Raw genomic sequence first — 288,358 nt, forward strand, 5'->3', positions numbered from 1 at the left:
GTGATTTTTTTTTACTCAAGAATCAAGGATGGGGAGTTTCTCAGCAATCCTAAAGCCAGAAGCATTTCATCACAAACTGTTCAATGCTTTGGATTTGGAAAGGTATAGATACTGACCTGGATGTGTGTGTTGGGATGTCCAAAACAGAATGTGTAAATGTTCATGATATCCTTCTAGTAATTGCTACTTGTACTGTTTTCACTTTGTTTTACATTATTCTGTGGCAATCACAAGGTAAATCAACCTTCTCTCAGGTGTCTTAAGATGAACAATGGATGATGAAGTACTTGGAAAACACTCAATCCCTTTCTTTAGCATTTCTTCCTAAGATCTACCAGAGCTTGCTAATAAACATCAATTAAAATTAAAGTACGACCAAATTCCTTGATTAATAATTTACACAGCAATATCAACAACTTGATCCATAAAACATTGATATTGGTGTGGAATTTTAATTGCATTTCTAAAACTTGAATCCTATTTGTAAGCAGATTATGAAGTTTAACTCCTAAAACAGCAATTACAGTTCCCATATTCCCAATTAGAAAAGGTGAACTTAATTTTTTTTGCTTCCACACAGTGGGCTGTGGAAACCAATGGTAGAGAATGTTTTAAGAAGAAAAACGTTTCCCTTGATCATTATTTGTTAGTAACGTTGGAAATGTGATCAGTTTCTCTTAATCATTATTTTAAGATTTACAAATATGTTGCCTGGATTGGAGAGCGTGCCTTATGGGAATAGGTTGAGTGAACTTGGCGACAGAGGATGAGAGGTGAACTGATAGAGGTGTATAAGATGACAGGCATTAATCGTGTGGATATCCAGAGGCTTTTGCCCAGGGCTGAAATGCTAACACAATGGGGCATAGTTTTAAGGTGCTTGGAAGTAGGTACAGAGGGGATGTCAGGAGTAAGTTTTTCAGACAGAGAGTGGTGGGTCTACCAACGAAGGTGATGGAGGGGGATACAGTAGGGTCTCCTTGTTTTATTTTTAAGTTCTGATTTAAAAAAAGCCATGATTTTCCAGTTTCTGCTACTTTCCTTTTTATGTATCTTGAGAATTAAAACATAACAATGGTTAGGTTAAGCTTAGATTTTCAGTATGAAACATTTCAACAATTAATTCCAGCCAAACAAAAATGGTAAACAAATTGTAACATTAAAAATTCTGAGGCCAAAAAACCAACTGTCTTTCTCAATTGTCTGAGAGAACACCTTCTTTGTGTACAAAACCAAACTTTTGTTTTTTTTTTATTATGCTGGTGATCTGGGTTCTTGTTTTTATCTTGTATTTACAGTTCTATGTGCTTGGATCCACACAGTTGGCTTATCTTGCTTCCATCCCACTTGTTAGTGAGAAATCTTTAGTACAGCCAGACGATGAACCAACTTTCTCCTATACAACTGGCCCTTACACGACAATGACCAAGTATGACTTTTTGGTAAAAATCGGAATGATCAATGTATAGTTACTTTTTATTGTGTGATTTATGAGTACATAAAATATGAACAAGTTTTGTGTCCAAATATATTTCTTTTCAGTAAAAGTTTTAATTCATAAACAGAATTAAGTAATGCATTGTCAAGAACTAATTTTTTCTCAATACTTTCTGCAACTTTGTACCCTTTTGAAGAGGTTGATACCTTGCATTTATGACCATTCTTCATGCCTGAGTCCAAACTACTGGAAACTCGGGTGGTCAGGCAGCATCTATGGAGACAGACAGATGATTGACATTTGGGTTTGAAATCCTCCATCAGGTGTTAGGATCTGACACAGGGTCCTGAATCTTGTTGAAGGGTTTCAACCTGAAACATTGAATATCCTCTGCCTCTACGGATGTTGCCTGACCCACTGAGTTCTTTTAGCAGATTTTTTTTGCACCATTTACAGTCTCTTTCGTTGCTTTGTTATTTGATTGGATATGTATTAACTACACCTTTAAGAACCTTTTATGGATTTGTATACTAAATAACAATCAGAGCCAAAAGTATAGCCAACTTCCATTTCCTTATTTAAAACTCCTGAAGCCAATTAGTGCATTTACTTTGGTTCCACTAAACTCATATACTTAATCTTTACTCTGTGTAAATGTGTTAAGTGGTCAGGAAAACATACTTACGTAAACATCTACATATGAGAAAATAGTTCTAGTTATGAAATTACAGAACTCATGACAGAACCCCATCACCGACAGTCTGTTGTCCTTTGCTGTTGGGTGCAGACTTTGATTCTCTTATGGTTCTTGGATTCACTGAGTATGAATGCAAGAAAACTAATTTCAGGGTTGTATATGGTGGTATTTATGTACTTTGAATATGCAGTAACTTTGAACTACTGAATTTTGAACTTTGAGATATCTTTGGATCATTTTATTTTTGATTAAGTTTAACGTGGAATGGAATTCGTGTCACAGTCAAACAGATGAATCGTCCTACGCATCTAAACTGCAGCAAGCGATTGTCGGCTGATTTGCTGATTACAGAACAAGAATACAGTAGGTCAGTAAAAACATGATAACTTTTTTGATAATATCAGTGAAACTTCTCTATCAGGGTCAACTTTTTGATACTCATTTTGGATCCCTCGTAAGAATGTACTGTAGTACAGACTAAAGCATGCAGCCATTGATACCCTGCATAGTGAAGGGGATCACAGGACAGAATGTGTGACGTATGGGTAACATAAACAAGAACATACAACATAAAACACAAGGTGAATAAAGTTCTGATTTTCTGTTTTGTTTCAAGTTTGATTGCACCATTTCCAGGCTGAACAAAATACTCTTGATTCATGGAAGCTCTCTGAAAGCAGAGAATCCGAGTATTTGAAATGTGAGTACTGTTGCTGGGACACTTAATCTGCACAAAACAGAGAAATTAGTTCCACAGTAACTAAGTGAACAGCTGGACAATTGAGGAAAGAACATCTGTGAGAAAGTTGCCCCTAATTTCATGAATTTTCATAATGTTTTGTTTTTAAACTGCTCTTGTTCAGAAGTCCCAATTTTTACTTTCTTTTGATCAGAAGAGAAATTTGTCAGAGAACATCCCTTTATTTCATTCAGTTTAGTTTGGAGTAGTAATACAGAGAGTATAACATGAGTCACGTTATCTACTGCAGCATAGTCAGTGCATAGAATAGATTTGAAAATGAGCAAAAGACAAATTTTGAAATAAAAGAAGAAAGCTAACGAACAAAAATATTTTTGTTCTTGTATTAGGAGAAAAAGGATGATCTGAATCAAAGTGTGTAGTCATTGAAAATTTATAATGGGAACAATGCAAATGAAAATCATGGAATTACAAATATATTGAAAATCGCATTAGAGTTTACAGTGGTAGAAGTGGATAGATTTAATGTTGAGAGAAAGACATTTTCAAAACCAACAAAGTAATGTTAATAAAATATTATCCTCATTAAATGACAGGCAGGACTAGATGGTTTCCATTCCAAGATTTTTGTGTAAGTGGGTAAGAACATAACCAAAGTCTCAGTTGCAATCTCTCATAGTTTTCATTATTCAGAAACTATTCTCTTACATTGAAAAATTAAGCAAGTCACTCCACTTGGGCTTCAAAGCTTCAAATCTTGGGTCTCTGTGCCTTATCAGGAGATCACAGTCAGAGTGATCATAATCAGTGTTGATTTTCACTGACAGTGAACATTAGCATACCTCGAGGATGTGTGTGTAACCTGCTGCTGGAATCTCTCTACTTTCATGATTGTGTGACGAAGCACAGCTCAAATGCCATTATAAATTCACAGATGTCTCCACTATTAATATTAAAATTTCAGAAGGTAGCTGCAAGATGTACAGGAGTGAGATAAATTGGCATGAGCAACACCAAGGAAGTCTTTGTGAACTTCAAGGAGGGGGAATTTGGGAGAACACATACCATTTTCATTGAGGGAGCGGTTAGTGGTGGAAAGGGTGAACAGCTTCAAGTTCCTAGGAGGATCTATCCCAGGCCCAGTCCCTTCATTAGGAGTTTGAATAGATTTTGTATGTTACCAAAGAATTTTACAAATACTATAGATGTCTGGTGGAGAACATTCTAACTGGTTGCTTCACAGCTTGGTATAGAGGATCCATGCAGAGCATAGAGTTGAAGATTCAGCCACTTCTATCATAAGCACACCAACACTAGGGACACCTTCAACAGGCAGTATGTACTTCAAGAAGACTGCGTCCTTCACTAAGGACACTCATCACCTGAGAACTGCCCTCTTTTCATTACTGCAGTCTGGGAAGAGGGTGAGGAGCCTGAAAATTCATACTTAATGATTCAGAAACAGCCTTTTACCCTCCACCATCATATTTCTAAACAGTTCATGAATGCTACCTTGTTATTCTCTTCTTTGCACTATTTATATATTTTTGTAATTTATAGTAATTTTATATCTTTACACTGTACAACTGCCACAAAACAACAAATTTCACAGCATATACAGCAAGTCAGTGATAATAAACATGATTCCAATACTATTTAAGAAATGTGAAAGAAGAAATTATAGTCAAGTTAGGAAAGCATCGGTTTTCAGGAAATTATTATGAGGATAATTAGCCTGAAACTTTCCACCAGGAATGAAATGCACAAGGAGACTTTTTCCCGAGGTGGAAGTTGACTTAATAGAAAGCTGTAAGTTACCCAGGCAGAAAGTTCTAAAGAGTTTGTTAAAAATACTAAAATCTTTCCAATGATGTGTTAATTTTGAAATGCCTTTTAAACAATCTTACTAGCTGTTTGTTAACAAAAAAAATTCAATCTTTATAAAACTCATTTTTAAATCCCTGCAGAATTTTGCTAATTTGTTGTAAAGTTTCAGCAATTTCTTGGATGTTTCTCAGAACATTTAAACTTTGCCCCTTTCTTGGCTATTCTGGGAATGTGTATTCTCCTCCTAACGGTTTTTTCTGTGATTTTTGTGGATGCTAAATCCATTCTGAACTGCCCCATTTGATCCCTTTTTTGCCACAACATGGAACAATGATGCTAAAGAAAGTGTTAAAGAAACATCTAACAGCATTTACTTCCAAATGATCATCAAAGTGGAATCGCTGGAAGTAAGTCTGCTCTTTTTTGTTCCAGTGAGTGTAATTGTAGCACCTTGCAGCTTTTCAAATACCATAACATCTGGCAGATGGGCAGAACTCAAGTCTGATGAATTTTGAGTTATGGTCAGCTCGTGAGAATATGATATTGCAGTCACTGAGGACCTTCATTGGTCAAAGTCAACCATGGATGTGCATCCTAACTGACTGTATGATACGCAAGCCAGGGCATATGATACAGAGAGCAAGCTGTTGTCCGTGCAGTTTGGCACCAGCGGCATTGCAGGAGTTGCCAGCCAGCATTGAACTCAACGCAGGACTGCCTAGGGACTCCAACTTCCAGTTTTTCCCTCGCGGTTTACTCCTGAGGCCTTCCCCATGAATGGGTATAGCTGCGAGGCAGCGGTGCTTTGAGATCAGAGTTTTCCTTCTCCTAGACAAGCTACCATTCATGGCTGATGAGCCCTATCAGTCAAAAGTGACTGCTTTTAAGGTGCCAGTAACCTGCTTTTGCCCCTTCTCATGTCCGTAGAAATAGTTCTACTGAGCTGAGCTTAAACAAATCACTCATAAAGCTGGTTTTGATTGTCAGAGGCTATTTCAGACATGCACAATTGGAGCACCTATATAGGAAGTGAGAGCTTATCCTCACTACCTCCCCCGACCATGACAGCCTTAAGGATCCAACGATGAGGCCCTCCAATGATGGTGCAGTCACTGGGATATGTTTTATAGAAGGGAAGTTCTGGCAACTCAGCATTCAAGAGTGGAGAAGTTTCAAGCGTTATAGGGAGGGATGTAAAAGAGGAGGGCCATTGCAATATTGCTCATGGAAACTATCACTACAATAATGAGCGAAGCTGACTCGAAAAGGCTCTTCGAAGAGGTGATATGGGTATCAGAAATAAACTGGGATTATACAAGAGGCCTCCCTAAGGTCAGCAGCAGACAGATCACAGAGAGCTCTATTTCCCTAATATTAACAGATTGCTCTAGTGTGAAATAATCATCACATGGGATTATGATATTATTGCAATCATGGAAATGTGGTTGAGGGAAAGGCAGAACAGGCCGTTCAATGTTCTGAGGTATAGAAATTTCAGCTGTGACAGAAGGTGTACAAAAGAAGTGGGATATTGCATTGCATAGTACCTGTTTTCAGTACATAGGGGTGACCCTGAATTTCCCATTGCCTGCTATTTTAATCCTCATCTCATCCCCACTTTGATCTAATGGTCTGTGGCCTCCTATACTGGCATTGTAAGGCGCAATTTAGAACAGTACCTCAGAATCAGGCTTATTATCATTGACATACAGTATGTTGTGAATTTTTTTGTTTGGCAGCAGCAGTACAATGAAATACATTAAAATACTGTAAGTTACATAAGAAATGCATAAGGAGTAAATAAATATTTCAAAAGAGTGCAAAATAGTGAGGTAGTTGTAGCGTTCTCGCTCGGGTGTAATGAAACACCGAATTAAACGCCGAGATAAACAGTAGTCAATGAGAACAAGGTCGCAGTAAGATTAACCATTTACTGTTCACTCTGCACATTAACATATGGTGAAAATTGTTGATAAAACAATACAAGATTGATACAGTATTTGTTCCCTTCTTGATATCACATTTACTTTGTAAATACTTGTAAAAGTAAACTATAACTACATTACATTAAAGTGCAGCATACAGCCAGAACTTACCTACGCCATTGACTGCTTTAAATACACTTCAATGCAAACTATCCGCAACTCTTTAACTAACGAAAACATAAACATTATCGACCGTCGTTACTTTTAACAGGATCGACGTTAACATTTTAATTCAAATATCGATTATCTATTAACTTACAGCGTTGCTCTCCCTGTGATTTCTAATGCTTACAAACAACTTCTTGTGCGGGTCTGCCTCGTGCGAGCCCCCGCCCTTGTGTTGATCCCAAACCGGTATTTTCCCACAAGACGCAGCGAAACCGGATGTGACGTCATCGCATGCCAATATATTTTACAGGCAATGAATATACTTTAAACAATTCTAATTCTAACTAGAAAATACTAACAAATGAATTAAAATAACTGCCATAAAGGCAACACAGTAGTGTTCATAAGTTCTTATACCATTCAGAAATCTGGTGGCGGAGTGGAGGAAGCTGTCCTGAAAACATTGAATATGCATCCTCAGGTTCCTGTATCTCTTCCCTGATGGTAGTACTGAGAAGAGGGCATGAATGGATGGTGAGGGTCTTTAATGATGAATACTGCCTTCTTGAGGCACCACGTATAAAAGCTAATCCTCAATTGTGGGAAGCTTGGTGCCCATGATGGAACTGGCTGAGTCTGCAATCCATCATCATCTCTTCTTCCATTTGGGTGCATTGCCATATTCTGTACTCGGTATTAAATTCTACAACTTCATATAGCTTGATTCTACAACTTTGGGTTGTCAGTATCAATCAGTCATCTGTAATAATAGTGTAGTTTTTAATTTTTTCCTCTTCGGGAGTGAGTGGACCACATACCCAGCCTGACCTGTTAGACCTGTCCTATTACTCTGCGTTTCACAACTCCCTCATCCTTTTGTCTATGTTCTGATCGTCTTGACAGCTGCCATTCACTCTTTGATCAAATAAGCTTGTTAACAGCTCATCACCATTATCACCCTGATTTTATCTTATCATAGATACTAACCTGCCCCACCATCCCTAACTCTACCGGATTCTCTTGTCTTCTTTTAAGGTCTTACAAAGGGTCTCTGACTTGAAATTTGTTTTTCTTCCTGCAGTTGTGCCCTAACATTCTGATTACTTCCAACATTTTCTGTTTTTGTTTTAGAATCCCAGTATATCCAGTGTTCTTTTAATTTTGATTTTCTGATGCCAATATTCACCTTTACTGTGTCCTTTAGTCACCTTAGACACCCAAGCTTGCTGCTGCTGATGGCTGTGTGCCAGTTGTCTGAGCTGGATCAAATCCGCTTAGTGTATGAAAGGGTTAATCTCGGTTCCCTTTATGGAGTATTGCATGAAAGGGTAAGTTAATATTTAAAACTGCATTCTTTTTATAACCCTGAGTCGTTTCAGTGACATATTTTGTGTCAGATACTATTCGCTGAATAGATAGCCATAGAATAAATGCTGTATTCTGCAGTAATGTGATAACTTTGACTACGTAGTTCAAGTTAAACATTTTAATGGTTTATTAATCATAAGGACAGACACAGGTTGGATATCAGTGGAGGAATTCACATGATTTTATTTTACTTGTTTGAAAGTAACTACAATTACAGAAAAGCAATTTGTATACATCCTAGAAATCTGAAATAAAAACAGAAAATGCTTAGAAATACTCAACTAAACAGAAAATAGCTATGGAAAGAAGAAAAGAGTTAATGCTTCAGGTTGAGGTTACATTAGAACAAGAAAAAGTTAAGGACAAGATGGTCATCAGTTATTATTTGTAGACAACACTTTAGTAAATGATTCATTAGGTTTTTAACAAATATTTCAATTAATTAGTGTGCAACAGCAGGAGTACCTTCCCTATAGGGCCGTTTCAGTGGCTGCACTCAATTCTATTGCATTACTCAACATGTAGTCTGGGTGTTACACCATGCCAGTTTGCAGTGTTTGATTGTGGACGGTATCTTGTTCTGGAATAGCAGTGAGTTTCAGGCAGATCACAGAGCACCTTTTACTGCATTGACTTTGTTTAAATATGTTCCTGCCAATAGACCATGTAGCTCTGTAAAGCAACTGTTTGTGATAAATCTCTGCAAATGTCAGATCCTGCTAGCAGAGGCACATTCTAGAAGAAGATGCACAGTGGTCTCAGTTCCATCATGAAGGCAGCCAGTGGTGTAGTTAGTATGCCTTATATATAAAAAAAATCTGATGGTGAGGATCTTTTTCACAACCAACCAAGCAAGGTCTTTCTGTTTTGGCAATGAAATTCAATCAAGTCATTCAGGCAAGTCTGCTTGAGGAACTTCTCCACAGATTCACCATCTCCTTTGCAAGTTTCTGGTGACACTTTGTATAGCCTGTGGCCTAAAGATGTTTAATTGGGTATTTTTCCTGAATGAAGTGTCTACAATGAACAGGAGATTGGTAACAATCCAACTAAAAAGAATGTCCTGAGGCAATAAGACCAAATATTCTTTATAAAACTGGAGGTAGATAAAATTTCAATGTGCAGGGTCGATGCAATGCTTAATGCAGCATCACACAAAGGCTGTCGTTAGAATGAGGGCAATATTAGATACGTTATTTCCTTTTTTTATTGGAAGGTTTACCCATTAACATGCTGTAAACTGGCTCCATTTTCAACTGGAAAAGATTTCAGATGATTAATGCAATGCATTTGTAGGGTATGGAACACACCTGTACCAGAGAAGGCAACACCAAGGGCACCATCTAATGGATACTTGCCTAGTCAGCTTGGGCCATGAGAAGGCCTTTGAGAGAGAATGGTATATGTACCTGATGAATATGCTTTCCAAAATGGGCTTTGCAGAGGGAATCCATATTTGGAATCAACTGTTCTACTCAGATATCACTAATGACCAATACTCACAGGTAGATACCATATTGTACTTTAAAAAAGGCATCCACTAAAGCTGTGCTGTATTGTGCTGGGGCCCTGCCATGGCTGCATTCTGGCCAACATGGTTGTCTTTGTCAGATACTGGCAGCACCTACTGTGTGTGGAAACAAACTTCCTAGATCTCATCAGACTTCCATCTTCACCAGCCCATCCTTTTCTGACTGTACCTTCCCATGTAACCCACAGGAGATGCAGGGACCTAAACTGTCCTTTCATGCAAAACAATTATTCATTGGAATTTAGTCCAGTGCATTTGGTGGTCATATTGTAGTCTGCTCTACATTGAAGAAACCAAATAGAGAGGATGGTTACTTTGCCATGTACCTGCATTCAGACTGTAGCAGCAACCCTGTTATATGTCACTTTAATTCTCTATCTTTATGTGATTTTTCTGTGGCTTCCTTTACTGTTATAATGAGGACCAACATAGGCTTAAGGAACAACACCTCAGCTTCTATTAGAACATATTGCAGCCTTCCTGACTCATCACATTCAATAATTTCAGGTAACTCACTTATGCTGTTTGCCATAATTGACTAGTCCTGCTGCAGGTTACCTCTTTCTCTTCCCTCATCAACCTATCAACAAGTTGTCTCATCAACAGCTAATTACTGCTGTGAATTTGACCTCACCCTCCCAGTCTTGTCCATTCCTTCACCCACCATCTCTATAGAATCTAACTTGCTTTCTCTCTTACCTAGTTCTGATGAAGAGTCTTTAATGAGAAATGTTAACCCTTTTCCTCTGATGGTATCTGACTTGCAGGTTGTTTCCTACATTTTCAGATATCCAGAACATGGTCATTATTTTTATTTCAGAGGTTTCCCACTAAGTGGTCACTCAGTCTGTGTTTAGGAGAGGAGGTAAAATAGTGAGGAGCATATAATACCCAACTGAAGTTATACAAATAAATCACTGTCATTTTATCAGCTCTCAACAACTTTTTTTATATCTATGATAAAAACATTTTACTTGATAAATTAATTGAGCCATTTAAACTCAAAGTAGTTGAATTGCAAACTGAATATTAATTTGCTATATTGTATTAAAATGTCTCAAGATGCTCCACACTTCAAAAGATGCCCACTGACTAGCAGTATGTTCAATATCTTTTACAGGACAAACATTAATAGATAAAATGTTACGTGTTTTTAATGAATCAAATATTAACAGAACTTAGTATCTTTTATAATATTTAAAGTCGAATTCTGAAGTTTGCTGAAGATACAAAATTTGCTGGTACTATGGGTGAAGAGGAAGAAGTAAAGAGGCCTAAAGGAGATTTAGACAAGTTAATGGGCAAGAATTTGGCAGGTGGAGTGTAACGTGGAAAATTGTGAGGTTAATCACTTACTGCACAAGAAAACAGAATATAATTTTAAAATGATGAAAAATTGGTTAATGTTGCTGCAGTTTTTTGTTCACAAGGGACTTGAAAGCCAATATTCAAGTGCAGCAAATGATTAGGAAGGCAAATGGTAAGTTGGTGTTTATTGCAAAAAGATTTGAATACAGGAGTAAATGTATCCTTCTATAACTATGTAAAGGCCTTAGTGAGACTGCACCTGATGTATAGTGTACAGTTTGGGTCTCCTTGCACAAAAAAAACCTATCACTAGATTAATTCCAGAAGTACAGGTTAGTTGGATAAGCAGAGTTTGAGTAGGCCAGGCCTGTGTTCTCTGGGGGTTAGAAGAGTGGGAGGAAACCTTTTTGAAACAAACAAAATTTTACATGTTGGATGTTTCACCAGGCTGAGGAGTCTAGGATTGTAGTCTCAGAATAAGGTGTAGGCTGTTTAAGACTGAGAATGAGAAATTTCTTCACATAGGTTCTCATAGAGGGATCAGAAGTGGAGAAAATGAGCAGTTCCAAGTTCTTGGGTGTCAAGCTCTCCGAGGACCTAACCTGGTCCCAGTATATTGATGCAGTTATAAAGAAGGCAAGGCAGCCTCTATACTTCATTAGGAGTTTGAAGAGATTTGGTGTGTCAACAAATCCACTCAAAAGCTTCTATAGATGTACTGTGGAGAACATTTTGATAGGCTGCATTACTGTCTGGTATGGGGGTGGGTGGTGGTGGGGGGGCTACTGCACAGGACTGAAAGAAGCTGCAGAGGGTTGTAAATTTAGTCATTTCCATCTTTGGTACTAGCCTACAAAGTACCCAGGACATCTTCAGGGAGCGGTGTCACAGTAAGGCAGTGTCTGTTATTAAGGACCTTCAGCACCCCGGGCGTGCCCTTTCCTCACTGTTACCATCAGGTAGGAGGTACAGAAGCCTGAAGGCACACACTCAGCAATTCAGGAACAGCTTCTTCCCCTCTGCCATCTGATTCCTAAATGGACATTGAACCTGTGAACACTACCTCACTTTTTTATTACTACTTTTTGCACAATTTTTGATCTATTCATATACATATACTCTCTTCGTCTTCTATATTATGTTTTGCATTGAACTGCTGCTGCTATGTTAACAAATATCACGACACATGCCGGTGAAATTCTCAAGAGCTGTTTAGTGTTGGTTTGTTAAAAATAGATTAATAATTTTCTACATGTTAAGCACAGCCAGGGATATGGGGATTCAGCAGGAAAATGACATTGAAGGTACAAAATCACCCATGATTTTAATAGCAAAATAAAGCTGTGGGGCAAGGTGGCCTATACTTTCTCCTGTTTATATTCTAATGCATTGTTTTCCAGTGAACAGGAATCTGATGCAGTATTTACAGCCAATCATAGGATTAAAATTGGAAAATGTGAGCCTTCTGGTATAATATTTAGTTATCAGTGTTCTGCTGCAGCACTTAAAGCCCCATTTCTGTGTAATGTTCTAGGACTGTATAGGTTTGCTAATGGCTTAACTTGCTATTCAGTACAGTATTAAACCAGACAAAATAGAAGCTTGAAGATTTGATTCCTAATCCTACTAAGGCAGCTATAATTAGCTTCAGTAGTGGCAACGTCATCAAGGGAAGAAAGGGAAAACTTTAAAAAATAATTTATTTCAGAATCCAGATCTGTATTTTGTTCTTAAAAGTTGTTATGAGGAATAACAAATTAATGGTAAGTTGGCTATACGAATATGTATGCTTTGTTGATGTGGAGCTTTTTTTATTCAAAATTGTATTTCAGCGTTCCGAGTTCCCAGTCTTGCGCATGGAAATGATTGTGCAGATGCTCCTACAGATTACTGATGCTCTTCTTTATCTCCACTCATGGGGATACATCCATCGAACTGTCACCTCTCATGCTGTGCAGCTTGTTCTACCTGGCATTGCCAAACTGAGCAACTTTGAATTCATGGTGAAAAGGTACAAGTGAATTGATTTCTAGTATCTGTTATCCCCAAAGGAAAAATGTGTTTCTCGATAATCATTCATTAGCCTGCTAGATCTATGATAGAAGCTTGATATACAGTGCCATTCTCACATGCACTTCTACAACTACCTCCAGCCACTGTTTGAATGTCTCTATGCAGATAAAGGATATCTGTCCACTTTCCTGCCAAAGCCTGAACAGCTATGTCAGAAAATCAGATCTTTCTCTTGTCCATGTTAAGCCATCGCTTCCAAAATACTGAAATAACATATGGAATTCCATGACCTGCTGCAGGCATGTTGCACCTCTCTTTTAAGAGGCTTTAATCAAACTGAATCTGCTTGCATTAGGACCAGCTAGTTATGAAATATAACTCTTTAGTGATGAGGTATGGCAATCAACAGTCATTATAATGGACAGACAGACAGTGTATGTGATGCACCATCAATAACTCACTCTGAGACGTAAAGGCAAGTTATCGGCTTTTATTGACTGGGAGAAGGAACAAGCAGTGGTTGACCACCATAATATATCCTGGAGACTGAGAGGTCAGGCTCAGGCCTCAATCACCTTTATACAGGAGTCTGTGGGAGGAGCCATAGGAGCAGTCAGCAGGGGGCATGTCCAGACAAGTATATGTAGTTCACCACAGTATGGGTTTGCATGGAATTGAATAGCACAAATTAAACAAAAGCATCCAATTTGCCCTTCAATGTGCCATTAGGTGCTACTTGAGGAATAACATTGCAATGCAGTAGTAGTAGTATTACTAAACAGCATCTAAAAACAGTTGGAAGTAGAGTTTCTCAAGTAGAGATCTCACTGAAAACGGTGAAATCTCTGCTTGAGGAGCTCTACTTCCATCAAAGATCATTTCATATGCTCATTTACCAAGTATCAAATTTATTGTTAGAAAAAACTCCATTCTGTTGATGTCTCTTGTGCCTGTGTTTTCAGTTTTATTAAGTTTCTTCCTAGCCTACTTATAACTTCTTTAGTTTGTTAATGGCCTGAAGCATTGCTGCCATACTGCTGTCTATTGTCTGGCTCCCTTTGACAGTTTTGTTCTGTCTTGCTTGGGACTGAACGTGACCTCACTTCCTGTGATTGATACTTTCTGTTCTTCACATTTCCTACTACTTAAGCAAAGAGGATATTTTAAATAATGTATTAAACTTTAATTTGAAGATGAAGTTGACATTTTAAATGGCTGTCTTAGTTTAAAGTTTCTCTAATGACATAGAGAAAAATAATTCAAACATCAAAATCGAATTCATTTCAAGAATGCATGAAAATAATTACCTTTTTTCTAATACTTCCATAGTGTTGATGGGGGCATATACAACAATTTATCCCAGTTCCCCATCCCATCACAGTTTTACAACTGGCTAGCACCAGAGGTAATTCGGGGCAGAACTGCCACAGTCAAATCAGATGTCTACAGTTTTTGTACTCTGGTCCAGGAAATGTTTACAGGTATGGTTTACAGTCCTAATGAGATGATAGTATACTCATATGCTTCTCTGTTGCATTAAAAACTGGGTTAGATCTGTTACATTCTGTACCTCCAAAACATGAACTTAATCAAAATAATAACACGGAGCTGGGAATAATGTGTCTTTGTTTTGTTTTTACTTTAAACAGGGTCCACGCATATGACGTATGCTATTCAGATTCTATTACATATAACCTGCTATGAATTATTTAAACAAAGCATGCTTAATCAAACAATATATTTACAATATTTCTCAAATATTGCTGAAATATTAAATACGCCACAAGATCAGCTGTGTTAAATTATATTTTCTGAAAATACAGTGTAATATGTATATAAAATCTATATATGTACAAGTTATAGACAAAGGTGGCACATCAGTACAGTATCTCAATTCAAGAAGAACATAAATTTGAGCCTGTAGTTTCTAAAGCATGTTTTATAGTCTTGAACACTGTGCAGGGAAGCTCCCTGCAAGCCAGTTCATTTTCTGTGTTGTCAGCTGTGCTATCAGAGACTAAAGAATAAAGCTCCAGAGATAAAGACAATAAAGAGGTGGTTGCGGAAGGCAGAGGAGCAGCTACAGGACTGCTTTGAGTCCGTGGACTGGGCTGTGTTCAAGGATTCATCGAAGGAACGTATACACTACAGTTGTCATGGATTCTATAAAAATAGTCATAGACAAGTGTGCCCCCCACAAAATCATAATCATTCAGAGTCTTCTCCAATCAGAAACCCTGGATGAACATAGAACATAGAAGAGTACACCATAGTACAGGTCCTTTGGCCCACAATGTTGCACCGACCCTTAAACCCTGCCTCCCATATAACCCCCCTACATTAAATTCCTCCATATACTTGTCTAGTAGTCTCTTAAATTAAACTAGTGTATCTGACTCAGGCACTGCATTCCACGCACCAACCACTCTCTGAGTAAAGAACCTTTCTCTAATATCCCGCCTGAACTACCCACCCCTTACCTTAAAGCCATGTGCTCTTGTATTGAGCAGTGGTGCCCTGGGGAAGAGGCGCTGGCTGTCCATTCTATCTGTTCCTCTTAATATCGTGTATACCTCTATCATGTCTCCTCTCATCCTTCTTCTCTCCAAAGTGTCAAGCCCTAGCTCCCTTAATCTCTGATCATAATGCATACTCTCTAAACCAGGCAGCATCCTGGTAAATCTCCTCTGTACCCTTTCCAATACTTCCACATCTTTCCTATAGTGAGGTGACCAGAACTGGACACAGTACTCCAAGTGTGGCCTAACCAGAGTTTTATAGAGCTGCATCACTACATCACAACTCTTAAACTCTATCCCTCGATTTATGAAAGCTAACAGCCCATAAGCTTTCTTAACTACCCTATCTACCTATGAGGCAACTTTCAGGGATCTGTGGACATGTACCCCCAGATCCCTCTGCTCCTCCATAATACCAAGTATCCTGCCATTTACTTTGTATTCTGCCTTGGAGTTTGTCCTTCCAAAGTGTACCATCTCACACTTATCCGGGTTGAACTCCATCTGCTACTTCTCAGCCCACTTCTGCATCCTGTCAATGTCTCTCTGCAATCTTCGACAATCTTCTACAACACCACCAACCTTTGTGTCGTCTGCAAACTTGCCAACCCACCCTTCTACCCCCATTTCCAGGTCATTAATAAAAATCATGAAATGTAGAGGTGCCAGAACAGATCCTAGTGGGACACCACTAGTCACAACCTTCCAATCCAAATGTACTCCCTCCACCACGACCCTCTGCTTTCTGCAGGCAAGCCAGTTCTGAACCCACCTAGCCAAATTTCCCTAGATCTCATGCCTTCTGACTTTCTGAATAAGCCTACCATGTGGAACCTTGTTAAAGGCCTTACTAAAATCCATGTAGATCACATCCACTGGACTACCCTCATCTATATGCTTGGTCACCTCCTCAAAAGAACTCTATCAGGCTTGTTAGACACGATCTGCCTTTCACAAAGCCATGTTGACTGTCCCTGATCAGACCATGATTCTGTAAATGCCCATAGATCCTATCTCTAAGAATCTTTTCCAACAGCTTTCCCACCACAGACCTAAGGCTCACTCATCTATAATTACCCGGACTATCCCTACTACCTTTTTTGAACAAGGGGACAACATTCGCCTCCCTCCAATCCTCTGGTACCATTCTTGTAGACAACAAGGACATACAGATCCTAGCCAGAGGCTCAGCAGTCTCTTCCCTCACCTCATGGAGCAGCCTGGGGAATATTCCAAAGGCCCCGGGGATCCTTTCTGTCCTAATGTATTTTAACAACTTCAACACCTCCTCTCCCTTAATATCAACATGTTCCAGAACATCAACTTCACTTATATTATCGTCACCGTCATCAAGTTCCCTCTCATCGCTGAACACCGAAGAGAAGTATTCATTGAGGACCTGGCTCACTTCCACAGCCTCCAGGCATATCTTCCCACCTTTATCTCTAATCGGTCCTACCTTCACTCCTGTCATCCTTTTGTTCTTCACATAATTGAAGAATGCCTTGGGGTTTTCCTTTACCCTACTCGCCCAAGGCCTTCTCATGCCCCCTTCTTGCTCTCCTCAGCCCCTTCTTAAGCTCCTTTCTTGCTACCCTATATTCCTCAATAGACCCATCTGATCCTTGCTTCCTAAACCTCATGTATGCTGCCTTCTTCCACCTGACTAGATTTTCCACCTCACTTGTCACCCATGGTTCCTTCATCCTACCATTCTTCATCTTCCTCACCGGGACAAATTTATCCCTAACATCCTGCAAGAGGTCCCTAAACATCAACCACATGGCCACAGTACATTTCCTTGCAAAAACATCATCCCAATTCACACCCGCAAGTTCTAGCCTTATAGCCTCATAATTTGCCCATCCCCAATTTAAAATTTTCCTGTCCTCTCTGATTCTATCCTTTTCTATGATAATGCTAAAGGTCAGGAAGCGATGATCACTGTACCCCAGATGCTCACCTACTGAGAGATCTGTGACCTGACCCGGTTCATTACCTAATACTAGATCTAGTATGGCATTCCCCCTAGTCAGCCTGTCAACATATTATGACAGGAATCCATCCTGGACACACTTAACAAACTCTGCCCCATCTAAACCATTGGAACTAATCAGGCGCCAATCAATATTAGGGAAGTTAAAGTCACCCATGATAACAACCCTGTCATTTTTGCACCTTTCCAAAGTCTGCCTCCCAATCTGCTCCTCTGAACCATGAGATCCACAATTTGCTGAGGACCAGATCAGTGGCATTCGGTCTATGACCAGGTAAAATGTGGAGGTCCAGGTATAATCTTTGGAAAGCCATCTCACATATGAAGTGGCAATTCCAGACTGTACTTAAATCAATGAATTGAATTGAATTGACTTTATTTCTTACATCCTTCACATACCTGAGGAGTAAAAATCTTTATGTTACATCTCCATCTAAATATGTAATCATAGTAATTTATAATAAATAGAACAGTCAATGTAATATAGAGTACAGAATGCTCAAATCAGCGTGAGTTTATCAGTCTGATGGCCTGGTGGAAGAAGCTGTACCAGAGCCTGTTGGTCCTGGGTTTATGCTGCAGTACCACTTCCTGTATGGTAGCAGGTGGAATAGATTATGGTTGGGATGACTTGGGTCCCCAATAATCCTACGGGTCTTTTCTACACACCTGTCTTTGTAAATGTCCTGAATCGAGGGAGGTTCACAACTACAGATGTGCTGGGCTGTCTGCACCACTCTCTGCAGAAACCTGCGATTGAGGGAAGTACAGTTCCCATACCAGGCAGTGATGCACCCAGTCAGGGTGCTCTTAATTGTGCCCCTGTAAAAGGTTCTTTCGACTTGGGGGCCCATACCAAACTTCCTCAACTGTCTGAGGTGAAAGAGGCGCTGTTGTGCCTTTTTCACCACACAGCTGGTGTGTACAGACCACATGAGGTCCTCGGTGATGTGGATGCCGAGGAACTTGAAGCTGTTTACCCTCTCAACCCCAGAAGGATGCTCAAAGCTGTGACAGGGCTTGAATGCTATCACATCCTACAAAGTGAAACAAAGCATCACAGTTGTCAACAAGATTTTGCTCCCAGATGAGTTCAATAGCTTTTATGTTTGCTTTGACTGTCAAAATATGGAGGCACCTTCACCTCCCACAGCAGCCAGTGACTGTGATTTCAGTCTCTGAGACTAATGTGAGAGCATCCTACAGTACGGTGATTCCACAGGAAACATCAGGCCCAGACGGGCTAAGTGGCCAAGTACTGAAGATCTGTGCTGATCAACTGGCTGGAATGTTCACCGATATCCTTAACCTCTCACTTCAGCAATCTGACATACTCACCTGCTTCAAATAAACTTCATTTATACTGGTGCCTAAGAAGAATGTGGTAACCTGTCTCAATGACGATCGACCAGTAGGACTGCATCCTCCGTGATGAAGTGTTTTGAGTGGTTGGTGATGAAACATTAATTTCTGTCTGAGAAATAACTGGAGGGGAGGGTGCATTGGATCTATTCCGATTTATCTACCGGAATAATGGTTCCACAGCAGATGCCATTTCATTGACTCTCTACTCAATGCTGAAACATCCAGACAGAAGATGCCTACATCAGGATGCTCTTCATTGACTACAGCACAGCTTTCAATACTATCATTCCCTCAAAACTAATCAATAACCTTCAAGACCTAGGCCTCAATGTCTCCTTGTGCAACTGGATCCTCAATTTCCTCACTTCCAGACCACAGTCAATTTGGATTAGCAACAACATCTCCTCCACAATCTCCCATCAGTACAGGTGACAAACAAAGCTGTCACTGATAGCCAAAACTACAAAGCAAGAAGATCAGTGGGCTAAGTATAACTCCAAAGCCATTTTTAAGTTTGCCTCAGAATCAGATGAGAAAGGGCAGGTGACAGATGTTTGTGTAGGAAAACACTTTGCATCTGCAGATCATGATGCCATTAATTTCAAAGTAAATATGGAAAAAGATAGGTCTGGCCCGCAGGTTGAGATTTTAAATTGGAGAAGTGCTAACTTTGATGGTATCAGTAATGATCTGGCAAGTGTGGATTGAGACAGGCTGTTTTCTGGGAAAGGTGTACCTGGTAAGTACGAGGCCTTCAAAAGTGAAATTTTAAAAGTACAAAGCTCTTATGTGTCTGTCAAAATAAAAGGTAAAGATAACATGTTTAGGGAACGTTGGTTTTCAAGAGATATTGAGGACTTGGTTAAAAAATGGAGGTGCATAGTGGGTGTAGCAGGTAGGAACAAATGAGATACTTATGGAGTATAAGAAATGCAAGAGAACACTTAGGAAAGAAATTAGCCCTAGCAGACAAGGTGAAGAAGAATCCTAAGGGATTCTACAAATAAGTTACAAGGGACAAAATTGATCGTCTGGAAGATCAGAATAGTAATCCATGCTTGGAGCCATAAGAGATGGGAGAAATCTTAAATGGATTTTTTGCATCTGTGTTTACTCAGGAGACAGACACAGAGACTGTAGAAGTGAGGCAAAGCAGCATCCAAGATTATAGACCCTATACAAATTACAGAGGAGGAGGTGTTTGCTCTCTTCATGCAAATCAGAGTGGATAAATCCCCAGGGCCTGACAAAGTGTTCCCTTGGACCCTGTGAGAGGTGCAGAAATTGTATGGTTCCTAGTAAAGATATTCAAATCACCCTTAGAGACAGGTGAGTTACTGGAGGATTGGAGGATAGCTGATGTTGTTCCACTGTTTCAGAAAGGTCCTAAAAATAAACCACGAAATTATAGGCTGGTGAGCCTGACATCAGTAGTGGGAAAGTTATTGGTAGGTATTCCAAGAGACCAAATAAATAAATATTTGGATAGACACGGTTTGATTAGGGATAGTCAGCATGGCTTTGTGTGTGGTAGGGTTATATTTAACCAATCTTACAGAGTTTTTCAAGGAAGTTACCAGGAAAGTTGATGAAGGCAAGGCAGTGGATGTTGTCTACATGAACTTCAGCAAGGCATTTGACAAGGTCCCACGTGGGAGGTTGGTCAAGAAGGTTCATTCGCTCAGTATTCAAGATGAGGTAATAAATTTGATTAGATATTGGCTTTGAGAGAGAAGCTAAAGAGTAGTAGTAGATGGTTGTCTGTCTGACTGGAGGTCGTTAACTAGTTGAGTGCTACATGAATTGGTGCTGCTGTTGTTTGTCATCTATATCAATGATTTGGATGATAATGTGGTTAACTAGGTCAGCAACTTTGCAAATGACACCAAGTTTGGGGGTGTAGTGGAAATTGAGGAAAACTGTCAGAGCTTGCAGCAGGATCTGGACTAGCTGGAAAAATGGGCTGAAAATGGCAAATGGAATTTAATGCAGAGAAGTGTTGCACTTTGGTAGGACCTACAGGGGACATGTTCCACAATGAATGGTAGGACACTGAGAAGTAAGGTAGAACAAAGGGATCTGAGAATACAGGTCCATAATTAATTGAATGTAGCAGCACAGGTAGATAGGGTCATAAAGAAATCTTTGGGACATTGGCCTTCATAAATCAAAATATTAAGTACAGGAGGTGGGATGTTATGTTGAAGTTGTAATAAGACATTGGTGAGGCCTAATTTGGAGTTTTGGTTATCTACCTACAGGAAAGGTGTAAATAAGGTTGAAAGAGTACAGAAAAAATTTACAAGGATGTTGTTGGGACTGGAAGACCTGAGTTACAAGGAAAGATTGAATAAGTTAGGACTTTATTCCTTGGAACATGGAAGATTGAGGGGAGATTTGATAAAGCTATATAAAATTATGAGGAGTATAGCTAGGGTAAATGCAAGCAGGCTTTTTCCACTGAGATTATGTGGGACTCCAACCAAATGTCATGGGTGAAAGGTGAAAATTTTAAGAGGAACATGACGGGAAGCCTTTTCTCTCATAGGGTCATGAGAATGTAGAACGAGCTGGCAGTGCAAGTGGTGCATGCAAGTTCAATTTCAACATTTACAAGAAGTTTGGATAGGTACATGGATGGTAGGGGGTATTTAAGGAATATGGTCCAAATACAGGTTGATGGGAACTAGGGGACATAGCCTCATGATTCAGTGGAGTAGATTTAGGACAGAGATGTGGAGGAACTGTTTTTCCCAGAGAGTGGTGAATCTATAGAATTCTCTGCCCAATGAAGCAGTGGAGGCTACTCCAGTAAATATAGTTAAGACAAGTTTGGATAGATTTTTGCATAGTAGGGGAATTAAGGGTTATGGGGGAAAGGCAGGTAGGTAGAGGTGAGTCCATGACCAGATCAGCCATGATCTTACTGAGTGGCAGAGCTGGCTTGATGGGCCAGATGGTCTCCTGCTCCTAGTTTTTATGTTCTTATAGAATAGGGAGTTTGAGTGGTTCTGCATGTTCTATTTCTGTGCTGTACTTTTCTGTGACTCTATAAAGGTGATGACTAATCAGAATTTAAAGGAGAGATTGAACATTTGGCTGAGTGGTTCCACAACAACCTCTCACTCAATGTCAGCAAGACCAAGGAGCTGATTATTGACTTCAGGAGAAAACTAGAAGTTTGGGAGCCAGTCCTCATCCGATAATCAGAAGTGGAGAGGGCCAGGAACTTTAAATTCCTCGTTATCATTTCAGATGCTCTGTTCTGGGTCCAGCACATAACTGCCAGGATAAAGCACAACAGCGCCTCTACTTTCTTTGAAATTTATGAAGATTTGGTTTGTCATCTAAAAATTTGATAAACTTCTATAGATCTTTGGTGGAGAGTAAATTGACTAGTTGCATCACGGGTAACAAATTCAGAAAGCAGAGATACAAAGGGGCTTGGAACTCCTCCTGCAGAATTCCCTGAAGATTAACTTGCAGGTTGAATTGGTGATAAGAAGGGCAAACGCAATGTTAGCATTCATTTCGAGAGGTCTAGAATATAAAAGCAAGAATGTAATGCTGAGGCTTTATAAGACATTGGTGAGGGATTGTTTGGAGTACTGTGAGCAGTTGTGTGCCCCTTATCTACATATGCGTTGGTATTGGAGAGGATCCAGAGGAGGTTCATGAGAATAATTCCAAGAATTAAAGGATTAATGTATGAGGAGTGATTGATGGTTCTGGGCCTGTATTCACTGGAGTTAATAAGAATGAAGGGGAATCTCATTAATTCCATCCAATACTGAAAGGCCTAGATAGAGTGGACGTAGAGAGCATATTTCTTATAGTGAGGGAGTCTAGGACTAGAGGACGCAGTATCAGAATAGAAGGACATTCCTTTTGTACAGGGATGGGAGGAAATTTTTTAGCCCGAGGGTGGTTAATCTGTGGAATTCTTTGCCACAGACAGTTGTGGAGTCCAAGTCACTACGTATATTTAAAGCAGAGGTTGATAGGTTCTTGATTAGTAAGGGTGTCAAAGGTTATGGGGGGAAAAAGCAGGAGAGTGGAATTGAAAGGCATAATAAATCAGGCATGATGGAAAGGCAGAGCAAACTTGATGGCCCAAGTGGCCTAATTCTGATCCTATGTCGTATGGTCTTATGTATTAACTGAATTTCTGATAATGCATTCATGCTTTAACTTTACATGCAGATTTGGTTCCTTGGGAAGACCTGGATGGATTTGCAGTAAAGGAGTTATTAGCAGCTGGCCGGTGTTTGACTGTAGACGATCAAGTTCCAAAGCCATACTATGACATAGTGCGAATGGGAATTCAAGTAAAGCCTCAGAATCGGACAACAAACCTTCAAGATATCCGGTTTGTCCTCCGGAATGACTTCAAGGTGAATAATTTAGATATGAAGGGCAAAACATATTCCCGTTGAATATTTCAAAGTATAGGGTAGATTGGAGGAAACTTTTCCCCATATCAGTGGTATGTAAAATTAGAGGACATAGATTTAGGATAAAGGGTAAGGAAGTTAGAGGGACTCTGAGGAGAATCTTTTCCTCTAGAGAGTGGTGAGTATCTGAGGATATTACCTGAGAAAGTTGTGGAAAAGGGGACTTCCGGTAAGATGGCGATTGCTTAGCTGCTCCGAACTTTTGTTCTGTTACTGTCGCTATCTTTGCACTAAATGTCTCCATTTTTTAAACCTTAGTCGGGAACTTTTTCGGTACCTCTTACTTGCCTGTGAACACATCTAACTTACAATGTCTAGCAAGAGCTCTAAATCTGGGAGAAAGGAAGCTACGGCTCTCTCAGACGAGACCCTGGCTGCGCTCAGTCAGCTCCGAGATGAAATTTTAAAGGAATTCAAAACCGCTTTCAAACAGTTGGAGGACAAGCTTGATCAAATCAATGACAAGGTGGGCAAACATGCCCAACTCTTATCTCGCATCGATTCGACTTCTGAAGATTTAGAAAGTCGTGTTCGATACTTGGAGACTCTCTGTTCCAGCTTGGAGGAAAAGTGTAACAAACTCCTTTTCAAAACGGTGGATCTCGAAAATCGCAGCAGACGCTGCAATCTTAGAATTCTTGGATTGTCAGAGACCACCGAACAGGGATCAACAGTGAAGTTTTTCGCCGAGTTTCTCTGAGATATTCGGGAAAGATTTGCTTCCGAACCTGCCTGAGCTCGAATGGGCACACCGGGTCCATGTTCCCGCCAGAATTCTGGGCAACCGCCCGCGACCAGTAATCTTGTGCTTCCTTCAATACCAGGTAAAACACTGTCTGATCGTAGAGGCATGTCGCAGAGGTTCTTTTATTTTCCAGGATACAACCATTCGCTTTGTGGAAGATTTTGGACCCCAGACCTTAAAGATGCGCGCTGAGTTTAAAGGCGCAATGAAAGTGCTTTTTGATCGTGGTTTTAAACCCTCTCTTCGTTCCCCTGCTGATCTACAAATCAAGCTTAGCACTGGGAAATACAAATGGTTTAAGTCAGCCAAGGAAGCTGAAGCATTTGTGGCAAGTCTTCCGGCTATGCAGCCATCTTCGGAACCCGATCAGACCTCCTAAAATGGTGGATAAGTACTTCTCGTAGTAAAATTACTTTTTCTGGACTCAGACTTTACTTGAATCATTCAGACATTATTCATCGAAACTCTAAGGGCTGTTGACAATCTCTCCCTGGATTTGGTGTGTGTGTAATCTATTTTTTATTGTTGTACAACTTTATCTACAGAGTTCTACAACTGACTTTAATTTGTTTTGGAGGATTGAAGTCTTCAGTGAAGGCCTTCCTGTTTGTTGGTTCACAGTTTAATTGCCGATCTATTTTTCCTTCTTTTTATATTTATTTATTTTATTATACTTTTTTCTTTTCTTCACCCCCTTTTTTCTAATTTCTGAATTTTTTTCTCTCTTCTCTGTAAATGGTTGATAAATACTCGTCTTGAATTTATAATTTCCCCCTTCCTCTCCTTTTTTTTTTATCCTTTTTTTCCTTTCTCTTACTTTATTCTTCTATAATTTTTTCGCTGGCAGGTTAGTTTTGGTCCTCTTCCGATTTTCTCTGTATTAAGTTCTATATTCTTGCAGAAGGTGTTCTAATCTGTAGTTATGTTTTTTAGTGCATAAACTAGTTACTATTTGTTATATTATTTACACTGAACTGCTGTTAATGACATAGATCTGGAAGTTGTATTTGGGTTAATTTTTTTGGTAGAGCTAGCTACTTGTTTTGGTAGCCGTCTAGTTTTGGGTTGTGTGGGTGAGGTGGGTTTTCTAGTTCCAACATCACTCACTGTATATATTATATCTATTTATTGCTTAGGACATGTATATGTTTTGATTTTATGAATCTATGTTTACATCTCTGCTCCCAGACTGCTATGGTACTGCTTGACTTTTTACATGCCTTCTGCCTTTTATGCATTAGTAATCGATAATGGCTAGCGCACTTAAATTCATGAGCTGGAATGTAAAGGGATTGAATCACCCTGTTAAAAGGAGGAAGGTATTCTCACACATCAAACAACTCAAAGCTGACATTGCTTTCCTTCAAGAAACTCATATTCATTGTTCTGATAACTCCTGGCTTTTGTCAAAGTGGGCAGGTCAGCCTTTTCATTCATCCTTTACCGCTAAAGCTAGGGGAGTCTCCATTCTTATTAACTCAAATATTCCTTTTGAACTCCATAATAAAATATCTGATATAAATGGCCATTTTATTGTTTCTGGCAAACTATATAACACTAAAGTTGCACTAGCAAACCTGTATGCCCCCAATTTTGATGATGTTAATTTTTTTGAACAGTTTTTTTCCTCACTACCAGACTTAAACTCATACTCTCTTATACTGGGTGGTGACTTTAATTGTTGGTTAGATCCTAATTTGGATCAATCATCCTCTGTTACTAGACCACCAACTAAATCTGCCTTAGCTATCCAATCGTTTCTCTCTAATTATGGTATCTCTGATATATGGCGTTTCCTCCATCCTACGGAGAGAGATTATTCTTTTTTCTCACATGTTCACCATACCTTCACTAAAATTGATTATTTCTTACTCGATAACCAACTTATTCCATTTGCCCACTCTTGTGACTATCACAGTCTACTGATCTCTGACCATGCCCCAATTACTCTCTCTCTGAATTTGCCTGGTCTCACTCAGAGGAATAAACACTGGTGGTTTGATTCGACTTTACTATCGGATGATGATTTTTTAAAATTTATTAAGGATCAGATAACCTTTTATTTTAACACTAATACATCACCTGAAGTGCCATCCCAGATTGTCTGGGATGCCATGAAAGCATATCTGAGGGAGCAAATCTCTTACACAGCAAATCTCAACAGAAGATCCCGTGCAGATCGATTAGACCTCATTAACCAGATTAAAGAATTGGATCAAATATATGTCCAAACTAAGAACCCTGAATTATACAAGAAGCGTGTTGAACTCCAAACTAAATTTAACCTTCTGTCCACTCGACCTGTCGAACGCCAACTTCTCGAAAGCAAGAGTCGCTTTTACATTCATGGGGTAAGTCTGGTAAGTTCCTAGCCATCAGCTGAGGCATTCCAAAGGCAAACAACATATTACAAAGATCCGGAAGGAGAACGGAGACTTTACATCGGATCATTTAGAAATCAGTGACGCATTTAAAAATTTTTATTCTCGGCTTTATTCCTCTGAATCTCTGAATGACAATATCTCTGCTGATCAATTTTTATAGAATCTGAATATCCCCTCACTTTCATCTGATTTCAAAGCCAAACTCAATGCGCCTATGTCATTAGAAGAAATATCTACTGCAATTTCTGCACTGTCCTCAGGGAAATCTCCTGGACCTGATGGGTTCCCTGTAGAATTTTATAAATCATTCTCTTCTCTTCTTTCTCCTCAGTTACTTTCAGTATTATCTGACTCGTTTAATTACGGCAAATTGCCACCCTCTTTCAGTGAGGCATCTATTATTCTTCTTTTAAAAAAGGGCAAAGACCCAAAAGAGTGTTCCTCGTATAGGCCGATCTCTCTGCTCAATGTTGATGTAAAAATCTTAGCTAAAGTTTTGGCCCATAGATTAGAAACCATCATTCCCTCCATTATCTCTGATGACCAAACAGGCTTTATTAAAAACCGTCTCCCTTTTGTTAACATTCGGCATTTATTTAATATCTTATACTCACCTCCAACTGTGATTCCTGAATGTGTTATTTCCCTCGATGCGGAGAAAGCATTTGATTGTATAGAGTGGAACTACCTTTTTGCAGTTTTAGAAAAATTTGACCTTGGCCAAAGTTTCATCTCTTGGATTCAATTGCTGTACCTGTGTCCTACTGTCTCTGTTTTAACCAATTTTCAGATATCCCAAGTATTTAATCTCAAACGTGGCACCCGCCAGGGATGCCCCTTAAGTCCCTTTCTCTTTGATTTGGCTATGGAACCTCTGGCGATAGCATTTCGAAACTGCCCTGAATTGACTGGGATTTGGAGAGGGGGGTTTGAGCATAAAGTTTCTCTCTATGCTGATGACTTATTACTCTTTCTCTCAAATCCGTCTACATCCTTACCTCTAATGTTTTCACTTCTTGACCAGTTTAGCCAGATCTCTGGCTATAAACTTAATTTACATAAGAGTGAACTTCTCCCAATTAATAAAGAAGCACAAGTACTAACATTTCGTGATCTCCCTTTTAAAGTAGTCCATAATCAATTTACTTATCTTGGAATTACAGTCACAAGGAAGTTTAAAGATCTCTTTCGTGAAAACTTTGCCAATCTTTCATATGCTATAAAACAGAGTCTGGTACAATGGTCACCTCTATCTATGTCTTTGGTAGGTCGTATTAATGTTGTTAAAATGTATGTTCTCCCCAAATTTTTATACCTATTTCAATCTATTCCAATTTTTATACCTAAATCTTTTTTTGATTCCTTAGACTCTATTATTTTGTCATATCTGTGGCAGAATAAGCGCTCTAGAATTAATAAAATCCATCTCCAAAAATCTAAAGAGGGTGGCATGGCTTTACCTAACTTTCGTTTATATTATTGGGCAGCTAATATACGTTGTGCTACCTTCTGGTCTTTCTTCCATGGCCAACCCAAGTGCCCTAACTGGGTGGCAATGGAGCTGAGCTCCACTAAAGAATTATCTATCTCTGCACTTCTTGGCTCTGCACTCCCTAGTAGTCTGCCCAGATCAATAGCTAATCCTCTTGTTAGACACACTTTGTGTATATGGGCTCAGATCAGGAAATGCTATGGTTTCCAGGGGTTTTCCGTTTCCAGCCCTGTTGCTCATAATCACCTTTTTTTACCTACTACATATGATTCAACATTCCAGGTTTGGTATAGGAAGGGCATTAGACATTTTGAAGATTTTTTCATTGATAATCGCTTCGCTTCTTTTCAGCAGCTCTGTTAAGTTCAATCTGCCCAATGCTCATTTTTTCAGATATCTCCAAATCCGACACTTTATTGCTCCTTTAATTCCTAACTTTCCTGAAATGCCTGCGAAAAATGCAATGGACCTATTTCTTTCCATGAATCCACTAGGTAAAGGCTTAATATCAATCATCCGAGATAAACTAGCAGCTTTACGATGGGCCCCCATGGATAAAATCAAAATGGCCTGGGAGCAGGATTTAAATATCTCCTTATCTGAGGAGAGCTGGGATTCAGTTCTCAAATCGGATAACTCAACCTCTCTTTGTGCTCGCCACTGCCTTTTACAGTTTAAGATTGTTCATAGAGCCCATATGTCTAAATCTAAACTATCTCGATTCTACCCTAGCGTTAGTCCGCTCTGTGATAAATGCAAGAGGGGCATGGCCTCTCTCATCCATATGTACCGGTTCTGTCCTAGCTTGGAGAAATTCTGGAAAGATGTCTTCACTACGTTATCGTGTATTCTGAATCAGCACCCAGAACCAAACCCCTTAATTGCTCTGTTCGGTTTTTGGGGTGAGACAGATTTATGTCTGGGCCCGACCAAATGCCGAATATTATCCTTTGCCTCTCTCCTGGCTAGACGCTTGATCCTCCTCAGATGGAGAGATGTTGCCCCGCCCACTCATGCTCAATGGTTTAACGACATCATGGCCTGTTTGGACCTCGAAAAAATTCATTATTCAGTTCTCAATTCGGATCTAAAGTTCCATAAGGTCTGGGGACCTTTTATCGAGTACTTTCATAACCTTCCTCTTGACTAGGGTTTTTTTTTCTTTTCGGTCCCTTGCTTTCAGCTCCTTTTTTTTCTGGTAGAAGGCATTATTATCCTCTGTTGCTGAGTGTATTCACAGTCTGGGAGTTTGGCTGTCCTGACTTATACTCTCTATATTGTGTTGTGGTTGGTCTGGAGTTGCTGTTGTTTTTTCTTGTGTTGTTGGGCTTGGGGAGGACACTAAGCTTACTTGTCTTTAATTTAGGTGCTTTTTTTTTGTTAAATTCTCTTTCTTTGTAGCATATTGTTATTGTATGCTTAATTTTGCACTGTTTTAATGTTCCTCATTGGGATTTGGGGTTCTTAATTTGTAAAATGTTTTGAAAAACTAATTTAAAAAAATTTAAAAAAAAGAAAGTTGTGGAAAAGGAATCACTGAGTCGTCTGTACATAAAAGGCAATGGGCCAGGTGATGGAAGTTAGGATAAATGCGGGTAGCAGGTATGTATCAAATAGACAGGTTGAGAAATTCAGTTAAAGTGTAATTTTGTTAATATCAGTCTACTCTCGTTTATGACAGGATCTTATTAGCAATAAAAAAAAACATACCTCTGAGAAAGATCAATCTGATCTGTGTCTACATGATGATGTCAACATGTTTGAGACAAATGGTGTAGACCACAGGAGAGAACAGGAACAACTGCAAAAGGAGAATGCTGGTAAAGGAAAACAGCCAGAGTGTTTAGAACAAGCTCAACTTACGAGTGACAATGATGGTATGACGTTTTCAATGTCTGTTGTTCATCTCGCGAAGTTAATAGTTAGGAACTTTTCATTATTCTAACTTTGTTCCCCTTTTCCCTTTGTGTCTCTTCTCCAATATTCTCCCTTTCTTTACTGAAATACCACTGAGTTCCTAGTCATGACCTACATAACCTAGGATGACATTTCTATACAAAACTGGGGTTAGCTTACTGTTACATCTTGCATACACATTCCTTTGGTGTAAATCAACATCTGGTTTCTTCTTTTAAAAGTATTCTGATAGTCTATCTCAATAAATAGCTTACACTCACATAAAAGTATTCATACTCCTCTTTATTGATGCAAGATTTATTTTTCTGGTATTAATTGGTGCTTGCCTATTTGCACAATTTAAAAGCAAAATCAATATTTATCAATTACTTTGGATTTTTTTGAACAACAAAGTGTAAGAATGGAAAAGTCTACAAAATATGATAGACCCAGCTCAGTACATCACAGTCAAAGCCCACCCCATCATTGAGCACATCTACTGCAGGAAAGCAGCATCCATTGTCAAGGATTTCCACCCCCCCCCCCCCCCCACCACCACCATTCAGGCCATGCTGTCTGCTCACTGCTGCCGTTGGGAAGGAGATACAGAAGCTGTAGATCACACACCACCAGGTTGAGGAACAGTTATTATCCTTCAGTCATCAGGCTGCTGAATCAGTGTGGATAATTTCACTCAACTCAACTCTGTACTGATGCCACAACCTATGGACTCACTTCCAAGGTCTCTACAACTCATGTTCTCTGTATTATGTATTTACTTTTTTTGGATTTGCACATTTTGTCTTTTGCAAGTTGGTTGGTAGTAGTTTTTCATTGATTCTATTGTATTTCTCTGTTCTTCTGTGAATGCCTGCAAAAAAAAAAAGAATCTCAAGGTTGTATATGGTGACGTTTACATACTTTGATAATAAATTTACTTTGCAATGCCAGTTTTGCTGTCTAATTAGAAAAGATTGCAAAATTTCAAGTGTTAACTTGGTACATACAAATTTGTTACATACACAGTGGTGCAAAGTATGGTTTCCCCCAAAACATGGCTTAGGAAACTAAATTATTGTAGTGTAGGAATATTGAGTTGATATAAAATTAGTGAAAGCATTCTCTATTTTTACCTTATTTAAATTAGAGTGCCTAGAAATTGCATAATTCTGAGATTATATTGTCAATACAACTACAGATTTGCCTTTCCAAAGTATACTTTATTCATAACATCTGGACATGTCACTATTTTCATTCACTGTACCAAGCAATTCAGTACATTGTTATAATATATCAACATTGTTAATATTTCACCTTTAAACATCACATCACTAATTGGCCCCTCAGCTCCTTATAATGGAGTCAATAAGCCTACAATTAAGGATTATACATGCTTTTATACATATAATGAGATAGACAGACAGACATATGTCGGTGCTTCTTATCCATCTTCAACTTCTCCTTACAGGCTTTCTTTGTTGTCTGGCCTTACTGTGATCCTCTCTTTCTTATTCATTCTCAGCTCCAATAAAACTCATTGCCTTTTACCTTTTCTACTCTGTTGAAATCAAGTCTAATTGTGCTGTTACCTAAAAATTACATTAGTATGATTAGACCATTGATACATTGACATGAGTTCAAATTCTACCATAGGATGACTGAAATTAAACTCAAGTAATAAAATAACAGGAGTAAAATGGTGGTTCCAATAATGGTGGATATCCAGCTATGACATTGTCATAAAATGTCTTCTGATTCAATTATATCTTTCAGAGAAAAAAAAACTGGCATCTTTACCTGGTGTGTCTTTTACTAATCCAATGTGTTTGACTCATAACTGCCTCCTTAGTTTACAGGTATTTAGGAATAGTCAATAAGTACTGGCATTGCCCATCATATCTACATCAAATATATAAATTTAAATAAGAACTTCCTTTGAATGAAGTCTGTTTAAATTTTTTTCCTGCTTTCACTTAAGAAGTAACTTCTATATTTATCTTTATTAATGATAGAGGGACCTAACTAAAACATAAAATATTAAATATAAGATAAATCATATTACTTTAAATACATTAAAGTAGCAAAATTAGAAGGGGGTGGTATTCTATTATATAGTAATGAAAAGTAAATTGAAGTCGAATACCAGAGGGTTTATTACAAACAGAGAGTAGCATATTTGTCAGAGGTGCATACTTTTCCAATTGTATTGGATGTTGGGCTTGTAGCAGTAAATGCAGTGGATTTTATTGTGTTAACCTGGGGTTTTGGCATTGCTGATTATGCCTACATGCCTTTGAAATTGTATTGGCCAGCTGATGTTTTGTACCAGTGCAGTTTGTGTGGTCATTGAGTCTTATGGCACTGAGACAGGCCCTTCAGCCCTTTCATGTCTATGGCAACATCTTTACTAGTTCCAATTATCAACACTTGGTCCAAAGCCACCTCTGCCTAGGTGATTTAAATGGTTGTTTAGATTCTCCTTAAATGTTATGAGAGTATCTGCCTTCATCATGACTCCAGTCAGTGTGTTCCAGATTTCAACTACGTTTGGATAGGAAAGATCCATGAGATGCTCTCTAAACCTCCTACCCCTTACCTTAAGTCTATTCCACCCTAGTTATTGTGTGGTATAGGTAGGAAATTTCAGGATGGTGACCCAAGTTGCTCTCTTGTACAGTTTTGCAAGGTCCTATGATGAATACTTCATGTATGGTGGGTTAGTTGATCTCATGTTAGCTGAGGAGAAGACCTATAATTGGATTGATTATTTAAATTTCATAGGGTTAAGGGAATTAAGAGGCTAGGGTAACATAAATGTTGACAAACTGGTTATGTGATACGAAGTCTTAAAACTACAGACATTCTAAAGGGAGTGGGTAGTTCTTGACTAAGGAGATTTTTTTCAGTTATGGAAAGTAGGTTATAGTGTTGCTAATACTAGTCCTAATATATATTAGTGAGGCATCCTGAAGCTTGTTTAATTACCGTATATCAGTGGAGAAGAATTTCCTAGCATTATTCCTGAAGTGTTTTGAGCGTTTGTGTCTCTAAAATGAAGTGCCGTGATGTGGACAAGGTGGGTGGATTGCATCATGTTTTTGATTAGGAGTACAGAAATTTCAATTTCCTTCTTTGTTTTAGAAATGGGCTCTGTGGTTCATGGCTTGAGAAAGCTATCATCCAGTGGGCTGTGCTGGAAGGCTGGTGGGAGGGAGTAGTGTATTTTAACCCTCTGCCCCCATCCATTGAGATCATAATACAGTACGTAAGAACATACACAAAAGCACCAGAGCAAACAGGCACTGAAGCAAGATTTCAGGAAAGCAAGGTTGAAGAGAAGGAGAAAAAAGGGAAACGTTAACTCTATTTTGTTCTTGTTTCTTTTACAGAATACTCCTATTATAATTTGGGTCATCGCACTAGCTTCAGTCCAAAGAAGTGTGGAGCTGATAACAAAATCAGGCATTTAAACAGAGAACCATCACAGCAAATTACAGTATTATATGATTGTTGGAAAACCGAACATAATCAGTTAGAGGGTAAAGCAGAGTCCAGAGCCCACCATGGTGTTTATATTGAAGATAAAGCTGGTAATGACTCCAATCCATGGAAGAAGATTGAGCAGCATTATGACTCTGAGTCATCAGAACCTCCATCTGAAAAACATTATTCTGATGTTCTGGGTCATTTACGTGAACTAGATCTTGCATTAGATGAAGAAATGTTTTCTACCTCTGATGAAGAGGGGGCAAGCATTATTTCTTTGAAAACTGGCAGAGAATACACATCAGATGAAGGAGATGAACAGAGTGATAGGACGACAACTTTGTCTCAAGATTGGTCAGGAGTCAAAGGCTTAGAAAGTGACCAAGAAAATCATGGTAGGGTCTGCCAACGCACTCTGACCAGCAGCACAATGGAAGAAGAGGATATTGCAACTAGCATTTCAGTCCAAGATTCGATTAGCAGCTGTAAAATCAACATTCAGACATCAAAACATCTCATGCAACAAGCATTCAGTGCTCTTGATCGCACAATGAGAAGTTATAATTCTGAAATTGGCACAATACAGAAATCCAAGAAGGAGAATCAGATAAGTGATCAAATTGAGAAGACCCCTTGTACTAATCTACTAGGCTATGATGAAATGGACTATCCAAGGCAAAATGCAAAGGGGAACAAACAGATTAAGTCAAGCAATGAAGGTCACCTGGTGATCCCCATAGCTGTGGCTCCTCCAGCATGCTATCAACTCCCAGTATCTGGAGTGGAGAAGATCCATGAAACTAATCCTGCAGGGCATTTCCAACCAACATTTGAAGTTCTTGGTCATACTGAGGATGAAAGGACAACAGGAGCAAAAGGTTGCAGTTCTGACGTTTTGAAAACATCAGAGACATTTGCTGATGGAACTCAAACCATATGTTCATTGAAGAAGCAAGAGAATGTTGAATGTGTTGATTACAAGTTTACACATGATAAAAGTGTTAAATCTATGCCAGGTCATAAGGATAAACCGACAACGAAATGTAAAAAGAAAATGAATGTATTAACACAAGTTCATGAGCATGAGAATATCCCTGTAAGTTTCCAATAACCCCTGATGTTCAGAAATTGTCATGTAACACTTACTGATTTCAGTCTACAAAATTTACTGATCAGAAAGGAGAAAAAAGGAAGTTTACTAAATGAATATAAGTTGTGATATATTAATCAGGGTACATTTTATGCTGCAGGTTCGTAAAGGTCGCATATCTATGAGAATCCCACCACATGGAGACCAGCAAGGATCCAGAAAGCAATGCATGTACCTATCCAGCAATAGGAAAATCCACATTACACAAAGGTGAATTTGCAAAATATGTTTATGTAGAATTTTGGCAGATAACTGAGAACATATGTTTTTGTGCATGTAATACACACAAGGTAATGAATAGTGACACAACACTTTTAAAGCAAATTGTGTTATTTGCATATCCCAGCAATTGTCCAGTAAAAGTACAAAATGCTAAAACATTGTGGAATAAGTAACAGGTCAAGGATCTTCAATGAAATTCAGCAATTCTTCATCATTCAGTACTAAGTAAATCCATAAAAATTTAAGAAAATTTTACAAGATTTGAATCAGAATCAATAAGAAATAAAATAAATAATTACTGCGAAATTAGTGAGTTAGTGTTCATGAGTTAATAGACCATTCAAAAGTCTGTTCCTAAAACAATGAGTGTACATCTTCAGGCTCCTTTATCTCCTCCCTTCTGGTAGTAATGAGAAGAGGTTGCGTCCCAGGCAATGTCCTTCATGATGGATGCTGCTTTCTTGAAGCACCACTTGTTGAGGATTATCTCAATGGTAGTAGATCTAGAAGTTCTTTGGAGTCTTTGGTGGCATACCAAATCTCCTCAAACTCCTATTGAAGTATAATCATTGGTGAGCCGCCTTCCCACTTACTCAGTTTCAGCCTTGAAGGTAATACTGTTGCACCTTATAGGCTCAAGTTTCATTTGATTCCAGCATTGCTCCATTGATGATGCAATTTTTCAATGAAACAAAGGTTTGTTCTGACCAAAGATTGCTGGCATTCTAGAGCAAGTAGCAGACTACAACCAAATGCTACAGAGTGTAATATTCTAAGAGGTCAAAAGTATCTGCTGAATATATCACTGGTGCTTGGTGCAGCTTCCCCTGGAAAGGTCTCAGTGTGTGGTACTCTTACCATTAAACATTGAGTAAAAACCTCTCACGTTACCAGTGATGGAACTACATAAATGCACCTTTCAAGTCAAGTCACTTTTAATTGTCATTTCAACCATAACTGCTGGTACAGTACACAGTAAAAATGAGACGTTTCTCAGGACCATGGTGCTACATGAACAATACAAAAACTACACTGAACTAGGTAAACCAACACAAAAGCTACACTAGACTACAGACCTACACAGGACTGCATAAAGTACACAGAACAGTGCAGGCATTACAATAAATAATGGACAAGACAATAGGCACAGCAGAGGGCAGTAGGTCAGTAGTCTGATGGCTTGGGGGAAAACCTGTTACATTAATAAACAGCTGAATGGCGGTGTCCGGGATTCCGTCCGTTTCTGTGCTCCCGCCGAGTATTTCATTGCCACAGATGTAGTCCAATTTAATGTCCATTGGAGAGCAGAATGCACAGGAGAGCTGGCCGGCTAGGGCTTGCTTTTTTCCTGGCACGGACTCCTGCCCGCTCGCCTCGCTTCCGCTTCCTCGCGCAAAGTTCAAAGTAAATTTATTATTAAAGTACTGTATCTTGAAGAAGAAGATACTGAAGAAGTATGCCGAAGAAGTCTTCAGTGTCCTGCCTAAATGACTACCGTTCTGTTGCACTTACATCCATCATCATGAAGTGTTTCGAGAGGCTCGTCATGAGGCATATCAAGACTCTGCTGCCCCCTCACTGGACCCCCTGCAGTTTGCGTACCGTCCCAACCGCTCAACAGATGACGCCATTGCCACCACCCTCCACCTGGCCCTAACCCACCCGGACAAAAAAAGACACATACGTTTGGATGCTGTTCATAGACTTCAGTTCAGCATTCAACACAATCATCCCTCAGAAACTGATTGGAAAGCTGCCTACTGGGCCTGAACACCTCCCTCTGCAACTGGATCCTAGACTTCCTGACTGGGAAACCTCAGGCAGTCCAGATCGGGAGCAGCATCTCCAACACCATCACACTGCGCATGGGGGCTCCCCAGGGCTGCGTGCTCAGTCCACTGCTGTTCACTCTGCTGACCCATGACTGTACTGCAACACACACCTCGAACCATATCATCAAGTTCGCTGATGACACGACCGTGGTGGGTCTCATCAGCAAGAACGACAAGTTAGCTTACAGAGAGGAGGTGCAGTGGCTAACGGACTGGTGCAGAGCCAACAACCTGTCTCTTAATGTGAACTAAACAAAAGATATGGTTGTTGACTTCAGGAGGGCACGGAGCGACCACTCCCCGCTGAGCATCGACGGCTCCTCAGTAGGGATCGTAAAGAGCACCAAATTTCTTGGTGTTCCCCTGACGGAGAATCTCACCTGGTCCCTCAACACCAGCTCCATAGCAAAGAAAGCCCAACAGCATCTCTACTTTCTGCGAAGGCTGAGGAAAGTCCATCTCCCAACCCCCATACTCATCACATTCTACAGGGGTTGTATTGAGAGCATCCTGAGCAGCTGCATCACTGCCTGGTTCGGAAATTGCACCATCTCGGATTGCAAGACCCTGCAGCGGATAGTGAGGTCAGCTGAGAAAATCATCGGGGTCTCTGATGCACCATCAATAACTCACACTGAGACGTAAGGCGAGATATCGGCTTTTATTGACTGGAAGGAGGAACCAGGAGTGAGTGTCTATCATACTATGTCCTGGAGACTGAGGCCGAGCATCAGGCCTCAGATCGCCTTTATACAGGGGCCTGTGGGAGGAGCCACAGGAGCAGTCAGCAGGGGGCGTGTCCAGACAGGCACATAATTCACCACAGTCTCTCTTCCTGCCATCATGGACACTTACACAACACGTTGCATCCACAAAGGAAATAGCATTATGAAGGACCCCATGCACCCCTCATACAATCTCTTCTGCCGTCTGGGAAAAGGCTCTGAAGCATTTGGGCTCACACGGCCAGACTATAACAGTTTCTTCCCCCAAGCTATCAGACTCCTCAATACCAGAGCCTGGACTGACACCTTGCCCTATTGTCCTGTTTATTATTTATTGTAATGCCTGCACTGTTTTTGTGCACTTTACGCAGTCCTGTGTAGGTCTGTAGTCTAGTGTAGCTTTCTCTGTGTTGTTTTTTTTACGTAGTTCAGTCTAGTTTTTGTACTGTGTCATGTAACACCATGGTCCTGAAAAAAGTTGTCTCATTTTTACTACATACTGTACCAGCAGTTATGGTCGAAATGACAATAAAAGTGAATTGACTTGACTTGAGATTAATTTTCTTGCGGGCATTCACAGTAGAATCAATGAGAAACGACACATGAAGACCAATAAACAAACAGTGTGCGGAAGAAGACCCAGTGTGCAAATACAAAAAGAAGAGTAAATAAATAATACTGAGAACATAGAGTTATAGACGTCCATTCAACCTGAGTGCTTGGTGATTACGTTGAAGCCATTGTGAAGGGAAGGGACAGAAACTGAGGCAAAGCTCAAGTCTTCTTTAAGAATGATTGAATACTACACCAGATGCTGCCAACAGTACTTGCATTTGCACCAGCTGCTTCACAAGACTGAATAATTAAAAAGTGAACAGAGAGCATATGATCAACATAAGTGGAGTTTAAGTAGTGTGTCCTTATTGATACATTAGCCCAAACGAGGACAATAAAGCTTGTACATAATTTCAAATCTCTCTGCATTTCAAATAGGATATACAGCCAGTGGCCACTTTATTAGGCACACTTGCTCGTTAATAAACATATCTAATTAGCCAATCAAGTGGCAACAACTCAATGCATAAAAGAATGCAGATATGGTCAAGAGGTTCAGTTTTTCGGACCATTTTTCAGAATGGGGAAGAAATGTGATCTAAGTGATTTTGACTGAAATGATTCTTGGTGCCACATGCAGTGATTTGAGTATCTCAGAAACTGCTGATCTCCTAGGATTTTCATGCAAGAAACAAAAACATATAGTGAGCGGCAGTTCTGTGGGTGAAATACCTTGTTAATGAGAGAGGTCTGAAGAGAATGTCCAGACTGATTCAAGGTGACAGTAACTTAAGTAACCATCTTTTACAACAGTGGCTTGCAGAGGAGCAATTCTGAATGTACAACATGCTGCACCTTGAAGTGGATGGGCTATTGCAGCAGAAAACCACAAACATACAGAAATGCACTCAGTGGTCACTTTTTGAGGTACCTCCTGTGGCCACTGAATGTATCTTAAAATGTGGCAAATATAACCCCTCTATTTAAAATAAGGAGGGAGAGAGAAACAAGAAGCTGTGAGCTAGCCTAACACCAAGTAGTGGGGAAAATGCTAGAGGCTGTTGTAAAGGGTGAGATACAGCGCAATTTAAAAAATACAACAGGACTGATCAAAATCAACAATTTATGAACTGGAAATCCCAAGTAAACCATCAGTTTTTGAGGATATAACTGGGATAGCATATGACAGGAGCAGAATTAGAACATTCAGCCAATTATATCCGCTCCATCCTTCCATCATGGCTGATTTATTATCCACCTATCTTCATATCACCCACAAACTTGACCACTAAGCCATTAATTCTGTCATTGACATAATGTGGAAATAAGCAGTCTTACAATGACCTCTGCAGATCGCCAGCAGCCAAGCAGAAAAGGCCCCATTTACTCGTAGTCTTTGCATCCTGCCAGTCAGACAATCTTCTATCCATGCTAGTATCTTTTCTGTAATACCATGAGCTCTTATTAGCCTAATGTGCAGCACCTTATCAAAGATCAGAAATTCCAAGTAAACAACATCCACTCCTCTCCTTTGTCTATCCTATTTGTTATTTCCTGAAAGAACTCCATCCGTCCCCTTAAGGAAACTAAGCTGACTTTGGCCTATTTTATCATGTTCCTCCAAGTACCCTGAAACTTCAACCGTAATAATGGACTCCCAACATCTTCCCAACCACTAAAGTCAGGCTAACTGGCCTATAATTTCCTTTCTTCTGCCTCCCTTCTTAAAGAGTGGAGTGACATTTGCACTTTCTCAGTTCTCTAGAACCATTCCAGAATCTAGTGACTCTCGAAAGATCATTGCTAATGCCTCCATATTCTGTTCAGTTATCTTGTTCATAACCCTGGGGTGTAGCCCATCTGGTCTAAGTGACTTATCTGCCTTCAGACCTTTCAGCTTCTTCACCACCATCTCCTTAGTAATAGTAACTACACTTACTTCTTGTGACACTCAAATTTCTAGTAAACTGCTACTGTCTTCCACAATGAAGACTGTTGCAAAATATTTAACAAGTTCATTTGCTCTTTTCTTTGTCCCCCTTACTACCTCTGTAGCATTAGTTTCTAATGGTCCAATAGCCACTCTTTTACTCTTTATATATCTGAAAATCTTTTTGGTATCTTTTTTTATATTATTTGATTTCTTTTATATTATCTTCATATTTTATCTTCTCTCCTTATGGCTTTTTTTAGTTGCCTTCTGTTGGTTTTTAAAAGCTCCCTAATTCTCTAACTTTCTACTGATTTTAGCTGTGTTATATGCCCTCTCTTCTGCTTTTATGCTGTCTTTGACTTTCCTTGTTAGCCATGGTTTCCTCATCCTCCTTTTAGAACCATGATTTATCTCTAGCTTGTATCCTTACTGTGCCTTCTGAATTGTCCGCAGAAACTCCAATCATCGCTTTTCTGCCAACATCCCTGCTAGTGTCCCCTTCTACGCAACTTTGGCCAGCTCCTCTTTCATGCTTCTTTAATTCCCTTTACTCCACTGTAATACTGATACATCTGACTTTATCTTCTCCCTCTCAAACTGCAGGGTGTATTCCATTATAAAATGATCATTGCATTCTAAAGGGTTCCTTTACCTTAAGCTTCCTAATCAAATCTGATTCATTCATAACAGCCAATCCAGAATTGCTTTTTCCCTAATGTGCTCAACCACAAGCTGCTCTTATAAAAATTTCTCATAGGCCTTTTCAAATTCCCTCTCTTGGAATCCAACACCAACCTGATTTTCCTTATCTACCTGTGTATTGAAATCCTTTATGACTACTGTAACATTGCCCTTTTTACATGCCTTTTCCCATTGTAAAAGGGAAAATCTCCCATTGTAAATTGTATCCCATATCCTGGCTACTGTTCGGAGGCCTGTATATAACTGCCATCAGGGTCTTTCTACCATTGCAGTTTCTTTACTTTACCCACAAGGATTCTATGTAGATAAGGGATAACTAGTGGATGTATTGTACTTGGATCATAAGAAGGTCATTGGATAAAGTCACATTTAAAAGGTTACTGTGTAAAGTTGGAGCTTTAGGATTAATGTATTGACAACTGATTCACAATAAGAAACAGAATAAGAATAAATAAAAGTATATTTTCCAATGTGATATATGGTAACCAGTGAGGGCTTCAGCTATTCATAAGGGCATGCCCTGGGTGCTGGAGGTCCTTAATAATGCCTTTCTGAGACTCCGCTCCCTGAAAATGTCCTGGGTACTTTATAGACTAGTACCCAAGATGGAGCGGACTAAATTTACAACCCTCTGCAGCTTTTGTCGGTCCTGTGCAGCAGCCCCTCCATACAAGACAGTGATGCAGCCTGTCAGAAAGCTCTCCACAGTACATCTGTAGAGGCTTTTGAGTGTACCTGTTGACATGCCAAATTTCTTCAAACCTCTAATGAAGTCCAGCCGCCGTCTTGCCTACTTCATAACTGCATTGATACGTTGGCCTGAGCCGAGGCTGCACATTTACAGGATATGGAGTAGACATTTACTACTGCGATGAGAAGAAATGTCTACACTCAGAAGGCAGTGAACTTGTCAAATTTGCTCCCACAGAGGGCAGTTGACACTAAGTTGCTGTATAAATTAAGAAGGAGATGGATAAATTTCAAATTGCAAGTGCATTAGGTGATATAGGATGAGAGGGGGGATATGGTTTTTAGATTGATGATCAGTGTTGATCATACTGAATTGAGCAGTGCTCACTAAGCCTGTTTTCTACTTCTCTGAATGTCGGGGAGTGAAAAGACAATGATATGTTGATGTAAATATGTCAACAAACATTGTGATTTGTTTGCTACAGTGACTGATAACAGATAAAATGTCTCTGTTGCAAATTCAATGAATAATTCGGGGAAGAAAAATGTGTGTAATTTTCTGCAGATTAATCTCATCTTCTGACCTTGTTTCATTTGTCCAGTTGTAATGTTGTGGCAGAAGGAGTGAAAGTGAGACAGAAAAAGAACCCTGAGGGTCATCATTTCACCAACATGGAGAAACCTCAGGATCAAAATTGTGGTAGAACAACAAAGGGAAAGTCTGAGCAAGCATCTGTGAGCACAAATTGGACAAGTAAGGAAATACACTTAGATCACTAATATTAACAATAAAGCAATTAGAAATGGTATTCAGCCTTGTCCTTTCTATTTCAGTAGTATTATGAAACCATGTGCAATTACATACCATCTATTAGCATATCATTTACTTTTCCCCTTTAGATATTAAATTTTATAACTGTGGTAATTAGTTCTTATTCATCACAGAAAGAGCTCAAAAACAGATTTCCTTTAAATTGTAATTAGGAAGTGTAAGAACTTAGTAGCAGAATGATATCAGAATAATTGTGTTTAGAATTCATGGTTTGATACCATCTTTGTTAGGTGACATGACAGACATAATTGAAAAGATGACACCTGGATGCCTGCCAGTTGGACAAGGGGAGTCAAAGCAGCAAAATAGCCCACGTACTGAGCACGTGGATGAAGAGGAGTTGTTCCGTCAATTTGCAAAGCAACCACGCCGAAGCATGAAACAACCTCACCCCTCCAACAGACAATTTGTACACAGTGTGGATCACCAACAGATGAAATACAACCCATATTACACCCCAGAAGAGGCGCATATTGAGAGTGACAACAGCTTAGAAATGGAGAAATCTTTGCAAAGTGTTACAGGTGAGGTTTAAAGAGGAAACCTGTCAGGTTTTTTTTAAGAAATCAGGTTGATATTGAGCTTTATTTGTTATAAGTGCCTGGTTTCATATTGAAAAATGATGGCTGTTTTATTGCTGAATTCCAGCGTGGGATGTTGGAAGGAACTTGCTGAGTTAATTAAAGATGAGTTTGTTAAATTTGTGACACTTCAGTTTTTATTATGTGTATCTACCAAACTACTGTATGTGAAATCGTTATGTTAATTAATATTTATAACATGTACAGTGGAGGTGTAACGAGCTGAGAAAAATACTGTGATGTGACTAGTATCTATCCTTTTTGCTTATTATTTTACTGGTGCTGAATGAAATTGGGGAAAATAAAAGTAGTAAGTAACTAGCCTAATGCACCACGTCTGAGACGTAGGGCGAGATATCGGCTTTTTCCAGCAACCTCTGACATGCGTACACTGACCTCAGTCCTGTCACAAAGGCGTCTCGTACTAGCAGCTCCACACGCTGTTCTGCCGTGAGCGTCTTGCAGTCACAAGTTCGGATGAGTGTCTGTAGTGCTCGGAGAAACTCGGCGCTCGATTCTCCAGGCCGCTGTCGCCGGGTAGCTAAACTATGTCTTGCGTAGACGGTGTTCACCGGCCGCAAGTACTGTCTTTTGAGGGCGTCCAGTGCCCCTTCGTAGGTCGGCAGGTCTCTGATAAATGAGTAAACTTTTGGGGTGACCCTCGAGAGGAGAATTCTGTGCATAACAGCGGGTTCAGTTGCACGAACCTCCTCCAAGTATGATTGGAAGCGTGCAAGCCAGAGTTCAAAAGCAAGAGCTGCTTCAGGGTCTTGGGGGTCCAAATCCAATCTTTCCAGACGTAAAACGGTTTCCATGTTTTAAAACTTCCAGTCAATAAAATTGATGCACCATCAATAACTCACTCTGAGACGTAAGACGCAACCGAGCGCTGGTCGGTCAGCAAGGTAAACCTTTTGCCAGCAAGATAGTGCCTCCAGTGCCTAATAGCCTCCACTATGGCCTGGGCTTCTTTCTCCACCGCGAAGTTCCGATATTCTGTGCCTTGCACCACCAATGTCGCATCCTGGAGACTGAGAGGCCGGGCTCAGGCCTTGATCGCCTTTATGCAGGGGTCTGTGGGAGGAGCCACAGGAGCAGTCAGCAGGGGGCGTGTCCAGACAGGTATATGTAGTTCACCACATAGCCAAAAGACAAGGAATGCTCAGAGCTTTTCACTTGAATTAAAATTGTGTTACAGGACAGAGAGTATATTTTGATAGCTATCAATCAGGAGGTAGTGAAGAAGAGAGAGAGATAACAAACATGGACAAAACATTCACCACAGGAAGAAAACAGAATGAAGCTCAAAAGGTATGTAAGGTTCTGGACATTCTTATGGAATCACTTCACTTCAATTCCAAGGTTTTTTCTTAACTACTTTAAGGTCAGAGAAATACCATCTAGTTTTGCTAAATCGTGGTTTACTATATGTGTCACATTAATCAGTATTTTCAGAATATTCTGTGAACAGCTGTAGTGTTACAAGCTATAAGGAAATAGTCACAACAGTAATTTACACTAAAACATGCATTGTGTTTTACTTAGTAAAATGTTACTCTTACTTTAAAAAAAACTTCAAAAGCAGAGGATTTATAGAATGTATTTATGAAGTATGATATTCCTTTTCAAAATATATTTAAAATCTTCACAGGCAGACTGTAATAACAACACACACAAAATGCTGGTGGAACACAGCAGGCCAGGCAGCATCTATAGGAAAAGCATTGTCAACATTTCGGGCTGAGACCCTTTGTCAGGACTTGGCCTGAAACATCGACAGTGCTTCTCCTATAGATGCTGCCTGGCCTGCTGTGTTCCATCAGCATTTTGTGTGTGTTGTTGTTTGAATTTCCAGCATCTGCAGATTTCCTCGTGTTTAGACTATGTAATAAAATCTATTTCCAAGGTACAGTGTAAAGCTATTGATGGTGTGATTTTAGGGATTTCTTTTTGGTTATAACATTTGTTACTGGGAATCACAAATGAGCTGTAAACCATTTCAGACCTGGCCACTGAGTGTTGCTCTGAAGCAGCAAGGCAGCTTAATGTTGCCAACTTTCAGTTCCCTGGCCTGACTGCTTCATTTTCACCAAGGATGTCCATTCCTTATACACTTCTATCCTCCATCAAGAAGCCATTAATGCTCCCCACTTCTCTCTCAACAAAAGACCAACCTGTTTCCCTTCTCCATCTGTAGAACTGGTCCTCGTGTTCAACCTCAATGATTTCTCTTCCAGCTTCTCTCCGGACTCAAGGAGTAGCCATGGGCACCCACATGGACCTCAGCTACACCTGCCTTATCGTTGGCTTTGTAGTAAGGTCCATGTTCCAAGCCTTCTTTTGTAATGCTCCCACTTCCAGTGCTACATTGACAACTGCATTGGTGCTGCTTCATGCACCCATACTGAGCTCATCAATTTCATCATATTTGCCTCCACCTTCCCCCACTCTCTACTTTCTGTAGGGTTTGCTCCCTCCATGATTCCCTTGTCCATTTGTCCCTCTCCAAAAGAAATTGTTGATTAGTACCATAATTTGTTGGTAATTTTAAAGACTGAGGAAGCAAGTGTGTGAATGAGTAGGGCAGTGCACCAAGGGCTGCAATGGGAGAACTTTGTGGGTTTTTTTTGATAATTTTAATTAACAATTTCTTTTGAGTTTCACTTCCTCAAATGAAGCTGTGTTTATCCCTATCAGTTGTTTACTACTAGTTAGTTGAGTGTGAATAGTCCTTAGTATCTAATAGAACACCAATCACCATGTGGTAAACTATGTATACCTGTCTGGACATGCCCCTCTGCTGACTGCTCCTGTGGCTCCTTCCACAGACCCCTGTATAAAGGCGATTGTGGCACTGCTCCCCCACCCCCCAGTCTTCGACACGTCGTGCTCCCTTTTTGCTGTTAATAAAAGCCTATCATTCACTTCCAATCTCCTAGAGTTATTGATGGTGCATCACACCATCAGCCAAATTTTCCCAGATGTAGATCATTCTCCTTCCATCAGTAACAGCACCTCTTGAGGAAGGTACACAGACCCAGCATCGCCACTGCTTTGTGTTTTAGCAAGCGTTTGGTGCCTTTTGCTCCTTTTAAATTAATGACACAAATCCAGGGTGACAATCAGACCCCTACATATCTACAAATTAATCATGAGTCAATAGATTATAATTAAGCTAATTCTTAGTTGCCTGTGAAGTACACCTATCCTCCAGTAGCGGAGATCAGGTTTAAATCTCGCTCTCTGGTTGGCATAATTCACCCACATAGTAGATAAACTTTTGAATTATTAATATGTATACTGCTTCACTTCTTATACATTTAGAATAAATTTTGATGCAACAATATTTCTTCATTCTTGACTGCAAATATTGGTCATTTGTCTGAATTTGATGTATTCTTTTTCCAGGAAAATGTTCAGTATTTTTCTCCATCAGATTCATCTTTCAATAAATCAGATGAGTTTTTCACTCCCAATTCTGAACTGCTCTCTCTTTATTCAGAAACTTCAACTAATGAAGACCTTACTGAGAATCAACTTCCCAAAGAGGTAAAATGTAAATACAGTGGATTCTGGTTAATCAGGACCTGTGCATTTTGGCCAAATTAAGTGGCTGTCCCAATTACCTAAATTTCATGGAAATGGTTACAAAAGGTATATCAGAAAGACAAACTATAGTTTATTTGAATAACAGATTATGTAGTTAAATGAATTACAGAATGAATTAGAACAATAGTCAAGCTACTGGGGTACTGTAAAACTGTATTCATTCCTAATAGTTATCGACAGAGGAATTAATTCAGTGTACGCTAATGTATTCTTTTGATTGATCATAAATGAACATGATCAGCGCAGATACCTAATGCATATAGTAGACTACCTTCAAACAGTGCTTTTGACGATTGCATCCTCCAATTCTTCATGATCATTGTAATATTCAAGATGATTTTTGATACCTTCAAATTCTTCATAGGTTCTAACTTGTTGAAGTAGTAAAATTGTTTCATTTTTACTCCCAGCTGTTTTTGGCTTTTCCAAGCCTGAATGCTTGAAACTGCAGTGAGCAGAACTGTTCTGAATTGTTTTACCGTTTATTACTCACCAACTATCAGTGACAAAAATTACTGCTTTTTGAACACAAACATGCAAGTCATGCTATTAAAAATTGTTTGGTATAAGTATAGTGTAGTGTCTTAACAACCACATGACGTGCACATGACTGATGCTGATGTTAGTCTCCTGTCCAGTGAAGCGGCATAGTGTCCCAAACAGATGAAGGGAATCGCGCAGATTTTCTAAATTTCTTTTTATTCTTTAAGAGTTGGCCCAAATGAGTGGCTGCCCTATTTAACTGATGGCCTAATTAAGCAGAATTCACTGTACTTCCTTGTTTTTACTGAGATATGTGTCTCTAAATGTCTTTATTCTTTCTAATCCTCAAGTAGGTTATTATACTCACTCAATGTTCTTTTTTCCTTCATTATCATCATTTTGAAATCTGGATTGAGGAACTTCAGTTAAACCAGAGTTTTCACTTCCTTTGAATTTGTTATTTATGTAGCCGCTTCCATTTCTTATGAAGAGTCATCAGCCAAAGCCATTCATTCTTTTCCTTACACAACAGATTGTGGGTAATTGCTGAGCATCTCCAGCATTTATACTGGAGCATCCGGGAGTAGAAGATGGTGGAAGTCGATGGGTATTCTAAGTAATGAGGGATTTTGTTTCCATAATAAGATGAAAATTTTCACTGGCAAATGTATTGATGATCAGGACAAAGGCATAATATTTGCGAAATAATCAGGCATCAAGTTATTATAGAGTCATAGAGCACTGCAGCACAGGAACAGGCCCTATTCCAGGTGAACTGTCATTCTGACTAGTCCCATCAGCCTACACCTGGGCATGACCCTCCATACCTGCCCATCCTTGTAGTTATCCAAACTCTTCTTAAATATAGCAGTCAAACTGCTTCCACTACTTCCATTGGAACCTCATTCCACACTCGCACCACCCTCTAATTGAGTAAGTTTCCCCTTAGGTTTCCATTAAATATTTCACCTTACACCCTTAACCTATGACCTCTAATTCTAGTCTCATCCAGCCTCAGTGAAAAAACCTATATGCATTTATCCCATCTATATCTCTCATAATTTTGTATATTTCTGTCGTCTCTCCTCATTCTTCTATACTCTGGAGGGTGGGGGGGGGGGGGGGGGGGAGTCCTAACCTATTCAACATCTCTCTCTCTGTAACTGAAGATAATTTGGGAAAAGCATTGGAAGCAGAATTAACATTATCTTTCAAAAGGAATTAACTAGGTATAAACTTGAACAGGAAATAATGCTATACTGTGCAGAGGAATTGGAATTGTTTTATTACTGTCACATGTACAAAGGAAAGCTTGCTTTACATACTGTTCATACAGATCAGATCATTACACAATTACTGAGGTAGTACAGGTGAAACAGTAAAATTCAGAATAAAGTCCAATAGCTACAGAAAAAAGGTCCACTGGTGCAAGATCATAAGAAGGTAGATCGTGAGATCAAAAGTCCATCTTATACTAGGGAACTATTCATTAGTCATTAACAGTGAAATAGAAGCAGTCCTTGAGCCTGGTAGGATGTGCATTCAGGCTTTTGTATCTCTTTCCCAGTGGGAAAGGGGTGAAGAAGGAATGTCCAGGATGGGTGGGGTCTTTGATTATGCTGGCTACTTTACCAAGGCAGTGAGAAGCATAAGCAGAGTCTATGGAGGGGAGGCTGGTTTTTGTGAGCTGAGCTATATTCTGCAGATTCTTGTTATCATGGGTTAGATCATTTACCGTACCAAGCTGTGATACATCCAGATAGGATGTTTTCTATGGTGCATTAATAAAAACTGGTAAGGTTGATCGGGACATGCCAAATTTCTTTAGCCTCCTGAGGAGGTAGAGACATTGGTGAGCGTTATTGACTACAGCATGACTGGACCAGAACAGGCTGTTGGTGATATTCACTCCCAGAGCTTGAAGGTCTCAACTCCCAACTTCATAGAACAGTAGAACAGTACAGCATGGTACAGGCCCTTTGGCCCACAATGTTGTGCCAGTCTTTTAACCTACTCCAAATTCAATCTAACTATTCCCTCCATATACCCCTCTGTACGAGTCTCTTAAATGTCTCTATCATCACCCATTGCATGCGCTTACCATTCTCTGTGTAGAATAGCTACCTCCGATACCCCCCATATTTTCCTCCATTCACCTTAAAATTATGTTCTCTCTTATTAGCCATTTTTGCCCTGGGGAAAAAGCACTGGCTGTCCACTCAATCTATGCCTCTAATCATCTTGCAATTACCTGTCAAGTCACCTCTCATTATCTTTTGCTCCAAAGAGAAAAGCCCTAGTTCACTCAACCTATCTTTATAAGATGTCCTGTAATTCAGGTAGCATCCTTCCTATAATGAAGCGACCAGACCTAATAATGAAGAAAGAAGAAGACAGAAAGCTCTCTTTCTGAAGTCAATGACTGGCTGTTTTGTTTTGCTGACATTGAGGGAAAGGTTGTTGGCTTGACACCATATTACTAAGGCCTCTATCTCCTTCCTGTATTCTGATTCATCATTATTTGAGATACTGACCACTTGGTGTCATCTGCAAACTTGCAGATGGAGTTATGAATGTATAGGGTGTAGAGTAGGGGGCTGAGGATGCAACTTGTGGAGGAACATTTGATGAGAGTCAACTGAAACAGTGTATTTTCAACTTCTAGTCTTTTACACTCTGCCTCATTCTTCCTCTTATACTGCGTGGATGTTTAAACATCAAGTGATCACTCCTTGAGTTACCTACTTTTCTGTAATATACTCAGTCTTGGCCTGTCACCAAAATTTCTTGATTAGAAACAAATCCCAGACTTCATTTTATGAAAAGCAGATGCTACTTAGTGACAAAACAAATAAAGATGGCGTTCTGAAGAACATTAATAGATGGGAGGAATATTTCAACTTTTCATTCTCACTTGGCTTGACAATGGGAAAACTTAAGCTACAGATTTTAAAGAAAACAAGTAAGATCCATACTTAAAAATAAATGGTATATGTAATTTGTTTTCTAGTCTGTAGATTCTGAAGAGGAGTCTGAAATTAACAGAGAAGTTTGTCAGAAAAACACTATTTCTTTGAGAAGCTCAAGTGGTTCAGATATTGATGTTGTTGGTAAGTATTGGCATTAGCAATAACCTAAAGTTCAGTCACACATTGCAATCATCATTTGGGGAAAAAACCATACCAGTTTTAATTCATAAAAAATGAACAAGCCACCAATTAAACGTGTGGCTGTATGTACTCAAAAAAGAACCAGTCCATTGTAATCTGCTAAGTGATCTGATTACTTTACCAGAAACCATTTAACATGTTTGTGTTTTGTAATGAGTACAATCCCATAGGTGATAGTTATTATTGGTTCCACCCCCCCCCCCCCCAACGAGGTTTACTCCCGAGTGCATTGTTTTTTTCCATGATTTGGGATAGTCATTTGAACCCCACAAGGATCCAGTGGTATAGTGGATTAGGAGGGAATCAATTGATCCTGTTGTGGGTTCCTCAGTCACCAGCCACCCTCCAGTACCTCACTAAAAATGTGAGGCTCGTTTGTGAGCCTTTGATTATTTGAGCACTGATAGTATCTTGCACTTACAACTGTCCCTATTTGGTGTTGGCCTCCCAACAATCTGAGTCAGGACTGGTTTGCACACCCAAACCCAGCTTGCCTTCATGCCAGTTCTAATGCCTTAGCATGGGCTGGTAATCAACCTGGGATCTTAATGATTTATAGAGCCTAGGCAACACCAAATACTTCAAGAAAATTCTGGTGTCTGCAGGACTAATAGTTTTACAGTTAAATTATTGTTCAGTATTTATAAATGTATGAACACAAATAGGTTCAAGTTTTTCAAGATTTATCAAGAAAGTCTCACAGAATGAGATGGCATTTTTATACATGGTGATTATTGTGAAGCACTCAAGAGCCGAATCAGAAAAAGGTGACATCGTAGCATGCTTGATTTTTGAAGAGAACAATCTAGCGATTAGTGGTAAGGGAAAATATATAAAATTAAATATGCTTCTTCGTTATAAACTAAAATCACATTTATTTGTTTATAAATTTTAGGAAAAGAAGTCATAGGTAAAGTAATGGATCAAAGGAACAGCAACAGAGACTGGAATGAAGTCACCATACTGAGCACTACTGCATCAGCAGGGTAAATTAATATTTGAACACCTACTTATCTGTCAATTTTAGGGATTGGAGATTGCAGGACAGTAAGTTGTCTGACCAAGTGTTTCTCAAGTCGTCTTGTGCAATCAGCCACCAATGGAAAGAAATTTATGAGAGATTTTACCCATCATTTTATCATTGTTTTAGTAGACATTTTACATCCACTGAGAGGGAAACTAGAGTTTGATACCTCATCAAAAGGGTGGTGAATCTGTGGAATTCATTGTTCCGGATGGCTGTGGAGGACAAGTCATTTGGCATATTTAAAGTGGAGGTTGATAGGTTCTTGATTAGTAAGTGCATCAAAGTTGATAGAAAGAAGACAGAAGAATGGGTTTGAGAGGGATAATATATCAGCTATGATGGAATGGCAGAGCAGACTCAATGGGCCAAATTTGAATAGCAGATGCAATTGCTTTCTTTATCAATCTTTTTATTAATTTTTTAAAAGATATATATAAATGAAAGGAGAATTATTTCAAATATCTATATCAATAACAATTTATATAAAAGGTAAAATGAAAATTATCAAGATCATACATAGTATTAATCTAATAGTATATATGGAAGAATAAGATAATCGATTCTCCTCTTATTATTCCATTAAAAAAAAAGAAAAATAAACTTTTATAATTTTAATATACATAAAAAAACCACAAAACAAAAAAAAAAGAAAAAAGAACTAGGCAGCTCAAACTGAGAGTGAAGAAAAAAGAAAAACTTTCTGATCAAATCCGAGGAGGTAACTGGGAGAACCATCAATCAAAGCATATCAAAATATTGAATAAAAAGTCGCCAAGTTTCCTCAAATTTAAAGGATGTATCAAATGTCCGACTTATTTTCTCTAAACTTAAACAGGACATAGTGGAAGTAAGCCGATAAAGAGCAGTAGGTGGATTAGAATCCCTCCATTTAAGCAAAATGGCTCTTTTAGCCAATAAAGTTGTAAAAGCTATCATCCGTTGAGCAGAAACAGGAATATATCCTGCTTCTGATGGAATGATCCCAAAAATTGCTGTAAGTAAATTCAGTTGTAGATCCAAATTCAAGATTTTTGATAAAGTTTTAAAGACTTCTTTCCAAAAATTATCTATCTTGATACAAGACCAAAACCTGTGTGTTAAAGTAGCTACCTCCATATTACATATTACAAATAGGATTAATATTAGAAAAGATACAGGCTAATTTGTCCTTTCACATATGCGCCCAATGTACTACCTTGAACCGTATCAAAGAATGACTGGCACAAATAAATGAAGTATTTACCTGTGGTGAACTACGTGTGCCTGTCTGGACACGCCCCCTGCTGACTGCTCCTGTGACTCCTCCCACAGGCCCCTGTATAAAGGCGATCAAGGCCTGATGCTTGGCCTCAGTTTCCAGGATGTAGTGTGGTGGTCACTCACTGCTGGTTCCTTCTTCCAGTCAATAAAAGCCGATATCTCGCCTTCACGTCTCAGAGTGAGTTATTGATGGTGCATCATTACCAAATGAAAAATTTTATCCCGTTGATTTTCTGAATGATTCTCAAAATTCCAATTCCCACGCAGCTTTAATTTTATCATTATATAACATATGGAAATTCATAACCATTTATAAATTCTAGCTATCAGTCCTTTTTGAAATGGTTTAAACTGAATGAGTATCTATTATATTGGGTGAATAAGCCGAGGGAAAATCTGGAAGTAAATTACGTAGAAAATTCCTAATTTGTAAATATCTAAAAAAGCATGCATTAGACAGGTCATGTTTGTCCACTAACTGAGTGAAAGGCATTAAACAATCCCCCATAAACAAATCTAAAAAAGTTACTATTCCTTTGGTTTTCCAAATTGATAAGGTCTGATCAGAAATTGATGGTTTATAAAAATAATTGAGATGGATTTTACTAGAAAGAACAAAATTATTAAACTCAAAGAATCTACAAAACTGAAACCAAATTTTTAAATGGGAGTAAGGTCTTAACTACCAATCTTAGAAAGCAAAAAGGAAGAGGAGCTCCCAGTAAAGAGGCCAAAGAATACCCCTTCTCTGAATTTTTCTCCAAATCCACTTATAAAGGACAATCTGAGAAATGAATCCAAATCAAATATTAATTACCCAGTAATATATCTAAAATTTGGCAAAGTCATATCACCATACATTTTTAACTTCTGCAGTAAAGGTTTACTCAATATAGGATTTTTAATATTCCAAATGTAAGATAGAATTTTAGAGTCTATCAAAGAACAGCTTAGGAACAAAAGAAGGGATTGCTTGGAATACATATAGGAACTTTGGTAACACTATCATTCTAATAGCATTAATTTGACCAATTACTGATAATGTCATATCAGACCATTTAGAAAGTACTTGTTGCATGTACTCCATTAATGGAAGAAAGTTATATTTATACGTCCATAAAATTTTTGGTAATTTTAATACCAATATAAGTGAAGTTATTTTTAGCAATACTAAAAGGAATTTGGTCATATTGATCCAAATAGTTGTTGATAGGAAATAACTCACTTTTGTGCAAATTTAATTTATATCCAGAAAAACTACTAAATTCAGAAAATATAGATAAGTTAAAAGGAATAGATTTCTTAGGATCTGAAATATAAACTAACAAGTCATCTGTATCATACGCACAATCAGCAACAAAAGACACCAATCGTATATCTAACAGAAAATAATCAATTTTTGAATATTTATGATGTACATGTGGGGAAAAAAGAAAAATCCTTATCTTTAGGATAAAGAAATCTCCAAATATCAACCAAACCATAATCTAGTAAAAATGAATTAATACAGGACTCAGCCTTATTAGGAAGCCACGGATTGGTTGATGACTGAGACAGCAGTTAAAGTCACCGCCTATAATCAACTCATATTAATTTAAGTTCGGCAATGCAGAAAATAACCTCTAAAAATTCAGGGCTATCTACATTAAGTGCATACACACACACCAAAACAACCTTTTGGCCACATAACAAGCCAGTAACAATTAAGTATCTTCCAATTGAATCAGTGACAGTATTAAAGTGTACAAAAGAGATTTTTAAATTAATAAAAATAGACTCCCCTCTAATCTTAGTTACTGATGAAGAGTGAAACTGAGAGCCCTCCCAAAATTTAAAAAAAACATTTTTCATCCTCCCTACGGATATGGGTCTCTTGCACAAAAATAATATCAGCTTGAAGTGTTTTAAATTTCTTAAAGATCTTTCTATGCTTAATAAGTTGGTTCAAGCCATTCAGGTTCCAGGAAATTATATTAATTTTATTAACATCCATACTAAGGCCTTAAGTTAAGGTTTTATAAAATAAATTAATGCGCCAACACAAACCAAACCTGCAGGGAGAGAAAAAAACAACATGATTGACAGGAAAACCTCTCAGGACTGCCCAGTTGAAAAGGCCTATACTAATAGCCCCACCCCCTCCCCCCAAACACAGAGGGAAAAAAAACATCCAATAGGCGGACAGCATGCTAAACTAAACAGCCTAAACCCTTTGTCTCTAACAGGCAGACTCTTTTTAAAAAAAAAAGTTATATACTGGCACCACTGACTAAAGACACAACATCAGATACGTAAAAAAATAGAGAAATTCCAAATATTTTGATATTATGTCTAACAGAGGTTAGAACGTATTTAAAAGCAGCCATCTTAAATTTGTTTAATAAAAATTGATCGTATATTCAGAAAAGATAGATCCAACCAAATAATATGTTACGACTGGTATTAAGCTTTATAAATCCTAATGAAAAAAGTTAGAACAGCCCAGACGCTGTCTGGACTGACATAGAATGTAGACTGAACTTTCAATGATTCAGCTACAACTGACTCTCAGCTAAGGATTAAATTTGATATTATGACTAATAGAGGTTAGAACGTAATTACAGCGGCCATCTTAAATTCATTTAATAAAAATTGATCGTATATTCAAAAAAGATAGATCCAAGAAAATAATATGTTACAACTGGTGTTAAATTCTTACAAATCCTAAAGAAAAAAATGAAAGAGTCAAAACGATGTCTGGGCAGACAGAAAATAGATTGAACTTTCAACAGTTCAGCTACAAACAATTCTCAGCTAAGGATTAAGTTGCTTGCAAAACAGGCAGTGTTGGAGTTGCTTACATGACAGTCTTAAACTCGTTCGCAAATTTCCAAGCCTCCTCTGGGGAATCAAGTCGTTTTAGATGAGCGTTAGGTGGAAAAATCATCAAACGAGCTGGACAATGCAAAGAGGGACAACAGTTCTTCTTATAAAGTTCAGCCATCACTGCCCGATATTAAATTCTTTCTGCATAAACCTCAGGGGCAAAATCTTCAACAATACGAAATTCTACTCCATTATAAATTAGCTTCCCCTGCTTCCTAGCATCTCAAAGAATTGCTTCTTTAGTAGCAAAGTAATGCAGAAATAAAATCACCAGATGCGGCTTCATCTCGACTGAAGGCTTTGGGTGGAGGATTAGATGAGCTCTATCTATTAATGGAGAAGTTTCAAGTATCTCACTAAAAAGTGAGTATAACATATTCTTAAAAAACTTTAATGGTTCACTGGTTCCCATGTTTTCAGGCAAACCCAGTATACGTAAATTCATCCTTCGACTTCTGCTTTCCAGGTCAATCGTTTTCTTCTTAATTCTTGATAATTCCGAAGAAATCTCAACAATTTTCTTTCCCGTGGTAAAAATCTTTAATCCTTTAATCACTTGATGCATTGTTTCCTGTTGTCTTCCAAATCTATTGGTGTCCTTTTTAAGTGTTTGATACTGAGATTCCAGATTCTTCAAAGATTCCTGGACAGCAGAGACAGTTTTTTCAAGCTTTTCATTAGCTTTTGTCAGTTTATCAATTTTAGAGTCCACCATTCCGATCTTGGTATTAATATCTTGCATCAAAGAAAACATTCTTTCTTAAGTAAAGACTTCCTCTGCCTCCTTTGTTTATTCAGTTTCAGAAACAATTTTGCTATGTCTTAATTCCATTCAAGTTCAGGTTCCAGCCATCATAATTAAGTCGTAAATCCTTCACTAAAAATAATAAATCTTCAAAGTTTAAACAAAAGGAGCAGTGGAAAGTAGTAAAAGGAAGGAGAAATGCCAACATGCGTCTTACTCGATGAGCTGCCCTGAAGAGACCCAGCAGATGCAATTTCACTGGCTCTTCACTCAACTCTAGAACATCTGGATAGCAAAACTGCATACATGAGGTTCTCTTTATCAACTACAGCTCGGCATTACTATCATTCCCTCAAAACTAATCAATAAGCATGAAGACCTTGGCCTGAATAGCTCCTTGTGCAATTAGATCCTCTATTTCCTCATTTGCAGAGTCTAGTTAGTTCAGATTGTCCACATCTCCTCCACAATCTATATTAACACAGGTGCATCACAAACTGTGTGCTTAGCCTACCTGCTGTTTTTGCTTTTCACTTATGACTATGTGGCTAAGCACAGTTTCAGTGCCATACTCAAGTTTGCTAACAGCACTACTGTTGTAGGCCAGATTAAAAGTGGTGATTAATCAGCATATAGGAAGGAGGTTGAAAATCTGGCAGTGGTGCCACAACAACAATCTCTTACTCAATGTCAGCAGACTAAGGAGAAGGAAGCTAGAGGTCCATGAACCAGTCCTCATCAAAGGATCAGAAGTGGAGAGGGTCAGCAACTTTAAACTGTTATGAATGTGCCACAACTCTGAGGGGCCGAAGGATACAAAGTCGCCCCCCCTCCTTTTTGAGAATCGCAAGATCGCTATTAATTCGGGTCTGGGACCCAGGAAATGAGAGAGAGAGACACGCAGAATCCTCAAGGTTTGGAATGTGTCCTGGCCTCAGCGAAACAAAAACCCGATAATGGCTATCGTCTCTTGGAGACGGAATTGTGTATTGAGTACTGTACTATTCATTGAAGCCCTTGGGACGACCAGCGTGGGCTGGTTGAGGGATTGCATCATCCCAATCTGATTAACATCTGAGACCCCATGAGTAAGGATAAAAGAAGGTCTGGGGAACAACCCCTTTAGACGCACCAGGAGAAACGCTGGAAAGCCAGTGACAGTGTTTTATTGCGAACACTGGTGAGGGCCCGTGTGCATCCTCCGTTGCCAGGGTAGCAGGCTCATCACGGAAGAATGGCTTAGCTAAAGGAGAGACCACAAGTGAACGGCCACACCAACGAGACTCCCAACGGATCGAAATCATTAAAAACGAAAGCTGGCAAGTTTTTCCAAATCTCTCTCTCTCTAAAAAAAAGGCTGCAGCCTGCGTGAACTGAGTGACTTTCATATTTCCATCGGACAAAAACATTATCTCCTAGACAACGATAGAGCTTATTTCTTATTGATTATTATTATACCCGCACTTTTAGATTTAGTATTGATGACGTATATTATCTGTATGTTTGCATTGATATTATTTTTGTGTATTTTTACCAATAAATACTGTTAAAAATAGTATCATCAGACTTCAACGGACCTCTCTATCTTTGCTGGTAAGTGACCCAGTTCCGGGGTTCGTAACAAAGTGGGGGCCTCGTCTCGAGATTTGATACCAAATTGGAGGGCCAGTGAATCGGGCTTTTAAGTCCAAACGTGGGTCTGGTTGCACGGGTAACCAGACGGGAAACCAGCAAAGATGAATGTGGATGAATTTATAGAAAACCCGACTCTGGAGGCGCTAGAGGCGGCCACAAAGTTGGACTTGATAAATATTGCGAAAGGACTAAACCTCGCAGAGGCAAGGTTGTCAATGAAAAAGCGGGAGGTGCGGAGGGCCATAACTCAGTATTATATTGTGAAGAATGTGTTTTCAGCTGAGGTATTGGAAAATATCCCTGAAAAGGTACCCGCTAGTGGGGCGGCTCAGTTAGAGTTGGAGAAATTAAGGTTGGAACATGAAATTAAGTTAAAACAGCTGGAAGCAGCTGAAAAAGAGCAGGAAAGAGCCGAAAAGCAAAGGGAGCATGCGCTCCAGCTAAAGGAGTTAGAGGTGAAGAGGGAGCAGGAAAGAGCTGAGAAACAAAGGGAGAATGAAATTCAGTTAAAACAGCTGGAAGTAGCTGAAAAAGAGAAGGAAAGGGCCGAGAAGGAAAGGGCCAAGAAGGAGAGAGAGTATGAGGAGAAAGAGAAACAGAGGCAACATGACTTGGATATGGAGAAGTTAAGGCAAGAGTGAAGAGCTCAAGGGTCAGACCGAGAGGAGCGGTTTAATGTTAGTCGGGAGTTTAGGTTAGTACCTCCGTTTGAGGAGACGGATGTTGATAGTTATTTCTTGCATTTTGAAAAGGTGGCAGTGAGTCAGAAGTGGCCCAAAGAGCAATGGGTGGCGTTGTTACAAAGTGTGTTAAAAGAGAAGGCACAACGGGCATATGCGGCATTGTCCAATGGAGGAGGAAGAGTCGGAGAATTATGAGAAGGTAAAGGAGGCCATTCTTCAGACCTACGAATTGGTACCTGAGGCCTATAGACAAAAGTTCAGAAATTTAAAGAAAGGGTGGAATCAGACATATACCAAGTTTGCCTATGAGAAGGGTGTGCTCTTGGATCGCTGGTGTGCTCTTGGATCGTTGGTGTGCAGCAGAAATAGTGGAAGAAGATTTTTGGCATCTCGGGGAGTTAATTCTGATTGAGGAATTTAAAGGTTGTGTTTCAGATGATATCCGGATGTATTTGAATGAGAAGCCGAATAAGTCCATCTCCGAATTTGCTAGGATAGCAGATGAATATGCCCTAACCCACAAGACAAAGTTTTCCTTGAATAAAAGTTACCAGAGAGACCGTGGGAACGGTAGAGAAAGCCCGCCGGCTGAGGCAGAGATCCTGCCGGGAGCTAGTGGTAAACTTGAGGAGGAGAGGTAAGACGGCAGGAGAGGTCCTGGCTTGACCTGTTTTAATTGTGGAAAGGTGGGTCATATTGCATCTAAGTGCCTTGCTCATAGGAAAAGGGAGAGCAGCAGTCCCTACAGGATGTGTTGTGGTGATAAGTAAATCGACGAGAGAGCCCCAGGTAGACAGAGTACGAGAAGGGTCTGAGAAATGTATTTCAGAAGGAACCGTGTCTGTGAGAGAGGGAGACACACCAGTTCCAGTGCGGATCTGGAGAGACACGGGAGCTGAACTGTCATTGATTAGCAGTAAGGTACTGGATTTTGGTCACAAGACTGGAGAGGTGGCTTTGAGAGGCATAGGAAAAGGGACAGAAGCGGTGCCCTTCCATAGAATCAATATAAATTGTGAGCTGGTATCTGGACCAGTTGAAATAGGGGTGCGATCTGAATTCCCGAGAACTGACGTAGACCTCCTTCTGGGTAACGATTTAGCTGGTGGTGACGTTTGGTCGGCCATGGAGCTGACAAGCCAGCCGGTAAGTGTTGAGGACCTGCCCCTAGGTTCCAAGATCTATCCCACATGCGCGATCACTCGCAGCATGTCGAGAAAGGCAGCTGAGAACGAGACCAGTTTAAATCCAGCCAGTATCGATTTGGCTGAGACGTTTTTACCGACCCTGTACCAAGAGGGTTTAGAGGGTGGTAAAATGGAGAATAGGAAAGTGAAAGAGAGTAAGGGAGAGGAGGTAGACCTGCCCTTACCCAGGAGGAAATTTATAGAGGCACGAAGTAATGATGAGAAACAGATAAGGCTGTTAAAAGGTCCAGGGTTGGACATGGATGATCTGTCTGGTTTGGCAGCACTGTTTGAAGAAGTTGAAAATTCTAAAGGTGTTCCCAATAATGAAATGAGGGCAGTCCTAGATGAAAAGGATGCCATTACCTTGAAGAAGTCTGCTGGGTTGGCAGATGACCTGTTTCAGCCTGCGGGGTTGAGTTTACTCCGGAAGGGAGTTGCCCAGAGAGTAACTGGGAGGATCAGGGGAATTTAGAATTTGAAAAGGGTACGGGTATTGAAAGCCTGGAAGAGGCAGATGTCCTGTTTGAGTGTGTTCAAGATGTGGATGCACGTGGTACTGAACCTAGTAATGGAGCTCAGAAAAAGTCTGAGGTATTTGATTCAGTGGAAAAGGAATGCAGTCCTTGTGGGTCAGATGGACTTGGTTCAGTGAAGAAAGGGTTAACCTTGGTAATAGTTGGAAGTGAGAATTCCCAGTTGTTGGTGTTTGAAGGTGTGTTAAAAGTTAGTGAGGAGATAAAAGGTGGTGAGGTGAATGTTATTATTGAAGGAAAAGGGAAAAGTGTAGTTCCTAAATTGAATGAAGAAAATTTAAAGTCTGGATTGATGTCAGAAGCAGCAACCAGGCTACAGAGACAATGGCTTGGTAACAGGGTGCCAGGAAATCAATTACAGGCTGATTTGGAATGTAAAGGTGCCCCACATGCTATTGTTATTCAAGAGTGTGCTGTGAAGAGGCAGGATCTGAAATGCTGTTTGGACCAAGGTTTAAACTGAAAACTAATAGCATGAAGGGTCCTGAAGAGAAAACTAGCAACTTGCTTAAAATTAAAGAATTGTGTGGAAATTCTGAAAATGGTCTAAGTTTCAAACACATTGTTGATAAAATAACTCCTATGAAAGGAGCAGGCGAAAGCCTATTCCACACTGGTGCACAAGCTCACCACGTGGGAGTTAACTGGAAATGGGGCGAGGGTTGACGGGATGCCATTTTAAATAACAGGATCCGGTTTTAAGGGATTTCGACAAAGCATGTGAATAATAAAGACAACCCCCATGGAAGATTGACTGTTAAGTTTGAAAGTATTTGCATGAACTTTTGTAGTATACACATAAGCTAAGATCACAACTCTTTAGTTTTTGTTTGGCGAAAAAAAGGAATAAAAACAGGTGGTTATCAAATTGGAGACTGATGCTACAAGAACTTATTAAGGTACAAGATGTTAAGATATTAAAGGAAGTGACAATGTAATCGCTAACTGTTTAGGTGCTGAATTGAATGTATAACTGTATTACTCTAGTGAAAAAAAAACTCTTTTGTATTGTGTTAAATTCTAAAATCCTGTAAGACTCTGTATTAATTCATTTTTACCGATGGTAAAAATCTTTGAAGGAAGGGGGTGTTACGAATGTGCCACAACTCTGAGGGGCCAAAGGGTACAAAGTCACCCCCCTCCTTTTTGAGAATCGCAAGATCGCTATTAATTCGGGTCTGGGACCCAGGAAATGAGAGAGAGACACGCAGAATCCTCAAGGTTTGGAATTGTCCTGGCCTCAGCGAAACAAAAACCCCTGATAATGGCTATTGTCTCTTGGAGACAGAATTGTATTTTGAGTACTGTACTATTCATTGAAGCCCTCAGGGGTGGGCTGGTTGAGGGATTGCATCATCCCAACCTGATTGACATCTGAGACCCTGTGAGTAAGGATAAAAGAGGGTCTGGGGAACAACTCCTTTAGACGCACCAGGAGAAACGCTGGAAAGCCAGTGACAGCGTTTTATAGCGAACGCCGGTGAGGGCCCGAGTGCGTCCTCCTTTGCCAGGGTAGCGGGCTCATCATGGAAGAACGGCTTAGCTGAAAGAGGGGCCACAAGTGAACGGCCACACCAACGAGACTCTCGACGGATCAAAATCATTAAAAAAGAAAGCCGGCAAGTTTTTCCAAATCTCTCTCTCTCTCCAACAAAAGGCTGCAGCCTGAATGAACTGAGTGACTTTTATATTTCCATCAGACAATACGTTATCCCCAGGCAACGATAGAGCTTATTTCTTATTGATTATTATTATACCCGCACTTTTAGATTTAGTATTGATGACGTATATTATCTGTATGCATTGATATTATTTTTGTGTATTTTTACCAATAAATACTGTTAAAAATAGTATCATCAGACTTCAACGGACCTCTCTATCTTTGCTGGTAAGTGACCCAGTTACGGGGTTCGTAACAAAACTCTTTTGTATTATCATTTCGGCTGACCTTTTTTGGGCCCAGCATGCCAGTGCAATTACAAAGAAAGCTCTGCAGCTCCTCTTCTTCCTGGGGAGTTGGCGAAGTTTCGGCATGTAATCTAAAATTCAACAAACTTCTATACCTGTGTGGTGGAGAGTATATTGACTGGTTCCTTCACAGCCTGATCTGGAAACAATAATGGCCTTGAACGGAAAAGCCTACAAAAAGTAGTGAATACAGCCCAGTCCAACATGAGTAAAGCCCTCCCTGCCCCTGAGAACATCTACACAGAATGTTGTCACAGGAAAGCAGCATCCATCATCAAAGATCCCCACCACCCAGGTCATGCTCTCTTTTTACTGCTGCCATCAGAAAGAAGGTACAGGAACCTCAGGACTCATACTACCAGGTTCAGGAACAGTTACTACCCTTCAGCTATCAGGCTCTTGAATCAAAGGGGTAACGTCACTTGTCCCATCACTGAACTGTTCCCACAACCTATGGGCTCACTTTCAAGGACTCTTCATCCCAGGTCTTCAATGTTTATTGCTTATTTATCTCTTACTATTATCTCTTTCTTTTTGTATTTGCACAGTTTATTGTCTTTTGCATACTGGTTGAACACCCAGTTAGTGTGCTGTTTCATTGATTCTATAATAGTTACTATTTTACTGTAGATTTATTGAGTATGCCTGCTAGAAAATGAATCTCAGAGTTGTATATGGTGACATATATGTACTTTGATAATAAACTTACTTTGAATGGTCTAATTCTGCTCCTATGTCTTATGGTCAAAAAGTCAGTATGTCTGTAATGGCCACAAACAAGAGAAAATCTGCAGATGCTGGAAATCCAAGCAATACACACAAAATGCTGGAGGAACTCAGCAGTCTAGGCAGCATTTGTGGAAAAGAGTACAGTTAACGTTTCGGGCCAATATATTTCAGCAGGACTGGCGAAAAATAGATGAGGGGTAGAGTTAAAAGATGGGGGGAGGGAGAAACACAAGGTGATAGGTGAAACCCAGAAAAGTAAAGAGCTGGGGAATTGATTGGTGAAAGAGATACAGGCTGGAGAAGGGGGAATCAAATGGGAGAGGACAGAAGGCCTTAGAAGAAAGAAAATGCAGCGGGGGGAGCGCCGGAGAACAGCAGACTAGGAGATGTGGTAAGAGAGGGAAAAGGGGATGAGGAATGGGGGGGGGGGCATTACCAGTTGTTCAAGAAATTGATGTTCACGCCATTTGGTTGGAGGCTACTCAGACAGAATATAAGGTGTTGTCCTCTGGGTAGTCTCCAAATGTGATGGCATGAACATGAATTTCTCAAACTTTGGATTCCACCATCTCCAGCTCTGTATCTCTTTCACCAATCAACTTCCCAGCTCTTTACCTGGGAATAAAAGAAGTAAGATTTATGAAAATTGTATCTAGTGTGTATTTGCTCAGTTTATTCACTAATCAGGCAATCTTTTGAATGAGAAATAAACTCACTAGCAAAGTGCCAGTGAATAATAACAAAGCTGTTTTACTGTGAGCAGTAGTTTGATATTAAAATATACTTTTTTATTCAATTGAAATAACTTCCTTTTACAAGATTTTGTTTTATCCTTCTGACCTAGATCATTTTCTGATATCCAGGATTTTTCCTGCATTCCATGTGACAGATGTTCCATGGATAAAATGTGCTCTAAAACACCCTTGTGTTCAGGTGGACCAATCAATTACAGTACTCCCCATTCTGTCATCACAGGTAAGTAGGAGGCAAATGGAAGAGTAAAAAATATTGTAGCTGTTTCTCTGATCACAGTGTTAGGGTTCTTCTGCTACTGGAGAGGAAGGGGGGCGGAACCACCTCAGTTATGTAGCGGTGTATTACCCCAAGAAGGCCACATGAGTGGCAGCAGTGCTATTGATATAATAGAACAGTACTGAAATAATTGACTATGAGTGAAAAGGTATTGTATGGATTAGTCTTGAAAGTATTTTTTATCATGGATAAAACATGAATATTTTTTCATAAGGCAAGACAGCAGCTGTATTTCATAAGGAGTTTGAGGAGATTTGAGATGTCACTAAAAACATTAACTTCTGCAGGTACTGTGGAGAGCATTCTGAGTGGCTGTATCACCATCTGATGGGGGGGGGGGGAGTGGTTGGTGTACAGGACTACAGTAAGCTGCAGAGAGTTTGTAAAATTAGCCAGCTCCATATGGGTACTAGCCTCCTTAGTATCTAGGTCGTCTTCAAGAGTGATGCCTCAGAAAGGAGACATCCGTCATTAGGGACCTCAACCACCCAAGACGTGCCCTCTTCTCATTTCTGCCATCAGGATAGAGGTACAGAAGCCTGAATTCACACACTCAATGATTTGGGAACAGCTTCCTCCTCTCTGTCATCTGATTTCTGAATGGACATTGAACACATGAACATTACCTCACTATGTTGTTTAATTTCCTATTTTTCTGCATTACTTATTTAAGTATTTTATATGTTCTATGGTCTGATGAAATCAAAATTGAGCTTTTCGGCCATCAGACTAACCACTACGTTAGGCATAAGCCAAGCACCACACAAAACCAGAAACACACCATCCATACTGTGAAACATGGTAGTGACTACATCATGCTGTGGGGATGCTTCACTACATCAGGTTCTGGAAGATTTGTGAAGGTAAAGGGTAAAATGAATGCAGCAAAATACAGGGAAATCCTGGAGGAAAACCAGATGCAGTCTGCAGGAGAACTGCAACTTGGGAGAAGATTTATTTTCCAGCAAGACAATGACCCCAAGCATAAGCTAAGTACACAGGAATGGCTTAAAAACAACAAAGTTAATGTTCTGGAGTGGCTAAGTCAGAGTCCAGACCTCAATCTGCTTAAGAATATATGGCTGGACTTCAAAAGGGATGTTCACTCACAATCTCCACACAATCTGACAGAGCTTGAGCAGTTTTGTAAAGAAGAACAGGGAAAATTTGCAGTGTCCAGATGTGCAAAGCTGATAGAGATCTATCGATACAGACTCAAGGCTGTAATTGCTGCTAAAGGTACATCAATTAAATACTGACTTGAAGGAGGTCAATACTTATGCAATCAATTATTTTGAGTTTTATAGCTGTAATTAGATCACTTTGTAGAGCTCTGTTTTCAGTTTGACAGGAGTCTTTTCCTGTTGATAATGCAAAAAAAAACCAAATTAAATCCATTATGATTCAACGTTGTAAAACCATAAAACATGCAAATTTCTGGCGGTGGAGGGGAGGTTAATTCCCCCCCCCATGGAAGTTTACGTGTTTTATTGTTTTACAACATATACACACATGCATATAAATACATATATACACAGATTTATTTTTATCTCTGTTATCATGTATTGCATTGTACTGCTGCTGTAAAGTTAACAAATTTCACAACATATGCCAGGGCTATTAAACCTGATTCTGAATCCAATACAGGAAAAAAAATAAATGAATCAATCCATTACAGTATATGTATATTGAATAGATTAAAAATCATGCAAAAAAAACAAATAATACTTATTTAAAAAGTGAGGTAGTGTCCAAGGGTTCAATGTCCTTTTAGGAATCGGATGGCAGAGGGAAAGAGGCTGTTCCTGAATCGCTGAGTGTGTGCCTTCTGGCTTCTGTACCTCCTATCTGATGGTAACAGTGAGAAAAGGGCATGCCCTGGGTGCTGGAGGTCCTTAATAATGTACACTGCCTTTCTGAGACATCGCTCCTTGAAGATGCTCTCTTGCCTTCTTTATAATTGCATCGATATGTTAGGACCAGGTTCGGTCCTCAGAGATCTTGTCACAAAGGAACTTGAAACTGCTCACTCTCTCCACTTCTGATCCCTCTATGAGAATAGGTATGTGTTCCTTAGGCTTACCCTTCTGGAAGTCCACAGTCAGCTCTTTTGTCTTGCTGACATTGAGTGCCAGGTTGTTGCTGCGACACCACTCCCCTAGTTGGCATATCACGCTCCTGTATGCCCTCTTGTCACCATTTGAGATTCTACCAACAATAGTTGTATCTTCAGCAAATTTATAGATAGTATTTGAGCTATGCCTTGCCACACAGTCATGGATATATAGAGAGTAGAACAGTAAGCTAAGCACACACCCTTGAGGTGCACAGTGTTGGTCATCAGCGAGGAGGTAATCAATCTGCACAGATTGTGGTCTTCTGGCTAGGAAGTCAAGGATCCAATTGCAGAGGGAGATACAGTGGCCCAGGTACTGTAACTTCTTAATCAGGATTGTGGGAATGATTGTATTAAATGCTGAGCTGTAGTTGATGAACAGCATCCTGACATAGGTGTTTGTGTTGTCCAGGTGATAAGCAGTGATGCAAGCATGCACAAAATACTGGAAGAACTCAGCAAAACAGGAAGTATCTATAGAAAGGAATAAACAGTCACCATTTCAGGCCAATACTCTTCATCAGGACTGGAAAGGAGGGGTGCAGTAGCCAGAATAAAACAGGTGGTGGGAGGGGGAGGAGTACAAGCTGGTGGGTGATAGATGAGACCTATGAGGGGGAAAGTAGGTGAATGGGGTTCTGGTATGTGTTTTATTTAATTTTCTAGATCAAAATGAGCTTGAATCAGATCTAATACAATTCTGTTGTACATCTCTGCTGCTACCATTAGTGTTTGCCATAAAGAACACTTAAAACTCTGGATTCCAGGCATACCCACTTGTAACCAGTAGGGAGCATTTTCCAATACGTGAAAAGAAAAAGATTTAAAATTATATTTTCTATAAAAAGAAACTGAAAAATTCTTGAGTGAAATAGCAGGACCAGCATTGTGTGTAAGGGGAACTTAAGTGTGAAGATAATGGAGGAGTAACATATTACCAAATACATTGACATTTCTATTAACACAAGAAATTCTGCAGGTGCTGGAAATCCAGAGCAACACACAAAAAATGCTGGAGGAACTCAGCAAATCAGGCAGCATCTATGAAAGTGAATAAACATATGAACCTAAACATCTATTTGTATTAATTGTTTATTCTTGTCTATAGACGCTGCCTGACCTGCTGAGTTCCTCCAGCATTTTGTGTGTGTTGCTCTGAAGTACTGAGGAGCTGTGGGACTTTTGGAGGTGCCAGTATTTGGTTAAAGTTTTAATAACTGTAGTGCCGTCTTATGTAAGCAAATTAACTGCTGGAGTTTGCTAAATAATATTATTAATTGAAATGAAACCCTAATTAAAAAATTGCTTACAGAAGTTCAATCTTCTTTCTTTATAAGTCAAGTCAAGTCACTTTTTATTGTCATTTTGACCATAACTGCTGGTACAGTACACAGTAAAAACGAGACATTTTTCAAGACCATGGTGCTACATGAAACAATACAAAAACTACACTGAACTACGTAAAAACAACACAGAAAAAACTACACTAGACTACAGACCTACCCAGAACTGCATAAAGTGCACAAAACAGTGCAGGCATTAAAATAAATAAAAAACAAGACAATAGGCACAGTAGAGGGCAGTAAGTTGGTGTCAGTCCAGACTCTGGGTATTGAGGAGTCTGATGGCTTGGGGGAAGAAACTTACATAGCCTGGTTGTGAGAGCCCGAAAGCTTCGGTGCCTTTTCCTGGATGGCAGGAAGGAAAAGAGTTTGTACGAGGGGTGTGTGGGGTCCTTCATAATGCTGTTTGCTTTGCGGATGCAGCGTGTGGTGTAAATGTCTGTAATGGCGGGAAGAGAGACCCCAATGATCTCAGCTGACCTCACTATCCACTGCAGGGTCTTGCGATCCAAGATGGTGCAATTTGAGTGTGCTAAAATTTGAACAGACCAGGCAAGTGATATGTCCATATTATTTAAATGGTCACTTCATAAAATTGGTAAATCAATATTATTCTCTAGGGAGGAATGTTTCTTCAGGCTCCTGTCCACATCACATTAGTTTTGAATCACTGCTGCTGTTACGATCTAAAATCATAGATACCTCCTTGTGGCAAAGTTCTGAGTCAAGCGTGATATCTCCTGGAACATTTGGAACAGCTTGTGAAGAAGCCAGCGAAGTCCAAAATCCAGTCATTCTTCCTGTGAGTAACAGTACTTGATCTTAATGTGCACAAGGGTTTCTGCAAAAGCTGGAAACCCAGACTAACATGCAAAATGCTGGAGGAACTCAGCAGGTTAAGCACCATCTATCAAAAGGAATAAGCATTTGCTGTTTCGGACAGAGTCCTGATGATGGGTCTCAGTTCAAAACGTTGATGTAAATTCCTTTCCATAGATGCTGCCTGACCTATTGTGTTCCTCCAGCTTTTCACATGTATTGCTCTTCATATTTCTGCTTTATTATTTTCCAGGTTCAAATTCTCTCTTGCCACTCCACCCACTCAAACTACTCAAACTACTCATGCATCCTGTAACAACATCAATGTTGCACTGATTTTTACCTGTAGTATTTCCTTTTACTTCCCCATCCCCACAACAGGGAAGTTTGATTCCTTACCGGTTCTGAATGTGTCTGGGATGAGCGGGCATAGAGTCTTTCTTCCTTCCAGTTCATGCTCCCAGGAAAGGTCGATATGGGAGCTTCTCTACTGAAGACTGCAAGAAATTGCAGAGTTGTGCACACAGCTCAGTCCATCCCAAAAACGTGCCTCCAATCATGGACTCTATATTCTCACTGTCTCAGTAAAGCAGCCAGAATAATCAACAACTCTTCCCCCCCCCCCCCATGGAAAAGAAGATAAAAAGCTTGAAAACACACACCAGCAAAGTCAAGGATATCCTGCTGTGAAAGATGAACTCTTGACCTCAATCTACTTCTTCATGGCCCTTCCACCTTATTGTCTGCCTGCACGGCACTTCCTCTGTAACTGGAACACTAGATTCTTCATTCTGTTTTTGCTTTTCCTTGGTACTTTAAAAAAAAATTATCTGTATAGATGGTTTGCAAATCTATGATTGTCACACTGCTTAACAGATTTTCCATTTCCTAATCCCACATCTATTTCCAGAAAAAGATTGCCATAATTTTACATGTTACTGTATCGAAATTGTGCTTCAGTACTCTTGAGTGTAGGTCCTGGTTTAGAGCTTTTTAGAAGCTTGACATTTCAACTAGATTTGGTGCTTTATTGGAGAGCTTTTGTTAATCCCTAAAACCTTTCCTTCTATCTCTTTTGGGTGGTCAGATTTTTTTGCTTGATTACACTCTTAAGTGCCTTAGGAGGTTTTATGGGCAGGACCAATTGTATTAGAACATAGACTATTAAGACCATAAAATATAGGAGCAGAGGTAGGCCATTCAGCCCATTGAATCTGCTTCGCAATTCAATCATGGGTTGATCCAATTCTTCCAGTCTTCCCCAATCCCCTACTTTCACTCCATACCCTTTGTTGCCCTGACTAATCAAGAACCTTAAATTCTCCCTCCTTCACAGACTTGGCCTCCACAGCCGTTTTGTGGCAACAAATCCCACAGATTTACCAGCCTCTGACTAAAGTAATTTCTCCGCATCTCAGTTCTAAAAGGTCGTCCTTCAATCCTGAAGTCATGTCCTCTTGTCCTAAAATCCCCTACCATGGGAAATAACTTCGCCGTATCTAATCTGTTCAGACCTTTTAACATTCGCAATGTTTCTATGAAATCCTCCCCTCATTCTCCTGAACTCCAGGGAATACAGCCCAAGAGCTGCCAATCGTTCCTCATACAGTAACCCTTTCATTTCTGGAATCATTCTTGTGAATCTTCTTCTCTAAACCCTCTCCGATGTCAGTATATCCTTCTAAAATAATGAGCCCAAAACTGCACATAATACCCCAACTGTGGTCTCATGAGTCCCTTATAGAGCCTCAATATCACATCCCTGCTCTAAGATTCTATACTTCTAGAAACGAATGCCAACATTGCATTTGCCTTCTTTACAATCTACTCAACCTGGAGGTTAATCTTTAGGGTATCTTGCACAAGGACTCCCAAGTCCCTTTGCATCTCTGCATTTTGAATTCTATCCCCATCTAAATAATAGTCTGCCCATGATGTTGTGCCAGCCTTCTAAAATGAATCTAACTATGCACCCACCACACTGTGTTTATTAAAACTACCTCTGACATCCTCTGTATACCTTCCTCCAATCACCTTAAAATTACATCTTTTCTGCCCTGGGAAAAAGTCTCTGGCTGTCCACTCAAGCAATGCCTCTCAATATGTACACTTCTATCAAGTCACCTTTCATTCTCCTTCACTCCAAGTAGCTCACTTAACCTGTCCTCATAAGACATATTCTGTAATCCAGGCAGCATCCTGGTAAATCTAGCCTATACGCTCTCTAAGGTTCCTACAACACTCCTATGAGGCAACCAGAATAAAACAGTATTTCAAGAGTGGTCCAAGCAGGGTTTTATAGAGTTACAATGTTACCTTGCAGAATAGTCTTTGGGCATTTTCATAACTTAATGTTACCAAATACAACTTAAAATCAGTGTTCTTCAATCTTAGGCTGCTACATCAGTGTTCAACATTGCTAAGTGTCAAATGGAACAGGAGTGTGGAGAGACAAGTGCAGCTACTCCCAAAACCCCAATTCAATTGACAGGTAAGATGTTTCTTCAGCAGTGTAAAAGAGGAGAGTGAGTTATTGAACAGGATTATGCTGAACTGACAGATAATAATGGACGTGATCACCACTATCCACCTCTGCCCCTGGCATTTCAGGGCTTCAGACACAATTTTAACTGCCTGGAGCAGACAGACAGAGACTCAGCACAGCTCCCAGTTAACAACCATTAAATTAGCCCACAGATTGGAATTTTAAAAAAAATTCTAGATGATGGAAACCGGAATCAAAAGCTGAAAATGCTGTAAGTGCAAACACGAGGAAATCTGCAGATGCTGGAAATTCAAACAACAACACACACAAAATGCTGGTGGAATACAGCAGGCTAAGCAGCCTCTATAGGGAGAAGCGCTGTAGACATTTCGGGCCGAGACCCTTCATCAGGACTAACCGAAAGGAAAGATAGTAAGAGATTTGAAAGTAGTGGGGGGAGGGGGAAATGCAAAATGATAGGAGAAGACCGGAGGGGGTAGGATGAAGCTAAGAGCTAGAAAGGTGATAGGCGAAAGTGATACAGAGCTGGAGAAGGGAAAGGATCATAAGATGGGAGGCCTCAGGAGAAAGAAAGGAGGGGGGGAGCACCAGAGGGAGATGGAGAACAGGCAAACAACTAAATATGTCAGGGATGGGGTAAGAAGGGGAGGAGGGGCATTAACAGAAGTTAGAGAAGTCAATGTTCATGCCATCAGGTTGGAGGCTACCCAGCCGGTATATAAGGTGGTGTTCCTCCAACCTGAGTTTGGATTCATTTTGACTAGAGGAGGCCATGGATAGACATATCAGAATGGGAATGGGACGTGGAATTAAAATGTGTGGCCACTGGGAGATCCTGCTTTTTCTGGCAGATCGAGCGTAGGTGTTCAGTGAAACGGTCTCCCAGTCTGCGTCTGGTCTCACCAATATATAAAAGGCCACACCGGGAGCACCAGACGCAGTATACCACACCAGCCGACTCACAGGTGAAGTGTCGCCTCACCTGGAAGGACTGTCTGGGGCCCTGAATGGTGGTGAGGGAGGAAGTGTAAGGGCAGGTGTAGTACTTGTTCTGTTTACAAGGATAAGTGCCAGGAGGGAGATCGGTGGGAAGGGATGGGGGGGGACGAGTGGACAAGGGAGTTGCGTAGGGAGCAATCCCTGCAAAAAGCAGAAGTGGGGGGTGGGAGGGAAAAATGTGTTTGGTAGTGGGATCCCATTGGAGGTGGCGTAAGTTATGGAGAATTATACGTTGGACCTGGAGGCTGGTGGGGTGGTAGGTAAGGACAAGGGGAACCCTATCCCGAGTGGGGTGGCAGGTGGATGGGGTGAGGGCAGATGTGTGGGAAATGGGAGAGATGCGTTTGAGAGCAGAGTTGAAGGTGGATGAAGGGAAGCCCCTTTGTTTAAAAAAGGAAGACATCTCCTTCATCCTGGAATGAAAAGCCTCATCCTGAGAGCAGATGCGGCAGAGACGGAGGAATTGTGATAAGGGGATAGCCCAGGCATGGGCAAACTACGGCCCGCGGGCCATATGCGGCCCGTTAAGCTTTTTAATGCGGCCCGCAGAACTTGATGAAATTACATTAATAAACCTTGTTAACGTTTTTTCCCCGCAATTCTGGCGTTTTCCCAATAGATGACGCACTCTATATACATTGACCTTTGTTGAGGTGCAGCGTATTACTCCACATTTGCGCTTTACTTTGTGACCTTGTGGTGACCCATTTCCTGGCACATCCGAACCGGCTCACGATTAGCCAGCGTTCCGGCTAAGGGAGATAGCCTGCGGGGATTTGCGAGCACAGAGCTCCGCATACTGGCGCGCTCTCACTGTTCTGTCATTGTGCGGGTCGTTGTTGAGTTTTGGCACACGGGACAATTGAATAAGAAGGAGCAGGACAAGTAGCCCTGCATCTCCTACCGTTTTTGAAATAAAGACAGTCAGGAGGAGTGATGATGATAATATCTTGAAGGATAACAGAATTTTCAGTGCTTTAAAATAATAACTGTTACTATTAAAAAAAGCTGTATTTTATTCATTTAATTTTCAGTGTTTTAAAAGTCATTTCAATAAATAGCTAAATACCATGGGACTTCAAAGACAGATATTTTGTTGTAATGCATTTGTTTATTTTCAATTGAAATTAAAGCACATGTTTTCTACATATCCCATGATATTTTATTTTCTCTTATGAGGTGTATTACCAAAACACTCCGTCCATCTGCTCCTGGTCCGGCCCCCCTGTCAAATTTTAGAACCCTTTGTGGCCCTCAAGTCAAAAAGTTTGCTCACCCCTGGGATAGCCTTTTTGCAAGAGACAGGGTGGGAAGAGGAATAGTCCAGGTAGCTGTGAGAGTCTGTAGGCTTATAGTAGATATCAGTAGATAGGCTCTCCAGAGATGGAGACAGAAAGATCAAGAAAGGGGAGGGAGGTGTCAGAAATCAGTGCCTTTCTTGAACTTTAGGTAGTGTTCAGGATCAGTTCATTTTCTATTCAGAAATCTGGTGGTGGAAGGGAAGAAGGTATTCCTAAAACATTGAGTCTCTCTCTTCAGGTTCCTGTGCCTCCTCTCTAATGGTAGAAGTGAGTATGTCCTAGGTGATGGGGATCCTTTTTGAGGCATTACCTTCTGAAGATGTCCTTAATGCTGAGGAGGCTCATGCCCATGATGGAGCTTGCTGGTGTTGCAACCCCCTGCATATTTTCCTGATCCTGTACAGTGGCCCCTCCATACGAAATTGTGATGCAACCAGAACAACTGGTTGAAATTTGCATGCGTCTTTGGTGATGTAACGAATTTCTTGAACTCCTAATTGCCTCAATATGATGGATAGATGCTGACATCCAGAAATTTGAAATTGCTCACCTTTTCCATTGCCGATACCTCAGAGGACTGGACATTGTAACAGAACAGGAGACCAACTAACATAATTACCTTGAAGAGAATTAAACACAACTCTGAAAGGAGTATAATTAGCTGGCCATTAAGTATTCTTATCATTCTTCTTTCTCAGAGATGACCATGCAGAGGACAAAGTGTAGACACAATGGACTGCAGATGCAACAAACAATTTGCCAGAGGAACTCAGCAGGTCAAACAGCATCTGAGGGGTGGGGGTGGGGGGAAGAAGGAATTGTCTATGTTTTGGGTCAAAAACCTGCAACAGAACTGAGTTCCTCAAGCAAGTTGTTGCTCCAGGAAAATATGACGACTGTGTAATAAGCAGCCCATTCTTCTAAACTAGCTTGTAAGGTTTCCCACATTTCCAGTTCCACGCAAATTGTTTTTGTTGATATTTGAAGCATGTATAAATTGGTCAAGGCACAGATTTTAGTGTAGGATGACCATACTACCTTCCAAACTATTCTCCAAGTCTCTAAACACAACCTTCCTGAGAACCTGTTAGCAAATTGCCCCCAAATCATTATTTTCATAATATTGAAGATGGAGGTGAGAAAATGGCACAGATGGCAGACTTCAGTAGCCTCAGCAGTACACTTCCCTATGGGTGGTTTATTACTATTAGAAAATGTGGTACAATGTGTTGGAGTCAGTGCTCCAGCCTCTGTTAGCTGGGCTGATGTGGATAGCCTGGAGAGCCTGGTGAGCATTGCAGCCATGTTTTCCAGCTTAAATCATGCTCCGATAGTGAGTGAGAACAAACTACACAGTGGCTGCAGTGGCCACTTGCTGCTACACAATATTTTGTCCCGTCTTCAACAATAGAATCCAAATCTGCCAATTTCATTATCTAGAAGGATAAGGGCTGTTGATGTGCGCAAACAGCAACAAGTCTAAATGCACGCACATCAGATATACATCACAGCCCCTTCTTCACTGGGTCAAAGTCTTAGAACTTCCTGTTAATTGGAAGTCGAGAACAAAGCCGACATCTGAATATAAAACTGTAAAAAACTTGAATTTTACAACAGCTGGTTTTACATTTTTATTCAAATATCAAACAATTCCCTTTTAAAAGGTGTTAAACATTCATCTGGGACATTCTGTATCCATACACATCAGTTATTCCTTTGCTCTTGTTGGTGTTAATTTTTGACCTCACTAAACCGCTTGAACATTTAGAAATCATTTCCCTTTTTAAAAAAAACACAAATTTACTTAATTCATAATATGTAGAGTACGATTGCATGTCATTATCTTCATTCTGCCAAGCAATTCACTGCATCCATTTACAATATGTTAATGTCCTGACTGTTTCATCCTTAAACTTTGCTTCAGTGAGATATTTAAACAGCCGTCAGTCAGGGCCCAGTCTCTCCTTATCCAGTGACAGCAGAACCTTAGATTGTGGTCCTTCCCCATAGAGTCTTGGCTGCACTAAGCTTCAGCGTGGCCCTGAGTACAAACCGTGTCTGGAATGCGCCAGTTGAAGTAATCTGAGTAGAAAACCAACACGTTTCAGCCAGACCACAGTGCACTTTTGACCAAGTTGATGATCTTTCAGCAGTAATCGATATTTGTCTTTGTGTCCCTGAGAAGGGTCTGTAGATTCAGAGCACAGAATCTAATATTACACAATTTAGTATGAGCCCCAAAAAAGACCACTTCATCCCTTTCAAGACCTTGACATACAGAGCACGTGGAAGAGCATGACTGTCCTATCAGCATAACATCCATTGAGGGCAACGTGCAGTGGGATTGAGTCCAGCCGTGTATGCAAGATCTGATGATGGTAGCCCTCTTCAGGTGGGTTTTGTATTTATTTGAGTGTTGTGACATTGAGGTATTCTGCCAAATGGCTTCATCAGTCTAACCAGGGAAACACCCCACAGGGCCTCCTGAACAGTCTGTGTGGCGTAGTGGATGACTGACTGCAGTCAAAGGTGTTTTACCTCAGATTACAAGACAGAGCCATGACAGTTGAATTATCTGGAATATTCCTCATTTAACACAGCCAGAATCAGGTTCATCCCTTTAACACTAAAGATAGGTTGAACTATTGCAGAGTTTCTACACACAGCTTTATGCAGTCACACAGAAGCGTCTGTCATGTTGAAGGATACGCTTGGGTTTTTTTTTGTCTCCCCTTCTCAAGCCTCCAGTCAACTTTGGATTCCTCTTAATCTCCCATCCTTCAACTAAATCTACACAAAATTAGGGCAATTCATCTGAAGACTGCCTCTTTATACAGATAGGTATAAATTAACATTAAAGGAAAAATATCAGGCCTGGAAATATAACCTATCTCCACAAATTTCTAGTTTACTAGTTTCACTAGGGTTGTTCAAGATTCAAGATTTTTGTCATTTTTACAGTACATGTGTAAAGGAGAACAAAATGATTGTTACTCTGCATTTAATGCAGTATTTACAAAAACCACAGTAAGCATAAATAAGAATAAACTATAAATGCAAGCCTATTAAACAGTGTACAAGTAACATCGTGTTGAATCATTAAAAACTAATCACTTAAAGTCTTTAATATTTGAAAGCTACTTCTCTTGACTCTACACAGAATGTCCAGTGACAAGGTCAAATCAGGTAGATTGGCAAATCAAAAGGCTGAGACTGCCACCACAAGATATTTAATGCTACTATAAGTATTTGATACAAGAATGAGAAAATGGAATATTGGCAATTCTATTAAAATGTCTGATGGTCACATTCAAGATTTAATACAAGTAACACAATTGATAACCAATGACATTTTATGGAGTGCAAAGAAAATGGGAGATTTTATTTTAAATCAAAATATAAATCAAAAGATCGTCAATGGAGGTATCAGTCTAACCAGGGAACCACCCCACAGGGCCTTCTAAATAATCTGTGTGGATCAATGGATGACCATGTGAATCAAAGGTGTTTTCCTCAAATATTAAACACGTCTCTTATTAGTCAAATAAGATGGGAAAATCCCCAAAACTGGATAAAATTTATGCCACGAGAGATTAAGCGAAAGACTGCTTGAGCTGTACCTGAGATTTTTTACACCCTTGCTGGCCACAACTGAGGTGCCAAAAAACTGGGGAATAGCAAATGTGTTTCTCCCCCTCCCCCACTTTTCAATGAAGGCAGCAGGGAGAAGCCTAGTAGTTACAGACCTGGGATCCTAATGTCTATACTGGGAAGATATTAGAAAGAGGAGGACAGGATTACAGATTATTTGGAAAGACAGACTAATTGGAGAAAGCCAGGATAGATCACATCTGACTACACTTAATTTGCTCCTCAAGAAGTTCATTGATGAGAACAGTACCATTGGTACAGCTTCAGCAAGGCCTTTGACAAGGTTCCATGTGGGGTGTGGGTCCAAAATCTTAGGGCCCTTAGTACCAGGTAAAGTTTGTAAATTGAGTATTAGGGATACGTGATGTTGGCACTGGGATGGGCGGCCAAATTTCTGGGCTGCCCAGCACATTTAGTTGTTAATGCAAACAATGCATTTCACTGAATCTCTTGCTGTACACAATAAACACTCACAGATCTTGGTCCAACAGTGGGGTAGCAGTAGAAGACAGAAAGATAGGAGGTTGTTTTAGTGATTGGAGGTCCGTGACTAATGGTGTTTCACAGGGATGGGTGCTAGGGCCTTTGCTATATGTAATCTAAATTGACAATTTTGTTTGTTGATGAAGGTGCCCTACAGACCTGCTAAGAATTCTTGCAAAGAGTGTGGATAAATACCCTCACCCCAACACTGCTGATTCCATAGCCTATAGATTCACTTTAAAGAACTCCACAACTCATGTTCTCACTATTATTTCTTACTTATATTTTGTATTTGCACAACTTGTCTTTGCACATTGGTTGTTTTTACATCATGTGTAGTTTCCCATTGATTTGGTTTTCTTTGTATGTGTTGTAAATGCCATAAGGAACACATGTTGACATATCTACTTCGATAATGAATTTACTTGGAACAAATGAGTTGTTCCAAATGCAGAGGAACCTACAAGTTTTCTTTCTGCACTTATGATCTCAATGTTTGTAGTTTGTCCAATGGAACAAGTTCTCAGGAAAGGGACTTCCTATGTTTCAATAGGCACATTTAATGTCAGAGAAATGGATGCAATAATACATCCTGAAATTCTTTTTCTTCGCAAGCATCTACAAAAAAAAGAGTACCCCAAAGAATGAATGACAGTTAAATGTTAGAACCCCAAACTTTTTTTAAAAATATAACTAATCATAATTTCATGTTTGCAGAAGAGAAAGCAAAATCAACAGAAGGTATTGTTCTGAAGTTAGTGGAGGATGAGAAGGATGAAGGAACTGGTCCAAAGAGAATGCAGGAAGCATTGGATCATCTCAGTGACTGTGAATGGTACAGACTGCAAAAATCCTTGGAAGAGGATCAGAGGCAAGAGAATCAAACAAGTCAACATCATTTGTTTCAATGCTGTTATGACTTTAATTACCAATTCCACAAATAGATCAAGGATTTAACTAATTTTTAAGCATTCTTCAGAATGTTTTGTATTGATAAATGAAACTGCTTGTTATGCAACTTCATCTATCCTGAATAAGGTTGGATAAACAAACACCCAAATTGGAATTTAGCTTCTTTGAAACATTGGCATGAGAAAATTTATCACATTTTTCATATTACTTTGATGTACAATACCTTTTTCAGTCTATTTTATTACTTCATCTACCAAACCAGGTTACCTTTCAAAGATACAGCCAGCCATTCCCACATAGGATTCGCCTAGCTACAAAGCAAGACAAACAGGTTTTGCGATCAACTTTGTTCATACAATGTGAACTGGTCACTTTTCACAGCATTCCATTGACTGTAGGCCACCTGATTTACAAACGGGTTCTATTTTGTTTTCAGACACAAGTTGATGTCTGCAATACACAGATACATTTTGTGAAATCTTTGGGAAAGACACAAACATCACTTGATATAGTAACCAGTATTGTAATGAATAGGATCAACAGCACAGAAGACTAATCAGAGAACAGAAACTAAAAATGGAGAGAGGAAACTGTCTTTCATAGAAACAAATGTATGTTCAATTTGTAAATTTAATATTGAAGTTCATTCCTAACACAGTCCTTAAGTGATATTCATAACCAGAGGGCAGCCCATATTGATTTGTTTTAATGTTGGTCCTCCGTTAAAATTAAGCATGAAAACATGGAACAACCTGCATGCATTACCATTTTGTAACTTACTGGGGCAGAACAGGGCAAAACATCCATTTGCTTTACCCACCAATCTGTCTTAATCCAAACATCAAGAATGCCTTATAATGAATTTACCACTCCCTCTCCAGTCAGCCTTCTGGAATTTATGACAAGTTTTCACTGTCAAATTCTGCACGATTACTGGAAGAACTGGAGCTTTTCCAATTTATTCCACCCAAGATCATCTACAGTTGAGAGATTTAACCCATTAAATGCTTGGACTGACATTTTGACTCCCTACTACTCACCAACTCCATATTTTTACAAAGAAAAAATTCTTGACAGTATTTTCTTAAGAACCGGGGTATCAATTTCAGTAACAATATACAAAGCTAATTTAATGTTATGCTTTTCCTTAGAGCTCATTCCACACTGGACAGCATTTTAGAGATGATAGAATCTGCAGTTCAATCAAAAGAAGAAACAATCAAGAACCAGGCACCCAGTGAAGAGGCCTTACGGTTAGAGCAGCAACAATATTTTCATTAACACTGACCCATCCTCACAATAGGATTATATTTGTCCTGGATACCAGCGCAAAGCACCAACCTAATTTACACTCCGCATAATTTATTTTCCCATCAAACATCTCAGAGATTCCATTGAGCGGATGGGCATGTTGCATTTAAACTATGCCCAAGAACTCAATTTCAAGTGCTCGAGTATTTGAATGAAGACTCAACCACTCAGGGGAAGAAACTTGATAGAATCCCAGTACAATATAGAGACTTTTAAAATTAAGCACTGCAGATGTTGTCATAAAAGATGTTCCAGTTACTATTGCTCAATGACTACCTACATTTTCTTTAATGACACTAAATCGCTAATGCCAGCTAGTTTTACAATATTGGTGCCATATACAAAATTAATTTGGTATTTAGATTTTTGTTGTTGGCTATATCTATAAATGATAACAATACACTGAATGTTCACAGTAAGATCATGTACTAATTCCTTCATTGACAGTATGTTACAAAAGGCAGAATCTGGAAGCACTGGAAACCAAACCAACACAACTGCACAGGAAGAATCAACAGGAGACAAAACATCAGGGACAAGTGCATCAATTACAAGTAAGAACTGTTTAGAAAAACACCAAGCAGAAGACTCAACTTGGATAACAATTCTTTCAAGAATTAGATACTTGAGGAAAGGTCTGGGCTTTTGTTTTAAACTTTCAGAAGCTCAACCAACTGAAGGCAATGTTGGTTTTATAAATAGTAACAGATGTAGGTTAGAAAAAAATTCATTGCTCGTAGCTAACCCACATTACGAGCAAAACAATCAATACAGTGAATGCAGGATTATGTGACAATAGCTGGAGATCAAATCCCAGTTCTTGTATGCAAGTTTAATCTGCAGTAAGAGTCAGATAGTGTATAACAGTGGTCTCTAAGACATGGTAGGTATATTCCTGAGAGTGATCACAGGTCAGTTTACTGAGGTGTCCAAATATTCAAATTTTAGAAAAGCAACATCATTCAAGACATCCTGCACAAGTTCTGTGATTAGTTTTATCCTTTCAATTACTCAGCTTCACTTTTCGTGTTAACTAACTCCCACTTAAAAGTTGGTAGCTTTCATCAAGATATCCAGGGTAGTTGAAGTTGGGATATTTTTGCCTAAAACTGTCCCAGTTTGAAGGGGAAGTAGTATTGGATTTCTGGGCACCCAAATGGGAGATCAGTTCAAATCTATTACATCTGCCAGGCAAAGATCAATTAAGAACTTATTTTATAAGTAACATTGGTAATGACAGTGAAACTACTGTTGTAAACTACACCTAGTTCCTTAGTGTGGCCTATATGCAAATCCAGAACCACTAATAGCTTGATGCTCAAGTGACCTAGCAAGCCATTCGATTGTACCATTACTGCTATATTTAAAGCATATGGTCAAGAGTCTGCTTTGTTCTTACAGCTGACCTGCTTAACCCAACTTTTGTTATTCAGACCATATTGTGTCACTTATTAAATGCCTTCTGGAAAACCAATACTATATGTACTAATTCCCTTTATCGACTGTCTCAGAACCCCAGCACATTTATCAAACAATTTTCTTTGCATAAAACTATGTTGACTGCACTTGATTACTCTAGGATTTTCAAAATACCTGCACATGCCGCCAATGGATTCCACTATTATCTTGCTTTCAGTTCTTTAAATGTTTATACACATGCACGTTTTATTCCATATCTGACTTTAACCTCTAATTGTAATGTAATTCTTTATAATTGGTGAATTTTTTTTTGTTGCATGCCACACCCTGACCACACACATTCCTGTAATTGTAAAAGGCAAATAAAGTTAATCCTTCATATTTAGCTACATTTTCTTCCAGTGCTCTGAGCCCTCTAGAGTTCAAGGAGTTTTAGCAGAAGGGCATGCAGGGAAAGCACCAATCACCACTAAAAATAAGATACCAACCTACTGAAGCTTCAGAGTAGGACTACATATATACAAAGCCAGGGGTTAATGGTATTGGTCCATGGCATAAGAGGTTGGGAACCCCTGCAGCAGAGTAAAAAACCTCAGCCAATCATCCAGCACAATACAGGAGTAGATACAAGTTTGGTAACCCTACAGAGATATTAGTAAAAACCACCAAATCAACAGTCCCCTTTCCCATGCACGTGACATTTACCAGGAGCATTGTATACAAAAGGACCAAAGCACTGTTGAGGATCCCTACTGCCCGTTCCACAATCTCTTCGATGCACAACCATCATGAAGGAGCATCAGGACTAGGACTGCCAGACTAGATAACAGCTTCTTCTAAGGCTGCAAGACTAATAAATACCCTGCCACTACTGAGCTCTCATTATTTTCCAGTGAGCTGTTTACGTGTGTTGTGCACTGCATGCATTTTGAATTCTATTTTATTAACCTCATTGTGGTAATGTTTTGTTTTATGTACTGTGTGATTTATTTATTGTGGATCAGAGTAACATTGTTTCATTTGGTTGTATGACTATACAGTCAGATGACAGACTTCAGGTTGGGTGATTCTACCATCTCTAACCAGACTAAACTGATCACGGAAGCAGAAGCTACAAAAACATCCCCATCAGTAGCAAGGCCCAGCATGCAAACAGCATGTTTGGCCAGAGATAAACTGCTGTGCTTTCACACATTGTTACACGTACTTCCTTTTTTCACAGTATCCTAGGCACTTACTATATATTCCTTTTCCTCCTTTGTTCTCTGCAAATGCATTACCTCATTTCTGTTCAAACTCCACAAGCAATTTTGCTGCCCACCTGATCCATCTAGTAATAAATTTCCATAAGTCTTGAATACCTTACCCCACCCCCAGCACTAGAATTAATCACACTGCCAATTTTCAAATGAGAAAATCTACAGATGCTGGAAATCCATAGCCACACACACACAATGCTGGAAGAACTCAGCATCGATGGAAGAGTACAGTCAATGTTTTGGGCCAAGACCCTTCAGCAGGATGTTGCCCTCCAATTACTGAAGTTCTCACTGAACAATACCCTTTTATCAAATTATGACAATTTTCCTAGGGATTCATTCTTGATTAACATGACTTTAGGGAGTTAATAAGACACTCCCCCAAATGTATGGGGGAGATCAGGGATTCTTCCACAGATTGGTAACCATACATGCAAGTATCCAGTTCCAGCAACCTGTTAAATGTACTACCAAACTAGAGCTATTGATAGATTTATTGGGCAGGGTTCATGGTGCCAAGATGTATCCGGACAGACCATTTAGGTATGTGATCACTTGGCACAGTACAAGGCAAGTGGTCAGGCGAGAATTTCCCATGGCCTTTTCCCTCTTTGGAAGTTTTAGATCACTCATTAGAGGAAAACAGCGGTAGCCAAATTCATGGCACACGTAAAACTAATGATTAGAGGGCAGAAAGGTGAGGAAGGGGGCAGTAAGTGCAAAAGTCCAGAAAATGTGCAACTTTACCAAACTTTTACCATCTTATCTACAGGTAGTACAGGTGAGAGTTCCAATAAAAAAGCAATTGAAAGAACAAACTGGACCCAACCTCACAGGTATGGCTGTCACAGAATACCTTTTATCTCCATTCTTTTTAGCTTTGTAAGGTAAAGGCATTTGCCATCTGAAAATACAAGACTACTGAGTAGCTGCCTTGACAAAAATGTAGATCCTTACACTAAAAGCAAAACTACTCTTACTGTCAAGATTGAAAAAGATCTGCTCCTCAAACTTACAGTGCTGAAACATAAAAAAAACTGCTCATGTAACGAATGTAATTGCTATATAGATTGCAATAAGGCACAACTCAAAAATAATCTTTCCACGTGGGAAAACATCTAGTGAAGTCTTTCAATACATTAAGTCAAATGAATAAACTTTGGTGTAGTAAACTAGAAAAGTGACAAACTGACAAGTATTTTCTTGGCACAGTTGTTGAATGGATTTAACTTAAGGGCATATTATCTCAAATAGTGAGAAGGACAGCATGTTAAAAAGAATGATAACTGGATCACCAACATTGTCATTTATTTTTCTTCTTGGTAGGATCATCATCTTGAAATAAAGCAACAATTGAATGTCAAATACCATGCGGAGAAATCTCAGCTCAACAGTGTACAAGTACACAACATCCTTCAGAGTTCAAAGAGCTTATAATTCCCTTAACATTCTTGAAATGTTTCTTCAAACTGGATTTCCAAGCATAATAAATCAAATGGTGCACTGTAGTACTGGTACATGGTCTAAGGCATTATGAATAGAATCAGAAGTTTGTTAGCCACTAAACAAGTTGCACATTACTATAAATGTAATAAAAGTTTGCATCTATTCTCTGCCAATGTTAAAATGCATCATAATTTGCAAAGATTAATGTATTTTTCATCTTTTCAGTGAAAGAGGGATTCAGAGATTAATTCTATTGTCAAAGTGTGCACATACAACTGATATTTGCCTACTCCAGATAGCTATTAAATACAGAAATGCCATGGATGTTAATGAAAGGACACCCCCCTTCTGAAAAAAAGCGACAATAACAATCCCAACAGGCCAGCTGGTGGCATAGTGGCATCAGTACCAGACTTACAAGCGAAGGCTCCCAAGTTCAAATTCAGCCAGCTCCCTTGCACGCTTTCCATCCGTGCTGGGTTGAGCGGCGAGCTAGCAACTTGGCCTCGTAAAAACAAGAAAGCCTGCTAAGAAAAAAAGGCTGTCACAACAGCGTCCTGATGACTCCACTCGGAGTTAAGGGCTTTCTTCTTCTAACAGTCCCAACCCCCTCACTCACAGAAAAAAACAGTAGCAGTAACTGCTACCCCCCCCCCCCCAAAAAATTGTAACAAATCACCACCCATAGTAGTGAGGTTAACACGTTGCTGAAACTGGATACTTACATGCATAGTTACCAAACTGGTAGAATCCCTCATCTCCCCCACACTTATTGACACACATAAAACTCTTGTCAAAATGTAGGTAACTTACTTCCTCCAACAAATGTTCAAACCAAACCAAAGGCTTTGGCACTGAAACATGGCAAATTACACTGGAACATTCCCAACCCCTGCAAAAAAAGTACTCTGAAATCATACAATTCTAGTGAAGAGCAACATAAAACTTCAATATAGCAATCAGATTCTTTTACTAATACCCCCAACTCCTTGGATTTTACTAGTCTGCTCTAAATACAAACCTGCAAGTCAAATCAATTTTAAAACAAAGTAGTGCAACACTATGAACTGTTTTATTATCACATGGAATAAAACAGTGATATCAAATTAATATATTAACAGTAGTTCTTGTCCTACCTCAATATACAGTATTGTTTAATGAAAAGTGTATGGATGTCATTCAGTACCAAGATTTTCCATTGTACCTTTGCATATTTGACATCATAAACAAATAATATGCCAATAACAAAGTAGAAAAGCATTCAAGTACAGGGCAAGACATTTAATAGTATGTAGTCATTGTTAATGTCAGAAATAAGGGTATGTTTTTACTAGAACCTGCTTCATTTTCACAAAGAAAATATTTCAGTTTGACACTGCACTCTGCCATTCCCATTTGGTAGAATAACCTTCCAAGTCCCAAAATTGAATTAATCTGGGTTCATGACCGGAAATGGAATAAAGGTATGATCTGAGCACTGAGTTGAGAGGAGTCACCTGGGCAAGCACTGACAGGCTTCTTCACTCTTACCAATATTTGGCTAACCCACCTTGGAGATACGTAAACAATGCAGTCAAACTAAAAGAATGCTTCAGTCCCAGTACAGCCATTTTTAAACCACAAATATAACCACACAACACATTTTTACAATCTCATTCCACTTTATTCAACATCAAAAACTGACAGGATCTATTCAAAATGACAAAATATCCTTTCTTCATAAGTACATTGTTTAAGCATTCTGTATACTTCATTATCAAAAGCAACACAAATTCAATAATGTTCCATCTGGAAAGAAATCATGGAATTGAAGCAGATCTTGATAATTTTTGTTTTAAAATTTATTGAGTCAATTAATAATCTTTAGATCAGGTCCCATAATTATCTAGGCCACATTCAGCTGGTGGAGTTAAACTCACTGGGGGTGGTGGGAAATCTAATATAGAATGTAATAAAACTCCAGCAATCTGACAGACTTGGGTCTTTGGTGATCCCAGACTCCTGATCTCATTACTATCCCATCCTAATTGTTATATAGTTTAAAGCATTTTCCTGTAAACGTGTTGATATCTAAAGGAGCAGAAATACACATACATTCCAAACACTGGCTCCTGCTCAAAAACAGCCATATCACAACTCGAGTTCCTGGCCACACATTGGACAAATATCAACCAGACAACTAACCTTTATTATTTATGAACTATTAAATACAAGATTATTGGAATTTTATGGTACATTTCATCAATCATCTAAATTACTAGACAAAGTGCTCATTAAAACCACCGTATTTACAGATTTGTGACAGCTATACTCCTGCGTAGAAGATCAGCATGCTCAGTTTGGTAGCCAGGGGATAAACTCTCCAAGAAAAGGGTCATTTCCCTGAAAATTAGGCAAAAGGTCAATAACCGAGATGTTTCTTAAATACAAACAATACAAATTTCAGGAACCATAAGCATTGAAAACCTGACAATTAATCAGTTTGTGATTCTGCTGCCAGACTAAAATATCCATTCCCTGTATTAAATATCAAGTCCACCATACTTTGGAGACTAGCTCCTGAAGCACCTCAGATTCTTGCACCCTATTTTCAGTTTGCTGATTCAGACATCCACAAATCTGCACTTGAATTCAGACAAGATCAAGTACAAATACTGCTTTGGTAGAAGACCGGCAAATCTAGGAATGACACAGGGAGAGACGGACACGTCCTTTTTTGTCCAATTGAATGAGTTCAAGAGCTTTAAGTGTTTTTAACTCTGCTTCAGTTGCCTTCATGTTGAGTTTCATCATCTGCATCACAGTCAGCGCAGAACTGAAAGAGAATAATGTACAGAGAAGTTGTCAACTAAAAGTCATACCTTCATTAAAATGTCATTTAATGCCTTCAAAATAAAGTGCTACACACACAACTGCTGTTCCAGATAAATACTCTACATTTGAGCACAGAAATTTAATTATAAAGGTTTCAACTTGGATTGCCTTCATTATGCTATCAGCCAAATATTCCTAGTCAAGTGCATTATGGAGATATTTATTGCCAAATATGAAGTTAGTGACATTACCAATTAAACATTTTTTGAAAATAGATTTCAGGTTTTGGATTTTATTTTACTATATTGTTTATTCGAACAGACCAGTGTGTGAATCCAAGGGAAAATACAAATCATTCCATTATGCCAGTTTGGGAGGAGGAAAATGAGCAAAATTAGTACACACAGGAGACTACAAATAAAATTATTGGCCATATCTATTTGTATCCATTTTAGAATTGTAACTAAAAGATGAATACCTAGAAACTGAATGGCACTACACTACATTTGTGTGCTATGTGCTCAATTTCAAAGAAAAAACAAAAAAATTGAAATATTGGGCACTGTAAAATACCAAATATGATTTTGGTCAGGTCTTCATAAATTTGACTCACTAATGCACAAAGGCTCTAGTCAAGCGGCAGATTTTCACAGCACAGAAAACCTATTTCTGGTCATTACATACAGGGTAAAAATAAAGTTAATAAGCTTTCCCTTAATAAATTAATTCACCATCTGCCCAAAAAGCCCTGTACAGTAACATTCCTAGTCCCCACGCTCTCAACTCTTGCTCAATCAGCATCCTTCCTTGCCCCAAACCCAATCACTTGCATCATCCAACCTGGAGCCCTGATTGTCATTTTGCACTCCATGTCAATAGATTCATGCCCCAAACCATTCCTCCCAATAAGCACTGCAGCCCTTTCACTTACCCACTCAGAGCATCCCATATCACAGTCATTAAGACTAATTTGCCCTCTATCTTTTCGCATGTCCTGGAATGACATACATCAACCAAATTCTAGCTTAAATTACTTGCACACAGTTGTTGTTTTCACCATTTTCCCAAAAATTGACTTCAGACAAAAGGACATTGATTTTAGTACAATTTACAGACACACAAATTAAACTGGACAGTGCATGCAGTCTTTATATTATATTGACCTCATTACTACAAATTTACCTGGAGTAAAATTTTAGATTTTTTTCCTCCCAAGCAGTAAACTGCTAGAGGCAGAATAACAGCACAGAAACTACTGATTCTCATCACTAAACTAGGATGAAAAGTTTCAGCCAATGCCAGATGGGTGAGCAAGAGAACAAATGACAATAGCTAACGAGTTGATCATCAGAAAATCCATTTCTCCTTGAATTCACTAAAATCTGGTACCAGCTGAGTTTATGCCAACCAGAGATGATATAACCACTTCCTCTGTATTAGTAACTTTAGGATTCAAGCCCATGACAGAGGCAGTTGGCCATCCTATTTTAAGCTTTCAGGTTTATTGTATCCGAACAATCTATTAATGTTATCCAAGAGATATTAAAAATTCAACTGAAGTCATTAAAATTTGTGCTCTCACCTATTTTTGTTCTTTACAAAGTGGTCAAAGAGTTGCTGGTAAAGTGTGTTCAAGTTCACAAGTTTTGCAGCCTGCCTTACATTTTTTGGCACAGATATGAACATCTCTTCAGTGATCGGTTCAAACCTACCTGAAACACAAGTATTGAATGCTTTAATCAAAAATAAAATGTAAAGTTGGGAGTACAGCTTTCCTTGGTTCCGCCTGACAGATCAGTTAATGGTACAGATAAATATTATTAGAACATAAATAGGAGCACATGGCTGATCTGTCTGTAAACTCAGCTCCATCTACCTGCCTTTTCCCCCCATAATCCTTAATTCCCTTACTATGTAAAATAAATCTATCCAGATGGATCTTAAATATATTTAATGAGGAAGTCTCAACCTGCTTCCCTGGGCAGAGAATTCCATAGATCCACCTCTCTCTAGGAAAAACAGTTTCTCCTCATCTCCGTCCTAAATCTTCTCCCCTGAACCTTGAGGCAATGTCCCCTAGTTCTAGTCTCACCTAACAATGGAAACAACTTTCCTACTTCTATCTTATCTATCCCTTTCAAAATTTTGTATGTTTCTATAAAATCCCCTCTCGTTCTTCTGAATTCCAGGGAATATAGTCCCAGACAACTCAATCTCTCCTCATAGGCTAACCCCTTCATCTCTGGAATCAATCTGGTGAACCTCCTTCTGCATTGCCGCCAAAGCCTTCCTCAAGTATGGAGACCAGAACCAGCCTCACCAATACCCTGCATACTAAAATGTTTACTATAGAACAAGGATTTTCCTCTGGTTTCCATATCACTATTCCAACCTCAAGTGTAGGCTCTGTTGTGGTGTGAGAACGGGCAAAATAGCTATGGAATTTTGTTACAATAAAGCATTGAGTAATAGGAAATACGCTCAGGACTTTGGTGCCACACAGAGATTTTATGGAGAACTGGATATTATATTTGTTACTGCCATAACACACTTATGGTTACAAAGTATCCAAACAAATATTGCAATGAACCAGCGAAGTTTCAAAGGAATGCCACACCAGAGCCCGAGCAAGGAGAAAGGGAGCACAGCAATCACCACCTGGTGAGCCAGATGCTGAAATGTCAGGATTTCCAACTATGGCAAATTATCAGTTTTACTGCAACTGCAATACTAATGTGGAGGCTGCAAAATTAAAAGAATGTATGGCTTTCACATTTATGCAAAATAGTTAATTTTAGAAATTAAGTAATTAGTAATTCAGAAAAACAAATTCCACTGTTGAAAAAAAAACACAACTGGAAAACTTTTATTTTATTTATTTGTGGTTTTCTGCCTCAAGAATATCCAATACCCTAAGCCAATATTCTCTGCAGAGCTTGGCACTCAACCAGACAACATGCCATTTTGTGTCATGGAGAAACCAGGACTGGCTTCCCTGATTCTACACCTGAATGACTGAAGTATGCAAAAAATTTAAATCTTCATGGTGAAAGTTACAGTTCTAGGACAGTTCTCCTTAATACCTGGAGTTTGGGATTGAGGCAGGGGAGGGGACGTGAAGTGAAAGGGTAGGAACTGAAGAACATCGTTAACTATCTGGCAGCAATGATTTTTTTAAAAATTCATTACCTTATCCCTATACTTACCTCCCAGCTGCTGTGGTGATTGAGGCACTGCACAGGATTCCTGTCAAAGTACAATTATTTATGTTTCGTTAAAGTAATCAAAATAGTTTTGCTACACCAATCAACTGATTATTGTACACATCAAAAATATCTGGATGGATTGTGGCTTAGTATGGCAACCACTCTGCCTGTGATTGAAAGAACCCACAGAGAGTCAAAGCCCCAAACATCTAATAATGGTCTACACTTCTCACTACCTCAGTAAAGTAACTAGCTTAATCAAAGACCATCCATCTCATACATTCCCCCCCTTCTCCCACCATCCCTCAATGGGCAGAAGATACAAAAACCTGAAGGGACACATTACCAGACTCAACACCTTCTAACCTGTTGTTAAGACTTGAGGTTGATTTATACTTCTGTGTCGCATCTACGCTGTAGGTATCGCGTACCCTACGCCGTACCTACACTGTGCCCTATGCCGTAGAGTGACGTGCACCTCTCCAGAAAAGTTACTCACACGTCACGGCAACGCAGACCGCAACAACTATGATTGGTCCGCTTGGTAGCATCACATTTCCTCCTACGCATTTCCCGTTGCCGCTTCTCCGCCAAGTTTGTAGGCTGTACGTACACCGATACAAAATAGATAACCAAATCATCAAATCTACCTGCCGACATGCGAAAATGTTTGAAATGCATCCCCTCATCCACATCTCTCAAAGAAACTCAGTGGCATAGAAACCCCATCACCAACGAGCGTTTTGGTGCACACCAACGCATGCTCACTACAGCGTAGAGCAACGCAGAAATGAAAATCAGGGCTATGGCGTAGGCTGCGGCATCGCCCATATGCACAAGTATAAATCAGCCTTAATGAATGGTCTCCGAATGGATTGACTCTTGACATTACAATCTATCTCATTGTAACCCTGCATCTTATTATCTACCATACTTTCTCTGTAATTCAATGCATTATAGTAATGAATTGATCTGTATAAACTGCAAGCTTTTCACCACATCAGCACATGTAACAATAAAACTATTTACCAGTGCTCTGAGGCACCTTTCTGTAATCTGTTATTTATAAATTTTAAATTGATTATGTTGCATTTTAATAGAGTCTAGCAAAACACGGTCCCTTTTAACAAAAAAAAAGGCTTTCTCTCTAGTTCTGGAGAAAAATGTTCCACACTAACTCACCCATCTTTCAACTGAGACGGAGGATTCATGAATATGTGGGCGTGCCTGCAAGCAGTGATGCCACTTAATATTAAGACATCTGGCATTCAATTCCAAACTCTGAACTGATTACCTACTCAGTTGCTGATCAAAAATACAAATGTGAAAAACAACATTCCCCTCCCAAAATGGGAACACTCCAAAAGAGAAGAGAAAGATTTGCAAAAAGTTACTTGCTACTCCCAGAAAAAACAGTCAAACTCTAGAAACATTAGTTGTAAGCATTGCAGATTTTGAAAATCAGAACACTTTTACATTCAGACACTGTTTCAATACAGGAAGGTAACTTCCTATGAACCAAGGATGATAAATCAAATATTACAAAATAAGAACTATCCATCCAACCTATGCAATGATAAATTAGCAGATTAGTTCATTTGAATTTTATACAACTGAGGAGTTAGTCAGAAATTTTCTGGATTTAACTGCAGATACCGCCAGTGTCTGAATGAAGCGATAGCTGGAAGAAGTCCAAAATCAAGTGAACAGCAATTAAGCCACCTGCATAAAACAGCAGAATTTAAAAAGCTCCTTTTAAAAAGGTTAATTTTACCCAAAACATTCATCTGAAACTAATAATTAAATAATTACAATCAAGGAAGGAGTAAGCAATTAATAACAGCACAACAAGAAAGCATGGCTTACCTCACATGGGTCTACTCCAGGCAAAGTCTCTGACTTCATAACATTCTGTATAGCCCATTGCTCATCTTCTGTCAGGGGACAGGACTGGTAAAATTAAAGAAGTCAACCAAATGTTGATATAAATAGATTTCACATTCTGGATTTTATTTTTCTGTGTTGTTTATTTGAACATCTTGGGTGTGCTTCACCAGTAAAGCTCCGGAATTCCACTCTTGAGTTTCGCTTTTTCATTTTTTTTATTTTCCATCATAAAAGGTGCAATACAAACATATATTATTGTCAGTTAAACAAAATAAATAAAAAAACAAGGTCAGGTTACACCTGCCAGAACATTATACCAAATTCTCACAATTTATGCAACACTGAGTGGCAATGCAACTTCTTTTCCAAAGGACAAAAATATCTTGCGCTAGTTCACCTACCACCCCACCAGATTCCACATCCAACACATAATCCTCTGGAACTTCCACCATCTCCAACAGGATCCCAACATCAAGCACACCTTTCCCTCCAGCCCACTTAATACTTTCCACAGAGATCGCTCCCTACGCAACTCCCTTGTCCATTCATATCTCTCCCTCCTGCCCCTTACCCTTGCAAGTGTTGCACCTGGCCTTACACCTCCTCCCTCACTACCATTCAGAGTTACACACAGTCCTTCCTGGTGAAAATACACTTCACCTGTGAGTCTGTTGGGGTCATCTATTGTATCCACTACTCCTGGTGTGGCCTCTTGTATATTGAGACCCAATGTAGATTAGGAGACTGCTTCGCCAAGCACCTACGCCCCCTCCACCAGAAGCAGCAGGTAATCTAGTGGTCAGCCATTTTAATTTCATTTCCCATTCTGATATGTCAATCCACAGCCTCCTCTACTGTTGCGATGAGGCCACACTCGGGTAGAAGGAACACCTTATATTTCGTCTGGCTAGCCTCCAACCTGATGGCATGAACAAAGATTTCTCAAATTTCTGGTAATGCCCCCTACCATTCCCCATCCCATTTTCACTCTCACCATATCTCCTAGCCTACCTGTTGCCTCCTCTCTGGTACTCTTTCTTTTCCTTCCCACCCCCCCTTTCATTCTTCCAGGGCCTCTGTCCTCTTATTAGATTCCCACTTCTCCAGCCCTCTATCTCTTTCACCAATCAGCTTCCCAGCTCTTTACTTCACCCCTCCTCCTCCCAGTTTCACCTATCACGTTGGGTTTCTCCTAACACTCCCCCTCCAGCCATTTAAATCTCATCTTTTATTCTCCAATCCTGCTGAAGGGTTTCATCATGAAACGTCAACTGTACTCTTTTCCATAGATGCTGTCTGGCCTGCTGAGTTCCTCCAGCATTTTGTGTGTGATGCTTTGATTTGCAGCATCTACAGATTTTCTCTTATTTGCTCAAGTTCAATCTTTCTATAAACTGTCTACCTCCCAAAATAAGGTCAATCTTAAGAGAAGATTACAAAGAGTTACCTTCAGGTCGCTTTGACTCTGCAGCTTTTGTACTAACTGCAATGTGGTGGCAAGTTTTGTACGGATGAAGTCTACTGATTCTTTACGCTCTATTGCGATCCGATCTGCTTCTTCACATAACTCACGATACCGTGACTTTATTACCTTCAGTTGCTCTAGCAGTTTGATTGGATTTTCCTACAACATGGGTCCAAAATGTAAAAGATACAATTACCCAGTCTGTATTACATAAAGGAATCACATAACATTGGGGATTTTGTTGTAACCTAATGAGATCAAAGATAGAGAGAAAAAAAAATAAAGCACTGTTACAGAGGGCTGATATTTTTGAGTTGATACAGATCAGGGAACCCCAACTTCAAAGTTCTTTAGATTTCACATGGCTACAGAAAAGCAGCAAATTAATAAAAGAAAACTTGCCCTTTCAATTTGATGACAAACACATCATTTTTAAAAATATGAAAGAACATCAAATATATACAGCAAATCGGTTAAAGCTAGTGCTTCAGGACATTTTACAATTAAGTATAGCTTCTTGTCAGGACATGCACTTGAACCTATGAAAATGTTGTTTATGAAATACCGAAGGATTGTCAGGTTAACACTGCAAGTACATTAAACAACTGATACACTTTGTTGGATTCAGGCTTGTAATCTGTTGCCATTTGCCAAGGACACTCCTTTTCATTTGAAAAGGCAAATATTTACAAAATAAAACCAAATGAAAATGAAGTAGTCTACAGAAAATCAGCAAAGTGGAATGACTCCCCCACAATTAACACTTGGTAAGACAACTACAGTACCTGTTGTGTTCTGTTCTCTGGAAGATTATTCACAATTTCAAATTCTAGTTTGTGTTCAATATAATTCAGATCAGACTCTGCCTTCTGGAACTAAATAGAAGGAAAAAATAACATTTAAAAATACCAAAATGGCTTTGCTGCCATTACTGTCTCCTCACCCAACAGACCATCTACAACCACTGTATGAGGGATTATTTCTTGCTGCGTGTACCAAATTAATTCTACAGGGTCCATAAAACACCAGACCAGTAAGAATTCAACTTGACAACTTCTCTTCAAGATGACTTCAGTAGATCCAGTGACTTGAAATACATGAGCATTTCAAAAACAAAATGGAATGGCAATTTAAAAAGTAATTTTGAAATCACGTTGCATTAAAGCCCCACTGCTTGCAAGACATGCAGATTTAGCAACTGGAAAAGTGTTTCAAATCAAGTTGCTAATCATCTCTTCAACTGATCTAATCAATACACCAATTAAACCAGCAGAAATTTCATCATGAACTGCCTCATCCGGCATGATCCAATCTTGGAAGATTTCATTTAATACTGCAATGGATATAATACTGGCTGGAACTGGACTTTGGCCAATGAATTGATGACACAAGAGGTTAAAATTATAACCCATTAATAATCCCTCACACTTCTTTGCCAAAGAACCAAATGCTACATACTCGGACAAATCCCTGGTTAGTATTGAAGATACTAGATGGTGAACAAATTGAACAAGTATTTTGCCTTTAGCCTTCAATGTAGAAGACACCAGCAGCAAGCCAGAAATTTGAGAGCATCAGAGATAGAAGTGAATGTAGTCACTATTACTATGGTGCTTGGGAAACAAACAAAATTTGCAGTATTATGAACAGTTTTGGGCCCCATATTTAAGAATGTGCTGCCATTAGAGAGTGTCCAGAGGAGGTTTAACAGAATGATTGTGGGAATGAAATGGCAATATATGATAGAAGGTTATCCCTTCAGAAGAGAGATGAGGAGGAATTTCTTTAGCCAGACAGGCAGTGAATCTGTGGAATTCATTGCTACAAATGATTGAGGATAATTAAAGTGGAGGTTGAGAGGTTCTTGGTTTGTCCTGGCATCAAAAGAAATAGGCAGAAGACGAAAATAGGGTTGAGGGGGAAAACAAATCAACCATGGTTGAATGACAGAGCAGGGCAAAATTGTCTAATCCTGCTATGTTGTTATGGTATAATAGAACAAAATAGTACAGCACAGTACATGCACTTTGACCCACAATGTGATAATCTTTTAATGTACTCAGTCAATCTAGTCATTCTCTCCAAAGTAGCCTATAACTCTTTGTTCACTCGTGTCTGTTTTTTTTTAAATGTCGCAAATTTATCAGCCTACAAAAGTAACTGTCTGAATACAATGTTTCTTTTCCCAGTATTTTCAACACTGGCACCAACTCAGCCACAAGATGACAGGCTGTACCAACAGTTATTAAGCAGGACCCATTTACAAAACTCAAATCTAAATTTTGCCCAGATATTTAGGATCCAAGCAGAGATTAAAGCTAAGTTCTAGAGGAAGGGTGAAAATGCCCAAAATGCACCCTTCATGACAAATGTTGCATTAGACAGCCTGGATAAAACTCTCCACTGGCTGGTGATATCTAGCATTATTAGGAAGTTATTATTGTATGCCAATCGCCTCTGCTTTAGGCGATCAACTTCATTGATTGCCTTCCATTAAATGACTAAAAATTGATGCATCCAACATCAACTTGCACAGAAACAACTTGGACATTATCCAGATACTAATCTCAGCGCCAAGTAATGATGATAGTTTACTCACCAACCTTTGTTGTTCTATCTCAATAGCAAGGCACTGGTCATTAACAGCCAGGACTGTATGAATGTTCAAAGGAACCCAAAATGAACCAGCCATAAATATAATGGCTAAAAGGAGCTCAGACTCCAATTTCCAGAACTCTTAATGAGCAACATCAGCATGAAAGAATACTCTACCTACCTAGATGAGTGCATCTCAAGACCTTCCAAAAAGTAGCCTGCTTTATTGGCTACAGATTAATCCTAAAAATTTATTCCCCTAAAACAAAACTGCCATGGCTGTCATGTGTACCATTCACTGTTACTCATTACTCAAGGCTACTTCAACAGCATATCCACCAACAACAGGGGCAGGTGGTGGATGGAAACACCACCACAGGCAAGTAGAAAAGGTCAAATTACATTCTTAAATATGTATTTTGTCCTTCACCATTGCCAAGTCTAAATCAAGGGTCTTCTCTTTAACAATACCTGGAGTTAAAATACCTGGAGAGAATCAACAGCACTTCAGGGTAGCCGCCCACCATCTTTAGCAGAAGGCAATTAGAAATGGGAAACAAATTCTACTGTACCATTAACACTTTTCCCAGATGTGAATAAAAATGACTTAATGTCAGTGTCTTAAATATCCATGACATTGACAATAATCTAAAAATACAATTATTAAACTTAAGCTGGCTCAAAAAGTTATGCAGCCTCCTAGCCAAGAATGAACTTACTAGGAGTCAACAGTAAAACATGTCAGTGCCTGCCAGTCACATTTTTCTGTTGATGCCTAATGCCCTCAAGTGTATTCGTGGAACCACAGACATGTAGTTAATCTGCCAGCATTTAAACTACTGAAAGCCCTAAGGAACTGCTGTCATAAAATTTATTGTTCACTAAACACCTGTTTTTTTTCTCATCATTTTAACTATCCAGAGACTCACTCCCATTTATAGAATTCCAACTTAAGCTGTGAATTGTATAATTTCCCTAGCAAGTGAATACATTCTATTTTTCCTTCAAAAATGCATTTCCTTGACATGCGAAGTACTGTACTGGAATTCTGGATCATTCTCCTATCCCAGTGGACAAGCAAGTTTCAAGTACCCACACTGCAGTAACCTATGACAGGTAACTCATTCCAGTTGTGGCAGAAATACAACTCAGCTGCTGTTTAGCGACCAGACTGAGTTCACCTGTTACAAGTGAACACAATGTACAAGAGAGACAATTTTATACAGTATTCGAGGAAGGCTTCACATCCAATTAAATATCTTTTTTAAATTAAACACTTGAAATGCATAGAATACAGTGAACAATTTGCAATAACAAGTTCTCCAACTACAAGAATAAAACAAAGCTAGACCAAATGTGGACCTCTACAGGCCACAAATTTGATGAAGTATGAATGAAAGCTAGAATCGAGAACTGTTGAATGCTTCACATGTGGTTGTAATGGCAAATGGTTTGTTGGGCTCCTGACAAATCATGATCCAAATCAAAGACCTCAATGGCAAAGCAGACAGATGAAAGTACTGCTGTTCTCAATGTCAGTAACACTAGATGAAGACTGTAAAGGAGGATGAAATTTGCTATTATTAAGAGTATACCCTTACCAGTGAATTCAAATGAGTCTTCTGTCAAGGACTGCATGTTACACAATAGCTTCCTCTATGAATATGGACTAGTCAAATCAGTAATAAGCATCCTATATTTCATCTTTGAAAGCATATATTTTATATTCACTCGAGATGGGAGTTCAAATTAATCTATGATATTAAAGCACAGAATTGCAACCAAACCAAGTCTTGGGTGTGGGATTTGAGCTTTCTTCTAACTATGAACAGGAAGAGACACTCCAAACCCCCACCTCAGTCACAGGCCATTTGCTGTGACTCAAAAGACTCAAAACACATTTTTGAAATGGTGGTACCATGCTCATCATGAATGTGAGCACATCTCAAAAATAAGATTCTCCTGGGTAGCTCATTCTTTGCTTGGCAAAGAACTTCCAGTCAGGGAATGTGAAGAAAGGAAACCATTGTTCTTGTTCTGCTTTGGGTCTCCCTCGTCCTGAAGGAGAATCCAGGGAACATTACAGTATTATACACGGGAGATCAAAAAAAGGTGAAGAATGATGTCATTCTCAGATCTTTTAAATTAAACTAAGTACACAGAACACAAATCAAAAGCAAGAAAGATTAAGGCAAAGGACAACTCACTGTTTTGATAGATGAACCCACAGAAATACAGTATATAGATAGCATTTCTTTCTTGACTGTACAAACTTGCAAGTAGGTTTTCCCAGAATCTCCCAGGTAGATTATTCAACTGTTTATTCTTAAAGACTAGACAGAATGTTGATTAAAGGATACCACTAGATCAGAAACCCTACAAACTTAGTTACAAAGTATACTTGAGATGACACATTTGCGTTTGATGCCTTAAGGGCTGCAACATATTTGCATCATATCGCGAAAGTTGCATGCTACAATGTATTTGTACAAGGATTTCCACCATTTTTTTGAGATTTCAATTTCTAAAACGCAGCATTTTAAACTTAAAGGGGCAATATTACTTAGTCAATTTGAATAAAACTACGGCTCCTGTCTTTAAATGGGCTATTCAACCACAATTTGCTTCATTTGAAAATATTATAACTGGCCTAAGATGACACTCGGGTTTAAGGGATGATTTTCTAGTAGACTTTTGACATTAATACAATGGAAATGCTTGTAAACCGGAGAAGCAATTTTAGCAATCATTTTGTCTGACAGTTCTTCTAAACCTCAGGCCCAGAGTCCTCGACAAGAGAAAGGATCAAGATGGGCATCCGATTAAAGTCTACATTACTTACTCCATTCCACAGAAAAGGAATCCAATAATAAAATAAAAATCATTCATTGGTTTCAGCTGTGATTTCCTCCTCTTCCAGAAAAACAGGAAACAATTGAGGCCAAAATCTATTATCATTATTTTCCACAAAGAATATTTTGAGCTACTGTAGGTAAACCTCAGGCAGAGTTTCACATGAGCAGAACAGAAATTAAATACCATTGTTATTTAGCAGGAAGTACAGGACCCAGAGTATGAACAGCTGTTCAGCCATCCCATCCATTCAAAAAAAAACCAAAATGTCAACATGCACTTTAGTTATCCAGCCAGATTTAACAAATTTCCCCTCCACCCCACTGCATGAAAATGGCGGAAACATTGTTCTATGACAGAAACACGCAAGAGGTCAGGTATTTCAGAGCAGTACTGTTAAAGGAGGCATCTCTTTGGGTATCAAAAAATAAAGGCCCAGAACGACCACTCAGATGGTTACTAAAGATTCCTCAATGCAGTCAGCCCTCTTCATCCGTGAGGGATTGGTTCCAGGACCCTTCGCAGATACCAAAAAACGTGGATGATCAAGTCCCTTATTTAAACTGGCTCAGTGCGGTGGTCCTTAGGACCCAGCAGAGCTCTGAATCCAGTGTTTCTGTTCACGAAAATAATCGCGATCACAACTGAAAATAAAACGGAATTATTAAAGCAATCAGAAAGAGGTGAAGCACCATCGGTCATTAGAAAAGCATTAGGCTACAGTCGGTCAACGATCAGAACAATTTTAAAGGATAAAGTGAGAAAGGCCCTGCCTTGATGAAAACTACAATCATTTCAAAGCAACGCAGTGGTTTAATTATTGAAATACATACGTTTCTTAAGTGTTTTACATGCACAGAAAGGTAAAATATATACTATCCACTAAGACAAACATTTGACTGATGCTAAATAATACTGGATATAGCTGTTCGCTTAGTAAGAGAACGAGAACTTCTGATTTTTTTATTCCGATCCACGATAACCTACGCACATCCTCCTGTATACTTTAAATCATCTCTATATTGCATTAGGTATTACAAGTAATGTAAATGCTATGTAAATAGTTGTTATACTGCAATGTTTAGGGAGTAATGACAAGAAAAAGTCTGTACATGCTTGCAGAACGAGCGCTGGAAGAGCACTTCTGGGTTTTCTCAATTCGCGGTTGGTTGAATTCACGCATGCGGAACTTGTGGATAAGGAGGGCCGACAGTACTTTAACTGATTGCATCCTCTGGAATGAATGCCAACATTATTCCCCATTTAACCTCCAACCCAAATCTCACATCCTAAATTTGACGTGAACCCCAAATCAAATAGCTCAAGAGTAAACAGCCCTACTTGTAGACCAAGCTATGATTCCATATGCCATGTATCATAAAGTAGATATTTGGACTTAACTAATGCTAGGAAAAGTTTCCTTTAATGAATCGGCATAAGCATCAGAAAGATGCAAAACATCCATGTTTACACTCCAAATAAGCAGAATGTGATCAATGGTGCTGAGACTTTACTAAACCAGTAAGTCATATTTTGAAATAAAGCCAGAAACTTAGGAAAAAAAACATTAAGTTGGTTTGTTGATCTACTAGTTAATAAAACAGCTATCATCAGGTTTTGGTTGGTAAAAAGCAGACTACTACTAACTCTGAACAGGTCGTCTGCTGCCAAACAAAATGCCAATTAAAATTAATCAGTATTAAAAACTTTAACTCATACCTTTCAATTAGTTCATATACTCATAGCTGCTATAAAACAACTTTCATTGATACAACACCTATAAACGCTGAAAGAAACCAAGGTTCTTAATTACTGATCTTAGCCAAATTTATTCTAAATCAACTTTATTACATTGTGACATGCAAGAACAGGAAATCTCTTTTAATTAGACAAAGCCATTTATGTTGCTCTTCTTGGGTTCTGCATAATACAAAATATAAATTATTCAGTAATCTTCAATTATTCAAAAAAAAGTTAGTGCTTTTGGAAAACCAAATGTTCAGGGCCGATCCAATTATTATTTGAAATTGAAACCCAGGTCTCCCTTGATACAATGCAGAAGGGATAATGCTTCCAAAGTTTTGATGTTTAAGCAAATAAAACCACAAAACAACAGCAGTCTCTCTAATCCAATGTTTCCCCAATTTTCAAGGAATCAATTAATTTACAAATTACCCTGCCTTGCTCCACAAAAATACTTGCATTGTCCTGTTTTTACATTAGAACTGTTTACCTGTGACACAAGATCTTCCAAGAGTTCAAGAGCAAACTTGATCTGCTCCACTCAGATTACAACAGAAAATACTCATCCCTTCCGGTATTAATTTGACTCTACTTCCTGAGGAGACTGGGGTCCTTTGGAGTAATCGGACACACTGAAGGCTGTGGTAGAACAAAGGTCCCTGCAGAAAATCCTGGACAATGTTTCTCATCCTCTGTATGCCACCTTGACTGAACAGAGGAGCACTTTTAGTAACAGACTAAGACAATTGTGTTGCTACAAAGAGCACTACGAGGTCATTCTTACATTCTTATCCTTGGCCATTAGGCTCTATAATGATTCAACCTATGACCCCCTCCTGGTAGACTGTTTGAGGCAAATTATTTTTTATTCTTTCTTATTTCTCTTCTAATATTGTAGCTCTGTGCACTTGTAATGCTACAGTGACACCAATTTTCTTTGGGGTCAATAAAGTATCAAACTATCTCTATCTAATGCATCCCTAGAACCATTTGAGCAAGTTCTAGAATATACCCTTTGGAGGAATCTAACACTGTGCTTCTGCTCTCCAAAAGGGCTGAATAGAGATCCCTTTTGGAAACAGATAAAGGTGAACAACACCAGGGCTTGGATTCTGAGATCAAACTCCATTAAAAACTGTGTGGTAATGAATAACACTACCAAACTTCGGGCTATGTCACTTAATATTTTCAGCTAAACCCACCACATATTCCTGGGAAATAACACAAGCACTGCTCTAAAGACCCATCACAAACTGCAGATCAACACCTGCTCTCATTCCAAAAGACAGAAAAGCTAAGGTTTTATCTTATTTTCAGTGATTTAAGCATAGAATTTATAGTGATATTGAGAAGTGTTACAGAAAGAAAGCTGTATCTTTGTAGAGTAACACACACAAAATGCTGGTAGAACACAGCAGGCTAGGCAGCATCTATAGGGAGAAGCGATGTCGACGTTTCAGGCCGAGACCCTTCGTCAGGACTAACTGAAAGGAAAGATAGTAAGAGATTTTAAAGTAGAGGGGTAGGGGGAAATGCGAAATGATAGAAGACCGGAGGGGGTAGGATGAAGCTAAGAGCTAGGAAGGTGATTTGTAACAGTGATACAGAGCTGGAGAAGGGAAAGAATGATGGGACGGGAGGCCTCAGGAGAAGGGGGGGGGGGTGGAGAGCATCAGAGGGAGATGGAGAACAGGCAAACAACTAATTATGTCAGGGATGGGGTAAGAAGGGGAGGAAGGGCATTAACAGAAGTTAGAGAAGTCAATGTTCATGCCATCAAGTTGGAGGCTACCCAGCCGGTATACAAGGTGTTGTTCCTCCAACCTGAGTTTGGATTCATTTTGACAATAGAGGCGGCCATGGATAGACATATCAGAATGGGAATGGGACATGGAATTAAAATGTGTGGCCACTGAGAGATCCTGCTTTTTCTGGCGGACCAAGTGTATGTGTTCAGTGAAATGGTCTCCCAGTCTGCGTCGGGTCTCACCAATATATAAAAGGCCACACCAGATGCAGTATACCACACCAGCCGACTCACAGGTGAAGTGTCGCCTCACCTGGAAGGACTGTGTGGGGCCCTGAATGGTGGTGAGGGAGGAGGTGTAAGGGCAGGTGTAGCACTTGTTCCGTTTACAAGGATAAGTGATAGGAGGGAGATCGGTGGCACTTATCCTTGTAAACGGAACAAGTTGTAAACTCCCTCCTGGCACTTATCCTTGTAAATGGAACAAGTCAACGATTTAGATGAGGGCATTGAAAACTATATCAGCAAGTTTGCTGACGATACTAAACTGGGTGGCAGTGTGACATGCGAAGAGGATGTTAGGAGAATACAGGGAGACTTGGATAGGCTGAGTGAGTGGGCAGATACTTGGCAGATGTCATTCAATGTGAATAAATGTGAAGTTATCCACCTTAGAAGCAGGAACAAGAAGGCAGTGTATTGTCTGAACGGTGTAGAGTTAGGTAAGGGAGAAATGCAAAGAGACCTAGGAGTCCTAGTTCATCAGTCAATGAAGGTGAATGAGCAAGTGCAACAGGCAGTGAAGAGGGCAAATGGAATGTTGGCCTTTGTTACAAGGGGAATTGAGTACAAGAGCAAGGATGTCCTTTTGCATTTGTACAGGGCCCTGGTGAGACCACACCTGGAATATTGTTTACAGTTTTGGTCTCCAGATTTAAGGAATGACATTCTGGCAATTGAGGAAGTGCAGCGTAGATTCACTAGGTTGATTCCTGGGATGGCAGGGCTGTCTTACGCAGAGAGGTTGGAGAGAATGGGCTTGTACACACTGGAATTGAGGAGATTGAGAGGGGATCTGATTGAAACGTTTAAGATAATTAAAGGATTTGATAGGATTGAGGCAGAAAATATGTTCCAGATGTTGGGAGAGTTCAGTACCAGAGGGCATGGATTGAGAATAAGAGGTCAGTTATTTAAAACAGAGTTGAGGAAAAACTTCTTCTCCCAGAGAGTTGTGGAGGTGTGGAATGCACTGCCTCGGAAGATGGTGGAGGCCAATTCTCTGAATGCTTTCAAGAAGGAGCTAGATAGATATAAGATGGATAGGGGAATCAAGGGATATGCGGACAAGGCAGGGACTGGGAATTGATAGTGAATGATCAGCCATGATCTCAGAATGGCGGTGCAGACTCGAGGGGCCGAATGGTCTACTTCTGCACCTATTGTCAATTGTCTAAAAAGCAGGATCTCCCAGTGGCCACACATTTTAATCCCACGTCCCATTCCCATTCTGATATGCCTACCCATGGCCTCCTCTATTGTCAAAATGAATCCAAACTCAGGTTGGAGGAACACCACCTTATATACCGGCTGGGTAGCCTCCAACCTGATGGCATGAACATTGACTTCTCTAACTTCCATTAATGCCCCTCCTCCCCTTCTTACCCCATCCCTGACATATTTAGTTGTTTGCCTGTTCTCCATCTCCTTCTGGTGCTCCCTTCCCCCTTTCTTTCTCCTGAGGCCTCCCGTACCATGATCCTTTCCCTTCTCCAGCTCTGTATCACTTTTGCCAATCACCTTTCCAGCTCTTAGCTTCATCCCACCCCCTCCGGTCTTCTATCATTTCGCATTTCCCCCTCCCCCCTCTACTTTCAAATCTCTTACCATCTTTCCTTTTGGTTAGTCCTGACGAAGGGTCTCAGCCCGAAACATCGACAGCGCTTCTCCCTATAGATGCTGCCTGGCCTGCTGTGTTCTACCAGCATTTTGTGTGTGTTGCTGTTTGAATTTCCAGCATCTGCTGATTTCCTCGTGATTGATCTTTGTAGAGTGCTGCATTTCAAAGATGAGCAAAAAAAAATGTATACGCCAAGTGCTAGTTAAGTGCACAAATAGGATTCCTGTGTATGCAAATACAAATGTTATCACCTGTGAAGGAATGAGCATTTCTATTGATCATCACTAAATCCTCAAATTAAATAAACATGCTCTGTAACGTCACACACACAATATGCTGGCGCGGAACTCTGCAGACCAGGCAGCATCTATGGAAAAAGAGTACAGTTAATGTTTTGGGCTGAGACCCTTAGTCAAGATGTAGAGTCTCAGTCTGAAACATCCACTGCACTCTTTTCCATAGATGCTGCCTGGCATGCGAGTTCATCAAGCATTTTGTGTGTGTTTCTTGGATTTCCAGTATCTGCAGATTTTCTCGTTTGTGACTGTAATGTCAGCATTCCTTTCAAATGGCTTTGGTCCTAAGGCTGTATTACACATTCACACAGCTGCCACAAAAATCTGGACTATACCTTGATTCAACCTTCTTCATGAAACAATGCTCAAAAGTCACACCAGTGGAAGTTCACATGAAGTCAGTTGAGCAAATTATCACACTTTTTGTTTCCACCAACTGGAAAAATAGCACAGGAGCATCATACCACCATTTGTGCGCTTGATCCCATTTCAACCATTATTTCCAGTGGACCAAATCCTTTCTGTCAGTTATACGGATGTTTTCCCCTTTACTGTCACCAAACACAATAGATTGGTGCTTTAATCATTCAAAATTTGACATCTTAATGGCATAGAGTCAAAGAACGTAGAACAGTACACCAAGGCAACAGGTCATTCATATTTAATGACAATCCATTGGGTAAGATTGCAGCAAGTGTAAACATTGGAGCGACTGACTGCATGAAGCAAATGGGTTGCAAAATAACTGTACAACCTAGTGGTACGTATTTTACTGGATACTCCCACCACTATGAACAATATGCCCTTGCAAAAGTGCACTGATGCAAATACTCACATTTCTACTCACCGATGCTTTGTAAACCATTTTGCTGCAGTTCCCAAACACTGAAACCCTATAAGCAATATTGCACTACTCACAGCTATCTACAAAGCAGAGGCAATATCGATAGGGTTCCAGTACCTGAGCATCAAAAATACCAACACTTCCAAAAAGTGCACCTGGACTGCAAGCTCCAAAATCAAAACAAAATCGGCTTGTGAAATTGAGACAAAAGTCAGAAGAGAACCATTCATACTTTAAATTTAGATTACAATGCATCCATCTGATAGAACAGACCTGCCGATACACTTGTTTAAATGAATTTAAATTCTCACAAATTTAATGTGATTTTTTCTTCACACAATGAAAAAATTTTGACTACTTTCTGTAGATTCAGCCAATTATTCAAAATGCAAATCACAAAATCGTAAGTACTTGATTTATGTATCTATTTTTCAGTGCCAAACCCTCGACCCAAAGAATTGCTGTACTGAAATATACACTCCCATCTTTTCCTTCAGATTATAATCAAAATGTTGACCAGCTACACAACTCTTGCAAGTGAAAGAATATCTGTTACTTTCACATTAAAAAGTCATTTCAAAAATCCCAAAAGTGATTGCATCCATATTTTAGTCTGTTCTGTTTAAACCATACCGTCTTAAAGCATTTCTGATTATTAGAAAATTTTGTATAATATTCCAAAAGGGAAATTGGGTAAGTTCTAAACAAAATATTACAGTATTATTTGTCTTTGCTTTATAGAAAAGAAGACATTAATGTACATGCTCTTAACATTTAAGGCTGAAACTTAAAATATGCTTCTGTTAAGTGTCAAGATTGTTTATTGTCATTTCTACAGTACACAAATGTGAACAAAAACAAAATGATTAAGTGCAACATAAAAATGAGTTTGCCATCTCCTCCTTATTAGTCCTCTGCCATGAACAATGAATACATCGTTAGCTTTTACAACTGCTGTTTCAACAAAAAAAATCATGTCAGGATTTACTGTGCATCAGTCACAGTTGTATAGCACAGAAACAGAACCTTCAGCCTTAACTATTTTGCCCATCTACAAACCCCATTTCCAGAAAAGTTGGGATTTTACCAAAATGCAATAAAAACGAAAATCTGTGATATGTTAATTCACATGAACCTTTATTTAACTGACAAAAGTACAAAGAAAAGATTTTCAATAGTTTCACTGACCAATTGTATTTTGTAAATATACACAAATTTAGAATTTGATGGCTGCAACACACTCAACAAAAGTTGGGACAGAGTCAAAATGAGATTGTAAAGTGCACAGAATATTCAAGTAACACCGGTTTGGAAGACGCCTCAGTAAACAGGCTAATTGTTAGCAGGTGAGGTATCACGACTGGGTATAAAAGTCGCGTCCATCAAAGGCTCAGTCTTTGCAAGCAAGGATGGGTCGTGGCACAATTCGTGAGAGAATTGTTAGTTAGTTCAAAAGGAACATTTGTCAACGCAAGATTGCAGAGAATTTAGGTCTTTCAAAATCTACAGTACATAATATTGTGAAAAGATTCAGAGAATTCAGAGACATCTCAGTGCATAAAGGACAAGGTCGGAAACCACTGTTGAATGCACGTGATCTTCGAGCCCTCAGGCGGCACTGCCTCGGAAACTGTCATGCTACTATGACAATTATAGCCACCTGGGCTCAGCAGTACTGTGGAAAACCACTGTCACTTAACACAGTCCATCGCTGCATCCAGAAATGCAACTTGAAACTGTATTATGCAAGGAGGAAGCCCTACATCAATTCTATGCAGAAATGCCAGCGAGTTCTCTGGGCCCAAGCTCATCTCAGATGGACCGAAAGACTGTGGAACCATGTGCTGTGGTCAGATGAGTCCACATTTCAGCTAGTTTTTAGAAAAAACGGGCGTCGAGTTCTCTGTGCCAAAGATGAAAATGACCATCCTGATTGTTATCAGCGAAAGGTGCAAAAGCCAGCATCTGTGATGGTATGGGGGTGCATCAGTGCCCACGGCATGGGTGAGTTGCATGTATGTGAAGGTACCATTGACTCCGAGGCGTATATCAGGATTTTAGAGAGACATATGTTGCCATCAAGGCAACGTCTCTTCCCGGGACGTCCATGTTTATTTCAGCAGGACAATGCCAGACCACATTCAGCACGGGCTACAACAGCGTGGCTTTGTAGACACAGAGTACGTGTGCTTGACTGGCCTGCTGCCAGTCCAGATCTATCTCCTATTGATAATGTATGGCACATCATGAAGAGGAGAATCAGACAACGGAGACCACGGACTGTTGAGCAACTGAAGTCTTTTATCAAGCAAGAATGGACAAAATTTCCAATTGCAAATCTACTACAATTAGTATCATTTCCAAAACGATTAAAAAGTGTTATTAAAAGGAAAGGTGATGTAACACAATGGTAAACATACCTCTGTCCCAACTTTTGTTGAGTGTGTTGCAGCCATCAAATTCTAAAGTAGTGTATATTTACAAAATACAATTAAGTTGGTCAGTAAAACTATTGAAAATCTTTTCTTTGTACTTTTGTCAGTTAAATAAAGGCTCACATGAATTAACATAGCACAGATTTTTGTTTTTAATTGTATTTTGGAAAATATCCCAACTTTTCTGGAAATGGGGTTTGTACATTCCATTTGTTTGTATTAGATCTATACCCTTCTAAATTTTGCTTATTCAAGTACTGTCTAATTGTCTCAAACATAGCAATTACATTCCAAAACCTCCTCTGGCAGCAGGTTCCAGAAAAACCTGCCCTTCAGATTCCTTTTACAACTCCTTCATTTCATCTTAGGTTCTACATCCTAGATTTTGATAACCATACCATGGGGAAAGGACCCTATCTACCCAAAGCATGCCCTGCTGTATTTTTTTTTAATGTAACTGTCTCGTCACTCCTTCACTCTAGGCCCTTATATTTTTAAATCATGATCTCAACACAGCCCAACTTTTAGATTCACTCTCCCAACCCATGAAGAAAATATTTTCATATGCCTTCTTCACTACCCTATCTATCCACATGCTATCTTCAGGATCTATAGACTTGAACTCCAAAGTATCAGTTCATCAACATTTCTTGCTACTCTACGAGTAAAATCCATCTACAAATGCCCTGGCCAACATTCCATCGGACTGATAACCTGCTGTAGCTTTAGACAATCTGCCTCACTCTGCACAAAACCTTGGCATCATCTGGAAACTTAAAATCATACATCTGTGGGATACAAGATATATACAGCATTGAAAACGATGATAGATAAAAGCTACCCTAAACCTCATGCTACATCTGAAATGGATATGCACAAAATGAATACTGGCTGCCAACTTCTCCAATTCCCAATATTAACACCCCTCATTTTAACAAAGTACAAAAAGGGCACTGCATAACTAGGTTTATGATAAAGTATGTGGATATTAGGATTCTTACTGGTGGACGGAGACACAAGCTGCCGCAGAATTATCTAGAATTATCCAGAAACTGACAAATAGCCTAAAGCAAAACACAAAAAAAATTACATAGCAATCTCAGGATGTCCCAAAGTGTTTACTTTGTGAAATACATTTCAAAACATTTGTTACACAGAATTCAGATCGAGTACCCCTTAACTGAAAAACTAAAATCCAAAAACCGAAGTCAGAAATTTAAACTTGGGCATGATTTCACAAACAGAAAAATTCCACGAAGTGCTGGAAGGTTCCCAGCTGATGCGCAGGTCTCTGCACATCACAGACCGTTCTAAGAAGTGACCTCACATATGTAGCACAAAAGTTAATTAAAAATGGAAAAACACTGCATAAAGCGAAAAATAAAGATCGATCATGCACTGGAAGAGCGGATTTGTCAGCAGAGTGAGCATATACTGATCATGAAACAAGCAAAGATCTATTATGACGAAATAAAAATTGACAGTAATTGTGAATATTCAGCAGGCTGATTGCAGAAATTTTTTTAAATTAAGGTTAGAACATTTGCTGATCATAAAGCAACAGAAATTCATTGATGAGCTTGCTAATAACATCGTCGATGAAAATCTTAACACCAGATTAAGTGTACACTTTTTAAAAAATCATACATAAAACTAAAAAAGTAAAATACAAACAGTGTATTGTAACCATTTAAAAAAAAATCAAAACTTGACATCATAGGTGGAGACTAGAAACTTGCCACACACAAAATGCAGCAGGCCAGGCAGCATCTATAGAAAAAAGTACAGTCAAAGTTTCAGGCCGAGATCCTTCGGCAGGGTTCAGCATTTTGTGTGTTGCTTGGATTTCCCGCATCTGCAGACTTTCACTTGTTTATGACTGAAAACTTGTTATTTGTTGTTGTTCAACAGCTGATTCAAGTATTCTCCTGATACTGCTGTGCTGCTTGTTACCCTGCACATATATTTTCAAATTAATGGTATGTAATACTTGCTTGCTTCATGCTTGAATTTACAATGAATCTTGTTAAAATAGATTCTTCAACTCAACTCTGCCTGGTTCTCCTCCTTTCACAGCCACTCTGTTCTACCACCTGAAAAATTAACTCTGAAGAAATGTACTTGCATGTCAGAAAACCTAAAAAATGGCCCACTTTCTTCCAAAAATAAAGGCTTACATTAGCATATCAAAGGGATATAATGAAAAATGTCAATGCCAAGACTTTAATCTAACAATAGGTACAAACACCTTTTACATTCAATCCTATTATCACTAGCCCCAAACATCATAGAAGATTTAGTACCTTTGCTGAAAGACAATCGCAATTGTGGCATCAAAAAGTAGCAATTTACAAATAACATCTCACCAGCAATAAAATGAATGACCTACTAGGGGTTTAGCGGTTTCCAACCTTTATGCCATACATGGAGCCTTACCATTAACTTAGTGGTTCATGAACACAGGTTTGCGAACTTCACTTCTGCGTAGCTCTACGCTGTAGCGAGCATGCATTGGTGTGCGCCAAAATGCTAGCTGGTGGTGGGGTTTCTATGCCACTGTTGCTTCTTCGTGAGACATGGACAAGGAAATGCATTTCAAGTATTTTTGCAAGTCTGCAGGTAGATTTGCCAATTTGGTTCATCTATTTCGCATCGGTGTACAGAAATGGCAGAAAGGAAGCAACCGGAAATGCGTAGGAGAAAATGTGATGCTACTATGCGGACCAATCACAGTTGTTACGGTCTGTGTCACCGCAACGCGGGAGTTACTTTTTTGGGGAGGTGCATATCACCCTACGGCATAGATGCAATGCACAAGTATAAATCTGCTTTAACTGTTAGTTGAGTGCTAAATATTTACCAACACATCAAGACAATTCTCTGGCTTTTTAAAATAGTACCATGGGATCTTTAACCTTCACTCAGAGGTTACTTGATAGGCACTGCAGCATTCTAAGCAGCACACACAAAATACTGGAGGAACACCCAAGGGAGATGATGGGCAGGGAAGGAGATAACATGAGAGAGGGAGAAGGGAATGAGAAATGATTGGGGGGGGAGCTTGGAGGCATTACTGGAAGTTTGAGAAATCGATGTTCATGCCATCAGGTTGGAGGCTACCCAATTGGAATACAAGGTGTTCCTCCAACCCAAGTGTGGCCTATACCCACTACTGCTGCATTCTAATTGCTTCTACTTGTATAATCAAAAAGCAAAATCTGGAACAAAAACACAAATACCATAAGCACTCAGAAATCAAAGGAAAGAAAAATAGTCTAAAACTTACCCTAAAGTAAACTAAATTTCAGTTGATGATCTCCCATCAGAACAGGTGAAGGGTCAAATCAAATCTCCTAATAGCTATACAAGACATTGACTACAAAACACACCGAGGCACAGCAAAAGTGCAAGAAAAACTGATACTTATAACTCAATGCTTCCCTTCCTAATATTTAGTAGATTTCTATTATTTTTAAATCAACATGGACAATGTTGACATTGCCAAACATCAGAACAAGTACAGTCTCTTGTTTGTGCACTGAAGACCACTGGCGAGCTGAATTTTCCACCAAAGTGAACAGCTATTTAGTGCTCAGCATAGAAGTTCATTTTTCACAGATTTCAGCATTACGCTTTTAATTTTAACTGCCTTCGGCTGAAGGGAAATCTACAAATCTGCTGGCCTTGGAATCCTTCCGGAACAAACAGTTATTTTCATATATAAAAAGAATCAAAAAGTAATTGCAGCAATTACCTTGAAGCTCATTTACCAAAATTCAATGACTCAATTACAGGGATACCATCAGGGAAAGACAGCAAGCTTCATGAGCCATATATTAAAATTATAGCTTTCCACAAAAATTTTACCTCCACTTAAGAATGATTCAAACTAGACAGACGCAACTTTTCTCAGGCTACTTATGCAGCTCTTATACTTTTCCTACCAACCAAGTACCATATTAAATTAAGTGATCAAACTAAGGAAGATGAACAAAATGCTGGAGGAACTCAGCAAGTCAGGCAGCATCCATGGAAGAGTACAGCTGACTTTCCGGGCCAAGACCCTTCACCAGTATTGGGCTTAAAGATCTTATTTAAACTTTGTTTGCACCAATTCAACTCCTGTATTGATTGCTGTTTAAGTATACCATGCAAGTCTGGAACTTCATGCTTCTGTTTAATTACTGGAAAAAGCATAGTCATTTGTGACACAAATGGTAATAATTAAAAAGGTCTAATTGATGAACTCTCTTATATCCACTTTAAAAAACCTGAAATCATGTACATGAAATGCTCACAACTAAACCTGCAGGAGGTACCATTGGTCAAATTGGCTACACACTATACTGATTAAAGGAATTACAACTGAACATCCTCATCAACACGGCAGGGGCCAATGCACACCCATGGACTTTTGCCATCATTTTAAAGAGCTGAGCAAATTTACTGAACTCATATCAAAGGTAAAATTCATTGCACTGTTTCCACTCTTGTCAGCAGGCACAGCAGTAGATCAATAACTGCAAATAACAGTCAAGGTTAAAAAGTTGCTTATGTATATTCCAGCAGAATTTGTTAGTATAAAATTTTCATTTATAAACCTATTGTTTGGTAGAAATTATCAAATGCATTAATGTACAAGGCTATCAAAATTGCATTTCTATCCAGCAACTTCAGTTCGTAACAGACATTGTTAAAAAAAAACAAGCAATGACATTTAAGCTCAGAATGTTTTCTGAAATTGCCTAAAAATACTGCAACTGGATGCATTTTAGTTCTGCATATTCTCCAACTTGTTACTTGCCATTGTTGCCAAGAGATGTGAAGAAAGCAACACTTTAGAAAAAAAAAACTTTAAAACACATTCAGGTAAGGACCAGATAAGAGATAGATACATTATAAACATCCAACCATTTGGATGTTCAAAACTTAAGCTTAAATGCATTGGCAGATTGTGACATTCCTACCCTCCCCCCCCCCCCCCCCCAAGGATGCAAAGACAATAGCTCAACTTGCTGTTGTAATCAAAGACCTCATATTATCAAAATAATGTATAATCATTTGTATTTCTGTAGAAATATACTCACCTAATCTTGCTCAGAACTGAAAAGGTACAAGATAAACTTAAAATTGTCAAAATGCACAAGAACATTAAAGCACTGACATACTTAGTATTATGCTTTGCTGAATATCAATGAAGAAAGTTATGTACCACAAACTTGCAACATTCATATCAAAACACTATAGGAATAAACACATAATAAAGTGAACAGACTTTTACAGAGATTCAGATACATTTTTAAACTTGTCCATCATGCAGATCTAAACATTCCCCAATTATCCCACTCCTCCTTCTACATACATAGCTATGCAGACTTACATGTACTCAAACATTGCAAGAGCACAATCTTTAAGTGGATATTAAACAAGTCTATCCAGAATTAATGATTAAAAAGCTGTAACAATATGTCACAGCAATTAGCACAATGCTTTACAGTACCAGCAACTCTAGCTCAATTCCTGCCATTGTCTTTAAGCAGTTTGCATGATCTCTCCATGAATGCATGGGCTTCCTCTGGGTGCTGCAGTTCTCACCCACCTCCCACAGACTAAAGACATACCCAGTAGGTTAGTGAATTGGTCATTAGTAAATTGTCTCATGATTAGGCCAAGGTTAAATTGGGTTTTCTGAGGGTGTGCAGCTCGAAGGGCCAGAAGAGCCTGTTCTGCACTGTATCTCAATAAACATTCATCACCCGTCTACTAAATACTGAAATACAACAGCCAAGATCAATATTTATAAAAGACTACAAAAAAATTGGTATTGTTTCTTGTTGACCAGTTGATGATTTTCCATTCTCTGCTGGTGATGATCTACCTTCAGATGCTTTGACAATACTATTGCACTGCTAGCTGTGAAACACAGTAGTGCAATAAAGTCAGAGCATCCGTCAGCAGAAATATTCTGTAGAACTGCTCATCAACTCCAAACTCAATAAATACATTTTAAATATGAAACTGGTTAAACATAGGGACAACTTTCAACAACTGGTTAAAGCATACAGAATTAAAACTTTAAATAAACACACTCAGTTTAAGAATAATCTGACAATTTTGAAGTTTAAAAATAAACCAGCTAGTTTACATAATTAACTGTGCAAAACACAATTACACTCAGAATTCCCCCTTTCCAACTATTTAAATAAATCTCAAATCTGCTTCCACATTCCATACAACACATTTGTCCCTCAGGTGATGGAAAACAAAGTTAAAGACCACAGACTATTTATCAAGGTTTGTTAATGCAATTGCAATTAACAAAGGATTGAAAGGTTTGGAAGAAATTTCCCACCCACTGAAGTCTAAGCTCCATGGCATTAAAATAAGAGTGTCCCAATTCCTCTTACACTATACACTTTACTTCAAACAATAGAGTTTTATTTATTCAAGCATCTGGTTGGCTTTATAACCTACTGGACTACAATTAATAAAAACTGAATTTACCTTTTTTTTGAAAAATGGCCATTCTGTTTGAACAAACGATAATGGATTCCACCATGAAAGAAACTCTAATGACAGGAAGGGCATAATATGAATAATGCATCATGTGAATGCAGAACGATGGGTCCACTGAGCATTTATTGCTGCAGCATATGATGTAAAATGGGGTGGTGGTGTATTCCTGCTAAACCACATTTTCTAGTCACTTTTCATGATCCAATGCTGAAGTTCAATCACCTATGTTCCTTATCTAAATGACTAAATGAACCAAAGTTAATCAGACTGTCCCATTGTACATTATGTATGTCAACATCACATAAATTTAAATCAAATTTATTAGTAAATGCCTGTGGTGCACTTGTGTAATAACAATGAAAAAGTGCAAATCCAGAGTTATATGCTTAACAGAATAGCTTTTAATTCCAAATGACAACACTTGTGTACAATTATGAATACTGTACACATGAAATACTTCCTTAGATCTTTATATCCCAAGCTTGCACGATCAAAATACCAAAGAATTCAATTCATTATCCAGATAGAAATTGGAAACCTTGTTGGGAATTAAGATTGTTGAATCCAGAGTTTCATTCAATACATTTTCTTAAAATATATGGTGGATGCTGAAATAGCAAAAATGGAACTTGATAATTTTCCATTTTTGCACTAAATCCCTACCTCCCTCCAAACATCACCTTCAACTTACCAAATATAAATTTTCACGTACAAAATCCCACTTCCAAAGTTCTTGTAGTAGAAATGGAGTAAAGATTGATAAAAAAAATAAAATGCAAAGATCTATAGATCTTAATTGCCACATTGATCTGCTCGCCGGCCAATGCCCTTTTAATATTGCACTGCTTTCTTTCTGTTATCACTAGTAGTACAACATGAAAAGGGCACTGGACAAACGGACAAAGGCCACATAGTTCGATGATTGATGGAAATTCTCAGACATCAAAGCTGGAAAATCGATGAAGTTTAATTTGGTGCGATCATCTGTGGGTTTTGTAAAAGATTAAACCTTTCAAGCTAGTATCTGGCACCAGTAGGACACCAGAGAATCAAACAAATGTGATTACCTCTTCAAACTCACCATATTGGTGCATACACTAGAACAAAAACAACAGTTTATATAACGCAACAGCATAAATACAAAGAAAACTTAAAACATTCAGAGAAAATGGATATGATTTTCTAAAACCCTGAAGTGACTGTTCAGAAGATCACTTCCCCACCCGCACTTATTTAAATGAAGTTTATTGGGAATCAACTTCAGTGAATAAGTCATCTTTTTGCGCTCGCCATTCTTTGGTACAATTTAAAGTGGTACATTCAGCCTATTTGTCTAAAGAGAAATTATTCCGATATTTCTCCAACTTGTGACAAATGTAATTCAGCCAATGCTTTGTTAATTCATATGTTTTGGTTATGTCCCAGCTTAGAAAAATTTTGGAAAGATGTATTTTCTACTTTTCCCTCAACTTTTTAAACACTAACTTTGAACCTAATCCTCTTTGGTATTCTCGGAACTCAAGATATAACTTTAACTCCCTCAGACTTCTATGTTCTAGCTTTTATCTCACCTATGGTGAGAAGACGGATTTTGCTTGAATGGAAAGAAGCAGTCTCTCCTACTCATATGCAGTGGTTAGAAGACATTATGACTCATCTTAGTTTGGAGAAGATTCGGTGTTCTATTTCTAATTCAGTACAGTACTTTTATACGACATGGGGTCCTTTTATGAACTACTACTCTAACTTGTGAAAGGTTTTTTTTCTACGTAGATGTTATTAACTATATTATTCTTTGTTAACAACTTAGCAACACTTTTTTTAAAAAAAAAATTTTCCTTGTTCTTACCCATTGGCTTTCTTGGTAGGGGCTAGATTTTTTTTCTTATATAAAATTCCTAAAGTATACTCTTTATAAATTTGCAGTATTAGTAATCATTACCGGAGTGCTATCTACACATATGTACTCAGTCCTATACAGTTCAATTTTTCTATTGTCTGTATTCTGTTAGTAATTTTTTTATATATACTCTGTATTTGCTATATATTCTTGTATACATTAATAAACATATTGAAAGAGGGGATCAACTTCTTACAGATTCATAGTTTCAAAGGTGTTGCATGCCACTGGATCTCTCATCTAAGCCTACCTCACCAGCAAAGAATTGGTAGCTAGATGAATGTATTAAAAAAGATAAAAACAATTCATCCAAGAACCCAGATTGCCTATGCCAGGTTGTTTTAAACAAGGGAAGCAAGCAATCCAGTTAGCCCATTACCTCAATTTTCCTCCACCTAGCATTTTCACCACACTTTCAGGCACAGAATTTCAAATCATAGTTACCCTCCACTGTCTTTTTGTCAATCGTGCTAAAATCTGCTATCAGATTCTCAATCCTCCAACCAATGCAGAGTACTTGATCCTTTTCATAAAGGATCCCAGATGGGGATTTTCTTTGAAAACATTTGCAACCCATCAATTTATGCTTCTCTGATCCTTTATATAAAATTATCAATGCATTCCCATCAACCTACAATTCCACAAGGAACTATCTTCCTTCTCCCCATCCTGGAGTTCTTAACCAATTCCACTGCCCCAGCTGAGGGAAACTTGATCATCACAGGGCAGATATAAAAGATCAAGAAAGAGTTTACAGTTTTCATCACCCTCCTATAGGAAATACATTGAACTGGAAAGAGTACAGAGAAGATTTGAAAGGATGTCAGGACTCGAGGTCCCAAGTTGCAGGGAAAGGTTGAACAAGCTAGAACTTTATTCTTTGGAGAAAAAGAGATAAAAAGTGACATTATCGAGGTATATAAAATCATGAGGGGCAGTTAGGATGTATGTAGTCTTTCTCCCCAGGAAAGGCAAACTAAAAACTAGAGGGTCTAGGTCTAAAACAAGAAGGGAAAGATTTAAGAAGTGGCTTGGGAGGAACTTTTTCCACATGAATGACTTGCCAGAGGAAGTGGCTGAGGCAGGAACAACAACATGTGGAATGATGGGAATTGATTACATGTGAGGATGAGTCAAAGGGTCTGTTTCCTTGCTGTATTAGTCTATGATGATCCAGTACATGGCTCAGCTGATTCCTGAATCAACATCTTTTGCAGACTGTCTCTATCCTGTGCAGTATTTCATTGGTTCTATTGGGTTTCTTTCTACTTACTATTAATGCCCACAAGAAAATGAATCTCAGGGTGGCATATGATGGCTATATGTACTTTGATAATAAATTTACTTTGAACAGTTCACCCACTCAATGTGTGAGCACCAGCACAGATATTAAAACGCCATGTCAGAAATATTGAATACAAATCCTGGGCGTAAAGTCAGCACAAGCACTTGGAAATTCTGATTATGGATCAAAACTGATCAAATGAAGATTCTGGAATGAAACACTCATGTCACAAGGACAGTATGGTGGGGAAAGAAGTACGAATAGTGATTTGGAGAACAGAGGAATTTCATCCAGAAAAACATTTTTCAGGAATTTGATCTTACAATTTATGGATTTATTCAATTTATTTTTAACTCAGTTATTCTGAAAGACAGCTCTGTTCTTGAATACCAACTTAAAACAAATACATCGTATTCTCACCACCAGAATATAACATGATTCTTTCCCTCCCACCATGTGTATGCTACTGAAGCTTTTGCCAATGGAACATTTCAATACACTCCCAGCTTTTCTCCTGTCTTCTGACATAACCTGAACACATACTCAAATTTCATTCATCAGCCCTATATCCACTGGGCTATAATTTCACCACTGTGCCTAACTTTAAAATTCTCATATACATACAACTTCATACTTCATTTCCAACCTCCTCCAGCCATTTAACTCTCCCAGAAAATATCCTTCAATTCTGGCCTTTTGAACATCAAGGTGATAAATATTTCCATATCTGACCCCAATGATTTACACCTAAACTTCAGAATTCCTTCAATCTCCAGTTATTCCAACCCACCCCCACCCAAGAGAAGCTCTTAAAGCATTCCAGCTTTTTAAACGTAGCTCAATGCTGATAACAAACTTGGGCAGGGGCATTTTAGTACTTTAAGGCAGCAAGTAGATGCAAGTTAAAGTGCAGAGTACAAAGGACAAGGTGGCTTCCATATGCACAATGGCAAGATAATTTAATTGCCAATGATCAGAACTGGCATACCTCAGTTTCATTTAGGGGAAAAATTCGACAACATGCCAAATAATGGCAATAAGCTTTTGTCTTCAGAATTTTAAAGAATTAATAAAAGTGAACTATACTGGCAAGAGTTTATCCTTCATTCCTAGGTTCATGTCTTTATCAACCCAAAAGTCAAACATAGAAAGCAAATTTCAGTGCAAGAGAAACGTTTCTATTTTTCTCCAAATACAATGCGTTATTGTTTACTTTTCATATGATACAAACTGGCAGAGAACGTCAAAAACCTAAGGAAATAACGCAAACCAGATTTCCAAATGATAAAAAAGACCAACTTCAAAATAATTCTTCGACTACTGCAACATTTTCCCAGTCTGATTTGCCCTTTTCTTCATTAAGTATAAATCTCACCTCAAGTAACTGCAGCTGCGACGCAGACTATCAAATGCTCATTCATGCTGAGGATGAATACATCCCGGGCCTCTCCCTACACATCAATTAACCAGTGAAATTTACCTTAAAAACATCACTGAATATCACTATCAAACTAAAAAAAAGTGGCAGTATATAAAATTGGCAAACCTGCATATAGGTGCTGACATTTTCAAATACAATGTTCTCAAAAAAGCAAAAATGGGTTTTCATGCAGTTGCCATGGCAACAGGGAACCATTATTACTGCCAGTTCTCCCAACTATTTCCATTTATTTAATTCATTAAATAATGCAGATTTTTCCAATGTTAGGACAAGATCACCTCAACATCAATGCTAATGGTAATCACAAGCAACTGGTTAAAAAAGATTCTTGAAATCTACACTCCAAAAAAAATTACATACAGGAACACAATTTCAACATTAAAATATATACTTACAAAAAATATGCTTGTTTATAGATAAATTAGCAAAAAAAACAGCTTTATTGACAGGTAATTTGTTTTGTATTACTTCAAGAACTTATCAACTCATCCAACAAGAACAAGGGAGAGTTAAGAATCCCAGTCATAAAGAGGAGGATTTAAAAAATGCCTCCGCACCCACATGCAATGCTCCTCCCACACTCTAAGCTCCCTAAATTGAACAGTCAGCCAAGGTGGTTCAATGCACTTACTGACAGCAAGCTTTTTAAAAGCCTAAATGAATTTTCTATTGTGCTTAGCATATTAAATTCTGGATCAGAATAAAAACAAATATCTATAAAAGTTAGAAAACTTTAAATAGAGGGACAATTTTTCAGGCATTTGATACTTCCTCCACAAGTACATCTCAATGAGCATTAGATGAGTTTCTTGAAAACTGCATTTATTGAGAGGCAAAGCCTCAAATTAACCACCAACATTCCAGATTTAATTCTACCCTACTCAGCTATTGATCAACCCACATGAAATGCTTTTGTATGCAAAGATGAGACCAACTCAAAAAGCAAGTGTTTTTGACATGCAAGGTGGCCATACATTTTTACCTGGATAAAGGATCTCAAATATTAGTGACATGTCTAAAACAGATTATGAAAACTCAAGCAGCTCCCTTACATGGAGGAAACAGTCCGTCCAAAGACTTGAAGGTATCTTGTTTCCTTAAATTGAAGAGCACAATAAGTCAAGAGAATGTTTAATTTTTTTCTCCAAAACTGGACTGCACTAGACAAGAATGAAGCTCTAGATTTCCAGCATCTCTTCTCTTTAAGAATACCTTACGTCTCCAAGGATACCTTACGCCTGGCACCTCGCGAAATGAGCAATTTAAATGGTGAGGCACTCGTGACACAAGAAAACCAGTGCAATGAAACATGCTGCTAACAAGCCGTTAAACCATGCACCCACTACAATGTCCCATCCCCACGGGGGCGCGCGCACACGCACACAGGCTTCTCGTACTACTGGGAGGGGTGCCGGGCATTGCCGCCGTGAACAATTTGATGAGAGATACCGTAGCTCCCTGTCGCCTTTGGTTTGCTAAGCGTGCACAAAGACAAAATACCCAACACGGAATTACTTTAAGGAAAATAAAACCACACACAAAAAAAAAAGGGTCGACCAATCATTAATCCTGGGCAGCCCGGACCCCGCTTGCACGCGCGCAACCTAGCAGCTGGCTGTCAACCGAGGTTGGCGGTTAAGCGCCGAGCGGCCGGGAGAGGGGCGCGCACGGCACGCGCGCGGGTGTGTGTGTGTGTGTGTGTGGGGGGGGGGGGGGTGGCGAGTGCGCGCACGACACGACGTCGCCCCAAACTGTCAAACCGTCCGAACCGTTACCCAATCGGCAGCCGCGGCTCTGCCCGGCGCGCGCGCGGCCGGCGGAGGGTGGGGGGGGGGAGAAAGAGGGATAGTTAAGGTGGTGGTGGTGGTGGTGGTGGTGGTGGGGGGGGTGTTGAAGATAGAAAAAAAAGGGGAGGGGCACCCAAGGCGAAATGAAAACAGGCGCGACGACACCGGAATGCTTCGGCCCTCCCACGGGTTTACCCAGATGATCGCCACTATCTTATAAACCTCCCCCCCCCCCACACACACACAGACTCGGAACTCGGGATCCTGAGGCAATCCCCGGGGTGGGGGGGGGGGCGAAGAGAAAAAAAGAAGAGGACTCGAATTTGCTGTTACCACAAGTAAGAAATCGCAATCCCGCCATTTTCGCACCTAATTACCCGGATGCAAATCAGGATCGAGCTTTCAAACAAATTAAACTTTTTGCCGAAAAAATACACCTATCGCGCGCGCGCAGAAATTTTTAAAAGTTTTTTCCCCGTGACCGCGAGGCTTTAATCTACCCATTGCAATGTTTTTCTTTTAATTAAAACTGGTTTCCAAATTTAAATAATTTTTTTAAATTTAAAAATCCCTCTTACCATCGCTGCCAGCTTGTTGACCGCGGTCTCCATATTGAATAGTTTACATTCCGAAGGCGAACCGATAAAGGCCTTTTAAGTAGATGTAACGTGGCTTGTGATTGGATAGTTGCCGCACAAAATCTGTCTTCTTATTGGGGATAGCAGAAACACCCTTTCTGATTGGATTAGCTTTTGGATTTTGTTGTATGCCGATAGGATGACAGGATCATTTATACTGACATTTCATTTGATATTCATAATACGCACCGCACGCGATTGGATCAGAAAGGAAATTTTGGATTGGCTAGAAGTGGCATTCGGCTCCGGACCTTGTGCTTTCTTATTGGTTGAGTTAAGTCGAACGACGACAAGAAACCCGAGACAGTTGGTCGAGAACAGCTTCTAAACGTGGCTCATGAAAGGCAGGTGTTTATTGGGTAATGAATGAGCGTTTTAATTTTAAACTGTTGCCGCTGTTCATGTCACGTTAGTGAACTCGTTTGTTTGAGGTGAGTATTGTGGAAGTCTTTACTCAGTTTTTTTTTCCGTATCGATTCTAAGTTTGAAGTTTGTTAATTATTCGTAGCGTTGTGTGTTGTCAATGATTCACAGTCCAAAGCAGTTGTTTTCAGCCTAAGATGCACTCACTGTACTGGTAATATTAAATCAACGGTTCTTATTGGTGATGTGTTTCCGTGACCTCGCCCCTCACTATTTTCTATCCCTACAAAATCACTAGGATTTCTGTGTTCTCAAATTCTGCCAACATCTTTCCTACTTTGCAGGAAGTGAGTAGGATATAAAAAGTTTTCAACTGACGAAATTTAAAAGCTTTTATATCTGGCAAGTAGATAGGCCATTCTCTTACAGCAGGCTTAATTTTATGGACCATAAAGCAAACGAATTAACTGCATACAACTAATTAGAGCTCAACTGGTTTACTGTGAAAAGTCTTAGCAACAACTGTAAGTTATAGAAAAGATGTAATTAAATTGAAAAGGGGTGTTAAAAGGATTCCAATGACAGGAGGGCCTGAGTTGCAGGGTAAAACTGTATAAACAGATGGTTGAGGGGTAACTTTAGAGGCATGTAAAATGATGAAAGCATAGGTAAAATCAATGGTCGCAGTCTTTTCTCACCCTGGGTAGAGGAGTCTTGTACCAGAGCATTAATTCCTCTCTATCCTTTATCTTTCCAACCCACCTACCTGGCTTGTCCTAGCTATCTGTCGCCTTTTTATTCTGACATTTTCCCCTTCCTTTTAAGTCCTGATGAAGGGTTTAGTTGCTGAATGTCAACTGTTTATTCATTTCTATAGAGGCTGCCTGACCCGCTGAGTTCTTCCAGTTGTTTTGGATATCCAGCATCTGCATACCACCTTGTGTTTAGAGCATTAGAGAACTGGGTTTAAAGTGAGGGAGGAATAATTTAAAAGGGACATTTGCAGCAAGTTTTTGACCCACATAGTGGTGTGTATCTGGAATAAGCTGTTAGAGGTGGGTGCAATTACAAATTTTAAAAGTCATTTGGACAAATATATTGAACAGTGGTTTTTGATAGATTCTAGAGATCATGGTCTTCAGGGGCTTTGCTGTTGCTTGTATGGTGGGTGACGGGGAGTCGGATGCTTTCTAATCGAGCAAGGGGGAGAGTTGCTGCTTCAGCATGGGAGGAGGGTTTTGAGGTTCTACATTTCTCTGTCAATCTTTGGGGTTTTGTTTCATGGATATCTGTGAAGAGTGACAGTTTCAGTTAGTATACTATCTACAGCCTCTGATATTAAGAATATGAATTAAATTCAGCAAGATGCAGATGAGCTGCAACGAACATTTTGTGCTGGTTAACTCTCTCCCTAAGATTTTGTTAGAGCTACGAGGAGTTTGCATGTAGCGCAGAATCATATAAAATAATCTCTAGTTATAGTTAATACTGTGCTTTGGGAATCTGTTTCTTAAGCAGAGCATAACTTGGATGATTGGTAAATCTGCCTGTAGACTTTGTTGAGATTATTGGCCACAGTGTCTTGAAGAAGGCACGTTACAGGCATGATGTGCAACAGGAGACTGACGGGTTGCAACTGATACATCTGGTAACCTAATTCAGATCACCACCTTGAAGAGACAAGATGGATTGGTGCTGTGACAGAACTGAAACTATGATGCATGAGAAAAGTGATTTTACAAAATTAAATTCTGTACTTGTGTCCGATGCACTGCCATAGAGCCTTGAGGGGTCAGGACAACATTTTGAATTTGGGTCTAAATGCAGGATCTATTGACATTACAAATTTCTCCCACAGTTATGTTTAAACAGAACTGGTGTCGCAGAAAGCGGAAGATCATGAGAAAATGGCAAGTGATAGGAAGGGCACAGAGAAAAAATAAGCGACACCTGCTAGGAAAGTACAAGGGAGATGTCTGCAAGCCACAGCCAGCCACTTGCCAAGCAACCGAGTAAGTGACTCTTCAGATAGCCATGTTTCAAGTTGAGACTGGATTATGTGAAAGTATAGTGGACGGCAGTTAATCGGGACACACTGGAACCAGTACATCTTGGTTCAATTAAGTGGCTGCCCATATTAGCTTAAGTTTCATGGAAATGGTTTATAAAAAAAAGTATAAAAAGACAAAAATAGTAACAAATTATGTATAAATGAAATGCAGACCAAATTAAACTTTACCAATTTTATTATAGTACTATAAAACTGTATTAGTTCCTAATAATTTTCGACAGAGGAATTCATCCAGTGTATGCAATGAACAAAATCAGTGCAGACTCCTAGTACAGTATTGAGCAACAACACGCTGGAGGAACTCAGCAGGTCGGGCATGTAACTTACCCTGTGACGGGTTACAGAACCAGCAGAAATGGAAAACACATTGGAGTCTGGTATTGCCATTAACTAATAGTACTTATTAGTAACTACACAATACAGTACTATGAATGCAGTTATATCAAACAGATTAGTAATTTTATTCACCCACACACACATGTGGAAATAGGAACAAAACTAGGCTCTTTCAAACCTAGGGGTGGATGGATATAGTCTTACAATGATGAAGAGAGTTCAGTTCAATTTGAGGTGGTTGGTTGAGCAACATTGGAGAGAGAGTGAGGTGAGCTGATGCCATCGATCTTCCTGTTGCCTTCTGAAATCCCCGTTGTCCTCCAAAATTCTGTTTAAGTCACTGACTGTGACCATAACATGTACAACCGTTCTTCAGTGATGGAATTACCACTCAGGCGAGGGTGGACACACAAATAATTCCCCACCAGTCGCACCTTTTCACACTGCGAGAGCAACTGATCAATTTCCCTGAATCGATCCTCCAAAGACCCCAACTTCCTGTGGGTGCAACAAAGCTCTTCCAGTGTCCAAAATCGTGTGTCTGTCTGTGTATCAGTGGACACCAGCTGTCCGTTAACCTGCTCTGTCCTCCTCTCTCTGCAAGAACTTTACAAGCAGGCAAGTGTCCTTATGGAAAGGTAAACAACTTGTAGAGAAACCAGAACATCAATCTTTCAAGCAGTCTCTGTCTCTCTCTTTCTCACTACGTTGGATACCTCCTTCTCCCTCTTTGTAACAGCTCAAACAGTGTCCAAAAGCCAGTCTCATTCTCCAACATTTTAAAGTGATTGTCCACAGAAAATATGAACCCTAGGGGTACATGACAGGCAGCATCAGTGGAAACGAGCAGTCAACGTTTCCACAGATGCTGCCTGCCTGTTGAGTTCCTCCAGTGTGTTATTGCTTTGACCCCAGCATCTGCAGTGTATTTTGTGTTTAGTACAGTATTGAACTGCCTTCAAGCAATGCTATCAACAAGTGCATCTTGCAAATCTTCATTTTCATTGTAACATTCCAAATGATTGTCGACAGATGCCTTAATTCTTCATAGTTCCTAAGTTGTAGTAGTGAAGTCATTTCATTTTCACTCCCTGCTGTTTCTGGCATCTCCAAACCCAAATACTTAAAACCACCACTGTGTGGGGGGGGGGGGGGGGGGGGAGTTCAGAATTTTCTTCCTGCTTATTTCTCATGAAATGTCTGTGACAAAAAAAAATCACTTTTTTTTGAAAGTATAAACATTCACACAGCAGATGCTAGTTAAAAACTGTTCACTCTAAGCACAGTGTTGCATCTAGCAGTCGCACAGTGCACACAACTGACACTAGTTGGAATCTGTTCGGCAGTCTCCTGTCCCGATTAAGTGATGGTGTCCCAAATAAAGAAAGGGAATCCTGGCTATTTTCTCAATTTGTTCTTCAAGAATTGACCCAAATATGAGGCTGTCCCAATTAACTGATAGCTCATAGCTCAATTAACTGGAATCCACTGTTTTACTGTAAATGAACACTATTTACCCCATTGCTTTTGACACACCCAGTAACAAATATTGTTTGAAAAAGTTATTAGAGTATTACAGATGCCCTTTATTTCAAACAGCTTTATAGAACAGCTTTTGCTGGTCTTTGTCCCTGTATGAAGAAAATGAACCTGGGATATTAATAATGGAAAACAGATGGTAGCTGAATACCGGTATGCTGCATGCAATTAGGAAAGCTAACAGTTGGTTATCATTTATTAACAGGGCACTGAACACAAAATGAGCTTGAATTTCAGATACACAGGGTATTTGTTAGATTGCATCAGAAGTACTGTAAACAATATTAGCCTCCTAATTTGAGTAAAAATTTATTTAGAGATACAGTGTGGGACAAGCCCTCGCAACTCAACAAGGTACAGCGCCCAGCAACCCACTGATTTATCACTAGCCTAATGGCAGGATAATTTACAATGACCAATTAAGTGGTACCTCTTTGGATTGTGGGAGGAAAGTGAAGCACCTGGAGGAAACCCATGCGTGCACAGGAAGAATGTGCAAACTCCTTACAAATGATGCTGGCATTGAACTCAAACTCCAACGCCCCCAGCTGTAATAGTGTCCTGCTAACTGCTACACTACTGTGGCACCCTATGGATGTTAATACATTGGAAAACAGTTCAGAGAAGGCTACAAGAAAGGCTAGGTTTCTTATAAACAATGATATAAGATGCAACTTGGATCATATGATTACTTAGTGGCTGTGGAGAGGATGTTTCCTCCTGAGAGAATCTAGAAGTAAGGGTTTCAGTTTTTTAAAATAAATAAATAAATAAATTGTTCCAGTTAAGATGCATGCAATTAAATTTTTTTCCCCCTCAGAGATCATGACTCTTCCCTTCAAACAACAGAATAAGCAGAGTCATAGATGAGCAGCAAAGGAGTGAAAGGTTACCATTCTGTCCTGTTTCAGGCTTTTTATTGCAGATGAATAATGCATTTTTATGTCATATTGCTTCATTGTGTGTTTTAGACATCCCAAAGCTGTGAAAGATGCACTATTCATTTGTCCCAATTTAATGGAATTATTTGGACTATACTGGGTTTTGCATGACTTTCCTGCTACCATTTGACTTTGTTACTTAACATCTGACATTAGTTCCACTCTCTAACTTTTATGTTACATATAGTTCACTCACATTTATTTTTATTTTAAATCCAGGAAGGAGGACGTGGTCGCATCGAACAGCAATTCCTTCCTGCATGATTCAGTTCCTGTTGGGCTCATTTCTTTAGCAAATGTGAAGAATCTGTTGAATCCTCTTAAGACTGTGGTTTATTCCATGTATTCATGGTGGCTTAAGAACGTTAGGCAGGTATAAGTTCAAATCAAACCTACTCCAATTCAAACTGTAGAAATACTGCTCTCTGCTAATTAATTGAATGGTCATTTTCAATCCTACAAGTTTAATGTGTCCATTAAGTCTCCATTTTGTAACTTTTTGTTGTATATTATATTTTGGTAAATAACATAAATTGAAAATTTAAGTGCCCTCCAGTATATTATGACTTGGCTAATGTAAATCCAACATTTGGTTGTTTGATCGTGGAGAGAGTGAAAGCATTTGAACCCACAGCATCACAATAATGTTCTTTATACAGGTTTGAGTGCACTGACTCTGGCTTGATTCAGACACTAATCAGCCTTGTATCTTGCTCACCTGCAACTATTAGCTAAAAATTGCCCTTGACCTCCAGCAACTGATCTTGTAGCCAAACAAGATGATCCAGGGTAAGAGTCCCTCCAAGGCTTTGTGCTTCTTCATCCACACCCCACCTCTAACATCTACATCCACAGCCAAACCTAACTGCCAGCACTTCATTGTTTCCACTAGCCATTTCATCTCAACCTAATCCTGTTCTCATTTGACATAAATCCAAACTTTCCACCAGGAATCTTGAGCTCTTAGTGAGTAGCATCAGAAATTTACAACATCGGCCATTGCAACTATTTTGTGTCATTCAAAAAAGAGCTACTGAGTCCAATCCCACATTCTGCCACCCAGTCCATATCTCTGCAGGTCATGACAAGTAATTTTTAAAGAATGGTGGTTCTACCTCTCTGACCCTTCATCTACAATTATTCTGCCTGAACTCATCTGGATGAGAAAATCATTTAAAGATCGCTGTATTTTTAAAAATAAAAATGTAGTTAAAACCTCATTGAACATGGCAAAAAAAAGACAAGCACCTAATATGATCTCTGTATTCTATACCTTGCACTGCTTTAACCCTCACCAATAACACTCTTGCTCTACACAAGTGGCAGATTCTTCAGTTCCCTAACAGATGACTTTTTTAATATAACATCATTTAACTCTCAATGACTTTGCACTAAGGATATTCTGCCTGTGATTCTACAAGCTATGCTCTTAGAACAGAGATGAGGTGGAATTACTTGAGCCAGAACATGGCAAATCTCTGGAATTCATTGCCTAGATGGCTGTGGAGGCCAAGGCACGGGGTATATTTAAAGTGGACACTGATAGGTTCTTGATTAGTAAGGACTTCAAAGGTTACAGGGTGAATGCAGAAGAATAGTGTTGCCACACTTCCAGTATAGCATGCCCACAACTTAACTAACCCTAATCCATCCACCTTTGGAATTGGGAGGAAACCTACATAGGGAGAATGTCGAGACTTCTTGCAGACAGTGGCACGAGTTGAACTCCGATTGGTGATTGCATTAAGTGCTATGCTACTGTGCTGCCCAACTCGCTGAAAAAACTTTCTCATCTTTCCTCTAATCCAGTGGTTCCCAACCTTTTCTATGCCCCACACCCCTAGGAAATGATTGATTAATGTTTGCACCCCCTACAAAAGTAATATCACATTTGAAGATGAAGAAGTCTAATTTCTAATTTCACATACAATACTGCGAGTGAACAAATTGAACTTAAAAAAAAGCTTTTAACTCAGTGCTTAAAATGCAAATATAAATGGAGCAATTAGATTCTAATTTATTCAGAAAGAATTGTAAACAGTAAATTGATGAGACTCCTCAACTCTGAGGTGTAACTCCCAGGTAACACTGATGAGAATCCTCAACACTGACTCGGGCAGCGGGAGACTGGAGTGTGCTTGGGACAAACATTACTACCACTTCTCAAGGTACACTGGCAGCTGGCTGAGTGATGACTTGTGACTTGTCACTCAAGCACACAAGCCACTGTTTGTCACACCCCCTGAAATTCCATCTCGCACCCCCTGGGGGTGCAGGCACCCCAGGTTGGGAACCCCAGCTCTAATCCTTATGTAAAATGTTCAAAAGCCCTGCACCCTGATCTTTTTCCATTCTACCATAGGAAATGGCTTGACCCCTGACTTAATCCAGGCCTTTTATAATTTTATAAAACATCAATTATTTCTCCCTTGTTCCAAAAGAAAATACTTCTAGCTTATCTAAGCCTTCCTCAGAGCTAAAATATCACAATTCTGGCAACACCTTCGTAAATCTACTCTGCACCTTCTCTGGTGAAGTTGGCTCTTTTTCTATAATGTGACCAGAATATTTTTATGGATCCAAAATGATGTCCAGATAGTGTAGCTCGCTGTTTTATTTACTCTAGCATACCCTTCCTGCTCTTGGGTTCTATGCTGTGGCTACTAAAGGAAAATAAGATGATTAACATTGATCTCTTTTCAGGATCTGTGGATATATGCTGCAAGGTTTCTGTTACCTCACCCCCCCCCCTTTTTTTTAATGGAGGTTGTTTGTGATGCTTCACAATATCAAAAGCACAACTGTAATGTGTTTATATTTTTGTTTCTCTGCACAAAGAGGCATATTTGCATTTTTTTTCCTCTCCACTTTTGAGAGACATAATGTCACTGGAATGAGAAGTATTGATCCAAAATTGTCACATCAAAATTTTTAATTATCGATATCTACCACAAAAATTTTGGGATAAGAACCTTTGTTACGACTTGTGTTAAATCAAAAAAAAAAGACCCAGTAAAACAGGTCTCATAATTGTAGTCTCTAATTTATGAATTTTATACCTGAGGGGTTGCTAGAATCTGCCACTAAGTCAGTTTTAAAGCCACTTTCCCACTTTCCGTTTGATCCCATGGCTTCTCTCCTTTCTTGCCCTACCACGAGGAACCTTGTAACAAATCTTGCTAAAATCTATCAAAACGTATGATATCTTGTCTTTTATTATCTCCTATGTAATTTCATTACCCAACTATTACTTTTAAATGAGCCTGGTCAGTACTATCTGAAGGAGAACCTTTTTGATCCAAGCTTATCTGCATGTGACCTTTGGTAGATGAAGCAGAGGGATAGAATTAGGAAATGACAGTCTGATCTATATTTTGATTAATTTCCTTTGCATTTACAGGGATTGGAATTAATCAAAGATACTCTATATCCTTCACGTGTTTACCTGCAGGAGCTGAATGCACTTCGGCAACGTATTGAGTCACTTGAGATCAAACTAACACGAATGCAAGAAACCTTTGAGCATCATCAGGTTATCATTCTCTTGCCATTATTATATTCATTTGTTTAATATTAGGATTCCTCTGAAAGAAAAACTTTGAAAGTGCTATTAAAATTTGTACAGCTTTAATAAATCATTTGTACTAAATTATTTGATGTAAACATGGCGAGCTATAAGATTAGTATTTTCCTTAAACTAATTGCTCCTTACTGGTAAAGTGAAAGAAGAGAGAATCATTTTAATTAAACAATGTCAATATCTATGGAAAGAGAAACTGTGGTAACATTTTGGTCAAAGATCCTTCATTAGAGGGAGAGGAAACTAGTTTTAAGTTGCACAGTGGCGGGTGAGATGGATAGGACAAAAAAAGGCTTCTAACTCCACAGGAAGGATTAATGGAGCTATTTGGTCGATATGTTATTGATAAGTGGACAACATGGTAGAGAAGCAGCTAATGACTCTGCCAATGACCACTGATCAGGGGGCCAGTTCCTGCCGCTGCTTGTAAGGAGTTTGAACGCTCTCCCTGTATCCTTGTGGATTTTCTCAAGTGCTCCACTTTCTTCTCATGTTCCAATGACATCAAACATCAGAGGTGCAGAGGGACTTGGGGGTCCTCGTGCCATATGCCTAGAAGATTAATTCATAGGTTGAGTCTGTGGTGAAGAAGGCAAAAGCAATGTTGGCATTTATTTCAAGGGAAATGGAATATAAAAACAAGGAGTTAATGCTGAAGCTTTATAAGACACTAGTCAGGCTGCTTTTGTAATTTTTTTTATTGAAGTTCATCAAACAAACATTTCCATAACATGTGTTTCAGACATTGTACCTATATATCATATAATCATATAGATCACAAATCTCCACAAAGTACTTATCTGAGGTACACACTTATAGAAAAGAGTGGAGAGAAAAAACAAGCAAAAGGGAAGAACTATGTACAAGTAGGGAGCGATCTTTTGTTTTTACAACAGATTCATTGATTTGTGAGAATAAAGTCAGGCCTATGAGGCATTATTTAGTTAAACCATTTTTCCCAGTACGAATCAAATTGTTCCAAATTGGATGAAATTCTCTTACGTTTGATTGGATTTAATAGCTCATTGACATTAAAAGAAATTAATTTTACCTTGTCCTTAGCCATCTGTACTTATCTGTACCATTAAAATTAGAATAAAACTTAATCGATCTACTCCCTGGACAAATAAGAACCAAGAAACACAGATAATAACAAAAATGGCAATGAACATGTGATTCCAAGGCTGAGGTCTCTAGTAGATGACCCTGCCTTGAGCTAGAGGAAATGTCTAGCTGTGGGGGATAACCCCTCCTACTTGTGAGTTGAGGGGCCCCCAATGCAGTATTCATAAAAGACAGAGAACAAATCCATTACACAGAAAAGGTGTGTGTGTGTGTGTGTGTGTGTGTGTGTGTGTGTGTGTGTGTGTGTGTGTGTGTGTGTGTGTGTGTGTGTAATAACAACTAAGTAATATAAAATCCACATTATAATAAGTATTTCTCGAGATATGTATATCACCGTGTACTTTTGCTTTCATTTAGCTTCTCAACATTTTTAAAGTTAGCTAAACCTTATGACTCTTCTGAAGGGGGTGAGGACTGTCTTCGGGAAACTCCCGGTCTCTTCCTGATGTATTTCTCTCGGCCTCCTCCTGTCTCCTGCCTTCTTGATTCTCGCACTATTTCCCAAACGGAGCAGGACAGTTCCTCAGTCAGGCTTTCCCTCATTTTGGTGACAAAATGACAGGCAAACCTCTGGCCTTCATGTCTGTAGTCGCCTCTTCCACAGTCTGGTACAACTGCGTCCCGTTGTCATAAAACACTGGAAGTTTAGCAGGGTTTAGCAGGGTACAGAGTTTGAAATCTAATCTTATTTTGCTTTAGTTCTCACTTTACTTCAGAGTATTCTTTGTGTTTCTGCAGGACCGCAGGGGGGTAATCTTGGTCAAAGTATATTAATTTATCGTCGAGAAAAACTCTCTTCTTACCCCAGGCCCTTTGTAGAATCTGCGTCTTGGTGCTGTACCGAAGGAATTTAATTATTATAGAGCGTGGCTTTCTGTCCTGGGTAGGTTTCGAAACCAGCACGCGGTGCATCCTCTCGATTTCCAGCTTCATAACTGAGGGAATATCCAGCGCGTCCCGCTGTAACTTTTCGACAAACTCCGTCATAGACGAGCCCTCCGCTCCTACAGGAACGTTATAGATTCTGATATTTTTCTGCCGTGATCTTCCCTCCAGGTCAAGCAGTTTACCTTCTTGGTGATGTAATATTTTTATTGTCTTGCTCAGTATCTGTTCCACGGTTTGAGCACGATCTTCCACCTTCTCAATGTGAGTCTCTGCCACCACTATTTTTTGATTAACGCTGGCGAGCTCTGCCTTAATATCCTGGAGCTGCTGCTTTATTTCTTTCTGGGCCTCCATTATTTCTTACAGGATTTCGAAGATATTCACTGCTTCGCCTGAATGAGGCCAAGCAGCTGCCTTGCTAGCATGCAGTCGGGTTGGCGAGCCACTTGCTGCACTCCTCTTAGACGCAGGCTCCACAGTGTCGCTTTTTTTATTTCCATTCCTTTTCTCCATTCTTGCCCCTCTTTTCAGTTCAAATATTTTTCAAAAAATATATTTGATGAAATAATGGGGCTTAATACGCGTTTTTCCGGAGGAGCTTGTAACTTGAGCTGCCATTCTCGACGATCGTCAGGTCACTTTTGGAGTGTTGTTAACAGTTTGGAGGCCCTTATCCCAGAAAGGATGTGTTGTCATTGGAGAGAGTCCAGAGTAGGTTCACAAGGATGATTCCAGAAATGAAGAGGTTAACATATGAGGAGCATTTTGCAGCTTTGGGCCTGTAATCACTGGAATTTAGAAGAATGCAGGGGGATCTCATTGAAAACTACTGGATGTTGAAAAGACTAGATCAGGTGGATGTGGACAGGATATTTCTTCTGGTGGGGGGTGTCCAAAACTAGAGGCACAGCCTCAAAGCTGAGGGATGACCTTTTTGAACAGAAGGAAGGAGAAGTTTTCTTAGTGAAAGACTGGTGAATCTGTGGAATGTTCTGCCACAGATTGGGATGGAGGCCAAGTCTGTGGTATTTTCATAGTGGAAGTTGATAGATTCCTGATTGGTCAGGGCATCAAAGGATATGATGAGAAGGTTTAGGGTTGAATGGGATCTGGGGTCAGCCATGAGGAAATGGTGGAGCAGACTCGATTGGCGGAATGGCCTGATTCTGCTCTTCTGGACATGCAGGTTAGGGTTAGTAAATGGTGGAATGCTATGTTGGTGCTGCAAGCTTACTGAGCTTAGGATTGCCCGGGATTTGACACAATGACACATTTCACCAAATGCTTCGATGTACATTTGACAAATAAAGCTTATATATTCATTTTTTAAAAAGATAAACTAAGCTAATATTGCAGAGTGGAGCTAATATTGTGTTGGCGCATGGCCTAGTGGGCAAGGCATCAGACTAGTAACCTGAAGGTCACTGGTTCGAGCCTCAGCTGAGGCAGCGTGTTTGTGTCCTTGAGCAAGGCACTTAACAACACATTGCTCTGTGACGACACTGGTGCCAAGCTGCATGAGTCCTGGTGCCCTTCCCTCGGACAACATCGGTGGCGTGGAGAAGGGAGGGCCTGCAGCTTCAGCAACTGCCGGTCTCCCATACAATCCTGCCCAGGTCTGCGCCCTGGAAGTTCCAGGCGCAGATCCATGATCTCTCCAGACCGACGGATGCCACCACCATTGTAGAGCGGTAACCTACAACTGAACCATCCAGTTCTGATACAAAAAGAGGAAATGTTATTTGCAATTGTTAAGTTTGATATTAAACATTGAGGATAGAAGAAAATGTACTGTTTCTTGAGCCTCTTTATAGTAAAACAAAGAAGCCACAGGCAGGCTAGATTAGGAGGTGGATGGGGAATGAAAGCAATGAGCAACCCAGCCCTTTGGATTGAACATGAGCCTTTCACAAAGCAGTCACCTCATCTGTGATTAGTGATTTAGCCAAAAACACACTTGGAGCAGAGATTGCATCGGAGGAGTTAGTGTATATTACTACCTCATTTGAAAGGGTTATCTGCTGTCCTGTATGGTGAGAAGGGAAGAGGTAAAAGGAGAGTGTGGTGCCTATAGCTGCATGAGAAATTGAGTGCTTGGTAGACAAATTAGATTACGTGGTCTCAAAGGGAATGGTCCCTTTTGAAGTGGGAAGTGGAAGATATTTCTGGTGGTGGAATTTCATTGAAAGTACCAGACATTGACCTGTTGAATGTAGATGTTGGTAGGATGGAAACTGAGAACCAGGGAAATGTTTCCTACTTCTGCCAGTACGTGGAGTGAGAATGAAGATGCCGAAAACAAGTCAAGGACTCTGTCCATCAAGGTAGAAGAGAAGTGGACAGTTCAAGATGAGAAATTACATCTTTGCAACTATTTGATTAAATATAATTTTATCTCAAAATAGTCAAGTGAGTGTTCATTTAAGGAAATAAAAGTTGCTGTGATTAAAATTCTATGGTTCATTAAGTCCACAGTTTGCCTTGGTTGGGCAATAATGTGAACATTTTTAAATGTTTTCTAGAAATGTTCTGGGAATTTAGGTTAATGCTTCATTCTGAATGGGAGCAACATTTGTGTATTTCTTCAGGGAAAAATAGAAATTAAGCCAAGTTAATTTTTACTGACCTAAATTTAGGTTCAAACCTCTGGGAATTTAAAATGTATGAATCTGCTGATTAATAGCAGATAATAAAAGCCAGCCAATGGTGGGATCTTTTAATTTGGCATGCAAAAGCAGCAGATATTTGTTCTTGGGTCATATTTGTATAAATAGACTTTAAGGTTGCTTGAAATATTATTTAATAAATCTTGTTCTGGAGAAAGCGATGAGAGGAATTTATTCCCTGCCAAAAAAGAAATTTGAAAGAATTCTATTAGATTAAAAATTTGAAAAAGTGCAAGGTTAGAATCTGACATGTGATCTGGGAGATGTGTACGGTATCCCAAGACTCATTCATTCTTTACCAGTGATTTCTTGAATGACCCGGCACCTAGTGGAATTAATGGAGGCTTTGAATGAGCTGAAACTCTGCATTGAGGTTGCATCATTTATTCAGCAACTCATGATAAATAGCAGCAAGAATCCTTGGCCTTTAAGTGAATCATCTGTTTTATTTGTTCATAAGTGTAAGATGAAGTCTCCATAAGAAGACTACATGAGGCTTTGGATGTCAGGGCTCCAAGGAAATGGTGCAGAAGGATGCTGTTAGCAACTAGCGACTTTTTTGTGAGATTTTAAAATCTGAATATTTGAAGGTGAAAATTAAATTGTGTTGGAGGGATGAATCCTCAAATTGGACAAAGTTGTTGCTCATGGCTAAATTTGCTCATGTCCCATCTCATACATAGACTTGAACCAATTTCATTTGGTATTGGCTCGTTTAGATAAATCGTTTATGAGAACTGATCAGTGTATGAAGTTAATTTGTGTGGGATGTGGTTGGCACAAGCAAAGCGAACATTTATTCCCAATATTTATAGGGAAAAGTGCTAAAGGCAGGCACTGGTAGTTCCATGTACAACATTCTCTTGTCATCTTCAGGAATATGTAAATTGTAGCTGCCACAGTAGCATAGCACTTGGCGTAACACTTTACAGCACCAGTGATCACAAAAGCAAGATTCAATTCTCACTACTGCCAATATATTCTTCCCATGACAGCGCAGGTTTCCTCTGGACGTTCTGGTTTCCTGCCACTTTCCATTGACATATACATTAGAGTTATTAAGTTGTAGCTGTGCTATGTTTATGCCAGGAGCTTGGTGACATTGATGAGCAGCCCCCAGCACGATACTCGAGCTGTGTTAGTCATTGACACAAACGCAGCATTTCACTATGTTTTGATGTATCTGTGACAAAGTTAATCTCTCTAATGGATGAATTTATTGAATCATATGGCACAGAATGTTAATGTGAGCACTAATTGCTAGTTTTAAACGTCTTAAACATGAGATTTTGCAGGTGCTGGACAAAATGTTGCTTTAAATGCTGTCTGCTGTTTCTGAATTCTGTCCTGTAATTTGTAGGACCCCAATACTGCAAAACCAGCTGAAGTATGTTGCTGCCGGAAGCATGCAGACTCTGTACCAGGTCTTAATAAAATTCCAGTATGGCCAGTGCAGCCAATTGTAAGTCGTGCCCTGCTGAAGTTACCAGATGAGGCTCCTCCACCTCCTCCACCTCCCCCACCTCCACTACCTCCAGCTTTCCTGCTTGCAGAGAAACCTCTGCAGATTAAACGGAAAAGCAGAACTGAAAATCCTCAGCAGGTAAGTGTGCACTGACCTGTTCAGTTTTAAAGTTAATTAAGTTACGTGAACGTTTTGAAAGGAAAGCATTTTTATAATTAGGGTAGCATCTGAATGAATTTTGCTTGCAGTGGCATAGTCGCTGCAGTCTCACAGTTGTACTGTGAGTCCTGGGTTTGACTCGGACCTCTGCTGTCCGCAGTGTTTCTGCCTGGGGTCCATCCAAGTGCTTTGGTTTCTTCCCACATCCCAAAAGACCAAGTTGATAAGTAAATTGGCCACTGAAAATTGCTGTTAGTGTGGCGAGTGGTAGTATCTGGGGTGAGTTGAGAGTAATTAAAAACGTGGGATTAGTGTAAATGATTATTTGATGATCAGTATAGACTCAGTGGGCCGAAGGGCCTACTTGCATACTGCATGACTCTATTCCTAATGTTTTGAAACAATTCCACGGTATTAGTAAATTTAGTAAATGCATAATCATTTGTTGACTCCAAAAAATATTAAATTTCAGGAACATAATGAACTTGTACAAGTTTTTCAGGATCTTGACTGAAATTGTGCATGTAGTATGATGAAGCAGATGAAATATAATCCCTACTGACAATGAGTGAAATCTCTATGATTGACACACCAATGTCCACCTCTGAGAATGATTCCCTTTAGGTCTTCAGTTTTGTAAATGAAAAGGTGAGCCCCAAATGATGTACTGTGTTTGGGATGAGTTCCAATAGATCTACAAATTATCCCTTGCTGTAGTTAGAAGAACACTATCTGGCAGCGTTCACCCAGGTTCAAACATATTCTGTTCCCAATCAAAGTTTGATCAAATTTGATCATAATCGTGAGTGAACAGGGGAAACAAGAAAAATGGGAGAAATTGGCCATGTATTCTTGTACCAATTCTGTGCCGCAGAGTTTAGTAATAAATAAAGTAGTAGAGAGGAGTCAGCATTTGGAATATTGTGAAACCAAACGGGAGCTGAGATGAACTGTAGTTTGTCTTGTTTTCTTTAGCTGCAGCACTAGTATAGGTGACTTTTAAAGGGAGGCTTATATTTAAAGGACAGCTTCTTGCCCTCTGCCAACTGATTTCTGAATGGTGCATTAATACTACCTCAATATTTTCTCTCTTTTTGCACTACATTTCATATTATCATAAATTAAAGTAATATTTCTGTATATTGCACAGTACTGCTGCTGCAAAACTGCAAAACCACAAATTTCGTGTTGTGTATGTCAATGATAATAAACCTGATTCTGATTTACTTTTTCTTTCACTTGTTGGATATATTCCAATTGGGATTCTACTGTTTTCACTGACTATTAATAAACTTTAATAAAGTTTTGGCTTGCATATTGTCCAAAACCACCGAACAGACTAACAAATGTCTCATTTTTCAAAGTTTCATTTGCAGAGGTATTTCTTTGGGGTGCACTCATTGGAGTCTTTTTCTAAATATTGTCGTTGCATTTGCAATCTTTATCCATTCAGACAACCCATGAGAAGATTCGTAAGTCACTATCCATAACTACGAAAGATTTGCTTCAAGTAAAGCTGAAGAGCACTGCAGACAGATTTGGAGTAACGAAGGTCAGTCGCTGTTGGTCGTATCAATCTAGTGGTTGGTTTATCATTATAATTTGTTGTAGGATTGATCCTGTGATTTTTTTTTTCCTCTTCAGTTGGATACCAAGAAGAAGGAGGGACCTCCATTTGTTACAGTAAAAGATCTGCTTCATGTGAAGCTGAGAAAGACTCAGAACAAGGTAGAAAAGACGAAGGTGAGCATAATTCTAATAAGATTTTCTTAAACTGTCAATCTAACACCTAAATGTACTGGTTCATTACTCTGTATAATCATTCTTGTAGCTCAGGGGGTCCCCAACCTCTTATGTTGTGGATCCCTGCCTTTAACCTAGGGGTCCATGGACCCCAGATTGGAAACCCCTGTTGTAGATGTGGTGAACTACATTTACCTGTCTGGACATGCCCCCTGCTGACTGCTCCTGTGGCTCCTCCCACAGACCCCTGCATAAAGGCGGTTGGAAGCACTGCTCCTCCCTCAGTCTCCAGGATGTTGTGTGATGGTCTCTTGCTGCTGACTGCTCTCTTCCAGCTAATAAAAGCCTATCTCTCGCCTCACGTCTCTGAGAGTTATTGATGCTGCATCGGTAGATGCACTACTTGTTTCAAACCAACACACTTTTGAACTTAAATAATTTTGAAATCCACAAATGTGAACAAGTGCTGTTCAGATTTATCTCTGGTAGTCATGTTTTGAAAATAGCAATGTTTACCTGATTGTCACCAGGAAATCCAATAGTGAAGTTTCCCAAAAGAGCAGTCAGAGTATGGATCTTGCTGAATGGTAAGTGTTTCAAGAGATTAAGAGGAGTCAGGTGAAGCAATTAGAGGGTTGTGCTGACAGATTTATGCAAAGATTGACAGAAGAGGCTCCAGTGGGATGTACATGCTGACATTGAGTTGGCCTAAGTATCTTGCTTTTGTATTTATTTCTAACAGGAACTCAAGATATTTTTTTTTAATATACTTGCACTTAGAGTATATAGCTTTACTAACCATGAATACACCAGGTGACAAAGTTGAGTAAAGATTTTAAGCCTTTCCTTTTTGTCTGAAGTGCTATGAATCACATACTTTGTTTGCAGATGGATACACCAGGAAAAAAAAGGTCTCCTTTGGTCACACTCTCTGATCGGCAAGGCTTTAATTTTCAGGGAAAAGCTAATCAACTACAGAAACCAACGAAAATTATGTAAGTCAGACATCCTTCCAGACAACATTCAGTACCTGAATGTTTTGCAGAGCAATTTTTATTGTATGTAGCAGTTTAATAATTTTAAGCACAAAGGTATTTTAAGTGGGTGAGGAAATGCGTCTTAAACTTGAATTATAATCTGTAACTGCAAATGTCAATATTCTGAATATAATTAAGGAAACAGTTGAAAGTAAACTCATTCAAGGACCCAGGACTTGAATGTTTTACAAACATTTAAAGTCTGGTCATGTTGTAATGTGATGTTAGGATCCCAAAAAAGAACAAGGCGATTGTGACTATCTAATCTGTTTTGGTTAAGAGGTGGATGGCAGGCCTGATACCAGTACCAATTCCTTCTTTTTTCATTCAGTGGAGATCACAGATGGAGTAGCATCCAAAAGACCACATGTTGAATTGCAACTTTGTCTCAGACAATTCTTTCTAGCCCTTTATTAGCGAATCAGAAATATTCTCAAAAATGCATATCACTTCAAGTTTTGAAGGTGTCAGTAGATCTGAATAGAACACCATAGGTGTTGAAAGTTTTTCCTAAAGAATTAAGGCGTTAAACCTAACTTTTCACTTTGTTTGAACTGTTTCAATGTTTAAAGTAAATAAGACACACTTAAACAAACTGCAGTGCAAGTCTTGATTTTTATTTTTACTTAAGGATCACTCCACATCGACCTGTTTTGGATCTTCGGCAGCGTCTAAAGAAAGTAAATATAGAAAGGTAATAGCTAGTGTTTAAACATTAATCCTTGCTTAAGTTGCATTGATAATGTTATGAAGTTATACTAGTCATGTGCATGTGACAAAAATTTGCTGGTATTTGGCCTGGAGATCAACATTGCCTCTACTTTGGGAGAAGTTTGTGTAGATTTGGCATGTCACCAAAGCTTTGACAAATTTCTATAGATGCACAGTAGAAAATATCCTAACTGGTATAGAAACACTAATAGCCAACAATGGAAAAGACTACAGAAAGTGGTGGATTTAGCCAGAGGTGGCTCAGTCTATCACAAGCAAAGCTTCGCCACCATTGAGCACATTTACATGAAGCACTGCCTCAGGAAAGCAGCATCTATCCTCCAAGATCCCCATCATCCAAGTGTGCTGTCTTGTAGCTACTACCATCAGGCAGCAGGTACAGAAGCCTTAGGTCCCACACCACACGACAGCCATCAGGCTCCCAAAGTCACGTAGATAACTTCACTCACCTCAACTCGGAACTGATTCTACAGCCTATCGACTCACTTTCGAGGACTCTTTACAACTTGTATGCTCAGTATTTTTTTTGCACATTGGTTGTTTGTCGTTTTTGTAAATTCTGTTGTATTTATTTTCTTGTAAATGCTTGTATGAAAATAATTCTCAAGGCAGTGCATGGCACACGATGTGCATGCCTCGCTTAAAGAACAAACTCAAAAATCACATTCCCAGCCATGGTTTTTCTTCAAATCAATTTAATGTTTTGAAGTTACAAAACGCAACAGGTAATGTCACTGTGAATTTTACTTTGAACTTTGATGTAACTACAGGTGTAATACAAAGGGTATGCGTTGGTGGCAAGTAACTTCTCTCCCAATTTCCCAACTCTTTCCACCATCTGCAGGGCAGAAGTCAATAATGAGATTATTCACCACTTGCCATTGTGCAACAGTTCAGTGAGGATAGACATAGCTCATGATCCATGATTCTGTTTTGAATTCTAGATAGCAATGGTCAGTTGGTTCTTGCATCTCAAACATTTCTTTCTCTTTGGTTACCTTTGTAAATAGTGCCTTCTTTTTAGATACAATTCCATAACTACCTGTGATACTTCCAATCATTCTTGGAAACACACTTTGTCAACCTGCAAGGCTGCTGGCAAACATTGGAATGAAATCTAGCCCTGCTTATCTTCCTAAATTCCACACATACTTTATAACTGAAGAGTGGCATTGGGAGGGGGCATGGGGTGCTCAATCTGTCTGTTATGAGGAGAAACTTGATTTATTTTTCTCATTCTTTCCAATCTGTAGCCCTCTTTCCATTCAGCTTTGAATATAGCAAAGGTAATGGGAAGGCGGGGGGCAACATTAGGTTTATTTGTCTCTCATACATTGAAATGCTTTGTTTTGTATCAGTGACCAACACAGTCCATGGTTGTGCTGAGGACAGCTTGCAAGTGTTGTCATGCTTCTAGTGCCAACATAGCATATCTAAAACTTACTAACCCTAACTCTAATGTCTTTGGAGTGCAGGAAGAAACCAACATGATCACTGGGAGAACATATAAACTCCTTACAGACAGCAGGAAGAATTGAATCCCAATTGTTTTTTTTTAATAACTGGCATTATAAGGTGTTGCGCTAACCAATATGTACCATGCTGCCCACAGTATCCCTATGCATGTTTGGATCCTTGTACATTGTTCTCAGCTGAATACGAGAAGCAGTAGGAGCAGGCCGTAAGGTTCTTTAAGACTAGCCTGCCACTTAATATCAATCCAATGGTCTCAATCCGAAATGTCGACCATCTATTTCCTTGCAAAGATGCTGCCAGACCCAGAGTTCTTCCAGTCCCATGACAAGTTGATCTACGTATCAAGCCACCTTCGTGTCCAATATGTTTGAAGGAGATTTTGCATTCTTTAATTTCATCCTTCAACACATTATTGTGCTACTTGCTGCTCCTCCCAAACACAGTGAAATGTTAGCAGATGAAAATTAGAGAGGGAATGTGATTTAAATAATTGATACCCACAGTATTTTTCCAGTTGAAAAACACAACTTCTGAGCAAGATGCGTCATTTTACAAAGAATTAAAATTGCTCTTCAGGACTATGGATTACTTAAAATCTTGTGTAAAATGATATACCTTTCTAATGAAGAATAGATCCTTGCATATTTTGAGTTGTTGAATGCTATGATCACTCGCCCTAAAAGGTGTTTGATTTTAGGAGCCCAGGTGGAACACCTCTCTACAAGGAAAATAAAGATACTGCGACGGGATTGACGCCAGTTATGACCCAGGCACTAAGACGGAAGTTTGAGGTTGGTTGCTTTTAATGCTCTTCATCATTTTGTCGATGTGGCATTTAATGAATGTTGTCCTCAAAATATCCAAATTGTTTCCTTTTATGACCGTATCTTGAGGGCATTGACCCTTTGCTGAAGTGTGGTTTGTGGTTGCCCTCTAACGATTGCCAATGGTCTCCAGTTGCCAGGATTTCCTCATGGTCTCCGTCTGTCAGGAAATCCCCATCAAAGCATCCACATCAGTTTCACACGAAGTGGTCACTTTTAGATACAGGGGTGTATGTTCCTGGTCTTCTGTTGCTATAGCACATCCACTTCAAGGTTTGGCGTGTTGTGCATTCAGAGATGCTCTTCTGCACACCACTGCTGTAGTGCATACTTATTTGAGTTACTATCATCTTCCTGTCATCTTGACAAGTCTGGTTATTAGCTGACCTCTCATTAACAAGGTGTTTTTTGCCCACAGATCCGGCACTCCCTGGATTTTTTTTGTTTTGGATTTTGCACCATTCTCTGTAAACTCGAGAGACTTGTGTGTGAAAATCCCAGATCAGTTTTGGAGATACTCAAACCACCCTGTCGGGCACCAACAATCAAAGTCACAGTCAAAGTCACTTTAGATCATATTTCTTCCCCATTCTGATGTTGGTCTGAACAACAACTGAATCTCTTGACCATGTCTGCATGCTTTTGTACATTGTTACTGCCATATGATTGGCTGATTAGATATTTGCATTAATGAGCAAGTGTACTGAACAGTGGCCACTGAGTATTTGCCCTTTTGATTAATAACTGGCTTATCCAACTTGTATATCAAAGGGTTAAAGACTAACTCAGCAGTCTTGGTTCAACTCTTGTGTGTGCATCATCTGCGCTTATCCTAAGTTTGCTGTTTTCCTTTGAACATAAGCAAGTTTAAGCAAATTGTATCTCCTTGCTCACAGTTTGTTTCTAAGGTAAAGTTGGCACTTCCTGCACCACTCTTGGGCAGATTCTTGACTGTACTCTTTACGAGCTCCTGCATGGCTTGTGGGAGTCAGAATAGGGTTTATCATCACTGATATAAGCCTTTGCACTAGAGCAGTTCCACTCTCGGTTTCAAAAATCTTGGTCCAAAGGTATGAAAAATTGTCATGACTGGAGACTTCCTTAGCTGCAGTGGATAGCCATGATGTCTTCTGTGCCTTGTCGTGCCCTTTGCTTTCCACAAAGTGTTGCAGCACTGCCTTCTTGGCTGTTGGATCTTGTAGTTGATCTCATCCACCTGGTCTACTGGAACTGTAGCTGGAGTAGGCATCTCCCTTTCTCACTGAGGACAGAGGTTCCCGGCTACCGTCACCTGGTTTAGCCTGCCTGTCAAAGCAGTGCACTGGGGTGAGGCCACCGTTGCTTGCAAACGGCTACATGGAGCCACAGGTGAAAGCTGGAGACCAAAGGTGGATGAGATGCCCCTGAACGGGGCATGGCAACCCCACCACCAGAGGTGCTACCCCTCTCTGGACACCCCATGCGCCCCACAATAAAAAGAATCGTTCATTGTTGATTCTGACACAACGTGCCCATGAGCATCCAGTCGTCCTGATGAGAGAGTGGAGAGCTGCCACTGGACTTCTGAAAGGTCTGTGAACACTAGCTCATCTTTGCACTATTTATTTTTGTAATTTGTAGTAATTTTGCCCTTGCACTGTAGCACTGCTACAAAACAAAGTTCATTTTATATAAGTCAGTGATAATATTCATTTAAAAACTATCTCAAAGTTTAATTTCTTTCTTGCAATTTTCATTTATTTGGTATCACATTGGGAAGTATATTTGTAATGCTGCACGAGTACTCGTTTATGCAGAAAAAGAAACTTGTACTTTTAGCTTCTGCAAAGTAACATGTATTTAAATCACAAATTTCCCAACCCCCAATTGTAATCCCAACTAAAAAGGAAACCATGCAATTTTAGTCAGTTGGCCCTGTGGAGAGGATGGAAAATTCTCTGATTGGTCTCCAACTTGTTCTGTTTCCACTACTGAGTTTCTTCAGACATTTTTCTCGGGTATTGCCTGTCAAAAAGTCTTAATGTTACAAAAGATTTCATATTGAAAGCTAAAACTGTAACAAAACATTTTTAAACCATAATCCAGTGCTTAATTACTTACCTCCCCTGACATGAATTCATGCAAAATTACTGTTTCTTGCAATGAGGGAAGCACTTATGGGACACGGAGGGTTGTTATGAAAACTCTGACTACTGAAACCTCTTTGATTTGTGAATATACCCCTCTTGCTTGTTAAAGATGAACTCAACCTCTGAATCCACCCCATGGTAGCCCTTGCACTTGGTCTGTAACTATAACACTACATTATGCATTTGGTTAGTGCTTCTCCTTGTTCTACCTGAATGAGCTTGTTTTGAAATGATCTTTACGGGTGGCTTTCAGAACTATTTTTCTCCACTGAATCGCAGTACATGTGACAATAATAAATGGATACCAATAACTATTCAATGTTTTTTTTCAATCACACTCTGGAGTCAGAAATTATTTCAATTAACACACTTTGGGTTCTGTTTCAGATGGCCCATCCAAAAAGTCCTCCTGGCGGCTGCTCCTCTCCAAACACCAGCTCCGATGAGCAAAGTGCTTGCTAATTTTTACTTAAGTTCTGTTATTATTAAATTTACTTCAATTTTATGTAAATTCTGTTTTGTTTATGAAAATGTGTATTTAACAATGGTGAGATGAATGGATTCCAGCTGTGCCTTGTCAATTATGAAGCATGTAAAGGTTTCACTCTCTGTATATATAAATGTGTATTTTATGTTGTGGAGCAAATGGCTTCTAGCCTGTGGAAATCATTATATCCAATTGGTCACCTGGCTGCCTGTGGTGTATGGCATGATCTCCAGTTGTTCACTGATGACATGGTGTGCACTACTCCAGCGTTCAAGCTGGGACACATAACAGAGCCTGTTTATTCTCAAAAGCAACAGTTAAATGACTTAATTGTTCTGGGGGGGGGGGAATAACTCTTTTTGGATTAAACCTATGTTTATACATTTGCCATAAATTTCATGGTCTATGCCATCTTCATAGTTTGGCATTGACTTTTTCTAAACTTTGGATTTTAAGAGTATAACTAATACTTGCATGTTCATTTATTCACTGTTAGTTTTAATTCTAATTCCCCTGCATCTTTTAAAATATAGGGTCCCAAAGGAAATATTATTTAGGGGTGGTTTAAAACAAAACGTGATGATTCCGAGAGCAACTTTCCACTTGTAGCCTTTCTCCTTGAAATCCGATACATCCTTGCTATTGAGGGTGTTTGGTATTAATGATCCTGAGTTATGGAACCTGTCTCGTCTTAATTACAAACAACACAACCAAAGTAAAATCTTTAAGCCACAGAACTTTGCAACATTGCCAATTTTGTACACTTAAACTGGGAGGGTGTTAAAATTAGCACCTTTTGGTAATTAGTGGGGATAAAGTAATCAGATCTTAGATTTTCATTGATACTAGATATGTGCAAACAATAACAGTGGTAAGTTCTTCATATATTAACACAAGATGGTAATTTTATTTTTTCATTTGGAAATGTGTTGTTGCACGTATGAGCTCAATTTCTCATTTTAACTCCACTTAAGATGTCCAGGATGCATTTTTACACTTGCCAGCCTTTGCATGGAAGTGTAGTACAAAATCCTCTATTTTGCTAATGAAAGCAGACATACTCCAAGTATCCAGTATCAGAAGGTGGAAAATTCAATAAAAGTTTAATTATTTCTTCCTCTCCGTTTCTGCATTGATGAATTTCCCTATTAGCTTGCTCCTGTTTTTATGCAATTCTGTGTGGCTGTGAGTAAATGAGATGATTTAGTGTATTCCACAGTGATGATTATTCACAAGCTTCAGTTAAAAAGGGTCCCAAAAGTGCACTGGTTACTTAATTAGAGATGAACAACAATTTAATGAAGTTGCCACCAAAATGAATTTGAGAAAAGCTATTGGACTGCAATAACAAACAGACTCTTCAGTTGTATCGAAGTGCTGTGTGATCTTGTTCACTTTGTGGGAACTCCTACGAAATTGACAAGACAGAGAAACAGTAGATCAAAAAGCTTTGCCATTTATCTGTTTTTCATTTGTAAGAAAAGGAATTGTCTCAAATGCTGTTGGTAGAGAATTTGTAATTTCCTATTTCTCATTCCTCATTGAGATTTAACTGCAGTGAAGGAAAAAAGCCAGCTAGCTTTGTTTCAACAACTTTTTTCACTGTAGATAAAATATTTTAATGTCAGATTTCTGTTCACACTGTACCATTCTGTCAGTGGTTGAGAGCAGCCCTGTGCAACTTAGATGTGTAAGTAATAGTGTATGATGTACATCCCAGCCAGAGATCAATTTGATTCCAAATTGAAGCAAAATGCTATAGAATTTTAATGTATTTTGGACATAATTGTCTTGAATATCTGTTACAAAAGTGGTGCTTAAAATTTCTTCGTTTAAAGGTTACACCTTTTTATGTAGCTTGTACAAAGAAAAAAACAAACATATCATGCCAGTATTGAACATTGCACTATTCCCAGTGGGTGGAATGTCAATTTTAAATGTTTTTGGATAAATCTATATTGACTACTTTTTATCATTTATCTATGTAATAAAATGGGCCTTCAGCCTATATTACAGTGTATTGTATGCTTTGTTTCTGTGTATATATAATAAAATGTACACTATCATTCCTTTCTCAGGCCGATGCTGAGATAAATTGCTGATGTCCTGACCAAAGAAAAATGCAATAATGAATGCTAATTGACAATTTGTTGAGCCTGATATTTCTGGGATCATAACTGTTCATGAACTCTGGTGTGAGTCCTGAGTCTCTTCTACCTTCTACCAGATGGCAGCAGCGAGAAAAGAGTATGGGCTGGCTTGTGGGGATCTCTGATGATGGACACTATTTTCCTACGACAGCGTTTCATGTAGATGTGCTCAATGATTGGGAGGTCTTTACCCATTCACTACTTGTTGGATTTTCCATTCATGGGCGTTGGGATGACCATACCAGGCTGTATGTCTGTAGACTGGCTGTAGGCCAGTCTATATACTCTTTACCATACATCTACAGAAGTTTGTCAAAGTTTTAGATGCTATGCCAAATTTTTGCATTCCACTCAATTGCTGCCATTCTTTTGTCATTATCGCACTTCCATGCTGGGCCCAGAACAGGTACTCTGAAATGATAACACCAACGATTCTGAAGGTGTTGACCCTTCCCACCACTGATCCTCCAATGAGGACTGGCTCATGGACCTCTGCTTTCCTCCTGAAATCAACAATTACCTCCTTGGTCTTGCTGTCATGGTGACACTACTCAGCTAGATTTTCAGTCTTCCTCTTATATGCTGATACATCACTTTTCTTCTGTAACTTCAAAACTGATTCGAAGGAAGACTCGGGAGTGCAGAATCTCAGTCTAGCTTCATGTTTACTTTAAGCAAGGCACAAATGAATCACAAGGTAGCATGACGATGTACACAATTCATGAATTTATACATAGCCTGTAATGAATTATTGAATCAAAAATGGTTAATCAAACAATATATTTACATAATTACTGAAATATTACACCACTCCACATGACATCAGAGCAGAATTAGGCCATTCAACCCATTGAGTCCACTCTACCATTTCATCATGACTGATCTCATTCAACCCCCATATCCCTTCATGCCCCAACCAATCAGGAATTTAATAACTTCTGCTTTAAATATGCCATGGAGTTGGTCTCCACCGCAGTCTGTGGTAGAGCATTCCACAGATTAACCACTCTTTGGCTAAAAAAAAAAATTCTTCCTTACCTCTTCTAAAAGGTTGTCCCTCAACTTTGAGGCTGTGCCCACTAATTCTGGGTACCCCCACCATAGGAAACATACTCTCCATATCCACTATATCTAGTCCTTTCAACATTCAGTAGATTTCAATGAAATTCCCATGCATTCTTCTAAATTCCAGTGAGTACAAGCCAAAAGCTGCCAAACACTTCTCATATATTAACCCCTTCATTCCTGGAATCAATCTTGTGAACCTACTCTGGACTCTTTCCAATGACAGCACATCCTTTCCGAGACAAGGGGCTCCAAACTGTTGACAATACTCCCAAGTGCGGCTTGACTAGTGTCTTATAAAGCTTCAGCATTATCTCCTTGCTTTTATATATTATTCCCCTTGAAATAAATGCTAACATTGCATTTACCTTCTTTACCACAGACTCAACTGTAAATTAAGCTGGGAGTCTTGCACAAGGACTTCAGTCCCTCTACACCTCTGATGTTTGAATTTTCTCTCCATTTGGATAATAGTCTGCACTATTGTTCCTTTTATCAAAATGCATTATCATACATTTCACAACGCTATATTCCATCTGCCACTTTTTTGCCCATTCATCCAAGTTGGCCAACTCCTGCTGCAATCACATTGCTTCCTCAGCATTACCTACCCCTCCACCTATCTTCAGATCATCCGCAAACTTTGCCACAAAACCTTCTATCTAAATCACAGACAAACAATGTGAAAAGTAGCGAACCCAATACTGACTCCTGAGGAAACCACTAGTCACTGGCAGCCAACCAGAAAAGGCCCCATTTATTCCCGCTCTCTGCCTCCTGCCCATTAGCCTTTCCCCTGCTCGTGCCAGTATATTTCCTGTAATGCCACAGGATTTTATCTTGTTAAGCAGCTTCATGTGAGGCACCTTATCAAATGCCTTCTGAAAATCCAAGTAAATGACATCCAGTGCCTCTCCTTTGTCCACCCTGCTTGTTACTCCCTCGAAGAATTCTAACAGATTTGTCAGGCAAGATTCACCTTTACAGAAACAATGCTGACTTTGATTTATTTTACCATTTGTCTGTAAGTACCTCAAAACCTCTTCCTTAATTATGGACTACAACACTTTTCAAATCACAGGTTATGCTAACTGACTGATAATATCCTCTCTTTTGTCTTCCTCCCTTCTTAAAGAGTGGAGTGAAATTTGCAAATTTTCAGTCTTCTGGGACCAAGCCAGAATCAAGTGATTCTTGAAAGATCATGATCAATGCATCCATTATCTCTTCAGCAACCTCTCTCAGGATGCTGGGATGTAGTCCATTTAAATCCGGTGTCTTATCCACCTTAAGACCTTTCAGTTTGCCTTGCACTTTTTGCTTTGAAATAGCACTGGCACTTCACTCCTGCTCCCTGATACTCACGAACCTCTGATATACAGCTTGTGTCTTCCACAGTAAAGACTGAAGCGAAGTACTTATTAAGTTCATCTGCCATTTCTTTGTCCCCCATTACTACCTCACCAGCATCATTTTCCAACGGTCCAATAACGCCTCTTACCCCCCCATTTATTCCTTATATAACTGAAAAAACATTTAGTATCCTGCCCTCATATCTCATATTTTCCCTTCTTAGAGCTTTTTAGTTGCCTTTTGTCGGATTTTAAAAGCTTCTCAATCATCTGACTTCCCACTCACTGTTGTTACCTTACACTGTTGTTTCCTTGCCTTCTATGGAGTCCTTAACTTCCCTTGTCAGCCACGATTGCCAAGAACCGCCATTTAAGAACAAATTCTTCTTTGGGACATATCTATCCTGCACCTTGTGAACTATTCCCAGAAACTTCAGCCACCTCTGTTCTGCTGTTATCCCTGCCGGTATCCACCTGGAAAGCTCCTCTCTCATGCCTCTAAATTCCCTTCATTCCATTGCAATACTGATGCATGTGACTTGTGCTTCCCCCTCTCAAATTGCAATGTGAATTTAATCATATTATGATCACTGCCTCCTTGGGTTTCCTTTAAGTTAAGCTGACTAATGAAATCAGTTATTACACAGCACCTAATCTAAGATAGGCTCAAGTACAAGCTGCTCTAAAAAGCCATCTCAACAAATCTCTTATGATCTGACATCAATCTGATTTTCCCAATCCCTTTGCATATCGAAGTCCCTCATTACAATTGTGACATTACCCTTATTACATGTCCTTTCCAGCTCCCTTTACTATCTCAACACCCTAACTTGGATATTATTTGGAGGCTTATATATGATGCCCATAATTTTTTTTTTAACCTTTGCAATTTCTTAACTCCATCCCCAAAGACTCAACATTTTCTGACCCTATGTTACGTCTTTCTAAAGATGCAATTCCATCTCTTACCAACAGAGCCACACCACTCCCTATGCCTTCCTGCCTGTCCTTTGATGTTAAACTCCCAACTGTGACCTTCTTTAAACCACAACTCAGTGATGCCCACTACGTCAAACCATCCAATCTCTAATTGCACCACAAGTTTGTCCACCTTATTCCGAATGCTATGCGCATTTAAATACAGCACCTTCAGTCCTGTATTCTTTGCCCTTATGAATTTTGCCTCTGTGGTACAATTTAACTCTTTGCTCTGTCTGCATTTGTACCCAATCATTGGCTTGTCCTTCCTTACATTCATGTTACAGATTACATCATCCACTTGTAAACCTGCTGGCTCATCCTCAGTTCTATCATACTGGTCCCCATTCCCCTGCCACATTAGTTTAAACCTCTCCCAAAAGCTCTAGGAAACCTGCTTTGCAAAGATATCCCTCCACCCCTCTGATTCAAGAGCAACCCATCCCTTTTGTACAGGTCACACCTGCCCCAGAAGAGGTTTTAAATATCCAGAAATCTGAATCCTTGCCCCCACCCGGTTCCAATTCTTCAGCCATGCACTTACCTGACACCTCATTCTATTCCTATCCTCACTGTCATGTGGCACAGGCAGCAACCCTAAGATAACTACCCTTCGGGTCCTGCTTCTCTGCTTCCTTACTAACTCCCTGTATTCTGTTTTCAGGATCTCCTCCCTTTTTCCCACCTATGTTGTTGGTACCAATAAGCACCACGACTTCTGGCTGCTCACCCTCCCTTTTCAGGATATTGTGGATGCATTCAGAAACATCTGAGACCCTAGGAGGCAATCTACCATCCTCTTTGCATCCACAGAACAGCCTATCTATTCCCCTAACTATAGCATCCCCTATTACTGCTGCTATCCTCTTCAGTTTCCTGAGCTTCTGAACCACAGAGACACAGCTGCTGTTGCTTCCCCCCGCCCCCCCCCCCCCAACAACGGTGCTCAAAATAAGGTACTTATTGTTAAGGGGGGCGCGACCACAGTGGTGCCCTCCACTAACTGTTGTTCTTCTTTCCTTCTCCTGATAGTCACTCATTTATCTGTCTCCTGTGGCTTTAGGCTGACTACCTCCCTGTAGCTCCTGCCTCTCACCTCTTCACTTTCCCTCACAAGCCAAAGGTCATTGAGCTGCAGCTCCATTTCCCTAATACGGTCTCTAAGGAGTTGCACCTCAATGCACCTGGTGCGGAGGTTGGAATTCCTCCCTGCTTACTATAAACTCCGAATCAATAGAAAATGCGTCTCAGCTATATACACAGTATCGCTGTGGAGACTTTCTTACTTCTGTGGGACAATATCTTTCCAGACACTCTGCTTGGTTGAGACTTTTGGGCATGAAACAATCTCAGGTTCTAGGGCTCCCTCTATGGTCATTGTAGGAGTTGACTCTGAGACTACAGGAAGTGGTTCCAACAGTCCTGGATGCTTTTCTTCTTCGAGCTTTTGCATCCTGAACTTGGAAAGGTGCATTTAATTCACTGGAGTATTCTCTTATTAAGCCTTCTAGTGCTCCCTTTATGTTCTGGTCTCTTCTCTTGCTTTCCTCATTCACAGCATCATCCAACGAATCCCACTGACTCCTTTCCTTTTGTCCTTCCATTTCTCCAGCTGGGCTTTGGTCCTTGCATCTATAAAAACAAGCAGCTTTTTGTCTTCCACTTGACAAGTATCTTAATGCACGCAAAGTAAATACTGGTTCTTTATACTCACCAAAGCTGAACGCTTGTAACTTCCCTGAAGTTCCTTGAATTCTTTTCCAGCTAAAGCCGAGCCACATTTTGCAAGAAACTGCTTGATTAACTCATCACAAGCTTTCTGAGATATGTTGCTTAGAAAATGTGGCATATAAATGGTAGATGGATCTCCAATCAGGTTGTAGTTATCTCAGCCAATCACATCCTCCTATTTTTACTACATTGTAGCTCAATGCAACTGGTTGGTTGTATTTTACTGTTACAAAAGTCATTCACATGGGTGTTATCTTTTCTCCAGTACAAGTTCTTCATTGAATATCTGCTGACTTCAGTTTAGTATCTTTGAAATACCATTCAAATTCATTTTGTGAAATAACTGAAATAGTCAAACTAGTGTCCAATTCCACTTTAATTAATTTGCCATACTTTCTAGTGTAAGCTATACTGCTTGTCAAATGTTAATTTTCACACTGTAAATCTACAAAGCTACACAGTCCTGTATCACTCCCATCATTATCAGATTTTTCATCAACAGCATACAGATTAGTGCTCTTTCTGAAACTTGAACTTGATTTTTTATCCTTTTCTCTTCCCTATGCAGTCCATTTATTTTTGTCTTTCCGACACGCTCTTTGTATGGTTCCCACTTTCATTTTCTGCAGGTTTTGCTTTTAAACCTACATTTGTTTGGTGACTGTGAGCCTCTGCCACAAGGTAACACAATTTGTTAAGACAAGCCAGTTTCTGTTTCCTTCACACTCACTTTCATTCCTGACTGCAACTCAATGGCGTCTCTGTCTGTGACTTCCATTGAAACAGCAACTTCAACTGTTCTTTTAAATGTAAGCTGTGTTTCAGACTGAAGCTGTTTTTGAATGTTTTATTTTAAGATACCACAAACAAAATGATCTCTCAGCTTATCATTAAGCCTATCGCCAAACTGACAATACTCAGACAATATCTTCAACACAGCCATGCACACTGAAATCTATTCACCTTCCTTTTGATTCCACTTATGAAACCTCAAGCATTCTGCAATCAATGGCTTCAGTTCTAAATGTTCCTGCATCAGTTTCACAATATCAGCAAAGATCATTTCAGATGGTTTGGTTAGAGTAGTTAAACCTTGAAGCAAACTGTATGCCTTTAAACCTATTTAATGCAGCAAAATTGGTACTTGCTTCTCATTGGCTATTTCATTTGCCTTCAAAGTACTGTTTAATTTGCTTTGTAATCAAATGTGCCAATCTTTCTGATTGCTTTCTGTTTTTTTTTATTTTGATGATCATTATTATCATCACCCAGTACCCACTCATCATGAACCCATGAATTCTTCCATTTTCTGAGTTGTTGGTGCAGAAAGCGCTGCTGCTTTCTGCAGAGAGGGATCAGAGTTGGTGCGTGAAGGCTGTGTGCAGCCTAACAGTGAGTGATTGTCTCAGTCATTTTCCTTGTGGTTGCAAAACCCTGTTGGACATTGGTAATGTGGAACACAGCAAGTCTGCTTCGCTCATTTAAAGGCGAATAGCGGGTGTCGGCTTGGGGGGGTGGGGGGTTGCGTCGCCTCGGTCATAGCAAGTACTAGGCCTTAAGCTGCGGTGTTGCCTGGTTACAGCCATCCAGGGAAGAGGTGTCATTGCTGCTCTCCAGTATTTGCTCAGCAGAAGACTAGCTATATTGTGTCCAACTGCAGACTGCTGCAAACATTCATGGACTCAGGGACTTTGACTATGTATTTTTTGTGTCACTGCATTCTACTGCCATTTTATATGTGCCTTGTGCTGTGTATGACTGTCATTACTGTGTTTTGCACCTTGGCCCCAGAGTAATGCTGTTTCATTTAGCTGTATGCATGTATGGTTGAACTTAAACTTGAACATGGGTAAGATTGAGGAACAAATGTTTACCAGAATTTTGTGAAATTGTTTCACTGAGTTACAAACCTTGGCTTTCCACTTGAACATAGAAGACATCTCCAAAGTGCAGCAGCATTACAGTATGATTCTGGTGCATCATCCCAAACCTCTAACTACAAGTACCCGACTTGACCAAGTGGAATATGCTGAAACAATTCAGCATCACATTCCCTTCAGTATTCCAGTCTGGCCTCTTCTAGTATTTAGTCCTTCTTCTGTTCCGTTGTGTCAGTTAATAACATTACTGTGGTAGTAGCATATCAAAATCATGACTTCCATTTTCAAATTTAAATTAACAGGTACTTCAAAGTAAGCAATTTCAAATGTACATTTTGTACAAATTGTTTTTATATTACAGCATAACTTCTGTTTGGTTTAAAAAATAAGTTACATTTATGCCTGGGTGGTCTCGACTCTGTGGCAAGTTTTTGATTCAAGATGCAACATGATTACTGTAAACACTGACTGGGAAAGTGTGCTGGTAAGCTAATGCGCAAGCATTCTGCCAGCAACGTGCAGATAAAGACGGTGTGAAAATGCTGTAAACACAGCTTGGGCTTCCCCTCGCCAGTTTAAAGAAATGCTCTGTGGGCCACTCACAAACAGAAGAACAGCAAATTAAATGGTAGGGTTCCCATGAGCAAAATTAAACTAACCTTTTCTTTCTGCATGGAAAGAGGGTTCAGAATCAGCAATTTTCTGTAGAATATCGTAAAAGGTGTATTCATGTGTTTTCAATAACATACAGAATTAAAATATGATAAATAAGTAGAACCACAAACTAGCACAAACTCATTGAAATTAATAATTCATGATCATGAAGTCTATTATAAATATGGTAATCTGCAAATCCTGCAACTATCATTCTCAGAAACCATATGATATTGTAACTACCCTATTTTCACACTTATTTTAACCTCTTCCCTACCACTTACCTATTGACATTGGGCCAGAATACTCTTAAGGCTTGATATTAAATGGAAAATGAAGCATGCTTATCTGCTGCTCATTTATTCTCTTATCCAGATCTTAAACAGGAATCAGTTAACCCTGATCATAGAGTCATAGAAAATTAGAGCACAGAAACAGGCCATTTGACCCTTCTAGTCCACGCTGAACCGTTTAAATTGCCTACTCCCATCGACCTGCACCTGAACCATTCCCCTCCATTCATGTGCCTATCCAAACTTCTCTTGAACGTTGAAATCAACCTCACAGCTTGTTCCACATTCTCACCACCCTCTGAGGGAAGAAGTTTCCCCTTATGTTACTCTTAAACTTTGCAACTTCCACCGTTAACCCATAACTTCTAGTTGTAGACCCTCCCAACCTCTGTGGAAAAAGCCTGCTTGCATCTACCCTGTCTAAACCCCCTCATAATTTTGTATACTTCTATTAGATAACACCTCAGTGTCCTAAGTTCCAAGGAATAAAGTCCTAATCTATTTAATATTTTCTTATAACTCATATGCTCCAGACTAAATTGAAGTTTGCAAAGCCTAATTTGAAATTTTAAAGGTTTATATCCAAAGTGGAAGTAATTACATGTTGTGGTGAACTACATATACCTGTCTGGACACGCCCCCTGCTGACTGCTCCTGTGACTCCTCCCACAGACCCGGGTAAAAAGGTGATGGAGGCCTGAGCCCGGTCTCCAGGATGTAGTATAGTGGTCACTCGCTGCTTGTTCCTTCTTCCAGTCAATAAAAGCCGATACCTCGCTTTTACGTCTCAGAGTGAGTTATTGATGGTGCATCACATGTCAAAAATTAAAAGCTTATCATATGACAGAGCAAAGCTGGCAGAAGAGGAATTCGAGAATCCCCAAGGCAACCAACACATGATGAAAGTCAAGATAGACAGTGTACATTACTGATCACCCCACTCCAGTAAGGATACTGATGCCCTTGGAGAGGGAGGACAAAATATGAGGGTGTTGTTATTGGAGTATAAAAGTTACAACTTGCTATTTGCTAGAGAATGAAATCTTAAGAATGTAGAAGACAATGGTGTGTTAATGAAAGGTAGCTAAGAGATGTAGATTAGAACATGATTAAATTTCGAAATATTAAGAATGTAGAAGACAATGATGTATTAATGAAAGGTAGCTAAGAGATGTAGATTAGACATGATTAAGTCACTAAATCCTAAGAATGGAGAAGACAATGGTGTATTAATGAAAGGTAGCTAAGAGATGTAGATTAGACATGATTAAGTCACTAAATCCTAAGAATGTAGAAGACAATGGTGGGTTAATGAGAGGTAGCTAAGAGATGTAGATTAGAACATGATTAAGTCAATGGGTAGAAACAATAGTGGCGGATGTACTTGTGATACGCAACTGTAGACCTATTGCATATGTTAACACAACTAAACCAGGAGATTGCTATAAAAAATGCTGTGTACAAGGATCGGTGGGCAATCAGCGACTAGCTCACTGACTGTCTCAGCCTTGATTTGCAAATTAAAGTTTAACCCTTCTTGAAGAATCTTCTGCGTCTCCTGGTCGTTTGTGGGGCACGATAAACCACGACATTGTCAGGAGAATTTTAGTTATAAAAAAAGGTTAAGCTGTAGATATATAATATTGAAGGCTGATGGGAGATTTATTCAGGTCTAAACAAGTAAACAAGAATGGCTTATGAGTGAATAAAGGTAAATTTTAAACTGAATTACTTTCACATGAATAAGGAGCTGAACGAGAATAAAGCTAGTGTTGTCAGTTTATAAGGTGGGCAAGTTATTTTAGCAATTGTCTAGAAATTTCTAATCTGAATACTTAAATTCCAGTGATGAAAATAAAATCAATTTTATTCCTTTATCTCTCAATATGCAACATTTCGATGTCACGCTGTCATTGTGGAATGATAAAAAACATGCTCTAGTGATGTCACCTGTGATTAATTTTCGTCGTTTTGAAGTTTGCGATTTGTACAGTCGGCATCTTTCAACCATTCAATAATTTAAGCTGATAAACAGAGGTAATTTATTGATAAAAAGATCTTGCACTGAACTTGCATTGTATGTTTTTCCCTACAACGATACCTACGGGCTATTTCAACGCTAAAATGCCGTAGCAGAGGACAATTAGTAATTTTTTCCCGATTCTTAAAGAGGCACAAACTCATTTTACATTTGTAATGCGCAGATTTTCGCTTGTTAAAACTTAATCTGTATTTCGACCTGGGTGTCGTTGGAGAATTAATTTCTGTGAGTGTTTTTCCTTTGGGAATATAGTCCAAGACACAGACAGACAGAGAGACAGAGGCAGAGGTTAAAAGATGTCATGAGAATATTTAGTTAAATGTAAACTGCCAGTGAGAATGGAGTCCTTTTTATGAAATAAAATATATAACAAGTGTTTAAAATCGTGCAGAGTGTTGGTTAAAAAACAGAAGCTATTGTTCCTGACGTGCCGGTGTTTTGAGATTGCTGGCGAAAATTTAAAAAAAAATTATGATCAGAACATTGTTTATCTCTATCGAAAATTAGTGAGAGCAAAATCCATAATTCATAAAATTCAGACGGACGGATGGTTGAAGTTTATCAATTAACATGGATTGCCGTTAAAGGTACTAAGCAAATATGACATTCGATGATAATTTCATGACTTGGGTTAAGATACAATATTCTCTTCAGATGCACATGGAAATATTGACTTGACACTTGCCTTTTGACAGAGCTTTTAGCATTGCAGAAATGCTGAGAGTAAGGCCGGTGACGTTTTAAACTCAGTATTATGAGTAATTTTCACGCCTAATGATTGATATTAGCAGGTCCGTCTCTTGAAGCTTTTCACATTAAACATGCTTCATTTTGTGCAACCATTTTGTAGTTTGATGCTAAACTGTGAGACACTTAGAACCATGATCATTACCGGAAAAAAATGGTGGGTTTGGAGCGTAAGGAGAGAAGCGGGTTCTGGATTTTGCATTTACCAATTTCCGAGGTGGAGAGGAAGGTCGACGAATTAATGCGAGCCTTTATTTATTTTGTTTCCGGTCGGAGGAGATAAACAGCCGGACCCGTTCCACGGAACGATTGTGAGTACAGTGGTTTTTCCGCCGGATGGGATGGCGGGTGGAACGGCGAGTGAGATGGCTGCGGCCAGGCCGCTGAGATCTGTGTTGGCCTCGGACGGCGAGGACGTTGCTTGGAAGGATGAGGAGATGTGTGTGGTGGGCATCTTCGGCAAGACGTCGGAGTTAAGCGCAGAGAAGTATGCCATCGTCAACACCCTGTGCGACAAGCCGGTCTTCCCTTTATTTCCGTCCTTGATGAACGAGCATCACCAGGGTAATAACTTACTGCAGTGCTCCTACAACCAGGACAGTAAGGTCCTCTACCTGATACTCACCGCCGTCTGCGACAACCACCAGCTGCTGCAGGCCTGTAGGGCCTTGGCGGACGACATCTCCCACGCCGAAGCTCACGAGTTTTGGAAAGGAGAAGAGAAACTCCATTGTATCCACCTTCTCTACCTTTTCTCCGTCTCTCACATCCTCCTCCTGGTCCACCCCACCTGTTCCTTCGACATCACTTATGACCGTCTCTTCCGAGCCCTGGACAACCTTCGGCAAAAGGTTCTTCCTTATCTGAAGAGCACAATTAAAGATTGTCCAGTAGGGAAGGAATGGCGATTGAATTGTAGACCCTGCCCTCCGAGACTGCTCTTTATTTTCCAGCTGAATGGAGCTTTGAAGGTCGAGCCCAAGGGTCTAGACCCTTCCAATCTGGATAAGCCCAAGAAACACTCTCCCAAAAGGAGACTCCAGCATGCCTTGGAAGATCAGATTTACCGGATTTTCAGAAAGAGCAGAGTGCTGACCAACCAGAGCATTAACTGTCTGTTCACTGTTCCTGCCAACCAAGCGTTTGTGTATGTGGTGGCAGGTCAGGGGGACGATCCCATCAGCATGCTGATTGGGCAACTGAAAGGGAACTGTGCCATGAGGGAACATGAATCTCTGCCGGTTTCTGGTTCACGGCGCTATCAGATGATGAGGCATGTCCGGCAGCCATCCTTCATTCTGGAGAGCAACCTCAACAGCTCTAGTGGGCAGCTGGTGGACTGCACATTGAAGGAGTTCCTGTGGCAACATGTGGAACTGGTACTAACTAAAAAGGGTTTTGAGGATAGTGTTGGAAGGAATCCACAACCATCACATTTTGAGCTTCCTGCCTACAAAAACTGGCTTGCGGTGGCCTCCAAGCTCTACGATGTGATGATAAACTGGAGGGATGATGAGCTGGGATTTCTCTCTGGAGACCTTTCCTCCAAGATACAGGTACAACTGAGAGGCCTTGAAGGCTTTTTGGATGCAGATAATAAGTTTTCTGAGAACCGCTGTCAAAAGGCCCTGCCTCTGGCTCACAGTGCCTACCAGTCTAACCTGCCCCACCATTACACAACGACGGTCCACAAGAACCAGCTGGCACAGGCCCTACGTGTTTATAGTCAGCATGCTCGTGGGCCAGCCTTCCAGAAGTATGCCATGCAGCTGCATGAAGATTGCTACAAGTTCTGGAGTAATGGGCACCAGTTATGCGAAGAGAGAAGCTTAACAGATCAGCATTGTGTTCATAAATTCCATCTGCTGCCTAAACCAGGTGAGTTTGGTTTGGGTTGAGTTATTAGAGAGGGGGGCAGGGAGGGAAAAGCCTTGAGAGAGAAGTTAAATGCACATAAATGCAGAAACCCCATCCCGATATGACAAGTAATATTTATAATCATGAGAATATATGATGTACCAGTAATTACAAATTTATTGAAAGTTCATGAGAAAAATCATGTTCAGTGTCTCCATCACAATGAAAAGAACTAGAATCTGTTTTACATTCAGATTTAGACCAGTTTTCTATATAATAAGTTCTTTACTTTTTATGTAATTTTCCAGAAATTATCCTGTTTTCCCTCTAATTTTGAAATTAAAGTAGTCCAATAATTTTTAACTTTAAGCTCACAGCCTATTAAGGTGGAAGAAATGGCTTCTAATACTTACTCTGCCATTAAATAAGATTACGCTTGATCTTCAAGACAGTGTCCAGTTTGGATTTCCATGATCTCCAAAATCTATTGCTTCCCCTGTTGGACATGTTCACCAGCTGAACATCTGTGGCCCTTTCACGTTTTCACAACCCTCCAAATGAAGTTTTGCTTTATTTCAGTTCTGAGTAGCCAACTCCATCTCTCCTAAGTGTAACCCCCTGGGTCGCCTCAGGCTCGCTCAGCTCATTCTCGTCTAGGGGGAGCAGCCTTCAGCCCCGCCAAACTGGGTAATCAGCTGGTGTGGATGCTGTGTGATGTCCCCGTCTCGCCCAAAAACAGACAGTACACCATATGTGATTAAATTAGTACAATTTATTAAGGTTACTATAACTAAGTGATTAATAATGATACAGTATATATGAAGAAAAAAATAAAGAAAAGGCACCAAACTTATCAAAGTCCAAACCACTTTGTGCACAACCGTTGGAGCTCAATTACTGAAGTCTTCTGGCCACCATTCGATCCCCTCCGAACTCCTCGACTCGCAGCTCAGGATCCTCCGAAGTGGTCAACCAAGCACATCTAGCTTCATCCCCCACCCTCCTCGGAGTACCTCCTGGCCTCGGACCCCCGCTTGGAGTCCGTTCCTCGCCCAGCTTACAGCATTGTGTCCTCTCTCTCAACCCCCTCGCGCCAATCTGCCCAAATGCCCGTCAACAATCGCTTACAGCCTCAGAAGAAAGAACAACATTAATCCGGATTTGGTTTACAAAGGAATACAATTCTCTTTATCAGTAAATTTTAACCCAAACAAGCTTCCAGCACTCTCTCGCAACAAAGAAGCATTCCTGCTTTTAACAAAACAAAGAAGCCCTTTCCCAACAAGCTTCCAGCACTCTCTCGCAACAAAGAAGCATTCCTGCTAGTTAACAAAACAAAGAAGCCCTTTTGATTACATACACAGTAACAAAGAGAAAAAAGAAACCCCCTTTACATAAGACTAGTTCTGGACTCCCTGAACAAATAAGTAGCCTATTAGCATCTAGCCTGGAAGTCCCCTTCAATCTCAAGTTTCAAGGAAGTTGCCTCATTTGTCTTAACTTTAAAAGTACTCCAACTTGTCTTGGGGAAAATCCCTTCATCTCTAAAAAAAATAATGCAGTAAGTCTTCACTGTATTTTCTCCAAGGCAATTATATCTTTTCTCGGTCATGGACCCAAACTAATCAGAATCGGGTTTAATATCATGGTGTAGGTTATGAAATTTGTTGTTATGTGGCAGCAGCACATTACAATACATAATAAAAATGGTAAATTAGTATGTATGTAAATTAAATAATTATTGCAAAAAGAGGGAGAAAAATGTGGGGTAGTGTTCATAGGTTCAATGGCCATTCAGAAATCTGATGGCAGAGGGGAAGAAGCATTGTAAATTAAAAATTAAGTTTCACTTTACATTGAGACACACAGTGAAATGCATTGTTTGCGTCAATGCCCAACACTGTCCAAGATGTGCTGGGGCAGCCCACAGCTGTCACCGTGGGCATGCACAAGATGGCATGCACACCGCTTAATAACCCTAACCTGTATGTTTTTAGAAATGTGACAGAAAACAGAAGCAGACAGTCATGGGGAATTTGTGCAAACTCCTTGCAGACAATGGTTGGAATTGAACCCCAATCTTGCACCTGGTGTTATAAAGTGTTACGCTAACCGCTACACTGTGATGCCAGCCTTAACAATAGATATTGTCAGGAGAAAGACAAGGGAAAAGAACTTTAAGCTTGTAAGGTTTTTGCAGGTATCTTGAAGATTCTGGCTGAGATTTTTCTTCCCTTTTCCTACCACTCCCTGGTACATGGCTGATGATGTGTGTTCCCTTTTAATGCCCAGCCATTCATAAATCAGATAAATTTTTGATTGCACAATCTGGTTATCTGTCTCCTTCCTGCTCCCTTGGTGCATTGTCAGCAGCTTCTGGGAGATGGTCCCTGATGTGTGCACATTCTTTCTAAAGCAGAGCTGCTCTGTAATTGCAACGGAGTGGCAATTATTGTGAGCAATTGAGGTTTGATTGTCTGCATGACTTCCAATTAGCTATAATGGTGGGATTGATTCCATACAATTCTAAAGTGTATTGTGCATTGGCACAATCTGTGTTGTGCTTTATTTGATAAAAGTAATAAGTTATTAAAATAGCATAAGCCAAAGAGGAAATGTGTGTTAAATATTGTTTTCATATTACTGCTACACAAGTTTATAGAGTAGCTTTTCTAATCCTCCGTTAGTGTTGATATTGTCTCGAATTGATTCAATAACTCTGTTACTTTGTGAGCCCATTTCAGAAGTAAGAGCTGTTGGTTCACCCTGAATCCTATTAGGTTCACTGACATTCTTCAGGAAGGGTAAACCCAAGCAGATATGTTTTTGTCTTTGGACAGCGCTGTATTTTAGATTAATTATATACCTAATAGTCAGAGGAATAGAGACAAGATTCTGTGGGCGCAGTAGAGGCACCTGGAAGGTATGTTGCTTTCCAGGTACCAGGGTCAGGGGAAGGGTGAGCAGCCAGAAGACTCGGTACCCAAGGACATAGGTAGTGAGGAGGTCCTGAAGAGAGATTTTGGGGAGCTAGGTCAAAGTTGAGAAGCAGGACCTCAGGGTTGTAGTCTCTGGATTGCTGCACGTGCCAGTGAAGGACTGCGTGCCGAGAAGGGGGAATTTGTAGAACGCGTACGAATGGCTTTTTAGAGCAGCTCGTGGTAGAGCCCATTCGGGGATCAGCTATTCTGGACTGGCTGTTGTGCAATGAACTGGGAGCTTAAGGTATAGTTTCTTCAGATATATAAAGTGTAAAAGAGAGGCGAGAGTAGATATTGTACCTCTGGAAATGATGCTGGAGGGGGAGTGATGGGGGACAGGGAGGGCCTTTTAAGAGGCTCCTGGATAGGTACATGGAACTTAGAAAAATAGAGGGCTATGGGTAACCCTAGGTAATTTCTAAAGCAAGTACATATTTGGCACAACATTGTGGGCTGAAGGGCCTGTATTGTGCTGTAGGTTTTCTACGTTTCTATGAAACGGAGGATGAACTGAATAATTATTTTGAATCAGTCTTCACTGTGGAAGACACTAGCAGTATGCTGGAAATTTAAAATTGTCAGGGGGCAGAAGAGAATGAAGTTGCCATTACTAGGGAGAAGGTGGTTGATAAACTAAAAGGTCTGAAGGTTGATAAGTCACCTGGGCTAGCTGGTCTACACCCCAGGGCTTTAAAGCAGATGATTGAAGAGGTGGTGGAGGCATTTATAATGATCTTTCAAGAATCAGTGGATTCTGGCATGGTTCCAGAGGACTTAGTCTTTAAGAAGGGAGGGAGGCTAATGACAAGAAATTATAGGCAGTTAGCCTGAGCTCAGAGGTTGGGAAGATGTTGGAGTCGATTGTTAAGGATGTGGCTTTGGGATACTTGGAGACACATGATAAAATAGGCTGAAATCAGCATGGTTTCCTTAAGGGAAAATCTTGACTGACAAATCTGGCAGAATTCTTTGAGGAAATAACAAGCAGGATAGACAAAGGAGAATTGGTGCGTTAACCGAGTCATGATATGAACGTTCCTGACTCGACCCTTTTTTTTATGAGGTGGAGTGGCTAGCTTGAAGCTCAACCTGGCACGGATGGAAAGAGTGCTCGGGGGGGAGGGGGGGGCGACTTGGATTCGAATTTGGGAGCCTTCGCTCCGGAGTCCGGTGCTGATGCCATTGCAAATGCAATGTTAGCATTCAATTTGAGAGGACTAGGATGAAATGTTGAGGCTTAATAAGGACTGGTGAGGCCTTACTTGGAGTATTATGAGTAGTTTTGGGCCCCTTATCTAAGTAAGAATATAGTGACATTGGAGAGTGTTCAAAGGAGGTTCATGAAAATTATTCTGGGATTGAAAGGCTTATTGTTTGTGGAGCAATGATGACTCTGGGCCTGTGCTGACAGGAAATCAGAAGAATGGGGGGGGGGGGGTCTCATTGAAACCTATCAAATGATGAAAGGTCTTGATAGAGTGGATGTGGAGAGGATGTGAGGGAGTCTAAGACTGCAGGACACAGCTTCAGAGTAGAGGGATGTCCCATTTAGAACGGAGATGAGGAGGAATTTCTTTAGCCAGAGAATGGTGAATCTGTGGAATTCATCATCACAAGTGGCTGTGGAGTCCAAGTCATTGGGTATATCTGAGGCAGAAGTTGATAGATTCTTGAATAGTTGGGGCATGAAGGGATACAGACAGGAGACACGGGCTGAGAGGGAAATGGATCAGCCATGATAGAAATGGCAGAGCAGACTCAATGGGCCAAATGGCCTAATTTTGCTCCTATATCTTATGATCAATAGTCTAGTAGTAAGCCAGCTTCACGGACAATACATTAGCCAATTGTGGGAATATGCAAAGTTTAAGCAGCTAAACATAGTTATCCTTACGTTAAATATTGTATAGTACAAGAAGACACCAAGTCACGTCTGCGTTATTATTAATATTAATTGTAGAGTAGAAGGTGTTGCTATTTCATCGACCATACAAGGGAAGCCAGTTTCCAGAATCGTGGAAGTCTTGTGGAAATCTGGTTGGCCAGAAGAGCAAGCACTGAAAGTTCACCTAGTTACTAAATCTGACGGCTGAGCATAGGGATTGATAATGAAGACAAATGAACAAGACAGAGATTAGAAGAAGCATCAGAACCTTATGGGCAACCAAAGTAGGAACTTAGAGAGGCTGAGATACAAGTGATCACCCGTCCCACAAGGAGAAAGTCTCAGAAACTCTCGCCAGCCAACTTTGCATCAGGTATTTTCCACAGGTTTTTAATGAACTTTATTGGAGGGTAGATGTATGAACGAAAAATGTTTCTGCACAGTACAGAGCCTTTGACCCATGATGTCGTGCTGAACTTTTAACCTACTCCAAGATAAATCTAACCCTTCCCTTCCACATAGCCCTCCATTTTTCTATCAGACATGCACTGATCTAAGAGTTTCTTAAATGACAGTAATGTATATACATACACACAGACACACACACAGGCACGCATACAGACATGCGCACAGGATCTTATATAGTTAAATAAGTAGTGCAAAAAGAGAAAAAAAAAGTAGTGAGGGTTCATGGGTTCAGTGTCCATTCAGAAATCTGATGGCGGAGGAGAAGCTGTTCCTGAAACTTTGAGAGTGTGTCCTGTCTTCTGTACCTCCTTCAGCAATGAAAACAGTCCTGGGTGAAGAGGGTCCTTAATGATGGATGCCCCCTTTTGAGGCATCGCTCCTTGAAGGTGTCCTGGATGCTGGAGATGCTAATGCCCATGATGGTGCTGACTCAGCTTACAACTTTCTACAATTTATTTTGATCCTGTGCAGTCCTCTCTCTCTCCCCCCCCCCACCACCCACCCATACAAGACAGTGATGTGTAGAATTCTCTCCACAGTACATCTGTAGAAATTTGCAAGTGTCTTTGGTCTCCAATAAGATTTCATCACATATTTCCCTTTCCCTTTCAGCATTTCAAAGATCTTTTCTTTCATTCCTACCATCCACTCTCCAACTTGCTACACTTCTGCATGTAGCCACAGTGAGACAACACCCACCCTTCCATCTCTTCCCTTCCAACTTCCAGGGACCCAAAAACCCATCCGGGGGAGCATGATTTACTTGCACTACTTTCAGTCTGTTATACTGTATTTCTCCACAAGGTCTGCTCTAAACTGATAAAATCAAATGTGGTTTAGGTAATTGCTTTGCAGAATACGTAATCAGTTAGCAGGGACATCCCTGGGTTTTCTGTTGCCTGCCACTTTAACTCTCCATCCCATTCTTATTTTGAAGCAAAACAAAGCTCAGTGCATGGATGAGCACGTGGTACCGTAGCAGTTAGCACGATGCTGTTGCCGCTCAGGGTGTCGGAGTTCAGGCTTCATTTCCTATGCCCTCTGTAAGGAGTTTGTACATCCTCCCCGTGACCACATTGATCTCCTTTGGGTGCTCTAGTATGCTCTCACGGTCCAAAGATATACCAGTTAGTAAGTTATTTGGTCGTGGTAAATTCATCTAGTCTTAAATTGGTGTGTTATTGGACGGTGCAGCTAGTTGGGCTGGAAGGGCCTGTTTCGTGCTGTATCTCTAGATAAATAAATGTCTTGTCTCACATCTGGGCACCTTGCAACTTTTCAGACTCCATCAAACTTTCCAACTTCATAACTCATTCTCTTGCTTTTCTCTGTACCAAATCTGCCATTTCTACTGCAAGTCATGTATCTGATATTGGCTCAGTTTTTCTCCATTTGTATAGTTTGACTTGTTAGACATGCCCCACAATATTGGTGTTGTCAAGATATATATTTTTAGTTGCATATTCACCCTGAATCTGCTCACGTAACCCATTTGACCAGATTGTCCTTTCAACAAACTCTCAGAGCAGCACTGACCTCACAGATATACTCTTCACCTTACTCATCCATTCTTCCTGCCACCTCTGATGCTAACTAAAATTGCTTCTTCCTCTCCTTTCCTTTTCTAGTGAAGAAGCTTTGACCTGAAACATTAACTCTGCTTCTCTTTCCACAGATGCTTCCTGACTTGCTAAGTCTGAAGGAGCATTTTCTGTTTTTATCTTCCTAACCCTGTCTGGTCAAAAGTAGTGCCCTCCATTTCTCCACATGTCCATTCCAATGACTTCCTATTGCAGCTCGTTCCTGAGCTTTTACACATGTTATTGTTACAAAGCTTGGAGAAGTTTCAAACTAGTGTGGTGTGTCATATATGTGTCGTCATTTGCCAGGGTGCGTTGTACTCCTTGCTCCTGGTGCAGCAATAGTGAAAAATGGAATGGGAGACATGTTATTGTGCATCTTGTATGTTTTCTTCCCTTTCTTGCAGGAGAGAAACCAGAGCCAGATAGGAATCCCCCTGTGCTCTATCACAACAGTCGTGCTCGCTCCACCAGTTCCTGTAACTGTGGTCGCAGGCAAGCTCCTCGTGATGATCCCTTCGACATCAAGTCAGGCAATTATGATTTCTACCAGGTATTGCAGGATTTTCTGTGAATTACAGACAGATACAGTGAGCTAATTGTGATTCGTTCCTCATTTACCACATAACTTGTAACATAAATTGCTGGAGGAACTCGTACTGGCGGTATGTATATATTTTTTTGTTCCTTTTTATGCCTTGTGGTACATCGGTTGACAATTTTGCTTTTACCTTAGCATTTGTCTGGGTTTTTTTTAACAAAACCAAGTTGCTAGCTTGATGCTTGACCCAGCACAGAAGGAAAGTGTACAAAGAGCTGGCCAGATTCGAACTCTGGCAATTTGTCTCGAAGTCAGGTTCTGATGCCACTACACCACCAGCTGACTAAGGCAGCATCGAGGGAGAGGAATAGAGAGCCAGTGTTTCGGGCGGAGACCCTTCATCAGGAACTGTGGTTCTTTATTCCTCTCCATACATGCTGCTTGACCCGCTGAGTTCCTCCAGCATGTTGTGTGTGTTACTCTGGATTTCCAGCATCTGCAGAATCTCTTCTGTTTATGATTACTTTCTTTCCTGCTCTGGTAATGGAAATGCCCTCCCCTTGGACAACATCGGTGGCGTGGAGAGGGGAGACTTGCAGCTTGGGCAACTGCCAGTCTTCCATTTTAAAAAAAACCTTGCCCAGGCTTGTGCCCTGGAAACTTTCCAAGGTGCAAATCCATGGTCTATCGAGACTAACGGAGGCCTACATACATACTACAATGGAAATAAAAGGGGACAGATTTTAGTGGCTGTTGACGTATCTGGGATCAGTTTTACATGTTTGAGTTGAGTGTCCTGTTTAATATACGTATTTGTATGTTGGCATAGAAAAATGAAAAGCAAGACTTGCTTTTTCACCTGGGAAGCTTGTACTTTCCAACCAGTGAAGTGCTTTTGAGCTATAGTCACCATCATAACATAGCTAATGTTGCTGGCACTTGTGAGCAGTAAAGTTCCACAAATAACAGCGTGAAGGAAACTGGATTATCTGTTTCATTATGGTGTCAGTTGAATATTTATTCCCAGGATGATGGGAAGAGTGCTCTGCCATTCTTCAGTAGTGCAGGAGGTAAGAATGTCAGCAGAAGTCTTAGATTGTCCTTTAATTTGAAAGACACTATTTCCTCAGGATTTCTGTCCCGATCATGTCCCAGGTTCCCGAAGGGCAGCCTTACTGAAAGATGAGTGACAATTAACGAGCCACAGTAATGTCTAACACAATGTGCTCAGATGAATCACAATCACATTTATTATCATTAACATGTGTTGCGAAATTTGTTCTTCTGTGACACCAGTACAGTGCAATACATAAGATACACCATAAGTTACAGTAAAATACATATATTTTTGCAACACACACAAAATGCTGGAGGAATTCAGCAGAAAGAGTACAGTTGACGGTTCAGGCTGAGGCCCTTCTTCAGGATAGTTCTTGAGTGCTGAAAAAGGGGCTCGGCCCAAAACATTGACAGTTTACTCTTTTCCATAGGTACTGCGTGACCTGCTGAGTTCCTCCAGCATCTTGTGCGTGCTGCTTTGGATTTCCAGCATCTGCAGATTGTCTTGAGTTTTTTTTTGCCATTTCCACTTGTATTTTTGCTCTTCCAACCTTTTACTTCACCATCAGACCACCGTGTTATTCTGCCACCAGATGGGATTTTCCAGAGGCATTTGAAACCCAAGTCACTGTTCTAAAAACAAGATCATTGTAACTATAACTTTTTGACATTGCTGTTTATTGATGGCCTGGAGATCATCTGGGCAGGCCAATAAGGTTTTTGTCTTATTTAAAATTCGAGAATAATAAACCCATAGTGTAATAAGAATGTACTGTTGATGTGAACAAATCTGACATTCTTTTTAAAAACAAATCTTTGTAGATTCAAGAGGAGAAATGCTGCGGGAAGCTTGAGCACTTCTACTTCCCCATCTTCCAGCCCAGCACTCCTGATCCAGCTCCGGCGAAGAACGATTCCACCGTGTCCACACTCCCCCCACAAGAAGGCGAAGGAGAGAAAATGAAAGAGAAAGAAGCCCAGACTCAGGGCGAGAGCACCAGTCTGAGTTTGGCGCTCAGTCTCGGACAGTCCACGGACAGCCTGGGTACGTTTCCCCCCGACCCTCATGCAGGGGGTGACAACCCTGATGCTCATGGCCAAGGAGGTGAAAATAAACCAGAGAAAAGGCCCAGCATCGTCGATCGGCAGGTTTCAACAGTTGAATACTTACCCGGAATGTTAAATTCTAGTTGTCCAAAAGGACTTTTGCCTAAATTTTCCAGCTGGTCCTTTGTCAAACTGGGCCCTGCCAAAGCTTACAATTTTCACAGGGGCCTGGACCAGAGTGGCTTCATACCAGGGACAAACTATCTGATGCCGTGGGACATTGTCATAAAAACTAGGTCTGAGGATGAGGTGGACATGGACAGCAACTCTTGGCCTGCCCCCAACAAGTCTGTACCAGTCAAGCGCGCCAGCACTGTGATCGGCCGAGGTAGGCGGAGAGACGACATTGCTCGGGCATTTGTTGGCTTTGAGTATGAGGACTCGCGCGGTCGCAGGTTTATGTGCTCGGGGCCAGAGAAGATCATGAAGGTGATGGGGAGCGGGCCGAAGGAATCTGCCATCAAAGCCCTTTCCTCGGACATGCCCCTGTATATCCTCTCTCCTTCCCAAGGCCGAGGACTTAAGCCACACTATGCCCAACTTATGAGGCTGTTTATTGTGGTTCCAGATGCTCCATTACAGATCATACTTACACCACAGGTAAGATTACAAACCTTAAGTGCTCTTTATCAGGTTTATTAGGCAACAATTTAAACTGAAATTGGGTGTTGTAAGAGTGAACAAGTGGAAAAATTCAAATGACCTCATGAATTGTCTTGTGAATCATTAAAACGATTGCCTAATAATTTGCATTGAGGCCCAAAGTTTAAAGTGCTCCCAGAGATATTTACTGTGCAAGCTTGTTTGTTTTATTCGGTTTCTAAATTGAGGGCAGCTTCAACTGCAGATCATGTTACCCTAGGGTTTAGTTTTAGTACTTTGATAAAGCAATATTTCTAAAGATATTGTCATGAGATTACATTACTGTAGTTGAGATTTCAAAGGGCATCATGTGCAGTTTGTAATATTTGTCTCCTAAAGTCAAGGTAAAATGTATTATCAAATTGTGTATACGTTATATATATCGACATTTATTTTCTTGCAGGCATTTACAGAAAATAAAATTCATTAAAAAACTACACAAACAACCAATGTGCAAACAAATACAAATTGTGCTCGTAAAAATTATGGTTATTATTCTATAATGAATTTATTGAGTATGCCAGCAAGAAAATGAAACTCCAGGTTGTATATGATGACATATATATACTTTGATAATAAATTTATTTTGAACTTTACAATGCGTTTGCAGTTTTTTCTTAAAGAGTACTTGAAAGTGAGTCTATAGGTTGTAGAATCAGTTATAATGTTCTTGTGATATCATCCGTGCTGGTTCAGGAGCTTGACGGTTGTAATTGTTTCTGAACCTGGTGGTGTGTGACCCAAGGCTTCTGCACCTCCTGCCTGATAGCAGTAGTGAGAAGAGAGCCTGGCTTGGACGGTGGGGTCCTTAATGATGGATGCTGCTTTCTTGCGGCAGCACTCCATGTGAGTGTCTGCAATTGTTTGGAGGTTTTGCCTGTGTCCACCACTGGCTGTAGACTTTTCCATTCCATGGCAATGCTGTACATTAGGTGTTTGATGGTTTTTTAAAATAGGTTCTTTTGGTTTTCTTTTTTCAGTAGCTGCCTGTAAAGAGACAAATCTCCAGGTCATATATGGTATATAGACTTTAATAATGTAGTTTGAACTTTGTTTCCACACCAGGCCCTGATCCACCTTTGCGCAGTGTAGCTGTGAAATGAATCCAGCAGCAGATGTGCATCCCTTCAAAGCTGCATTTTATCTGGAAAGAGCTGTTAAGTGACATGATAGAAGAGGAAGAACGTGACAACATCTGCTGCTGACAGTGGTGTTGAGATGAGATGGTGTCTAGAACATCACATTTGAAATGGTGTAGTAATAAAAGTATAGTATTGATAGCATCATTAAACTGTCAGAGGAGGTTGATTTTTTAAAAAATGCATCTGGAAATAGTTTTGACAAAGAAAGTGACACAACAGATTCACCCAACAGCCAAAGCTTACAGCTGGATTACTACGGCTGGCAGAGCATAACTAAATAGGAAATGTTAACATAGCATTTTGCAGTGGGGTCACTGACTCTCAAGCTTGACTGTAAATTGTGATTACAGGGAGTGTAGGCTCAGCATAATATTTTTAATTATGTATTGCTATTGGCAAGATGGAAATGCACTTGCTTACATGGGTTGGGAGTATTGCTTTTGACTGAGTGTATCTTTCAGGTGCTTAACAATGCTACTCACTGGAGTTTAGAAGAATGAGGTTTGGGGTGGGGAAGAATAAAATATTGAAAGGCCTAGATAGAGTGTGCACGAGAGGATGTTTTTTTACAGTGAGGGAGTCCAGGACCAAAGAGTTCCCTCAACATAGAAGGATGTTCCTTTAGAACAAGTATGAGAAAGAACTTGATTATCCAGAGGGTGGGGAATCTTTGCAGTTCATTGCCACAGACGGCTGTGGAGGCCAAATCATTGGGTATTTTTTAAAGTGGAGGTTAATATGCTCTTGGTTAGTCAAGGCATCAAAGGTTACAGGGAGAAAGCAGGAGAATGGGGTTGCAAGGGATAATAAATCAACTGTGATCAAATGGCGGAGCAGACTCAATAGTCCAAATAGCCCAATTCTGTTCCAATGTCTTATGGTATAAACTGGACCTCTAAGGCTGTAGGGAGGTTGGGAAAAGTGGAGGTTGAGAGCTTACTTGGGGAAACGTGGCCATAATCCATGCAATTGGAGAATGTGCATGAGAATGTTACCAGGGCTGGAATTGGTAATAATGAACAAAGATTCACTAGGCTGGGACTGTTTTAACGTGGAGCTGAGGAGGCTGAAGAAAAATTGGATGGAAGCAAAGAAATTTACATGATGTCTAGGGAATAAACAGCAAAGTCTTGCCTTCCCAAGCAGAGATGCTAAAGGCCAGAGAGCTTGGATTTGATATAATTGTTATAACATTATAAGGAGGTTGAGGAAAAATTACTTTACCTGTGGGGGGAGGGTTTGGAGCTATCAGCCTGAGAGAGTGGTAGAGGGAAACCCTTATCAACATTATAGAGTCCTGAGTTCAGTACTTGAAGGGCTGTGTCTTGCAAGGTGTTGGAATTTATTGGCAATATTGGCATTCATTTCAAGGGGGATAGAATATAAAAGCAAGGAGATAACGCTGAGCCTTTATTAGACACTAGTCAGGTCACACTTGGAGTATTGTCATCTCTCGACCCTATATCTCAAAGAATGTATTGTAATTGGAGGAACTCCAGAGGAAGTTAATGAGGATCATTCTAGGAATGAAGGGGTTAACATATGAGGAGTGTTTGGCAACCTTTGGGCTTGTACTCACTGGAATTTAGAAGAATGCAGGGGATCTTATTGATACCTACTGAATGTTGAAAGAACTAGGTAAGGTAGATGTGGAGAGGATGGGGGTATCCAGAACTAGAGGGCACAGGCTCAAAATTGAGGGGCAACTCTTTCGAACAAAGATGAGAAGGATTTTTTTCAGCCAGAAAGTAGTAAATCTGTGAAATGCTCTGCCACAGACTGCCATGGAGGCCAAGTCCATGCGTATATTTAAGGTGGAAATTGATAGTTTTCTGATTGGTCAGGACGTCAAAGGATGTGTTGAGAAGGCAGGTGTATGGGGTTGAGTGGGATCTGGGATCAGCCATGATGGAATGCTGGAGCGGACTCGATGGGCTGAATGGCCTAATTCTGCTCCTGTGTCTTATGGTCTGATAAGATCTTCTCAACTGGCATCAATACAAAGGGGCAAGATGGTTTCTGCGTAATAAATTTTCTGTTCTTCCCTGACTAATTCCTCTGCATCCAGCTCTGAGGGAGAACCTGAACCATGATTGAACTTTGCATCCAGAATGCTGCCCTTCAGCTTAAGCTGCATTCCCTCCTTCCACTGGGAATGTCAGCCTGCATTTTCTGCCGAAGTTTGCAGGGGGGAGTTAAAGGTGATTTTCTTTGTCAGGTTGCTACTGACTTGCCCAAGGCTGAAGCATTGACTGTATACTCAATACTCATTACCAGGGAAAGGCATTCAGAGATTTGCTTCTGTGCAAATTTCCTTTCTCTACAACTTCAACTTCAGTTGAAAGCTGTGGCAGACATCCAATGTTATTGAGGCTATTGGGCTGGCTTATTCATCACAATAAACGGTTTTCACAGTTGGCAAACCAGGATTCAAAGGTGGTGATGAATCAGCATATAGGAGGGAGATTGAAAAACTGCCTGAATGCTGGTATAACAACAACATCTTTCTCAATGTCAAGAGCTGATTGTTGACTTCAGAAGGAAATCAAAGATCCATGAGCCAGTCCTCATCGGAGGGTCAGAGGTGGAGACAGTCAGCAACTTTAAATTCCTCAGTGTTTTTATTATATCAGAGGACCTCTCCTGGGCTCAGCATTCAAGTACAATTATGAAGAAAGCACAGCAGTGTCTCTACTTCCTTAGGAGTTTGTGGAGATTCAGCGTGACATCTAAAACTTTGACAAACTTCTGTAGATATATGGTGGAGATCTGTTGACTGGTCATATCACAATCTAGAATGGCAATACCAATGCTGGTGAACAGAAAATCCTACAAGAAGTAGTGGATACAGTCCATTCCATCATGGGTAAAGCCCTCCTCACTATTGAGCACATCCACAGGAAAGCAGTATCCATCCTCAGGGACTCCCACCACCCAGGCCATGCTCTTTTCTCGCTGCTTCCATTAGGAAGAAGGTACAGAAGCCTCAGGACTTGCACCATCAGATTCAGGAACAGTTATTACCCGTCAACCATTAAGCTCTTGAACCAACGGGAATAATTTCACTCAACTTCATTTGCCCCTTCGCTAAACTGTTCCCACAACATATGGACTCACTTTCAAGGACTCGTTATCTTATGGTCTCAATATTTGTTACTTATTTATTATTATTATTTCTTTTGAATTATTTTCAATTATTTATAATTGAATTATAGATTCAATAATTTTGAATTTGCACATTTTGTTGTTTGGCACACTGGCTGAACGCCCAGCTTGGTGTGCTCTTTCATTGATTCTATTATGATTATTGAATATGCCTAAAGAAAATGATGAAATATATGCTGATATATATACACATACTTTGGTAATAAATTTATTCTGAACATGAGGATGTAGTTCAAGGTTAAGCTTAATTCAAAGTAAATTTATTATCAAAGTACGATTTATTTATTACTAAATTGTGACATCGTAGAATAGAAGGATGTGTGTTTAGAAAAGAGATGAGGAAGAATTTGTTTGCCAAGAGGGTGGTGAATCTATGGAATTCATTGCCACAGATGTCTTTGAAGGCCAGGTCATTGGATATATTTTAAGTGGAGGTTGATAGGTTCTTGATTAGTAGGTACATCAAAGGTTATGGGGAGAAGGCAGGAAAATGGATAATAAATCAGCCATGATGGAATGACAGAGAAGACTTGATGGGCTGAATGGCCTAATTCTGCTCCTTTGTCTATGGTTTTATGTGCAATTAAAATCTTAATATATACTGTACTTCATACTATGATGGATATTGGAAGGAATTTTGTCCACATTAATTGGTTTATAAAGTTCCTGAAGCTTGCACAAGGTTTATGACTTTTGAGGATTATAGAACATAGAAATCTACAGCACACTACAGGCCCTTTTGCCCACAATGTTGTGCCGACCATGTAACCTACTCTAGAAACTGCCTAGAATTTCCCAAGTGCATTGCCCACTATTTTTCTAAGCTCTATGTACCTATCTACGAGTCTCTTAAAAAGACCCTATTGCATCCACAAAAGACTCTAATGTATCCACAGTAATTTGTCGTTTTGATACCTTTTTAACTATTTCCATGAAACTTTAGCTAGTTGGGGTAGCTGCTTAATTGGGCTGAAGTATATTGGTGCGTCACAATTAACTGGAATCCACTGTTAGAAAAACTTCCGGTAACTGTACTGTAGACATAATACATAATTTATATTCATACTTTATAATTGTTGCCTCAGGCCTACTTTTTTTCCAATAACTTGAGATCTATTTCACGGAACCTAGATTTATTTTTTTAAATTGTTTTCTGTAAATGAAGATGTTGTATAGGGAGAGTATTCACTCTGGGGTGGATCATTCATTTATGATAATGTTACTATAAATTATTTGTAATCTATTAATTATCTTGTAAAGGTAGCCATCTGAGCATTAGCTTGCTAGATACTTGTTGATATCAATTAGCTGTGCCACGCTTGGCAGCCAACATGCTTTTCTTTATTTGTGAATTATACATTCTGGATATTTCTCACTTGAATTCTCCTGCTACTGCGGCAATGACGCCACACCCAAGTTGCAGGAGCAACACCGTATAGTCCATCTGGGTAGGCTCCAACCTGATGGCATGAACATCGATTTTTTGAACTTCTGGTAATGCCCCCCCCCCCCCCCCGCATCATTCCCTTTCCCTCTCTCCCCTTATCTCCTTACCTGCCTATAACCTCCCTCTGGTGCTCGTCCCCCTTTTTCTTTCTTCCATGGCCTTCTGACCTCTGTTAGCAGTTTTCCCTCCTCTCCAGCCCTATATCTCTCTCACCAATCAACTTCCCAGCTCCTTATTTCATGTTCAAGATAGCTGCAAAACCATTTTTTTTTATGTGGAGTGGCAAAGCAGACAGCGAGTTCGGGCTTTCTACATTCAGCTCTGCACGTGTGAACTATACTTGCTATCACTTTCATAGCTTAGTAATGCTGAACGCTGACCGTTTCATTGTTAAAACAACCATGGTATGCAGTGCCTCGCTGGGAGTATATCACCAAAAGAGGCTAAGTCAAAAAGATAAAAGCTAGAAATGATTAATTGGCTGCTGCCACGAGAAAGCAGCATCCACGATCCAGACATTCTTTCTTCTCACTGCTGCTCTCAGGAAGGTGGTACAGAAGCCTTAGGTCCCACACCACCAGGTTTAAGAACAACTACTACCCTTTGTGTGTTGGCACGTCACCAAGTGGTTAAGGCGTTCATCTAGTCATCTGGAGGTCGCTAGTTCGAGCCTTGGCTGAGGCTGTGTGTGTGTCCTTGAGCAAGGCACTTAACCACACATTGCTCTGCGATGACACCGGTGCCAAGTTGCATGGGTCCTAATGCCCTTCCCTTGGACAACATCGGTGGCGTGGAGAGGGGAGACCTGCAGCTTGGGCAACTGCCAGTCTTCCTTTTTATATATAAAAAAAAACCTTGCCCAGGAAACTTTCCAAGGCGCAAATCCAAGGTCTATCAAGACTAATGGAGGCCTGCTACTACCCTTTGACCATTAGGCTCCTGAAGCAGCATAGACAACTTCACTTGTCTCAACACTGAACTGTTTACACAGCCCATAGACTCTCTTTAAAGGACTCACAACTCATCTATCTCTCATTTTTATATTTGCACAGTTTATCTTATAGACTTTGGTTAATTGTCCATCTTTGTGTGTGTTTGTATCCTATTGATTCTTTTATGTTTCTTTGTATCTACTGTGAATGCCTGCAAGAAAATGAGTCTCAAGGTAGTATATGGTGACATTTACGTATATACTTTGATAATAAATTGACTTTGACAATAAATTGATTTTGAAACATAGTAATTTATCATGTTTCAATCTTGCAATTGGTTTAGAAAGTTTATATTGAGAAATTTTCACATGTAAGTGTTTAGATTTTTCTGTATTAGATTTAATTTCTCTTTACCTTGCAGGTTCAGCCTGGTCCTCCGCCCTGCCCTGTGTTTTATCCTGAGAGACAAGAAATACCTGTGCCACCAGATGGACTCTGGGTGCTCCGCTTCCCCTATGCCTATGTAACGGACCGTGGACCCTGCTTCCCCCCTAAAGAAAACCAGTCACTGATGAGTTATCGGGTGCAGCGGGGAATCCTTAAAGCTATCCCCCAGTGATGGCACCTTAGTGACTACACAATGTTTGTCTTTTCTTAAACAACTTCCTCAGGAGGGGGAGACTAGAGGTTGAATGGTGGACTGCTCCAAGCAATTAAAGTTGAATGAAGTGCTCTTGTGGGCATGAATTACTTTCTTGCACTAACTAGGTGTCAGCAAACTCTGAGCATGCATTTTCTGACCAAAAGGTATTAAGGACTCGAATAGACAGACCCCAAAAATATAGGCACTTCCCACTACTGTACACCCAACAGTCTCTGACTATACTTTTCCAGGTAAACTGTGATTAAATTTACTGCAGTTCCTCTGATTTTATTTTTTCTCCTTATGAGGTAAACCCCACTTTAATTTTTCTGATGAAATGCTCTTTCCCATTCATGTGTTGTGAAGAGAGATGACAACTCATGAGGACATTGTGACGCCAGTCATGTGAATTGTGACAGTGATGTCCATAATATCAGTATAAACTGCAAAAGAGACTTTTTGAAATTTAAATAAGGCCTGTGACTTTAATTAAGGGTTCTAATGGTCTTCACAATTCATAACCTCATCCAAATCCTCAACTGCATTTGAGTCTTAAGTGACAAGCTCATCGCCCTTTGGTTGTTTTGGTACCATTTATCCATTGCATACAAATAGCTTTTGGTAGCAATGAGTGTTTAATTTGTCTCTGTCTTTAACTCTGCTGTGGGAACTAGTTTTCAGATGCTAGTTCCCCCATTCATTTCCATTTTTAATACTCACTATGATGTTTCAATAATTGAGAATGAAATCGTAGGTTAAATAGCTGCTCATGTTGACTGTCTCTATATCCAAGAACATGATAAAAATGCCCCGGACAGGGGCTTAACGCCAATGCAAGTCTTTCACTAAATAATCCTTTAAAATGTTTGAAATGGGGTTTTAATTTGTGACGTTATTTGGAACCTTGGTCAGATGAGTAAACTTTGGAATTTATATTTATCCCTCAGTGGTTGAACTGATTTGATTTTACTAATGATAATCAGGAGTTGCAATGACAGAGTTTTCCAGGTCAGTTGCAGAGAAAGTGTCCCTAACTGAACAAGCCCTGTCCCAAGAAACTAACACCAGACAACACAAAACATAGCTAATCTGGTGTTTAGAGATTCTGATGTTCCAATCAAGAGTGTGGTAGCAGTCCAATCTTTGAGACTGCCAGCTATATTTTGAGAAGGTTTTTTCTTTTGTTGAAGGAACCTTTTCATGTTCTGGAATGACTTTTACTCATGCAATTGTTTAGAGGGTTTGGTGTGCTAAATGGTATTCATGTCCTAAAGGGAAGATCTGAATTGGATGCAATCAGGGTGTTGGTGAGATAACAAACATTGAATGCAGCCTTTGAAGTTTACATTAATATGTACACTGTTCTTTCTGAGGAAGATTTGATGTTGGTGTACTCTTGATAGCTAAATTTTGTGTTATAAATCCAGCAATAAAATGCAAATCCACAGGGATAGGTCCTTGGATTACCCATGGATTATCTATCTGAAACTAACATGATATCTGGTCTCCTTCCAAAGAGACTAGTAGTGGTAATGGTTGCTGCTCTGTAGCGTGACACAAGATTGGTGGAACAGAAGTTTACATTCAAATTGGTATTGGTTAATGTTATAATTTTATCAGTCAACTAACCTTGCGTAAGCTGCTTGACCAAACTGATGAATTTGCAGATACCAGTCAAAATACTATTTTGAAGGACAGTTGAAAGTGCAGTTTGTGGTCTGTTGACTAATTTATTATTTATGATGAGAGAAAGTTGCCTCAGTGATATCACCTTAAACCTGTGTTACATAATGCATGTAGCTCAGAAGCTCACAGTGACTTTGAGCTCCTGATCAACCATTTAATCACCATAGCTACACTGACTAAGTGCAACTTGGATCTGATTTAAGAGCCTCTCATATCTTCAATTGCAAATTCAAACCAGGTAGATTCAGTGAGTAGGAAATTTGGTGTTGACTTTTGGCTGATTTAATCCAGAAAATTTGTTCAGCCCACTGCAAACTTGTGTTTGTAAAACTGTGTTTCTTGGAGGTTAACCGAGGCGGTGGAAGCCTTTAAGGATGGGAGGTCTGAGTTGCTTTCCATGCAAAGAAATCCTGTAGCTGCATTAAGGTGAATTTAACAAGTAACCATTTAATGTAAGTTTCAAAGTTTTGATATTAAATTATACAACAAAGTATGAAATGAGTCCAAGTACAGGTTTTTACAATCAGTTTATTTTACTTCATATGTGGAGGAATTGCATACTTATTTGTAATATTGCTTGGACGTGTCACTTGTCAGTCTCCCTCCAACTGCATCATGGTTGAAATTGCGCCTTCATTAATCTTCTGCTGTTTTCAACTCCAGTTATTCTAATTGCTGATTTGTCAGTATCCCTTTTTCCAGCATCTATAATATTTAACTCCTCCAAAAGTATGCTGCTTGTTTTGTAACTTGCACCCTCTATTCAGCAGCTTATCATTTAAAACATTTTCACCCTTGCTTTTAAATATTCACGATTGTCTCTCCTGCCCCTAATGTTGTTAAGCCCAGCTTCACAACTCTCCAAGATAAAAATGCTCCTCAAATTATGCTCTCAATGCCCACTCTTGTCTCCCTATACTCCTTCCCTGTTTGGGAAAACCCTCTTAAATCTTTCTGCCCATTCACTGTTCTGTTAGCTTATTTAACATGCTGCTTAAAAGCTACCTTTGACCCAGCTGCTGATCATCTGTTCTCTCTCTCTTCATTCTTATACTTCTGCCAAACACCTTGGGTGTATCATTAATGTATCATAAAGGAGTGTCATAAATGCATGTCATTATAAAGAATGATAAACAAAATACTGGAAAAACAGCTTATCAAGCAGTGTCTATGGAAAAGGAAACAGGTTAATGTTTCAGTTTAAAGACCTTTTGTGCTTTCTTTTGTTTTTCATGTTGTGAGAGGTGGTTCCATTAATCTTTTTGTTCTGAAAAGGACCGATGATGCTGTTTATACTGTTCAGCAAAAGCATTTCTCTTTAATTCCCCTTGAGAAGGATACATTCAGCACTTGTTTCTGAGATTTTTAAGTAGATTACCTTCACTACATCTGGGCATTGGCTGGAAACAACAAAGGTTGTCTGGACCAGATTGGCTCCCAGTCCAACCATGGTATTTTAAGTTTAGAAACGTAGAAAGCCTACAGCACAATACAGGCCCTTTGGCCCACAAAGTTGTGCTGAACACATCCCTACCTTAGAAATTACTAGGCTTACCTATAGTCCTCTATTTCACTAAGCTCCATGTACCTACCTAAAGCCTCTTAAAAGACCCTATCGTATCCGCCTCCACCACCGTGGATCTCACCACTCTCTGAGTAAAAAAAAATATTAATCTGACATCACCCTAGCACCTTAAACCCGGGTCCTCTTGTGGCAACCATTTCAGCCCAGGGAAAAAGCCTCTGACTATCCACACAATCAATGCCTCTCATCATCAGGTCACCTCTCATCCTCCTTCGCTCCAAGGAGAAAAGGGCCGGGTTCACTCAACCTATTCTCATAAGGCATGCTCCCCAATCCAGGCAACACCCTTGTAAATCTCCTCTGCACCCTTTCTACAGCTTCCACATCCTTCCTGCAGTGAGGCAACCAGAACTGAGCAAAGTACTCCAAGTTTGTAGCTGCAATATTACCTCTCGGCTCCTAAATTCAATTCCACGATTGATGAAGGCCAATCCACCATACACCTTCTTAACTACAGAGTCAACCTGCACAGCTGTTTTGAGCGTCCTGTGGACTCAGACTCCAGATCCCTCTGATCCTCCACACTGCCAAGAGTTATGAACAAGTTATCATTTAGCTTGCTCTGTGGTGTGGAGGGAAAAATACTTTTGATACAGAGGCTGTATCCTGAAGAAAATCAGGACAAATATAAAATATCTGTCAGCATCTGAATATAGTTTAATGGTTGAAAATAGTGTCATCAATACTTAAGACAAAAGGGCTACATTACAATAGCATTTACAATGGAGGTGGTCACTGAATCAGCAAAGAGTCACTGAGAAGGGAAATTGCTTATTTTGGATTCATGGAAGGAAAATCTGCCTAGTTTGTCTAAAAAATAAGGTTGTCATCAATATAAATCAAAAGTATGTTGGGTTGTGGGGGAGGGGAGGAGAGGTTCCATTTTGTAATAAGAGTGTTATACTTAGAGAGTTAAACAGCATGGAATGAGACTTTTTGGCCCATCTTATCTATGTCAACCAAGCTGCCTATTTGAACTGGTTCTATTTGCCTGACTTTGGCCCACATCCCTCTAAACCCTTCCTATCCATGTACCCTTCTAAATGTTTTAAATATTCAGGAATTCATTGAACTTCTGCAAGGTAGCCTTAACTTTTAAAGGCTACCTTAATATTTCCAGGTAGAAATTAAGTGACAATTTTAATTTTTTTTTCTCAAACTCTGAAAACCCAAGCCTAAAATTTGGACCTTTAGGTTATTTGCACTTGTAGTGTCAAAAGTGGGAAGAAAGTATGGCTTTCAGATAGGGTTTTGCATTTTGCATTAAAAATATTGTCAAGTTTCATCCATTGTAAGCAATGCATTTAGTCCGGCACAGAATCATCGTTATACTGGAGCATAAATTGAAAATACAGCATTTTAAAAGGTATTGCATAGAGTATGTCAAAACTGAACAAGAAAAAAAAACAAATTCTAGAAATACTGTAGATAGTGGAAATACAACATGCTGGAGGAACTCAACAGGTCAGGCAGCATCCATGGAAATGAACAAGCAATTGATTTTTTAGGCCGGAGCTTCTCTTCAGGCCTGGAAAGGAAGGGAGAAGACTCCTGATTAAAAAAAGGTGGCAGGGGAGGAGGGGAAGGGGGATATCCAGAGGTGGATAGGTGAAGCCAGGTGGCTGGGAAAGCTAAAGGGCTTGAGAGGAAGGAATCTGATTGGAGAGGAGAGTGGACCTAAGAAGGAGGAATAGGTGAGAAGAGGTAAGAGGCCAGAGTGAGGAATAGCAGAAGAGAGGGGGTGGGAAATTTTTTTAACTAGAAGTAGAAATTGATAGTCATGCCATGAGGTTGGACAGTATCTAGACGGAAGATAAGCTGTTGCTCCTCCACCCTGAGAGTGGCCTCATCATGGCACAAGAGGAGGCTATGGACCAATATGGCGGAATTGGAATTAAAAAGTTTGGCCACTGGGAGTTCCATTTTTCGCAGATGGAGCAGTCCCCCAATTTACGATGCGTCTCAGCAATGTAGAGAAGGCCGCATTGAGAGCACCAGATACAATAGGGGACCACAGCAGATTCATAGGTGAAGTGTTGCCTCACCTGGAAAGACTGTTTGGGGGCCCTGAATGGCAGGTGTAGCACTTGGCCTCTTGCAGGGGTAAGTGCAGGGAAGGATATTAATGGGGAGATAAAGATTTATTTTGGGTAAAGTCATATACGAAGCAGCCTAATGAATGTTTTCTTAAAATACTGATTCTGTACAGATGTTTCTTTCTGAAGTTTCAGCTAAACTTAATGGTTTTTATTTCAAGGACTATACCTTTCCACTTTTGTGGAAAATTTCACAGGTAGTTTGAATGAAATGCAACTTATGCAAAGATATTTCTGGGCAACATATAATCATAGATTACTGGTTGTACATGGACTTATTTTAAAGCTCAAATCATAAACTTATACAGCTCAGGGTGGATATGTCTTTCACGTCAGAATTACTTTGCATAGATTGTACCACATTTGAATACATTCTGCTGTCCCTGCTTCTGCACTTTAGACTAATCAACGTGGTAGACAATACCTTCAGGTAAAATGAACATGAAGATTAAACAATTAATTTGCTGATACTGGAACTGTCCTGCTAATGCCTGAACTGGTGCTGAGGTGTTGACTGTGGTTATCTGGTTATCTATCATCAATCCCTCCTGTTCTGCATTTATTCTGTGCTATTGATAAAGTATTTGGAGATGTGTAATGTTTTCTCAACAATACAAAATAGCCAACAATCTGTTTAATAGAACATCACAGTGCAGTTCAGGCACTTTTGCCCTTGATGTTGTACTGGTCTTTTTACCTACCCTAAGAACAACCTAACCCTTCCCCCCCCCCCCCCCCCACATCCCTCCTGAATTGAGCTTGTGAATCACTTAAAAGAATTTAGCATGTTTTGATGAGATCTTCTCATCTTCCATTCCTAAAGAATACAGTCCCAGTCTATTCTGCCTATCCACATTTGCCTAACCTGCCATCGTTTCGAACCAGCCCAGTGAATTTTCACTGCACTCTCTTCAGAGCAAGTATGTAATACATCCTTGCTTGGGTATGGAAACTCCTTCAGATGTGGTTTCCCCAGGGCCCTCTGTTATGGCAATAGGATATTTTTTATTACTGAAATCATACTCTCATAATGAAGGCTAACATACTACTTGCCTTTCTAATTCCTCTCCTTCTGACCTTCAGTTACTTGTTTACAAGAATATTCAGGTCAATTTGTCCACTAAGTCTCCTCAATCTCTCGCTGTTTGACAAATATTCCACTTCTGTGTGCATCAAAGTGAATAACCTTGCATCTTTAAACATTAAGTTCCATCTGCTACAGTCACACCCGCTCTCTCAGCTTGTTAATATCCCCTTGGAGCTTCTTAATATCCTCCTCTGTACTTTCAACCCTATTTAGTTTAGTGTAGTAATAAATTAGAACAAATACATATTCCCTAAAGATAAAAAGAATCAAATGCGTAATAGATTTGTGTGGCTCTTGTGGAAAAAGATCCAAGGAAAAGGTTGCCAGGATATGTTAAGCTGCAATAACCATTCCTCTTTCATCTCCTTCATGTCTGACATACATGTTACAGTAGGTATAAAATCATAACTTTTATCCAAACATAGTAAATGGACATGGGAGTTACCCTTTCTCCCTGCAGCTTAAAGGTACTTTGTCTTCTCCCTTCCTCAGTTGAGACCAAAAGTCTTCACCTGAAAAATCACCTCACCTGTTTCCATCAGCCCTGCCTTACTCTGCCTCTTTATATTGGCTATCTTCCCTCTATACCAATACCATTAAGCAAGGGGTCTGTGGATCCCAGGTTGTGAACCCTTGCTCTATACCAATTCTGATACAGTGTCAATCCCAAATACTGATGTTATTCTTTGCCTCCACAGAGGCTGCTTGACCCAGTTTGCATTTTGCTCTAACGACCATCTACAGTATTTCCTATTTCTGGGTGGAGATCAACTGTTTCTCTTTTCACAGATGCTGCCTGACTTGCTGAATGTTTCCAGCCTTTACTGAGGGAGTACTTAGTCATGCAGCACAGAAAAGGCCCTTCGGCCCATATCAACCAAGATGTTCATCTTAAGCCAGTCCCACTTACCTACATTTCAGAATCAGGTTTATTATCACTGGCATGTGACATGAAATATGTTAAGGTAGCAGCAGCAGCAGTTCAATGCAATGCATAATCTAGTAGAGAAAAAAATAAAATAAAAATAATAAGTAAATCAATAATGTATATTGAATAGGTATTAAAAATGTGCTAAAACAGAAATACTGTATATTTTTTTTAAGTGAGGTAGTGTCCTTAAGTGAGGCAGAGGGGAAGAAGCTGTTCCTGAATCACTGAGTGTGTGCCTTGAGGCTTCTGTGTCTCCTACCAGATGGTAACAATGAGAAAAGGGCATGCCCTGGGTACTGGAGGTCCTTAATAAAGGACGCTGCCTTTCTGAGACACCATTCCCTAAAGATGTCCTGGGTACTTTGTAGGCTAGTGCGCAAGATGAAGCTAACTACATTTACAACCTTCTGCAGCTTCTTTTGGTTCTGTGCAGTAGCCCCTCCATACCAGACAGTGATGCAGCCTGTCAGAATGCTCTCCACAGTACAACTATAGAAGTTTTTGAGTGTATTTGTTGACATGCTAAATCTCTTCAAACTCCTAATAAAGTATAGCCGCTGTCTTGCCTTCTTTATGACTACATCGATGTGTTGGGACCAGGTTAGATCCTCAGAGATCTTGACACCCAGGATCTTGAAACTGCTCATTCTCTGGACTTCTGATCCCTCTTTGAAGATTGGTATGTGTTCCTTTGTCTTACCCTTCTGGAAGTCCATGATCAGCTCTTTCGTCTTACTGATGTTGAGTGCCAGGTTGTTGCTGTGGCACGACTCCACTCCTGTGAGCCCTCTCGTCACCACCTGAGATTTTACCAACAATGGTATTGTCAGCAAATTTATCTATAAATGCCATCTATAAGGTACCTTGTCCATCTCCTTACTGGTCAGGGGTTCCCAACCTTTTATTGTGCCATGGACCAAGCAACTGGTCTGTGGGCCCCAGGTTGAGAACCCCTGTTTTATCCATGTACCTATCTAATGCTTTGTAAATATTGTCACTGTACTGTGCAGAAGATTCATCATATTGGTTCCTGGGCAACTTGTGGATTTGTTAAAAGAAGAGGGATTAGGCAGACTCACCCTACACTGGTTTGAATTTGGAAGAGTGAGAAGTGGATTTTGGGATAATTTTTCTGGCTGGAAGATGTGGAGAAATCTCAATGAAGTTCAAGCATTCAGGGCAAACAAAATGAAATTTCTTCAGCCAAGCCATATGAATCATGATTCCCTGTAGATAGATAGTAGAGCCACTACTCACGACTTCAATGATCGAAGTTTAATCCAAATCTCCAGTGCTATCTGTGTGAACTGCCTGGATTTCCTCCAGTCCTTATGTTTCCTCCCACCTCCAGAAGATGTGTTGATTGGTAGGTTAAGAGGCCCTAGTGAGAGTCTGTCTTGGGGTGCAGAGAAGTAGTTGATGAGATTGTGGAGGAAACAGACTAGGTTTTGTATAAACAGCCACCTACTGGTTGGCATTAACTCAAGGTTTGTGTCTCCAGATGAGTGCAGTGAATCTTTGCCATTCTCTGGAGCAGTGCTCTGGAGGTTCATTCAGAGTATTCGACGTAAGAATGGATAGCATTTTGGAAATTAAGGAAATTTTGCAATGAAGGATCCTCCATGAATAGTGGAGCAGGTTCGAAGGGCCGAATGGTCTTCCCTCCCTGTTATTTCCTACGTTCTGATTGCGGATACAACAGTGACAGACGGTCAGCCCGAGTGAGACAGGTGCGCGCATGCGCGGGGCGGGGGGGGACGAGGGCCGGAGAGCACGTGCTTGCGTGGGTGGCTGCGCAATCAGCGGCGAACCGCCAATGGCAGCGCGAGCCGGCGGCTTTTGTGTGCGCAGGCGCGGGGGGCGGGTGGTAAGCGGCCGGTCGCCTGCAGTTGTGGAGCGGGGATCGAGTGCGGCGGTTACCTCGTCGGGTTACCACCCCCTCACCTTTCCCCTCCCGACCCATCCCTTCCCCCGTCTCTCTCCTTCCCCCGCGTGAAGCACCGGCGCCGAGCCGACAGAAGCAATGTCAGCCACGCTCTGCCTCCTCTCCACTCTCGGCGGTTACATTCTCTCGTCGGCTCTGCTCTTCAAGTGCCCGACGCTGCTGCATAGCAAGAAGCGTCAGAGCTTCAGGTGCCGGCACATCTCTCATCGCGGGGGTAAGTGATCCCCCCTCCCCAGGTCCTCTCTCTCAGGTCGTAAGTGACGAGGAGACGGGGGGGGGGGGGTGGATTCTCTTTTGTTGTTGGTCCCCAAGCCAGACACTCTCAATTCATCGTTATTTCCATACTTCAATGACGAGCCCTGCTGCGTTTTAACGCAGAGCGGGGCTGCAATCTGGGTAATTGCTGCAATTCAACACCCCCCCCCCCCACCACCACCACATTTTAAAAAAAGCTCAACGCCTGCACTCAGTCGGATGCAGACTGCGGCTCAGCCTCGGGGTCTCTCAGTAAACAAAAAAAAGGGTCCGCTGTATACCTCGCCGGGGCTGCCTTACTGAGGAGCGTTTCATTGATCTTCTCCCTTTGTGGCACAAGAACATTGACTGTTTTTATCTTTCCTCGTTCTATTTCCTCCAGTCCTCGCCCCACAGCATGTTTGGTTACCACCGCAATGGTCCCTGCTTGCATCAGTTCACTGGGGTTGGTGCAAGTTTAACAGTAGCTTAAACCGCTCATGGATCATGTACGTCATGTCTGCACTCATACGTTATACGGACGATTGTTTTGTCGGTAGTACTTTCCGACATTTAAAACTTTAAAAATGGTTATGAGAATTGTTTTATTTGCTTCAGACGATGGGACGATTCCCAGTGTGCAGCCGTGGTTAACTCGGTTAATGTCTGGTTAGATGAGTTCACCTTATGAGGAGGCGAGGGATTTGCATCTTAGGAGATTCCTTTTCTCCCAGTTGTATGGATGCAATTTAGCTGAGATGCCCTGGGATTTAATGTTCTGGCTGTTCCTATCGACAACCTCACGGGTACCAAGAGCCTAGAATTGGAGTAGAAATACAGGTGCGCGTCAGCCGTTGTCAGTTGCAGAGACGTCATTAGGACAGAGGCACTGAGTAAGATACACTATGAAAATGCGCTCCTTCAGAAGTCAATTTTAAAGGAAAATCTAACTTAAAAGGTTTGTAAAGAGGGATCTGGACGTGAAGTCTTAGCATTTAGGAGTGATTGCCAAAAGGATGGGACTGGTGGAGCGTTTGGAAGTATAAAGGGTTCCTGAATGACTTGGGGTGATGCCAGAAAGACGTTGAACGTTAGGTTCACCGGTTTACAACAGCCCAACGTAGTAGATGGAATATCTTTCGGCAAGGTCTAGTGACTACCAGCTGCATATGTTAACTGAGGTGTGTGTTTATGTTTGTCTTGTAGATGACAGTTCATTGCTGAAATGTCAGTGTCTTTGAGCCCGCTAGCCATTGTTTCAGAACCATAGAACAGACCCTTCTGCCCTCGACGGCTTTGCTGAACACAATGCTTAATTAAACTAAATCTCTTCTGTTTGCTCAAGATCATAGATCTGCATCCCTCAAATGCCCTGCACATCTCTCAAACTCCCCGTCCTGACTTAAATGTATGCTCTCTCTATTTGATACGTTTATCTAGATTCCAACCGTCGAGTTCTAAACTTCTATCATGTATCCTTTCAGCCTCCAACACTCGAGAAAATGACACAGTTGTTCCCATATTTTCCAGTAGTTCATACCCTCTAATCCAAACAGCATCCTGGTAAACCTCTGTACCTTTTCCAATGCCTTCTGCAGTGGGGGTGGGTCAACTTTGATCAGCTTACAAAGAATCTCCTGGACTTTCTAGGAGATCACATCATGGTGGAAGCTCATTTATCTTGGTTCTAATGCTTATTCAAAGTAGCACAGATCATTGTAGAGCCTGAACTGGTAAACAATTGATTCAGGCACCTCAGTTCCCTGACGGAGTCTCTGAGGTGTTTCTAGGTGTTTCTAAGTGAAAGTTGAGGGTAGAATAATGACTGTGGTAAGGTGCATTGATGCAAGAACTTTATGGGCTATCTAACTGCAATGGGAACAATTGGGAGTAGCTAATCCTGATCACCTGCAGCAGCGTTTGGAAAATGTTTGGGCTATGATAATTTTCTGATGAGTATCCCAACCATACCATCTTTCCAAAATTGCAAAACCAGGCCCATCCAAAATTGGCAGGCAGGAGAACAAGCTGGCTGCTCTCTAGACTTTAATGGACAAACAGTTTGCCAACCTCATTCATAGAACTATCCTAGTAACTTACTGAATAACTTGTCACATTGGATGTGAAATATTGCTGGATGTATTGAATCAAGATAAAGTCGCAAAGCACTTTTCCTTTGGGTAACTGGTCTCTCCCCAGGTTTGAGAGGAAGAAGGGTTGATGGTGACATAGGGGTCAGTGTATCGGAATTAAATTGTTTTCTAATTAAGTCTTTCCTGTTCATAAAACACTATTCTAAGTAATAAGGTAAAAGGTTTTATGAAGCAATTCATTTTGATATTTATAATCAAGGTTTTTATAGCTCTAAATGATTATTGGCTTGGATTGAGGTTCACGATTGCAGGCGTTGAAGAGACTGGATGTTGGAGGAGGAACAGGCACCTCAGTTGCTGGAGGAACCCAGCAGGTCGAGCAGCATCTGTGGAGACAAAGGAGTAGTCAGTGTTTCAGGTTGAGACCCTACTGAAAGTATAGAGGATGTAGCCAGTATAAAGGAAGGAAGGTGTGACACTGGTGCTGTCAGTTATGGGTTTGAGTTCTGTGTTTGGTGTTCACAGCAATGGATGTTTACATTAGTGGCTTGTTGAGTCGGTGGCCATGAATATCATGAAACTCACAAATTTAAGAGATTAGCTTTACATGTGCATTGATACTAGTGAAATGTGTCATTTATGTCAATGACCAACACGGTCTGAGGATGTGCTGGGGGCAGCCCACAACTGTCGCCATGCTTCCAGCACCAGCATTGCATGCCCACAACTTATTAACCCGTACGTCTCTGGAATGTAGGAGGAATCTGGAGCACCCAGAGAAAATCCACATGCCATGGAGAGAATTGTCAAAGTCCTTGTAGACGGTGTCAGGAGTTGAACCCTTATAGTTGTGTGCCTTAGTTTCTCAACCTGCATGTGACACAAAGCAGGGCTGGACTCAAAAGTGCCAGAACTGGTTCTATCCCTCTAGAAATGTCCATATTACCCTTTTCCCTGGAAACTGGTCAGTACCCAAGGTGCTTGAAGTGAAACAGGGTTGAATAGGAGGTAATGGATCATGGAAGAGCAAAGCCAGTTATTGTTCCATCTCTCTGCTGCTGAAGTGTATACAATCTTATCCTAGTGAAATATTTTCGTCTCTTGCAAATAAATGACTTCACCTTGAAACAAAACTACATCAACCCGCTCTCCCCTCAGCTGCAATTTGTGAGGAATATCACAGTGATCCTAGAGCACTTTCCCTGCAACGAACAGATTCCAGTATTGCTTCTCTACATCTAACATTAGCAATATGTGATTGCATTTGTTAATCAGTTACTGAACCAAATGATACACAATCAGTGAAGTTCTGTAGTATCAATGCTTTGCAACTTCAGGTTGGCCTTTGTTTAAATAGTGCATAACATAGTCAGCAGATCTAACATGACACAGTTATAAATAAGGAAACGTTTTTTTTACCTGATTTGTGGTCTTGTGTGGTAGGGCATATATGAATGATTTGTGCCCACCAGACAAAAAAAAGGAGCAATTTAGATTGTTTTAGCTTATTCCTACCATATCATAGTCTATATATTTGGTTTTCTAGTACTCCTTTTTAACACAAGTCTATTTCCTCAAACTTCTCAGACTGTAAGCTTCAAAACTATCTTAATCCTATCCCTCTTAACTATAAACTCCCAGCCTACCATAATCCTAATCCTTTTAGACCATAAATTCCAAGCTTCCACTGCAAATTGGCTCGAAAAAACTTTATCCTTATTTTTCAAAGTTTAGAGTAAATTTATTATTGAAGTACATGCAGTATTTGTCTCCATATACAACCCTGAGATTTGTTTCCTGTGGCATACACAATAAATCCAAGAAACACAATGAAATCAATGAAAGGCTGCACTAAACAGTTTGGATAAACAACCAATGTGCAAAAGGCAACAAACTGCATGAAATAAAAAAGAAAGAAAGAAAAAGAAATAAGAAATATTGAGAACATGAGATGGGGAGTTCTTGAAAGTGAGTTTCATAGGTTATGGGAACAGTTTAGTGATGGTGCATGTGAAGTTATCCCCTCTGGTTCAAGAGCCTAATGATTAAAGGGTAATATCTGACTAGTGATGCATAGGTAAATAATTGCAGTAACTTTCCGACTATAATTTTTCAATTAATTTTGAATATTGCTGGGTGTGGGGTTATGGGAGTGGTTCAAAAGAACTGGAAAGTGATGAATGGTACTCCTTTATATAATAAGGTGAGTAAGGATAAAACCAACATTTGTTTTGAGCTCTTAGAAACGTTGATTTGGGGCAGGCTTAGTAGTTGAATGAAGGAAAATCGATTGATTAATTAATTCACCTAAACCAGAATGGGTTTGTTAAAGGAAAATCATGTTTAATTTGAATTTTTGCAGAATTATTGTATCAAGTTGATAAGAGTAATATTGTTGATATGGTATAGGTGAACTTCCAAAAAATATTTTGGAATGATGTATTATATAATAGGGGTTATCAACAAAGTTAATGTGTGTAACTTACTTCCTGTTACACTGCTGATGTTCAGGGCAGCAATGAAGGTCCTCAGTCTCTGGCAAGGTTCATGGCTTCCTTCATCATGACAGTAGCTTCCTCTGTCCTTTGACTACTATTAGTCATGCAAGTCCCAGGAGATTTTGGAATACTGTCACACTCTGATGTATAGTGCTGTATCCAGAGATTCCGGCCTCGTGACAGATGCATTGCCACCTGGCTGGTCGGAGGACACACCATATGCCAATCAATATTTGGTCCCTCCCAACTAATCAATGCACACCTAAATTATTGGTCACCTTAATTGGATTATCTCGCCCAGCCCCATGCTACAAAAGGTGAGACTTGGCCCTGGCTCACCTTCTCTTACAGACCACCTCATTGAAGGTAAGTGCATTGATTTATGTTTGGGAAGGTCTATCGTTTGTCCTGGTAAGGGAGCCGCAGCTATCCAAGATCAAGGGGGATAGCTATTGTAGTGCTTTTCCCTTGTTCTTTGTTTGTGTAACCGTACCCTGTCCCCACGCCGCTTCCTGTGTATTGTAGTTGCTTGTGTTGACCCGACTTCCCCTTGTAAATAAATTCCTTATTATTAAAACTATGTGTGTCCAGGCCTCTACTGTTGAGACTCAAAGAACCAGTTATTTTCCATCACAACAAGTGCCTATAAAAAATATTTATCCCCCTCCCCTGGAAGTTTTCATGTTTTATTGTTATACAACATTGAATTACAGTGGATTTAATTTTGCTTTTTTTGACACTGATCAACAGAAAAAGACTCTTGTCATGTCAAAGTAAATCTCTACAAAGTGATCTAAATTAATTGCAAATATAACACACAAAATAATTGATTGCATAAGTGTTTACCCCCTTTAATATGACACACCAAATCATCACTGGTGCAGCCAATTAGTGTTAGATGTCACATAAGTAGTTAAATGGTGATCACCATGTGCAGTCAAGATGTTTCAATTGATTGCAGTAAAAATACACCTGTATCGGAAGGTCCAACTGCTGGTATCCTGGCAAAAACTACACCATGAAGACAAAAGAACATTTCAAACAACTCTGTGAAAAGGTTATTGAAAAGTACAAATCAGGTCATTTTCAAGTCATTTAATATCCCTTAGAGTACAGTTAAGTCAACCATCAAGAAATTGAAAGAATATGCTGTAAATCTGCCTAGAGCAGGCTGTCCTCAAAAACTGGGTGACCGTGCAAGGGGGACTCATGGGGGGGCCACCAGGAGACGTATGACAGCTCTGGAGGATTTATAAGCTTCAGTGGTTGAGATGGGAGAGACTGTACATACAATAATTGTTGCCCTGGTGCTTCACCAGTCACAGCTTTATGGGAGAATAGCAAAGAGAAAACCACTGTTGGGGGAAATAAAACTCACATGAAATCTCAGCTAGAATTTTCAGAAAGCATGTGGGAGACTGAAGTCAGCTGGAAGAAGGCTCTGTAGTCTGATGAAACCAAAACTGAGCTTTTTGGCCATCAGACCACACATCATTGAAAACACCATCCCTACTGTGAAGCATAGCGGTGGCTGCATCATGCTGTGGGGTTGCTTCACTGCAGCACTGTGAAGGTAGAGAATCAAATGAATGGAGCAGAATACAGGGAAATCCTGGAGGAAAACCTGATGCGTTCAGCAAGAGAACTGCGACTTGGGAGAAGATTTGTTTTCTAACAAGACCATGACCCCTAGCATAAAGCCAAAGCTACACAGGAATGGCTTAAAACAAAGTTAATGTCCTGAAGTAGTGAAGTCAGAGTCCAGACCTCAATCCAAATTAGACTTTATGGCAGGACTTGAAAAGGGCTGTTCACTCATGATCTCCATGCAACCTGACAGAGTTTGAGCAATTTTGTGAAGAAGAATGGGGAAAAATTCTATTCTATTCACACAGACTCAGGGCTGCAATTGCTGCCAAAGGTGCATCTACTAAATACTGACCTGAAGGAGGTGAATATCTCTGTAATCAATTATTGTTTTATATTTACATCACTTTATAGAGATCTATTTTCACTTTGACACAAAAGAGTTCTTTTGTTGATCAGTGTCAAAAAAGCTAAATTAAATCCACGGATTCAACATGGTAAAACAATAAAAGATGAAAATGTTTGGGGGAGGAATACTTTTTATAGGCACTGTAGAAGGATTCTTTATTGCTGTTTCCATGAAAGTTTTGTTTTACCAGTCAAGGTTGTTAGCTCTGAGATGAATCCCTGAACCCAGAAGACCTGTAGATCATTTTTCATCTGGCAACCCTTTGACCTGTTTGGCATGAGTGACCCTACCAAGAGCCAAAGCATAAACTCCTGACTTGAGCCAACTTGGCTCTCTGGGACATTGAGGCACACAAGCCTTCAAGCCATGACAAGGTTGTGGTCCTCTTAAAGTTAAAATGTGTAAATAAGTAATTTAAAGCAAGAATGCAACATTGGCTAGGTAATAAACAACAGAGTTACGTTGAATGGTTGTTTTTAGACAAGAGGAAAGAAAGTAGTTTTTTTCAAGGATCAGTGTTAGGGTCATTGTTTTTATTATATCTCTTGTTCATGACACAGATTTTGGGATGCAAGGCACAGGTTAAATATTTTTAGGTAGTGTAAAATTTGGCAAAACTGAACTATGAAGAGGATAGTTTTACAATGGTCCAGTGTTACTTTTCCACTGTAACTTAAATCTGTCTCATTTATATCAAACTCGGCTTGGATCACTCCCTTTGTTATTCCTTTGTCCATTCGTCCCTCCATACTAATCTCCCTTCTGGCCATTATCCATGCAAGCAAGAGAAATGCTACACCTTCCCACTCACTTCCTCCCTCACCTCCATTTACCCTATCAAGTCTGCTCTACCATTTCATCATGGTTTCCCCTCAGCCCCAATCTCCTGCCTTGTCCCCATATCCCTTCATCTCCTGACTATCAACGTGTGCATTAAATATACTCAATAACTTGGCCTCCACAAGCAACTGTGGCAACGAATTCCCACAGTCATGGTCAAAGCAGTTGCCATATCAAGCTGTAATGCATGGATTGGATGCTTTCCATGGGGTATCAATAAAAATTTGCACTAGTTGACAGGGACGTGCCGTGCATCTTTAGCCTCCTGAGGAAGTAGAAGTGCTGATGAGCTTTCCTGGGTGTGCTGTATATTGGACAGTTTATAGAAATGGTGAAGTGTGCACTATCATTTATCCCAAATTTTCTTTTAAATCCTATTTGTAGTTAATTCCCTTCTTATTAATGCTCTTTGCATTCCTCTGAATCTCCCTTTAAAGCTGGTCTTTTCTGTAACTCAGTCCCTGCTTCTGGGCATGGACTTGCAGTTCCACTCTGCTGACACCAACCTTTTCAATGTTTCTCAACTTTCACGGCCACACAAGAACGGAGTTAGATGTTGTGAGGATCATGCACAACAGTTTGATCATGTTGTCTATTGATGAGACTGGCTAGTAGGAATCTGCTCAAATGTAAAATGAATACCTCAATTGTGGCCAAGCCTGTGTCAGCATAAGTATGATAATCCAAAATATGCTGTGGATCTGTTTGAGGAAGAGGTGCCAAATATCACTCAAGATCAAAGGGCATGTGTCGTAATGTCAAGCTAATTATCCTGACTCGGATCAGCATAACAGGATTTCATCCCACTCCGTGTTACTTGCTGGCTAGCCCAGAATTTGATGAGGTTAGTGATTTTTAAATTGGTTTATTATTACAAATTAGCTTAATTTGTCATATGTATATCAAAATGTATAGTGAAATGTGTTGTTTGTGTCAGTGACCAGCACAGTCCAAGGTATACCGGGGTCAGCCCACAAGTGTCACCATGCTTCTGGTGCCACCATAGCATACCCACAACTTACTAACTTGTACAATTTTGGAATGTGGGAGGAAACTGGAGCCTGAGGAGGAAATCCATGTGGTCACAGGGAGAAGTACAAACTTTTTACAGACAGTGGTGGGCATTGAATCTTGATGTTACTGCTGGCGCTGTAAAGCATTGTACTAATGGCTATGCCATGGCGCTATCCCATTACTGAGATACGGTGAAAGATCAGTTTTGCATGCCATCTGTACAGATCATTTCATTACAACAGTGCATGGAGGTGGTACAAGGGAAAACAACAACAGGATAAAGTGATTATAGTTACAGAGAAAGTGCAGGCAGACAATAAGGTACAAAGTCAGTGAAGTAGATTGTGAGATCTAGAGTCTATTTTTTAATCCTACTAGGAGACAATATCATTTATTGGGGACCATTCAGTAGACTTATTAAACCATCCTTGAGCCTGGTGGTACAGACTTTCAGCTGATGGGACAGGTAGTAGACAGAATGTTTGGAGTGGGTAGAATTTTTTTAAGCCAGTTCTGAAGGAGTTAAGACTCAATTACCTAGGCCACACCATTCAGAGTTGACAGATTTCCTCCTCTGAAGACCATCAGTTAAAGCAAATGGATTTTTACAATCGATCGGTAGTTTTGCTTGTACCAGTTTCGGGATGTTGGAGGCACTGTCAAAGGTAGCATTACTGGGCATCCTCAATTGTCCTTGAACTGCAGGTCTAGAATTGGGTGCCATGATATTGTAGCTGTTATTGTGATACTATTACAGATGGGGTTTTCTGGAGTTCAGAGTTCAATTCCAACACCATTCTGTAAGGAGTCTCTGTACTTGCTCTCCGTGGTGTTCTGGTTTCCCCGCACAGTCCCATGACATACCCAGTAGGTTCATTGGTTATCGTAGATTATAGGTTATTGTCCCGTGATTAGGTTATAGTTGATCGGGTTGTTGGGGCAGTGTGGCTTGAAGAGTTGGTGTATTGCTAATTAAATAAATAATAGAATTGGGGCAGCACGTTAGCATAGCAGTTAGGGTAATGTAATTACAATGCTAGTGTGCCAGTTTAATTCCACTGCTGTCTGTAAGGAGTTTGTACATTCTCCTCATGACTACATGGGTTTCCTCCAACATTCCGAGAGTTTGGGACATTGATTAATTGGTCAAAATTGGCTGTAATTGGGTGTTACAGGCTTGGTATTTCCATGCTATTTCTCCAAATAAATAAACATATAGACCATGCTCATTAAAGACAACATATTTCTTCCTCTAAAGGACATTATTCAGCCAGATTGGTTTTTGCAACAAACTCTTGCCCATGATAAGTTTGTTGATGACCCCAGATCAGATTAATTTAAATTCCATGGCATGGTGGGATTTAAACAATGGCCTCTGAGTTAGTAATCAGTGGCTTAGTTGCTGCACTAACATTGTATTACATATGTCATGTTTGTCTGTTCCTTGTGTAATTACTTAACCAGTTGGAACTCATGCACTGAATGCTTGAGCTAGGTATTTAAATACCAGTAGGGCTCCTGTGTGCCCTCTGTACTCACAGTTCGAGTAAAATATTACCAGCAAACCTGGAAATGTGACAATTAGTCCCTTTACCCAAATTATTGATGTAAACAGTGGAAAAAATGATACCTAAGCACTGACCTCTACAGACTGAGATTAATTGGTTTAGACCATTAGACCATAAGATATAGGAGCAGAAATCGGCCATTCAGTGCATCGAGTCTAGTCCGCCATTCAATCATGGGCTAATCTAATTCTTCCAGTTATCCCCACTCCCCTGCCTTCTGCCCATACCCTTTGATGTCCTGGCTAATAAACCTACCTATCTCTGCCTTAAGTACACTCAATAACTTGGCCTCCACAGTCACTCGTGGCAACAAATTCCACAGATTTACCAGCCTCTGACTAAAGTAATTTCTCCACATCTCTGTTCTAAGTGGGCGTCCTTCAATCCTGAAGTAGTGCCCTCTGTCCTAGACTCCCCTACCATGGGAAATAACTTTGCCATATCTAATCTGTTCAGGCCTTTTAGCATTCGGAATGTGTCTATGAGATCCCCCTCATTCTTCTGAACTCCAGGGAATGCAGCCCAAGAGCTATCAGATGTTCCTTATATGGTAACCCTTTCATTCCTGGAATCATCCTTGTTAATCTTCTCTGAACCCTCTCCAATGTCAGTACATCCTTGCTAAAATAAGGAGCCCAAAACTGCACACAATACTACAAGTGTGGTCTCACGAGTGCCTTATAGAGCTTCAATATCACATCCTTGCTCTTATATTCTATACCTCTAGAAATGAATGCCAACATTGCATTTGCCTTCTTCACTACCGACTCAACCTGGAGTTCAACCTTTAGGGTATCCTGCACAAGGACTCCCATGTCCCTTTGCATCTCTTCTTCTTCCCATCTAAATAATAGTCTGCCAGTTTATTTCTTCCACCAAAGTGCATGGCCATATACTTTCCAACATTGTATTTCATTTGCCACTTCTTTGCCTGTTCCCCTAAACTAAATAAGTCTCTCTGCAGGCTCTCTGTTTCCTCAGCATTTCCCATTCCTCCACTTATCTTTGTATCATCAGCAAATTTAGCCATCAATCCATTAATCCCATAGTCCAAATCATTGATATACATCGTAAAAAGCAGCAGTCCCTACACCGACCTCTGTGGAACTCCACTGGTAACTGGCAGCCAGTCTGAATAGGATCTGTTTATTCCCACTCTGTTTTCTGACAATCAGCCAATGCTCCAGCCATGCTAGTAACTTCCCTGTAATTCCTTGGGCTCTTATTTCACTAAGCAGCCTAGTGTGCGACACCTTGTCTAAGGCCTTTTGAAAATCCAAGTACACCACATCTACTGCATCTCCTTTGTCTACTCTGCTTGTAATTTCCTCAAAAAAATAGCAGGAGGTTAGTCAGGCAGGATTTTCCTTTCAGGTAACCATGCTGGCTTTGGCCTATCTTGTCATGTGCCTCCAGGTTCTCCGTAGTCACATCCCTAACAATTGATTCAACAACTTCCCAACCACTGATGTCAGGCTAACAGATCTATAGTTTCCTTTCTGCTGCCTCCCACCCTTCTTAAAAAGGGGAGTAACATCTGCAATTTTCCAGTCATCCGGTATAATGCCAGAATCTATCGATTCTTGAAAGATCATTGTTAATGCCCCCTCTGCAATTTCTCCAGCTACTCAGTCTCTGCTTCTTGCCTGTTAGCTAACTCTACTCTATGCCATTATGAACTCCCAGTTCCATGTGCTCTGATTTGTCGATTGACCTGGTGAGCCTGCAGTTGAATACAATTGTACAGTTTTGGTCTTCCTGTTTTGGGAAATATGTGGCTAAATTGAAAAGCATGCAGAAAAAACATTAGAAGGGATAGAGGTGATGAGAAAGATAAGATTAACTGAAATGCATCATTTATGTCAAATCGAATCAGTGAGGATTGTGTTGGGCAAATGTCACTATCATATCAGGCCCACAACTCTCTAACCTTAACCATCTATCTTTAGAATGTGGGAGAAAACCCTGGAGGAAACTCAAACACTTATGGGGAGTACATACAGACTTCTTGCAGAGAGCAGCAGAATTAAAGCCAGATCTTACAGTTCACACTAATAGCATAATGATCATCACTCTGCGACAATGGCTAGGCTAGCTCTTTACTCAGAATGGTGGAGGATGATGGGGAAACCTTTAGAAATGTTTAAAATTACAAGAGGCATCGATGAGGTGGATGGTAACAGATCCTTCACTATAGATACTAGCAGCTTCCCTACTACTGAAGTGAAGCTGACAAGTTTCTTGTTTTCTGTCTCCTTTAATAGGACAGTCAGGCTTGCCAACTTAAAATCCACATGGGCAAGTCTAAAACTGTTTAAGATGATAACCAGTACATCCACTATCAGTAAAAGTTCACTGGTTGATTCAGGTGATTGCACCACTCTGCTGCTCTCTGATCACCCCAAGTTCTCGTTAGTCATTCCTCCTGTTAGGGATGGGTGCTGGTATTGTGACAGCGATATGACCTTTGATCGCTGTAATTGCAGGTGCTAGTCACAAGAATTGGTCAGCAGTTCAATTTTAACCACACCACTGAGGAAATGGTCAACTGACAGCAGCAGAATGTGGTCAGTGGTCATGGACGTGCATCGTGGGAACATAATCTGTATGTAAAGCCATTAAACGAATTTCAAAGGAATCCATTATTTAAGTAAAAGCCAAAGTTTTTGAACAAGGTTCGAAAGTTGTCATGTGGATAAGTTTTGAGATTCAAGATTGTTTAATGTCATTTAGGATCCTATGGTAGCATAGTGATTCACACAATGCTATTACAGTTCGGAGCATCAGAGTTCAATTCTGCCATTCTCTGTAAGAAGTTTGTACCTCCTTTCCATGAGCGTGTGTGTTTCCTCTCACAGTTCAAAGACCTACTGATTAGTAAGTTAATTGATCATTGTAAGTTATCCTGTGATTAAGCTAGGGTTAAATAGGTGGGTTGCTGAGCAGTGTGGCTCATTGGGCTTGAAGGGCCTGTTCTGTGCTATATTGCTATGAAATGTATGTTAGTCCGGGTCCAATGCAGCACCAAAAAAAACATAAGAATGTAATAATAATTGCATTATAATATGCACACACATACACACAGTAAATACATAAATACATAAGATAGCTTATATTTATTGTATGTCCATAAAATGATTTTGTTAGAGGAGTGCCTGTACATAAGGGATTTAGAAGGGGTGATTAAGAGTGGGGGACCCAAATAGATGGTAGATAAACAGCCAAGCATTCTGATTTGAAGGAAGTGTTTGGGAGAATGGTTTTACATGTGAATAAGCTTAAAATGAGAGGTTGGCTTGTCCTGGGACATTAGTTTGGACTTGGGAATCATTGAACGCATGGTAGATTAATCTCTTGGAAAATGATGTGCCTCACCCTTCTGTAGTTTGCTTTTTAGTTTTCTCTTGCCTGAGCACAAGCATGTAAAAACAAGTCAAATTGGCTAGCACTAACAAGAATCCACATTGTTGAGCAGGGTTGAGAGAATTGGCACTACAGGAGGAGGGAATAAATCCACAGGCATGTGGAAATGCCCCATTTTCAGTTTCTGGGTCTGAATGTCATAGGCCCATTGACTTAAAGTATTTGGTAGAAGGACTGAAGGGGAGTGGCAGGAGGCTAGAACCCACTGCCTGACAGGGTGGGAGAGTTAGAAAACCTTGTTACATGGAAACAGCATTAGGATCTAAAATTGTTCACAGATCTACAGGCCATGTGCTGGAAGCTGGGCAGTTATTTCTCAACCTGCACAGAAATGTTGGGCTGAGCATGGTAAGCTTTTCTTGGTTCTAATCACGTCAGCCTAACCAGCCCAGGCCTGTCCATGCAGAACAAGAAAGACAACAGAGTATAAACATGTTAGTAATGATACACGCTGGACAACTTGCAGTGTGGGAATGATAAACTGGGTCTGCCGAGACAAAAGTATGTGCCAAAAGAGAGGGCCCTCTGCACGTAGGAGGGCCAATCAATTCACTGCCTGATCAATCCGCCTTAAGCACACATGCTACATTCTCACAGTCAATCTGATACAGTCCCATGCCAACCATAGTTCCCACCCAGCTGATCCCAATTTCCTGCTTTCAGCCCATGTCCCTCTAAGGCTAAGCCTTGTTTCTTCTTGTACTAATGCAAGTACTTCTTAAATTATATTGTTATACCTGCCTCAACCACTTCCTTTGACAGCTCATTCCATATACTTGTCTCCCTCTGTGTAAGGAAAAATTGCCTCAGATCCTTTTTAAATCTTTCCTTTCACCCTAAACCTATGTCCCCTAGTTTTGGACTCCACTCACTTGGGGAAAAGACATGTGTTTCACCTTAACTGCACCTCTTGTCATTAAAGCAACACAGTAGTGTCATGATTAACTTAATTCTATTAGAGTACCAGCAATCCTCATTCAATTACACCATTGTAAGGAGTTGGTATGTTTGGTATGTTCTTTCCATGACCATGCGGGTTTACTCCCACATTCTAAAGAGTTAAATAGTCATATGGGTGTAATTGGGTTGTCTTATTGGGCTGGAAGGACCCGTTACTTTGCTATGTATCTAAATAAAAATTATTTTAGACACTTCTAAATGGTCACCCCCCCCCCCCCCCCCGACTCTCCTACGTTCCGAGGTATAAAGTGCTGGCCTGGCCAAGCTATATAACTCAGGCTTCTGGTCCTCTCAGCATCCTCATAAATCTTCTCATCTTTTCTATAATAGAATAACCAAAACTCTGCACAGTATTCAAAGTGTAGCCTCGCCAGTGTCTTGTGCAAGTGCATCTGGAGACTATCTTGCATCTGGATACTTCTCTCCTATCTGCTATGTCAACTGTTCAGAAGCATTTCCATCTGAAGTTCTCAGTGAATGCCAGTCTTGTTGGCAGGACCCAGCATCAGTATCTTTCGCATTTATGGCAGTTGCTCTTTCTTTCTCATTTCAGTGCTACAAACTCAAAGCCGTAGCCAGCATTTTGTCCTCACCCTCCTTTCCAAGTTTTTAATTTCAATAATGAACCCTGAGACAGATGGACAGTTCTTCTTAAGTTTGTGTTGTTCTTGCTCCCTTCCTTCACATCAGATCGATCTGACTTAGCAGTTAACTGAAGACCAACAAAGTGGGCTGGGATCACTGCAACTGTGATTTCTGATCACAAGAGCCAGTTAGTACTTGTAGGTCTACCACAGGGTCACTCCTGTTATGTTTTGTAACCTCATCTTTACAATCTCAACCATTACACGTTCTGGGGCTTCCTCCATAGTGATGAGTTGACACTGAAACTGTAGGAAGTGGTCCTGAGAGACGCGAACGCCTTTCGTCTCCTTTCCTCTCTCTGGATCTACTTCTATTCCTTTCTTTTTCTTTCTCATGTTACTTCTCTCAGTAACACCATTCTCTTGTTCACATTCTTTCTCTCCATCTCTTCCTCCTTTTTTCAAGTTGGTGCATCTTGATCTTGGGAAGGTCCACTTAGCTCACTGAAATATTCTCTTATTAATCCTTCCATTGTTTCCTTTACGACCTGATGTCTCCTCTTGATTTCCTCATCCACAACATCATCTGACGAATCCTCTGTTTTTGAATCTCCATTGACTCCTTTTGTTTTGACCTTCCCCTCATCCAGCTGGGTTTTTGTCTTTGCATCTGTTTTTGTAAGCAGCTGTTTGTCTCCCTCTTGAAGTTCATGCAAAAACCTGAGGATTGCACAAAGAGTGGATACTGTTTTTGTTTATACTCACAAACGCTGAATGCTTGCAACCATCCTGAAACATGTTAAACTCTCTTCCAGTTTAAAACAAAGCCACATTTTGCAAGTAACTGCCAGATTAACATACCAGAAACTTTCTCAGAAATATTGCCAACAAAAACTGTTGTAGTTGGACCACTGATTTCAGCACTTTCGTAGTTCCTCTGAACAGCTTGGTCCTTCCTTGGTCCAATATGCTTTCCAACCAGAAAGACAGAGGTTGGCACCAAAGCCTGTTAGTCCTCTTCTGGGCAATGGTTCATGGTGTACATCATAAAGACAGTTGTGACATTATTCATTACCTTTCTGAATTTGCTTTCAGATGGCTTCATTGCGTGGAATGTGGCTTGCAATTGGTGGATGGTTCTCTAATCAAGTTATAGCTTTTTTTATCCAATTACATCCCCAGTCCTGTTTTTTTTACGACATACAAGCTCACTGTGGCTTGTTGGTTGTTGTATTTCACAGTTATGGATGTCATTCCCACAGAAGCTATCTTTTGTCCAGTATAAGTTCTTAGTTGGCTTCAAGTTGGTATCTTTAAAATGCCTCTCAAGTTCATTTTGTGGATTGGCTTAAGCAGCTGAGCCAGTGTCCAATTCCATTTTAATTAATTTGCCATTTACACCTGGTTTAAGCCATGCTGCTTGTCTGTTGCTAGTTTTCACATTGTAAACCTCAAGGCTATACAGTCCTGTGTCACTCTTATTGTAATTACATTTTTCTTTGACAGCATTCAGATTGGTGCTCTTTTTGGAACTGCAATTTGAACTTTTATCTTTCAAGAAGAGCAATTGTGTGAGAGGACCGAAACCGACAAGGAACCTCAACTAAATAGACAACTGTGGGGGGAGTTGAGAGAGTAGCAGGAAGAAAGCAAACATGCATGGAAATGTATGCAAGTCATGTTCCTGGCAGCGGATTACTTTTTAAAAAAATTTCCTTTAACTTTATCTTCAAATTTCTTTGTCAAAAGCCAATATGTATCAAATCTTGAAAGGCCTAGATGGAGTAGGTTTATAGAGTATGTTTCCTATAGCCAGGGAATCTAGGAACATAACCCCAGAATAGAGATGAAGAATTTCTTGTGGAATTAATAATTCATTGCAACAGACGGCTGTTGAAGGCACTAGTAACTTGGTATATTTAAAGCAGATGGTGATAGGTTCTTTATTAGTCAGTGTCAAAGCTTACAGGGAGAAGGGAGGAGAATAAGTTTGAGAGGAATAATAAATCAATCATGATCAGCAGACATGATGGGCTGAATGGCCTAATTTTGCTTCTATGTCTTATGGCCTTATGTGAGAGTGGGAACGTGGCTGGGAATGCTGAGTATGCATTGCCACTGTGAAATCCCTGATACATCCTTAGAACACATTACTTGGGGAAACTAAATGTTGCAGAGGCAGTTACATGTTCTGCCATGTGGCTCCTCTGAGGATTGTCACTTTCTCGATGGTGGAGAGGTTTGTGAGTTCCTGAGATCCCAAGAGCATTGTTGTCTGGAGCTTAGCCTCTGTTAGGGTCAACCATGGTGGTAAGATCAAGGGGAAGGATCCAGACCAAGTGATCCAACCAAGAACCCAAGGGTGGAACTGGCGGAAGATGATGACACATCACAATGGCAGTGAAGGCAGAGGAAGGCTGCAGCAGTGAAGGGTCCCCAGTCAACTTGTATACCGTGCCACTGGACCCTGATCCCGATCTGTCAGGGACCGTTTGGTGTCTGGGCATAAGCCTCCCCACTTTTTTTTAAAATGTCACTCACAGGCATACTCCATTAAGGGAATAACCCCTTGGGAGAACATCGTACTCAACTCAAGTGATCACACTACCTCTCTGCAGGTTGGACAGTGAAATCACAGGCATCTCCAGGGCTGCTGGAGCTGCAAGGCGATCAGTCTGTCCTCTGCAACCACAGTGGCAGCTGGAAGGCCCAGCATTGAATCTGTCCCTATGGCTGGCAGTTGCCTTCATCACTGGGCAGTGACCAGCATTAATAACACATCCTCCAGTATTTTGTGTGTGTTGCTCTGGATTTCCAACATCTGCAGAATATCTTGTATTTGAGTTCAATTAATAACCAGTTTGTGTCCCAGGTTTGAGTGTCAGAGTTTAATAGGAACATTTAGATTTATTTGTTTATTTATCTATCACCTGTACATTGAAGCATACTGTGTAAAATGTGTCATTTGCATTAACAACCAACACACCCTGAGGTTGTGCTGGAGCCAGCCCGCAAATACAATACCAAAATGTACAGCAAAACAAGGGAATACAACAATAACAAGAAAAATGAAACAACAATAGCAAAATTACTTTATCAGTTCCTGTCTTAGTCACCTTATGTACAGATATTCCTGTGCCTGGCATCACCTTATGGACATATAATTATTCTATGTATATAAACTATATCGTGTACTTTTTCTGTATTTATTGTATTTCTTTATTAATGTGTTTAATTGTGTTTGTTCTGCATGAGATCCAAAGTGCCCCCTCTCGTCCACCCTTTCTACCCCCCCGACCTCCACTCCTTGTCCCCATATTCTCATTAATACTATCTTTAAACTGAACTACAAGACCAGTGATGGTGAACAGTAATCCTAGGTGAAATATTGAGTCTGTGATTTCTCTCTCACAGGTGCTGGAGAGAACCTGGAAAACACAATGGCAGCCTTTAAACAGTAAGTAGATTCTGCTCCACAGCAGTCTTTCATTTTTCTCAATGCAATGTGTCACAAGACACTGATTTGAATGCATTCTTGCAATTGAATTGAGCTCCAAGTTAACATCAGAGAGTGAGGGGCAGGGTAATGTGTCCATACTGGTAAGCGACTCATCGTCAGTAAGACGAAAGAGCTGATTGTGGACTTCAGGAAGGGTAAGACGAAGGAGCATGTACCAATCTTCATAGAGGGATCAGAAGTGGAGAGAGTGAGCAGCTTCAAGTTCCTGGGTGTCAAGATCTCTGAGGATCTAACCTGGTCCCAACATATTGATGTAGTCATAAAGAAGGCAAGACAGCAGCTATATTTTATTAAGAGTTTGAAGAAATTTGGCATGTCAACAAAAACACTCAAAAACTTCTATAGTTGTACTGTGGAGGGCATTCTGACAAGCTGCATCACTGTCTGGTATGGAGGAGCTACTGCACAGAACCGAAAGAAGCTGCAGAAGGTTGTAAATGTAGTTAGCTTCATCTTGCGCACTAGCCTACAAAGTACCCAGGACATCTTTAGGGAATGGTGTCTCAGAAAGGCAGCGTCCATTATTAAGGACCTCCAGTACCCAGGGCATGCCCTTTTCTCACTGTTAATATCTGGTAGGAGACACAGAAGCCTGAAGGCACACACTCAGTGATTCAGGAACAGCTTCATCCCCTCTGCCATCTGATTCCTAAATAGACATTGAAGCTTTGGACACTACCTCACTTAAAAAAAAACAGTACTTCTGTTTTTGCACATTTTTAAAATCTATTCAGTATACGTAATTGATTTACTTGTTTATTTATTATTATGTTTTATATTTTTTTCTCTCTGCTAGATTATGTATTGCATTGAACTGCTGCAGCTAAGTTAATAAATTTCATGTCACATGCCAGTGATAATAAACCTGATTCTGATTCTGACTTGTTCTCAATGTTTCAACTTTGCACAGTGGGGCTACTAGAGTAAAATTTCAGATCTGGAATCTATTAATTGTGTTTTCTTTCTTTTTACTCTCCAAACCCACCCCTACCACTCTTTCTATCACTGGAATCATGGGAAGATTGAGTAAAATAAGGAGCAGGGAACTTTTCCACAGTGGTAAGGGTTCTTGGGAACACTGAAACTGTACGTAGAGCAGATAGGATTTGATGCAATCCGTCACTTAAACAAGTCTTCTGAAAGATACCAAAACCTGTTGAATGTTTTGAAACATCTTATTAGTTTGCTTTCATATTCTGTTGTCCAAAACACTTTTTTGGTCACATTTTCAAAGTTCATAGTAAAATTTATTAACAGAATATATACATGTCACTACATCCAACCCTGTGATTCTTCTGCGAGCATACTTAGCAAATCTATAGAACAGCTGTAAACAGACTCTGTAAACTGTAAGCATCAGGAACTAAACTGTAAACAAGCAATGCAAGTGCAGATTATAAATAAATAGCAATAAATAATGAACATGAAATAAGATGAAAGTCTTTATCAAGTCCTGACGAAGGGTCTCGGCCTGAAATGTTGACAGTGCTTCTTCCTATAGATGCTGCCTGGCCTGCTGCGTTTCACCAGCATTTTGTGTGTGTTGCTTGAATTTCCAGCATCTGCAGATTTCCTCGTGTTTGTGTAGTTATCCCCATTTGTTTGAGAGCCTAACTGTTCTTGAACCTGAAGCTCCTGAAGTACCTTCTACCCGATGGCAGCAGTGAGAAAAAAGCATGGCCTGGGTGGTGAGAATCTTTCATGATGGATGCTGCTTTCCTATGGCAGTGTTTCACATAGATATGCTCAATGGTTGAGAGAGTTTTACCTGTGAAGTACTAGACTGAATGCACTACCTTTTGTAGGATTTTCCACTCAAAGGTATTGGTGTTCCCATACTAGGCCATAATACAGCCAGTCAGCACACTTTCCATCTCACATCTATAGAAGTTTACCAAGTTTTTTGATGACATGCCAAATCTCCACAGACTCCTGAGGAATTAGAAGCACTGTCATGCCCTCTTTGCAATTATATTTGTATGATAGGTCCAGGACAGGTCCCGTGAGATAGTGATACCCAGGAGTTTCAAGCCCCTGACCCTCTCTGCCTCTGATCCTCCGATGATTACTGGCTCACGGACCTCTGGTTTCCCTCTCCTGAAGTCTACTATCAGTACCTTGGGCTTATTGACATTGAGTGAGAGGTGGTTGTTATTACACCACTCAGTCAAATTTCAGTCTCCCTCCTATATGCTGATTCATCAGCATCTTTGATACAGGCCACAACAGTGGTGTCATCAGCAAACTTGTATTTGGTGTTGGAGCTGTACTTAGCCTCACAACTATTTTGCTGAATTTGAAGCAATTGGAGGGATTTTGTGTACTTTCTGTCAACATGATAGCCACAACTAGACCATTTTTTGTAGCTTTTTAATTTCTTGAGCAAATAAAGTATTTGCCATTATTGGTCTACAGTCATATAGTTTCATTCATTATCTTGGCTAACGTGCACCTCTATCAGTGTGTTGTTCAGATCCAAAGTTCTTGTTTCTGATTCAACTAAGTTGCTCTCAAACCCAACATTTTAATTACTTTGTGATCACTCTTTCCCAAAAATTCAAAATAAACAAGAGGGGCAACTTTTTCCACTTAGACGGCCCAATGGTCCCTCTTAAATCTTCCCCCTCACTTTGAACCTGTACTCTCTACCCTTTTGGCCACTCCTACCCTTCGGAAAACACTGGCTATTATTTTGCTTATCCTGAGTCTGAACTCTAACCCTCCTGATTCTATGGACCCCTCAGCCTCCTCCACTTCAGGGGAGAAAAAGTCCCAGCCTATCTCATCTCTCCATATAACACAAGCCTCCAATCTTGATAACATCCTCATGAACCTTTTTTGTATCTTTTCTAGTTTAATGACTTCCTGTTAGCAATGTGACCACAATGTCAGGAGAGTTTTCACTGGAAAAAAATCCAGTGATTATTTTCCTGGCTGAGTGAAGAAATTAGGCAATTGTCTTATGACAAGGAATTAAGATGACTTGAGGTAAATTATGAGTTGTTATGAAACAGGATGTTGATCAGGAGGCCGATTCCTTTGGCTGCCTAATTTAGATCTGCAATCTAAAAGTAAGGTCTCCTACATCTAGGACCAAAAGTGAGAACTGTAAACCTTAAAATTCACTGCTCAGTTCAGAATCAGGTTTAATATTGCTGGCATATGTCATAAAATAAGTTTTTGGCAGCAGTATATTGCAAAACCTTTTTAAAAATTATAATTTACAATAAGAAACATATATTAAAAAATAAGCAGAGCAAAAAAAAGTGAAGTCATGTACATGGATTCATTGTCCATTCAGAAATCTGATGACGATATTGAAGAAGCTTTTCCTAAAATAGTGAGTGTGTGTCTTCAGGCTCTTGTACCACCTCTTTGATAACAATGTGAAAAGGGTTTGTCCTGGGTGATGGGAGACCTTAATGACGGGTGCCACCTTTTTGGAGGCATTACCTGTTGATGATGTCCTCAATGCTGGGGAGGCTAGTGCCCATGATGGAGCTTGGCAGAGTGTGCAACTTTCTATAGCTTTTTCTGATCCTGTGTAGTGGCAACCAGTTAGAATGCTGTCAATGCTATGTGTAGAAAGTTGTGAGATGCTTGGGTGACATACCAAGCCTCCTCAAGCTCCTAATGAAATATAGCCACAGTCGTGCCTTTTTTGTAATTACTTCAATATGTTGTACTCAGGATAGATCTTCATAGATATTGTTACCCAGGAGGAACTTGAAGCTGCTTACCCTTTCCACTGCTGATCCCTTGATGAGAACTTGTTTGTGTTCCCTTAACTTCTCCTTCCTGAAGTCCACAATCAATTCATTGATCTTACTAACAACTTGCAAGGTTGATGTTGCAACACCACTCAACCAGCTGATCTATCTCATTCCTATACACGTACTCATCACCATCTGAAATTCATAACAGTAGTTGTGTTGGCAAATTTATAGATGCCATTTGAGCTGTGCTTAGCCACACAGTCGTGAGTGTAGAGAGAGTAGAGCTGTGGGCTTAGCACACAACCTTGAGATGTGCCAGTGTTGATTGTCAGCAAAGAGATTTATTTCTGATCAGCACTCACTGTGGTCTCCTAATGAGGAAATCAAGGATACAGTTGCAGAGGGGGTTACAGTGGTCCAGGTTTTGGAGTTTGTTGATTAGTACTGAGGGTATGATAATGTTGAACACTGAGCTGTAATCAATAAACAGCAGCTTAACAGTATTGCTATTGTCCAGCTATTTCATGGCCAAGTGGAGAGCCAGTGAGTATATTGAAAAACTGAGAGCAATATATTTCAAAATGTTGAGGAATGTTGTCTTGGAGGGAGATATAGATAACAATTCTCTACACAAATGCTCCCTGACCTGCTGAATATTTCCAGCACTTTTTGTTTTATTTCATATTTCCAACAACTGTATTCCAGTTATTCCACTTTCAAAGAAAAAAAAATCAATCCAGCCATGTGGTAAAAGAAACAGAGGCTGTCCTCCTAATAGTAAGGAGATGTAGTTGAGGTAGAAAATCAGCTAAAATATCATTAAATGACAACAAACTGAAAATGCTGTAGGGACTCGCCAGGTTAGGCAGCATCTATGGAGAGGAATAAATAGTTGATGATTCAGGCTGAGGACCTTCATCAGGATTTAATCTTCCAATTAGCAATGTGAATGTAGTTAATCTGGGTGAAAGGTGAAAGCAGTCTTGAATGTCTGAAGAGACATATTCTGATCCACTGGCTGTGAGAAAGAAATTTCAATCTGTTAAATCTTCTCTGGATGTTTCAAAGTTCAAATTAAATTTATTGTCAAAGTAAGTATATGTTACCATATACTAACTAGAAATTCTTGAAGGAATTTACTGGGAAAAGAAAAATACAATAAAATTTCATTTGAAAATTATGCATGAAGACTGACAAACAACCAACGCACAAAAGAAGGCAAATAAGAAATAATACTAAGAACTAGAGATGAAAGAACAGTTCAGTTGGTCAGACTCCTTTGAATATCTCTACAATAATTTCTTCTGTATTTATCCAATATTCTCATATTTAAAATAGTTTTCTTTAATACTAAATCTCAATTTTCCACTCATTTCTTCTTCAGCTAATTACGTATATCTACACTTTGTTAAACTAAATCCATCTCCTGAATTCTCTATAGTACTGTCTGCCTTCTCCAGATGGGAGGGGGAAGAAAGTGGATATAGAAGGCCATTGAATTTAGCAACCAGGAGTGAAAGGGTTAAGATGCTGCACCCCTGATTTCTCTTGTTGTTCTAGGCAAAGCAGAAACACTAGCCAGGTGTCTTTGCATCTTTGAATAGCATCTTCACAAAACTGCAAGATTCTAATCTATAAAGTGGAATGTAATTTACAAGAATAGGTGAAATTGGAGTGTGAGAACATCCTGGCTTTAGTTATCCTGAAGGAAGCTCGAATTGTGTTTAGCTCTGCATCTCTCTGTCACCCTGGGGATTGGTTAAAGAGAAGAACTGTTTGGTGCAGGGTTTAGTTGCTGGATTCCACCTGTTCTGAAGATTTCTTTCACTGGTTCTCTGAAATCGATGTCCCCGATTATCAGATTTACCAGCCTTTGTCACATGTACACTCAGTGGCCACTTTATTAGGTACAGAAGTGGAACCTATTTTGGTCTTTTGCTGCTCCAGCTCATCTACTACAAAGTCCAACGTGTTTTGCATGCTACTGTTGTAACACATGGTTATTTGAGTTACTGCACCACATCTGGAGTATTGCATACAGTTCTGATCGCCCCACTATAGGAAGGATGTTGAGGCTTTGGAGAGGGTGCAGAGGAGATTTACCAGGATGCTGCCTGGTTTAGAGGGCATGATGATGAGAGGCTGGATAAACTCAGTTTGTTATTTCTGAAGCACTAGAGACTGAGAGAGGTCTCATAGAAGTTTGCAAGATTATGAGAGGCATAGATGGAGTGGACAGAGAGTATCTGTTTCCCAGAGTTGAAATGTCTAATACCAGAGGGCATGATTTGAAGGGGAGATGGTAGGTTCAAGGGGGATGTGAGGGGTACGTTTTTTACTCAGAGTCTGCTGGCTGGTATGGTACTGGAGGCAAGTATATTCGAGGCTTTTAGGAGATGTTTGGAAAGGCACATGGATGTAAGAAAGATGGAGGGATATAGGGATGTTGTAGGTAGGAGGGATTGGTGTTTGGGTGTTTTTGATTTGCTTTTTAGCTGGTTCAGCTCAACATTGTGGGCCAAACAGCCTGTTCCCATGCCGTACTCTTCAATGTTGTATGTTCCTGTCGGCTTGAGCCAGTCTGGCTTTGTCCTCTGACCTCTCTCATTGACAAGGCATTTTCACCCACAGAACTGCTGCTTTTAGTTTTTAGTTTTTCGTGCCATTGCCTATCAATTCTAGAGACTGTTGTGTGTGGGAAAAACCCAGGGGATAAGCAATTTTTGAGACATTCAAACCACTCTGTTGGGCACCAACAATCTTTCCACAATCAAAGTCACTTAGATCACATTTCTTCCCCATTCTGATGTTAGGTCTGAATAACAGCTGAGTCTCTTGACCATGTCTGTATCTTTTTATGCATTGAGTTGATACCATATGATTGGCTGTTTAGATATTTGCATTAATGAGTAGATGTACCCAATAAAGTAGACACTGAGTATATATCAAAACATACAGTGAACTACGTCATTGGCATCAAGTCAATTCAGAGGATTATGCTAGTGTTCCCACACTTCCACACCAAACATAGCATGCCCACAATTTACTAATCTTAACCACACATCTTTGGAATATAGGAGAAAACTGGAGCACGCAGAGGAAACTGAGGCAGTCACAGGAAGAACATGCCAAATTCTTACAGACAGCAGAGGAAATTGAACCCCAATTGTTGATCGCTGGCACTGTAAAGCGATTGCGCTAACCACAATACTACTGTGCTGCCCTCTTGGCAGTTGTAGCTGGTGGTATCTGGTAACATAAGCATACTTCGATAATAGAATTTAGTTTGAAGCATTGGTAGCTTTGCTGAAGCAAAATGAGTAAGAATGTAAATTCTGCATTGTTTAGCCTTTGCAGCTGGCATAGATTCTAACCATTGAGAGAGAAAGGACACTCCCAGCTTGCCCTTATAGATGTTACTTTGGTGCTTATCAGTCAACAGATGCAAGACCTACATGTTACGGAAACCTCTCATTCTCGGTGCCCATCCCAGTAAATTTCCTTTCCATCCCTCATGCAGCCTTGATGTTCCAGCTAAAACATGGCCAAAATTTTCTAGCAACACATACAAAATGCTGGTGGAACGCAGCAGGTCAGACAGCATCTGTAGATTAACTTGGATTTGCCAAAATTTTCTATATTGCTGAATCTGAAATCAAGCATAATCAGAATCAGATTTATTTTCTCTGACATATTGTTGTGAAATGTTTCCTTTTGTTGGAGAAATACAGCGCAAGTCATAAATTACGTTACAATAAAAAAATAGTTACAATAAAAATAAATAGTGCAAAAGCAGAATTGCAAGGTAGCATGCACCATTCAGAATTCCTGATTGAACAGTGGAAGATGCTGTTCCTAAAGTACTGAATGTTGGTCTGCAGGCTCCTGTACCTCCTCCCTAGTGATAGTAATGAGAAAAGGGTTTTATTAGATAGAAGTCTACCTAAGTTCTTGCCTTTAAGCTTTGCACGTCTCTGATACCAGTGAGTCTATATTCTATATAAAATTGTCTTGTAAATTTCAGATGTTTAAACTTACTGATGTTACAAACTCAGTCTGGGGTCAGTCCCTTTTCGTATGTGAGACTGGCCAGTAACAAATACATGCTTACCTGTTTCATCCCCCCACCACTACTGAGCCTCAAGTGAAAACTAGAGGTGTATCAAAAGCCAATATACTGAGTTATGCAGAGAGTGAACGATTGTCCATTTGATGTTCCTGACCTCCAGCCTGGCCTCTGCTGAACTGGACCCACTTGAATCAATGTGGAGATTTGTCTGTCACTTCACTCACCCTTTCACTCTCTGAACAATAAAACCTTTCAACCAGAAAGGTGAGATTTTTGTATGACTGAACCCTTGGCATTGTTGTTCCCTAAAGGATTAACTTGAAATTCAAATTTGCTCATTCACTCAGCCACCTAATTTGAGAATCAACTTTTTTCTTGAAGAGAAATGCAACAATATTTAAGCTTTATAAAAATCAAAAATTAACTATGAGGAACATAAATTGTATATTTTTTTACACTCAGTACTGTGAGCAGTTTTAGGCCCCAAATTCAAGAAAGAATGTTCTGGCACTGGAGAGGGACCAGAGGAGGTTTATGAGAATTCGTCCGGGAATGAAAGAGTTAACGTGAGCTTTTGATAGCTCTAGGTCTGTACTTGAATTTAGAAGAATGAATGGGGATCTCATTGAAACCTACTGAATATTGAAAAGCCTAAATAGAGTGGACATGGAGAGAATGTTTTCTATAATGGGAGAATCTAGGAAAAGAGGACACAGCCTGAGAATAGAAGGATGTCTCTTTAGAACAGAAAAGATGAGGAATCTCTAGTTACAGGGCGGTGAATCTATGGAATTCATGGTCACAGAAGGCTATGGAGGTCAAGTCATTGGATATATTTAAAGTAGAAGTTGATGATTAGTAAGGGCATCAAAGATTACTGGGAAAAGGCATAATCAAATGGTGGAACTGACTCAATTGGCTGAATGGCTTAATTCTGCTTCTATATGTTATGGTCTTATTGCACAGTGCTTCTGATTATCAAAGCATAGCAAAACTTAAAAATCTGCTTTCTGATTGTTGATAAAGCTCAGTGGTTTGGTGTTGAGCTTCCTGTCCTTCCACTTAGTTTGCCTTACTCACTGGAAAATGTATAATTGCTACTGTGTATAATTTTTTAAAACGTCGATTTACTACATCGGGTTTTTGGTAGGAGTAATATCTAGCAGATAGGAAAACCTAACAATCTGGTTTCACCCAACAGAGCAGGATTATCTAAGTTTATTCTGTTGTAAGCAATATCACAGACAATTATACATAGCTGGATCCCATAGCCAGCCAGCAATTAGATAAATGGATAATCTATTCTGTTTTGGTGGTTGTTTAATGAAAGCAATAGACAAGGTCCCCTCCCTCTCTCCCAAAAAGTGATTGCTACAGAGCTACATGTTCAAGGAACTCAGCAGGTTAGCAGCACCTATGGAGGCAAATAAACAGTCAGTATTTTGTGTCAAGACCCTTCATCCAGATATGCTGCATCCTGTAGCAATTGGTAAACATCAATAGCCTGTCTTGGTCCAGTCATGTTGATGTCACAGCCAAGAAAGCTCACCAACACCTCTACTTTCTCAGGAAGCTAAAGAAATCCATCATGTCCTCATCAACTCTTACCAATTTTTTTATCAATGCACCATAGAAAGATTTCTTTCTGGGTGCATAATCACGGAATATGGCAACTGCTCTACACATGACCACAAGAAACTGCAGAGAGTTGTGACCACAGCTCAGCACAAATCAAGAATCAGCCTTCCCTCTATGAATCTGTCTGTACTTCTCGCTGCTTCAGTAAAGCAGCCAGCATAATTAAAGATCCCACCCACCCCGTACATTCTCTTTTCTCCCCTTTCCCAACAAGCAGAAAGTACAAAAGCCAGAAAGCATGTACCACCAAGCTCAAGAAAAGCGGCATAACCCGTACGCACAAGTATAAATCAGCCTTTAGAAGGACACTTACAGCCTCACAGTCTACCTCGTTATGATCTTGTACGTTCTATGCAGCTTCTACTCTTTATTCTGCATTGTTATTGTTTTACCTTATTCCATCTCAATGCACTGTGTAATGATTTAATCTGTATGAATTTTATGTAAGATGAGTTTTTAACTGTATTTTGGTATATGTGATGATTATAAACTAATACCAATCTAGATGAAGGTGAGACAAACCCTCTGTTTAAATTGTGCAGTGGAATGCTAGACTTCTTGTGCAGGGAGCCTTCAGTAGTATACAAGAATGTCAGCCACAGTGTTATCTGCAGCAGTTTTCCTGACTGGAAGGTGCAAGGTATTAGTTGATTAGTGTCTTTAATTGGCTGGTTTTGTGGGTAAACTGAGGCATTATGGTTCATTTAACTTTTATATTTCCTATGATGTTGGTTTCCACTACCTTTTGTCAGCAATTCGAAGTTCAAATTTATGATTGATTGTTGTATGTATGTCAGTTACAACCTTGAGTTTTATCTTCTTGCAGGTTCTCACAAAATAAAGAAACAATAGAATTCACTAAAAAGCACACACACCAGGACCAACACATATCCAATTTTCAAAAGAGGACAAATCACACAAATAGTAAAAGAAAAGTGAACAAATACACATGGAACATGAACTGCAGAGTCCCTGAAAGTGAGTCCACAGCTAAGGAGTCTGATCAGCAGTGAAGCAAGTAAAGCTGGTCCAGGAGCCCAGTGGCTGCAGGGCAACAACTATTCTTGAACCTGACTCCATGGGACCCAAGACTCCTGCATTTCTACTCAACAGTAGAAATGAGAAGAAAGAAAGGCCGGTCAAACACAGGCAGATGGTACTGAGCACCTGTTTGTTTTCTGCTGTTGTCCTTGACCATTTTAATCTTGCTCAGTGCAGAGTAATGAAGCAGAGCACAGGTCTGTCTTCTGCTGTCAGGCCTTGATGCAGTGTCCACCCCAACCATCCCTGCACTCTCGAGAGTCTACTTCACCAAAAAGGGAAATTACAGGCTGCAGACTTCAATAATCACAGTTCAGAAGCAATACATCTATTAGAGAGAATCTATTAGTTTTGTGAGCTGTCTGCAAATCACTGCTATCTTGCTCTTATGAGCAATTGCTGCTTAGGCATCAGCTGCTTTGTGAAGAGAGTTCACAAGAAACACAGAAACAGCCCCTTTCCCCTTTGCTTCCCCCTGCTTTGAAGGCCTTTTGTCTTGATGACGTGGAAGAGCATGTCTCCAGAATTGTCTAGGAGAGGGAAACTGGAGCTGCACTGAACCATTTAAATGAGGATGGTCAGAAAAGAGGAGGTCTGCAAAGTGTTTGTCTTCCAAACCTAGATGAAATGAAGAAGTGTCTCCTGAGAAAGACATACATCATGTGTCTTAACTCTGAAGAATGTGGCATGGGATTAAATAGGCACATGATGAGATTAGGCACAAACAGCAACTATTTACAATGGCTGTTTTTTAGGGACAGATTTTTATCTTATGTACAAGAGATTCTGCAGATGCTAAAAATACTGAATAAAGCACAAAGAGTGGATGTTTCAGGCTAAGACCCTTAATCAGGACTGGAGTCTTGACCCAAAATGTTGGCTATTTATCCCTCTCCATAGTTCCTGTCTGCTCTGCTGTTTTTCTCCAGTATTTTGTGTGTGTAAGACATTTTACCTGTAGTTATTCTACTGACTCAGTAGATTCTGGTGAAATTTTTAAGAATCCCATTTTCTGTGACCCTCAGCCACTGATTGAGGCTGGTGTTCAGTTTAGAGACTAGAACAGGGCTGCCACCTGGTTATGGTATAGGAGTATTGTAGTTTCTGGCCATTAGATTAGTTGGCATCCTGTTACTCATATTCCAACAGTTGTTTGAGCTGGGCATTTTGGAGTCTAGTATCATTGGTCAAAATGTGTAAAAACACCATGATATAACCTACGTGGCTTATTGAGTGGTGGATTCAAGTTCTACTCCAGTTCTACAATCTGCCACTCTCCGGTGCATACACTTCCCCCTTTACTGATGTTGCTGCAAGTTGTCAATTTAATGGGGTGCTTGGCATTTGGCACAGAGTTAAACCTTTAGTTTGTCTACACAGCCAATCACATTGAATAATTCTCACAGACAGCAAATCAGGAAGGGACAGACATGCTATTTTTAACTAATGCTTTAAATAGTTTATAAAGTATTAGGAAATATACATGACTAAGATGGAAGCTATATCAAAGCTTTGAAGTTTATTTTATTCAAAAATATTTATTTGGCAGAATTATGGATATCATTTGCAAAATTATTGTTCAGGACCAGAAGCTATTAATTATATTTTGGTACACCATTTGTACCAAAGTATAACAATCTCAGGGATTGTACAAAACTGGTTTGTCAGCACCAAGTTCTCAGCAATTAAACCAATCCCCTTGAAGGGAGCTCCCAGGCAGCTGTCAAGGAGCAGGGAATCTGTGAGGGTAACATCTGAATTCCAGCTTGAACAAAGCACCTGAATATTCTGCAAGATGTTACGGGGATTTACACAAAAGTAATGAAATACAATAGAATTCTTGAAAAACTATGTAACCAAGACTGGCAAGCAACCAATGTTTAAAAGAAGACAAATTGAGCAAATAAAAAGAAAATAATCCTGAGAACATGAGTTGTAGAGTCCTTCGAAGTCCGTCTGTAGGTCGTCAGTCAGTTCAGAGTTCTGGTGAGTGAAGTTATCCATGCTAGCTCAGGTTGTAGGGTAATAACTGTTCCTGAACATGGTGGCTCATATACCTCCTACCTGATGGTGGAAGTGACAAGAGAACTATGCCAGAATGGTGGGACTCCTTAATAATAGATGCTGCTTTCTTGTAGCAACACTCATTGTAAATATGCTCTGTGGTGGGGAGAGATTTGCCTGTGATGAACTGGGCTGTATCCATCACTTTCTATAAACTTTTCCATTCCAGGGCATTGATAATTCCATACCAGACCGTGATGCAATCAGTCAGGATACTCTCCACTGTGCATCTATGAAGGTTTGTCCAAGTTTTAGATGACATACCAAATCTATGCAAACTTCTAAGAAAGTAGAGGTGCTGTTGAGCCTTTGTGATGGCACTTTTGTGCTAGTCCCAGGACAGATACTCTGAAATAATATGATTGCCTACATTCGGACATGTATAAAATGTATTGATGATACCTTTCCGATCAACACACGCAAAATGCTGGAATAACTCAGCAAGTCAGGCAGCATCTATGGAAGGAAATAAGCAATTGATGTTTGGGGCCGTGACCCTTCCTCAGGACTAGTGTTTATTTGCCTCCATTGATGCTGGCTGACTTGCTGAGTTCATCTAACATTTTGTATGTGGTACTCAAGATTTCCAGCATCAGAAGAATCTCGGCTGTGTCTGTGGAACTTTTCCATAATATGAAACTGAAAGTTAAATGTAGTTAATTGGTGATATAGCTCTACAAGACACATCTGAAGACATGAAACACGTAAGTTTTTCCTTTTATTTAACATGCAATTTTAGCTTGGAACAAGTTGAACCAACTATCCTAGATCCTTCATCTTCTGTTTGGATACAGTGTTTTGTTGACCTAAAACAAAACAGATACAGCGTGCTTTCATCAAAAATGGATATTTCTCACATCAACCAGTTAGAAACCAGTGATTCCTATGCAATATTTTCCCTTTTTCTGTTCAAGATGTTCCTCTTTCTATCCCATGTTCTGTAGCTTAACTATCCCACTCCAGTGCTGGGTTCTAGAAATGCGATTGTGGATCATACTCGTGGCCTTTGATCTGATCCTGTTAACCAATGACATGCACTTAGTGGCCACTATTAATGAGTGGCTACCTCGTTAATGCAAATATCTAATCAGCCAATCGTGGCAACGACTCAATGCATAAAAGCATGCAGACATAGTCAAGAGATTCAGTTGTTGTTCAGATCAAACATCAGAATGGGGAAGAAATGTGATCCAAGTGACTTTGACCATGGATTTGTGCAAGAGATGGTGGTTTGAGTATTTTAGAAACTGCTGATCTCCTGGGGTTTCATGCACAACAATCTCTAGAGAATGGTGCAAAAAAATTTAAAAAGCATATTGTGGCAGTTCTGAAGGTGAAAACATCTTGTTAATGAGAGAAGTTAGGGGAGAGTGGACAGAGCGGTTCAAGCTGACAGTAACTCAAATAACCACATGTTACAACAGTGGTGTGCAGAAGAGCATCTCTGAATACACAACACATCGAGTCACGAAGTTGATGGGCTACAGCAGCAGGAAGTTAGATGTAAAGTGGCCACCGAGAGTAGATCACATCCCTCTGTGGGAAGTTTATTATATTCCACATTACTTTCTGATATGATGCAGCATCCTCTCAAAATTTACAGAAACTGTCAGGTCAGCTGAAAAAGTAATAGGCTGCAGTCAACTATCACTCCAGGACAAAGTGGGCAGGAAAAAGGAAACAGCATTATGAAGGGCCCATGCACCCCTCATGCAATCTCTTCTCCCTCCTGCCGTCTGGGAAAAGGCTCCGAAGCATTCGGGCTCTCACGACCAGACTATGTAACAGTTTCTTCCCCCAAGCTATCAGACTCCTCAATACCCAAAGCCTGGACTGACACCCAAAGCCTGTCCTGTTTATTATTTATTGTAATGCCTGCACTGTTTTTGTACACTCTATGTGGTCCAGTGTAGGTCTGTAGTCTAGTGTAGCTTTCTCTGTTTTTTTTAAATTATGTAGTTCAGTCTAGTTCTTTGTACTGTGTCATGTAACACCATGGTCCTGAAAAACGTTGTCTCATTTTTACTATGCACTGTACCAGCAGCTATGGTCGAAATGACAATAAAAGTTAATTGACTTGACATAAGACAAAAGCTTCACACCATACTGAGTTTCTTTCCCCAGGCAGTTAATCTGATTACCATTCTAGTTAGCCTCCGCTACTCCCCCCCCCCCCAACCCCTTATATTACCTCAGTCACTGCACGATAAACACATTAACCACTTTTAATAATGCTGCTTATGTTGTAAATACATGCTATTATTTGTTTAGTGCACATTTTAATTGTTCAATGTTTTTGCAGTTTGTTGCATGCTGCACCAACGAATCACAACAAATTCCTAATACATTTAAATGTATATGGCAAGTAAAGTTGATTTTTAACACAAGAAAATCTGCAGATGTTGGAAATCCAAAACAACACACACAAAATGCTGAAGGAGCTCAGCAGGTTGGGCAGCATCTATAGAAGAGTAAATAGTTGACATTTCAGGTCAAGACTCTTCATCAGGACTGGAAAAAAGTTGATCCTTGATCCTTTCCTATTTATAAGTCAGCTCTTTCAAGCCTTCTAAATCCCAGCTGGGACACTGTATCCAGTTCTGGCCACTGCAGTTCAGGAAGGATGTAAAGTGGAGGTGGTGGATGTGAGTTCGATTGCAGTATTTAAGAGAAGTTTGGATCCGTATATTGATGAAAAGTATGGAGAGCTATGGTCCAGGTACAAGTTGATTGGACAAGGCAGAATTGTAGTTTGGGTGAGCCAAAGGGCCTGTTTCTCTGCTTTCAACAGTTCAAATTTGTGGCAAACAACTTGGAGTTTTAACATTTTGTATCCATATTAAGATAGATTTTTTGCATTTTGTCAGATTTGATCAATGCTCTTTCACAATCAAGACTCACTTAAACTATTTGTAAATCACTGACCCAGTTTCACTTTCTAAATGTGTAAACCATGGATCAATTCACAGATTCTTAGCTGAGCTGATAGATGCACTCTGTGCATTAAGGTTCAGATTTGTTTTTCACATGGTTCATTGAAACATACGGTTAAAATGTGTCATCCATGTTAACAACCATCACACCTAGGGATTTTCTGGGGGCCACCCAAAATGTCTCGCCATATATTCCAGAGCCAACGTAGCAATCCTCAGTTAATCTCTCCAACCTGAATGTACATTCGTGAGTTGATTGACCTGGTCATCATCTCCTTTCTACCACAGCCCCAGTTATTCCAGCCTTCTGCTCATTTACCACCCTGCAGCTGCCTGCTTGGCCACATGGTTGATCAACGAAAGTCAAACTTTCTAGTCCGATGTAGAGTGTCAAGCCAAAACATTGACTATTCTATTCCCTTTCACAGATGCTGCTTAATGCACTGGGTTGTTCCAGAACATTATTAAAAAAAAAGTACAGCACAGGAACAGGCCCTTCAGCCCAGTGTTGTGCCAAACCAATAAAATTAATAATCAAATAGTCAACTATACTAATATATTCTGTCTACACAATGACTATATAGTTCCATTTCCCTCACTTTCATGCACCTAATCTAAATGTCTCTTAAAAGTCTCTAATGTATCTAACTCTACCACCCCAGGTAGTGCATCCCACTCTCTGTGTAAAAAATCTTACCCCTTATATCTTCTTTGAAAATTACCTCCTCTCACCTTAAGTGCATGCCCTCTGGTATTAGACATTTAAAATCTGGGAAAAGGATACTGTCTGACTACTCTATCTGTGCCTCTCATAATCTTATAAATCTCTCTCAGGACAAGATTCAAAGCATTTATTATCAAAGAATGTATAAATTATACAGCTTGAGATTTATCTGCTTGTCTGCTCCACATAGCCTCTGCTGCTCCAGAGAAAACAGCCCAAGTTTGTTCAACCTCTCGTTTAAATTAAATAAAAAAGAATTATTGTTTCATTTCTGATGTTTGTTCTGTGGAAGCAGGATGGTGTTAACCTTACCAGGAAGCAGAACTGGTTCTATACACTGATAGCAGTTTACAACAGTTACAACAGATAAATAATTACGGTTAAGAAGCAGTTCCTGAAAGACTGTGATGTGATCCTTGGGTTCAAATAACCAGAAGGCAAAACTGCCTCATGGTCTTCTCCAGTCTGATCACAACAATGGCATATTATATTCAGCAGTCTCTTCAATAAAGTTGAATGTCAACTCAAAGATAAAGAGATTAGCTTTATTTGCCACATGTACATCAAAGCGTACAGTGAAATGTGCCTTTTGCATCAATGACTAATGCCATGTTTCTGGCACTAACGTAGCATGTCCACACCTCACTAGTCCTAACTAAGAGTCTTTTACAGACATCCCACCTCTCCTGGAAGTTCTGGGAGTCTCCCGCATATTGATAGCGGCTCCCTGATGTCCGCAAATTATATACAATATCTTGGAACTCGATTTTTTTTGAGAGGGAGAAGAAGAGCGAGAACGAGAGGGAGCATCCTGATTGGTCTCTCTTCGTGCTAAGTAGACCTATCAGTTTTCTCTGTGGGCGGGTTTTACAGTCGACCTCAAAAATAACGACAGTGTTGCTCGCTGCACTGTTTACAACAGTGACTTTTCTTTTGCCCACAGTGGGTTAAAATGTAAAAGGCATGTTGAGGTGAGTTTAACAGGTGTCATTTGTTCATTAGCATAGCTGACGTTATTTAAACTAGCTGGCTGGCTGCTAAGGAGCTGCTCTATTGATGTCCTATGCGATGAGGCCAAACTCCCTGTAGACTTGCTTAAAGGTGTAACAGAATTTTAAAAAAATGACTCCATGATAATATAAGTACATATTTTAATGTCACTTTTTCTGCATATACCCAACTTGGTTTACAGAGTAGATAAAATCACTGCACAAAGTATTATATACACCCTTGGAGATTGACCGGGGGGGGGGGGGGGGGGGGGGAGGGGGGGCAGGGGGGCAGAGGTGCTACTTCCCTGAAATGGTGGTGCTGTCTCCCTGAAGTGAGTTTTTGCAAGGTGGGATGTCTGCTTTTAAATGTCACTAACATATCTGCTTCTACCACCACCATATGGAGACCCAACATACACACAAAAAAAAGTAAGTATTCATTGTGCAAGAGAGAACAATCAGAACAACACAAGTGTATAATTGTGTAAAGTGGTCAATATATTTGAGGATTGTTACAGAGACACCATATGTTGTCAATGCTTTAGTAGTGGGCTTTGACCAGATGGAATGTGAAGAATGAGTGGGGGAGATCTCATTGAAACTTACTGAATATCAAAAGGCCTAATAGAGTGGATATGGAGAGGGTACTTCCAATAATAGGGGAGTCTAGGAACAGAGGGCATAGCCTCAGAATACAAGGATGTCCCTTTTGGACAGAGGAAAGGAGGAATTTCTTTTGGGAGAAAGTGGTGAATCTGGAATTCATTGCCACAGATAGCTGTGGAGGCCAAGTCTTTGGGTATATTTAGTTAAGGAAAATAAATCAGCCATGATTGAATGGCAGAGCAGACTTGATGGGCCAAAGGCCTAATTTACTCCTATTTTTTACAGTCTTATTGAAAAAGCATTTAGATAGGCATGTGAACATGGAGGGATATAGACTAGAGTGGCCCACACTGAGCCATAGCTAATGTGAAGGTTGGAACTGTTCCCAGACTCAAGTGAGGTCTAATCAAACTTCTGTCCAAGTTCAGTATAACTGCTTTGTTTTCAGACGTAATTCCCAGTATTTTGTTTACATTATCATAATTTTTTTTTATCATTTATTGCCTGCATTCCTGATGGGGGAACCTATTCATTTTATTTTGAATAAACTACTTCCATCACAGAAAATCAGTGACTTTAAGCATCATTTGTTGATGCTTGCTGCTGTTCCTAAACCAGCTGCCCGTGAAGCACTGGGAGAGAGGAAAGACTCCATTGTCTTTACTCTGTGTGGTTGTCTTGAGCCCGTGCCCAGCTTCCTTCCTCTACGCCATCCCTCTCAAAATGTATTTAAAAGATTTGCATGGGCCTTTGTGTGGCTTAAGAATCTTTAACAGAGTTATTGAAATATTGTTGTCATCTTGAGAAGGAAAGAGAGATTAGGAGAAATTTGTTTGGGCTGTGAAATCCTACTCCATTAGAGGCTGCAGGGGGCTGTTTAAGTTTCCTGTATTTCCTTTTCAAATTTCCTGTAATTTTAATCCTGTTCTCCCAACAGTACACACCCTTGGTTTGTCCTGATTATATTTCTCTGTGTAGACACCAAGATGAAAGGAAAAATGAAAAACTCTCCTCCTTTATCTAATAACATTATTTTATTGTGTTATTTTAGAAATACATCACAAGTAACTGGCCCTTTCATCCCAACAAGCCCAGTTACACCCATGTGACCAATTAGCCTACCTAACCCCTTGCATCTTTGGAATGTGAGAAGAAACTGGAGCACCCAGAGGAAACCCATACAGTCACAGGGAGACCGTATAAACTCCTTATACAGAGCGGCAGAATTGAACCCTGGTCACTGGTGCTGTAGTAGTGTTACGCTAACTACGTTACCATGCCAGCGACAACCAACTTTGAAATAAAAGCCTGCATTTGTAACTCTCGGTCATAAAAGTCATCTTCTGTTGTTTAACTATTTCAGTGCTGTGCAGCTGAGGACAGACATGCTGGAGATCGACTGTCACATGACCAAAGATGGACAAGTAGTAGTGTCACATGACAACAACCTGAAGCGAATCACAGGACTGAATGTGAATATTGACAGCCTCACTTTTTCAGTAAGTGGTAATTTAAAGTTCCATTGTCATTTTATACAGAATTTTATTGCTATCTTTCAATGGTAAAGTGAATTGTTACGTGAGCAAACATTGTGCAAAATCCTCTTTAAAAAAAACAATAGAGTCAAAGTAAATTTAGGGTGGTATATGTCACTACTTGCTACCCTGACATTAATTTTCTTGTAGGCACTTGCAAGAAAATAAAGAAATACAATAGAAATTATGGAAAACTGTACATAAACAAAAAACTGAGAAACAACCAATGTGCAAAAGAAGACAAAGTGTGCAAATTTTAAAAGTTACTGAGAACAGGAGTTGTAGAGTCCTTAAAAGTGAGTCTTTCGGTTGTGGAGTTAGTTCATTCTTGGGTGAGTGAAGTTATGCATTCTGGTTCAAAAGGGTTTAGGGTAATAGCTGGTCTTGAACCTGGTGATGTGGGTCTAAGATTCCTGTACACCTCCTGCATGATGGTAGTAGTGAGAAGAGAGCATGTCCTGGATGGTGGGAATCCTTGATGATGGATGCTGCTTTCTTGTGGCAGCGCACCTTGTAAATGTTTCGATGGTGGGGAGGCTCTGTCTACTTTCTGTAGATGTTTCCAGTCTTTATTCTTTACTTGTTTTATTCTGTAGACAAGTAAGTCAGAAAGCCTAAGATGACTGAAAAATCTATGTGGTAAAGGATTTGAGGAGAACTTGGTTCTTTGACCTGTCATATCGTGAACATCTCGCATAAACAGAAGAACTTCCAGGTGCTGCCTGTCCTCTTGTTGCCAGTGCTGTGCTGCTGCCTCTGCAGTATTGCAGCAGTTTCTTGGGGCTGCCCCCCCAGCCCTCTCTCAGTGCTGCCGTCTCTCTCCCTGAAATGATACAGTGCTTCACACCTCCAGGGCTTCCCTTTCCATTTCTTCTCTCTAACATCAGTGTGGATTCTGTTGTAAACTGTGACCTGAAGTCCCCAAGATAACTGGCCCAAAGGCAAGTGCTGTACCCAAGGAAATAAAAGCAGTGTGGTGTCCCAGACTCCTTAATCCAGTCACCATTTAGTATGATCTGCCCCAAACCCAGTCAGTGATAGTCAAACTCTTTAAACCCTCTCCCTAAGTAAGCTCTCTGCACCAGAGAGTTTTGTAGAAATATACTGCATAAGGATGAGTTTAGCTTTATTAGTCACTTACCTAGAGTGAAGCGTGTGGTTTGCATCAACAACCAACGCAGTCTGAAGTGTGTGCTGGGGACAGCACACAAGCATTGCCATAGCTTGCCTGCAACTCACTAACCCGTCTGCCTTTGAAGTGTGGGAGGAAACTGGAGCACCTGGTAGAGACCCACACAGTCACGAAGATCATGAGACAACCTCTTTACATACAGCTGCTGAATTGAACCGGTCACTGCTGCTGCTGTAAAGTATTGCGTTAACTGCTAAGCTACCATGCAGCCCTTTCTGACATGTAATTAGGTTCTAAATGAAGTAAATAAACTGAGGAAGCTATCACAATTAAATTCAGCCTCTTCAACATAGGCTGCCTCTTCAATGGCTGTCAAACGGTTTGGGGTATTGTGTGATAGAAATACAAAAACCTTTTTTTCACTTGCTGACCAGTACAATTTGGCATTTTCCCAGAAATAACATGTTAAAAAATGGACTGGAAATTGCTTATCTCTGCTTTTTAATGCAATGTTTCTAGGGAACTATCACCCTGCACTGGTCTGTCAGTTCCCCGAAACCATCCTATTTAGAGAATCAAGAGTTCACGAGTAAAGACCTTGATCTGAAACTGAGTCATGGAACTGAACAAATAAATGTAGGTCACATGTCAACCAAGGAGCCCTCAGCTGGGTGAGTGCCAGGAAGGAGTGGTTATGGTCAGGTAATGAATCTCTGTTAAAGAATGGTCTTGTGCTCAAGTAGGAAGTCAGTAAGGTCAATGTTCTCAGGAATAAGGTGAGAAGAAATACACCAGTGTGCTGTCTTTATCGTGTGAAGGCACTTAAACACCACCTAACACATTGGTGCATCTGTGATGACAGTCGATTTGAGTTGCACAATATCTGTGCTATTCCTGTAATGTAAGCTCATAACACAGGGTTGGAGCTGAGTCTAGTGAGTCAGTCTTTTAAGAATGTGCTACGTTATTAGAGATAGGTTTAGGCAAAGAATCAATTGTACATCTAAATACAGAAACAGGATCTGGAATGATAAGGCAGCTTTTACAACCTGATAATTGCTCAAAGTGCAAGTGATAGGTAAGAAGGCTAGTATCCGTTGGTGTTTCATCACAGGCTTCTGCCAGTGGCTACTCATCAAGAATAGTAACACACACAAAATGCTGGAGGAACTCAGCAGATCAGGCAGCATCTATGGAAAGGAAAAAAAAAAGTTAACGTTTTGGGCAGATACCCTTTATCTTGGCCTGAAACATAGTCTCTTTCAAATCAAATCAAATCAAGTTTAATTATCATTCAAACCCTAGATGGATAAAGTCAAATGAGACAATGTTCCTCTGGGGACCAAGGTACATAAAAAATAGTGAGAAAGAGAAAAAAGAACACACACATCGTAACGCAAGAAAATATCTATGATGCTGCCTGATCTACTGAGTTCCTCCAACATTTTGTGTATGTTATTCTGGATTTCTAGCATTTGCAGAATCTCTTATGTCTATTATCAACAATGGTACCCACACTTACTACCTAATTTCTCTGTGTTCCACTCAACCACTCAAGCTGCAAAAGTTCTTTTCTAATTACACAACTTTTCAGTCCCAACGTTCAGAAAGGGAAATCAGGTAAATTTATCTAAAGCCTGGTCTGATAACATACACATTCCCACAAGACTGACTCACCGGTACAGCCACTCCTTCCCTGCTTTTATTCCTTAGTTTCTGAGATCTTGGTGTTACTGGAAAGACTTGTGTTTGTGGCCCATTTCTAATTGTCCTTGAGGATCAGGTGGTGCCACCTCCTCATGAAGTGTTAGAATTAACACCAAAATTAGGCCACCCAGGATCGTATGTCATTGTGGGAGCATCTGCACGTTGGACTGTTTGGTTGGTGCACAGTCATTTAGCATAGACATAGGCCCTTCAGCCCATCATATCGTTGCTGACCATCCAGCACCCATTTATGTTATTCCCTCACTAATCCTGGGTGGCGGGGTAGAGATATGTCTCCACCAAAGGAGGTGTAAGCCACTGCTTCCATCTACTAGCCTGCAGGTCACCCTTGGGTAAGGAGTGGCTCCTGCTTTGCCCCCTGATCAGGGTCATGTGAAGCCATGGGAGCAGGTGGTGGAAGGTCGTATGAGCAGCTGGTGCACATCACAAGTCCTGGTTATGTGACCACTGACACCAGGCAGACAATCTCTGAAGAGTATTGATAATGGCTGAGGTCTCCCATCTTGTAAAGACACTACCCAGAAGAAGGCAAACTACTTTAGAAGAGTTTGCCAAGAACAATCATGGTCACAGAAAGACCATAATCACCCACAACATACGACACGGCATATAATGATGATGATGGCACTAATCCAAACACAGCATTTGCACCTAAGAAGCTTTTAAATAGAGAAACAAATATACAGGTAATTGACGAATATGAATCATGTGCTGACAGAATGGTTTAACTTGGCATCATATCAGCACATGGTAAGTTGAATCATTCAATTTTCTCCCCCCGCCCCCTCAAATTTCTCCACCCATCTATGCAATAGGGATAATTTGATCTGCCATCCTGCATGTCTTTGGTTTACGGGAAGAAACTGGAGCACCTGTGGAGAGAAACCCTTACAGTCACAGGAAATACAGACAGCGCCAGAAGTCAGAATTGAACCTGTGCCTCTGGAGCCACAAGGAAGCAACTCTGCCAGCTACATCACCTCTGAGGACAGAGCCACAAAATGATTCCAGACCAAGGGTTTCCAAACTGGGGTCCACAGACACTTTCATTAATGGTAGGGGTCCAGGGCATAAAAAAAGTTGGGAACCCCTGCTCCAGTCCCTTGCCTGTCGTTTGAGCCCTTTGACCTGCTTCTTTGCCAGAAATTATTTCCACAAGATGGGTTGAGATGACAACAACCCTTGGTTCATTTGATCCAATCTCATCTATTAAGAGCTTTAATCCTATTGATTTCTTACCATTAGCACCAACCATATTCGATCAATGTGCTGACTGTGTTGTATTCTAAAGATTAAAAAGAAGCTTTATTTGTCACATGTACACCAAAGCAGTGAAATGTGTTGTTTGTGTCAATAAGCAGTACAATAAGCAATAAGCAGTACAGTCTGAAGAATGCGCTGGCCCACAAATGTCACAATGCCTCAGGTGCCAATGTAGCATGCCACAACTTATTAACCCTGACCCTAACTGTACGCCTTTGGAATGTCTAAAGAGCCCCATGCAGTCACAGGGAGAACGTACAATCTCCTTACAGACAGTGGTAGGAATCGAACTCCGATCGGTGATTGCTCACACTGGAAAGCAATTGCACTAACTGTTCCACCACAGTGCAGTAAATTTCATGGGCTAGTAGTGGAGTCAGCCAGAATTCCAGAGACTTGTGGAAAGCCTGTGAAATGGTAGGTTTGTGAAGGAACAGGTCAAATGGCTTAGTGAGCCTTTTGTCTGAACCGATCTATCTAACTTGTTGAGATCTTGATTGAAGCTAGCTAAGGCTGTGGACTGACTCAAGGAAGATCATGTAAAACAAAAATGTGTCACCAGCATCAGACATTTATAAGGTGCAGAGCAAAAGTGCGTTGGCAGTAATGATAGTCTTACCAAGGGGTTCTGGGATATTATCTCCACTCTTGCAACCGTTCTTCCACTGGATGAAGCACAGCTTCAATGACCAAGTCACCCTGCACATGCACATTGGAGACTTGTCTCCCTTGCGTGACTGTGACACACATTTGGGGGCTTTAATTCTCTTTGATTTACTTAAACCAAAGTTGTCTTGCTGATTGGTCATTTGGTTAGGTAGAGAAATCTAATGTTGTCCCCTCTTAATTTTACCCCCCTATCCTGCCCCTCTCAGGATCTTCCACAGTACAACTGTAGACTGAATGTGTCCTTCAAGAAAGGTAAGACCTACTCAGCAGGTTGGCAGCATCTATAGAAGGGAGAAACAGTCGATGTTTCAGGCAGAGACTGAAACATCAGACTGGACAGGAAAATAGGAAAGAAAGTGGGGGAGGGGAAGTACAAGCTGAGGAAAAGAGAAGTGGTGAGAGGGGAGCCAGAATGGGAATATACATTATCCCTCTCTGTAGATGTTGCTCGACCTGCTGAATTCCTGCACCATTTTGTATGTTGCTCTGGATTTCCAGCATCTGCAGAATCTCTTGTGCTTAAGGTAAAGTCTGGTTTACACAGCTGATGTGTTGATATCTTGAACTATTGGAGCGGCATTAAGTGTCCCACAGTGACTTCATGCCAAAGATGAACAGAAAATTCCAGAAGAAATAGCAAGTTGGGCAGCATCTGTGGTAAGAAATATCAGGATGAAAATCCTTTGTTAGGAAGAGAATCTTTCCCAATTCTGATGAACTAACTTTAACATCAAATGTTGTCTGCTGCCTGACCTGCCGAGTGAATGTAGCATTTTCTATTTTTATTTCAGATTTCCAGTGTTTTGAGTTTTCATTTCACAGGGTCTCTTAGGGATGATTCTGAAAGAAATTGTTTTTTTAAGCTGCCTCAACCACAACATTTGCTTTAACTGTGACAACAACCTTCCATTGAGCGAATATGAGGGAGATCTTCCATTAGAATTCAAAACCTCAAGAGGAACAGTGCCTGAATGCTTTGCACAACACCAACAAATAGTAACAGACATAAAATGCTGGAGGAACTCAGCAGGTCAGGCAGCATCTATGGAAATGAATAAACAGTTGATGCTTTGAGCTGAGGATAAGTAGTTCCATTTTAGGGCATATTTAATGTAGTTAAGTTTTTCATAATGAGGGATTAGGATTGTAGGGTGAGGGGAAAGATGTAAAGGGGATGCGATGAGTCTTGGAATGAGTCTTGTAAAGGAAACAACAAAAAAGATAAAAATTAGCTGTATTTGTCACATGTACTTTGAAACGTAGAGTGAAATATGTTATTTGTATCAATAACCAACACATCCCAAAGATGAGCCATGGCAAGTGTTACCGTACTTCCACCGGCAACATAGCACATCCACAACTTACCTTCCCAACCATCTGTCTTTTTGGAATATGGGAGGAGTCCAGAGAACCTGGAGGAAAGCCATGTGGTCACAGGGAAACCATACAAGCAGCTTACAGACAGTGGCAGGAATTTAACCGTGACTTTCCAGTTGCTAGTGGTGTAAAGCACGACACTAAACCCTATGCTACTGTGCTCTTGTGTACAGTTCTGGTTGCCCAGCTAGAACAGAGTAAGCTAGAAAGGGTTTGAAGGTTCCTGAGGATGTTACTGAGACTGGAGGGCTTGAGTTATAAGCAGAGGTAGGATGAGCTAAGACATTTTAGAGCAAAGGAGATTGAGGGGTAACCTTATAAAGGAATATATAATCATGGGTGTGCAGATAAGATGGATGGTCACTGTGATTTTTCCCAGGACGGGGAGTCCAAAACTCGAGGACATAGATCTAAGGTGAGAGGAAAACAATTTAAAACAGGGGTTACCTTTTTTATGTCATGGACCAATGCCATTAAGCAAGGGACCCATGGACTCCAGCTTGTAAACCCCTGATATAAGAGGACTCAAGGGCAACTTTCTTCACACAGAGGGTGGTGGGTATATAGAACCATCTGCCAGAGGAAGTGGTAAGGATGAGAACTACAACATTAAAATATATTTAGACAGTTTACATTGGTCAGAGAGATTGGCCAAAAATAAGAACGAATCTTGTTGATGTAGAAAAATTGGTAAGCATGGACAAGTTGGGCTGAAATGCTTGATTCCATGCTGCATGGGACTCCATGGGACACCACATTAATGTAGCAGTTAGCAAAATGCTATTACAACTCAGGCTGTTGAAGTAAAATTCTGGTGTCCTCTGTAAGGAATCTGTACATCCTCTGCGTGTTTGCCTGGGTTTCCTCTGGGTGTCCCGGTTTCCTCCCGCAGTTCAAGGGTGTACTGGTTAGTAAATTAATTAGTCTTGTAAATTGTTTTGTAATTAGGCTAGGGTTAAATAGGTGAATGCGGGCCAGTGCAGCTTGTTGGGCTGGAAGTACCTGTTCTGTGCTGCATCTCGAAATAAAATGACTGTTGTAGTCAGAGGTGAATCAGTTTAACTCCAGGCTGCTAACTATTTGAGTCCTTTGATCTATCCATTTGTCAGTGTACATTTTTCTGTCTGAGCACATACATGTAATTATTTATGTATTTATCTGTTTATTTGTATTTGCATGTGCATAAGAATAAGCATAGTCAGTAAGTTTGTGGATGATACTAAAGTAGGTGATATAGTGGACAGTGTGAAGAAGGCTTTTAAAAATTACAAAAGGGATCTTGATCAGATGAGTAAGTGGGCCAAAGAACAGTGAATGGAGTTTAATTCATGTAAGTGCAAGGTTGCATTTTGGAAAGTAAAATAAATGTAAAACTTTGACTGTAGGGCACTGGGGAGCACTGTTCCCTGAAAGTGGAATCCAGATAGACAGGGTGATGAAAAAGGCTTTTGGCACACTGGCCTTCATCTGTAAGGGCACTGAGTAAAAAAGCTGAGAGGACTTGGTGCAGTTGTACAGAAAAATGTTAACGCTGCACTTGGAGTATTCATTCAGTTTTGGTCACCCTGCTATAAGAAAAATGGTATTAAACAGGCAAGAGTGCAAAAAAGATTTACAAGGATGTTGCCAGGACTTGAGGGACTGAGTGATAGGGAGAGGATGAATAGTCAGACTTTATTCCTTGATGCATAGGAGACTGAGAGGTGATCTTACGGGCATCATTAAACTGAGTGCACACTATCTTTTTTCCAGTCAGAGCTAGATGGCAAAGGTTTAATGTGAGAAAAGAAATTAATAGGAACTTGGAAGTGTTATGCAAAGTGTGGTAAGTATGTGGAATGAGGTGCGGGAGGAAGTGCCTGAGGCAGGTATAATAACAGCTTTCAAAAGACATTTGAACAGGTGAGCAGATAGGAAATGGGACTAAAATAAAAACACAAAATGCTGGCAGAACTCAGCAGGCCAGACAGCATCTATGGGAAGAGGTAGTGACGACGTTTCGGGCCGAAACCCTTCATCAGGAAATGGGACTAGTTTAGATTAACATCTTAGTTGGCAGTGTAATTGGGCCTAAGGGCCTGTTTCTGTGCTGTGCAATTCTCTCACTTAAATCCAATGACTGATCTCCCACCTCTTTAGATTGCTTCTGTGATGGAGGAGACGACAAACGTATTCCGCTATTGAAGGAAGTGTTTGATGCCTTTCCCACCACGCCCATCAACATCGACATTAAAGTTAACAATGACCTCCTCATTCAGAAGGTAACAAATAAGGAAAAATAAACCTTTTGATATGAAATCAGAAAGTTTCATATCAATCGGTCAGTGTCTGTGGAGAGAGAACCAGTTAATGTTGTTCAGAATTACTCCTAAATTGGTAAATCAGTTTATTATCACTGAATATACTAAGGTACAGTGAAAAGCATTGTTTTGCATGCCTTCTCAGATTATTTTATCACATCAATACATTGAAATACTACAGGGCAAAGCAGTAACAGTGCAGAATAACATGTTGCAGTTACAGAGGCAGTGCAGTGTAAGGCAATGACCATAAGACATAGGAGCAGAATTAAGCCACAAAGTAAACTGTGAGGTCAGGAGGCCATCTTACTGTATTAGGGGGACCATTCAGTAGTCTTAAAACTAAACAAATCATTTTGATCTGCTGGAAATTTGTCCACTCTGAAGCGCTAATTCTTTCTCCATGGATGCTGCCCGTGTGTTTACGGTTAAGATCGTGTTAAGAGAAGGCAATTTGGCTCCTGAGACGTTTAGTGATCTCACACCTGCTTTTGCCCAAGTTTACTCATGCACTGTCTTCACAAGGTTTGATGCATCTTTTTCTCCTTTCCCCCCCCACCCCCCACCCAGGTATCTGATTTGATCAGTGAGTATAATCGTCAGGACCTCACTGTCTGGGGCAATGGCAGTGAAACTATTGTGAAGAAATGTTACAAAACGGTGAGCCCTCCACAGGTTTGGGTGCATTCATTTGGATAGTTCAGGATAGTGCAATATTGTAGATAAAAGATTCAAGTAATTGTCAATTGGTGACGTCAAGATATCCAGTCTGTAGTTCACTGCTTTCTCCCACCTAGACATCTTCAAAAAGCGGCATCTATCACTAAGGACTCTCACTTCCCAGGGTTTTCTGTGTTCTCATTACTACCATCAGGCAGAAGGTACAGGAGCGATAAGATGTGCACTCAACATTTTAGGAATAGCTTCTTCCCCTCCACCAGAAAATTTCTGAGTGGTCAATGAACCCATGAACACTACCTCACTATTTTTGCTGTCCTTTTCCATTGTTTATTTTTTTTGTGTGTGTGTGTGTATGTAACACGCACAGTTAATTGGGCCATCGGTTAATCAGGGCAGCCGCTTATTTGGGACAACTGACAACTCTTAAACGACAAAAACTTGTCAAAAAAATTGCTGGGATTCCCTTTGTTGATTTAGGACACTATGCCACTTAATTGTGGCAGGAGACTGTTACCAAGCAAGTTCAAACTAGCATCAGTCATTCACACTTGTGTGGCCATTAGATGCTACACCATGCTTAGGGCAAACGGTTTTTAAATAACATCAGTTGTGTGTGTTTGTGTTCAAAAAGCAGTGATTTTGTCATATAGTGAAAAATAAGCAGTAAGACAACTTAGAACTGTTTTGCTCACCACAGTTTCAAGCAATCAGACTTGGAAACACCAGAAATGGCTGGAAGTGAAAATGAAATTATTTCACTACCTCAACAAGTGAGGATTGCTGTGCTGATTTTGTTCACTGTGTACACTGGATGAATTCTTCCGTCGATAACTATTAGGAACTTAAGCACAATTTTATAGTAATGTAGTACTATTGGTAGTGTTCTAACTTGTTCTGTGTTTCAGTTAAATACATAATTTGTTACTCAGCTTGTCTTTTTTTAATATCTTTTTTAACTGCATATTTCCATGAAACTTCAGCTAATTGGTGCAGATACTCAATTTGGCCAAAATGTGCTGGTCCTCATGTGTCCCAGTTAATTGGAAAATATGACATGTGTCAGTGATAATAAACCTTATTCTGATTCTAAATAAGAATCAAGTTTATTATCGTTGACATACAATTTGAAATTTATTCTTTTGTGACAGTGCAAAGACACAAATTAATATAAATTGGAAATAGTGCAAAATAAAAGTAATAGCAAATAATGTTCATGACTGTTCAAAAATCTGATGGTGGAGGTTAATAGGCTGTTGGAGTGTGTGTCTGCTGGGTTTCGTACCTCCCACCCCAGTAGTAGCAATGAGAAGAGGGCTTGTCCTGGATGTTGAGAGTCCTTGGTGATGGATGCTCCCTTCATGAAGCATTGCCTCTTGAAATGTCCCTCGTGGTGTAGAGGGTTGTGCTTGTGACAGAGCTGGCTGAGTCTACTAGCCCCAACAGCCTTCCATGCATTGGAGCCTCCACTTGATACCTTTCGTCTATGAAAACCATTTGTGAACATTTAAATTTTACACAGTAGAATTTTGCTAGTGTTGTAGGGAATCATTAGATTGATCTTGGAATGTATTTCTAAAGGTTGGCACAACATTGTGGGCCGAAGGGCCTGTATTGTGCTGTATTGTTCTATGTGAAACCTGGTCTATACTTGAGTAGCAAGTAAAGATACTTAGGGCTATTGGAAGAGTTAGGAATTATCTCTGTGTCCTAACCAACATCTCCTCAGGTCAGTACTGCCAAATGCCAATTAAATGGTTCTAAGGTCATAGGGGAGTACAGTACAGCACAGAAACAGGCTATTCATCCCATCGAATCCATGTCAAGACTGCTAGCTGCCTATTCCTATCGACCTGCACCAGGACCATAGCCGTCCATATCCCTACTATCCATGTATCTATCCAAACTTCTCTTAAATGTTGAAATCAAGCTTGCATGCACCATACGTGCTGGCAGTTTCCCCTCATTTCCCCTTAAACTTCTCACTTTCATCCTTAACCCATGACCTCCAGTTGTTGTCTCACCCAAGCTCAGTGGAAAAAAACCTGCTTGCAATTACCCTATCTATATCCTCAATTTTGTATACCTCTATCAAATCTCTGCTCAGTCTTCTATGTTGTAAAGGATACAGTCCTAACCTATTCATCTTTCCTTATTACTCAGGTCCTCCAGACCCAAGATTTTTTTCTGTACTCTTTCAACCTTGTTTACATGTTTCTTGTAGGTAGGTGACCAAAACTGCACACAATACTCCAAATTAGCCCTCACCAATGTCTTGTACAATTTCAACATAACATCCCATCTCCTGTACTCTGATTTATGAAGGCCAATATGCCAAAAGCTTTCTTTACAACCCTATCTACCTGTGACACTGTTTTCAATGAATTATGGACCTGAATTCCCAGATCTTTGTTCAACCACACTCCTTAGTGCCCTACTGTTCACTGTTTAAGACCTACACTGGTTGGTCCTCATGACGTGCAGAATATTGCACTTGTCTGCATTAAATTCCATCTGCCATTTTTCAGCCCATTTTTCTAGCTGATGCAGATCCCTCTGCAAGCCATGATAGCCTTCCACACTTCCACTACACTCCCAACTAGGTGTCATCTGCAAATCTGCTGGACCAGTTAACCACATTGCCGTCCAGATCATTGATGTAAATGACAAAGAACAAAGATCCCTGCAGCACACCACTAGTCACAGGTAATCCTTTACTACCACTCTCTGGCTTCTCCCACAAAGACAATATCTAATCCAATTTACTACCTCATCCTGAATGCCGAGCGACTGAACCTTCTTGACCAGCCTCCCATGCGGGACCTTGTAAAATGCCTTTTTGACATAAGGTCCATGTAGACAGCATCCATTACCTTGCCATCATTCATTTTCCAGGTAACTTCCTTGAAAATCTCTATAAAATCAGTTAAACATGACCTACCATGCACAAAGCCATGCTGGCTATCCCTAATCAGTTCATGTCTGTCTAAATACTTATATACCTAGTCCTTTAGAATACCTTCCAATAATATCCCACAACTGATGTCAAACTCACAAACCTATAATTTCCTGGTTTATGTTAGAGCCTTTTTTAAACAGTAGAATAACAGCTGCTATCCTCTAATCCTTTGGTACCTCTCCTGTCGCTGAGGATGTTTCAAATATCTCTGCTAGGGCCCCAGCAATTTTTGCATTTGCCAAAATTGGGCCCAAGGGAACACCTTGTCAGGCCCTGGGGATTTAGCCATCCTGATTTGCCTCATTGCTGTTTTTGTGATTGAACATAATTCAGTGCGGGAGAGGAGTTTGAAAGGTGTGACTTTCCGTATCGCGGGCTGGCTTGTGTGTTCCCAGCATGAACTTCTCCGCTCTTGTTTCTCCATCAGAATCCAAACATCCCGATCCTGTTCAGCCTGCAGAGAGTGCTCCTGCTGCTGGGACTCTTCTACACAGGGCTCCTGCCCTTCTTCCCCTTGAGAGAACAGTTTCTGGAGATCCCCATGCCCTCTATCATTCTCAAGTAAGTGAAGGGCTCCAACACCACATACCAGGATCTACAGATCTCCTACCCTTAATTTGTTTGACATGTCTCCCTCCCCAGAGAGCTGGGAGAGGAGGCTAGAGGCTTGTCTGTCTTATACCATGTGTAGTTTGGGAGGACAGGTACCAGGCTTAATGACATTAAATAGGCACGTATAGGTATTTGCTTCATTGTTAGCCACTTGTAATGTAGCAGAAGACTAGAGCATGCCTAAAGTTTGTTCCATTGTTCAAGAAGGGTTGCAGACTGGGCAGCTACAGGTCAGTGCGTCTAACTTCAGGCCACAGGAACTAGCAGGGAGGAGGCTGTTTTCAGAACGGACCAATTGGGTTTAAAGTTTCTGTGCTGTATATCTGTATAACTCCATGACCCTGAGATCATTTGCTGTACACTGTACCCCGGTCCTGGGGAAGGAGCTCTGTGAGTGCAGCTGGGATCGGGAGTTATTCCTTTTCATTGCTTCTGTGGCTGGTACTCCCTCTCCAGATGCATTTGCCTTGCATTGACTCCCCCTTCACCAGAGAACTGCAGTACTCTGAGGAGGTCACAGCATATTTACCAAGAGCAGAGGGAAGGGCAATACATTGAACACTGCAGTGCAGTACAGGCCCTTCGATTTACAGTGAGCCAACTTAAATAATCCTACTCTTAAGATCAGTCTAAGCTTTCCCTCCTACTAGCCCTCTATTTGTCTTTAATCCATGTGTCTATCTAAGAGTCTCTTAAATTCCCTAATGTACTTGCCTGTACCACCAACCCTGGCAGTGTGTTCCATGCAGCCACCACTCTCTGTGTAAAAATACTTGCCTCTGACGTTCCCTTTGCACGTTCCTCCAATCACCTTACCATTATGCCCTCTCATATTAACTATTTTTGCCTTGGGAAAAATTCTCTGGCTATCCACTCTCTCTATGCCTCTTATCATCTTGTACAACTCTATCAAGTAACTCTCATACCACTTTGCTCCAAGTCCCAGCTCACTCAACTTTTCCTCATAAGGCATGCACACCAATCCAGTGTTCTTCCTGGTAAATCTCCTCTGCACCCCCTCTGCAGCTTCTACGTCCTTCCTATAATGATGCAACTAGAAATGAACACAATACTCCCAAGTGTGGTCTAACTAGAGTTTTATAGAGCTGCAACATTATCTCATGGCTTTTGAACTCAATCCCCACCTCCTTAACTACCAGGTCAACTTGCGTGGCATGAGCCCCAAGATTCCTGAGTTCCACCAAGCTGCTAAGAATCCTGACATTAACCTTGTACTCTGGCTTCAAATTTGATCTTCCGAAGTCACATATTTCCAGATTGAACTTCATCTCTCATTTCTCAGCCCAGCTCTGCATCTTGTCCCATTGTAATCTCTGACAACCAAAATAAATTAGAAAATAGAACAGTACAGCAGGCCCTTCGGCCCACAATGTTGTGCTAAGATACTTAATCAGCTCTTGTCAGTGGTTGATTGTAGGTTTAAAATAATCCCTCATCTGATCTGCCAGTGGACAGGTGGTGTCAGATTTCCATCTCCACTTCATTTGTTTAGTCCTGTTCCACAGTTGTTGATACCTCCACCCAGTGGGGCTGATGAGCCCTTGCCTCCACGTGCCCCATCCCCAGCCTGCAAAGGGTGGGTCTGCTTTCTGTCACCCACCAGTGGAACAGTTTTAATATCACCAGCAGATGTTGTGACATTTATTGTTTTGTGACACCTATGTGGTGCAAAACATAAAACTTGTAAATAAATAAATAGTGTGAAAGAGGTATAGTAAGGTAGAGTTCATAGACCGTTCGGAAATCTGATGGTGGAGAGGAAGGAGCTGTTCTGAGAACAGTGAGTGTGTGTCTTCGGGTTCCTGTACCACCTCCTGTCACCCTCACTGTACCAGCCCGCTGTGTAAACTTTAGAGGGTCCACACATGCCCTTCCCACAGGCTGTTCTCACTTTGTGTGACCAGATCTATCCTCTCACCATGTGTGAGTCCCTTACTCTGTGTGTGTGGGTGTGTCCCTCAGTGTGTGCTTTCCTCGCTGTGTGTATCTGTGTCCCTTGCTGTGTGAGTGTGTGTCTGTGTCCCTCAGTGTGTGTTTTCCTCGCTGTGTGTGTCCATCCACATGTGTTTTCCTCACTCTGTGTGTGTGTGTCCCTCACTGCATGTGTTTCTCACCGTGTGTGTGTGTCTCTCTCTCTCACCATCTGTGTCTCTCACTGTGTATGTTCCTCCATTTCCCAGGCTGCAGGAACCATGCAAGATCCCCTGGAACCGGCGGCTGCTGATCTGGCTCGCTGACGCGTGAGTACCCAAGACTTAACCTGAACCTACCATCTCTGCACCCAGTCCCCTACCCAACCCCTCTTCTGCTATTGCATTTTGTTCTCACCCCTCTCAAATTTCATGTATCACCCTTCCCTAAACAATCCACTGTCTACCTTCACAATACGCTCAATTATTCTGTTTTTCCCTCCACACAACCCCTTCCCAATCAATTGCTATCTCTTCCCTCCCCTTAATAAAGATTAAAGATTATTTTTATTTATCACATGTATGTCAAAACATACAGTGAAATGTGTTGTTTGCGTCAAGTCAAATCAGTGAGGATTGTATTGGGCAACTCACTAATGTCACCAACAGAGCAAGCTCACAATTTACTAACCAAATTGTACCTCTCTGGAATGTGGGAGGCAACTGGAGGGTGCAATCTAAAGCCAGTGTATTATGCCTAAACAATGGAGACTACAATGGGATGAGGGAGGACTTGGCGAGTGTGGACTGGGAACACAGGCTATATGCTGGGATGGTTGAGGAACAGTGGAAGATTTGCAAAGAGACTTTTCACAGTGCTCAGCAGAAGTATATTCCAGTTAAAAACAAGGACAGCAAGGGTGAGGAGAGCCAGCTTTGGATAACTAAAGAAATAAAAGAAGGCATCAAACTAAAAGCTTGTGCATACAAAGTCGCCAAGAGTAGTGGGAAACTGGAAGATTAGGAAACTTTAAAAAGCAACAAAGGACCACTAAGTGAGCAATAAAGAAAGGGAAGATAGATTATGAAAATAAACTAGCACAAAATATGAAAACAGATAGTAGAAGTTTTTATAATTATATGAAGTGAAAAGGGCGGCTAAAGTGAATGTAGATCCCTTGGAGGATGAGAAGAGGGAATTGATATTGGGCAATGAGGAAATGTCTGAGGCTTTGAAAGACTATTTTGTGTCCAGCTTTACAGTGGAGGACACACCTAACATGCCAAAGAGAAATGTTATGGATGCGATGGGAGTTGAGGACCTCAATACGATAGTTATCACTGAAGAGTTAGTGCTGAGCAAACTTGTGGGCCTGAAGATAGACAAGCCCACTGGGTACTGATGGAATGCATCTGAGGGTACTGGAAGAATTGGCAGAGGTTATAGTAAACATGAGGAAATCTGCAGATGCTGGAAATAGAGGCTTTGGTGATGATTTACCAAAATCTCAGGAATCTGGGCAGGTCCCGGTGGATTGGAAGACGGCGGATATCATGCCACTGTTCAAAAAAGGATGTAGGCAAAAGGCAGGTAATTATAAGCCAGTTAGTTTAATATCAGTAGTTGGGAAAATGCTTGAAGCTATCAAGCATTGATAGCTTGAAGTTGGATTCAGCAAAGGCAGGTCCTGTTTGACAGACTTCCTGGAGTTCTTTGATGATATAACAAGTTCAATGGATAGAGGGGAATAGGTGGATCTAATTTACTTGGATTTCCAGAAGGTGTTTGATAAGGTACCACATAAAAGACTTGTACATAAGATAAGGATGCATAGAGTTGGGCTTATGTATTATCATGGATAGAGAATTAGTTAGCTAACAGAAAGCAGAGAGTTGGGATATATGAGTGTTGCTCTGGTTGGCAATCAGTGGCGAGTGGTGTGCTGCAAGGGTTGGTGCTGGGCCTGCAACGATATACATTAACAATCTGGAAGAGGAGACCGAGTGTAGTGTATCTAAGTTTGCTGATGATACTAATTGAATGGAAAAATAAATTATGCAGCAGATATGGAGAGATATAGATAGGTTAAGTGAGCAGGCAAAGGTCTGACAGATGGACTACAATGTTGGTAAATGTGAGGTCATCCACTTTGGAAGGAAAACGAAAGAGCAGATTATTATTTAAATGATAAAAAAATTGCATCATGCAGCTGTGCAGAAGGACTTGGGAGTGCTTGTGTATGAATCACAAAATGTTGTTTGCAGGTGCAGCAGGCTACAGGAAGGCAAATGGAATGTTGGCCTACATTGCTAAAGGGATTGAATTTCAGAGCAGGGAGGTTACGTTGCTACTGTACAGGGTACTAGTGAGGCCGCACCTGGAATACCGTGTGCAGTCCTGGTCTCCTTACTTGAAGGAGGATATACTGGCTTTGAAGGAAATGCAGAGGAGGTTCACCAGATTGATTCCAGAGATTGGGGGTTAGACTATAAGGAGAGATTGAGTCGCCTGGGACTATACTCACTGGAATTCAGAAGAATGAGAGGAGATCTTACCTATCCCTTTCATAATTGTATATGTTTCTGTAAGATAGAGGTAGGAAAGTTGTTTCCACTGCTAGGTGAGACTAGAACTAGGGAACATAGGCTCAAAATTCAGGGGAGTAGAATTAAGACGGAGATGCAAAACTTCTCCCACCCCAGCACTCCCATATACTGCCAGTCCTCCCGCCTCTTGCCGGATCGCAGGGGACCACCCACTGTGTGAGATGTTGACTGTTCCAGCTGCAGTGGGAGAACTCCAAAGGTGGTCCTGATGTTTCCTTGTCTTCTCCTGCCAGGTTACTGATGAGGAAATGTCTCTTTGAGCATCTCAAAGCAAGAGGAATTCAGGTGAGGTTGCCACTTTCCTTTCTGGTGCTTTGAGCTATTTTGTACATCTCCACAGAGAGGCCCTTTAATTCACTCTTGGTATCAGCCACATCCACTGAAGGAAGTCAGAAAGCAGGTTCTCAAACTGTTAGCTAGAACTGAAACCCAGCTTGGCCGTCCTTATAATCACCATCACTTGACTATAATTTTAAAACAGAGGTTCCCACCCTTTATTATGTCATGGAGCAAGCAGTCCGGTGGACCCCGGGTTGAGAACCTCTGTTATAACATAGAACACGACAGCACAGTACAGGCCCTTCAGCCCACGATGTGCTGACCTTTTAACCTTCTCCACAATCAATCTAACCCTTCTCTCCTACATAGTAATAATGTTCCATTTTTCTTTCATCCACATGCCGATCTAAAAGTCACTTTTCAAATCAAGGCAAGTTCAAATTTATTGTCATTCAACCGTATACATGCACACCTGCAAATAGACGACGTTCCTCTGGACCAAGGTGTACAGTGTAGTACATGTAACACATAGGGTAATATTACCACAAATAAATTAATAAATAATAAGATGCGTTTACGGAGCAAGTCAGAAAGTAAACTGTAAGTAAGTAGTATGCTACTCGCTCTTCATACATGATGAGATCTGGTGGTGGCAGCAGGGAGTTCAGTAGTCTCACTGCCTCGACCACCGAGTGCATCCCAGCCAAGCCACCATTCAATAAGTAAAAAAAACTTCCCTCTGAAAACTCCCCTAAAACTTCCTCCCCTCACCTTAAAAGGATATCCTCTGATATTGGCCATTGCCACCCAGGGAAATAGGCACAGCTTGTCCACTCTATTTCTGCCTCTTATCATCTTGTACACATCTATTGTCACCTTTCATCTTACTTCACTCCAAAGAGAAAATCCCCATTTTGCTTGACCTTTCCTCATAAGACATGTACTCTAATCCAGGAAGCATCCTGGTAAATTTCCTCTGCATCCTCTAAAGCTTTCACATGCACGTTAACCCAAGGGCTCCCTGTAAGATTACCTAGAAGATCTGGAGGCTCTCTCTCGAGGAAGAGCAGAAGTGAACACCCCATTAACTCTTGGCATGAATCACCAATTGCTGAAGGAACTCAGCAGGCCAGGTAGCATCTATGGAGAGGAATAAACAGTGTTTATTTCTGTCCATGGATGTTGAATGACCTGATGAGTTCCTCCAGCAACTGCAGAATCTTGTGTGTTTATAAGTCACCACCTCACGCTGTGTTTGGTGGAGCTTGCTGTGCGCGTTGGCTGCTGCATTGACTCATGTTGCAGCAGTGTCCCGCTCTGGGCTGCGAGCTCCGTGACGATTTGCCTCACTGTGCAATGAGGTGAGGCTGAGGCTGTGGGCCTTCTCCAGCTGCTCTGGGCTTCACGTCTATGGACTCTCTTCTGATCTGAATGCTGTTGCTTGCTTTTATTCTTTGCATGGTTTGTGCTTTTTCTCTCTCTCTACACATTGGATGTTTTTAAAATTAGATCTTTTGGTTATTTTTTTTTTGTGGCTGCCTGTAAGCAGACAAATCCCAAAGCTGAATAATATATATATACTTTGTACTTTGAACTTACACTAAAGTCAGAAAATTCTCAGGAAGTTAGGCTAGTGTGTATGGAAAACTAACGGTGAACGTACGTGGTCTTCTTTCCAGGGCTGGGAAATCGAGAACTAAAGTGCATAGGCTGAGAGTGGAGAGATTTAATAGACCACAGGAACAGGCCCATCAGCCCACAATGTTGTGCTGAATTAATTAAACATTAAAATATCTGACTAAACTAATCCAATGTTCAGATCACTCCATTCTGTGTACATTCGTGTACCTGAGAGCTTTTAGAACGCCTCTGTCTTTTTTGCCTTAGTTTTAGGTTTATTTGTTACATGTGCATCAAAATATGCACTGAAATGTGCCATTTGTGTCAACAACCAACAGGCAGCTCTCAAGCGACACCACATTTCCGGTGCCAACATAGCATGCCCACAACTTAATAACCCTAACCCGTACGTCTTTGGAATGTGGGAGGAAACACAATCATGGAAAGAACATGCAAACTCTTTGCAAACAACACGGGGATTGAACCCTGGTCGGTGATCACAGGTGCTGCAAATTGTCGTGCTAGCCACTTCGCTGGAGTGCCAGCCATTTGGATAGCATCTGTGGAGCGAAATAGACAGAATCAGGTTTATTTATTACCGGCATGTAACGTGAAATTTGTTAACTTAGCAGCAGCAGTTCAATGCAATACATACTATAAGGAAAAAAATAAATAAATAAAACCAATAGTAATAAATAAATAAATAAATTTCAGTATTCATATATTTAATAGATATTAAAAATGCAAAAAACAAAAATAGTATATTTTTTAAAAAGTGAGGTAGTGTCCAAGGGTTCAATGTCCATTTAGGTATCAGATAGCCGAGGTGAAGAAGCTGTTCCTGAATTGCTGAGTGTGTGCCTTCAGGCTTCTGTACCTCCTACCTGATGGTAACAGTGAGAAAAGGGCACGCCCGGGGTGCTGGAGGTCATTAATCATGGACGCTGTCTTTCTGAGACACCACTCCCTTCATTTAGATTCATCTGTTTTTGTGTGTAGCTGAGGTGGGTTTCTGAATGGCATTGACCACTTAGGCTGAAGGCCTGTTTCCATACTCTATGACACTAATCTGAAATGCTACCTCTGTTCCTGTCTTTACGGATGCTGACTGACCTGCTGAGTATTTCCAGCACTCTCCCGCCTTCAACTTTGCAGTATTTGAAGTAATTTTTAGCTTCCTCTTTTTCTAGTTCCCTAGAACTATGCACTCACACTTCGACCCCCCCCCTTTCCTTTCAGCACTGAACAACTTCTCCCCTCTGCCTGGCTGGAGACATTCCATTTTGTTCCCTCCCTGTACTTCTGTACAGTAATCAGCTGTGCCTTATTACAGATGTATTGCAGTCTAATGTTTTGCACTGTGGCACATTACATCTGTGTTACAGTTTAACAGTATATTACACTGTAATATATTACATCTGTGTTACAGTTTAACAGTATATTACACTAATATATTACATCTGTGTTACAGTTTCACAGTATATTACACTGTGGCACATTACAGTTCCATTAGTTTAACTTGTGCTATGCTATGTCTGCATTACTTGTTGCACTGTGTTGCCTAAAATATTTTCCTCTCTTGGCCATGCTTGTGTGTTTCAGCAGGGAGGGGTGAAGGAGGGTGGTTTCTCACGCACACACATGCACACTCTCTCACTGGCTCCCTCTCCCTTCTACCCACCCCCCTCTTCCAGGTCTACATCTGGGTTCTGAATGATGAGGATGACTTCAAGCGAGCCTTTGACTTGGGAGCAACAGGCGTCATGACTGACTACCCAACGCAGCTGAAGAAGTTTCTAGAAAGTTACACCTTCAAAGAGGAGTAGAAGGAGAGATTTGGGGGGGGGGGCGGGTTCTGTGGCTGGGTAGGGACAAGTGAAAGGATTTCATCAGCTAGTAGCCAGAACTCTCCCCGAGCCAATGTAAATCTTTGCTGCAGCAACAGATTGGCTTGGTTCACTGTATCTTGTTCTCTTCCGACCCACTTTAGGTTGTACCAGCAGTCAGGGTTCCCTGCAAAAGTTAAGGAGAGGAATGATGATGGAATGACAGAGCAGACTCGATGGGCCAAAAGGCCTGATTGTGCTCAGATATCTTATGCTCTTAAAGATTCGTTTGAAACATGTCTTTACAAATATTCAAACTGCTTTCAGTTATTTCAAACCAAGTGTTGGTTGGGAAGCATCCTGTGTTAACATCTGTGTCAGTTTATATTTGAAAGAAAAATAATTTGTCTTGAACACTTATGAAGCAGCTGCTTCCTATGGCAGAAGGCCACTTGGCCCATCTTTCTTGCACTGGCACTTTAAAAGCTCACCTCAAATGCATCACTTCACTCCTGCACTGTCTCCTTTCCTTTCTGCTTATTTATTTGATTCCTTTCAAAAGATGCTCCCACCACCTTGGGCACTGTTCCAGATTTCAGCAATGAAAATAGTGACAATTCTGTATTGAAACTTCAGGGAATTGGACCAGCAAGAAGTAAAACTACAGTGTACTTACACATGCTCTGCAGGCTGGGGCACAGTGGGGGGTGGGGTGGCAAGGTCACAGAGAGGAATCCTCTTCTGAAGCCCATCAAGCCTGTTCTGCAATGTATTGATGATTTGCTCTGTAAGGAAGACCGAGTCCTGTCTTCCTTTCATTGTCTTTGTCTGATGGTAGAGCTGAGTTCTGGGGATGTCGCTCAGCCCTGGTCTGGGCTGCTCAGGAGCTCTAGACTCCCTCCGCTTGAAGAAATATCTCCAACCCCCTCTCAAGATTCACGTTCAGCTGCCCCCTCCCTCAGTGCTGGTCCCAACAAGGCTTGCATTCCCTTCTGTCCACCCTATTGATACCTTCCAATATTTTTCCCCAGAAAATCTTTATTCATGCTACAAAATAATATACAAAAGGAAGGAAACAGTGCAAAATAAAGCTTTTACCTTATGTACATTACATAATGTAAACTTTGAAAAGAAAAACACAAGCATTGCAGCTTTCCCACATTGCCCCCTGAGATGATACCCCTTCCATTATACAGAAAATCTCCAGAACAGCTCAGTCCAATCTCCCCTGAGCTTTGGTTCTGGATGGGGATTCTGATTTTCCCCTCTGAGATGGACGAACTTTATCCAGATTAGATGGGAACTAAACCTGGAACAGTGTGCTCACTGAGCTGGGGTTGGGACTGAGGGCTAGTGGAACAGATGCTGCATGTATCAATGCCTCTACCTGATCGTGCCAGCCAACCCCGTATGTCTCTGCAGAATGGCTGGGATTCATGGTCACCAGTGGTGGCTTTGTACCTGAGCTGGTCTCCCACTAATGTATTCCCCTCTCACTCCTCGCCTTGGAAGTTGTAGATCAGTGGGTTTGATGCCAGCCTTTAACCAGTAACTGAGAAATGGGCAAGCTGAGACCTCACCTACTTGGCCCTGATGAATGTGGTATAAATCCACACCTGGATGAAGATAACTGGACAAAGAACCAATTCCTCGTCCTCGTGAATGGAGTTTGTCACGACTGTTTATATTTTTTTGTGTTTGCTGTCAACCTTTTCTATGAGTTAACATTAGTCTGCTTCCCACAGTGTTGTCTCTCAGTCTACCTGATTCATGGAGAAAACAGGGTTTTTGTTCCACAATAATAAATGTATCTTGTGTTTTGTCTTAATACAGAGGATGAATAAATTTTTGCCCACTAACTGGCTGGGGCTCAAGCCCACTGCAGTTAATTGACCTCACTTTAACAAATGAGCAGAAAATTAAAGCATTGTGTTGTAGATACTGGTAAACACTGCCCTACTAAATTGTGTGTGATTAAAATGTGATTTGTCAGCATTTAAATGTTATTTTTTAAAGAAAAAGACTTCGTAATAACACACTGTTTTGTGTGATGATTTCTTCTGAAGTTATCAGCTGCTTTTCCACACCTTTCTGGTCCCTCATCCACTCAATCATCCCCTTTCTCAGTGCCCCCACCCTCAGCTGTCCACACATTCAGACTCCACTGACACTGCAGGATGGGAGTTCATATTGTCATATTTTATAGTTTTGAGGTACAGCAAGGTAACAGCCCAACAATCCCGTGATGTCCAATTACACCCATGTGACCCATTAATGTACCAATGACTACGTCTTTGGAAAGTGGAGCACCCCGAGTTTCTGGGGAAAACAAACTCCTTACAGATAGCAGTGGCATCGAACCCTGGTCACTGGCCCAGGAACAGTGTCACACTATGCTGCATGTGCACAAGTACTTAAATGCACAAGTGCAATAAAAAGCTTACTCATACATAGGATCAGAGATGCAACATTCCCAAGAAGACCAAATTAAGCAAAATTATATGAGAAAGTACAGACTTAGAATAAAAAATGCATAGGAGAATGATGTCAAAGTGCTGCTGTACTGTAGTAGTGATTAGGCTTATTCTGATTGGTTCAAGAACCAAATGGTTGAAGGGAAGTTGCTGCTTTGAATCTGGTGGTGTGGGACTTAAGGTTTCTGTACCTCCTTCCCACTGGTAGCTGCAAGAAGATGGCATAGCCTGGATGGTGGGGATCTCTGATGATGGACATTGGCTTCTTGAGGCAGCACCTCTTGTAGGTACTATCAATGGTGGAATTCATTAAGAGGGAGATGTAGCATTGAGTCCTACTGAAGGGTCCCGGACGTGAAATATTAACTATTTCGCTTTCCACAAGTACTGATCAACCTTCAAAATTCTACCAGCATCTCACGCAGACTGGCCTGTGTTGGACAATGTGGCTAATGTCGCCATCTAGCGACTAATGCAGGAAGTCTGACCACCGATTCCTTGGGGTTGCTAGTGGGGGTGAGTTTTAGACTACTTCATTTAGATTATCAATTAGACTTAATTTTCTTCTGCTCGACCCTGTCTTAATTTTTCACACCTTAACTGAGCCAGTGCGGTAAAGCACATCGTAGATTGTGGTGAGACTTGGAGCATCGTGTAACCCAGGTATTGGAAAGATGTCATTCAGTTGGGAAGGATGTGGAATATTCATGAGGTGTTACCAGGACTGGACAGCTTGACTAATGAGGGGAAGTAGGAGAAGCATTGGAGATTGAGGGGGTGACCTTATAGAGGCATATTAAATCATGACTGATGGACAGACACAACATTTTCCCCCAGGGTAGGGGAGTCTAAAACATCAATTTAAGATGAGAAGGGAAAGCTTTTAAGAAGACCCACTGGGCTCGTTTCTCAAACAGGGTGGTGGGTTAATGGAATTAACTGCCAGAGTTGGGTACAATTATGATATTTAAAAGACATTTGGACAGATTCAGATATGTATCATATGTACATCGGAACATACAGTGAAATGTGTCATGGACAGGAAAGGTTTAGAGGGATGTTGGCTGAACACGGGTATTGAGACTGGGACTTGGTCGGCACAGACAAGCTGATCGCAGCCCTTTCTCAACCAGATTCAAGTTCTTACACATCACTTTGAAAAATCTTCATTTGTCATACAGCAGTTGGTACAGCTTCCCCTTGCACCTTTCAGTCTCAGTGGTCCCTATGTCTGTGTGAAAGTACTTAGTGTCCTGGGGTCAGCCAGGTGTTGGAACTCAGTGCGGTGAAGCCCCTCTGCCCACACCAACCCGTTACAGATTCAGTTTTAAATCAGATTCTGATTCATTATTCATTACATGTACATGGAAACATACAGTGAAATGTGTTATTTGTGTTAACAACCGACACAACCTAAGAATATGTGTTGAGGGAAAACTACCAACTCCAAGTGATGCTGCCTCCAGTGGACTCACAGACTTCAGGCCTCTGACTTCTCCAGCGGACTCACAGATGCAGGGCTGCAGCCACCAGGTCTCAGCCTTCAGGCTTTGGTCTTTGATCACCAGCCACAAGCAGCAGTCAGAGGCTGCCTCCTCACATTCCCAAACAACTGCAGCTGTTGAAATAATCTTCACCTGGCTGTATCTTTATCACCAGGAAGGACAAGGGCAGCAAGCAAACGAAAACATCACCACCTGCAGATTCCTCTCTGAGTCACATGCTGTCCTAACTTGGGAATATATTGCAAATCTACCGAACATTTTAAGTTCAAACACCAGAACAGAAAGCGCTGGCAGTCCACAACAGGGTAGGCTGCATTTTGTTGGAAGCAAAACAAAGTTCAAAGTAAATTTGTCTTCGAAGTACGTCTATAGAACCATAGAACATCACAGCACAGAAACAGGCCTTTTGACCCTTCTTGGCTGTGCCGAACCATTTTTCTGCCTAGTCCCACTGACCATAAAGAACCTAGACCATATGCCTCATCCATGTGCCTATCCAAGTTTTTCTTAAATGTTAAAAGTGAGCCCGCATTCACCACTTCAATTGGCAGCTCAGTCCACACTCCCACCACTCTCTGTGTGAAGAAGCCCCCCACAATGCTCCCTTTAAACTTTTCCTTTTTCACCCTTAACCTATGTCCTATGCTATAGACAACCCTTGTGGGCATTTTCAGAGGAAGAAAGAAACACAATAGAATCAATGAAAAACTACACACAAAGATTGACCCAAAAAATGTGTATAAGATAAACTGTGCAAATACAATAAATAATACTGAGAGCATGAGTTATAGAGTCCTTGAAAGTGAGTCCATAGGTTTTGGAATCAATCAGTTTGTTGAAGCTCTAACAGGTTCTGATGATGGATCTTCAGCTTAAAATGTTAGCTCTGTTCCTCTTCCCACAGATGCAGCCTGACCTGCCAGGTATTTCCAACATTTTCTGTTTTAATATTTTCAACAACTGTGTTCTTTTTTACTTTTCACTTTGAAAATCCACTGCTGTTACTTCCTGGCCACTGGGTCTAAATCCTGGAACTGCCTCCCCAAAGGCCAGTGGGAGCACCTTCACCGGGACTGCAGCTCATCCCCAGCACCTCCAGAGTGAGTGGAAATGAATATTTAATGCTGGCCTTGGCCGCAACCTCTAAATCATTAAAAGCACTTTCTAAGTAGCCTGGAAAGTGCCAGGACAGAGGTGCACCACATCCTTCAACAGATTAGTTTCAAACCACATGCAGTGGTGAGCAAATACAAACTGCTTGAGAAAAACTTGTGTGGTTTGTTGCCGTACAAAGCCTCAAAGGTTCAGATTCAGATTAATCCATTTATCACATGTACATTGAAACATGCAGTGAAATGCATCATTTGTGTCAATGACCGACACAGCCTAGGGATGTGCTGGGGGCTGCTGCAAGCATCACCGCACATTCCAGTGCCAACATAGCATAGTCACAATGTTCAGTAAAACAACACAAACCACCTTTAAGCACATCGACAAGGAACGCTGCCACAGGGAAGCAGCATCCATTGTCAAAACCCCCCACCACCCAGGCCACGCTCTGTTCTCACAGCTGCCATCAGGAAGGAGGTACAGGACCCTCTGGTCCCACACCACCAGGTTCAGGAACAGTTATTACCCCTCAACCATCAGGCTCCTGAACCAGTGTGGTTAACTTCACTCAGCAGTCAGAACTGATTCTGTGACCATTTTATAACTCGTGTTGTAAAAGCAGGAGAACGGGGTTAAGTTGGAAATGGATCAGCCATAATGAAATGACAGAGCAGACTCAATGGGCCAAATGGCCTAATTCTGCTCATATCTTACGGTCATGTTCTCTGTTTATTTTTTATCAACAGTTTCTGTCCTTTTGCGCTTTGGTTGTTTGTCAGTCTTTGTTTATGTACAGTTTTTCATAAATATATTATTATATTTCCTTTTTTTCCTGTAAGTGCCTGCAAGAAAATTAATCTTAAAGTAGCATATGGTAATATATGCATCACTTCACAGATCTACTTTGAACTTCAGGAATTTGGCTTAAGGTGGTGACACTGATGTTGGATTGCTTAATTCTTGATGTAAATTTGGAGGATGATGTGGAGCCAGGTTTGGTAGTGTCCTTGAGCTCCCGATAATCCAAGCCTCAGAACGATACAGGAGAGAGTTTACTCTTGTCCAGGAGATCATGAGGTCAGTGTCAGGTCTGGAGCTTTGAGCAAAGAGTGCATTGAAGGTGATGGAGAATTTCCTTGGCAGTGCCAATTCACAGAGTCTGAAGGCAGGTTGTCTCCAGTATTTCTGCAGTTTGTTAAACAGGACACCAGGTGGCAGCAGTGCCCACTCTCTGATACACCCGGTTCATCCCTTGAATAGTTTCGAAGGATTTTTTTCATGGACAATAGATTGCTGTACGTTATCTTTAAATATCTTCTTTGTCGTGCAGCACCTTGTACAGTTCTCCCTTGCACTTTCAATCTCAGTTGTTCTTATGTTTGTCGGGAAACACTTGTCCCAGAGTCAGCCAGGTGCTGGAACTCGGTACAGTGAAGCTCCTCTGCCCACATTGATGTGTTCCAGGTTCCATTTTAGATCAGATTCAGATTAGTTTATTTATGAAAGGTGCATCGAAACATAACAACCAACACAATGTAAGGATGAGCTAGGGGCAGCCCACAAGAGCCGCCACACATTCCAGCGCCGACATAGCAAGCCCACGATGTTCAACAGGCAACAAAACAACAGCAGCATCACAAGCCCCTTTCTCACCCCTCCCCACCCACTCACGCACACAGACAGGCCTTCAATCCCGGTACAGGCTGCCTCCAGTCCTTGGCCCTGGACTCTCAGGTTTGCAGGCCTCTGGCCTCCGGACACGCCGACCACAGGGCTTCAGTCTCCAGACTCACCCGTTCCTGGCCTTCAGTCTCCGGCTGTGACCTCTGGACTTCACTGACTATTGACCTCAGGACACGCCAATCACAGGACTTTGAGGTCCGGGCCTCGCCATCTGGACCCGCATGGACTCGCTGACCATGTGAGACTCTGCCCACCTGGAGGGTCACCATCCGCGGGGATGCCAACCTCTGTCATTGACCCCAGGGCTCACCGGTCTTCATCCTCAGCGCCTGCCAACCTGACATCTGTCCATATGAATCACTGGCCTTTGACTACAGATACTCTCACCACCGGCTCCTGTCCTGACAAAGAACATAGAATAGTACAACACATTACAGGCCCTTTGGCCCACAATGTTGTGCCAACCCTCAAACACTGCCTCCCATATAACCCCCCCACCTTAAATTCTTCCATATACCTGTCTAGTAGTCTCTTAAACTTCACTAGTGTGTCTGTCTCCACCATTGACTCAGGCAGTGCATTCCACGCACCAACCACTCTCTGAGTGAAAAACCTTCCTCTAATATCCCCCTTGAACTTCCCTCCCCTTACCTTAAAGCCATGTCCTCTTGTATTGAGCAGTGATGCCCTGGGGAAGAGGCGCTGGCTGTCCACTCTGTCTATTCCTCTTAATATCTTGTACACCTCTATCATGTCTCCTCTCATCCTCCTTCTCTCCAAAGAGTAAAGCCCTAGCTCCCTTAATCTCAGATTATAATCCATACTCTCTAAACCAGGCAGCATCCTGGTAAATCTCCTCTGTACCCTTTCCAATGCTTCCACATCCTTCTTATAGTGTGGCGACCAGAACTGGACACAGTACCCCAAGTGTGGCCTAACTAAAGTTTTATAGTGCTGCATCATTACATCACATCTTTTAAACTCTATCCCTTGATTTATGAAAACTAACACCCCATAAACTTTCTTAACTACCCTATCTACCTGTGAGGCAACTTTCAGGGATCTGTGGACATGTACCCCCAGATCTCTCTGCTCCTCCACACTACCAAGTATCCTGCCATTTACTTTGTACTCTGCCTTGGAGTTTGTCCTTACAAAGTGTACCACCTCACACTTCTCTGGGTTGAACTCCATCTGCCACTTCTCAGCTCACTTCTGCATCCTATCAATGTCTCTCTGTAATCTTCGACAATCTTCTACAACACCACCAACCTTTGTGTCATCTGCAAACTTGCCAACCCACCCTTCTACCCGCACATCCAGGTCGTTAATAAATATCACGAAAAGTAGAGGTCCCAGAACAGATCCTTGTGGGACACCACTAGTCACAACCCTCCAATCTGAATGTACTCTCTCCACCACGACCCTCTGCCTTCTGCAGGCAAGCCAGTTCTGAATCCACCTGGCCAAACTTCCCTGGATCCCGTGCCTTCTGACTCTCTGAATAAGCCTACTGTGAGGAACTGCCCCGAACTCTGACTACCCTTCATAAGACCATAAGACAAAGTGGGATTAGGCCATTCGGCCTATTGAGACTACTCCTACATTCAATCATAGAAGTCATAGAGCACTACAGCACTACAGACACAGGCCCTTCAGCCCACTTAGTCCATGCTGAACTGTTACTCTGCCTAGTCCCATTGACCTGCACCCAGGCCATAGCCCTCTACACCCCTCCCATCCATGAACTTGTACAAATTTCTCTTAAATGTTAAAATCAAACCCACATATAATCATATAACCATATATAACCATATAACAATCACAGCACGGAAACAGGCCATCTTGGCCCTCCTAGTCCATGCCAAACCCTTAATCTCACCTAGTCCCACCTACCCGCACTCAGCCCATAACCCTCCACTCCTTTCCTGTCCATATACCTATCCAATTTTACCTTAAATGACACAACTGAACTGGCCTCTACTACTTCTACAGGAAGCTCATTCCACACAGCTATCACTCTTTGAGTAAAGAAATACCCCCTCGTGTTTCCCTTAAACTTCTGCCCCCTAACTCTCAAATCATGTCCTCTAGTTTGAATCTCCCCTACTCTCAATGGAAACAGCCTGTTCACGTCAACTCTATCTATCCCTCTCAAAATTTTAAATACCTCGATCAAATCCCCCCTCAACCTTCTACGCTCCAATGAATAGAGACCTAACTTGTTCAACCTTTCTCTGTAACTTAATTGCTGAAACCCAGGTAACATCCTAGTAAATCGTCTCTGCACTCTCTCTAATTTATTGATACCTTTCCTATAATTCGGTGACCAGAACTGCACACAATATTCCAAATTTGGCCTTACCACCATCCACCACTTGCGCTGACAGCTCGTTCCAGACTCTCCCACCCTCTGAGTGAAGAAGTTCTTCCTCATGTTCACCTTAAACATTTCACCTTTCACCCTTAACCCACGACTTCAAGTTCTTATCTTACCCAACATCAGAGAAAAAAGTCTACTTGCATTTACCCTACAAATTTGTATACCTCTCTCAAATCTCCCCTTATTATCCTATGGTCCAGATAAAGAAGTCCTAACCTATTCAACTTTTTCCTATAACTCACCCTGGAAACATCTTTGTAATTTTTCTTTGCATTCTTTCAATCTTACTGACATCTTTCTGGGGACCAGAATTAACACAATATCAACATTGTATATAACTTCAACATAACATGGCTGACTTATTTTCCCCCTCAACACCATTCTCTGCCTTCTTAACCCTACCCTGTCCCCTAACTTCCCACACTGACCCAGAAACCTTCCGTCCGAACCGAGAACATAACAAAGTCTCAGCCGTGACCACGGTGGACACTGAAGCTTGGAGCCATCCGCAGGTCGACTGTCCGAGTCCCTCACTGGACGTTGTCTAACCCGCTGAGCTCCCTGTGGTGAACTATGTGCCTGTCTGGACACACCCCCTGCTGAATGCTCCTGTGGCTCCTCCCACAGGCCCCTGTATAAAGGCGATCTGAGGCCTGATGCTCAGCCTCAGTCTCCAGGACATAGTATGATGGACACTCACTCCTGGTTCCTTCTTCCAGTCAATAAAAGCCGATATCTCGCCTTACGTCTCAGTGTGAGTTATTGATGGTGCATCACTCCCCCAGTGTCTCCTGTGATCAGCTTTTTTGAGCTCTGGCCTGGCTGCAGGATCAATTCCATCTGGGACTGTTGAAAATCTCCACTTTGTATAGATTTATAATATTAATGTTATTGTGGCATTCTGCTGCTGGTGAATCAGTGTGAGATTTTATAAAAGAATGGGAGGAAAGGGTTAAATTGATCTTGCTGGGCCCCCATTATTCCCACGGGTGCTGGCAATCCCTGGAGGGGAATTGAACTGATCTTATTTGGGGATGGACAGTGAGTCAGGAACGCCATCAGGAAGGAGGTACAGGAGCCTCAGGACTCTCACCACCAGCTTCAAGAACAGTTACTACCCCTCAGCCATCAGGCTCTTGAATGAAAGGAGATAACTTCACTCACCTGCCCATCCATTGAGATGTTCCCACAACCAATGATCTCACGTTGGGTCTCTTTATTTTGTTATTTCATGTTCCTGTTATTTGCTGTGAATGCCCACAAGAAAATGAATTCCAGGGTTGTATATGGTGACATATATGTACTTTGGTAATAAACTTACTTCGTCTTTGACCGTGTCGAGGAACAAATCTTAATCTAACCTTTGCCACACATTGGGCAGTATAATAAGACACAGGAGCAGAATTAGGCCATTAGGCCATCGAGTCTGCTCCACCATTCCATCATGGCTGATTTAGAATCAGAATCAGATTTACTATCACTGACGAATGTCATGAAAGCTGCTGTTTTGCTGCAGCAGTACAGAGTGACTCATTAACAATTACTGTAATTCGCAATAAGAAATATAAAATAGTTTAAAAGAGCAAAAGGTGAGGTGGTGTTAACACACACAAAACACTGGAGGAACTCAGCAGGCCAGGCAGCATCTGTGGAAAAAAGTACAGTCGATGTTTTGGGCTGAAACCCTTTGGCAGGACTGAGGTGGTGTTCACGGGTTCACTGTCTGTTCAGAAATCCAATGGCGGAGGGGAGAAACTGTTTGTAAAGCATTGAGTGTCTGTCTTCAGGCTCCCATACCTCCTCTCTGATCATAGCAATGAGAAGAGGGCCTGTCCTTGATGGTGTTGGTCCTTCGTGATTGACAGCACCTTGAGGCATTGCCTGTTGAAGACGTCCCTCAATAAACCTTCAATTTATTAACCCACTCAACTCCATTCTCCTGCTTTCCTTTGCTGTCTTTACTAATTGAGAACCTATCAACCTCCACTTTAAGTATACCCAATGACTTGGCCTCCACAATCGTCAGTGGCAACGAATTCCACAGATTCACCAGCCTTGATATAGAGTTGGGCCAATTCATTATTGAACTGGGTCGGTTGTGTTAGCTGTGATACTGCTTAATGCTCGGCTCTAGCAAAGACGAGACTTCAAAAAAAAATTAAAGTTATCTTCGTCTGGGGGTGTGCGTGTGTGTATGAAAGTGAGTATGAGTGTGTCAGTATGTGTGAGTGAGAAGCTGTGTGTGCGCGAGAGTGAGTGAGTGTGTGTGAGTGTAAGTATGAGTGAGTGTGAATGTGAGTGCGAGTGTGTGTGAGCGCAGATCCAGATAGAACAGACGAGACAGCAGGGATTGCTTTAGTTTGGTCTCTAATTCCAGTATAAGTAGAGGTTGTTGGGCAACAGGAACCAGTCGTGGATACAGTTTTCCAGAGCTGGTGCCTGGCAATCTGCAAGCTCTCATGGATGTCTGCAGCTGGTGACAGTCGTTCAGACTGCCTGACCCCGTTCAAGTGCCATTATCTACCACCAAGTCTTGTCCAAGTTCTTGTCCCTAAGTTCGTTCTACTCACAGCGAGGCTAATACCTGCTGAATCCCAGCAGCCATTTCTCAAGGAATTATGGTCGCGTTTTCAGGATCTTGGAATGAAATTCCTCTCAGCTTTTAAGTGTAGACACAGATCTTACAAGACATGAATGGCCAGTTAATATGCAGTGAGGAGAATCTCAATCTATTCTTCAGATCCTAATGAGTAAATAAGTGGTCTTAAATACTCATTCTGACACTTAACACATAGAGGGTGAAGCCAGTGGAAAGTATGACCATCCCAGAAGACTATTAAATTAAAAATTTTGACAACACTCATTGAAGATAGATTATAACGGTTAATGCTTTGTCCAATACCTCAGCCTGACAGTTACTGGTTGAACAGAATTTATGTGGCTGCTTTCAGGATTTCTTCAAGGGAAACGATTACCACTTCATGGCAATGGCTGGCTTTTAGAAATGTTAACTTCAGGAAACATTGCAGATTCAGAATTAAATTTATTTGTCACATTACAACAGAACATCCTCTAAGAGAACCACAACCTTGCCATTGGGTTTGGCCTTGTGTGCCTCAATGACCTGTAGAGTCAGGGTTCAATGCTGCGGCTCTTGGTAGGGTCAAAGGGCAGAGGTCAGACCAAGAGTGATCCACCGGTCCTCCAGGTTCAGGGTTTTAGGCCAGGGCTAACAACCCTGACGAGTAAAACAAAATAATTACGGAAACAGCAATTAAATAGGCTTCTGCATCCGAGTGTGATGATATCCCTGAGTCTCCGCCCAGGTCTTGTGTGACTGACAGTAGTGAAAACTGAGAGAAAGCTACTGACATGATGAAGGATGCCCTGGACACCACTAGAGATGGCGGACCTTCACTGCTGCCCTAAACGCCAGCGGTGTAACAGGCCATCAGCACCTACAGCGAAATGTGTCATTTGTGTCAAATGAAATCAGCAAGGTTTGTGCAGAGCAGTCAGAGTAATCGGCACACATCCTGATGCCAACATCGCATGTCCACAATGCTCAGCAGGAAAACACAGAACACAACGAGCAGTAAAACTACAAAGCAAACCCAATTCCTCCCTCCCACCTACTCATACATACGACAGTCCTCCAACTCCGGGACCATCTCCAACTCCAGGACCATCCTCCATCACCAGGACCGTTTCCAAATCCAGGACCGTCTCCAACTCCAGAACAGGCCTCCAACTCCAGGCCGTCTCCAACTCCAGAACCGTCCTCCAACTCCAGGACCGTCTCCAACTCCAGAACAGGCCTCCAACTCCAGGCCGTCAACTCCAGAACCGTCCTCCAACTCCAGGACCATCTCCAACTCCAGAACAGGCCTCCAACTCCAGGCCGTCTCCAACTCCAGAACCGTCCTCCAAATCCAGGACCGTCTCCAACTCCAGAACAGGCCTCCAACTCCAGGCCGTCTCCAACTCCAGAACCGTCCTCCAACTCCAGGACCGTCTCCAACTCCAGAACAGGCCTCCAACTCCAGGCCGTCAACTCCAGAACCATCCTCCAACTCCAGGACCGTCTCCAACTCCAGAACAGGCCTCCAACTCCAGGCCGTCTCCAACTCCAGGCCGTCTCCAACTCCAGGCCGTCTCCATCTCCAGGACCGTCCTCCAACTCCAGGACCGTTTCCAAATCCAGAACCGTCCTCCAACTCCAGAACAGGCCTCCAACTCCAGGCCGTCTCCAACTCCAGAACCGTCCTCCAACTCCAGGACCGTTTCCAAATCCAGGACCGTCTCCAACTCCAGGACCATCTTCCATCACCAGGACCGTTTCCAAATCCAAGACCGTCTCCAACTCCAGGCCGTCTCCAACTCCAGGCCGTCTCCATCTCCAGGACCGTCCTCCAACTCCAGGACCGTTTCCAAATCCAGAACCGTCCTCCAACTCCAGAACAGGCCTCCAACTCCAGAACCGTCCTCCAACTCCAGGACCGTCTCCAACTCCAGAACCATCCTCCAACTCCAGGACCATCTCCAACTCCAGAACCATCCTCCAACTCCAGGACCGTCTCCAACTCCAGAACAGGCCTCCAACTCCAGGCCGTCTCCAACTCCAGAACCATCCTCCAACTCCAGGACCGTCTCCAACTCCAGAACCATCCTCCAACTCCAGGACTGTCTCCAACTCCAGAACCATCCTCCAACTCCAGGACCGTCTCCAACTCCAGGACAGTCCTCCAACTCCAGACCGTCTCCAACTCCAGAACTGTCCTCCAACTCCAGGACCGTCTCCAACTTCAGAACCATCCTCCAACTCCAGGACTGTCTCCAACTCCAGAACCATCCTCCAACTCCAGGACCGTCTCCAACTCCAGGACAGTCCTCCAACTCCAGGACCGTCTCCAACTCCAGAACTGTCCTCCAACTCCAGGACCGTCTCCAACTCCAGAACCATCCTCCAACTCCAGGACCATCTCCAACTCCAGGCCATCTCCAACTCCAGAACCGTCCTCCAACTCCAGGACCGTCTCCAACTCCAGAACCATCCTCCAACTCCAGGATCGTCTCCAACTCCAGGACCGTCTCCAACTCCAGAACCATCCTCCAACTGCAGGACCGTCTCCAACTCCAGAACCGTCCTCCAACTCCAGGACCGTCTCCAACTCCAGGACCGTCTCCAACTCCAGAACCGTCCTCCATCTCCAGGACCGTCTCCAACTCCAGGACCGTCTCCAACTCCAGGACCGTCTCCAACTCCAGGACCGTCTCCAACTCCAGAACCGTCCTCCAACTCCAGGACCGTCTCCAACTCCAGGACCATCCTCCAACTCCAGGACCGTCTCCAACTCCAGAACAGGCCTCCAACTCCAGGCCGTCTCCAACTCCAGGACCGTCCTCCAACTCCAGGACCGTCTCCAACTCCAGAACCATCCTCCAACTCCAGAACTGTCCTCCAACTCCAGGACAGTCTCCAACTCCAGGACCGTCTCCAACTCCAGGACCGTCTCCAATTCCAGAACCAACTTCCAACTCCAGGACCGTCAACTCCAGAACCATCCTCCAACTCCAGGCCATCTCCCACTCCAGAACTGTCCTCCAACTCCAGGACCGTCTCCAACTCCAGAACCGTCCTCCAACTCCAGGACCGTCTCCAACTCCAGAACTGTCCTCCAACTCCAGGACAGTCTCCAACTCCAGGACCGTCTCCAACTCCAGAACCGTCCTCCACCTCCAGGACCGTCCTCCACCTCCAGGACAGTCTCCAACTCCAGGACCGTCTCCAACTCCAGAACTGTCCTCCAACTCCAGGCCGTCTCCAACTCCAGAACCGTCCTCCATCTCCAGGACCGTCTCCAACTCCAGGACCGTCCTCCAACTCCAGGACCATCTCCAACTCCAGAACCGTCCTCCATCTCCAGGACCGTCTCCAACTCCAGAACCGTCCTCCAACTCCAGAACCATCCTCCAACTCCAGAACTGTCCTCCATCTCCAGGACAGTCTCCAACTCCAGGACTGTCTCCAACTCCAGAACCGCCCTCCAGCTCTAGGACCGTCTCCAACTCCAGGACCGTCTCCAACTCCAGAACAAGCCTCCAACCTCAGGGCAGGCCTCCAGCCTCCAGTCTTCAGCTACTAGGCATTGACTCCCAGTCTTCTGATCAACTTTTGGATTTAAATCTTTGGTATCAACCCCCAGACTAGCCAACGGCAGGATCCCCGAACTCCAGGCTCACTGACTTACCTACTCTTGTTCCTCCTTATGACTCCTGCTTGCACTGACCTCTGACCCTGGGGCCCAAAGACTTGGACAATCCTAACACCCGTCCATGTTGTGGACTTTAGAGTGCAGAGCAGAGGTGTGGCCTACAGACGTCTTTCTTCACAGCTTTACATCACTGGCCCTGTGAGTGTGGAGCAGAGGCCCGGACTACAGCTGTCCTTCATCACCCATCTACGTCACTGCCCTTCGAACACGACGAGTCAGGAGTGATGGCCCGACCTCTAGCTCCTCCACATCCCTGTCCCTAAACCTTAACCTAGCTCCCCTCTCTGTCCCCAAAACCAACCTGATGCACTATCAATAACTCTCAGAGACGTGAGGCAAGAGATAGGCTTTTATTAGCTGGAAGAAAGCACTGTCAGCAGCAAGAGACCATCACACAACATCCTGGAGACTGAGGGAGGAGCAGTGCCTCCAATCGCCTTTATACAGGGGTCTGTGGGAGGAGCCACAGGGGCAGTCAGTGGGGGGGGCGTGTCCAGACAGGTATATGTAGTTCACCACACAACCCTACAAACTTAACAAAGCAATTAAGTCTGAGCCGCGGAGACAGCAGCTCAGCGCCAGTTGTGGTTGCTGCCTTTCTTTAATCGTCTTTCCTTGATGGCGGGTGTGTTGGTGCTGATGATGCGTTGGGTAGTTTGACTACCCGTTGGAGGATTTTCTGTCTGCCACAGTGCAGTTTCTGTACCATGCAGAGATGCAGTTTGTGAGGATGAACCTGCTGCATCACTGCAAATTTGCCATGAGCGCAAGTGAGGTGCAGTTACAAAGAAAATGCACTCGCAGCAGCATCGCGGGCAGGCAGGTACTGACAACAGAATATAAATAATACATGGAAGTGAAAGATAAAAAGTCCTTGCAAAAACAAGGCCTCAGTGCTTTAAACAAACACAATCAGAGACAAGCCCAAAGCAGTCCAAAAGGTGGACTATGGTCTTCGGTCACTGAGGGAGAGTTAGGGCATTGTAGTTTGTTTCACTTCCAAGAGGACCACTACCTTGTCGTAGGGTTTCAAGGCTCGTGTGCCTCAATGACCTGGAGAGCTGTGCTGGCTGGAATCAGGGCCTTGTGCTTTGGCTCTTGGTAGGGTCACCCCTGCCAAACAGGTCAAAGGGTAGAGGTCAGACCAAGACTGGTCCACCGGTCCTCCAGGTTCAGGGGTTCAGCTCCGGGCTAACACCCCGACTGGTAAAACTAAACTGTTATGCAAACAGCAATGAAGAATCCTTCTACATCTGAGTGTGACGGTATTCCTGAGTCCCCACCCATGACTTGCATGGCTGACAGTCATCCAAGCTGAGAGGAAGCTGCTGACATGTTGAAGGAAGCCCTGAGGAATTAGCACTCCTAGCAGCATGCTCGGTTGAGGTTGGCACGAAGTGGCAAGAGAGGAAAAAAATAGAATGGGCAACCCTCGCATCTTCTTCGACATTGGTTTTGATAAGCAGCCAGTGGGCCGCATTGTATTCGAGCTAAGGAGTGATGTTGTTCCAAAAACTGCAGAGAACTTCCATGAGCTTTGTACCAAACCAGAGGGTGACGGGTTTTTCACCGAATATTTCCTGGCTTTATGTGCCAAGGTGGAGATTTCACAGAAGGGAATGGCACAGGGGGGCAAATCAAATTCATCTATGGTAACAAATTTACAGATGAGAACTTCATACTCAAACATGAAGGAAAAGGAATACTGTCAATGGCAAATGCTGGGCCCAATACAAATGGATCTCAATTTTTTATCTGTACTGATAAAACTAGTTGGTTGGATGGAAGGCATGTTGTGTTTGGCCGTGTGGCAGAAGGCATGGATGTCGTAAAACAAATGGAATCAAAGGGATCGCAGAGTGGGAAGACAAGAGTTACTGTTGGCATTCTTGACTGTGGAACAATGTGATGAGAACATTCCTACAGTGGCTGCCCAGTCTTTTTTTCCATTGGTACGTTGCTACGAAGGTGGCAAAATCCAAATCTCAAGTTGATTTGTGTAATCGTACATTTCCAAGTTGCCTGAGGCTTTTGCCCAGGTTGGAGCCTAAACCATCGATTTTCAGTGATCTGTGGCAGTGCTTTAACTTTTTCATGAGGTATAATGGAATTATGTTTACTTTAGCCTTGTACTGAAACACTTCATTCAAATAAAATGTACATTTGCTCACCAAAAAAACAAAAAGAAGGAAGCCCCGAACACCGCCAGAGATGGACCTTCATCGCTGCCCTTAACGCCAGCGGAGTGACAGGCAGTAAGGTTGCTTCGGGTGGCAGTGATGTAACACTGTCACTGCACCAACCGTCAGCCAATGGGGTTCAGTTCTCCCCACCGTCCGTAAGGAGTGGTGACTGTGCGCGTTTCCTCCGTGTATCCCATTTTCCAACATCCCAAAGGATGAACCGGTTCGGGTTAGTAAACTGTGTGCATGCTGTAATGGTACCGGAAGCATAGTGACACTAACAGGCTAAAATTCTAAAGGGATTGGACAGGCTAGATGCAGGAAGTTTGTTTCTGATGTTGGGGAAGTCCAGAACGAGGGGTCACAGTTTAAGGATAAAGGGGAAGCCTTTTAGGACCGAGATGAGGAAAAACTACTTCACACAGAGAGTGGTGAATCTGTGGAATTCTCTGCCACAGGAAACAGTTGAGGCAGGTTCATTGGCTATGTTTAAGAGGAAGTTAGATATGGCCCTTGTGACTAAAGGGATCAGGGGGTATGGAGAGAAAGCAGGTACAGGGTTCTGAGTTGGATGATCAGCCATGATCATACTGAATGGCAGTGCAGGCTCAAAGGGCCAAATGGCCTACTCCTGCACCTATTTCCTATGTTTCTATGCTATCCACAATACAGTTTCATATTGATTGTGTTGATAGTAGATGCGAATGACACTTTCTCTAGTGTGTTTTGATGTACATGTGACAAATAATCTCAGTCTTTAAGATCTTTGGGTAAATGGGAGCAACTCAAGCAATCAGATGAATTGAGTGGACAAGGTGAGCGGAGAGACCTGTCTCCTAAAGAGCCGACACAAGTGCAACTCGTTTCAAAAGGGGTATGTACAGTCGATTCTGGTTAACCAGGCCATCGCTTAATCAGGGCAGCCACTTACTTGGGACAACTTTTAAAGAACAAAAACTAATGGAGAAGATAGGATTTCCTTCATACATCTGGGACGCTATGCTGCTTAATAGGGGCAGGAGTCTGTCACTGAGCATTTTCTAACTAGCGTTTGTGGTGTGCACTTGTGTGGCCATTAGGCACGACACCATGCTTAGAGTCAGCGGTTTTTAAATGGTGTGTTCAGAAAGCAGTGATTTCTGTCCCTGAGAGTTGGCAAGAAGTAAGCAGCAACTGTTTTGCTCACTGCAGTTTCGAGCATTCAGATTTGGAAATGCTAGAGATGTCCGGGAGTGAAAACGAAACGATTTCGCAACTTCAACACGTTAGGAACTATGAGGAATTTGAACATATCGATAATCACCTTGAACGTTAACTTTGGTCCCCAGCAGGCACTCAGCTCTCACCTGCGGCTTCAAGTAGCTTCGACAGCAGGCTAATCCAGGTGAGTGTAGCTTGCGGGTCTCATACCCCAGTGAGATAAGGATGTGACTGTCCCAGCATGCAATGTCAGCTCTGGCGGACTGGTTGGATGAGATCTACCGTCAGATTCAATGGCTGGGGAGGCGGTTCTGCAACGCTACGTGGAGATTGAAAGGCATGACGAGGCACAGAAGAAGTCATGGTTATCAACTGCAGGCAGGAAAGACCCCAGTTCTGACGTCAACTTGTCCCACTAGACTTGGACTTCCAAGGTTAAGAGGGTAGAAGCTTTTCCACTTTAAAAACTCATCAGCGCAAGTTTCTTGTCATCTTTAGATAGAATGGACAACCATGGTGTTCAAATTTATTCTGTATTTTGTTTAAATACATGATTTGTTACTCAGTTAAACCATAGATTGTCTTTTTATTACGTTTTTAACTATTTCCATGAAACTTTGGCTAATTGGGGCAGCCACTCAATTGGGCCAAAATGTACTGGTCCTTATGTGTCCCAGTGAGCTGGATTCACTGTATATAAAAACTATAATGATTGTTTATGGCATCAATACGAGCACTTATTGAAATGCTTGCATGTAATACATTTATACCTTTTCATATACATATTACCTTTAAGACCATAAGATATAGGAGCACAATTAGGCCATTCAGCCCATTGAGTCTGTTCCACCATTACAACAAGGCTGATTTGGTAACCCTCTCATCCCCATTCTGCCTGTAACTATTGACACCCTTTCTAATCAAGAACATATCAACCTCCACTTTAAATATACCCAGTGGTTTGGTCTCCACAGATTCACCAGCCTCTGGCTAAAGAAATTCCTCCTCATCTCTGTTCAAAGTAAATGTCCCTCTATTCTGAGACTGTGTCCTCTGGTCCCAGACTCTCCCATCCTCTTCACATCCACTCTATCCAGGTCTTTCAATGCGCGATAGGTTTCAATGAGGTCCCAACCCCCTCATTTGACTAAACTCAATTCTAAATTCTTTTAAAGTAATATTTTTTAAAAAACTATAAAGATGTCATATTGATGTGAGTTTTTGTGAAAATATGATGTCATTTTGGGTAAAGTAGGATACTTACACTCTTATGACAAATGGTAGACTAATGCAAGCTCTTTATGAATTGGTTATAAATGTGTAATTAAAGATACTGTATTAATGGAAACTTAAATATGCAGATCAACTTTAATGTTAAATCTGCAAAGTGCATGCAAGATTTTGTTAGAACTGTATTACAGAGTGCAAAACCTTTAGAAAGTGAACATAAATACAAAGTCTCCACACAAAATGAAAGCAAGGTTTTGTTAAACCTGACACAAAAATGTAAGGCATTGGTAATTGTTCAAAATAAATACATCAAATGTTCAGGCCACCATATTAAGGCAAGCTCGTTAAACTTACAAAATAAACACAAGTGTTTGTTAAAACTGGTGAGTAAATACAAGCTCTCGTGCAAAGTTTATGTTCCTGTGGTGTCCTGCTAACATTGGATACATAAATGGGAGAGCTTGTTAAGGAAGCTATTTAAATCCAAAATCTTGTTAAAGATGTAAACTACATTTATAAATACACGCAGACTTTTTTAAAAGGGCTTACATAAAGGAAAGCTCTTGTTCAAGGCGCAATATGAAAGCAAGCTTTTGTTAATTGTGCTATTTCAATACATGCTTGTAAAATCGTATTTCTAAGTTTAAGTTCTCCTTAAAAGTGTAAATGTGCCTTTATAAGGCATTGACCAGACTGCTGTTGGATATTGTAAGCAGTTTAGGGCCTCGTTTCTGAGAAAGATTGTGTTGGCTTTCTAGAGCACCCAGAGGTTCACAAGAATTGTCTTGGGAAAGAAAGGGTTACTGGATGAGGAGTCTTTGATGGCTCTGAGCCTGTAATCACTGGTGTTTGGAAGAACAAGGGGGGATCTCACTGAAATCTATTCAATATTGAAAGGTCTGGATAGAGTTTTTGTGGAGAGAATGTTTCCTACAGTGGGGGAGTCTAGGACCAGAGGACACAGATAGAGTGGATGTGGAGAGGACGTTTCCTATAGTGGGGGAGTCCAGGACCAGAGGGTACAGATAGAGTGGATGTGGAGAGGATGTTTCCTACAGTGGGGGAGTCTAGGACCAGAGGACACAGACAGAGTGGATGTGGAGAGGATGTTTCCTACATTGGGGGAGTCTAGGACCAGAGGACACAGACAGAGTGGATGTGGAGAGGATGTTTCCTACAGTGGGGGAGTCTAGGACCAGAGGACACAGACAGAGTGGATGTGGAGAGGATGTTTCCTGTAGTGGGAGAGTCCAGGACCAGAGGGCACAGATAGAGTGGATGTGGAGAGGATGTTTCCTACAGTGGGGGAGTCTAGGACCAGAGGACACAGACAGAGTGGATGTGGAGAGGATGTTTCCTACATTGGGGGAGTCTAGGACCAGAGGACACAGACAGAGTGGATGTGGAGAGGATGTTTCCTACAGTGGGGGAGTCTAGGACCAGAAGGTACAGCCTCAGAATAGAAGGCCATCCCTTTAGAAAAGAGAGGAGGAGGAATTTATTTAGCCAAAAGGTTTTGGTGAATCTGTGGAATTCATTGCCACAGATGACTGTGGAGGCCAGGTCATTGTGTATATTTAAAACGGAGGTTGATAGGTTCATAATTAACATAGGTGTCAAAGACAGTGGGGAGAAGTCGGAAGAAAAGGATAATAAAACAGCCTTGATAGAATGGTGGAGCAGACTCGATGGGCTGAAGGGCCTTCTATATTTTATAGTCTGATGGTAATACCTCATAAAGGCACAAAATACAAACTCTTCATAACTGTGCAAAAGAAATGTGTGCACTTAATAAAAGTATGAAATGATTTCAAAACCTCTGCTGGAGAGAGAAAGAGTAAATCTTATAGTTTGGTGATTTAATGTTAGAGCCAGCCAGTTCTGACAGAAACAGGAAGGACAGTCAGTGAGTTCGTTGTTGAATGCCCAGCTGCAATGTACCTTATTGCAAAATGCATTTTTGTTTCCTGACTTTACACTGGGTTTTCAGCGGAACAGTGTAGGAGACCAAACACAGAGAGGCTACATTGGGTGAAGGGTGGAGGAGACCCTTGTTGGTTAGTCCTGGGCCAGAGGTCTATACTGGTCTGAAAATTGTGATCCAAAAGTCAAACCTGCGAGTCCTGGGGTTGATGTCCAGAAGTTGACGACATCTGCAGGTCAAAGGCAAAAATTCAGCAAGTCCAGACCTAGAAGCTCTGACAATAACAGAAAGTAACTTTTGCAGAAGCCCTGGACTCAAAGACCTTAGGCTGGCTTGTCCAGAGGTCAGAAGCTTGATGCCCATGAGCCTGTGAGTCCAGGCCAGGGATTGGAGGTTGGAGGCCCAATATCTGTAAACCTGAGACCAGGGCCAATGGCTGGAGGCCTGGACATGGCCTGTCTGAGGGTCTGTGTGTGTGAGAGGGAAGGGCAAAGGGCCTGTTGCACTGTTGTTGTCTTGTTCAAAGTTCAAAGTAAAAAATTATTATCAAAGTACATATACTATCCACATATAAAGTACAAGTTATACATTCAGCCATGATGAATGGCAGAGAAGACTTAATAGGCCAAATAGTCCAATTCTCTCCTATGTCTTGTATATGTCACTATTGTACTACCCTGAGATTAATTTTCTTGCTGGAATTCACTCTTGCCCAATGTTATATTAAACAAAGATATACAAAAGTACAAATCCATTTCCTTTCCAGTCCTGATGAAGGGTGTCGGTCTGAAACGTTTCCTGCACTTTGGCAGGAAAAATAATAGAGCAAGTTATTATCTAAATGGAGAGAAACTGGAAAGTGCTTCTGTGCAAAGGGATCTGGGGGTCCTGGTGCAGGAAACACAAAAAATTAGTATGCAAGTGCAGCAGGTGGTCAAGAAGGCCAATGGAATGCTGGCTTTTATTGCTAGGGGGATGGAGTATAAGAACAGGGAGGTCTTACTGCAGTTGTACCGGGTATTGGTGAGACCACACCTGGTGTCCATATTTAAGAAAGGACATACTGGCTCTCGAGGCAGTGCAGAGAAGGTTCACTAGGTTAATTCCGGGGATGGGTGGGTTGATGTATGATGAGAGGTTGAGTAGATTGGGACTCTACTCATTGGAGTTCCGAAGAATGAGAGGCGATCTTATTGAAACATATAAGATTGTGAAGGGGCTTGGTCGGGTGGATGCGGGGAGAATGTTCCCAATGATGAGTGAAACTAGGACTAGGGGGCATAATCTTAAAATAAGGGGATGCCATTCCAGGACTGAGGTGAGGAGAAATTTCTTCACTCAGAGGGTAGTGGGGCTGTGGAATTTACTGCCCCAGAGAGCTGTGGAAGCTACTACACTCAATAAATTCAAAACGGAGATAGACATTTTCCTGAATAAAAATGGCATTAGGGGATACGGTGAGCGAGCAGGTAAGTGGACATGAGGCTAGGTTTAGATCAGCCATGTGATCTCCTGGACCAGTTTTCGATAGCCTGGATGGGTCGGAGAGGAATTTTCCAGATTTTTTCTCCTCAATTGGCAAATCGGATTTTTTCCCCCCAGGTGATCACATGGGCGGGATGAATAATAAAATAAAATGGGCGGCATGGTGCCCTGTTGGTTGGCACTGTTGCCTTGTGGGATTCGGTGATAACTGGAGTTAAGATTGGATCAGCCATGATCTTGTTGAATGGCGGAGCAGGCTTGAGGGGCCGATTGGCCTACTCCTGCTCCTATCTCTTATGTTCTTACCCTTCTCCATAGATGCTGCTTGACGCGGTGAGTCCTTCCAGCATTTTGCTTATGTTGCTCATAAATGCAACTTCATCTTGAAGGTGCTATATAAATGCAAGTTCTTATTGAAATGATTTTGGAATTATTATTTTACAAAACTAGGTGCATCGCCACAATCTGCTATGGGATGTGTGCTTAGGAACTAGAAGCTGGAAGGGCAAGTCTGCATTTGCTTTTTTGATGGAATTTCCTGCAATTATTTCTGGAGCTTGGTTGCAATCCAAGTCCGCGCTTTGCTCAACTTTTTTCATGAGCCGCTCGCTGATTGGTCCTGTGGGCGCCCAGGTGACGTCTGCCGCGACTCAACCTACCTTGAATATCTACGCCGTTGCTCCGCCCCTCCAGTGAGACGCGATTGGCTGGAATTCTGCGGCGGGGCGACAGCTCCCGACCAATGGCAGTGATGTTGCTAGGAACCCTCCTGCGCTGGATTGCTGAACGGAACTGTCAATTTCTTGGCGAGCAAGCTAGGATGCGCTTGGTATAAAGTGCAGTGGCTGCAGCTCCTGGGGCTGCAGTTCTTCAGTCTTGCTCGAATTGTAATGTAAATTGTAAAGAAAAAATAGGCAAACAGTCGTTTGGTCAGAGAAAAATAACACAAACAAATAGTAGAAGAGTTATAATTTCATATCTTAAGGTAAGGGTTTGCAAATAGGCTTACATTTTGCTTCAAATGCAACGTTTTCCTATTGTGCGTTTCCGCTTTTCCAGATTATATTTTTTATAGAATGTTTGCGCTTTATCTTTATTAATGCAAAGGAATCCGAGACTGCATGATCGGAATTTTGCAAAAACTGCCATGTGTCACAGTTCTGCGGCGTTGTTAGGGCCAGGGAGATGCTGCTGCAGTGGGTATTTGGGTTTGTTTTGCTTGGAGCTGATGTGATGCAGTCGGAAATTTGTGGTTCAGGCCGGCGAGAGGCTCAGCAATTTTTAATCTCGAAGCTCCGCGAATGCTTTGAGAGGTTAAAATTAAATACAACTTGCTAGGAAAACCCAATTTTAATGTTAATTATCATTATATTTTTAAAAGTTGGAGTTGTAATGATGCTTTGGCCTCTAAAGCAGTATTTTGTTTCAAGAAAATTGAAATATATTTCTTCGAGTTGAGAATCTCAAAGTGTGTTTGTCTGTACGAGGTAGTCGTGAAGATTGATCCCGTGTTCTCACCACCGTCGTGCTCTTTTGTTCCTGTCCCGTGTTCTCACCAGATGCAACAGTTTAAAAAAAGCACCCGAAACGCTTCGAAGATCAGAACAAAGACTTGAAAGGGGCTCCCTGTCTACGATTGAACTTTTAATGCACTTTTATTTATTTTGGAAAAATAGTAATTCCTACCTTTCTTGCCTTCGGCGAATGGGTTGATGAAAAAGTTAATCGGATCTTTGAGGTAGGCTAATCGTGGGGATCTTCACATTTGTTTATGTAGCATTTTGAAATATATTTTGGGCAAATACAAACAATGTAACTTAATGGCTTTTTGGTTGGAGTGTCGTCGTATTTACGGTTACATTAATGGAGTTGGAAGTTGGATGTTAAATTTGTTAGTGTATCCACACCTAATGTTGCACCGGGTTAAGGTCTGTACAGTTCTCTTCCATTTTTTTCTCGATCATGCCCAGGATTTAATCCTCATCACCCCCCGACCCCCGTTCATTTTCCGGGGTTTCCCGTTGTCCCAAGTCTCCTCTCGGGGTAAAGGGGTGATGTGATCTTACAATCACACGGTCTGCCTCCCATCCTAGATCGATCTTTTGTTCTGCATTGCCTGTGGACTGTATCCGTCGCTTTCGTTGTCCCGGGTCGACATGTAACATGTGTATTGCATCTGACCACCCGTCGTCCCGGCTCCGGTGTGTGTGCCTCCCGATTGCCGCTGGTCATCGTTGGCCTCCATTCTCTCCCCCCCCCACCCGTGTTTATGATAAGGGGTCTTCCCGCCATCCCTCCTCCCGAGACCACCCCCCCACCACGGTTCCACTGCCAGGCATCTCCCTCCCAGCACGGATGGAACGCCATCCGGTTGCCCGGCGACGCCGCTGTCCCGTTGCGCGGTAACGGTCCGGGCCGTTGTTCGGGGGAAAGGGGGGGGGCGCCCCGGTTTGCGTTTATAGAGCTGTTTGTCTGCGGAAGTGACGCCCGGGGGGGGGGCAGGTCACGTGCCCGGTTTGTTTACCAACAGTGCGGAGGAGGGGCGGGCGAGCTTTCAGTCACCTGGCGAGGCCCCGCCCCCCCTTGCCGCCGCTCCTCGGTGCCGTTGGCAACCGGCGATGGCGCGCGCGGCTGCCGCCCGCTTTCCGTCCCTTCACTCGGTCAGTCCGCCGAGAAGCGTCGTGAGCCAAGCGCTAGGCCTTCGCTTGCAGGGTTCGCCCGGGTGGGTTCATTGTGTTGGAATATATAATCATACCTGGGGAGTCACCCTTGTTGGGGTAACTTGTCCACATCAGGTTTATTCTCACTGGTGCATGCCGTGAAATTTGTTGTTTTCGCAGTGTCTGGACATCAAAATTACTATAAGCTGCCAAAAAAAAAGAATAACCAGGTTATGTTCATGGACCATTCAGAAATCTGCTGGCAGAGGGCTGTTCTTAAATCATTGAATGTGTGTCTTCAGGCTCCTGTGCCCCCTCCCTGATGGTAGCAATGAGAAGAGGTCATGTCCTGGGTGGTGAGGGTCCTCAATAAGGGTGCCTTTATTGAGGCACTGCCTCTTGAGGATGCCCCCAATGGTAGGGAGCATTTTGACCTGGGCAGAGCTGGCTGAATCTATGTCCCTCTGAAGCCACTTCCAAATCTGCACATTGGAGGCATTGATGCAACTGGTCAGAATCTTCACTGTACTTCCTCATTGTGTTGATTAGCAGAAATGGTGTAATCCCCTTGTGCATTAGACATAGTGAGAATATGAGTGATTTCAAGAGAGATTTGTTTCCGTTTTGGAAGGAACCCCCAGTTTGGGGGGGGGGTTGCAATAATGAAATTATAAAGATTAGATCTAGGTTCTGTGGGAGAAGCCTCTCTGAAATAGTTTGGGGGGGGGAGAGGATTTCAAAACTGAGTTTTAAAGGTTGGATGAATGATTGACCTGCAATGTTGACTGTGTTTATCTCTCTATACTTGCTGTCTGACTAGCTCAGTATGTACATGATTATGTTTTAAATTTCAGAAATCCAATGTTGCAAAGCAGGTTTGCTTAAGAAAAATCCTACAGTTTAGCTATTAGGGATTACATTGTGGCAGATGAGAATTAAGATGCAAGTTAGTCGTTATGTAATCAGATAGCAGAATCAATTTGAGGGGTTGAACGGACTCCTTTAGTCACAGGAACAGGCCCTTTTGTCCCATCTAGTCCATGCCAGATTGTTATTCTGCATATGGATCATTGCCCTTACAAATAGCAATTCAAACTTCCTTTAAATTGTGAAATCAAACCCACATCCACCACTTCTGCTTGCAGCTTGTTCTACATTTGCACCACTCTATGAGTGGAAAAAATTTCCACTCATGTTCCCCTTAAATATTTCACCTTTCATCCTTAACCTATGGCCTCAAGTTCTAGCCTCATTTGACCTCAGCGGGAAGACCTCAGTTGCATTTACTCGACCCATACCCCTGAGTCCAACGCTGACTGGTCAGTCCTGCGATAATGCTGGTGCCAAATAGTTTCAGTCTCTGCCGTTCCTTTGGGTTCATCAGATGGGTGAAGGGGGAAGCAGCTTGTTCTCCATATTGTACTGCCCTGGCCTGTGTGTCTAGACAGCTAGGACACAACATCCATGGTCGTCCCTGACCACAGGGAACAAGTTCCTCAGCTGTTCAAGCTTTCCCCTATGTCTCAGGTCCTGATGTCTTTTCTGTAGGTAGGTGAACATAACTAGACACTTCTCCAAAGTAGCTTCACTAGTGTCTTACACCTTCAACATAACATCCTAACTCCAGTACTCAGTAGTTTGATTTGTGACAGCCAATGTGCCAAAGCGTTCTTTATGAACTATCTACCTGTGATGCCACTCTAAGAAATTATGAATCTGTATTCCCGGATTATTGCTCACTGTGGCAGTGAATTCCATGGATTCATCACCCTCTGTTCTAGAGGTGTCCTTGTATTCTGAGGCTGTGCCTTCTGGTCCCAGGCTCCCCCACTATTAGAAACATCCTCTCCACATCTACTCTCTCGGCCTTTCAGGGAAGCTCCAGGCAGAGGTTGTTGGATTTTTCTTGTGAGGAGCTTTGCGATCAAGAAGTGGGGTTGTTGCTTTGCTGGCCGTGTCTTGTTTTGGGGCATTTGAATAGTCAAGCAGAACAGAGAATTGCGTGGCTTGTTTCTATGTTCTTAACAGTGCTAAAGTCCTTTAATTACTCCACTAACAAATGGTTTTTCTCTGTGCCAGATTGGTGGGTTAAGACATCGGTGTCCCAGGCTGTCGCTCCTTCGTTGTGAGGCTGGTGCTACCCCCTCCCTCCTTCCCTGCCCCGGTGCCACAACAGCGTGTGGAGACCTGCCACACAGCTTGCCCGCACACCACGGCCTTCACCTGTGTGTTCCAGTGTTTCCCGTGCGAGCCCGCCTGCCTCGGCGCCTCGTGGAGCAGCCCGGAGTTTGCGCTGCGTCCGGTGGTCCCCATGGTGAAGATGACGAGATCCAAGACCTTCCAGGCCTACCTCCCCACCTGCCACAGGACGTACAGCTGCATCCACTGCCGGGCGCACCTCGCCAACCACGACGAGCTCATCTCCAAGGTACCTGCTGCCAGGGCAAGGAGGGAATTAAAGGGATGATGGGCTGAAGGACCTCGGGGTCCAGCGACGTGGCCTTCTGAAAGTGGTTGCACAAATGACGGGGGTAGTAACGAAGGTGTATGGCATGCTTGCCTACATGAATTACAGGGTGCATTTGATAAGGAGAGATTCATCAAACTAGGGTTGTTTCTCTGGAGCGGCATAGGTTGTGAGTAACCTGATGTGGGTTTATGATATTAGTCACAATAGGGCAGTTGGTTTGCTTAGTGGTTAGCATAGTGTTTTAGAGCATCAGAGTAAATTTATTATCGAAGTGCATGTATGTCATCATGTACAACCCTGCAATTCGTATTCTTGTAGGTATACTCAAAAAATCCACTAACCATAGTAGAATCAATGAAAGGCCGCACCAGGAGGACAAACAACAACCAATGTTCAAAAAACAACAAACTGTGCAAATACAAAATAATAAATAATGAGAACATGAGATGAAGAGTCCTTGAAAGTGAGCCCATGGGTTGTGGGAGCATTTCAATGATGGGGCAAGTGAGGGTGAGTGAAGTTATCCCCTTTGGTTTAAGAGCCTGGTGGTTGAGGGGTAATTACCGTTTCATATCCTGGTGGTGCGGGCTCATTGTGCCGGAAGGGCCTGTTACTGTGCTGTATCTCTAAATAAAAATGATGGACGTGGACTATGTGCTGGCAGAGGGAATTTCACTTAATTTGGCTTTGTGTTTTGTACCATCATTGTGCTGTGCTGCACTGTTTTATTAGTTGAGGTACTGAGCTCAAGAGCTGGAAAGTTTTGTTGCCGCTTTATAAAACTGTACTTGGGCCACTTGTGTTGATTTCTGGTTGCCTCTTATGAAGGATGTGATGGCTTTGGAGAAGGTACAGAAGTAGTTCAGCAGGATGCTGCCTGCTTTGGAGGACATGCTCAGGGGAATGGTTAGACAAGCTGAGTCTGTTCTCTCCCAAAGGGAAGGTTTGAAAGAAGTTTGTAAAACTGTGAGGTATAGTAGAATTGATAGCTACTATCTTTTCCTCAGGATTGAAGAGTTTTCAACTAGAGGGAATGTATGTTGGGTGGGTTACAAAGGAAATATGCATGGCAAATTTTTATGAGTGATCTGGTATGTGCTGCCAGAGACAGTGATAGAGGCAGACAGCATAGACGTATTTCAGAGACTCTTGGATAGGCACATGAAAATACAGAGAAGTGATGGACATTGTTAACATGCAGGGAAGAGATGTGAAGTTCAGCACAACATGAGAGCTGAAGGACCTAGTCAGTCCTGCACTGTCAGATCGATCAGGATGAACTTCCCAGGCATGAGAAATGAGAACAGAAGTTAAGGGGGCTTTCAGTCTTCTATCATTCAGTAAGACCATTTTAACCAAGTCCTGGAAATCTGGAAGTCGCTCCCCAAAATGCTCCAAGAGTCAAAGAACTGAAAGCAATCGAATTTTATAGGATAAGAACATGGAAGATGCAGTTGTACAATGCTCAGATTACACTAAGTGACGAACAGCCTCTTCCCAATATTTTTGGTTGTACCTCCTCTGAATCCCGGTGATGGTTGATTCTATTTATTTTCATTTAGAGGTACAGCACAATAACAAGCCCTTTCAGCCCACCATCGAATTACACCCATTTGACCAATTAACCTACTAATCTGTATGCCTTTTTGAAACCAGAGCACTCAGGAAGCCATGCAGACACAGTGAGAAAGTACAAACTGGGGTTGCTGACTTTATAACAACACTGCGCTAACCACTGCATTACCATGCCACCGCTGTTTTTTATGCTCTTCTGAAGCTTGCCCTTGCAGTCTTTCACTTCCTGCAGTCAGCTGCTTTTATTTTGTAATGTTTGCACTAGTTTGTTTTAAGGAAGTTGAGTGGTGTTTATAATATTGTTTCTCTCCAGGTGGCATAGTCAATGAAGTCCTTCAGCATAGTTCGTTTGCATGAGAACAGCCATTTTGTACACAAAATGCTCCCACTTAAAAAAAAAGTCAGTCAAGTGACCAGATATGTTTTGAATGGTGGTGATTGAGTGATTTTTAAAGATTGGGCAGGACTTGGTCATTTCATTACATTATAGTTTTGTGTGTTCTGTAGTGTTCCCAGTAAGAGCAGCAACATCCCCACCCCAGTAAAACACTAGGAGTATTGGCCAGGCTGCAGTCTCCGAACTTGGATCTGCGACCTCCTGACACGTGCTACCCGCTGAGCTGTGTGTTTGGCAAGCCTTGCTAAATATACTCTTGTCAGCCTTAACATTCAGTGTGACAACAAAAACTCTATTCGCAGCCACTGCGGCAAACAATCTCTCTGACCCAGAATACGGGGCTCACAATAAAACTGTTGTTCTTGTCGAGTTCTGCGCCTGCTGCTGTGGTTGAGAGGATTTTGCGAGCTTAATGTGCCCAGCTTCTGAAAGAAAATAAATGTACCCGGCTACCCAGTGCACTGATGTTTTTGACTCCTGATCTCTGTCCTATTAATAACTTGGTGATTGCAGTGAACTGACTTTCTGAATATTGGCTTGTGCTTTTTGTACCAAGAAAAAGAGAAAAGGGTGTGCTAAACACTCTCTCAAAGTGATACATTCTTCTCTCATAAAAATAATTTAAAGGCCTCTGTCCGCTCTCATTTCTCTAATCTCTTGTCTACCAGTAACTAGCTCTTTGCCCTCCTGGCTGGAGTCTGAGTAAAGTCAGTTCCTTGCATATTGTGGTTTCAGCACTGACCTCAGTAAACCAGCGGTCAGGGACTCTGAGTGGTAAGTTCTAGAATTGAAACTGGATTTTTAAAAACAACTTGCCAGGGAAGAAATAGATTCCGTTCTGTGCCAAAAACTTTACAGAAACAGTGTAGTAAAAAGCTTACAAGTCTTTCAGGTGCTTTTTTTTATGCTCCTTCAGAGCCAAACAGAACTGTGCAGGTACTTTGAGAGTGTAGTTAGTGTGGGAAACACAGCTGCCAGTTAGTACACAGAAAAGAGCAGTGTGACGACGCTGTACAAAAGTTGATTAAAGAGTAAACATTGGCCCAGACACCAGGAAGAACTCCCCTGCCTTTTCTTTGAAATGTGTTTGTATTCACTTAAGGGAGGTTTGTGTTGATGGCAGAGCCAGCATTTACTGCTTCTCCATACCTGCCCTTGTGAAGGAGTGTGCTGAATTGCTTCTCACAGCCTACACTGCAGCTGAGGCGGAAGAAGGCGATTAGTCTTTTGTCAATTGTATGTCAAAACATTGAGTGAAATGAGTTGTTGGCGTCAAAGTCAATCAACGATGATTGTGCTGAGTAGCCCACAAGTGCTGCCACTTCGCATGACCACAACTCACTAACCTTAACCCTACATCTTCAGAATGTGGGAGGAATGCGAAGAACACCCATGTAGTCACAGGGAGGATGTACATACAGCAGGAGGAATTGAATGCTGATTATTGATTACTGGCTGGTGCTGTAAAGTGATATGCAAACAGCTACCAGACTGCCCTTAGTTGCTTAGTTGTGACGCTAAGGCTTTGATGCATCATGAAAGGGAATGTGAGCAGGGTGGGGTTCCCATGTGCCTGCTGCCCTTGTCCCCTTTGATAGAGGTTACCAAATGTAGGAGGTGCAACTTGAGTAGCCTGGTAGTAAGCAGTGTACCTGCCAGTGGAGGGAGTGTTTAATGTGGGCTGCTCTATCCCGAATGGTGTTCATTTTTTAAATTTGGAGATACAGCACACTAACAGGCCCTTCCAGCCCAGTGTTCCCATGCCACCAAATTACACACATGACCAATGAACCTACTAGCTTGTATGTCTTTGGAATGTGGGAGGAACCTGGAGCACCCAGAGGAAACCCACATTGTCATGGAGCACGTGCAAACTCCTTATAGACAGCAGTGGAATTAAACATGAGTCGCTGGTCCTGTAATAGCATTATGTTAACCTTGTTGCCCATGTTGGTTTTCATGCTATCATGGGGTCACTACTGGGGGCAGCTGGATCCTCAGCTTAACATCTTCGTGAAGCTTCTGCCATTGCAGCACTCTGTTACTATTTTATTTATAATAAAAGTAAAACAATACATGGCTTTCTTGTATGGTGGGTCAGTAGCATATTAGTATTATCATTTCACTCAATGTTTTGACATACAATTGACAAAAGACTAATCGCCTTCTTCCGCCTCAGCTGCAGTGTAGGCTGTGAGAAGCAATTCAGCACACACCTTCACAAGGGCAGGTATGGAGAAGCAGTAAATGCTGGCGCTGCCATCAACACAAACCTCCCTTAAGTGAATACAAACACATTTCAATTGCCATTTTCACATTGCCAGTTTCAATTCCTGCTGCCATTTGTAAGATGTTTGTGCGTTTTTCCTCCTGTGACCACATAGGTTTCCTCTGGCTGATCTGGTTTCCTCCCACATTCCAGAGACCTACAGGTTAGTAGGTTAATTGGTCACGTGGGTGTTATTGACTGGTGTGGACTCGTGCTCGAAAGGCCTGTTACTGTGCTGGGTCTCTAAATAAGTGAAATAATACATCATGTGTACAAAGCACCAAAGCCACAGGTGGCTTCTTTGAACAAAACACCCTTCAAGTGTTTGAGGGGCTCTTACACAAGGTCCAATTCAATGGTAACATAATCTTGGATTGCAGTCCTTCTCCCTCTTCCCCACCCCCAGCCCTCCACAAAGCCTCTGTGTTGGCTACACCAAGCTTCAATACATTCCTTGGCATGTATTCCTGCAGTCTGGAATGTGCCGGACAGCAGCATTCATTTTTGGACATCTTATTGTAGTGGCAGACCCACACATTTCAAGCAATGCATCTTTCACTGAGTTGATGATCCTATTGCAGTACTTAATGTATGGCTTGGGTACGTATCCTTGGGAACAACCTGTATGTCAGAGGGTTCTCTTGTGCAATAGATTGAATTAAGCCTCAACGATGACTTTTGCATCCTTCTCCAGACCCACCTTTACAAATGCAGTCCATTACAGCTGTCTCAGGATGTTAGCCCTCCCTCCTTTTGTAACTGTTGCGCATTGAGGTTTTGGGACTTGAACCCTGTCCCTTCAGCTCGCTGTGTTTTCTTGTTGAGTGGATAAGTTGGGTCAGTGACCCAAAACAGGTGGTATGAGAACCAAAGAGTGAAGGGGTGGGGGGAACAAGGTTGTAAAATGGTTCCTTTTGCTGAATTTCAGGTCCCCAGATCAACAATTTAGTTCCTTAATTGCAGCTGCTCACGTTTATTTTCAGATACAGAATGCAAATAGACCCTTCTGGCCCAGCGAGCCCAAATTGCTCAGTTGCACCCATTAACCTCTTAACCCAGGCATCTTAATGTGGAGGAGTCTGGAGCACTGGAGGAAAGCCACAGTCACAGGGAGAATGTCCATACTCCTTCCAGACAGCAGTGGGAATTGAACCTGGGTAATCAGGTTGAGGTAAACACTTTGTTACTGTGCTGCCGTATTGTACATTTTCCTTCCTCTTGGAGAAGGGAGCCATTTCCTTCAGGGAATAACAGAAAAAGCTAATGTCTTCTAGGGATCTTCCTTTGAAGCTTCTGATATTCCTGTCCCACACTTCTTGCTCCTCTTCTCCTTAATACTCAATGTTTCTGTAACACCAAGCCTCCAGCCTCCTCCCTTTTCCTTCTCACTCCATCACTGCAACCTACTGTTTTCTCATTCCTTGTTTAGTTGGCTGTGGGTGGCCGATGGAGTCTCTGGCACTGTCTGGCAGAAGGTCAGGTACTTGAGACTTGCTCAGTGGCTGCAGTGGGCCCCAGTGAATAAGGTGTTTTGAAACACCAGACCTGTTTATTTTCTTGCCCGCTCTGCATTTTGTAGTCAGTTACTTCTTATTGACTTCGTTCAGCTGGACATGGGTATGAGTCCCTATGTTATCAGAATGGGACAGTGAAGATTGATTTAATAGTTCCCGGTCAGGTCCACAGATTTGATGAGGGAGGCATGACTGTTGCTAGATCATCACAAAATGCTGAAAGAACTCAGTAGGCGAAGCAGTGCCCATGTAGGAGAATAAATCATCAATGTTTCTGGGTAAACCCTTTCATTCCAGTCTTGATGAAGGGTCACAGCCCGAGAAGTCGGCTGTTTATTCCTCTTCACGTGGCCTACTGAATTCCTCCAGCATTTTGTCTGTCGCTCTGATTTTCCAGCATTGGCAGATTCTGTGTTTTTGACAGTTGCTAGACTTTTCCTGAAGACTATTGTACCCACATTATGTTTTGTAGGCTGATGGTCAGTTCTATGTAAATCTCTTTGAGTTGGCAGTAAAAGAAACAGACTTGCTTTTGCAGCTGTATGCAAATCTTTTGTTTAGTAGCTACCGTGGAAGTGTCAGCACAACCCGTATCCCTGGTCTCTCAGTGAGCCAAGTCTGATTCCTGATCACAGCCGCTGCTCATTGAGCCCAAAATGAGATTCTGTGTGGGACCAATACTGCTTTCTATTTCTGCCACCTTTAACAATCTGAATGTGGTGAGGGGGTTGAGGCAGTACCTCTGATAAGACAGCACTCCCTCGATGGTAATACTGACCTGTCAGCCTGGGCTATACACAAGTGAGTCAAGTATGACCTCAGACCTCAGCCTGATAAAGAAGACAAGTGTACCCCATAACCCAAAGCTGAGATGGGACATTCTTGACATCCCTGGCTAACAGTTATTCCTTCTCCACATAAGGCTTTCATTCTCATTATCTCTTTGCTGTGTGTGGGAACTTGCTATGTAGACACTGCTTGCCACCTTTCCTATTTTAGATTAAATTAGCTTTATTTGTTACATGTACATCAACATAGCCTGAGAACAACACACACAAAATGCTGGTGGAACACAGCAGGCCAGGCAGCATCTATAAGGAGAAGTACTGTCGACATTTCGGGCTGAGACCCTTCGTCAGGACGAAATCAGGGTCTTGACGAAGGGTCTCAGCCCGAAATGTGTTCCACCAGCATTCTGTGTGTGTTGTTTGAATTTCCAGCATCTGCAGATTTCCTCGTGGTAACATAGCCTGAGGATGTGCTGGGGGCAGCCCACAGGTGTCATCATGTTTCCTGTGCCAATATAGCATGCCTACAACTCAGTAACCTTAACCTGTACATATTTGGAATATGGCAGGAAACCAGAGCGTCTGGAGGACACCCACATGGTCATGGGGAGAACATACACGCTCCTTGCAGATAGTGGTGGGAACTAAGCCCAGATTGCTGGCATTGTAATAGCATTATGCTAACCGCTTTGCTATCATGCTGCCTGTCCCTTAGTTTGTTCATTCGTTTTGAGCAGTGTCATAGGATATGGGTCGTCATAGCATTTCCATGACCATGCTATAGAAGTGGATTGCCATTGCCACCTTCTGGGCAGTATCTTTACAAGACCCCAGCCATTATCAATACTCTTCAGAGAACATCTGCCTGGTGTCAGTGGTTGCATAACCAGGACATGTGATATGCAGCAGTTGCTCATACAACCATACACCACCTGCTCCCATGGCTTCATGTGACCTAGACTAGGGGGGGCTAAGCAAGTGCTACACCTTGCCTAAGGGTGATCTGGCTTGTGGAGGGAAGGAGCAATTTGCACCTCCTTTTGAGTTGTACCATCCACTGCCATCCAGATCTTTAGTACATTTGCCAAATAAACAAAAAGCAGTTAATTTTTAAACTTACAATGGTGACCACACTTCAGAATTACTGCAGTGGCAGTGGGTTGCTTTCGAACATCTGAAAGTCATATGGTTGCTAATACAGAGTGCAGTGTCTTTGATTGTGATCCCTGCACTTTGTCCTCCTCACAGCAGAACACCTGGTGTTAACCCAATACAGCTTGTGCTTGAACTCGAGTTCAGCTGAGGATGACACTCACTGCGTTCTTTTGTGTGTGTCTCTAATACTGTCAGGCATAACTGGAAACACTCTTATTGGAAAAGGGGGTATAATTTTTATGTGCCTGAGGACCTGAGAAATATTTTAAACCCAGATTTGTTGATATCTTGGACATGCAGGAAGGAGCTGCCATGATAGAGCATAAACACAAAGTACACTACAGATGCTGTGGTCAAAGCACACGTACAACAAGCTGGAGAAACTCAGCAGGTCTGGCAGCATCCATGGAAACGAGCAGTCAACGTTTCGGGCCAACACCCTTCGTCAGGACTGAAGAGGGAGGGGGCAGGGGCCCTATAAAGGAGATGGGGGGAGGGCGAGAAGGAGAAGGCTGGTAGGTGCCAGGTGAAAAACCAGTAAGAGTATAGCAGTTAGCATAGCATTTTACATTGCCACAGATAAGCAATTGGACTTCAATTCCCACTGCTGTCAGAAAGGAGTTCTCCCCATGACCACATGGATTTCCTCCAGGTGCTCCCGTTTCCTCCCATGTTCCTCAGATGTACGGGTTAGTAAGCTGTGGGCATGCTATGTTGCTGCTGGAAGAATGGCAACATTTGCAGGCCTCCCCAGCACATCTTCAGACTGTTTTGGTCATTGAGGCAACCAATGCATTTCATTGTATTTGATGTACATGTGACAAATAAAGTTGATCTTTAAAATCTTTGAGGTGGAGGAAATCAGATATGATCAGTACATTTGAGAAGTATTTAGACAGGCAGTTACATAAGCAGAACATAGCAGGAAACAGTCCAAAAGCAGGTAGCTGAGGGTAGATGAGTAGAAAGGTTGGTGTAGATGGTGAGCCAAAGGGCTTTTTTCCATATATAACTCTATCTTGGAGAAATGAAGGTAAGATTTTTATACCGGGGTAAATTCTCTCTCAGAAATGAGAGTGGCTCTGCCTATTTGTCATTATGTGCTGTGTCATATGATGAGGGCAATCATGATCCTGTGACCATGCTTGTTCATGGTAATTTTTTTCTACAGAAGAAGGCTTGCCAATGCCTTATTCTGAAAGTGTTTTTACAAGACGGGTGACCCCAGCCATTATCAGAGACTGCCTGATGTCAGTGGTTGCATAACCAGGACTTGTGATATGCACCATCTGCTCATATGACCTTCCACCACCTCATTCCATAGCTTCACGTGACCCTGATCTGGGGCGGGGTGGCTAAGCAGGTACTACATCAAAGGGTGACCTGCAGGCTGGCAGAGGGAAGGAGTGCCTTCCACCTCCTTTGGTAGAGATGTATCTCCATGCCACCACCATCCCTGTACTGCTGCCAGGTTTTCTCATCAAGGCCTTTGTGCTGAACTGATTGCAAGCTGTAAACTTTGCCTCTCTAGCTGATGAAACCTTGAATTGTAATTTTTTTTCAAATATATGAAATCACCTTAACCAGTTGATTAGATATGTTGCAATTGTTTTCAGATCTCCTCGTGATGAGCTTTTGTGTTCTGAGGAGGCTAAATAGTCAAAAGGCAGGTGATCATATTCAGTCATGCATGTGAATATTTAATGATTAAAGAGCTGGATTTTTGTTGAGTTATTGGTTGTGATTTAGCTGATAAAAATGCTGCCCTATCTTGTACTAAGCCTTAGGATAAACAAGGCCCAGAATGCCAAGCTAAATGTAGTGGGTATGGACATGTACATTTTGTATTTACATAGCACTAATTCTGTTGCAAAGGTCCTGAGGCTGTTTATCAGTGGACAGATGCTTGTTGCCCAACCAAAATCCAAATCAGGTTTAACATCACCGGCATATGTTGTGAAATTTGTTGTCTTTGTGGCAGCAGTACAATGCCACATGTAATAATAGAGGGGAAAAATAACCATGTTCAATAATTCCATTTAATATCAGAAAATGTATACAATACACACCCTGAAATTCTTACAAATATATATTAAATAAGTAGTACAAAAATAAAAAAAAAGTAGTGTTCATGGGTTCAATGTCCATTCTGAAATTGGATGGGATAGGGGAAGAAGCTGTTCCTGAATTGTTGAGTGAACCTTCAGGTTTCTGTACCTCCTCCTTGATGGTAGCAATGAGTTGTCCTGGGTGATGGGGGTCCTTAATGAATAGTGCAGCTTTTTTTTCTGAGGCATTGCTTCTTGAAGATGTCCTGGGTACTACGGAGGCGAGTGCTTATGATGGAGTTGACTAAGTTCGCAACTCTCTGTAGCTTATTTTGATCCTGTGCAGTTCTCCCTCTTTCTCCCCACCCCCATACCAGACAGTGATGCAGCCAGTTAGAATGCTCCTCAAAGTCCTAGTGAACATCAGTTAAATTAAAAATTTAATGATTAGCTTTATTCTTCACACATACATCAAAACACAGTGAAATGTATTGTTTGTGTTAATGACCAGCACAGCCCATGGATCTGCTTGGGCAGCCCACACGTGTCATCATGCTTCTGGTGCCAACTTAGTGTGCCCACAACTTATTCCCCTAACCTGTATGCCTTTGGAACGTGGAGGGAAACGGGAGCACCTGGAAGAAACTCGGGTAGTACAAACTCCTTACAGGCAGCAATGCAAATTGAGCTCTGATTGCTTTCACTGTAATACATGATTGAGTTTATCCCTGCATCCAGTACCAGAATAGCTACTTACACAGTTGATATTTAAGTGACTTTAAGCCCCTTTATAAAATCATTGTTTGCAGTTCATTGGATGCTTAAAGTGAGATTATAGTCTTGTAATTGGCTTGGGTGCTCTGAGACGTTGCTGCTGCCTGTTTGAATTAATGCTTTCACAACTCAGTGATTCACTAGCCACTTCTAAAGTCAGTGAAGAAGAGAAATTGACACAGAACATGCTGGAGGAACTCAGCAAGTCAGGTAGCCTCTATGGAGGGGAATAAACACAATGTTTCAAGCTGAAACCCTTGATCAGGACTAGAATGGGGACGAAGTCCCAATAATGTGGGGAGAGAGGAAAGAGCTGGCAGGTGAGAGGTGAAGCCAGTATGTTCTGTAGATTTCCAGCATCTGTCAAATCTCTAGTGTTTAAGAAGCGAGATTAGCTTTATTTGTCATATGTACATCGAAACATATAGTGAAATGTGTCAATGACCAGCATAACCTGACACTGTGCTGAGACAGCCTGCAAATGTCACCATGTTTTTGGCACAGCATAGTATGCTCAGAAATTAGTAACCCTGATCTTTTGATCAGTGACACTAACTGCTATGCTACTGTTTTGCCCCCACTACTCTGATTAAAGAATATGACTGAGAGGGGTGTGCCTTTGCTAGACCAGTTGTCCCTCCTGAAATGTTGCCCTTCCTCTGGTGCCCCTGCCCTGATGGTGCTGAGCTCGTTGTAGTGAGGATATGCTACATACCACCAAGGTGTGAAGACTGACTGTGGCTCTCCTTATAGTGATCCATTGAGCAGATAAGTGGTAAATGCTTGGCTGTGATGGAATAGTCAGTCGAGATGGTAGTGTTGGTTTAGTATATGCTCAGTACCTGTGAAGCTGGTCTCTCCCAGTAGGTGGATGCAAGAATATGATGGTCTTTACTCCAAGATTCAGTCTCAGTACTTGATGTTCATCTAAAAAGGCAAGATCTTCATTTCTACCTTAATTCTGACCCTCCTGCCAGTGATGTACCATCAGCAGGGCCTGTTTACATTTTCTTTCGGAAACTCACAGAGCATTTTAGAAGAAAAATTCCTGCTTCAGTTTGACAGTCTTTGGCTCAGTGATTTGTCTCTGATCCAGGATATCAAGCTCCAAAGTGAAAATACCGCAGAGTCTGGAAATCTGCAATGCAAACAAGCTGCTAGAAATCTGTCGGCTTGTGTTTGAACCATGCTGACACAAGACTGTTAACCCTGTTTCTCTCTTCACAGCTGCTACCTGACCTACTGAGAATTTCCAACAGTTTCTGTTTGTACTTTAGCATATTGACAAGCACACCTTCATTCCATCTGTTGGGTACTTTTTTATAAACAAGCTGACTTTGCAATAACATCAACATCGTGTGTTTATGTGCTGAGTAAGGACCTGAGGCAACATAAAATTTGATCCTGAGCCACACGAGAGGATCGAAGCTTGAACATAAAACGCTACGACACAGTACGGGCCTATGACTCATGATGATGTGGCAGCCATTCCAAGATCAATCTTACCTTCCCTCCTGCATAGCCCTCATTTTTCTGTTGTTCATGTGCCTATCTAAAAGTTCCTTAAACGTCCCTAATATTTCTGCCACCACTCATTGCATTCATTCCATGTACCTATGACTTTCCTTTTAAAAAGCTACTTCTAACATGTTACCTGTACTTCTCTTCAAGAAGGCATTGATGGTTCCCTTTAACACTGTCTTTTGTCATTCAGTACACAAAGTCGCCCTTGTCTCCAAAGAAGAGACCTAGCTCCTTCAACCTTTCATCAGAAGACATGCTGTCTAATCCAGGTAGCATTTCTGAGCATGTGTGATCAGAGATGATAATGGTTTAAGGGAAGTGGGTTAGGAAACAGATTCCAGAAGATGGTAGCTGAAAGGGTGGCCACCGCTGATGGAGAGGGATTGATAAAGCAAGCCTGCTGACACCACACCAACTGTGACTTAACAAAATGGTGACAGGAAGGAGGTGATTCTGGCACAATGGTGTTATAGCTGGAATGTGCTGCTCAGGTACACTTTCAGTAGCAACTCTCAAACTACAGAATTGAGGGTAAATGCAAGCAGGATTTTTCCACTGAGGTTGGGTGAAGCTAGAACTGAAGGTCTTGGGTGAAGGTGAAATATTTAAGGGGAGCTTCGTCACTCATAAGATGGTGCAAGTAAGCAATGCACTGCCAATGGAAGTGGGGATGTGGGTTCATTTGCAATATCTAAGAAGTTCTGATAAGTTCATGGATTGGAGGGCTATGGTCCGATGGGACTAGGCACAGACTAGATAGGCCAATGGGCCTCTTTGAACTGTAATGCTTTGTGACTTTACATTTGAAGAATTCTCAAGTTTTATTTTGGAGAACTGCTGAGTTCAGTGGCATTCATTTGAGTACTGGATGATTTGTACCAAGGGGTGGGTGTTTACAATGGATCTCTTTATTGACTGATTACAGTGTTATGAACACAGATGACTCCTGCTCATTCAGACAGGGTAAGGGTCTGAAAATGAGTCAGCAACTGACAGGTTCCTGAGGCAGCATAGTAGTGGTTAGCATAATGCTCTACAGAATCAGTGATCAGGGTTCAATTCCATTGCTCTCTGTAAGGAGTTTGTACATTCTTCCCATGACTGTGTGAGTTTCCTCCCATGTCCCAAAGAAGTATGGGTTAATAAATTAGTCACATGGGTGTAATTGAGTGGTGCAGGTCCATTGGACCAGAAGGGCCTATTTATTACTGTGGTCTATCTCTAATATAAAAAAGTAATTTTAAAAATGGCTTGTGGGTGGGGGAAGGGCAGAGGTTTAGCAAGTTGGTCTTCAGTTCCTGAATTGTATTCTTTTCCCCCTCCCCACCTGCCCATCCTGTTCACGTTGCACCCAAGGTGAGAAGAGGGGAAGGAGTACAAGCTGGCAGGTGATAGGTCACACCAGGTGAGGGGGAAGGTAGGTGAGTGAGGGAAGGGGGAAGAAGTAAGAAACTTTTTTTGGCATCTACCCCTTTTTCAGTCCTAACGAAAGGTTTCTGGCTGAAATGTTGACAGTTTATTCATTTCTATAGATGCTGCCTGACCTGCTGAGTTCCTCCAGCACTTTGTATGTGTATTGCTGTGGATTTCCAGCATCTATACATTCCCTTGTTTTATTCAAAGTTCTGAGCGATTTTATTGCAGCTGTAGAGTCACAGAGGCATACCAGAAGAGAAGCATCTCGGTAAGCTGGCATCACACCACCATCCCAGAGCACAGGCCTGCAGTGGGGACCCCTCCAAGGCAGGTGACAGACAGCAGCCCACTGCAATGCATTGGGGGTTGGATGGTGTAGACGTTGGGTGCAAGATGCATGGGGTAGACAGTGATGGAGGTGTGTTGAATAAAACATCTCTCTCCTGGAATCTTCCTGCTGTTAAATTCTGTGAGGATCGGAAAACTGATTTCCACTGTCCCTCAGGTTGTTCCTGAGCCTCTGGACATAAAAGTGTTGTCAGCCCAATGGCTTGAAGCTGGGATCCCTAATTACGGGATCAGAGAAAGCTTCCCACTGCCTCCCACCCTCTCCCCACCACGTGACTTCCTGGCCCGTACCTGTCCTATCTCATTTAATCTCTCAGATCGGCATTTCATTGCAATCTGTGGGTATTTTCCTCTGGTAGTGAGTTCAGTGCATTTCACCAGGTACTGCACTGAGTGCATGTCACTGGGTGTGAAATCTTTGAGCTCTTCATTGTGAGAAAATAGTAGGAGAGATGATGGGAATGTGTCCTTTTATCCATCAGTCCCCAGCAATACTCAGCCCTGCCCTGTGTTGGTCCCACAGTACCTCCGGGTCGGCGCTGCTGTGATGTGGCCTGTCACAAACAGGACAGCATGAGGCAGTTGTTTTCTGTTTGTGTTCCATCTTTATTTAGAGCCTGTGATCTGGGTACTGGCAGAGTTGAAACACCTGGGAACTGGCCACTGGTGGGAGGATGTTGTGTTCTTGTTTCTCATCTAGCTCGGTACTGTGACAGTGCCCCAAACTAAGTGCTGCTCCTACTTGAGCTGTTGTGGTGTTGGTGTAGCACTTGTATATTGTCAAAGTAAAACTTACTATCAAAGTATGTCTGTTACCATGTACTCCCTTGAGATTCATTTCTTGCAGTCATTTATTGGGAGGCAGATAGATTAGAGGTGATGCAAGATTAATTTATTATCAATAAATGTATAAATTATACAGCCATGAGATTTGCTTGCGCACAGGTAGCCACAAATCAAGAAACCTGAAAGAACTCAATTAATTTTTTTTAAAAGACCCACACTTGACCAACACATTTAAACCCTAAGACAGGCACATGGATGATAGAAAAATGGAGGATTTCCAGGAATGAAGGGTTAGATTGATCCTAGAATAGGTTAAAAGATCAACATATTGTGGACCAAAGGGCCTGTGCTGTTAAGTTCCATGTTTATTTACAGAAAAGATGTACAATGGAATTTATGAAAATCTATACATTAATAAAGGCTAACATGCAAAAGAAAGCTAATATGTGCAAATAAAAAAATAATGCTGAGAACATGAATTGTAAACTTCCTTAAAAATAACTCTACTGGTTATAGAATCAATCCAGGGTTGAGTGAAGTTA

The 288,358-nt window shown here is 41.0% G+C and overlaps 6 protein-coding genes and 1 pseudogene across 17 annotated transcripts in view; 6 read left to right on the forward strand and 1 right to left on the reverse strand.

The window, feature by feature from the left end:
• The first annotated feature begins 1,357 nt into the window (after positions 1-1,357).
• On the forward strand, positions 1,358-78,580 carry LOC132395214 (uncharacterized). The gene is made up of 19 exons (XM_059971502.1): positions 1,358-1,429; positions 2,389-2,502; positions 7,960-8,083; positions 12,795-12,973; positions 14,305-23,249; positions 29,612-29,807; positions 33,216-34,408; positions 34,563-34,672; positions 41,724-41,875; positions 42,184-42,477; positions 43,733-43,845; positions 45,943-46,083; positions 49,637-49,736; positions 50,692-50,782; positions 63,276-63,406; positions 67,621-67,724; positions 70,136-70,232; positions 77,399-77,552; positions 78,475-78,580. The coding sequence occupies exons 5-19, from the start codon at positions 23,172-23,174 to the stop codon at positions 78,578-78,580; spliced, it is 3,060 nt and encodes a 1,019-aa protein (XP_059827485.1). The 5' UTR covers positions 1,358-1,429; positions 2,389-2,502; positions 7,960-8,083; positions 12,795-12,973; positions 14,305-23,171.
• Positions 78,581-85,197: 6,617 nt separating this feature from the next.
• On the reverse strand, positions 85,198-120,391 carry ska2 (spindle and kinetochore associated complex subunit 2). Of its 4 annotated transcripts, XM_059973608.1 has the most exons (8): positions 120,076-120,118; positions 119,008-119,051; positions 93,186-93,275; positions 92,383-92,559; positions 90,915-90,998; positions 89,049-89,088; positions 87,425-87,554; positions 85,198-85,843 (listed from the first exon to the last, which is right to left on the reverse strand). In XM_059973608.1, the coding sequence occupies exons 1-8, from the start codon at positions 120,101-120,103 to the stop codon at positions 85,708-85,710; spliced, it is 729 nt and encodes a 242-aa protein (XP_059829591.1). In that variant the 5' UTR covers positions 120,104-120,118; the 3' UTR covers positions 85,198-85,707. The 4 variants fall into 4 exon arrangements, with proteins under 4 accessions (XP_059829591.1, XP_059829592.1, XP_059829594.1 ...); XM_059973609.1 differs by lacking the exons at positions 119,008-119,051; positions 120,076-120,118 and adding an exon at positions 120,321-120,391; XM_059973611.1 differs by lacking the exons at positions 119,008-119,051; positions 120,076-120,118 and adding an exon at positions 104,382-104,408.
• prr11 (proline rich 11) lies at positions 119,842-145,961 on the forward strand. Of its 5 annotated transcripts, none has more exons than XM_059973607.1 (12): positions 119,842-120,080; positions 120,519-120,811; positions 122,602-122,755; positions 125,850-126,003; positions 129,031-129,162; positions 135,250-135,492; positions 136,967-137,065; positions 137,158-137,256; positions 138,145-138,251; positions 138,925-138,987; positions 141,199-141,292; positions 143,842-145,961. In XM_059973607.1, the coding sequence occupies exons 3-12, from the start codon at positions 122,604-122,606 to the stop codon at positions 143,914-143,916; spliced, it is 1,218 nt and encodes a 405-aa protein (XP_059829590.1). In that variant the 5' UTR covers positions 119,842-120,080; positions 120,519-120,811; positions 122,602-122,603; the 3' UTR covers positions 143,917-145,961. The 5 variants fall into 5 exon arrangements, with proteins under 5 accessions (XP_059829590.1, XP_059829586.1, XP_059829587.1 ...); XM_059973603.1 differs by having other exon boundaries at positions 120,519-120,724; XM_059973604.1 differs by having other exon boundaries at positions 120,588-120,724.
• Positions 145,962-156,727: 10,766 nt separating this feature from the next.
• smg8 (SMG8 nonsense mediated mRNA decay factor) lies at positions 156,728-179,056 on the forward strand. Its single transcript, XM_059973613.1, has 4 exons — positions 156,728-158,710; positions 166,011-166,156; positions 168,026-168,910; positions 176,060-179,056. The coding sequence occupies exons 1-4, from the start codon at positions 157,174-157,176 to the stop codon at positions 176,255-176,257; spliced, it is 2,766 nt and encodes a 921-aa protein (XP_059829596.1). The 5' UTR covers positions 156,728-157,173; the 3' UTR covers positions 176,258-179,056.
• A 6,476-nt stretch (positions 179,057-185,532) lies between these two features.
• gdpd1 (glycerophosphodiester phosphodiesterase domain containing 1) lies at positions 185,533-246,668 on the forward strand. Of its 2 annotated transcripts, none has more exons than XM_059973614.1 (10): positions 185,533-185,825; positions 204,236-204,278; positions 223,488-223,623; positions 228,658-228,703; positions 231,968-232,089; positions 232,699-232,788; positions 236,193-236,326; positions 238,579-238,638; positions 241,149-241,200; positions 244,509-246,668. In XM_059973614.1, the coding sequence occupies exons 1-10, from the start codon at positions 185,690-185,692 to the stop codon at positions 244,638-244,640; spliced, it is 951 nt and encodes a 316-aa protein (XP_059829597.1). In that variant the 5' UTR covers positions 185,533-185,689; the 3' UTR covers positions 244,641-246,668. The 2 variants fall into 2 exon arrangements, with proteins under 2 accessions (XP_059829597.1, XP_059829598.1); XM_059973615.1 differs by lacking the exon at positions 185,533-185,825 and adding an exon at positions 193,178-194,116.
• A 14,817-nt stretch (positions 246,669-261,485) lies between these two features.
• Positions 261,486-261,979, forward strand: LOC132395126 (peptidyl-prolyl cis-trans isomerase-like; annotated as a pseudogene).
• A 6,960-nt stretch (positions 261,980-268,939) lies between these two features.
• Positions 268,940-288,358, forward strand: part of ypel2a (yippee-like 2a) — a 34,555-nt gene continuing 15,136 nt past the window's right edge. The window contains exons 1-3 of one of the 4 annotated variants that reach the window (XM_059973617.1): positions 268,947-269,077; positions 269,652-269,830; positions 272,832-273,180. In XM_059973617.1, the coding sequence (XP_059829600.1) occupies positions 273,064-273,180 (117 nt within the window). In that variant the 5' untranslated portion in view covers positions 268,947-269,077; positions 269,652-269,830; positions 272,832-273,063. The other 3 variants (XM_059973618.1, XM_059973616.1, XR_009512872.1) reach the window with 3 other exon arrangements.

This window comes from Hypanus sabinus, chromosome 6 (genome assembly GCF_030144855.1).
Source record: "Hypanus sabinus isolate sHypSab1 chromosome 6, sHypSab1.hap1, whole genome shotgun sequence".
NCBI classification, from domain to species: Eukaryota; Metazoa; Chordata; class Chondrichthyes; order Myliobatiformes; family Dasyatidae; genus Hypanus; species Hypanus sabinus.

Bases quoted from the DNA above. Each gene is read 5' to 3' on its own strand.
- LOC132395214 (XM_059971502.1), top strand. From the start codon at position 23,172: ATGGGAATTCAAGTAAAGCCTCAGAATCGGACAACAAACCTTCAAGAT. The intron at 34,673-41,723 runs GTGAATTTGCAA...TCATTTGTCCAG, and splicing joins AAAATCCACATTACACAAAG to TTGTAATGTTGTGGCAGAAG. The intron at 67,725-70,135 runs GTGAGTAACAGT...CTTCAATCTTAG, and splicing joins AAAATCCAGTCATTCTTCCT to GCTGCTACATCAGTGTTCAA.
- ska2 (XM_059973608.1), bottom strand. From the start codon at position 120,103: ATGGCGGGATTGCGATTTCTTACTTGTG. The intron at 93,276-119,007 runs GTAAGGGAGCTG...CCTTCTATTTAG, and splicing joins GGACGGACTGTTTCCTCCAT to TTCCAGAAGGCAGAGTCTGA. The intron at 92,560-93,185 runs GTACTGTAGTTG...CCCATGTTGTAG, and splicing joins CAGAGAACAGAACACAACAG to GAAAATCCAATCAAACTGCT.
- gdpd1 (XM_059973614.1), top strand. From the start codon at position 185,690: ATGTCAGCCACGCTCTGCCTCCTCTCCACTCTCGGCGGTTACATTCTC. The intron at 204,279-223,487 runs GTAAGTAGATTC...TAACTATTTCAG, and splicing joins ACAATGGCAGCCTTTAAACA to TGCTGTGCAGCTGAGGACAG. The intron at 232,090-232,698 runs GTAACAAATAAG...CCCCCCACCCAG, and splicing joins ATGACCTCCTCATTCAGAAG to GTATCTGATTTGATCAGTGA.
- prr11 (XM_059973603.1), top strand. The intron at 126,004-129,030 runs GTATAAGTTCAA...TTGCATTTACAG, and splicing joins GGCTTAAGAACGTTAGGCAG to GGATTGGAATTAATCAAAGA. The intron at 137,257-138,144 runs GTGAGCATAATT...CTTTGTTTGCAG, and splicing joins ACAAGGTAGAAAAGACGAAG to ATGGATACACCAGGAAAAAA.
- smg8 (XM_059973613.1), top strand. From the start codon at position 157,174: ATGGCGGGTGGAACGGCGAGTGAGATGGCTGCGGCCAGGCCGCTGAGA. The intron at 166,157-168,025 runs GTATTGCAGGAT...AAATCTTTGTAG, and splicing joins GCAATTATGATTTCTACCAG to ATTCAAGAGGAGAAATGCTG. The intron at 168,911-176,059 runs GTAAGATTACAA...TTTACCTTGCAG, and splicing joins AGATCATACTTACACCACAG to GTTCAGCCTGGTCCTCCGCC.